General features: G+C 40.8%; 1 protein-coding gene and 1 long non-coding RNA gene across 3 annotated transcripts; one reads left to right on the top strand and one right to left on the bottom strand.

The window, feature by feature from the left end:
• Window positions 1-95,728: 95,728 nt before the first annotated feature.
• LOC126287492 (uncharacterized) lies at window positions 95,729-229,379 on the bottom strand. Its single transcript, XM_049984889.1, has 12 exons — window positions 229,223-229,379; window positions 177,577-177,758; window positions 176,045-176,398; window positions 175,598-175,677; window positions 172,719-172,877; window positions 156,256-156,418; window positions 156,029-156,167; window positions 148,623-148,837; window positions 141,453-141,545; window positions 137,786-137,961; window positions 118,927-119,142; window positions 95,729-95,981 (listed from the first exon to the last, which is right to left on the bottom strand). Exons 1-12 carry the CDS (start codon window positions 229,377-229,379, stop codon window positions 95,810-95,812), a joined length of 2,106 nt encoding a protein of 701 aa, XP_049840846.1. The 3' UTR covers window positions 95,729-95,809.
• Window positions 229,380-239,913: 10,534 nt separating this feature from the next.
• Window positions 239,914-253,834, top strand: LOC126281007 (uncharacterized). 2 transcript variants are annotated; one of them, XR_007551221.1, is made up of 3 exons: window positions 239,914-240,126; window positions 253,250-253,503; window positions 253,592-253,834. It is a non-coding gene; the product is annotated as an uncharacterized LOC126281007 (long non-coding RNA). The 2 variants fall into 2 exon arrangements; XR_007551222.1 differs by lacking the exon at window positions 239,914-240,126 and adding an exon at window positions 253,017-253,170.
• Window positions 253,835-288,358: the final 34,524 nt, after the last annotated feature.

Below are 288,358 nucleotides of genomic sequence, written 5' to 3'. Positions count from 1 at the left end.
GTTATGAATAGGAAAGGAGGGCAAGGAGTGAACTACTGTGAACAGTTCAGCGATAGCGTTGTTCTCATCAGATGCGACACCAAACCAATGCCGATAACTGTAGTTAAGATATACATGTCAATGTCGAAAGCAGCAGATGAAGAGCGAGGGAAAGTATACGAAGATATTGAATGGACAATTCCATATGTAAAGGGAGATGTAAATCCAATCGTCATTGGGGATTGGAACGCGGTTGTAGGGGAAGCAATAGAATAAAGGGTGCTGGGAAATATGGGCTTGGGAGTAGGAAAGAGAGAGGAGAAAGACTAATTGAGTTCTTCCGTAAATTTCAGATGGTAATAGGGAAAATACCTTTCAAAAATCAAAAGAGGAGGTATACTTGGAAATGACCCAGACAGCTGGAAGGTTCCAGCTGGATTATATCATGGTCATACGGAGATTCCGAATTCAGATATTGGACTGTAAGACGTACCGAGGTGCACATATAGACTCAGATCATGATTTAATGATGATGAAGAGTATACTGAAGTCGAAACTTCCTGACAGATTAAAACTGTGTGCCGGACCGAGACTCGAATTCGAGACGTTTGCCTTTCGCGGGCAAGTGCTCTACCAACTGAGCTACACAAGCACGACTCACTGCCCGCCCTCGCAGCCTTAATTCCGCCGGCACCTCGTCTCCTACCTTCCAAACTTCACGTCTCGAGTTCGAGTCTCGGTCCGGCACACAGTTTTAATCTGTCAGGAAGTTTCATATCAGCGCACACTCCGCTGTAGAGTGAAAATTTCATTCTAGACTACAGTCGTCCGAAAGAGTCAGCGTGGAAGAAAGTGGGATACTAAAGTACTGAAGAACGACGAGACGCGTTTCAGCTTCGCTAAGGTTGTGGATAGTGAGACAAGGAACACCAGGTAGGCAGTTCAAGATGAAGAACATCTCTAACAAGGACAATTATGGATGATGGACAGACAACGAAGGTTACGAAGAAACTTGGCGTAACAGATGTAATGCTTCATTTGATCGGCCGGCCGGTGTAGCCGAGCGGTTCTAGGCGCTCCTGTCTCGAACCGCGCGACCGCTACGGTCGCAGGTTCGAATCCTGCCGCGGGCATGGATGTGTGTGATGTCTTTAGGTTAGTTAGGTTTAAATAGTTCAAAGTTCTAGGGGACTGATGACCTCAGAAGTTACGTCCCATAGTGCTCAGAGCCATTTGAACCACTTTTTAGCAGTGGCAAAACCGGAATAGAAGAGAATCGAAGAGTTCGAGATGTGGTGCTACAGAAGAATGTTGAAAATTAGGTGGACTGGTGAGATAAATACTGACGAGTTCTCCGTAAAATCGGCGAAGAAAGGAAACTATGGAAAACACTGGCAACAAGGAGGGACAGGATGATAGGACATGTGTTACGCCATCAGGGAAAACCTCTATGGTACTAGAGGGAGCTACAGTGAACAGAAACTATTGGAGAAGACAGAGATTTGAATACATCTAGCAAATACAGAAATTGAGAACGTAGCGGCCAAAGTGCTACAATAAGGTGTCAATAAACAATTGACGTCAACGTTTAGTCGTAATATGCGAATTTATTTCGTAGTTTCACATAGAAACTACACTACTGGCCATTAAAATTGCTACACCAAGAAGAAATGCAGATGATAAACGGGTACGCATTGGACAAATATATTACACTAGAACTGACACGCAATTTGTGTGCATAGATCCTGAGAAATCAGTACCCAGAACAATCACAAAAACATGGTTCAAATGGCTCTGAGCACTATGGGACTTAATTTCTAAGGTCATCAGTGCCCTAGAACTTAGAACTACTTAAACCTAATCAACCTAAGAACATCACACACATTCATGCGCGAGGCAGGATTCGAATCTGTGCGGAGCGGTCGCGCGGTTCCAGACTGTACGCCTGGAGCCGCTCGGCCACTCCGGCCGGCCGAACAACCACATCTGGCCGTAATAACAGCCTTGATACGCCTGGGCATTGAGTCAGAGCTTGGATGGCGTGTACTGGTACAGCTGCCCATGCAGCTTCAACACGATATCACAGTTCATCAAGAGTAGTGACTGGCGTATAGTAACGAGGGAGTATGTGCTGGCCAGGGTAGCATCCGAACATTTTCTGTATCCAGAAAGACCCATACAGGACCTACAACATGCGGTCGTGCATTATCCTGCTGAAATGTACGGTTTCGCAGGGATCGAATGAAGGGTAGAGCCACGGGTCGTAACACATCTGAAATGTAACGCCCACTGTTAAAAGTGTCGCAATGCGAACAAGAGGTGACCGAAAGGTGCAACCAATGACACCCCATACCATCACGCCGGTGATACGCCAGTATGGCGATGACGAATACACGCTTCCAATGTGCTTACGCCGCGATGTCGCCAAACACGGATGCGACCATCATGATGCTGTAAACGGAACCTGGATTCATCCGAAAAATGACGTTTTGCCATTCGTGCACCCAGGTTTGTCGTTGAGTACACCATCGCAGACGCTCCTGTCTGTGATGCAGCGTCAAGGGTAACCGTAGTCATAGTCTCAAAGCTGATAGTCCATGCTCCTGCAAACGTCGTCGAACTGTTCGTGCAGATGGTTGTTGTCTTGCAAACACGTCCCCATCTGTTGACTCAGGGATCGAGACGTGGCTGCACGATCCGTTACAGCCATGCGGATAAGATGCCTGTCATCTCAACTGCTAGTGATACTAGGCCCTTGGGATCGAGCACTGCGTTCCGTATTACCCTCCTGAACCCACCGATTCCATATTCTGCTAACAGTCATTGGATCTCGACTAACGCGAGCAGCAATGTCGCGATACGATAAACCGCAATCGCGATAGGCTACAATCCGACCTTTATCAAAGTCGGAAACGTGATGATACGCACTTCTCCTCCTTACACGTGGTATCACAACAACGTTTCACCAGGCAAAGCCGGTCAACTGCTGTTAATGTATGAGAAATCGGCTGGAAACTTTCCTCATGTCAACAAGTTGTAGGTGTCGCACCGGCACCAACCTTGTGTGAATGCTCTGAAAAGCTAATCATTTGCATATCACAGCATCTTCTTCCTGTCGGTTAAATTTCGCGTCTGTAGCACGTCATCTTCGTGGTGTAGCAATTTTAATGGCTAGTAGTGTAGATTAGCGTGAAGAGCTGCATCAAACCAGTCTTTGGACTGATGACCACACCGACAAAATCCGAGGACCGTCTCTGTGACTAAATGAAAGGCTGTCTACTTGTCACAGTTCTATTTAGTGACAAAGAAAGACCCATCTGTGAAGTAATATGATGGACGTCTATGATTAACACCTTTTTTCAAAAACTGAAGAGTAAGCAGTACGTGAAATCTGGCCTCATATGTGAAACAAAATACGCCTTTTCGTCTCCTTGGCACAGCCCCATTCTCATATCGGACATTTCAAGTTCGTGAACTAGCAATATATGCAGCTTGTTCGCCGTTTGGAAGAGGAAGGCGGGGCGGTGCGACTTTCATCTCCCTCGCTAATGAGCCCGACCTTAATCTCGTGGTCAGCTGCAGCGTTTGGGAGAGGGTCTTTTAGGTCAGTGTCCACACGCATCGTTAGCGGAACCGTGCCCGAAAAATGGTCTGCGATAGCCGCGCGTGACCGCAACAGGGGCAGGCGGCAGCCGGGGACAATTTACAGCGCCACCAGGGAGGTAGACGGCCGGGGCTTGTTGTCCAGCACACCTCTCGCTGGAGATGAGAGATCTCGGCCGGCCTCCAGCTGGAAACCGGCGCCGCAATCACCCGTATCTGCGTACCGACGCATCCGTGGAAAAGGGGGAGGGGAGAGAGGAAGGTCGAGCGTGTCGTCGGTAGGACAGTAGCCAACGTGATAAGAGGTAAGAGCACTTCGCGATGCCATCGTCCGCTGCGCCCTGCAATAAACACACGTAAAATGTGGTCTCCGTGGACATCGGGCAGGTACGAGTTCTTAACTCCTTCCTAGCCCCATTGTTGTTTCACCCTAGGGACGTAGCAATTTACAAATACAAAGAGAAGGATTCACAACTAGACATTATGTTCCCTCTCGCCCTGCTGCAGAATGAGGAATTCTAAATAATATCTTAATATGTGGTTCAAATTGCATTGTAGGAATATCTACCTTGAAAGCATTCAGACGAGCACAACAGAATTTATGTATCCAAAATACGTTACCGCTATCATCAGGCGACTTTCGTACGGGACGTAGCAATTTACAAATACAAAGAGAAGGGTTCCACAACTGGAAATTATGTTCCCTCTTGCCCTGCAGCAGAATGGGGAATTCTAAATTATATCTTTAAGATGTGTGTTCAAATTACGGTGTAGGAATATTTACCTTGAAAGCATCCATACGAGCAGAACAGAGTTTCTGTAGCCAAACTACGTAACGCCAATCGTCAGGTAACTTTCGTACGAAATTCGTTTTTCGAGTAAACGCTCTGCAAATTTTTGTATGTCATTACATCATTAGTGGAGAGAGATGACGTTCAAAAGCCTTGTGGATTCTGAACACGTGATTCATAACATCTTAAAAATTTGCGTTCGATATCTGTAATGAATTTGGTGTACAGTTTGGAAGAGATAAATTCAAGGGCATTTCCGTTGTTTGTGGCAAGTTTCACAGCTGAGATGTTGATTTATATTGGTACAGTGAACCATAGGCCGCTTGTCGAAGCAAGAACTGGTTTAATAAAGCATAGTATGACAACATAAGATTTATTAATAATATTACAATATCTGAGAATCGAAATTCAAATATTCGTACGCCACAAAGGATAGAAATAGACATTTTATATTCAGTATAAGGAGTAGCTTCCGTGACTCCTTGGAAAATAACGTTCACCCACAGGTTACAAATAGGCAACACTTAGGGCCCTTCATTGTCACTCACGTGAATGTTATACATAATTGATTCTCTGCTCATCTGGAAAGTAAATTTCATTATCGTTTGGCCAAGACATAAGGTTACAGTTCCTGTACCAACTAGTCCCCCACAAAAGTGGCAGTTAAATTCCTCCTACCCACATAATTAGGGCAGTTCATATTTTAATAGTACATTCCCAGCTCGCAATTTAAAACGTAACGGCACTCTACTGGACAAACAAATAATCCCCCATAAAATGACTAGTGTGTGAAGGACAACATAGCTTTAAAGACAATCTCCCAGCTCAGAGCTTGAAGTTTAACAGGATGGTTCATATACAACTTAAATGAAATGCACCGATGGCCAGGAGTCCCAAACTGGGGAAGTTCGGCCGCTGAGTTGCAAGACTTTTAGCTGAAGCGACATTGAGCGACTTGCATGTCGATGATGAAATGATGATGAGGACAACACAACAGCCCGTCCCAGAGCGGAGAAAATCTTCGATCCGTCCGGGAATCGAAACCGGGCCCGCTGCATGGCAGTCAGACGCGCTGACCACTCAGCTAAGGGGGTGGACAATAAACTACTTAAAATGACGCTTCATAAAATAATTAGCATATAGAACCCCACTTAACTTCGAAAACCACAAGGCAACTCATACATGACATAACATGTATCATGTAATTAATAATAACGACAAAGTACTTGTTTAAATCCAACACTAATAGTAGTTGCATTACCAGTTCCAGGGTATCTCTGTGGTCCAGAATTTAAACTATGTTTAATACAGCAAGCACCAAAGTAAATTTGGGTCAATGTACCACTTCTTACAAATGGGCCATGTACCTTTCACCCACAACATCCATAGTGACAATACGCTCGATCACCACTGATCCCAGAGACTAACCGGCTCTATCTATAATGACCGTAACCAATTCGGAGTGCTGCCGTCTGCAAGCTCTGATCTACGCTACTTATTCAAGTACATCACCATGAGTGAAATCGGGAAATACTAGGATCAGGGGAATGACATGGAAGCACTAGGTCCCTTTAACTAACATCATTTATCCTCGGACAGCAACATTTATTTTTATATATTTTTTCGTTACAACAGATCCCCTTTGAAAAACAGGATGTGTTGTTGTGGTCTTCAGTCCTCAGACTGGTTTGATGCAGCTCTCCATGCTACTCTATCCTGTGCAAGCTTCTTCATCTCCCAGTACCTACTGCAGCCTACATCCTTCTCAATCTGCTTAGTGTATTCATCTCTTGGTCTCCCTCTACGATTTTTACCCTCCACGCTGCCCTCCAATACTAAATTGGTGATCCCTCGATGTCTCAGAACATGTCCTACCAACCAGTCCCTTCTTCTAGTCAAGCTGTGCCACAAGCTCCTCTTCTCCCTAATTCTATTCAATACTTCCTCATTAGTTATGTGATCTACCCATCTAATCTTCAACATTCTTCTGTAGCACCACATTTCAAAAGTTTCTATTCTCTTCTTCTCTAAACTATTTATCGTCCATGTTTCACTTTCATACATGGCTACGCTCCATTCAAATACTTTGAGAAACGACTTCCTGACATTTAAATCTAACCTCGATGTTAACAAATTTTTCTTCTTCAGAAACGCTTTCCTTGCCATTACCAGTCTTCACTTTATATCCTCTCTACTTCGACCAACATCTGTTATTTTGCTCCCCAAATAGCAAAACTCCTTTACTACTGTAAGTGTCTCATTTCCTAATCTAATTCTTTCAACATCACCCGACTTAATTCGACTACAGTCCATTATCCTCGTTTTGCTTTTGTCGATGTTCATCTTATACCCCCCTTCCAAGACACTGTCCATTCCGTTCAACTGCTCCTCCAAGTCCTTTGCTGTCTCTGACAGAATTACAATGTCATCGGCGAACCTCAGAGTTTTTATTTCTTCTCCATGCATTTTAATACCTACTCCGAACTTTTCTTTTGTTTCCTTTACTGCTTGCTCAATATTAAGATTGAATAACATCGGGTATAGGCTACAACACACGCGAGACAGATTATCCACAACATTCGTGAGAAACCGGTAACAGTGCCAACGTATGACCTGGAATACTTTCTCACGGTCGCGGATTCGATTCACGTCATTCACGGGAGCCTCAGATTAGTCCAATAGAAACCAGTCCGACCCACCGACAAATAATCGTGGGTAGCGGTAATCACAACAACAACAACGACAGTAACAGCAGAAATTAGAACTTCTAAGTTAAGTCGTAGGGTCAGTATTGCCTCACATGTTCCGATATTTCTACGGAATGCAAACTGATCTTCCCCGGGGTCGGCTTCTACTAGTTTTTCCATTCGTCTGTATAGAATTCGCGTTAGTATTTTGCAGCCGTGACTTATTAAACTGATAGTTCGGTAATTTTCACATCTGTCAACACCTGCTTTCTTTGGGATTGGAATTATTATATTCTTCTTGAAGTCTGAGCGTATTTTGCCAGTCTCATACATCTTGCTCACCAGATGGTAGAGTTTTGTCAAGACTGGTTCTCCCAAGGCTGTCAGTAGTTCTAATGGAATGTTGTCTACACCGGGGGCCTTGTTTCGACTCAGGTCTTTCAGTGCTCTGTCAAACTCTTCACGCAGTATAATAGCTCCCATTTCATCTTCATCTACATCCTCTTCCATATCCATAATATTGTCTTCAAGTACATCGCCCTTGTATAGACCCTATATGTACTCCTTCCACCTTCCTGCTTTGCCTTCTTTGCTCAGAATTGGGTTTCCATCAATGGTCTTGATATTCATGCAAGTGGTTCTCCTTTCTCCAAAGGTCTCTTTAATTTTCCTGTAAGCAGTATCTATCTCACCCTTAGTGCGATAAGCCTCAACATCCTTATATTTGTCCTCTGGCCATCCCTGCTTAGCCATTTTGCACTTCCTTTCTACCTCATTTTTGAGACGTTTGTATTCCTTTTTGCCTGCTTCATTTATTGCATTTTTATATTTTCTCCTTTCATCAACTAAATTCAATATTTCTTCTGTTACCCAAGGATTTCTATTAGCCCTTGTCTTTTTACCTACTTTATCCTCTGCTGCCTTCACTATTTCATCCCTCAAAGCTGCCCATTCTTCTTCTACTGTATTTCTTTCCCCCATTCCTGTCAGTTGTTCCCTTATGCTCTCCCTGAAACCCTGTACAACCTCTGGTTTAGTCAGTTTATCCAGGCCCCATCACCTTAAATTCCCACCTTTTTTGCAGTTTCTTCAGTTTTAATCTACAGTTCGTAACCAATAGATTGTGGTCAGAGTCCACATCTGCCCCTGGAAATGTCTTACAATTTAAAACTTGGTTCCTAAATCTCTGTCTTACCATTATGTAATCTGTCTAATACCTTCTAGTATCTCCAGGATTCTTCCATGTATACAACCTTCTTTCATGATTCTTGAACCAAGTGTTAGCTATGATTAAGTTATGCTCTGCGCAAAATTCTACCAGGCGGCTCCCTCTTTCATTTCTTAGCTCCAATCCATATTCATCTACTATGTTTCCTTCTCTCCCTTTTCCTACTACCGAATTCCAGTCACCCATGACTATTAAATTTTCGTCTCCCTTCACTATCTGAATAATTTCTTTTATCTCATCATACATTTCATCAATTTCTTCGTCATCTGCTGAGCTAGTTGGCATATAAACTTGTACTACTGTAGTAGGTGTGGGCTTCGTGTCTATCTTGGCCACAATAATGTGTTCACTATGCTGTTTGTAGTAGCTTACCCACATTCCAATTTTCCTATTCATTATTAAACCCACTCCTGCATTACCCCTATTTGATTTTGTGTTTATAACCCTGTAGTTACCTGACCAGAAGTATTGTTTCTCTTGCCACCGAACTTCACTAATTCCCACTATATCTAACTTTAACCTATACATTTCCCTTTTTAAATTTTGTAACCTACCCGCCCGATTAATGGATCTGACATTCCACGCTCCGATCCGTAGAACGCCAGTTTTCTTTCTCCTGATAACGACGTCCTCCTGAGTAGTCCCCGCCCGGAGATCCGAATGGGGGACTATTTTACCTCCGGAATATTTTACCCAAGAGGACGCCATCAACATTTAATCATACAGTAAAGCTTCATGCCCTCGGGAAAAATTACGGCTGTAGTTTATCCTTGCTTTCAGCCGTTCGCAGTACCAGTACACCAAGGCCGTTTTGGTTAGTGTTACATTTCCAGATCAATCAATAATCCAGACTGTTGCCCCTGCAACTACTGAAAAGGCTGCTGCCCCTCTTCAGGAACCACACGTTTGTCTGGCCTCTTGACAGATACCCCTCCGTTGTGGTTGCACCTACGGTACGGCTATCTGTATCGTTGAGGCACGCAAGCCTCCCCACCAACGGCAAGGTCCATGTTCATGGGGGGGGGGGGGGGGGGGGGGGACAGGTAGAAAAACAGAAATTAATTTTAATTTGCCTTTAGAAACATGACGACGTTCAAAATGGTGAATGAGACAGCCGATGAATTACAGTAATAATAACCTGAAACAAATTCCAGGAATAAGACCTTAACGACATTAGCCTTTTTAAAAATTTTATGTTAGACAGTTTCAAATAAACCATCCAATTAAAATCATTGAAACAATTCTACATAAATTTCCTCAACCGAATTCAAATCAAAAACATTAGGCAGATGCCAAAAGATAAATATTAATAAAGTTAACAACTGGTCTTTAGGGATAACCCAAAAGACTTACACCAAAAAATTTACATTAAAACTTAGAACAAGGGTACAATATGTATTACCCATTAATGGCAAAATTTGCTGTGCGAAGCCAGGCCACTTTGCCGACAAGAAAAATTCTTTTACAGCGCAAGTAACGTAACATAAGATACTCAGCCTGAGCGCAGACAGACAGTACGTGCGACTGCAAACAGATAGCAAGCCGGGCTGGGAAATGCTCCACAGCTGTGCACACGGCCGCAAGTAAGCCAGGACCACGCAGCAAAGAGCAACTTAGCAAGTGCATCAGCTGGAGCTCACAATGTGCTTAAAGGGCTGGACAGAGTGAACGACGACCCGGGAAAGAAGTCGTGCCGATTCGCACCGCGCGTCCTTCTAAGTCCACAATGTATGAAGAGGAGATACTCCTGAAATACAGTATACAACTAAGCAACCAAGTGTATGCGAGCCAGAAGATACAGCTGGCATTCTATATTTCCTTGGGTGGAGTGTCACCTACCCACATCATAATCACTCCTAGAAACACGACTATTCTCAAACAGATGCGCCAAGGTTTCGTTGAGAAGCTTGCTACCGCATATTCACAGAGCTGGACGATAATCTGGTTTCCAGGAAAGAAGAAAACCAACGGCGTTTTTGAGATACTGCCGCAGAGTAACACTACTACACCGCCACGCTTCACATACAGCATAACAGCACTCGTAACTCACACTGCTAACCCCAGCAGTCAGTTTTACAGGTCCGCCAAGCAAACTTCCCGTTCCTAGGCAGGCCTGCACCGAGTCTCTGGCGAGATAGGTCCCTGCCAAGGGCGCAGACACAGAGGGACACAGAAACTGACAAAGAAAATGAATGAAAGAGAGATTTGCAGATGTCAGCTGCAAACGGGTATTGCATTAAATGCAACGGAGACATGCCAATATTTGTGCCGGACCTGGACTCGGACCTAGATGCTTCGCTTCTCTAGAACAGTTGTCTCAGCCGACTCAGCCATCCGATCACGCCTTCATTCCTGCTCAAATATCCACATGTCGCACACTGCAAATGAAGTGTATCCCGTCCATTATCCTCCATTTGTTCGCAGCTATTCAGCTGACGCGCATAAGGGTCCGGCAGAGTTAGTGCCTCTACAAAGAGGATATTGTTTCGTCGACAACGCGCATATATAACAGAAACAAAACATATAAACAAGAATATGAAGATAGAAATACTATGTGGATGACGTAATTGAGAACTCTTAACACTTGTGTTCCTATCTTGTGGCCCGTCCATTACAAAGCAACTGCGAGAAACATTTGATAAGTAATGAAACACATTTTTTTCTGAAACCAGATTGATTTTATTCAGGATTCCAGTACACCATATTATTCCCCTGACGGTGTCTAGCGGAGGGTACTTCTGGTACTTCCCTATTCCACTCGCGAATAGCGCGTGGGAAGATTGATTGTCGCTAAGCCCCGTATTAGCTCTACTTTCTCTGACTTTCTCGTCGTGGTCATTTCCCGAGATGTATGTGGAAGGAAATACGTTGTCTTACTCTTTCCGGAGTGCCCTCTCGAAATTTCAATAGTAAACCTCCCCAAAATGCACAACGCCTCCCTTGTAGCGATTGCCAATTAAGTTTGCTAAGCATCTCCGTAACGCTCTCGCGCCGACTAAACGATCTCATGACGAAACGTGCAGCTCTTTGTTGGATCTTCTCTATGTCTTCCATCAGTCCTACGTGGTAAGGGTCCCATACTGATGAACAGTATTCAATAATCCGTAGAAGAAGCTTTCGTGGATGAGTTACTTTTCCTTGAGATTCTTTCTATGAGCCTCAGTCTGGCATCTGCTCTTCTTAATATTTGCTTTATGTGCTCATTCCGCTTAAGATGCTTCTGTATGGTTACTCCTCGATATTCTGCGGTAGGTAATGTTTCCAGCAATTTATCGTCAATGGTGTAGTTGTACATTAGTGCATTTCTTTTCCTATGTATATGAAATCTCTTATTTTCGTTCAGGGTCAATTGCCGGAGCGTGCACCATGAACAGTCCTCTGTAAGTCATTCTGCAAATCGATACTGTCTTCTGGCATTACTGCTCTCTTACAAACAAGCGTCTCATCTGCAAACAGTTTTAAAGATCTTCTGTCGCTTCCTAGTAGATCATTTCTATACACACATCAAAAAAAAGTTTACATCATCTCGGTTGCAAGAGTCCCGGAACCTGTACAGCAAATTGGCATAGATATCAACATAAACATCATTTCCGCCCTTTTTATTCCTCATGAAAACCACACATTGCACATTGGACCACCTTACAGCGAGACCTTCAGAGGTGGTGATGCAGATTGCTGTACACACCGGTACCTCTAACACCCACTAGAACGTCCTCTTGCATTGATGCATGCTTGTATTCGTCGTGGCATACTATCCACAAGCTCATCAAGGCACTCTTGATCCAGATTGTTCCACTCCTTCAACGGCGATTCGGCGTATATTCCTCAGAGTAGTTGATGAGTCACGTCGCACATAAACAGCCCTTTTCAATCTATCCCAGGCATGTTCGATAGGGTTCACGTCTGGAGAAGATGCTGGCTACTCTAGTCGAACGATGTCGTTATCCTGAAGGAAGTCAGTCACAAGATGCGCACGATGGGGGCGCGAATTGTCGTCCATGAAGACGAACCCCTCGCCAATATGCTGCCGATATGGCTGCATTATCGCTCGGAAGATGGCATTCACGTATCGTACAGCCGTTACGACGCCTTCCATGACCACAAGCGGCGTACGTCGGCCCCACATAATGCCACCCCAAAACAGCAGGGAACCTTCACCTTGCTGCACTTGCTGGACAATGTGTCTAAGTTGTTGAGCCTGACCGGGCTGTCTCCAAACACGTCTCCGACGCCTGTCTGGTTGAAGGAATATGCGACACTCATCGATGAAGAGAACGTGATGCCAATCATGAGCGGTCCATTTAGCCTGTTGTTGGACCCATCTGTACCGCGCTGCATGCGTCGTGGTTGCGAAGATGGTCCTCGCCATGGATGTCGGGAGTGAAGTTGCTCATCATGCAGCCTATTGCGCACAGTTTGAGTCATAACACGACGTCTTGTGGCTGCACGAAAAGCATTATTCAACCTGGTGGCGTTGCTGTCAAGGTTCCTCCGAGCCATAATGCGTAGGTAGCCGTCATCCACTGCAGTAGTAGCCCTTGGACGCCTTGAGCGAGGCGCGTCATCGACAGTTCCTGTCTCTCTGTATCTCCTCCATGCCTGAACAACATCGCTTTGGTTCACTCCGAAACGCCTGGATACTTCCCTTGTTGAGAGCCCTTCCTGGCACAAAGTAACAATGCGGACGCGATCGAACTGCGGTATTGACCGTCTAGGCGTGGTCGAACTACAGATTACATGAGCCGTGTACTTCCTTCCTGGTGGAATGACTGGAAATGATCGGCTGTCGGACCCCCTCCGTCTAATAGACGCTACTCGTGCATGGTTGTTTACATCGTTGGACGGGTTTAGTGACATATATCTACAGTCAAAGGGACTGTGTCTGTGATACACTATCCACAGTCAACGTCTGTCTTTAGGAGTTCTGGGAACCCGGGTAAAGCAAAACTTTTTTTGATGTGTGTACTTTGTAAACAGCAACGGCCCTATCACAATTCCTTGGAAATTACCTCTACATCTTTCGACTTTGTTCCGTTAAGAGCGACTTGTAGATTTGTATCTACAAGGGAGTTTTGAATCCAGTCGCAAATCTGGTCTGATACTCGGTAAGCTCGTTTTTTTCCAGTAAATAGCAGTGCGGCATGGTGTCAAATGCCTTCCTGTAGCCGGCCGGTGTGGCCGAGCGGCTCTAGGCGCTTCAGTCTGGAACCCCGCAACCGCTATGATCGCAGGTTCGAATCTTGCCTCGGGCATGGATGTGTGTGATGTCCTAAGGTTAGTTAGGTTTAAGTAGTTCTAATTTCTAGGGGACTGATGACCTCAGATGTTAAGTCCCATAGTGCTTAGAGCCATTTGAGCCTTCCTGAAGTCAAGGAGCGTGGCATCAACGTGAACGGCCGTTGTCTATAGCCGTATAGATCTCACTGAGGAACAGAGCGAGCTGAGGGAGATTTTCCTTCTCCATAAATGTCACATTTCTTGAGCATGAAACATGTTATATAATTCTACAACAGACTGACGTCAGCGACATAGCCCTATTTATGTACATCAGTCTTACGACCTTTCTTGGAAACGGAAATGACCTGCGCTTTTTTCCAGTCGCTAGGTACCCTTCGTTGCTCCAGCGACCTACAACAAACTGCTGCTATAAGTGGAGAAAGTTCTTTCACACAACCTCCGCAGAATCTTACAGGTATCTCATCTGGTCTTGATGCCTTTCCACTACAAAGCAACTGTAGTTGCTTTTCCATTCTACGGTCGGTCATCTCAGTATCTGCCATTTCGACGTTCGTACGATGATTGAAAGCAGGGGCCTTATTACTGTACTCCTCGGTGAAACAACTTGGGGAGACCGAATTCAGAATGTCGGTCTTCTGCAAACGCACGCCGTTGTCACACTAGCATTTCGTTCGCGTAAGACCATAAGGAAGTGACTACAACGAACAGAAGTCCCACAAGTTATGCGTCAACAGTGCGCTTGGGTAATGCAACATCCGCCTACACAACTAGTTCATATCAACACCGGAGTTTTTGTTGCTACTTCGCTTCGTTATTGTGGGATCTCAAAGTTTGGCGAGTGGGTGCTGAAGCAAATATACTATTTGACCAAAAGCTTCCGATTTCTGGCAACCGAGAACTGGAGAGAATCTGTTTTAACCTAGAGTGCTGCGAAGTATTTGACAGAATATTAAGTGAAATGGGAAATATCTCACATATAACACATCGTTTCATTTCACTTTAATTTCATGTCAGGCAAGGCTTAAATGAGAGCTCTGTACCTTATTTTGAAAAATGTAAAGCAGATTTTGCTGTAAAATATAGCAGACATACCGAAGCAGCAGAACTTATTAACAGAATAACGGCATTCTGATTCCAATAGAGAGATCTGATGAAGAGCACTGTTACAGCTTCATATTTGGAGTTACGAGATGCTATCCAAACACCGAGGGTATTTATGATAATTCTTGTCACTGCAACACCTTGTCAAAGCACTTTTACGAAATTAAAGACGGTAAAGAACTACTTAATGTCGAATTTACCTTTAGGTAAAGCAGACTGTCAAATTTAGCTATTTTATCGATAGAACACGACTCAGCTGCTAACTTTGACTTCAATGTCTTAATAAGTCTACTTCGCTCAAAGCAAGGAAATACAAAAAACAACGATAATAAAAACTTATTTATTGGAAAGTGTCTTCAACGCACAATGTAGCACTTTTTCTTTTATTTCCAAATAATAAGTTACGCGCGTTAATAATGTATGAAGAGCAAGTCAAATCTATTCTTTATTATACATCACACTAAAATACAGAAGCTCCTGTAAAGAATGAGTCATAGATTTGGTTTTACTTTCTATTTTTTAATGTTTGTTCAATTTTTTATTTATTTAATACAATGATAATCGAATTTAAGGTCTGAAATATTGTTCTTCTACATAGCTTATTTAAGTAATATTTTTTAATAACGCTTCCTTTTTATTAATTCTACCTCACAAGTTACAATACTTTCTATATGTGTGGAAGAAATTGGAGAAAGGTAGTATTTTGGGGGGGAGAGGGGGGAGGTGGGACGCAATTTCGACAGAGCCCCTCCTCAATTACACTGGCTAAAATGACTTCAGAAATCAACGAATATATTACTCCAACAGATTCAATCTTATTTTTATTATGTAGCAATATAGGTTGCAATATATTCCAAACATATTTTAACAGAAGAATAAGAGCGGCAAATAGCTTACTATCTAAACCAACAATAAATATCATTTAACATAATATGGGCATCTTATCTTTTATTAATACACATTTTTTACCCGAACTCCAAAACAATTACCAAAAACTACTTTAAGCAACACCAAATGTTACGAATTAGTCGGTGGAGACAAATGATTACAATTTCAGAAAAAATTGGATGATCTGTACACGAGAATGAGCTTCAAAAATTTAGCAACTCAGCAACGTGTTGGTCCACCTCCGGCCCTTATGCAAGTAGTTATTCGACTTGCCAAGAGTTGTTGGACGTCTCCCTGAGGGATATCGTGCCAAATTCTGTCCAATTAGCGCGTTATATTGTCAAAATCCCGAGATTGTTTGAGGGATCTGCCCATAATGCTCCAAACGTTTTCAATTGGGGAGAGATCCGGCGAATTTGCTGGCCAAGATGTGGTTTGGCAAGCTCAAAAACAAGCAGTAGAAACTCTCGTCATGTATGAGCAAGCATTATTTTGCTGAAAGCCCAGGATGGCTTGCCATGAAGGGCATCAAAACGGGGCATAGAATATTGTCGACATACTGTTGTGCTGTAAGAGTGCCATAGATGGCCGTCGAAGCAGTCCTGCTGTGAAATTAATTACACCCTACAATGTTATTATTGGTTGTTGGGCCGTATGGCAGGAGACAGTCAGGTTTATGTCCCACCGTAGCCCGTGGCGTCTCCAGACACGAGCTCGGCATGGAAGCTCGTTGAATGGAGTAGAATTGTATTCAGTGATTCGTCCCATTGTAAACTGAGTCCCAATGACCAGAAAGACGTGTCTGGAGATGCCCCAGACAGTGGTGGGATAGCAACCTGACTGTAGCCTGCTATAAGACCAAACAACTTTGCAATTTGTGGCACCCTTACAGCATAGTGATATTCTATGCCCCTTTATGTTGCCATTGTGAGCAACACTTAGAAGACTGGTGACTCAAAAAAAAAAAAAAAAAAAAAAAAAAAAAAAAAAAAAAAAAAAAAAAAAAAAAGCAACAACAACCTCAGGATAAAGGAGGGGAACTCAGTAGTGCAGTTGGTAGAGCACTTGCCCATGAAAGGAAAAAGGTCCCAAATTCGAGTCTCAGTCCGGCATACAGTTTTAATCTGCCAGCAAGTTTCATATCAATGCACAAGTCAAATTCCCTGTCATAAAGCATGTAAGAACGTCCTGACACTAGTAATTTCAAATCCACAAAATCAAAATAGTTGTTTGCAATGGGTAAATCAGGGCCATTAAAATCATATTATTCTTATTCTGCCCTGCACAGTTGTTGTTGGCCCATGTTTGTAAATCCGTCTGATGGTGGTGAAAGAAAATGGAACTTTCAGAATGCAAGAAGCAACCTCATTTTCACCATGACCAACAATGCCCTTGTGCTGCAACCACAAGAAACTTTGTCAGATATCACCGACATACAGGCTCAGGTTGTAATTTGATAACAGCCTGCAACAAAAAATCTTTGCATGAGTTAATGTGGGGGTAAAAATTACCTTTTCATGTCAATGCAAACAGTACAAAACTTCCTGGCATTTTAAAAATGTGTGACAGAATGAGACTTGAACTCGAGACATTCGCCTTTTGCAGGCACATGCTCTACTGAATCAGCTATCCAAGCACAACTTACGACCTGTCTCACAGGTCCTGCAATTCTGGAGCACTTCTGTGAAGTTTGGAAGGTAGGAGACAAGATATTGGCAGAAGTAAAGCTGTGAGAATAGATAGAGAGTTGCGCTTGGGTAACTCAGCTGGTAGAGCACTTGCCCACGAAAGACAAAGGTCCTGAGTTCAAGCCTCAGTATGGTACACAGTTTTAAACTGCCAGGATGTTTCATATCAGTGCACACTCTGCTGCAAACAGAATAACTCGTACTTGAGGGCAAAAGTGACATTGTGTTATCATTGTTGAAAGTGCTTAATGCTTTTTCTGCCTTTTGTAGATGTAATTTTTTATTAGCAGTGATGCACAATTTGTTGATGCTAACTTTGCAGCTTATCTGATTTGTCAATTGGTCATGTGTCAGCGTGAACTTGATGGAATAACAAGTTAAGAAACTTTCACTTATAAACATTCTCCTGTAGAATTGATAACATATCTACCATCAGGATGCAGCATATTTAAACACCTATTACATTCAATGAATACTGAGATCTGAGGAAAGCTAACATTTTGTTAAATTTATGCCGTACATAATGACTTTCCTCTGTTGAAAACAGCAGTGTATGTGACTTGACCGGTTCTTAATCAACTTCGGTATATTTTTGTTTGTGAAAAGTGATTGTCAAATATTTGTGCACCCGTTCTCTTCTCCTCTGTTACAATATACAAATGTTTTGTCTGTTAGCCCTAACATAGTTTTAAAAGATCTTCTGCAAACTTACACGTTGCCAATGTCAGCAGGAAGCAATATGTGACAGAAACTTGCCTTCTACTTAATGCTGGATCATCATATTTTCCATCATACCTTCTCTGAATATTCATGATATTAATTAAACCCATCAGACATGTTCCTTGAACATCAGCTGTCTGTTTCCAAAATTTGGAATGAAGTTTTCTTATAGCCTCTTCAGTGAATTTGCGACACTTATAAAGACACTTGGGTGTTGCCTAGGAAAGAATTTTGTGTACATGCAAGTTTGGTTAAACAGACATGAAACAGTGAAGTAAGAGTAAAGGGTTGATAATTTCAACTTACCATTCTAAATGGAAGAGGTGTTGGTGGCATACTGATTTATCAACACAGATCTGTACCACAACAAACAGTACTCGTTACCAACCATCTAGACTTTCTCTGTTGCCACAACACTGTAAAAAGAGACAACACCTTACCCACACCAGCAGCTCTGCACACACAATTTACCCTATCTTGCCACTATGTTTTCAGCTAAATTCGATCATACCTAGAATACTATCTCCTCTGTGCCATTGGCATGGCTACATACTACCTTCTCGATACAAAACCTCAAGACTGGAATTTTTGGCAGTTACAACCTTTCCCATGTTAAAGCCTCAATTATACTTGTTGTCATCTTTACTGTAAAATTTGTAATCTATCAAGCAACTGAAATACATGTGAAAAAAAAACCTTGAAGCTTGATCTTTTTTAGTGGGCATTACCCTTCAAGATATATCAAATTCAAACATACCAGTGACAATATTATGAAAAGGAAAGTCGCTACTCACCACATAGCAGAGATGCAGTGTCGCAGATAGGTTATTTTCAACAAAAGCCTTGTTGGCCGAAAGCTTAGGGTGGCAGTTCTCTCTCTCTCTCTCCCTTTTTTTTTTTTTTTTTTTTTTTTTTTTTGTGCCTAACTGCGACTCAGCATCTCAGCTACCTGGTATTTATGTTGTCTTATTTTGTATTAGTACTCTCTCACTGAACACTTTAGTGAATAGCCAACAAAAGAAAAGATTAGAGTAAAGAATAAATTTCATACATTTGGTTACATGTACAAATGACTGAGACTTCTACCTAATTTGCACATTTTACTCAATGTTTGATCGAAGAAAGACATTCTTAAAGGAATAAGTTTTCATGATTATTCAAACTACTACTTGAACGTTCTTAAAATGGAGTTTCATTTGAGTTAAAATTGATTTAAAATTTCTGTATGTCAAACATACTCTAGTTACGTCTTGTGTATTATGTAAATATTTATACTAGTACAGTTACATTGTCTATAATGCAATTATGATATTGTAACATTCAGATACATTTCATGTTTTAATGTCTTAACAATCTGCATATGAACCTTTAGATGAAGGAACCTGCTTTGCTTGAGTGTAGAAAGTATCTGACTACACATACTTATATCAATAAAATGCTTAAGTTTTCGTAAATCTGACTGACATTGCATTTCAGTGGCTTGATGCCTTCTTCTATGAAGAAAAAAAATCCAAGTCAAAACTGTTAAATATTTATGTAAAATTATGGAGTATGAATGAGATGCAGCATTGTGTTGCTGGAAAGATTGTAGGGATTTACATTTTACTATTTTGTCACAATTTACGATTTTATTATATTACTATTGTTTTAACAATAAGCTGTTTACTTACAATGAAATATATAAAATGTTGTAATATAATAATAATTTGTTTACCTGAGTGGTTAGTACAGCCGGCCGGTGTGGTCAAGCAGTTCTAGGCACTTCAGTCTGGAACCACGCAACCGCTATGGTTGCAGGTTCGAATCCTGCATGGATGTATGTGATGTCCTTAGGTTAGTTAGGTTTAAGTAGTTCTAAGTTCTAGGGGACTGATGACCTCAGATATTGAGCCCCATAGTACTCAAAGCCATTTGTTAGTACAGAGTTTTAGCATTACTTCCAAACAATTCCAATCCAGAGACAGTGTGATTACCATTATCAACCTTTCACATCTGTGAACACAGGCCTGCATGTTATGGCTATGCAAATGCGTAATGACTGAAAAGCTGTTTCTTCCAGTCATGTCCACCTATATTCACAGAGTCAAGATCCCATTATATTTCTTTCCTTACACACTTTCCTGTAGTTCGTAGGCTGTACCTGTGGACTCACAAGCTGAGCCAGATTTGTTTTTGTCTGTAAGTAGGCTCAGCTTGTAAACGGGCTCCAGTTCCTATTTGGGATTTTCCCACAGGTCAGGCATTTATGCAAATAACTGAAAAGCATCTCGTGTTTGTTGTTTAGAATTTCTTGCCATTTTTGGGGCTTTTAGTTTTCATGCCAATTTATTCTCCAAAAATCAGCTGCGAAATTTTGTAACTGGTGAATGTGAAACTGGCTTTTGTGTCAGTTGGAAGGAAAAGGGGAATAGGGTGGAGGGGGGGGGGGGGGGGGAGGAGGCAGGTTGTCATAACCCCCTGGATCCACACATGAATTTCATGATAGAAATTTCTCCAGGATTCATGCAAATCATTTCTTACGAATGCCTTAATTGCCCTAAGTTCCCTCATCAATTTCCCTGCATTTTATTTTGAAGTGGAATTGTAACAAATTGTTTTAGCAACTTTCTTGAAATGCTGTCATTACACTAAGCTAAGTTTTTGCCCTGTTTTATAGCTTTACTTGGTATATATTTATGTACGGGGTTATATATTATTTTTTGAGCTTTAACTACAACATTTGAGCTCCATGTACTCACTTTGTCTTTTAATAATCAAAACGTATACTTTCCTACTTTTCTTCGTCGTGGTTTTCTAACTGGTGATCTTACTCTCTTTACTGATATTATTTTCACTATTCCCTTCCTTTTTCCGATGTATGCGTGGATGAGGAAAAAAGAATTCCCCAATTAACAACACAATTTTTTGTGTTAAGTGAAATTATACCCTCCCTCAGAACTCTAAAACTTATCAATCCTGTGAATGGTTATGATTTTATACACCAGCACAGAATTTCCGGGCCTTTACAAAACGAAACTCAGGGGGAAAAAAACACATTTTGGAAAGATCTTTGATATGCAGTAACATGTAAGCTGCATATTCTCATATTGTGGAAGTATAAATTCTAATTCTACCAAACACTGCACGTTACTTTCCGAAGCTTTGAAATCGAGAGTGCGATGCACTTTTCGTAAGAAAGTCATAGCTCATGCCATGTGATCTCACCAGCTGATGACAGTGGATATTCAGAGCATAGAACATGTGATGTAATCAGCCAATAACAACATCACTGTCAAGTTCCATAAACACACAAATAGGAAATGTTAATGGTTTAAATTAATGTACATAGTGTCGCTGCAAGAAAAGCAAAGCTTTCACATATGATATTGGTCTCAAAGACTAATAAGCTGCAAGAGAAGCTAACCTTTCACATTTAATGTTGATCTTTTGTGTGATTTTTACGATTTTAAGATACATCACACAAATGTGCCAGTAACATTTTTAATAACGACATGTCTGAAGTTCTGGGTTCGAAATTCTTCTAAATGGCTCATCCACAAAGAGTTGATTTTTAAATGAGAGTCAAACACTCTGTGATTTAACAAATTCATCATACATTCCCACACACAGTTCATCTTGTGTAAAAGGAAATTTACCCTGTGAATAACGCTTTTCAAACTACCATTCACAACATTTTCCTGTGACCTGTTAGAAATACGTTCGTTTCAGCAGCTGCCAGAGAGCATCAGATAACAGGCAACATTGTGCTTCTGCTAGGGTGGCCATATTTTTGTATGTGTAAAACATTGAAAGACCTTACATTGTCATAAAACAAACAAGACATCAGAGGATACTCCAAGAGAATCGAAATTTCGTGAACCATACTAAAATGAATAATTTGGCTTAAAGTGCACATTCGTATGTCCAGATTCCCAATGAAGTAGACCTCAACCTGATATTAAGCTTTTCGGCGTGGTTTTCTGGATGTAAACTTTTTCTTGGCGTACTAGTACTGTATTATCTCGTGTTTTGTTGTTCTTATGGCATAGTGCCACATGTGCTGGAAGATAAAAACATGCATTTGAAATGGAGTGAACAGTTGAAACTAGCCAATAGTGTGGAATCAAACCGTTTGTTTCAAATACGTTAACTGACTCAGTGGAAAAAATTAATAAAAGCCAAATTTATTTAGCAATCCGACAAAAATAACATCATTTTTCTCCAAGGTGATTAATGCTTGACTGTCAGAGAAAGGTACAAATAAAATAATATCTGAAACTAATAACATATTTTAGCCTTCCATAATTATGTGAATATATTTCAATTCACTTGATAGCACCCAGCCACAGAAATATGTTTTGTTTTCATTTGATGTGAGAGCAGTAAACAAAGAGGAAACAGCAGAATCACTAAACATAAACATTTCCTCACCAAAACTTAGACTGCTCTGTGCATCAGACCCAGATCTACAATATTTCCGAACTGGGGCAGTTTTTTCCTCAAGAATATGAATTTGGCACCCCCCTCCCTATAAACTGCCACCCAGCACTTAGATCCAGGGATGCTGCACATGCGTGAATTGGGCAGCTTGAGTGGGATAACATACTACTCATACATGAACCACCTGCGCGTGTGCATGAGCCCACTTGTAACTGCTCAAACAAATGTAAACAGTTGTGACATCATGCTAATCTGAGGCAATTTGTTGTTGCGAAGCATTGCATTTTCTTCCTAAAGCTTTTGACACATTTTCCTGTTGGCAGATGCTTATATAAGCACTGTGTTTTGTTGTTCTATACAGTGTGTTTCCATTGCAACTTACGTTTTATTTTCATTGTTTTTCTCTCATTCAAGTTTTTATTGCTGCAGTATTATTATGCAGTAGCAGGATACAGTAATACCCATTGATAGAGTATGGGTTCTTACCAGTCAAAATTACAAAAATTTAACTGAAGACTAAAACAATAAAAAATTCCCCAAATTCTAAAAAATTCCTGGGTTTTTTCCGGTTTTCTCCCGGGTGAAAAAATTCCCAGGTTTATCCTGGTTATCCTACGTTGTATACACCCTGTTTTTGATGACACCGTAGGAAAGATGCGATTTGTTATTTTGCCAAAATGTCTAAAATAGGTACGTTGTGTGTGGATTATCTGCTTTGTTCCTTGAAACAGATGTTTAATACTGTGTTCAGTACATATTTGTAAGAATTTTTGCCTTTAGTCATTTATATACAAACTTGTGAGACCAATCTAAGTCAGTTCCTATTACTGCCATATGAAACCAAATAAATTCTGCCAGTGCAGTAAGTCCAAATTTAAGGCTTTAATTAATAATAGCCTCAACACCCCACAATTTACAGGCCAGACTGAATAAGATACTATACATATATCTCCACGGGAAGTTAAAACCTTATATTCATTCTGTTATACTATGGGAATGTAACTCATACTCAATTGCAGGCCTGAACATGAGATAACCTTCGGTATACACAGCCCATCCAGTCTCATAGAGAAAATTCCTGGAACGTGCTATGGGAAAACTCGCAGAGAAAGTGGCTGAAGGATGCAAGGTGGAAAGGAAGATTATAGAAATTAATGCTCCATATACATAAAGAACTTTAGAGACAGAGCACAAGCTTGGATTGCGGAAGGAAATCGGCTATGGCTATTCAAAGGAACTATCTCAGGATTCGCCTAACACTAATTTAGGAAACCACAGAAAACCTAAACCTGGATGACTGGATGTGGATTTGAACTGTCGTCCTCCCACATACAAGTCCAGTGTGCAAATCACTGCACCACCTCACACAAAGAAGGCGCCCTGGTTAACTGAACTCAGGTCCACCAAAACCTAGGTTATCCGAAATGCCTCCAAAACTCACAAATGCAAAACTCAATATTGTACTGCACAGAAATAGTTTGAGGACGAGAGTGTTCTAAGTTATAGCTAGTTGACGTCCAACCTTAAGTAGCTTCCCCAGCCATTGGACTTGCCAATCGAAATATGAGTATAAATACACTGCCAACAGTAGTGCATTCAAGTGGTCGTTTACTTCCGTTGGTTGGTTGGCTGGTTTTGGGGAAGGAGACCAGACAGCGTGGTCATCGGTCTCATCGGATTAGGGAAGGATGGGGAAGGAAGTCGGCCGTGCCCTTTCACAGGAACCATCCCGGAATTTGCCTGGAGTGATTTAGGGAAATCACAGAAAACCTAAATCAGGATGGCCGGACGCGGGATTGAACCGTCGTCCTCCCGAATGCGATTACTTCCGTTACTTGTGTATTTTTTGCTATGGTAATAAATGGAAGTGCGTTGTGATTACTTTTGCTTATTAATTATCTGCTATCAATCAATCAAAAAAGGCAGTTTATTCAAACCTGTCATGGCTGATTATGGAGTTGGTATCCATCACTGTGGAATGGATGAAGTATAAATTTCTAGAGAAAGCTGTGAAAAATATTTGCAGAAAAACACTGAAAATATCCAACTTGGAAAAAGTAGGTGAAGCTCTTTATCCTTGGTTCACGCAAAAACAAGAAAAAGGCATGCCTCTCACTGGCCCGACTACACAAGAAAAAGCTAAAATGTTCACTGAGTTGTTAGGTGAGGAACAAAAAGGTTCTTCTTTCAAGCTCAAGGTGCTTAGAGAGATGTGGAAACAGGTACTCAGCAATTTAATGTTTGTGGAGAAAAGTTATCTGCAGACCCAGGTGCAGATGATCTTTTGAAAACAGAGTTTGAAGATTACAGCCAATGCTACACTAAGTATAACATTTACTATGCTGACAAAATGGGTGTCAATTTTAACCTCCTTTAAAAAAAAAAAAAAAAAAAAAAAAAAAAAAAAAAAAAAAAAAAAAATTCTGCCTCAAGACGCAACAAGAAAAAAGAATGGAAAGCATCTCTTTTGACATCCAATGCTTCTTGCACACATACAGTGCCCTCCATACATATCACGTAGGTGAAAAGCCTTGAGCATTGAAGGATGTTTCCAAAATACCCTACCAGGTTTTTATAGAGCCTAAAAGAACTTCTTGGATGTCTTGTGAACTCTTTGAAGAATGATGATCAGTTGTAGCGAAAGTTGTAACATTTTTAACTGAAGAAGGTCCCCCTAAAAGGTGAACTTATTGATTGACACTGCACCTACACATCCTTGCAACTTTTGTGTTGTGCTTTTCCTTTCCCCAAACTTTAAATGTTCATGACTTTACTAAAAAATTGTTATCAGAACTGGCTACCCCCTTCGGCTTTGGTTAATCGGGGTTGAGCATTGAAGGATGTTTCCAAAATAGCCTACCAGGTTTTTATAGAGCCTAAAAGAACTTTCTCAAGGTTATGAACCAATGCTGTGTGCAGTGGAACTCACAGATACAGGTAAGCAAACATCAGGTAAACCACAATCTTAAATTCTTTTTATTGCTTCCTCTTGATAGATATGTGAACTTAAATGAACAAAAAATAATAGAATATGAACTTATATAAAAAAGACTATAAACTTATATAAAAATGAACAGTTTCATATTATCACATAACATGTAATAAATCTAAGAACAGTCATAATATGTAATAGAAATAGCACTGTGGCACTGCTGCCAGTATTTATAAATACAATGGGCTATTTCATTTCAGTTTAATGGTGGTCACATGTAAACCATACACTCCAGTCAGGTCATACCTAACATCATGAAATAGGCACACACTATTTTAGATCCTTATGTTTTCTTATTTCTTGTTTGCCACAGCAGAAAGTTGGTCTCTTATACGCCCCATTCCTTCCAACAATGAGTCTAAAGTTGACTGTTGCAATTCAAGTGTCACATTTGACACTTGGGGTTCTGCTCCAACCTTCTTGGCATTTTCCTGCAACTAAAACACATAAAGTGCAATGTCAAATATTATATAACTGCACTGAAGATCTTACAGCTTACTATCATTCAGATATAAATTAGCAACTTTGTGGCAAAAAACTAGCCAATGTTCAGAACAATATTTTCAGTAGGTTTCCACTGCGGAAAAAGTACATGACACACAATGTTTTAATAAGTAGTGGTTCCTTCACATTAAAAAGGAGGGAAAAGGTATAGGAGAACAGTGAACATCCAGTTCTTTCCTCTTTTGGCATAAGAAGGAACATCTACTCCCAAAAGTGTTAATTTTTTTATATCACGTTCACTTAACAGACATGCTTAACAGAGATGCTGTTATCAGTCCAAGTATTTCTCGGTTTTACTCTGCCTTATAATTTCTTAAAGGACTTAGTGCTACCATGTTATTCTCTTCTTTTACTCCTCAATCACGTAGATTAATACCTACTAGCATAAAAATTATGAATGTAACGACATTTGTGTGAAACAAGAATGTATTTAGATATAAATTATCAAATACATTGACATCAAATGAATGTGTAAACTCTGACACGTGCCCATGCACTATTCCAGTGCAACAGACCATGTGACAGAAGTACCTGCAATGATATTTTATATAGTAGATCATTTATTTAAGATTTAGCAAATGACGGCCTATTTGCTGTAACTGTTGGAAAAAATCTAGAAACAATGTTAAGTTGTATACTAAAAGTATTGTACTCAATAGTAGTCTCACAATTGCATAGAAACAATTTAATTAGCATGTCACAGTTTGAATTTCAGATGGGTTGATAAACTGAAAATGCTATTTATACATCCATTCATCAAATTGTGCAAGCCTTAAATAATAATGCAGAATCCCCAAATGGTATTTTTTGATTTTTTAAGGCTTTTGATTGTTTACATCATGTAACTTCTCTGGAAAAAAAGGTAACAATATTCTCACACACTATTCTTTGAATTAATTTTCTTTTTCTGCATTGGCAAGTATGGAAATGATCACTCTTCCATTCTACCTCTGACCTAAATTTGATCTGATGTGAGAGAGAAAAATAAATAACTATGTAGGTAAATTCCATCACATTGTAGTCTTATAAAAACCTGACAATTTTTACCCTTTCATAAACAAAATAGGTTTCTAACCTCAACGGAGAAAAAGGGGAAGACAGTTTAGCGAGTAAGAGACTATTATTTTTACACCTACATCATTTACAGATCAGTTTCCAACTGACGATGTATAACAACAAATTTCATCAAAGTGTACTTAAGTCAACAGTATGATTTTCTTCTTCTTCTTCTTCTTCTTCTTTCTTAAAGCACTGATCACATGTCTCATCAGACTGAGACCTGAAGGTTTGTCTGAAGCCATATGTACATATCTTTGTTTCTGAGATTTTAGTATTAAGGCCTGTGTTTAGTACTGAAAGTAATGACCTGAGGGAACTCAGGTAATAGATGAGAGCCATGGAGCATGCCTAGCTATTTCTACTCCCACACCTTGCCACTTAAAGTTCAGTTAAACAGGCAATATGATGGACCTTAGAAATCTGACTGATTCTACTTCATTTTATTTTGTTTAGAGGACAAAAAGGCTGAAGTCTAGGGTCAATAATAGGTTATTAGAGTTAGAAGATGACTTAAATGACATAAAACTAAATCTCATTCCGTTATCAGGAAAACAAAAAGAAAATCAAAATCTGGACAAACATTTTACTACAAAGAGTGTGTCAGGGAGGAATATTCAAATGTAGGATTTATTGTAAATCATAAAATTAAAACCCTGTTTGAATCTTAAATATAATAAGACAATAATAATTTAGGCCTATAACCAACATGTTGTTGTTGTGGTCTTCAGTCCTGAGACTGGTTTGATGCACCTCTTCATGCTACTCTATCCTGTGCAAGCTTCTTCATCTCCCAGTACCTACTGCAACCTACATCCTTCTGAATCTGTTTAGTGTATTCATCTCTTGGTCTCCCTCTACGATTTTTACCCTCCACGCTGCCCTCCAATACTAAATTGGTGATCCCTCGATGTCTCAGAACATGTCCTACCAACCGATCCATTCTTCTAGTCAAGTTGTGCCACAAGCTCCTCTCCTCCCCAATTCTACTCAATACCTCTTCATTAGTTATATGATCAACCCATCTAAACTTCAGCATTCTTCTGTAGCACCACATTTCGAAAGTTTCTATTCTCTTCTTCTCTAAGCTATTTATCGTCCACGTTTCACTTCCATACATGGCTAGACTCCAGACAAATACTTTGAGAAACGACTTCGTGACACTTAAATCAATACTCGATGTTAACAAATTTCTCTTCTTAAGAAACGCTTTCCTTGCCATTGCCAGTCTACATTTTATATCCTCTCTACTTTGACCATCATCAATTATTTTGCTCCCCAAACAGCAAAACTCCTTTACTACTTTAAGTCTCTCATTTCCTAATCTAATTCCCTCAGCATCACCCGACGTAATTCGACTACATTCCATTATCCTCATTTTGCTTTTGTTGATGTTCATCTTATAGCCTCCTTTCAAGACACTGTCCATTCCGTTCAACTGCTCTTCCAAGTCCTTTGCTGTCTCTGACAGAATTACAATGTCATCGGCGAACCTTAACGTTTTTATTTCTTCTCCCTGGATTTTAATACCTACTTCAAATTTTTCTTTTGTTTCCTTTACTGCTTGCTCAATATACAGATTGAATAACATCAGGGAGAGGCTACAACCCTGTCTCACTCCAACATACCAAAAACAAAAGAGTACAAGTAACTAATGAAGTCAGTTGATGGGTTTTGGTGTTGAAGGCATCATTTGGAGACAGCAAAAAATGTTAAAAAAGAGCAAAAAAACAGTCCTGACCACTTTTGATAAACTAAATAATGTTTAAAAAACTAGGTTAGTCAGTGAAACAAGATCCCTGAAAGTTTCATTGGGTTGGGTGTGACAACTTCCCATGTCTCCCTCTACCAATGAATGGCATCAAGGAACAGACTGATATGGGTGACATAATTATGACCATAATGAAAATAAAATGCAGGTGGGCAGAACAGTCTAGAGGTGACATTTATCCAGCAACGTAAATCAAATAGCTTGTGGTGGTGGTGAAAGTGATACATCTACATGTATAAGCGGCAAGCCACCTAACAGTGCACCCCATACACACATTGCCATACAATTACCCCATCGTGCATGTAATGGCCACATCACCTACTCAAGGTTGCCCTACAGCTTGTGCACAATGGTACAAGTCAACTGACTCACATTAAACACAGTGCACAATTGTTGAAGCCAGTGGTTACAGTCCTCTAACTGTCTCCAACCCAAAGGAACAACATTGCAAACCAAATAAAAGCTGCATTTTCACACTGTGAGTAAGACAACTAGGTCTCATATCTTCAGATAATCACCTAAATAAACCCAGAGAGGGCTCTGAACTATGGCACTAAGCATCCCTAGCAGTGGAATAGCCATAATTTTGCTAGCATCTACAGCCAGTGTACTCAAAATCTACTGGCAGAGCTTTCTCCACTTCTGTAACAAGACCCCCCCTCCCCCACAAAAAATTGCTAAGAAGTTCACTGACCATCTTTCCAAACTCACAGCTATTTCCCTGCTTTCTAAGTCAACCACTCTCAGCACACTCATTTCCTGTACTTGTTTAGTTCTATCAGGTAGATTGGTCCCAACAACCAAAGGGCAAGGTGTGTTGTGTTGGCTGTTTGCAAATAGTGACTAAAGCTTCCTACATCCCTACAGATAAGTGCAGCCCATGGACATCTATTACTATACACAACAACATCACTACCCACAAAATGTCTTATCCGAGCTATCGTATGAGAAATGAGGGATTGTAATAAGCAAGATAGAGCAGGAAATGTGAAACTTAGTTTATTTTCTTTGTTTTCAGCAATAGTAACAATGCAGATGGCACAAAACTACACTACCAAAATGTAACGACAAGAAAAGAAAGCAAGACCTGATGTCCTTTAGACAGTAATTAACACAGTCAACACTTTCGTAGAAATTTAATGCAAGGTTCAGGGAACACTACTGGAAAACAATAACAACCACAATGGAAACCATCAGACAAATTAAATCTGAGTTCTAGCAACGTTCTCTTTTTCCTGCTTCCAGACAGAGAATGGAGAGAATGTAAAGGAATATCAATATAGCATGTCATCAACATAATTATAATAGGCCCACTGGCTCAAATGTGGAAGGTACTATCCCAGCATTTGCGTACAACAGTTTAAGGTAACCAATGGAAGTATAGATCAAGAATGGGCAAGCTGGTATTTCAACTCATTCCCAACACTTCTGCATCCATTATCTTAAACATAGTACCATACTGGAAACAGAAAGAAGGAGCCCCGAAAATAGAAGGTGTATTCAAGGCACACACAGCACAACACAATGGCATTCCAGTGTGCTCAATAGGACTGGGATGAAGTGACCTGGGAATTCACAGAACCATCTCAAATAAGTGGTGTAATCTTCAAACCATTCTGACACAATTTGGGAAAAACTATATAGTGCAGTACCTTCACTACAGTACAAGTCATCCACAAGTGGTGTAGGTCACAAAGTGAACACAGATGACTGAACAGTATGATGATGATAGATGTATCAGGCACCCGTTTCATGCCATATAACACTCCTCATATGAGAACACCACCACTGCCTGCCTGAACAGTATTTTGTTGGCAGGCAAGAGGCCTTACCTCTTGTGGTTTTCAATGTGCTCCTATCCTATCATTTTAATGGTACTCAAACCCTCTACCAGTCTATACTGTGAGCGTCAGTCCTGTTGGATTTTCAACATATTTAAACACCCAATGGTGGTGTTCCTGTGCCTATGTTATGCTTGGTGCCGTGTGACATTAACAGAGGAACACACAAGCAATGGTGAAGTACATATTCAACAGCAAATGTGGAAGGTACTATCCCAGCATTTGCGTACAACAGTTTAAGGTAACCAATGGAAGTATAGATCAGGAATGGGCAAGCTGGTATTTCAACTCATTCCCAACAGTTCTGCATCCATTATCTTAAACATAGTACCATACTGGAAACAGAAAGATCCAGCAACAAAAGGGAAACTTTTTTCCTAGTCCCTGGTCATCAATCAGCTGCTACAGTCCACAATAACAAATGGCAGTCTTTATCATAAAAAAGAAACAGTGCGGCAAAGAATTTAACAAGAGTGTTGACTCTGATCACAGCAGCAGTTTTCCAAAAATCAAGATACTCATATATATACTTGACACATGGCATAAGGAAAACGCAATGAGTTAAACCTCTCAGACAGACTGTACCATGTCTCAGACATCCACAATTTGGATGCAATAAAATGAGATGATATTGCATGCTGTCACACCAGCAATTACCACAGGCCTGACAACAGCTCAGTCACATGGTTGGTTGGTTAGTTGGTTGGATGATTAAAGGGATCAAACCACTACGTAACCAGTCCCTTTTCCATAAACAGACAGGTCTACATGACTGTAACATCAGAGATGGCCTACCACCTGAAACACAGAAAAAGATAACCCTGAGGTCTAACAATGGCAAACAAAAAGCTAGATGAAAGACAAAAAAGACAGAAGGTTGGGGGGGGGGGGGGGGGCGGGCAGGCACAATATAGGAAGAAAGGTAGGTAAGGTGCCCTAACTAGGGAGTCCCCGAAGACCTCGAAAGCAGAATGCAATGAGGGTACATACACCCCTCAGCCCCTGCCATTTACCAGAGGTACCCCACTCAGAAACTGCCTAGTAACAGGGCAAGAGAAGTACAGATAGACATAAGACAAACAAGTTGAACAGACCACACGAGGGGGGACGAAGGAAGAGCAAAAGAGCAGGTACAGTGAAGGCCATGGCAGACCACCAAGCCCAGACAGCTGCAGTCTGGTCTGGGTAGAGGAGGCAACAGAGTGTTCTGCCAACACCTCAATGGACCAATAAGGTTAAGTGGTACTCCCTTAAAGAAAGTGGTAAAAGCCCCCCCCCCCCCCAAGTTACAAATTAAATGTAAAACTAAGTCAGCTGCTGAGGTGTAGTCCCCCAATACCGGAGGTAGTGAGTCAGGGAGATTGAGAGTCCACTAGAGGATGACTAGGTTGGGACAGTCCAGCAAAATGTGGACCACCACCAAACAGAAAAGACAATGACAGTGGGGTTGGTCCTCGCAACAGAAGAGGTGGTCATGAGACATGCAAGTATGGCCAATACGGTGCCAGCAGCAAAAGACAGTAGAATCTTTGCGGTAGGCCTGCAAGGAGGACCTCCACAGATTCATAGTCTCCTTTATCACTCATAGTTGGTTTGGTAAGACAGATTCCTAAAACTTGATGGCATAACATCAACTGGAGGCCTGTTTCCAGAATACTGATCTCCAGAGTTGGCTTGCTGGCGGCCTTTCTGGCAGTGAGTTCATTATGTAGGATCACAACTTGGCCTGGCATCCAGACGAACGTCACCACGCATCCACATTGTTCAAGTGCATACAGGGAATCCTGTATAGCAATGACCAAGTGTTGGTGAGGGTAACACTGGTTAAGAGCTTGCAAACTGCTCAAGGGGTCACTGCAGACAAGAAAGGACTTATGAGTGCAGGAACAGATATGCATGAGAGTCTGCTACCAACTCCACAGTGAAAACACTGTAGCCATCTGGCAAGGAGTGCAGTTCAGTATGTCCTGCATGAGTATAAGCAAAGTCTATGTGACCAGTGGCCATCAAGCCACCAGTAAATACAACTTCCATACCCTGAGATGTGAACAGGATGGAGAAGAATTGATGGTGGATGGCAGCGGGCTGAACCAAGTCTTTCAGACCTTAAGATAGTTCGACACAAAGCTGTGGCCAAGGGATGCACCACAGACATGAGGGGGCACCATTGTGGGAGATGGATTTCTCTATTTGGGAAGAGGAGATGGTAGTTTGGATGCTTAGGGGGGCACCCTTGACAAGCTGTTGTTGGCACCTGATCCACAACAGAGATACCTCAGCCTCCACAAGTAAGCTGTTGACAGGGCTAACTTGAAAGGTTCCTGTTGCAAGTCAAACTCCACAGTTTAGTATTGGATCCAGTATCCACAGTGCTGAGGGCATGCCAAACCATATGCCAGACTGCATTGTATCAGGGCTTTGTAAAGCTGCAGAAGGGTAATGCAATCTGCACCCCATCTGGTGTTACTCAGGAAGCAAAGTGTACTAAGGTGTAGCTGCACTTTCGCTTAAACTGAAAGATGGAAAATCCACTTCAACTGAGCATCGAAGACCAGTCCTAAAAAGCGATAAGTCTCTACCAAATCAAGTAGTTGATCATGGAGGTAAAGTTCTGGTTGTAGGTGAACAACAGAAGTGCACGATGCACTGGCAACCGAAAACTAAAAGCATTGAGTGATGGCTCATGACTGCGCTTTTCGTATGGTGCATTGCAGTCGACATACACCAATCTGCACACTAGAGGAGCAATAGTACAGACAAAAGTCATCATCTTACAAGGTGGGTGATGCTGAGAACCCCATAGCTGATGCTAGGCCATTGATGTGAGGGACACACAGTACACAGCTCTGTGAGACCCCATTCTCTTCGATATGGGGAGTACTTTGAGAAGCATCAGCTCAAACACGGAAATTATGGTGCGACAAGAAGTTCTGGATAAAAATCGAGAGTGGATCCCGGAGACCCCAGTCATGTAAGGCAGCAAGGATGTGGTGTCATAAGCCTTTTGCAAGTCAAAGAAGACAGCTATAACCTGTTGACATAGGGCAAAAGCTGTCCAGATGACAGACTTCAGGTAAACCAGATTATCAGAAGTGGAAAGGCCTTGTCAAAAACAAGAAACTTACAGACAACACTGATAAGGCTAATTGTGTAATAACCGTCCATCTCTAGTGGGTGCTTATCTGGCTTCAGTACTGGGACGACAATGCTTTCTCACCACTGCAATGGGAACTCACCCTCACTCAAGATGCAGTTAAAGATGGCACTTGGATGTGGTTCAGCCCTGGGGCTATATCAGGGCAGTGGGCTAGGACGCTGATGAAGTTCAACTCACTGAATGGAGCATTATATGGCTCCAGATGGTGTACAGTAAAAGATAATTGTTTTCCCCTCACCCCCGACTTTATACCCCGAACAACAGGTTGATAATTTTCATACACTGAGGCTCGAAAATAATGCAGAGCAAAATGTTCGGCCACAATGTCTGGGTCAGTGCAGACAGTGCAATTCAAAGTAATACCAGGCACAGCTGCAGGTGTCTGGTATTTGTTGAGAAGTCTGATCACTGCCAAAACCTGCGAAGGAGAGGTACGTGGTCTGATGGTTGAACGAACAATTCCCAGCATTCTCACTTCCACTGTTTTATTAGGTGGCAGACCCAGGCACAGAGCTGCTTACAGGTAATGCGGTGCTCCATCGAAGGGTGACATGCGGTCGAGAGCCCGCATACAATCTCTAAAGGCCTCTGCGACTTCTGATGACCACCAAGGTACTATCTTCCATCAGGGTGGGCCTGAAGAACAAGCAATCACTAAATCAGCTGCCAAAAGAATAGCTGTAGTCATATTCTGGACTGCCTCATCGACATTTCCATACAGTGGGGAACCAAAGGCGACAGCAGAGGTGAAAGCCTCACCCAAGGTTACGAAAGATAAGTGAAGCTGAGAAACCAATGTAGACAATACGTTCTGAGACACTTCACCATCGGGAGGGAGGTAAGCACAGCTGATGGTAAGATCCTGAAATGCTCTTACTCGAACAGCCACAGCTCCCATTAAGACGCACAGTTTCACTATACAGCATGTTCAGAACATAGGTGCAAACACCGCAGACACCATGTCACAGGTAGGACAATTGTTGTAATATCACCAATATCCACGAAGAGTCAGGGTCTGCACTGCTGGAAACCAAGCCTCCTGAAGGGCAACACAGAAAGCAGGGGAAGTGGTTAAAAGATGTTGTAGCTCAGCCAGATGGTGGAAAAAACTGCTACAATTCCACTGGTAATAATAATAATGGTGTGTGACGAGGGCCGCCTCTTGTTAATGTATCGTGAGGCCATGAAGGGACAAAGGAGGTAGGGTATGCGGCAGGGTAACCTGGGTTCGACATCGCATAAGTGTACCGTCACTTTTACCTTTTCAGTCAATGAATAGCCCACAAAGGCCAAGATGAAGGTACCAGCAGCGTTCCTATTGTCCTTTTTATTGCTTATGGAAACAATAGACAAAGTGTATTACTCATCGCTCCAAGTTGGCAGGTAGCTCATCATCAGGCTGCAAGAGCAGGTCACAGTGACAAATTATGCCCTGAAGTACAGTATCCTTGCAAACCATCACATCACTTCATCATTCCATATGACCCCAAGACTAATATTGTGGTTGGAGGGACAGGACTTGCTTTGTCTGCTGCTCTGAAGATAATCTAGCAAAATGAATGTTAAATGGAATTTCCACAATAATTATTAATTAATTTTCTGTAAAACCGGACAAGTGTTTATTATCCTGTTTACAAAGAGATCAACAGAGGCAAGAGCATAATCTAGAAAACTTAGATCGAAATCCACTATGTTCTTTTCAAGGTAACCGCCTCAGACTTTTCCTTAAAAAGAATTAAGAAAACAATGGAAAATTCAATTCTGGATGACCAGATGGGATTTCAATCCCAGCTGAGAGCAAGCGTTTCTTTTTTGTGTAGATTACAATCTGATTTACAAAAAGAATAAAACACACACACACACACACACACACACACACACACACACACACACACACAGAGAGAGTTCATTTAATTGCACACACAGCAGAGTACAAGCATCACAGGTAACAAGAGAGTCTCGCAAAAAGTTAGTTTACTTACTTACTTCCTTGCATTAATATTAACAGAATTTTATGAAGCAATCTCACACTTGGGACACGAAGCATTCATTGCAAAGAAACATGCTATCAGGGCAATATCCAGAGCACATGCTTGAAGTTCATGAAGACAGCTGCCAACTATTGATATTTGTTGTTAAGAATTAGTTACAATTCGACAATAATAGTAGCATTTGTAAATATAACACTAAGTACAAAAAGCACTTATTATTTACAAGTAATTAAACTAATTCTTACAAATATGCTACTAACCCTTCCCATGTGTCACAATACTCATTTTTCTTGAGGTTCATTACTCAGTACACTAACCTTTCTTCTCCTAAATGATAAATAACGCACTTAGTTGATTGTGCACAATTAAACACAATTCACAAACTAAATTAATATTTTAAATTATATTTAAACAGAAAACTAAACATCTGGTATGAGACTTGAAAAATAATTTGCGCCATTCAACAATGTATCCTGCAAATTCCTGAAGTTCCATGACTTTATCTGAATTACAAGCCTGTTTTGTTAAATACAGATACATCTCATGCAACAAGTGAACCTAAAACATGAACTCTTACTTCAAAAGATACATACACACACGGTACTTGCAAATTCTGTTGTTCTGAATGCAATTTCTTATATCCTACACTCAAACTGAAACCATACATATAAATTTTAAGTTTGATCTCGTAATGGCCCCCCCATGAACCATGGACCTTGCCATTGGTGGGGAGGCTTGCGTGCCTCAGCAATACAGATAGCCGTACCATACATACAACCACAACGGAGGGGTATCTGTTGAGAGGCCAAACAAATGTGTAGTTCCTGAAGAGGGGCAGCACCCTCTTCAGTAGTTGCAAGAGCAACAGTCTGGATGATTGACTGATTTGGCCTTGTAACAATAACCAAAACGGCCTTGCTGTGCTGGTACTGCAAAGGCTGAAAGCAAGGGGAAACTACGGCCGTAATTTTTCCCGAGGGCATGCAGCTCTACTGTATGATTAAATGATGATGGCGTTCTCTTGGGTAAAATATTCCCCCATTCGGATCTCCGGGCGGGGACTACTCAAGAGGATGTCGTTATCAGGAGAAAGAAAACTGGCGTTCTACGGGACGGAGCGTGGAATGTCAGATCCCTTAATCGGGCAGGTAGGTTAGAAAATTTAAAAAGGAAAATGGACAGGTTAAAGTTAGATATAGTGGGAATTAGTGAAGTTCGATGGCAGGAGGAACAAGACCTCTGGTCAGGTGACTACAGGGTTATAAACACAAAATCAAATAGCGGTAATGCAGGAGAAGGTTTAATAATGAATAGGAAAATAGGAATGCAGGTAAGCTACTACAAACAGCATAGTGAACGCATTATTGTGGCGAAGATAGATATGAAGCCCACACCTACTACAGTAGTACAAGTTTATATGCCAACTAGCTCTGCAGATGATGAAGAAATTGAAGAAATGTATGATGAAATAAAAGACAGATAGTGAAGGGAGATGAAAATTTAATAGTCATGGGTAACTGGAATTCGAGTGTAGGAAAAGGGAGAGAAGGAAACGTAGTAGGTGAATATGGATTGGGGCTAAGAAATGAAAGAGGAAGCCACCTGTTAGAATTTTGCACAGAGCACGACTTAGTCATAGCTAACACTTGGTTTAAGAATCATGAAAGAAGGTTGTATACATGGAAGAACCCTGGAGATACTAAAAGGTATCAGATAGATTATATAATGGTAAGACAGAGATTTAGGAACCAGGTTTTAAATTGTAAGACATTTGCAGGGGCAGATGTGGACTCTGGCCACGATCTGTTGGTTATGACCTGTAGATTAAAACTGAAGAAACTGCAAAAAGGTGGAAATTTAAGAAGATGGGACCTGGATAAACTGAAAGAACCAGAGGTTGTACAGAGTTTCAGGGAGATCACAACCGAACAATTGTCAGGAATGGGGGAAAGAAATACAGTAGAAGAAGAATGGGTAGCTTTGAGGGATGACGTAGTGAAGGCAGCAGAGGATAAAGTAAGTAAAAAGACAAGGGCTAATAGAAATCCTTGGGTAACAGAAGAAATATTGAATTTAGTTGATGAAAGGAGAAAATATAAAAATGCAATAAATGAAGCAGGCAAAAAGGAATACAAACGTCTCAAAAATGAGATCGACATGAGGGCGATGTACTTGAGGACAATATTATGGAAATGGAAGAGGATGTAGATTAAGATGAAATGGGAGATATGATACTGCGTGAAGAGTTTGACAGAGCACTGAAAGACCTGAGTCGAAACAAGGCCCCCGGAGTAGACAACATTCCATTGGAACTACTGACGGCCTTGCGAGAGCCCGTCCTGACAAAACTCTACCATCTGGTGAGCAAGATGTATGAAACAGGCGAAATACCCTCAGACTTCAAGAAGAATATAATAATTCCAATCCCAAAGAAAGCAGGTGTTGACAGATGTGAAAATTACGGAACTGTCAGTTTAATAAGCCATAGCTGCAAAATACTAACACGAATTCTCTACAGACGAATGGAAAAACTAGTAGAAGCTGACCTCGGGGAAGATCAGTTTGGATTCCGTAGAAATACTGGAACATGTGAGGCAATACTGACCTTACGACTTATCTTGGAAGAAAGATTAAGGAAAGGCAAACCTACGTTTCTACCATTTGTAGACTTAGAGAAAGCTTCTGAAAATGTTGACTGGAATACTCTCTTTCAAATTCTAAAGGTGGCAGGGGTAAAATACAGGGAGCGAAAGGCTATTTACAATTTGTACAGAAACCGGATGGCAGTTGTAAGAGTCGAGGGGCATGAAAGGGAAGCAGTGGTTGGGAAGGGAGTGAGACAGGGTTGTAGCCTCTCCCCTATGTTATTCAATCTGTATATTCAGCAAGCAGTAAAGGAAACAAAAGAAAAATTCGGAATAGGTATTAAAATCCATGGAGAAGAAATAAAAACTTTGAGGTTCGCCAATGACATTGTAATTCTGTCAGAGACAGCAAAGGACCTGGAAGAGCAGTTGAACAGAATGGACAGTGTCTTGAAAGGAGGATATAAGATGAACATCAACAAAAGCAAAACGAGGATAATGGAAAGTAGTCGAATTAAGTCGGGTGATGCTGAGGGAATTAGATTAGAAAATGAGACACTTAAAGTAGTAAAGGAATTTTGCTATTTGGGGAGCAAAATAACTGATGATGGTCGAAGTAGAGAGGATATAAAATGTAGACTGGCAAAGGCAAGGAAAGCGTTTCTGAAGAAGAGAAATTTGTTAACATCGAGTATAGATTTAAGTGTCAGGAAATCTTCTCCGGAAGTATTTTTATGGAGTGTAGCCATGTATGGAAGTGAAACATGGACGATAAATAGTTTAGACAAGAAGAGAATAGAAGCTTTCGAAATGTGGTGCTACAGAAAAATGCTGAAAATTAGATGGGTAGATCACATAACTAATGAGGAAGTATTGAATACGATTGGGGAGAAGAGGAGTTTGTGGCACAACTTGACAAGAAGAAGGGATCGGTTGGTAGGACACGTTCTGAGGCATCAAGGGATCACCAATTTAGTATTGGAGGGCAGCGTGGAGGGTAAAAATCGTAGAGGGAGACCAAGAGATGAATACACTAAGCAAAATCAGAAGGATGTAGGTTGCAGGAGGTACTGGGAAATGAAGCAGCTTGCACAGGATAGAGTAGCATGGAGAGCTGCATGAAACCAGTCTCGGGACTGAAGACCAAAACAACAACAACTCTTAATGGATGGTTTTATATTGCTTTGTTATTTTACGTCCTTCTATGCAAAATTAAGGTGAGTTATCTTGCAACACAACCTGTTACTTTCTCGTGCAGCCAATAAGCACTCTGAATTTGATCGTGATTAACAACGGAAACATTTTCTACATAGTTCAACAGTATAACTCAAGATTTTGAGGTTCATTTTGATTTCTTGTCTCAAATTCAGCAGACTGTGTCTTTAATGAAGCAGTTGAATTTCTACTTAATAATTTTTTTCTCAATTTCTGACATATAATCAGCAACGGTACCATTAATTTCTACAAGTTTTGGTTGTCAATAAACATCAACTCATTGTTTCCATTTGACTTCTGTATCACAACTAACTGCATCATTTAACCTGGATTGAAGTTTAGGGAAACAATTTTTACTAGCATTCATCACATAGGGTTTGGTTTTCATATTGCAGACTGTTTCAATAATTCCTTACCTTCTGAAAAAAAACAGTTTGCAGATTATTCACCAGATAATCATTAGCACACTATCTACACATACATTTTGAAGCATATATGAAACCAAAAAAGGGTGTTTTCCTTACAGTGCATAAAGATTAGTCTCTAGGTGTTCTATTTTCTGCTCTTGAGCGTCTTTAATCACGAGAAAAATGTAACAGCTCTACAAAAACTCTGTGCTTGTTAGCTTCAGAATCTCTAATGATTTTTGTTTGCCTTCTGTCATGAACTTGGAAAACGGATCCTATTTTTAGCTGTTCACTTGTTTCATCAGAAACCTTGAGATTCAATTTACGATTACTGAGTGATAAAATATTCAGAAATCCCTGGCACTTAAACAATTTCTTCAGAACAACATGTTTCTTAGTTGGCTTTTGAGAATGACAAGTCTCTGTATTAGTCTTTCCTGACATTTTCTTTTAAATCTAGATGTTTCCTAAGTACTCTTTCCTTTCTTCTGAAGTTTTGCAGTTTTTCTTGACTTTTCGTCTATGTTTAGTTGCCCTTAAGTTTTGCAATATATATATATATATATATATATATATATATATATATATATATATATATTCTTTAGCTTATTGTCCATTTTCTGCTACAAAATGTAGGTACTGGTAATGGATAACAGTTTACTAACCTCTTGAACACTGAATACTAAATAAATTATAAATCAGTTAGAGATTTCACTATATCATTCGCAAAATAACTCCACCACAAAACCTGTCTCACACAGCCACAATTTTTACAAAACCAAAATTATTTGGGTTACAGATATGTAGCAAAGAGTGCAAATATACTCCAATGGAGTAAGTTGTTTGATGTTAAATTTTCCTTTTCCTATCAAAAATTAATATTTTTATTTCTGTATGAGATATATTAAAACTCAAGTGCCATGACCAAAAAAATCTCTTTTATAACATGCACTACAGCACCCATTTTACACGACACGTAGTTGGCAGTCTTTCACTTAGAGTATCAAAACAGCTTCTCGCCTCAAAAAATTATTTTAATCAAATGATCTCAACGAAAACTATAGTTCTTGAGACAAGTTATTCGCTCACTTTTAACTGTAGCAGACAAGACGTTGTCGTGTTTGCTGGGTCCGCCGCTGGAGATTTCGAACATATCTGACATGAAAAATCCATTAGCTTATGCTGACCTTCTGGAACTATCACATTCATTTTCAGTGTTTACTAACTTAACTACTATACAGCCCAAGCCCACAATGTTTTGTATTTACGCCCAAGTCAATGTCATCATCACATGTGTCACGAAGATGAAACACACAATCTGTGCCACAGATCACGATAGAGCATAATGACTCTGGAGTGAGATTATTTTCATTGTTAAAGTAATTGTAATAGAAAATGCTGACACTGCTCCCACTGCATTTAGTATAGAAAATACGACAGAAAATCTGATCTTAAATATGAACATTTGAACTAATTAAAAGATAAACGTACCCATTAGTGACAAGACCACTAAAGGAATCTAACCTGAGATATGCTACTAACAAATTAAAACATAACACGTTAACTGAATTACAGCTGACGCAATCAAATAAAGTTCCACTAGTATAGATACTCACCTTACTGATATAACTAATACTTTCTCACAATAGCATTTTTTCCATCAAAACTAAGCCATCCATTATAAAGTCATTCTGCAAAAAGGATTTGACATACGCAATCATAAAAATGTCTGATCATTGTACGTATTTCCCAAAAAAACGAAAGAGTAATGAATGAAAGGATAGCTGACTTGCTGAATAAAAATGAAGGATGTACCCGTGGTCGTAGCGTCTTTGATTCATAATCAAAACGTCTTCGGTCCCGGGTTCGATCCCCGCCACTGCCTAAATTTTGATACATAATCAGCAGTCTTCCCCCCATGAACCATGGACCTTGCCGTTGGTGGGGAGGCTTGCGTGCCTCAGCGATACAGATGGCCGTACCGTAGGTGCAACCACAACGGAGGGGTATCTGTTGAGAGGCCAGACAAACGTGTGGTTCCTGAAGAGGGGCAGCAGCCTTTTCAGTAGTTGCAGGGGCAACAGTCTGGATGATTGACTGATCTGGCCTTGCAATATTAACCAAAACGGCCTTGCTGTAATGGTACTGCGAACGGCTGAAAGCAAGGGGAAACTACAGCCGCAATTTTTCCCGAGGACATGCAGCTTTACTGTATGATTAAATGATGATGGCATCCTCTTGGGTAAAATATTCCGGAGGTAAAATAGTCCCCCATTCGGATCTCCGGGCGGGGACTACTCAGGAGGATGTCGTTATCAGGAGAAAGAAAACTGGCGTTCTACGGATCGGAGCGTGGAATGTCAGATCCCTTAATCGGGCAGGTAGGTTAGAAAATTTAAAAAGGGAAATGGATAGGTTAAAGTTAGATATAGTGGGAATTAGTGAAGTTCGGTGGCAGGAGGAACAAGACTTCTGGTCAGGTGACTACAGGGTTATAAACACAAAATCAAATAGGGGTAATGCAGGAGTAGGTTTAATAATGAATAGGAAAATAGGAATGCGGGTAAGCTACTACAAACAGCATAGTGAACGCATTATTGTGGCCAAGATAGATACGAAGCCCACACCTACTACAGTAGTACAAGTTTATATGCCAACTAGCTCTGCAGATGATGAAGAAATTGAAGAAATGTACGATGAAATAAAAGAAATTATTCAGATAGTGAAGGGAGACGAAAATTTAATAGTAATGGGTGACTGGAATTCGAGTGTAGGAAAAGGGAGAGAAGGAAACATAGTAGGTGAATATGGATTGGGGCTAAGAAATGAAAGAGGAAGCCGCCTAGTAGAATTTTGCACGGAGCACAACTTAATCATAGCTAACACTTGGTTTAAGAATCATGAAAGAAGGTTGTATACGTGGAAGAACCCTGGAGATACTAAAAGGTATCAGATAGATTATATAATGGTAAGACAGAGATTTAGGAACCAGGTTTTAAGTTGTAAGACATTTCCAGGGGCAGATGTGGACTCTGACCACAATCTATTGGTTATGACCTGTAGATTAAAACTGAAGAAACTGCAAAAATGTGGGAAATTAAGGAGATGGGACCTGGATAAACTGAAAGAACCAGAGGTTGTACAGAGTTTCAGAGAGAGCATAAGGGAACAATTGACAGGAATAGGGGAAAGAAGTACAGTAGAAGAAGAATGGGTAGCTCTGAGGGATGTAGTAGTGAAGGCAGCAGAGGATAAAGTAGGTACAAAGACGAGGGCTGCTAAAAATCCTTGGGTAACAGAAGAAATATTGAATTTAATTGATGAAAGGAGAAAATATAAAAATGCAGTAAATGAAGCAGGCAAAAAGGAATACAAACGTCTGAAAAATGAGATCGACAGGAAGTGCAAAATGGCTAAACAGGGATGGCTAGAGGACAAATGTAAGGATGTAGAAGCTTATCTCACTAGGGGTAAGATAGATACTGCCTACAGGAAAATTAAAGAGACCTTTGGAGAGAAGAGAACCACGTGTATGAATATCAAGAGCTCAGATGGCAGCCCAGTTCTAAGCAAAGAAGGGAAGGCAGAAAGGTGGAAGGAGTATATAGAAGGTTTATACAAGGGCGATGTACTTGAGGACAATATTATGGAAATAGAAGAGGATGTAGATGAAGACGAAATGGGAGATACGATACTGCGTGAAGAGTTTGACAGAGCACTGAAAGACCTGAGTCGAAACAAGGCCCCCGGAGTAGACAACATTCCATTAGAACTACTGACGGCCTTGGGAGAGCCATTCATGACAAAACTCTACCAGCTGGTGAGCAAGATGTATGAGACAGGCGAAATACCCTCAGACTTCAAGAAGAATATAATAATTCCAATCCCAAAGAAAGCAGGTGCTGACAGATGTGAAAATTACCGAACTATCAGTTTAATAAGCCACGGCTGCAAAATACTAACGCGAATTCTTTACAGACGAATGGAAAAACTGGTAGATGCAGACCTCGGGGAGGATCAGTTTGGATTCCGTCGAAATGTTGGAACACGTGAGGCAATACTGACCTTACGACTTATCTTAGAAGAAAGATTAAGAAAAGGCAAACCTACGTTTCTAGCATTTGTAGACTTAGAGAAAGCTTTTGACAATGTTGACTGGAATACTCTTTTTCAAATTCTAAAGGTGGCAGGGGTAAAATACAGGGAGCGAAAGGCTATTTATAATTTGTACAGAAACCAGATGGCAGTAATAAGAGTCGAGGGGCATGAAAGGGAAGCAGTGGTTGGGAAAGGAGTGAGACAGGGTTGTAGCCTCTCCCCGATGTTATTCAATCTGTATATTGAGCAAGCAGTAAAGGAAACAAAAGAAAAATTTGGAGTAGGTATTAAAATTCATGGAGACGAAGTAAAAACTTTGAGGTTCGCCGATGACATTGTAATTCTGTCAGAGACGGCAAAGGACTTGGAAGAGCAGTTGAACGGAATGGACAGTGTCTTGAAAGGAGGATATAAGATGAACATTAACAAAAGCAAAACGAGGATAATGGAATGTAGTCAAATTAAATCGGGTGATGCTGAGGAAATTAGATTAGGAAATGAGACACTTAAAGTAGTAAAGGAGTTTTGCTATTTAGGAAGTAAAATAACTGATGATGGTCGAAGTAGAGAGGATATAAAATGTAGACTGGCAATGGCAAGGAAAGCGTTTCTGAAGAAGAGAAATTTGTTAACATCGAATATAGATTTATGTATCAGGAAGTCGTTTCTGAAAGTATTTGTTTGGAGTGTAGCCATGTATGGAAGTGAAACATGGACGATAACTAGTTTGGACAAGAAGAGAATAGAAGCTTTCGAAATGTGGTGCTACAGAAGAATACTGAAGATAAGGTGGATAGATCACGTATCTAATGAGGAGGTATTGAATAGGATTGGGGAGAAGAGAAGTTTGTGGCACAACTTGACTAGAAGAAGGGATCGGTTGGTAGGACATGTTTTGAGGCATCAAGGGATCACAAATTTAGCATTGGAGGGCAGCGTGGAGGGTAAAAATCGTAGAGGGAGACCGAGAGATGAGTACACTAAGCAGATTCAGAAGGATGTAGGTTGCAGTAGGTACTGGGAGATGAAGCAGCTTGCGCAGGATAGAGTAGCATGGAGAGCTGCATCAAACCAGTCTCAGGACTGAAGACAACAACAACAACAACAACAATCAGCATTGGCGGCCTCATTCTGCCAAGGGCCTTGTCAAAGAGGGCGGAGGAGCGGATAGAGGTTCAGGGCACTCTCTTGTCCTAGGGGTGGGAAATTGCCCCTAAAGGCGGAAGAATCAGCAATGATCAACGACATGAGGATGCAGAAGGCAATGGAAACCACTGCATTAAAGACACGTAACGTGTATCCACAGGACATGTGGCCTGTACTTGAGGAAGTGTCATGATGATCTCTCCATTGACAAAAGATTCCGGAATAGTCCCCCATTCGGATCTCCGGGAGGGGACTGCCAAGGGGGAGGTTACCATGAGAAAAAGATTGAATAATCAACGAAAGGATAATGTTCTACGATTCGGGGCGTGGAATGTCAGAAGCTTGAACGTGGTAGGGAAACTAGAAAATCTGAAAATGGAAATGCAAAGGCTCAATCTAGATATATTAGGGGTCATTGAAGTGAAGTGGAAGGAAGACAAGGATTTCTGGTCAGATGAGTATCGGGTAATATCAACAGCAGCAGAAAATGGTTTAACAGGTGTAGGGTTCCTTATGAATAGGAAGGTAGGGCAGAGGGTGTGTTACTGTGAACAGTTCAGTGACCTGGTTGTTCTAATCAGAATCGACAGCAGACCAACACTGACAACGATAGTTCAGGTATACATGCCGAAGTCGCAAGCTGAAGAGAGAAAGTGTATGAGGATATTGAAAGGGTAATGCAGTATGTAAAGGGGGACGAAAATCTAATAGTCATGGGCGACTGGAATGCAGTTGTAGGGGAAGGAGTAGATGAAAAGGTTACAGGAGAATATGGGCTTGGGGCAAGGAATGAAAGAGGAGAAAGACTAATTGAGTTCTGTAACAAGTTTCAGCTAGTAATAGCGAATACCCTGTTCAAGAATCACAAGAGGAGGAGGTATACTTGGAAAAGGCCGGGAGATACGGGAAGATTTCAATTAGATTACATCATGGTCAGACAGAGATTCCGAAATCAGATACTGGATTGTAAGGCATACCCAGGAGCAGATATAGACTCAGATCACAATATAGTAGCGATGAAGAGTAGGCTGAAGTTCAAGACATTAGGAAAAATCAATACGCAAAGAAGTGGGATACGGAAGTTCTAAGGAATGACGAGATACGTTTGAAGTTCTCTAACGGTATAGATACAGCAATAAGGAATAGCGCAGTAGGCAACACAGTTGAAGAGGAATGGACGTCTCTAAAAAGGGCCATCATAGAAGTTGGGAAGGAAAACATAGGTACAAAGAAGGTAGCTGCGAAGAAACCATGGGTAACAGAAGAAATACTTCAGTTGATTGATGAAAGGAGGAAGTACAAACATGTTCCAGGAAAATCAGAAATATAGAAATACAAGTCGCTGAGGAATGAAATAAATGGGAAGTGCAGGGAAGCTAAGACGAAATGGCTGCAGCGAAAATGTGAAGACATCGAAAGAGATACAATTGTCGGAAGGATAGACTCAGCATACAGGAAAGTCAAAAAAATCTTTGGTGACATTAAAAGCAACAGTGGTAACATTAAGAGTGCAACGGGAATTCCACTGTTAAATGCAGAGGAGAGAGCAGATAGGTGGAAAGAATACATTGAAAGCCTCTATGAGGGTGAAGATTTGTCTGATGTGATAGAAGAAGAAACAGGAGTCGTTTTAGAAGAGATAGGGGATCCAGTATTAGAATCGGAATTTAAAACAGCTTTGGAGGACTTACGCTCAAAAGAGGCAGAAGGGATAGATAACATTCCATCAGAATTTCTAAAATCATTAGGGGAAGTGGCAACAAAACTACTATTCACGTTGGTGTGTAGAATATATGAGTCTGGCGACACACCATCTGACTTTCGGAAAAGCATCATCCACACAATTCCGAAGACGGCATGAGCTGACAAGTGCGAGAATTATCACACAATTAGCTTAACAGCTCATGCATCGAAGCTGCTTACAAGAATAATATACAGAAGAATGGAAAAGAAAATTGAGAATGCGCTAGGTGACGATCAGTTTGGCTTTAGGAAAAGTAAAGGCACGAGAGAGGCAATTCTGACGTTACGGCTAATAATGGAAGCAAGGCTAAAGAAAAATCAAGACACGTTCATAGGATTTATCGACCTGGAAAAAGTGTTCGACAATATAAAATGGTGGGAAAGACGGGTCATATACAATATGTACAACAAACCAAGAGGGAATAATAAGAGTGGATGATCAAGAATGAAGTGTTCGTATTAAGAAGGGAGTAAAACAAGGCTGTAGCCTTTCGCCCCTACTCTTCAAACTGTACATCGAGGAAGCAATGAAGGAAATAAAAGAGATGTTCAGGAGTGGAATTAAAATACAAGGTGAAAGGATATCAATGATACAATTCGCTGATGACATTGCTATCCTGAGTGAAAGTGAAGAAGAATTAAATGATCTGCTGAACGGAATGAACAGTCTAATGAGTACACAGTATGGTTTGAGAGTAAATCGGAGAAAGACGAAGGTAATGAGAAGTAGTAGAAATGAGAGCAGCGAGAAATTTAACATCAGGATTGATGGTCACGAAGTCAATGAAGTTGAGGAATTCTGCTACCTAGGCAGCAAAATAACCAGTGTCGGACGGAGCAAGGAGGACATCAAAAGCAGACTCGCTATGTCAAAAAAGGCATTTCTGGCCAAGAGAAGTCTACTAAAATCAAATACCGGCCTTAATTTGAGGAAGAAATTTCTGAGGATGTACGTCTGGAGTACAGCATTGTATGTTAGTGAAACATGGACTGTGGGAAAACCGGAACAGAAGAGAATCGAAGCATTTGAGATGTGGTGCTGTAGACGAATGTTGAAAATTAGGTGGACTGATAAGGTAAGGAATGAGGAGGTTCTACACAGAAGGGACAGGATGGTAGGACATCTGCCAAGACATGAGGGAATGACTTCCATGGTACTAGAGGGAGCTGTAGAGGGCAAAAACTGTAGACAGAGATTGGAATATGTCAAGCAAATAATTGAGGATGTAGGTTGCAAGTGCTACTCTTAGATGAAGAGGTTAGCACAGGAAAGGAATTCATGGCGGGCCGCATCAAACCAGTCAGTAGACTGATGACCAAAAAAAAGGGGGGGGTTAGAAAGAACACCTGAGCCGAACAGTAATCTTTCAATTCCAGAGAAATGTTGTAAGCGGTTTAGATAGGAATGAATGAGGCAGAGTGATATTCTTAGATTTATTCAAGCATTTCATCTAGCCAACAATGACTTCAAGTGTTCTAAAATGACACTGTTGCGGGACTCAGGAATGAACGTGAAATCGATTTACAACCTATCTCACTGATATTATCCAGATAGTGGAAATATGTCATGAAGGCAAAGAATACCTTCCAATTTAAAAAGTAGTTGGCTGTTACGCATTCGGATTTCGCATTATATCCTCTGTTGTTCCCCATACATATAATTGATTTCCTAAACCACTTGATGACATCAGATGGAGTACTGTTTGCTGATGACACAAGCAGTTTTATAAAAGGGGACACTGAAAACGGTCTCGGATGGGAAACCTCCAAAACAGTAAAAGAGGCACGGAAATGGTTCGGTGACAACACAAAAAAGTCCTGGGCGATGGAAGTTGTGTGAAAAAGTGCGCTACCGTCTTGCAACGTGACATCACCGTTTTGGAACACACATTCTATCACAGAATGGAAATGATTAGCATTTATGGTTCCATAATCCTTGGCAGTAATGTGAGCTTGCGAAATAACCATGGAACAGGGGAGGATGGAGTTAGTGTGGACATGGGGTATGAGTGAACACAGAGCAATTTTAATGAAACAATCTTTGAAAACTTGGTATATTGATATTGTTAGTTCTTGGTATGTAGTAAGCAACTGCATAACGTTTGGCATCACGTCAGTAATTGTTGCAAGCAAAGGAAGTTAAAGTACAATTTCAGTTGTGTCATCTTTGTTTTTTGTGTTAAAGAAATTTCAAGATTATCCCAAATGCTTAGTGCTGAAAATATAATAAGTTCAGGTTTACGAATCTATAAACGATGACCTATCATTTTCTTGCATAACATTTCATGTAATTAAAATAAATTGTATACAGTTTGGTTTCAAATACAAAATGACCCCTTGAGGCAAGTGTGGAATTTTCAAAAATGGTAAATGTGGATAGTATCTACTGTTAACACAGTAATGATTGAGAACTGAGGACAAATTTCAATTCCATAGTTTACTTTTATTAACAATTTTGAGTAAAATCTATATTGTAGATGATGAGGGCATATGTCTGCGAAACTGACAGGGCTAATATGGATTCAGGACAAGTTCAGAAAGTGGTAAAAGTAGGTTTGCTCAAAAATGAGGTAACTGGACAGCCAGAAGCCTCTACATCAAGTTGTGAACACATTCTCCTGTGGTTCCTGCTACTTTGTGAGATGCTTCACCTTCCACTTTAGGTGCATGCTTAACTGAAGTACCTACTCATGAAAACTGTAGACATTTCCCAAGAGCTGTTAGGCGAGAACCAAATTAAGAGAAAAAATTCTGCTGTTTACAGTAGTACTCCAGCCAAAGACGAATTGGAACCAGCAATGTTGGATGAAATGAGACCACCTTTAAAGAAGGTATTTTTTTCAGAGCAGGAAGGAATCGAAGATTCCTGCAAAAAATAAAATGAGTGCTGATACACAGTGAATCAGAAGCGTATTTGACCAGTGTGCTGACATCTGAAGATGAAGAATACAGTGAAAGAGAAGCCCAAACATTACGAAATTTGGCAGGTGATGAAGAATCAGGTCTGGTGATTGTGTTTTAGTTCATTTCGCTTTCAAGAAGATATAAATATTATGTTGGCCAAGTTAGGAATACAACTGGGATAGGGGAAATGTATATTTCCCATCTGAAGGAAAAAAATGGACTTTTCTTCCCTATTATCCCAATTAAGTCAGTAGAGGAGATGTCTGATATCATTTGTCTCCTGTCTTTTGTAAAAACAACAGGTGTTGACCAACCTTTGAAGCTACGAAGAAGCTTCTCTTAGTGTGGAAACTGGTTACTAAAAGATTTTAAATTCACAAAGTCTGTCTCAAATAGTTTTAAGATAAAACATGAAAGATAAAAGGTGTCCTCACTAGCCCCACCCTCCTCTACCAGGATATGGCTGCCGAAATCACCACTGAACCCCCTACCTAATTTTACTATTGGGACGTAAACTTGGTCAGAAGTTGGAAATAGTGTGATACAAGACTCTTAAGAAGCAATTACTCTCCCCTATTCCAGAATGAGATTTTCACTCTGCAGCGGAGTGAGTGCTGATATGAAACTTCCTGGCAGATTAAAACTGTGTTCCCGACCGAGACTCGAACTCGGGACCTTTGCCTTTCGCGGGCAAGTGTACTACCATCTGAGCTACCGAAGCACGACTCACGCTCGGTACTCACAGCTTCCAAACTTTACAGAAGCTCTCCTGCAGGAGTCTCGGTCCGGCACACAGTTTTAATCTGTCAGGAAGTTTCATATCAGTGCACACTCCGCTGCAGAGTGAAAATCTCATTCTAGAAACATCCCCTAGTCTGTGGCAAAGCCATGTCTCCGCAATATGCTTTCTTCCAGGAGTGCTAGTTCTACAAGGTGTGCAGGAGAGCTTCTGTGAAGTTTGGAAGGTAGGAGACGAGATACTGGCAGAAGTAAAGCTGTGAGTACCGAGTGTGAGTCGTGCTTCGGTAGCTCAGAAGGTAGAGCACTTGCCCGTCACAGGCAAAGGTCCCGAGTTCGAGTCTCGGTCGGGCACTCAGTTTTAATCTGCCAGGAAGTTTCACTCTCCCCTATTGCTCCATAGTCCAGGTTGCATGGCTTTGGAACCACGTTTTCTTGCTATGGGCATTTGCATTCTGATGAGCAGATTTGGAATTCCAGCTCTCTCTGCAATTTCTTGGTTGTGAGGCTCCCTTCATGCTGTTTTGGTGCTGACAGGGTTGGCGAGTGCAACATTCAGTTCGGTAGTGAAAATTGCAGCAGCTGTCCCCTTATTTTTGATCACAATCCTCTTCAATGACCATCTATCATGATCACTTAACACCCATTTTCATCCTTATTCTGACTGAGTTGATGATAATTTTCCGCTTTCCCTTTACACGCCATACATCTTCGACATGGTGCCATTGAAACGCCAAACACAATGGCTACCTTGGTTACACATCACCCACCAAATAAACATCAACAATTTGCCCTAATTCGAATTCACTTACTTGTACCATGATGCATTCACAACTACACGGAACACTGTTCTGACCACGACTGATATTTGCAATGTATTGAGGATGTTTTGCACACTTTCCATTCATGGTCAAGTATAGCACTACAATGTGCAAGCTTGGCTAGCACCTGCATTTATGTTAAAGCATACATTTCTAGTGGCGTTTCCTTATTTTTCTTCAAGTTCTTTATGCCAGTGTAACTACAGATACAACAGCTGCTCCGCTAAGCTTCTCTCAATTTATGTAAGTAATGTAACGCACAGCATTCATTAATCCAAAGATTGTTTTGAACACCACAGTGCTTTATAGACACGGTCCTGTTGGAGATGATAGTCTAGTGCCTACCTTCGAACATCAAACTGATTTGCAGCTAGTTGACAGGAAGAGAGGTGCTGTTTTCGCCTTACCAACTTCACATGTATTAGATAATGCTACAGAAGGTGTTCGAAAATGAGTTACTCTTAGGGGCAGTTAGTCACAATTTAACATTTTTCAGAATGCTCAGAGAAAAGAGGAATGGCATGGAAAAAGCTATTTACAAAGAAGGACATGGAAATTTACATGAGGTTTTCAGAGATGTTGAAATGATGAATCGTTTAACTTTTTAAGAAAACTTACTTAAAGAAGAATAGCTGAAAATGATTACTGTCGACTGGTTGAATTGTGTATCATGTTTAGGTGACAACAGTGGACTTCAGTCTACAAATAAGACTACCTGAAACTTTGCATCATACAAGGTAGACGGCTAAAGGAATTCATTCATTGAAGATGTTCCTCTTTCAGTCTCAGCTATCCCCTCAGTATTAGTTAATTGTTTGGCCTGAGGGACTTTTGTTTGTTTGTGGTAAAACTATGTACAAAAGATTGTGGTTTCCGAGATCATCAGCAAATGGAGGAAATTATAATGACTTATGCTCTTTGTAAGAATTAAAAATGTATGAAATAGTATGCAAGGAATACTTCGAAAACTCTAAGGTTGTTTTGTCAGCAATTGTGGTGTATAACTGAAGAGAGTTGTGTGTTATCACTGTTTCATGACAATGACACTAGAAGATATATGCTTAGAAGACTTCTGCAGGAAATTTTGGGGACCAAAGGGAGGTACACTGTTATATCTGTTTCAGTTACAAAACGTTTGGGTAGGTTTGATTGTTAGCCTAATAAAATTTCATAAATTTAAATTTAGCACTTTTGCATAGGCTGTTAGAATATATCAAAATATTAACTAATGGGTTGAGCTTTGAGTCTCTTTGTTCTTTCAAGAAGGAAACTGATGAGTTCATTTTGGTCAAGTTGAACAAGTTAAGCATACATTTTGATTTTTTGAATAATGTTCTGTTTCTTGGAATTGAGGCACTTACTACCTTAGTGCCAAAGAGATTATGAAAGATCTTAAGGTAACAAATGATATTGCAGACAGAAGAGTGGAGGCAATCAAGATTTCAATGGACCATTAACAGTTGATGAAGCATAAAAATAATTCATTTGACAGTGTGTGCGGAATCACTGGAGACAACGTCCTGATTGTAAAAAAAGGACCCTGAAAAGAAAATTGCTCTAAAATTAATTTTGATTTATGCTTAATTAATATATACATTTTTCATAGTAATACTTAAATTTCTCCCAGTTCAATGTGTTCAGTAATGTGGTGACTGTCGGTCTGCCACAGTAATTTAAAATCCTGCCACATTGGGTCTTTGTGGGTTGTGCTGGGGACACCACTGTGTGCCAACAATGGTGAGTAATAGGCCACATACGGAGGAAGGCAGAGAAAACTTGGGAGTCAGGCAGAAAGGACAGTTCTGGCTAGTGAACGAGCTCAGGGCCTGTGTTGACATATAGCAGTAGTGTGTACACTGTGGAATATGATTTCTGAGTCACATGGAGGCCTTGTGAAGATGACACTACAAACTGGTATACAATTTTTTTAATTATGTTTTCTTTTACTTACTTCCTGCTTTATTTTCAACATACATTGAAAAGGTTTTTTAAGAATGAGTTTTGTAAATTTACTTCTTGGTATAATTATGCTTCTGTTTATACAATGTCATTGTTATGATGAACGTAATTGCCATTTTCAATTATTTTGATGTTGTATACTTCCTTATTTGCTAATATATTACTGGAATTCATTTTCTATAGAAAGAGTAATATGGACCTGTGATTTTGTATAAAACTGTAAATCGGTGTAATCAGAATTTTTGATATTTTTAAGCCATCTTCACACACACACACACCAAAAGTGTCACCACAGCTAGTGGCATACTGTAGATGCAATGCAGATGCATGCATGAGTTGCCAGTGGTGCAACTGAAGAGATGCAACTTTCGTCATGCCAAAAAAGGCAATTTGAACAACACATGCAACTAACGTGGCGCCACAGCTTGTGGCTTTCTTTAGTGGTGTCATGAACTACCATTCACACAGGAGAGGACAAATTCTACGTGCACAGCTTTCAGTATGGTGTCACTTGAAATCATATGGGCTTGTATAATGCTATAGTGCAGGTTATGGCATTAGACGTGTGCAAGCCAAATCCCAATGTTAGATCCAAAAATAGATTTCTAACAGAGGTAAGTGAAGGGCCACAAGCACATTTATTAAAGGAATAATACTCTGCGACGAAAATGCTGCCTGCAACAGCAAACTAACCAACAGCTGATATGTAAAAATCACCAACAGACATGTCACTCTTCCAAGATATTAGAATCTTATTTTATTCGTTGATAGGCATTTCAAATAACTAATTTGTAGTTTAACAGTTGCGACATCGCACTTGGGAGCTATTTGCTGCATACATTCCTCAATTTATACAATGATTGATCTCACATATCACACCACTAGTTTTTTTGGTTACCTATATTGGGTATATTTATTTCTTCATCCAAAAGTCTTTTAAGATTCTGGGATATGTGACTGATTCGTAAATGCTGTATACTTACACACACACACACACACACACACACACACACACACACACACACACTGCCGCGAAAATCCGCTATAGGTTGTTGTTCTTGTAGTTCCAGGAGCTACAAAAGTGTACCCACCGACCGCTGTTTTCGTTTTTCCGGTAACAAAATAAAAACACACTGTAATCAAATGGAGTACAGCAGCAATGTTTCAAACTGCTGCCATCAGTGAGCAGTTGTGGAAGGAATGTGGGGCCACGAAGTAAGCTGACTTGAACTTCTTGTGGCATGACAAAAATTGTCTCTCATAAGCTGTGCCACTAAAACTGGACAGTCCACATATGCAGCTGCAGTATGCCACTAGCTGTGTTGGCTCTTTTGTTGCGTGTGTGAACCCAACATTAGTTGTACTTTGTTGTGCCACTTTCCATTCACCACTGCTCCCTCGTGTCAGTAATTCGAAACATGGGAATTCTGATTGGAGTACTTGATTCTGCACTCCATTTGATTCCAGAGTGTTTTCTTTTTATTACTGAAAAAAGTGAAAACAATGGTCGACTGGCACACTTACACTATTTCTGGAACCACAAGGACAACAACCTATGACTTTCTGCAGCAGAGAGAAGGAAAGAGGGAGAGAGACAAAGAGATAAAGTGTGTGTGTGTGTGTGTGTGTGTGTGAGTGTGTGTGTGTGTGTGTGTGTGTGTGTGAGCATAGTATTTGCAAACCAATCATGAATCCCACAATCTTAAAAGATCTTTGTACGAATAAATAAATTAAAAAAAGAAGAGAACAGAATAGAAGAATTCTGAAGATTAGATGGGTAATAAAAATAAAAATAATAATAATAATAATAATAATAAATCCCATGGAGGCCCGGGAAAAGAATAGGCCTCCAGTATGTTCTGCCAGTCGTAAAAGTCGACGAAAAGAACAAACCACTAATAGGGCTAACCCCCTTTTAGTGTGATTAGTTGGTTCAGGACAGAGCTAATGAAGCCTCGGACAAGCACTGTCATGGTCGGGGACGACACTTGCACCCTATGCCCATCCACAATGGTAATGACACTGCTAGCCTCACGGAAAATGATTTAAATCCAAATAGAGGTGTTTTGCAGGATATGCTTCCTGCAACCACTCTAGAAGGAAAACAAAGACAGACGATGAGATGGTCAGATGAAGTTAACTGACACCTCATGTTCTGTTATTACCAAGCAACAAACTTAGGAACCAACACAACTGGATACAGATCACAAGTATACACAACATTTATTACCAGATACCCAGAATTAAAATTTTTAACAGAACAACGACTAGTTGATCAGATCCATGTAATAATCAAAAATAACAAGATACCCCAGTCAGAATTAGAAAAAATCAAACAAGAAGTACAACAAATACTGGAACAAAATAACGTGCAATCAGAAGAAGAAGAAAATACAGTAATGGGCTCAAACATCCCAGAGCAAACAAACAAAGAACAACATGCATCAATTAAACAATCAGAGGAAAACGAAATTTTAAGACAGCCACCACAACAAACACCAATAGAACACGAAGTGACACACATGTTAGATATAGAAGAAAAATTTCAGCTGACATATACAGAATACAAAGAGACAAATACAGACATTAGACCAATCTTGCATAGACCACCAAACAACCCACAAGTCGAAACAACAATAACAACTATCAACACAATCAAACACAACAAAATAAATGAAAACACAACTATGGAAGAGTTACAACTACTGGTTTATATAGGAGCACCCACTACACTAAATATAGACACTAGGCATAGATCAGAACCAACCCACACAATGAAGAAACCCACAAAACCAGCATGGCAAGACAGGCTACAGATAATAATAGAAAAACTGAGAAAAGACATTGGACAGCTAACACAATGTATAAGAAATGAAATATCAGACAAAAAACGAAAAACGTTAGGTAAAATCTCACAACAAGAAGCGATAGCGCAATTAGATGAAAAGAAGCAGAAATTACAACCACTGGCCAAACGTGAAAATAGAAGGAAACAAAACTAAACATTCAACGCAAACCAAAAGAAATTTTACCAGACAATAGATAACACACACATTAAAATAGGCAGTTCACCAAACATAACAGACATGGAACACTTCTGGAGCAACATATGGTCAAACCCGGTACAACATAACAGGCATACATGGTGGATACGAGCAGAAACAGATACATACAAGATGATACCACAAATGCTTGGAGTGATTATTTTGCAACATGAAGTCACCCGAGCTATTAATTCTGCTCACAACTGGAAAACCTCTGGCTAAAGAAGTTCACCTCAACACATTCACATCTAACTAAAGTATTTAATAGTTACGTTGCAGACCCATACACATTCCCTGATACACTTACACATGAAATAACGTATCTGAAACCTAAAGATCAAGCAGACACAGCAAACCCAGCTAAATATCCCCCCATAACATGCCTACCAACAATATACAAAATATTAACTTCAGTCATTACACAGAAATTAATGACACATACAACACAGAACAAAATTATAAATGAAGAACAAAAAGGCTGTTGCAAAGGAGCATGAGGATGTAAAGAGCAACTGATAATAGATGCAGAGGTGATATATCAAGCTAAAACCAAACAAAGGTCACTACACTACTCATACATTGATTACCAAAAAGCTTTTGATAGTGTACCCCACTCATGGTTACTACAAATATTGAAAATATACAAAGCAGATCCTACATTGATACAGTTCCTAAACATGGTAATGAAAAAGTGGAAAACCACACTTAACACCCAAACAAATTCAAATAATATCACATCACAGCCAATACAGATTAAGCATGGAATATACCAAGGAGACTCATTAAGTCCTTTCTGGTTCTGCCGTGCTCTGAACCCACTATCCATCATGCTAAATAATAAAAATTATGGATACAGTATTACTGGAACATACCAACACAAAATCACACATTTGCTATACATGGATGATCTAAAACTACTGGCAGCAACAAATCATCAACTCAACCAATTACTAAAGATAACAGAAGTATTCAGCAATGATATAAATATGGCTTTTGGAACAGACAAATGTAAGGGAAAACACACTAAACAAGAAGATTAAATATTGGATAACCACAACGAATACATAGAAGCGATGGAAAAAACATATACCTCAAAAATATTTAGGATACAGACAAAAAATAGGAATAGGTAATAAAAAAAGAAGAACTAAAAGAAAAATATAGGCAAAGACTAACAAAAATACTGAAAACACAATTGACAGCAAGAAACACGACAAAAGCTCTAAATACTTACGATATACCAATATTGACCTACTCATTTGGAGTAGTGAAATGGAGTAAAATAGACCTAGAAGCACTCAGTACACTTACACGATCACAATGCCTCAAATATAGAATAAATGCCATACATTCATCAACAGGATGATTCACATTGAGCAGAAAGGAAGGAGGAAGGGGATTTATTGACATAAAAAACCTACATTATGGACAGGTAGACAATTTAAGAAAATTCTTTCTAGAACGAGCAGAAACTAGCAAACTACACAAAGCAATCACTCATATAAATACATTGGCTACATCACTGCAATTTCATAACCGCTCCTACAACCCTTTAGATGACATAACATCAACAGATACGAAGAAAGTAAATTGGGAAAAGAAAACACTTCATGGCAAGCACCCGTATCATCTAACACAGCCACACATGGATCAAGACGGAACCAACACATGGCTAAGAAAAGGCAATATATACAGTGAGACGGAAGGATTCGTAATTGCAATACAGGATCAAACTATGAACACCAGATACGAGGGCTATCCACAAAGTACATTACGTTTTCTTTTGTGTCCGTTAGGGGCGGGTCTATCTCGGCCATCTTGGTGTCATGGCATTCCGCCGCTCAGTCGGCGTCCTGCCGTGCTAGTGAGACGTTCGTGCTGTCCTCCGTTGAGTTACTGTGACACTTTGAAATGTTAGCTTTAATTGAAAATGCCGCGAAGTGTGAAGTGCGTGCTGTAATAAGGTTTCTGACTGCAAAAAACTGTACATCGATAGAAATCTATCGGCAGCTTTGTCAAATGTATGGGGACAACATAATCACTGAAGGTGGAGTGCGTCAATGGGTCATAAAATTTAAAAATGCCAAACTAACGTTCACGACGAAGAGCGAAGTGGAACACCCAGCATAGTGACTGCCGTACTTGTCGAAAAAGTCGATGCCGCGGTACGTGAAAACCGTAATTTCACAATAACGGAACTATCAGAGTTTTCCACAAATGTCACGAAGTTTGTTGCACGAAATCACTACCGAAAAGCTTCGTTACCACAAGTATTGTGCAAGATGGATTCCAAAAATCTTGACAGAGATTCACAAAAATCAGCGAATGGCTGCAGCGTTAACGTTTTGGGACGCTTACTAGAAAGATGGCGACTCATTACTCGATCGCATCGTTACTGGTGACGAAACATGGGTTAAGCATGTGAACTGCGAGGCAAAATTGCAATCAATGCAGTGGGGGCACACAAATTCCCCCCAAAAAACCCAAGAAATGCATCCAGACAATGTCGGCAAGGAAGGTGATGGCAACTGTCTTTTGGGACAGAAAAGGTGTGATTTTTGTGGATTTCCTGGAAAGAGGCACTACAATAAACTCAAAGGTATTGCCAAATTCTGCACAACCTCAGAAGAGCAATGCAAAACAAGCGCAGCGGAAAGTTGGGCTAAAAGGTCTTGCTGATTCACGACATCGCCCGGGCCCACACGGCAAATGCCACTCGTGAAGTTCTCGAATCTTTTAAGTGGGAGTTGTTTCTTAATCCGCCGTACAGTCCCGACCTGGCACCGAGAGACTTCCACTTATTCCCAGCAATGAAGAAGTGGTTGGCTATGCAGCGTTTTGATGGCGATGCACAGCTTCAGGAAGAGGTAACCATGTGGTTGAAGGCGCAGGCGGCCGAATTTTACGACGAAGGAACTTCCAAGCTCGTCCATCGCTACAATAAGTGCCTTAATTTAAATAGCAACTATGTAGAAAAGTAGTATTGAAGTGTGGCTGTCATCAGTATATAATAAAAGAATTCCAATCCTTTATCTATTTTTAATTCCAAAAACATAATGTACTTTGTGTATAGCCCTCGTATTACAGCAAGCATTTTATTAAAGATCCTAATACCACAACAGATAAATGCAGACTTTGCAAACAACAAATGGAAACAGTAGATCACATCACAAGCGGATGTACAATACTAGCAAATACAGAATACCCCAGAAGACATGACAATGTAGCAAAAATAATACATCAACAACTTGCCATACAACATAAACTAATAAAACAACACATTCCCACATACAAGTATGCACCACAAAATGTACTGGAGAGTGATGAATACAAATTATACTGGAACAGAACCATTATAACAGGTAAAACAACACCACATAACAAACCTGACATCATAACCACCAATAAAAAGAAGAAATTAACACAGCTAATCGAAATTCCATACCCAATACAACAAATATACAGAAGAAAACAGGAGAAAAAAATTGAAAAATACATCCTACTGGCTGAGGAAGTCAAGGACATGTGGCATCAGGATAAAGTTGACATTATACCAATTATACCATCAGCTACAGGAGTAATACCACACAATATCCACCAGTACATCAACGCAGTACACATACATGCAAACATATATATACAACTGTAATTACTGATACATGTTCAATTGCCCCAAAGTTCCTAAATGTAACATATACCATACAGTTAAAGTAGTCACGCTTGATCAAGGTCCACATCACTTACCATTTTTAACCAGACATAACGTCTGAGAAAGGAAAGATAATAATAATAATAATATTAATATTAATAATAATAGCTTTATTCAACATCGAATGGTACACTGCAATTAGAGTTATTTGTACAATACACAAGTCACATTCTTCTGAATATGTCATTAATTTACAACAAAATTACAATAAGATGTTTACTGATTTCTATTCACATAATTTCCCAAAGCATTTGTTGTTCTTCATATAAGTATGATACTCTTCTAATGTGTAGAAAGGGTGTTTTACTAAAAATGTCTTAAGCTGATGTTTCAGTTTAATTGTAGGAAGAGCCAAGACTTCTCTAGGCAGTGCATTAGCTAATTTTATACCTGCGTACTGAGGCCCCTTTTCGTAAAGTGCTGTTCTGTGGCTGACAATGTAAAGTCTTTCTTTATTTCTAGCATTGTACCGGTGGAAATCTGAATAAGTGTATGGGTGCAGTCTTTTCACATGCAATATGACTTTTAAAATGTATGTGTTTATAACAGTTAACACCCCTGTTTTTGGAAACAAGTTGTGCCAAGATTCCCTATATTTTGCTCCACAGATTATTCTCACATCCCTTTTTTTGAAGAATGAGTAGCTTATATAGATTAGCTTTGGTTCTTGCCCCCCCCCCCCAAATGTCAATACCGTAGTTCAAATGAGAGGAGAAAAGAGCATGGTATGCAGTCTTTAGGACTACACTGTCTCTACAAAACTTGCTAATAGTACTGATTGCAAATATATTTTTTGACAACTTAGTTGCTAGGGAGTCAATATGTGTGTTCCATTCTAGGTTGCTTTGGATTGTTGCGCCAAGGAATTTTACACTAGACTCTTTCTTTACCAATTCGTTGCCCATGTATAATTTAATTTCATTATTCAAACTGCTTTTGTTTAACGCCATCAAACATGTTTTACTGGTGCTTACATTTAAGTGGCTTTCATTAAAAAACTGAACAATTTATTTTGTCACATTATTACACTCGATCTCTAGTTCATTACATGATTCCTTTTTACATACAATGGACATGTCATCGGCATTCAGAACAATTTTGGAATTTATAGTACAGTATTTAATATCATTTACATAGATCAAGAACAGAAGGGGCCCAACACCGAGCCCTGGGGCACGCCATATTTTATGCAAGTGATCTCTTATTTGTAGACACCACTTTCCATTTTAAGTAGAACAAATTGTTTTACATTGCTCATATAACACTTTATTATGTCATAAGCAGCGCCTCTAATGCCCATGTCCCATAGCTTGTATAATAGGATGTCAACATTCACACAATCAAAGGCTTTTGCCAGGTCTAGGTATACACCTGCCACATGTTCCTTGCTTTCGATACCCCCTAACACCTCTTCAATTAGTTGAGCAGCTGCAGTGCTAGTTGATGTAACTTTTAGGAATCCATTTTGATTTTCGAACATCAGATTGTGTTTGTTAAGAAACTTTACAATCCTGTTGTATATAACTTTCTCAACTATTTTGGAAAAGGCGGGAAGGATTGAGACTGGTCTTTAGTTTTCTATTTTGTTATTGTCACCTTTCTTAAAAATAGGTGTTACCTGTGCTATTTTTAGTCTGCTGGAAAGGTGCCTGATTCTATTATATTGTTGACTGCTGCAGACAGAGGTACAGAGACATTTTGGCTACAGGCTTTTAAAACATCTGTATTTAGGCCGTCATGCCCAGCTGAATTAGAGGGTTTTACAGAGCTAATGATGCCCATTATTTCTGCACAGTTTGTGGGGGCTAGATATATACTATGGTCACAGGTATTACCTTTAAAACTGTAGTGCACGATTTTATGTTTGTCATTTATGGCTTCCCCTATGGAAGAAAAATATTCATTAAAAATATTTGAATTTCCAGTTGGTCTTTTATGAGCATTCCATTGTGGTTAATAGTAAAGTCCATACAGGATTTGTCATTGCAGATTCTAAAACTGTTTCTGACTGCCTAGATGCCAGCAGTGTGATTACAACTGGACATGTGGTATCAAAGCATTAATAGAAGTCAGCAGTAAAGCTAACATATGAAAAGCTATTATTTTCAAACCATTTTATTTGTGCTGGCATGCAGTTTAGTCTATTTATGTTGTCATTATACATTATTCTTTTAGTTACAGACTGTTGCTTTGTGCTAACAGTGGGGGCCTCATGGAGCTCCTATTTAAGCTGTATTACATGGTGATCTGAGATGGCTAGTTATAAAACAGATGCACTGTGGGATAGGTGTGCAGTGTTTGTTATTATGTTGTCAAGACATGTTTTAGTATTGCCAATTTCTCTAGTGGGTTCCTGAATGAGTGGGGCCAGGTGAAATTCGTCACACAGACGATGTAACTTTTTGGTGCTGACATCATTGGTTAATAAATCTATATTTATATCCCCTGTAACTATAATATTTACATGACCATGTGTCCCAGAAAATGTTGTGTCTATATATACAAGCAAGTCAGAAAGATTTACAAAAGAGGTATCTGTATTTGCTGCAGGTGGCCTGTAAACACTGATAACTGTTATGTTATCTCTACCCCATTTTAGGTTTATTGCAGCAAATTATGAGACTCCTTCCAAGCAGAAGGCACTCACATCAATAACATTAAAATTACTTTTTTGTGCATCACACAAGTAATGAGGAGGTACTGAACAGAGTTGGGGAGAAGAGAAATTACGGCACAACCTGACTGGAAGATGTAATCAGTTGGTCAGACACATTCTGAGGCATCAAGGGATCACCAATTTAGTATTGCGGGGAACCATGTGGGGTAAAAAATGTATAGGGAGACGAATAGGTAAATACAATAAACAGATTCAGAAGGATGTAGCTTGCAGTAGTTACTTGGAGATGAAGAGGCTTGCACAGGATAGAGTAACATGGAGAGCTGCATCAAACCAGTCTTTGGACTGAAGACCACAATAACAACACATAACTCAAAAAGGTAATTGTATAAACTTCATGATTTGTTGGACCAATATTTGCATAAGTTTTTGATTATAAGCAGGAAATAGCTCCCTAGTGTGCTGTAACAGCTGTTAAACTAAAAATTAGTTGTTCAAAATACTTACTACAACGAATATAATAATATTATAAGATCTTGGAAGAGTGGTTTGTCTGTAGATGATATTTATGTGCCAGCCGTTGGTTATTTTGCCACTACAGATAGCATTTCTGTCTCCGAGTGTTATTTGCTTTATATCTGTGTTTGTGGACCCTGGCAGTTCCCTGTACAAAACCTATTTTCAGATCCTACATATGGATTTCGTCTTCCTCGTATTTAACGCTTGTCACAGCTCTAATGCTATAACCTGCATGATAACATCATACCCACTCATATGATTTCACTTGACACCATATTGAAAGCCATGCAACTACATAGAATCTGTGACGTCCTGTGTGATAGTAGTACAGAATGCCACTAGAGAAAGACAAGAGTTTTGGCGTCATATTAGTTGCGTGTGTCAACCTGGCTTTACACACATAATATAGCTCCAGATGTTATGTGGCAGCTATTAAATTAAAAATTGAAACTACCTGACAGATTAAAACTGTGCCGGATCGAGACTCGAACTAGGGACCTTTGCCTTTTGGCAAGTGCTCTACAACTGAGCTACCCAAGCACCACTCACGACACGTCATCACAGCTTCAATTCTTTCAGTAACTCGTCTCTTACATTCCAAACTTTACAGGTTCGCAGAAGAGCTTCTGTTAGTAGCACATTTATCTGCAAGGTTAGGTTGTAGTGTGAACAGATATAAGGAAAGACTTTAGTTTGTGTGTCAAGGAAGAGTAGGTTACCCTTAGCATTGTTCTCTGATTTTTCATTATGCTTGACACAAGAATGCTGGCGACCTGTTTTAATATGTATTGTTACAACTTAAGTTAGTGCTGGGAGTACGTTTGTTCCACCCAACGTTTACTATTGTTTACACTCTGCTGGAGTGTTTTGTAAACGAATTCCAGTTTTATTGCTCTGTTTCCGTTAGGTTATCTCTTGGTCACATCTCAAAAAATCCTCGAATGGAACTTTAGCAAGGATTATCGTTTAAAGTGGTCAGTGGTAGCGTTACAACCCATGCCACCAACTGTGATAATTGGTCATGACAACTACATTACTGACATACCTACCAAGACTACTGCGCATCGACTTCAGCTGCCACCTCTATCAGCGCCATCAGATGGTCTTCTTGAACCTGCTCCATGTACCCCATCCAATTACAACAACCTGCCCTTCACCACCAGGTAGATTACCACTGGCCAAACACCAAGTTACATCTGCCACCACTAACAGCTGATTCTCTGCAAGTACAATTCGCACTCTGCGAGTGCTTGATGCAGTTGGCCGAGATCACAGATGACCAAAAGTTTTTGGAGCTTTTGAACCTGCACACTGGCTGTGCCCTCATTGGCCACTGCACAGCATTCACTATGCAATGCCCAGCCAACTGACAGATGCCGAGGTGCTCTGGTCTGAGCCGAGCCCTTCCACACCGGACCTGCAGCAGCCTCGCAAGATGTTTGTGCAGTGAGGCATCAACAGTCAGATTCCAAAACGGTCCTAAGTGCCTTGTTTGTAGCAGAATCTAAACAACTGCCTGCCACATTCACGCCCAGCAGTCAACCCACGTCTAATGGGCACAACAACTCACCTGGCCAGAACACTGCACCTATTCAGAGCCGACGCTCGCCATTGTCGCCCAGCCTGCAGCTACCCAAACCACTACAGTGGCCTGACATAGGTGTATAAGGTCGCTCCCCTGCTTCAAGCTGCCTCACTACGAAACATGACAGTGCTCATCATATCTCACGTCTACATCCTAACAGCATCCCACTCTTCATCTACGACAACTATCTAAGAACATACTTCCTAATCAATATGGGCGCTGACGTTAGCACACTGCCAAATCAGCTGGAAAACGTACACCATCCATTATACAGCTACGCACCGTGAACGAATTAGTGATTCCTGTGATAGGCCTGGGCTCTATCACAGTTCAACTAGACAACCAAACCCCTCGACCATGGACGTCTTTCGTAGCTGACACAGTAAAGCCAGTTTGAGCACAGATTTTTTGAGGTATTAAAATCTTCCTCCAGACCTGGGTACGGAATTACTACTGCATCGCGACAGCCACGCGCCGATCAGTGGAGTAAACAGTGACCACCTACTGACGGACGAGACTCCGCCACCTGCTCGTCCTACCTCTGAAACAGTGCTGGACCTTACGCTTAAGTGCTCAACATTGTTAGAGGAGCTTAAAACCGCGACTGCTGCGTATACCAATCTCCACCGCAACCAATGCTAGCTCATGAGCAGCTAACAAACACCTCTGCAACTGCTGCTCCGAGCTCATGGAAGAACTGCACATCACACATCAACAGCTGTCGTCATACCAGCAACAATGAGAGGCACCCGCCAAGGCGCTGCCAGGCCTTCAGAAACACAGGTCAGTCCAGTGTGCCTCTTATTTCTGGGGATGAGGCTCACGCAAGCAGGCCACCCGAAAACAGTGATATTGGTCTGGCGATTGGGTTGAGTGTAAACAGTGATAACGCATCCACGAGCGGATTGTGTGCCTCATGTGCTACACCACATCAGCCACATAAAAAGATTAACAGCATATGTGACAATACTGTACACAGAATTAGTATTACCCCCGGCTGCCCTGTCCGATGCTGGCCCCTCCACCTCGCCTTTCACAGACTAAAGATGGCCAAGGCCGTGATCAAGGAACTGTAATGCAAGTGTATTATCACGCCATCAGACAGTGCATTGGCCTCATCGACTGCTATGAGAATGGGGAAAGATAAAACGTAGCGCTTGTGAAGAGACTAGACATTTGAATGTGCACATCATAATTGATAACTTACCCCATGCCCAATATTCAGCAGTTCTCCCATGAACTGGCTGGTGCAACCATCTTTAGTGTGATCGACTGCAAAAGAGCTTATTCGCAGAGCCCAATGGCCATCAGACAGTGCATTAGCCTCATCGACTGATATGAGAATGGGAAAAAATAAAACGTGGCGCTTGTGAAGAGACTAGACATTTGAATGTGCACATCATAATTGATAACTTACACCAAACCCAATATTCAGCAGTTCTCCCATGAACTGGCTGGTGCAACCATCTTTAGTGTGATCGACTGCAAAAGAGCTTATTCGCAGAGCCCAATGGCCACAGAGGACATCCCAAAAATGACAATACTTACGCTCTTTGGCCTATTTGAATTCCTGTTTGTGCCGTTTGGACTGAAGAACACAGCCAAGATTTGCTGCTGATTCATTGACGGCTTGCTTTTCACCATGCCCTTTTGCTACAGTTTCTTGGGCAATGTAATTATCTTCTGTAGAAGACAAGGGGCTATTTTTAGGAAACATGGTGCGAAATTGTGATTTACTGTGTTTCAGTTCGCGATGCAGACGGCGGACGAAGGCTGGCCAGCGCGTTATGCTGCAATGAGCATTGGTATGTTTGTACGTGGGCGGCAGCCATCAGAGAGCAGCATTAGCAGAATTACGCATACGCGGGCCGCGTCTGGCACTGTTGCGTTAGCCAACTCATCGAGAACCTTTTATTAAACACAGCGCCGCGTAACTGGCGGATTCAGCAGCGGTCTGCACTATTTAAGGGCATCAGAGGTGGGCGTCGGCATTCGGTTCGACCGATTGGGCGTTTGGTCGCTGTCACGTCGTCGTCATCAGTGACGCTGTCCCTGAGGACCGGCCGACTGAGGGCGTTGCCCGCTGCTGCACCAGCGACTCCCGACGTTGTCACGAGCCGCGTCTGCAGGAGGCAAGCGAGCTGGGCCAGTTCTCATTCTGTTAACCTCCTACTGCCTGCGCAGCCGCTGACTGAGCACGCCGTCGTGTTCCCCGGGCTGCGCCGTGAGCACGTCTCCACCATGACACAAGTGGTGGGGCTGAGCTACCGGTAAATGTATTGAGGGAACCAACAATAAAGAAACAAAATGTGTCAATAATACGCGCCAATTGCGAGATTTGGCCGCGACCTTAATGTCCCACATTAAGGCCACAGCCAACAACACCAATCACGACTTGGGTATAATCAAGTACCGGTTGGATAACATTGATTCACAGCTGATAATCGCTAAGCTGCTCCGTTTTCTTGCTGATGGTATTACGGACAGACGCATAGAAGCCATGGAACTACAGAAGGCTTTGTTGCACGCAATCCGCGACCACCTAACTCCGGTACTGGTACCTTCGGAACAACTTCGGGAAGGATTATGGAAAGTTCAATCGGAACTCCCCGCATCCCTGGAGCAACAGACGACATTAACAGATGAACACTTATCACTGTACTACAAAATGGCCACTGTTACCAGTACACAGACAGGTACCCTGCTGAGAATTCATATTATAATACCATTAACATGTAAGGATCGTAAATTTGAAGTTACGCCTTGCAAACGTATCCAGTGAAGTGGGAAATTTTGCAGAAATTCGTACAATTAACCGTACGGGAAATACTGTTAGTGGCACATAACAGACCAGCTCACGCGTTCCTCACTGCACAAGACTTGCTGTGTTGTCGAACAGGTCCTGTTACCATCTGCCCCGCGAAATTGTTACACACTGTTCCCAAATCTTGTGAGTATTCTATATTCTGCTCTCAAGAACCAGTCGCGGAGTGCCCTAAGGAAATTATAGCAGGTACGGTGCAGTCTTTCAGCAAGGGGGTCCACATTGGGTAATTTCAGTAATGGAAAAACAAAGTCGTTATTTGCGTTTGTTATGAGCAGGGTAAGCAAGGGAGTATGCAAAGAATAAAATTGCAAGGGCATGGACTGTTAATTAACGGCGCACAGTGTGACATTTCTGGGCCAACTTTCCTTTTACCAGCCGTGATTACTGGAGCTACAATCATGACCATAACACGCACATTGATCTATGTACCCGACCAACCGGCACAATTCGTCATGAAAGAATATCTCACTCTTTTGAATAGCACATTAGACCCGACTTTGCTCGCCTCTTTGGACCAGATGCTAACAGCTCAGGATGGACGTTTAACTATGGAACATATTTATCAATGAGTGCATGAGTACCGTAATGAACATAAGCAACGCTTACTAGTTATTGGATCATCAACCACCGCCACCTGTATTTTTATCTTTGTCGTAGGATTAGTGTACTATTGGCTCCAACCTTTAACCTAAGGGTCCAGACAATATCACTGAACAGTTGTGAGGCACTACAGCAAACACAAAGATTAGACTGAGGATAGAAGTGAATGAACACAGTGTAAATAGTGAATCAATCGCATTTTGTGGTGTTTGTGAAGTGAACTGTAGTTGTTTTGACTTTTTGGTTGAATTCAGGTACGGATTCTTTTCGTACGAGAGAGGAATTGTAGAGGAGAAGGGATTATTTTTAGGAAATATGGTGCGAAATTGTGATTAGTGTTTTTCAGTGCGCGATGCGCAGCCTCTCGGCAGACGGCTTGCGAAGGCCGGCCGGTGCGTTATGCAGGTGACACAGTTTTGCAACGAGCGTCGGTATGTGTGTACGTGCGCGGCAGTCATCAGAACGCAGCATTAGCAGAATTACGCATGCGCGGGCCGCGTGTGGCGCTGTTCCGTTAGCCAACTCATCGAGAACCTTTTGTTAAACACAGCGCCGCGTAACTGGCGGATTCAGCAGCGGTCTGCACTATTTAAGGGCATCAGAGGTGGGCGTCGGCATTCGGTTCGACCGATTGGGCGTTTGGTCGCTGTTACGTCGTCGTCATCAGTGACGCTGTCCCTGAGGACCGGCCAGCAGACGGCGTTGCCCGCTGGTGCACCGGCGACTCCCAGCGTCGTCATGAGCCAGAGCGTTTGCAGGAGGCAGGCAAGCTGGGCTGGACCTCGTGCCGCTAACATCCTACCCCTCCGCAGCCACTGACTGAGCATGGCGTCGCGTTCCCCGGGCTGCGCCATCAGCACTTCCCCACCACGACATGAGCAGTGAGTGGGCCTGAGCTACCGGAAAATGTACTGAGAGAACCAACAATAAAGAAGAAGATTGCCAAAAGCAGCCACCTTCTTCTACCCAGCCACGTCCTACCACCACGACCACATCACCCGCTCCGGTCATCCTATTACACTTCTCATAATCAGCTCAAGATCATGATAAACACCTCCAAGTGGTATTCGACCAACTAGCAGAACATGGTGTTGTGGTCAACGAGGACAAATGCCAACTCTGGCGATATTTTGGGCATCCACCCTACCCCAGAAAAGATAGACCCAATCCGTAATCCATCATCCCTGACGGACTATCATGAAATGCGCCATTTTTTAGGGGTAATAAATTTTTACCAACAACACCTCTCACATGCCGCAGAAACATTTCTGCCACTCACATAGTCACTCTGCAGCAAAAACACGCCAGACAGACAGAAGCTCACTTGGACTCCTAATATGAAAGCAGCTTTCAAGAACATCAAAACCAAGCTCTCTCAGACCACCACCCTGTACTCGCATCGTCAGACACCCATATGGTTATAATGGCTGATGCCAGCGAACAGGCGACTGGAGCACCAACTCCCAGAAAATGTGGTCAAATTTCGACCATGAGCTTTTGGCGATACACATGGTTCGGTACTTCTGAGATGACATTGAGGGCCAGCCGCTTACTATCTACACAGAGCGCCTCCCTCTGGCTGATGCTATTAAAAGCCTGCCAGCCAATACCTCCCCTCAACTATTCCACCACATGGACTTCTTTTCACAATATACTACAGATGTTCACTATGTGCAGGTAGCAGAAAACATGGTGGCTGGCTACCTCTCACAACTCGCCACCACATGGACACGCCTTGGCTTTGACCAACTAGTGGAGGCACAATCAACTGAGACTGAGCTTCAAACGCTGCTATCTGGACACACAATAGGCCTCCAGCTCAAGCAGTGCACCATCACACCCAAACCAAACTAGTTTGGTGTGACATATCCCAGAGTAGGCAATGACCAGTCCTCCCACAGAACTTAAGGAAGACAGACACTGAAACTCATAACGGAACAGAACATTAAACGAGACTGCACTCCATGGATGAGAGCCTGCTTCCAGTGCCAACAAACGTCACACACAAATGCCCATCAGGTAATTTCCCATCCCAAAGGGCCATTTCCAACATGTACATATAAACTTCGTGGGGCTCAGAAGGATACAAGTACATCTTGTCAGCCATAAACAGGACAAATCGACGGGTGGAGGCCACACCTCTGACTGATATCTCAGCCAAAACATCACCCGAGCTTTCATCATGCTATGGATTGCATGCTTCGGCTGCCCAGAGTCCCTGACAACTGCAGTTTGAGTTAGCCCTGTTCTCTGAGATCTGCTGCCTCTGTGGGTGCCACCAGTTCCACATGACAGCCTACCATCAACACTCCAACAGACTTGTGGAATGGTGGAAATAAACCCTCAAGACAGCACTCATATGCCACGAGCAGGAGTGGTCAGATGCCATACCCTGGGTGCTGCTGGGCATACAAGGCGCCTACAAAGAAGATCTGGATGCCTCGCTGGCAGAGGTTCTCTACGGGGAACCGGTAACCCTCCCAGCAGAATTCTTATCACAAAACATCAACCCTGTACGTGTCATCCTGCAGACCTAGTAAAAGATGTCAGGGACTACATCCACCATGTCCGCACTGCACAGCCATCTCACCACTCCAAACCGACCATCTTTGTGCACAAGGGCCTCCAATTTCGTACTCATGTCAGGCTCAGGACTGACACCGTCAAGCACGACCTCCACCCTGCCTACAGTGGCCCATATAAGGCGTTGAAATGTGAGCCAAACCCTTTTGATAGCTTCCAAGCTGGAAAAACTACTACAATGTCACTGAACCGCCTAAAACCGGCGTGGACTTTAGTGGACCCTGTGTTCATCCTTCACATGCCCCAGCTTCAGGCTCCTCAAATCAATTTACAGTCGGCCTAGACCTGTGACACTACCTCCAAGAAGACATTTCCGTAACACTGCAGGACTCACAACACGTAGTTAGAGCCACATTCGACCATAGAAATTCGCACTATGGGACAGTCTAAAGGTCATTAGAGCACTCTATGCTCCTTCGGCCTACAGTCGACACAGTAGGTCTGAAATTCACTTATTCTTTGGGTAGCTACCTGCTTGTGTCAGCCCTGGAGCACTTGATAACGACGACTGACACTCCAGACACCGCCGCCGATGGACCGACAGCCTCACCAACACCGGACGATGCCCCACCAGCCACCAACACCTCAATGGACACCGCCACTGTCCCATCAGCACCGCCGCTGATATCACGGGCGGGCTGTCCTTAACGATCGATCAGGCTCCTGGATGAAAACTATGTGTCGGCTCTTATCATCACCAGCAGGACAACACATCACGACATACACCAGTCACCATGCTCTGGAGAACGGCGGGAGGGGGGGGGGGAGGGGGGAGGGGGTCTTTGTGGGAAAGTAAAACCACTAGCTCTATCCCACAATAATATCGTTGCACTACCGCAGCAAGATCAACTGTGCCTATGTCAGATCAGTTCTCTGCAGTTCTATGCTGCACGCATTGTATACTTGCTGTGAGAATAAAAGTATTCATAGTAAGTGACTGGAGTGCGAGTGATTATTTATCGTCGTAATTACCACGACCGCTCCCCACTACCTACAGCGGCTTCTGCTGGTAAACAGACGCTGAATGCACTTGATTGAGCTTTCCTGTCTCGCAAAGGACATGGCGAGCACTATACATTCTGCCCTCAGTTATCGGAATAACCAGACAAGTTTTACTAGTATACGAGATGATAGAAGAAACGTTTTGTTACATACTCGAGCTAATACATGGTGACCTTGAGAAGCACAATATCAACACTCTGTTTCACTGTATTTGTTTAAAGTTTTGCAGACTCACGCCAATTAACCTTCATTGACTGTCATTTGGCACATGAGTGAAAGACGAGCATGATGCGCAGCATAAGATACTCTGATAACCTACAGCAGTTAGAAGTGGAAATACATACCGTACACTACATTTGCAAATCACTTCATATTAACAGAATAACTACACTACCAGCATAACAAGCCAGTAAGCAGTAATAATAATTTGTAGTCAACTAATAACAACCTACCACAAAAAAGACCTAGTACAGTAGCTATAATCATATAAAATACGCCACCCTTTTCACTTGAACAAATTACTTTTTGAGATTATTACCGATGCCTAAATTTTCCAATAAAAGTTTTTCCTATTTGAGATTTCGAATAACCCTGCGACTTCAATCCATAGATTCCGAACTATATCCTGGTCATTGAATTTTCATTCTCAGGACGCCACAAACTACTCTTTCTGGGACTAAACTTTACAGTTTCTCATACTCCATATTTCATGAGCGATAACGTCGGTCGATTTGACCGAAGAAAACAAACTGAAATGAATTTCAGCGATCGTCGGCAGAAGTGTGTACGCTCGGGAGATAAGATCGGCTATAATGTGCCCGCGCACTGATTTGGAATCATCGGCTGTCTCTGCCCGATGTCGGTCGTTGGCAGAATTCACCGACATTGGAGCCACTGTGACCACAGCTTTACAGATATCGTTTTCTGCTGCAGACAGCACAAACTGTTTAGTGCAATCGTTTTCGTGTCGTATATTGATATGGAGAACTTTAACTTTGAATGTATGGTTTTGCTGTTAGGTGAGTGATTGAAATAATTACTTAGGCAATTGCTCATGGCACATAAGGTTCAGTTTAAGCCACAGGCTAATGAGTTACAGTACAATCGACTTGATTTACTTTCATAGTGCGGACGGATATGCTGTGAGAAGTGCTGTGCAGCCAGCCGTACACTATAATTCTGAAAGCTGTAGCTGAAGTGTGTAACAAAAAATATGAAGGCAGGATCCGTAACACGTTGGTGGAAAGAAGCCAGTTTTAATTCTGCATACACCGACAGTATCGGTTACACTCACAACTGGCGCTCACAATCAAGGAGAACAACAAGATGACACCAATTATCGGATGACATGCTCAAGGATTAAGAGCTAACTACATAGATTGACTCACCTGAAGCATCAGGAAGTGGTAACTGTTTTGAAGGAACATTGGCTAAGAGACACAATGAACCACATTGTTCTAATTAGTGATGTAAAAACTCTTCATAAGAAAAAACAATAACTTTTCTTCATTGTTCAATTTACGCAATTGTAATTTGTCATATTGTAATACTATTCACTTTTATTTTCGATAACATATAGAACAGTAATTACAACTTGATTTGATCATTAAACTATTTCTTTTCAGAACCATAATAACTTTTCAAACTTGTTTATTTCCGACACAGTCATTTCTGCAAACAAATTATTCAATGCTTATGAGATAAGAGTAAAACGGTTTTCGTTTATTTTCATTTCCTTTTAATCGTGAATGTGTCTTTATTATGTAGTCTGTATTTGTTTACATATGTCTGCATGTTCCTTGGTTCTGCATTTAATCTTGTACGAATTATTTTGCTCTGGCGCCCTATGCATTGACTGCCATTGCATTACTAGGTAGAAACACGTCACGAATTGTTCAGTTTGTTCAGAGAATATTTTATCAATAGTAATATGTTCGATTTGAGCTAGTGGGTGATCATTCCTAACGTTATAGTTTTTGGGTAATTACTTGCACGTTTGAACATAATGTTCAGCCATACTGAAGAAACAAAGAGCATTCCTCATTCCAGCTAACAACATTTCCGGGCGTTGTAAACTTATGTGAGATAGATCCGAGTATGTCAGTTCGAGTAGTTGGACACAATCGGTTATAGCCCATACAAGGATCGAGGAGGTTCTGTTTCGAATGATACAGTATCCTTTTGTGGTTCCCGCTGTACCTCTATCGCCACAACGGTGTGACTTTGACTGTTCACAACGCTGAGTAGTTTTGCTAGCTCGCTACAGAATTTTGCCTGCTCTGTTGTGAGTGTTCTGTTATCTTAAATTTTTATATAGTGGTATCAGACTTTCTGGCACTGTAGCACAACAAGACGATAAAAAAGGACGTCTTTTGGATAGATCTTCAATGCGCAGTAGCATTGAAACTACATATTTGCGCAGTAAGGAACTAAAAATACCAAAGCTACCAATTATGGCAAGATAGCTGTGGCAACTGTCAAATACAGATTACGCTGTACGATGTGCTTTTGTTACACAGACTGAGCGTAGCACTCGTTATCCAGTTAGCCAATCCAGAGAGCACGGCAAGCTTGATCCATGCAGCCAATGGCAACATCACTATTTTGTCGCGCCCAGGCACTTATTAATACAAAGTGGATTATATGCATAAAAAACCTTAAAATATGCATGAAAAATACGTAAATAATGCATGAAAAGTGCCGGAACATGCAAGATCAAATAATTAAGAAAACACAGTAGTTACTGCATGCAGTATATCTCAAAGTCGAAACTGTGCATATTATTTACGAGGAAGAGCGCCGGCCACTAAAAATCGGTACATTTAGAAGGCCGATATCATTTTCTGAATACTTTCTGATAGAGGTTAGGAAGGGGGTCTTTCTGGGATTATTTTCTAAAAATTTACAAAATGGCGACGCATTCCATGTTTCAACAGTTGTTCCTTCTATGCTGCTGTTGCTGGTAACAAGCTAATGCGATGCAAGTAAGTCGCAGCGAAACAATCGATATGTACAGGATCAACTCCATAATATTTTATTTAAAAAACAACATACAATCATGAATTTTTTGAACACCATTAACTTTTAATTAATGCCATTACACCAAAGCATCATTTACAATTTATTTTACATTTTTCTATTATTGTAAACATAAACGACCAAGTACTAACCCTCTACTGCCCACCGCCAAATTTTATCGTTATATTTCGCTTTAGGGTCGTTATTTCTTTCTTGACCAGGATGACTTGAGTGCTACAATATGGCTGCTTTATATTTATGTTGTTTGCACTGGCATCAGAATAATATTATCTTTGGTACATAGCATTGAATGTTGGGCTGCAGTCATTTGTCGTCTTCCTGTGCTGGTGTAAGTTTAGCTATTATTTACAGTGATGCTGTTGTCATTTTTCAAAAAACGAAAATACTTAGTTAGAAATGTAAATATCATTTTTCATTAGAAAAACTGCATTTCATGTAACTATAAATATTGCATGTGCTATAAGCGAATTTGGGTCCGCTTCTCTGAAGTAACGTTGGGTAATAATGGAATCATAACCTCAGTTTGTTACAGAGTCATGGAGCCCAATAAGTTTTATGGAAAACGTAAGAAAGGTGAAGAATATGAAGTTAGAACTATTCCTGGGTATGAATCAGAAGATTCTGTCTTAGATTCAGATAGTGAGGTTGATATTGAGATAGTAGAAAAGCGTCAAGGTGACATAAGTATAGGCGAGAGTGATAATGATAGTGCAGAGGACGGTGATAATGCTGTACTTGTGAATAATGAAAGTGATACCGAGAATGTTAGTGATGAATTTCAAGTCAGTTATGATTGGAGATGTTCTAGCAATTCCATGGTTGAACAGGACGAATAATACGATTGCTAGAAAGTCTCCAATCATATTATTCGTCCTGTTCAACCATGGAAGTGTTGTCTCCCTTGTGCACCGGAAGAACCTCATCTACCTATGACCTATTTTAGGTAGTTGTTAGACGATAAAATTGTGGAAAATGCTGTAGATCAAACCAACTTATATGCGATACAGAAAGACATTTCTAAACCAGTAAACACTGATAAAAATGAGATTTAACAATTTTTTGGTTGCTGTATGTACATGTCCATTTATGGAATTCCATCGTCTCGTATGTATTGGAAAACTACTACTCGGATTCCATCTATTGCTGATGTAATGAGCCACAATAGGTGGGAGCAGCTAAAATTAGGACTCCATTTCAATGATAACTATAAGATCAAGCTGACACATTGTACAAGATCAGACCCTTTCTGGAGCCATTGGTTGAAAATTTTCGAAGAATTCCCATGAGTGAAAAATTGTCAGTGAATGAACAGATGATTCCTTTCAAGGGAAGACACACCTTGAAGAATTATGTCAAAAATAAACCTAAAAAATGGGGTTACAAAGCATTTGTCTTGTGTGATTCACATGGAATTGCACATAATTTAGAGATATATTCAGGGAAAGTGAAACATGACCCATCCTTACCTGATGTAGGTGTGAGTGGAAATGTTGTTCTTAGATTGGCTTCTGTAATATCTAGACACATGTTTCACAAACTGTATTTTGATAATTGGTTAACAGGAGTTCAGTTAGAAGTCGAACTAGAAAAGATGAGTATTCAGTCTGTAGGAACTGCGAGTCCTAATCGGTTTAAAGGCTGTATGTTCAATTCTGACAGTCATGAAAAAGAAGGGTCGCAGGAGCTATGAGGAACATTTATATAAAATTGATGGCATTACTTTGAGTCCAGTAAAATAGTATGACAACAAACCTGTTCATTTGCTCAGTACTTTTGCTGGTGCTCATCCAACATCAACAGTGGAGAGATGGGACCATACAAAGAAAGAAAAAATTAATGTTTAATGCCCCAGTATTGTTCACTATTACAATCAGTGCATGGGTGGTGTTGATCTGTTGGACTCTCTGATAGCATTGTATGGCATCAAGATCTGGTCGAAGAAATGGTATTTGAGAATTTTATTTCACTTGCTTGATCTGACTGTAGTCAATGCTTGGCTACTATACAGAAGAGGTTGCACAGAGTGTAACGTGAGAAAACTAGATCAGCTCAGCCTATTGGACTTCAAAGCTACTGTTGCTGCTTGTCTTTGCAAACAGAATAAGGATGGACAGAAAAAAAGGGGAACACCTAGTAGTTCGTCAATGGAAACTGCAATTCAGTTGAAGAAGAAGACTGGGTCAGCAGTACCACTGCCTGTTAAAGAAGTGAAGAAGGATGGAATTAGCCACTGGCCTCAATTTTCCGAAAAAAGAGGTCGTTGCAAAAAAACAGGATATAATGGTGCACCAAAAGTGTTTTGCACCAAATGTAAAGTGCATCTTTGCTTCACACCAAATTCTAACTGTTTTTTTTTTATTTTCATACACAGTAGTTCATGTCAGAAACAAAAAAAACAGAAAATTGCTGACATTAAAATCAATTTTTAAGTTTGTATTTTTTAAATTATTGTATTGCATATGTTTTATCAGTAATTAATTGTTATCTCATTATTCTTTACTTACTTCCAATTTTACTGTAACATGCAGCTCCATTCTTGTCTCAAATTAGAAATACTAAATTATTTGTACAAGACTGAACAAAAAACGTAACTGTCCACTGTGACCTCAGAGTCACAGAACTATTTTTAAAAAATAAATTATTTCAAAAGCAAAAATTCACCTTATATGTGTTAAATACATTATTCTCTAACATTCTGTGCATATAAATATTTTTTTTTCTACAGGAAATAATAATTTGGGCAATGGAGGGTTAATCCAAATGCTTGGTAGTAAGACTGTGTCTTCGATCACTTGAAACATTTTTATAAGCGGAAAAGGACCATTCTACATCTACTGAGGTAATTTACAGTATTTGAATTTGGGTTTTATGTTGGCACTTATTGTTTCTGGTAATAGTTCACCCATTCCATTAATAAAACTATCAATTTGGCACAAGGGTTCAAAGCAGGGTTATTATTTAAAATGTTTTTAAACTTTTCTTTAAGTTTTCTTGGGATTACTTCTGGCAATGAGGAGTTCACTACAATAATTTTATTCATTAACTGAATAGATTCACTCAATGCCAAACCTTGTGCTTCAAGCTTTTTAATACCTGCAGGTAAATGGGAAAAATGAGTGCTAATCACAGCATTGGCTTTTTAAACACTGGAACTATTAAAAGCTTCCTTGTACTGGCAAACTGCCAAAGTCTCTGCATTATAGAAATCGTTTACTACCCCTTTAATGGCCTCGAAATGTTCATTGTAAAACAACAAACCTTCAACCCACATACCCCGATTTACCTCTGGTTCGGGAGGTAAAGTTACATTTAGTGAATAAAACTGGGATAAAATACTCGGAAGACTTTTCCTGCATTGATCATATATGGAGGAGCATCTGAACACCCTTTCATGTACAGAGGATAATGGAAATATTTTTTCAAATACCCTCATTCACAAATCTGGCTACCATAGAACGATTTACCTTTTCAAGTTATTTGCAGGCTGTTAAATAGGAAGAAGTGCCTTTTATTCTCTTAAAACACCAACCATTAAAATTGCAATCTAACGGTCACAGGTGTCTGTAGGTTCGTCAACTGAAATCCAGATAATGCTGTCCTTGAGTTCATTGCGTATTTCCTCAAGGACATTTACGTAAATTGTCGGTATGTAATTTTTACACAGTGTTGATTCATCTGGTTTATTTCGATTTAAGTGAAACGGTGTCTTTTGGATGGCAGAGTAATATGTTCGACAAATGCATTACACGCGTTTGGTAACCCATCACTGTGCCAGAGCAATACATGTTTGCAACTGGCCGGTCTCAGACTGTTCTTCGTAGCCGGTGGCTGTGTACACGCCACGGCGCGTGACTCAGATTGCATTTCCAGTCAGCATTTCACGTGATAAGCGCACAGTGCGGCGTCTCTGGCGCTGTCCCCTACCCCGTACAATTCTGATGTTAGAATCACCATCCCTCATGAAAACGAGCTACCAAAGGTTGCTCAAGACGGCTTCCTGGGCGTCTGCGTTTGTCTCGCCAACGGCGGCATTGGGGGGCACTTCAACATTTATTCTGTTTGCAGACACAGTGACGATGGGCATTGGCGAGCGGGTTTTCAGGACAACAATTTCATACATTACATAGGCTGTACATAAAAGAGACATCAATAAAAGCACAAAGAACACAACACTGACAATCAAATACAGATTTGCATTATTGGAAGATTCAATAGACTTAATTTTAGTTGCTACTTTTGAGAAATTTAACTCATTATTATTATTTATTACACTTTCATGGACATCCGCAATTAAATTGTCATCCTCGGGTAAGCTGGACAGAGAATGTTTTGCATAGGTCAGTAAGTATGATTCATTGTAATAAACAGGTAACAGCCTTGTTAAAGGGAAATTTGCATCGGCATGAAAGGTGTTTGGTAATACAGAAGGCATTTCAAACAGATCACATGATAAATCAAAGTGCGTAACATTCAGAATTAATCCACTACCAGTTAATTTGAATGTGAAAGGTAGTTCAGGTGTGTCAAACGTTTTACAAGTAAATGTGATTTCGAGAGTTGAGTTAAACGAATATATTATACCTTCAGAATCTCTTTTAAGGAATGGTTGATGAAAATGCATTAAAATCCTAGGGCAATCACCATGAGGCGGATTGTTCATAAACAAATCTTTCTCACAACTGTATATCTAGTATATAAGAATACTGTCGGCAAATTAGCTTATGACAACGTTTACACTTATGAACATCATGTACATTCAGGGATACAAAATATCTTCTGTCTTTACTGATTAATAAATAATCTTTTAGCTGATACATTGTGTGAATACCTACTTGGCTCCATTTCACAGGGTAAGTATGAATTTTATACATTTCAAAATTATGCTTGGATCTGGCAATCATTATAGAAACAATTACAGTTAATTGATTTTCAGTCATTAACGAATGTGTGGTAGTTAACCTATAATAAGCATATAAATTGTAGGAATTGACAGGGTAAATCATGGTAGATGATGCATCTAGCTTACATACAATCCACAGCAACATTTGTAAAAATTGGTCTGGATGCAATAAAACACTGTTCAAGCAATCATTTGAACTACTTTCTAAGGTTATTCTTAAATTGAGAGCATCAAATTTAGCGTTTGATAAACAGTCAGTAATTCTTAACAGTAGGGTGTTTAAATCTAAATGTGCACTCACAGCTTGAAGAATATGCACATAATTCACGGATGGTTGCAATCATCTCACCACGAATTGTGTTAAAATGTGTAATGAACTCTTTCACAATTTGTTCAATAAACAATGTGTGGTTAGTAACGGTCTTTTGCATATTTCTTAATACAATTATTTCATTAGAAAGGTTAATTGAATTTGTATTAGACTGCTGCTCTAGAGCTAGTATTTTATCCTTTATGTCCAATAGATCTTGGCTAATTAAGGTACCAAATACAGTACGAAGAACTCTACCTCCAAAATCAAACCAGGCATGTTTGCGCCTAATCAAGCTTTTATGTCACAAGAGTTTTAAAAAAAAAACAGTTAATCTCTTGCTCATAGCTAGCGAAAGTGGATTCTACTTGCATTTTTGCAGTAATCCAGGTGTTATACCAAGAGATTCCAGTTTCCAAGACTGTATCATTATTCTTAATTGAACGGATCAAATCAATTTGTTTTTTAACAGAATCAAATTGTTGGTGAATTTCAGACAAATTATATTCAAGCACAACTGTAGCACTGTGTGTAGAGACTGCCATGTCTGATTGTGGTTCAAACAACACACCTGCATTCTGTGATACTATTTCTACAGCATTAATGGAACACACTAACATAACAAAGAATGGAATTACAGTAAACATGGTTAGTAAGTTCTACACACTAGAATTAAACAATGAATATTAAGAAATATGTGTCTTCAGCGAAATGTGGAACAGATGTTATTTACACTCGAGCACCTTGCACAGCACATTCACATATGCACTCGGCTAAACGCAACACACCTTGCACTCACTCACACTACACACGCTTACAGAGGTTGTAAGTGTGCCTTGGGCTGGATCGCTGGGTTGGCAGCGGTGACGCCTCTGGCTAGAAGTCTGGACTGTCAACTCGCGGTGCTCGGCTCCTGGATTTTGGAGCAGCTGGTCTGCCCTTCGGTCGGTCCTCGTCGTCGTCCTGCGTTGCTACAGGGAATCTACCCAGGTAGGCCTTTACACGGTTGACATGGACGACAACAGAACGAAAAGGCTGTTGGAGCTTTAGAGCGACAGGTGACACCGCCCCCAATATTGGGTATGGTCCCTTCCAAAAGTCTTAAAATTTTTGGCCTGTGACTTCTTTAGCACTACGATGCTCAGGTAGACCAAGTCTCCCACTTGATACTGCGGCGCGACTGCTTGGCAATCATGTTGCTTGACTTGCTGAAGGAAGGTCTGATGATTCCACTGTTTCACTCCCCTCCATGCGTCCTTCAGTTTGCGAGCTAACACCCTTACATGTTCATTGCTGATTCCAGCTGTCGATTGTGCAAAGTCCAAGGGTGAACGCATCTTCCGTCCATATACATTTTCATAGGGACTGAGGCCCGTTGATGAGTGCATTTTAGCGTTGTAGGTATTTACAACATATGGAAGACAGATGTCCCAATTATTGTGTTTGCTGCTTACATAGTGGCTAAGCATTTTAATGATGGTTCTGTGTACTCTCTCGACATGACCATTGCCTTCAGGGTGCGCTGGTGTGGTTCTCAACTGCTTTATTTGCATCAGCTTAATGTTTAAGTAAATTACTCATAAAATTCGTCCCTTGATCACTGATAATGCTTAATAGAGATTCAAACTTTAGAATCCATTCCTTCACAAGAACTTTGATCAGGTATTGGTACCATCATAAGATACCTGAACAAATTATCTAATGTCGTCAATATGTACTTATTTCCATCCTTAGTCTTCGGCAGGGGACCGACGACGTCTAACCCCATTCTTTCAAAAGGTTCACTAGTCTCCGGGAGTTCTTGTAATGGTGCCTTAGTTCTTCCTGAACTATTCCGTCTGTTGCAGGAATCACATTGTGAAACAAATGGAAATACGTCAGCCTTACCACTTGGCCACCAATACTTTTCAGGTATTTTGATATTCATTGCCTGTTTACTGCAGTGTACTGATAGTAAGGAATTATATTGTTCAGTTAGGATTTGCTCTCTCGTGCTTCCTGCAATAACTAGGCGATTCCCTTTGTTAGTTACTTTGTACAGCAAACCATATATTGCAACGAACTGCTGATCTCTTTTCCATATTTCGCATTGTGGATCTTCTTCTTGGGCTGCTTTTAATTCCTCCTCACGGCTTATAGTGACACAAACTCGAACCTTATGACTCATCGCATCAGCATATACATATTGTTCCCAGTATGATGGATAACTGTGAATTGGTAAGCGCTCAGTTCTAATGCCCATCTTGTTAGTCTCGAACTGGGTCCTTTAAGCTCAATAACCATTTAAGTGTGGCATGGTCTGTAATTACAGTGAATTCTCTTCCTGTTAAGAAACATCTGTTTTGTTCGATACCAAAGACCAGAGCACAAAGTTCCTTTGCAGTGATAGTTTTTGATTCATCATCTTGATGCACTGTTAATTGGTGACATCCACTAGGTAGATCACAGACTGAGAATATGCGACGTCTGCTCAAATAGACCAGGGTTTCTATCAAAGTTTGGTAATGGGTAAATGTCTGGTATGGTGATTCTCTTTAAAGCTCGGTGACCAACGCAAAGTCGGAACTGTGGTTTGCCCGAAACTGATTTCTTCTTTACTACGACCACTGGTGATGACCATGGTGGATCAGCAGGATCTCTTAGTTTAATAATTTCGGCCTCTAGTTGTTCCTTGACCATATCTTTGACAAATTCTCTTTGACTGAATGGGATTCGGTAAGGCTTCCACGTGATTGGTGCTGCATTTCCAGTGTGTATGCAATGCTGAACTAAGTGAGTAACAGGTAAATTTGAACATTCTCTGAAAATATCTGAATACTCTAACGCAACAGGTGCAAAATCTTCTGATCATCAGCTGACAAATGTTCAATCTTCTTCCAAATTTTGTTCTTTAATTCGATTTCATTTTCAGCTCCTTGATTCAATGATTAAATATCACTACAAGAATCTGTTTTCGTGACTGCTACATCTGCTGCTTCATTTGGACTCAGTATTACATCATCTTTACTTATACTCTACACTTCGGCAACCTTTGTTCCTCGTGGCAAAACGACATCTGTATTGCTCATATTCGTTATTGTTATTGGAACTCTCGCCACGTTCGGCCTCACCATTGTAGCTACGCCTATATTTCGGGCAACTTAACAATGCATTGTGTCCAATAACTCACAATTTTCCGACAACAGAGCTCCTTTTCTGATCAGTGGCGGCTTTATTTCAACATGGATTGTCTTTCCTGTTCCCTGATGAATTTGCTGTGTCTGACTAATTCGTACTTCGACTTGGAGGGTTCCAACTGATGCATCAGTTGGGGTGATCGGTCCCTCGACGTCAGAATTTCGGCTCCTTTGAGCGCGACATGAAGAATGATTTTCCAGGTTGTAATTATTATGACCTAGTCTGATCCTTCCTTCTGCGACAAATATCTGTGCCCTATTAGCGGATAAGAAATCAAATCCAAGTACACCATCATAGCGTGTTTCATTATTAGAAACCACTTGCACCATTGCTGTGTATTTGTCCTGCCCTAGGTACAATTCTACGTCCACTTCTCCATAGTTACGTAGTTTCCCACTGTTCAGCCCCCGCACATTAAACATTGGTGGTCTCAGCTTGTCCCTTTTGTCTATAGAACACCACATCAATGAGGTCTGTGCTCCCGTGTGGATCAATAATTTAATCTTTTTTCGGCGATAAACAGCACCTATCACGAACTCATTATCAAATTGATTTTCAGCTGCACTAACAGGAATCACTGCCTTGGGCAAGGGGCGGACGCTGAGGTGGCACGTACGTCCCCGCACTCGTTTAAAGATCTGCTGAGTTGTCTGTTGCTCGCATTTGGTTTCTTTCTGTTGCGACAGTTCCTCGCTAAGTGTGGGGGGGGGGGGCGGTGCAGTAGCATGGATTCCGTCTTCCTGTTCCTATTCCTCTTCTGTAATGATTTCGCTAGGCAGTGGCCTCTCGGTTAGCGATTGCACGCAGATCTAGGTCGCGGTCAATCTATGAGACATCAAAACTATATCGAGCATGAGACCGCCAGTCTAAATTTTTAAAATATTGTAAACATAGAGTGAAAATATGCATTGCCACTAGTTTTTAGTTAAAATATGCAATAACCTGTGAAAAGGAGCCAAATATGCAAATACATATGCAACATAAAAATGCATTTAATTGGGTCTCTGCTTATTAATATACATAAAAAACTAAACTCCGCCTGAACAGGTCATGAAGGCCCAACGATACCGACCAGTCGCCATGTCATCCTCAGACCACAGGCGTCACTGAATGCAGATATGGAGGGGCATCTAGTCAGCAACTGCTCTCCCGGCCGTATGCCAGTTTACGAGACTGAATTAATACACGTAGAGTATAGAAATAGAGCTATGACTTTACAGATATTTTTTTTCTCAGAAATGTTAGATGTTTCCTTTCGTCATAGACGTGGTTAGGCTGGAATGAAGACGACATCTTAAATGGATGCGAATGAAGCAATGACATCAGTACTTTAATTCCCAATACATCGTGGTTTCCTTATCGCAATTTCTGAGGGTATGGTACAGCTTGGACGTAACAACAGAACTTAATCCTAGAACATTAAAAGGGGGGACACTGTGACATTGTTACTAAACCATCGTAAATTTTACTACTCTATATTTTATTCGAAGAAAGTCATAATTTATAGTTTATGGACTAGTCAATTAAAATTATAAGGCCTCCAAAGGTATGTCATACAAAATAAGTACAAAATCCTCTGTTTTGCAGCCTATACTGACTATTGTACTGCTCAAAATACTGATGGGAACCGCGAATTGGTACCAACTGCAACCGTAAATTTTTGGAGGGTTCAGTAATCAAGGGTTAAACTGCTGAGAGTGAAACAGCGCCATTTATATTCTCGTTTGTTACAAATATTTTGATGTTGTTCCAAAAATAGGTCGCGATGTGGTTAAGCTTTTTTCAGCTGTATTTTCCGAATATCTCGCGGTTTCCTATGCTGTGGCTAGGCTAGGACGCAAGAGTGCAGCTTAAATTGGCATAAAAAAAGTCTGGTCATGGTGACAGAGTGATGTGTAGCGTAGCCAGAAGACTAGGTTAGGTTGGAACACAACAGTTTGGTAGCGAGGTGGCGAAGCCAACAAATGTGAAAGCATAAAATCTGGTTGTGGTGACATACTCATCTGTAGCGTAGCCAGAGGTCTCCTTTAGGTTGGAATGCTTCAGTCTGATTGTGAGCTGGTGAAGGTGACGAACGTGAAAGCAGAAAATCTGGTCATGGTGACAGACTGATCTGTAGTATAGCCAGAGGTTTATGTTAGGTTGGAATGCAATGTTTGGTTGTGAAACATTTTAAAGAACATAGTCTTATATAGGAAAAACAGCGATCTGTTATTATAATAAACTAGAAGCAATCTTGATCGCTTAACTATTTTAATGGTGACCGGTTTCGATCTTTATATCAGATTATCTTCGGACCATGAATGTCTGCCGGAGGTTTTGGCGCATGACAATCCCCTTGTCTGTGGTTGGTGGTGTACATGTTTGGTTGTGAGATGGCGGAGCTAACGAATGTGAAAGCAGAAAATCCGATTGTGGTGAAGCCTGATCTGTAGCGTAGCCAAAGGTCTAGGCTACATTCGGAGCGAGCTGTTTGTTTGTTAGTGGGTGAAACCTAATGTGAAAGCTAAAAACCCGATTGTGGTGACAAAGTTATAGTTAGCTTGTGGCACAAAAGTGAAATGTTAACTTTTTTCATGAATAATCAGTTATTTTCGTGATTTTCTCGAGATTTCCGACAGCAATGCATAGGCAGGGATGTAAGAGCATAACTTCGGTTTATGTACGAAAGTATTCGTTATAGCGTAAATTATCAGTTTCTGTTTCACGAAAGTTTTTACTTTTGACCAAGATATGATTACTTCACGGCGCATCTCTACCAATCGTTCTGGGTGAGTCAAAAGTCAAATTATCAACTGTTTCGACGTATTACACTATTTGATCACAGATGGAATGTAAAGAGTGCCTTTTAGGTGAGGTTGCCTTTTACAGAATGAGTAAAGCTGAACTGTGGTCGTGGTTGGTCGTTCATAATGTTGAAAACACGCCCTGTGGGGTCGGACTATAAATTACCGTTAGAACTTGCTGAAGATCTCTGTGGTGTAGTAAGACGCCCCTGGAAGGCGAACGCCGAAAGATGTACTCAAACCCACGTGGTCGAAAAGTTGAGCAACAGGTCTGGGGGGTGAGTAAGGAGAATTTTGCACACGAAAATGTCCATCGTTAGTCTGCAAATGAGGCAAAACCCAAAACCGGAACAGGTCACGATTGATAGTGGCCGGATGCGTTTTGCACATTGGCAGCAGTGCACATGGCAATGCAGCAGTATGGATGAGCCGGATGCAGTGGTGGTGGTGACTGCAGCAGCAGAGCAGGCTTGTCTTCGTCAATTTGTTTCGGCATGTATACCAGCACGTGTGGTGCCTTGTGGCCTATTGAGAGTCAAAGTACATGTGCGAATGTAGATTGCTTTGAACATTATACGATCGATCAGTAGGTTCACAGTTCTGAATATTAACCACTTCACACTTCACATGTTGGCGAGCACAGTCCAGTGACACGAAACCTGAGTCCATTGTTTGGGTTAACAGCGTAGTACTCGATCATTGTAGAACAACAAAGTTTGAGGTTAACGTGGCTGGACACCGCAAATCACCATGGAGTAATGAAGAGCTGGCCATTGGCGAAGGATTGAAGGGGCCCGGTGGCCGTAGTTGGGCTTCCAAATCTTCGTTGGGTGAGGTGGCCATGGCGGCGTGTGCATAACCTGTTGATTTACAACACGTGGAAGTCGTGGAGGACATAGAAACTTTGGCATACGAAATAAACTGTCCCCACTAATATCTGCAAATAAACATACTTTGACAATTATAATACACGTGCACACAGTACAATGTATCAGAACAGACTGAATTAACATGGCGGCTTGGATGAGTGAGCTGAGTCCCAAAGATTAATGTTGTCTAAGGTCGATATGACCTATCAATGCCACAGGTAGTTCCAGGACATGAAAAGGGAGATGGGCTCGCCTTCAAGTTGCAGGTTAATTCCATAGTATGACCATTTCTGAAGTATTGGAATGTATAATTCCCCAACAATTATCTGCTTACTTTGAAAATCTGTGAATGATTAGAGGGTTACAGTATGATTTTAGGAAAAACTTGTCAGCTGTTGATGCTGTATTCCCCAACAATTATCTGCTTACTTTGATAATCTGTGAATAATTAGAGGGTTACAGTATGATTTTAGGAAAAACTTGTCAGCTGTTGATGCTGTAGGCTCTGTAGTCAAACACCTGATTTCAGTGTCTGAGGGTTGAGCCTAGTTTACACAACAACACTGGATTGTGCCACTTGTTGGGTGAAATGAGTTGCACACAAATGGTTTCGTATATGTCTGTAGACATGGTACCACCAGTGTGCTCTTCACTTTCATCGTTTTGTACCATAGTTGTGTCTAAAATGATAGTTCTCCCAGTTTGTTGGATATGGCAAAGTTAATGTGTGAAATTGTTGCATAAGAAAAAAGAAAAAACAGGTAACATGTTTGGATTAATGACTGGACAAAGAAAATATTTCACCTCTGTTGCTCGGAACTGTTGTTTAAAACTGTAGTGGGAGACCCTAGAAGCTGTTTTAATCATCTCAGAATGTCACCAGATCAGTTCATGTTTCTTCTAAATACATTTAATAATGCAATAGTGAAGAAAGGTACTGTAATGTGTGAAGCATAGTTAAGAGATCTGGAATTACAAAACACATAGCATTTCCTGGAAACTGGTGATTCATATTCATCCGTACAGTACCTGTATCATGTTCCAAAATTCACAGGTGCCATATTTGTTCCAATAACTTGTGATCTGCGTGGGATGGCAGAATACATGAAGGTAGAACATAACATCATCTAATTACGTATGTATTAATATGAAAGATAAAAAAGTACAAATGCAGTAACAGCACACCATTAAAATTAACTTAATTTAATGCTGCATCATTTATTGTTGGATTGGTGGTTTCTGCCTGTGATAGTCCTCCTTCCCCACCCAATATTTTGGCCATAATAAACTGTCTTGAGTGGACCTATTCTTTCTTTTGCCTTTCAGCTTGGAAATGCTTCTGCTTATAGTTAACTGGGGACTGCATTCCTCATTAGTTGATTTTATGCTCTTCTGGCAGTTTTTGCATCTCCTTCATAATGCTTTTTCAAAAACTGGCAGTTTAATCCTCCTTCTCAGACTGATATGTGATTGACCTTATCGCATGAATAAAATTGTTGAGATTCTGAAAATGGTCTGTGACACACCTTTTCTTTATACTCAGTTTTGATGCCGACTGTGAGCTGTTGCAAAAGTGACCACTCATGCTGTCACTGATTCTGCTTATGGTTCACTTATTTTTGCATTCTCTCATGCCTGCTGATTTTCATCTTCTTGATTTGTTTATTAGCACTCTGACACTGGGAGAATGAGATTGTTACACCTTGAACTGCAGCATACCTGATCGTAATTTGGTATTGTTCTAAGTAATTACAAAGTTTGGATTTGTAATCCTGATTACTCCTTTACAGGTATCCCAGACTGAAAATGAATGGAGAGATATGATAAAGAACTTTGAGATGTGATGTAATTTGCCATGCCCTGGTGCAGTAGACGGAAATCATGTTGTGATAAAATATCTACCCATAATTACAGTGGCACCTTCAGTATTGTTCTCTTCACTGTTGTAGACAGTAATTACTGTTTCACTTACATTGGTATAGGTGAAGCGGGAAGGCCATCTGACAGTGGTATTTTTGCAAGAATTGCTCTAAAATCGGCAATAGGGCCCAGAACTCTTGGCCTGCCAAAATGTGCTTTTAATTTGGTGATGATGCACTTTCATTAACACCATATTTAATGAAGCCTTTTTCTAAGCATAAAAGCACTCAGTCATCAGGCCAGAAGTGACCCATCAGGACCATCTGACCGCTGTGTCATCCTCATCTGAGAATGCGGATAGGAGGGGCATGTGGTCACCACACAGCTCTCCCGGTCTTTATGATGGTTTTCTTTGACCGGATCGCTACTATTAGGTCGAGTAGCTCTTGAATTGGCATGATGATGCAGAGTGCACCCCGAAAAATGGCTACATCACATGATGGCCCAGATGGTCATCTATCCAAGTGCCGGCAGCACTTAACTTCGGTGATCTGATGGGAACCGGTGTGTCCACTGTGGCAAGGCCATTGACTTTTTTCTAAGCATGATCCACTGAAAACTACAGATATTTGAGATCTCACCTTGTTGTGAAAAATTGTACCTGGAATTCTAGTTTCTTAACTTTGTGTGTTCAAAAAGCCAACACCATTTGGCCCACAAATAGGAGGCAAAATAGTCAAAGTTACAGGTGCAATACATATCTAGCACAGAAAAACAACTTCCCAACAATGTGTACAACCACAACTGATAGACTAGGAGAATGTGGATAGTGGAATTTACCAGCCAGGAACATGGAGAAGCATAAATACTGCAGAGATGATAGATGCAAAGCTGTGAGCCAGCAGCAATAATTATTTGAAGCAGGGTGCATTAAGAAGAGAATCATTTGCGAATTCCTTTCTTGCACATGGATCTGTATTGTGGCAACATAAATGCTACATTTAAAAATATGTACTATAAATTGTGAATGTGAAGCACTGCTGTGGCATTTTAAATAAATTAATATTGAATATTCAGCTTATCAGTTTAGTGTAATCTTTCATCCTGTTCACAGTTTTCCTTAAAAAAGAATCTGCCCACTTGAACATGGAATTTTCGTCTTGTAGATGTGAACTGTTCCATAGTTGGATGTTTGTCTAGCCTGTATTTTTTGTAATTCATTTATGTAAGTACTCCTGATTGAATGTACTTGCTTGGCAGCTCAGATGTTGGCAGACCATCAATGTTCATCTGATATAGGATGGCCTCAAATCTAGCAACATAGACATTCGCTGTGGTCTAGCGGTTCTAGGCGCTCAGCCCGGAACCGCGGGACTGCTACGGTCACAGGTTCGAATCCTGCCTCGGCATGGATGTGTGTGATGTCCTTAGGTTAGTTAGGTTTAAGTAGTTCTAAGTTCTATGGGACTGATGACCACAGATGTTAAGTCCCATAGTGCTCAGAGCCATTTGAACCATTTTTTTTGTAGCAACATACTGCTGCTAGTTCTTGCAGTCAATATCACTGAAATCCCACAAGCACCCATGAATAGACAGGTATTCAAAAATGGAACAATTTCTCCTGTTGCCCATTTCATATTTCACATTGTTTACACTATTCTGACACACCTAACCTCAAACTCACACAAGTAGCCTCACCAAAATTAGAACAAGGTAAAACTCTTTGCTTTCACCAATGAGCTGCGCAAATATGCACAGTGAATGGTAGCACATTTGCATGCTAGTGTCATTGTGCAAACAAGGTGTTAAGGCTTTGCTGAAGTCACTTTTTGTTATACAAGTAAAGCTTTTGACAGTGTAGGGGAGGGTTAGCCATGGCATGCTAAACTTCATGCACACCTAATGTGTGGCTGGAGGCTTTGCCTGTCTCAGCTTCACTTGGTCCTTCTTGTAAGTACTTGGTGCAGCATGATATTTCATTCAGTAGTGTGGTGTGGTACTTTTTCAGACAGCATAGCATTCTTCAATTCAGCAGAATCTGGTGTTTCAGCAGTGTTTATGCCCTACTGTTTTGTAGTAATGTAAAGGAAGTTCACAGGTCTGGTGGCTGTTTTCACAAAAAGACGCAGTCAAGCAGTCTACCGTCACAAGCCTCTAAAAATTAATGGGAATGGCAGACAAGAAGGATGAGAATTCTCAGTATCTATTGTGCATTCACATAATCAATGGTACCACAAATCTGCTATGTGAAGACATTACCACACAGAAATAATTCAAAGATTTAATGGTCAAAAATTTATAGGCATGGATCACGTGATGGAACTGGTGGTACAAATAAATAGACTTCAGTAGTTGCACACATTTTTACACTGTCAGTTGCATCAGTTTTCAGTGAAACTGAACAAAGAGCATGGAGACTTAACATATTACTGCAAAGTACACTGGTTAAGTGAAGGGGTGTGCCTGGAATGATTTTTCAGTTTTAAACCCACTATTGTTGAATTTATGAAGGAAAAAGGAAAGCAGAAATGAAAATTAGAGTACCTGGAATGGATTTCAGGCCTTGCATTTTAAGTGGAATTGGCTGCACACTGCCCATAATAAGTCTTTGCCAGACGAGAAACAATTTATTTCTGATTTGATGGGGATGCATTTAAAAAGGAAATTGCATGACAAGAAGCACCATTCATTTCCATAAGCTTGCTGGCATTAAAGAAAATATGAGTTTTGAAGAATTCATTGCGATCTTGAAAGAATTATAAGGATAGTCACGTATATGTTTTGAGGATCCTGCCAGTCTTACACCTGTATTTGAACTGTTTTGGAAACCATTTGTCATTTCAGTTGAAAGTGTACCTGCACATGGCAGATGGAATGGATTTATCAGCAACGTAATTCCCATTTAAAAAACGAATTGTTTTACATTAAAATTGTCCATAATCTACATTGCTTTTCTCAGGAGGAGTAACGTGGTTGCAATGTGATAAAACATTTTGATCAACATATGTATGTGTCATAGGCTCTTTACGTTTACAAAACTAAATAACTCATGATTAGGTGCAAACAGAGTGCAAAAATGTGTGAAACTGTCTGTCTATCTGTAAGCTGACAGTTTGTACCATATAAAAACTATTATTTTATCTTCAGCAGGCCAAAAATAGTCAAATAATACTGAAATGTGAACAATATTAGGAAAAGGATAGATTGCTTTGCACCATAAAGATGACCCATTTATTTACAGAGAGGCACAACGAAAGGACTATTAACATTGTAGCATTCAGTCAAAGCCTTCTTCAGCAAAGAAAACACACATACACATTCACACTAGCAAGCACACCTCATGCACATGTGACTGCTACCACCGGCATCTCCAACCAGAGCTCCAGTCAGAGTTGCTGGTGGTGGCAGTCATGCGCATGAGTGTGCTTGTTTGTGTGAATATGTGTGTGTTTTCTTTGCTGAAGAAGGCTTTGGGTGAAAGCTACAATGCATAACAGTCTTTTCATTGTGGCTGTCTGCAACTCAACAGGTCATCTTTATGGCAAGTAGCAATCAATACTTTTCCTAATATTGTTGATACTCCATTGTTAGACACTGAATTTTTTTTTTTTTATTTGTGACCTATGGTGTTGAGAAATATTATATATAAAACCAAACAAAGGAAAATCCATGCTGGGATAAAGACAATATTAAAATTTGGTCTGGCCTAAGCAGCCAGAGACTGTGGTCATGTGTATGTGAGTCGCGTTTGTGCGTATGTGTTTTGCTATTTTCAGTGAAGGCCCTTTTGGCTAAAAGCTTACAAGTACGGAGTCCCAAAGGGTTCGGTCTTAGGTCCTTTACTGTTCTTGATATACATTAATGACTTACCATTCCATATTGATGAAGATGCAAAGTTAGTTCTTTTTGCTGATGATACAAGTATAGTAATAACATCCAAAAACCAAGAATAAATGATGTAATTGTAAATGATGTTTTTCACAAAATTATTAAGTGGTTCTCAGCAAACGGACTCTCTTTAAATTTTGATAAAATACAGTATATACAGTTCCTTACAGTAAATGGCACAACTCCAGTAATAAATATAGACTTTGAACAGAAGTCTGTAGCTAAGGTAGAATTTTGAAAATTTTTAGGTGTGTCCATTGATGAGAGGTTAAACTGGAAGCAACACATTGATGGTCTGCTGAAACATCTGAGTTCGGCTACGTATGCTATTAGGGTTATTGCAAATTTTGGTGATAAGAATCTCAGTAAATTAGCTTACTATGCCTACTATCATTCACTGCTTTCGTGTGGTATCATATTCTGGGGTAATTCATCGTTGAGTAGAAAAGTATTCATTGCTCAAAAACGTGTAATCAGAATAATTGCTGGAGTCCACCCACGGTCATCCTGCAGACATCTATTTAAGGATCTAGGGATCCTCACAATAACCTCACAGTACATATATTCACTTATGAAATTTGTTGTTAATAATCCAGCCCAGTTCAAGAGTAATAGCAGTGTGCATAGCTATAACACCAGGGGAAAGGATGATCTTCACTATGCAGGGTTAAATCTGACTTTGGCACAGAAGGGGGTAAATTTTTCTACCACAAAAGTCTTTGGTCACCTACCAAACAGCATCAAAAGCCTGACAGATAGTCAACCAACATTTAAAAATAAATTAAAAGAATTTCTAGATGACAACTCCTTCTACTCATTGGCTGAATTTTTAGATATAAATTAAGGGAGGGAAAAAAAACTAACTTAAGCATTAGTGTCATGCAATATTTTGTGTAATGTAATATCTTGTACAGACATCTTTCTTTAACCTGACATGTTCCACATCATTACGAAGTGTCGTATTCATGATCTATGGAACAAGTATTAATCTAATCTAATCTAATCTACTGATAGTCTCTTCGTTGTGCAACCTGCAGCTCAGCATCTCCACTATATGGTAATTGGCAGTGCAACATCCACTTATATACTTTGAAAAGCATTATGAGTTGCACGGCAGAGGGTATGTCTCATTGTACCAGTTATTATGGTTTCTTCCTATTCCATTCATATATGAACTGTGGGAAGAATGATTATTTGAGTGCCTGTGTGATTACAATAATTATTGTAATCTTATCCTCATGATTCCTATGTGAGCAACATCATAGGGGGTTGTAGTATATTCATAGAGTAATCATTTAAAGCTAGCTCTTGAAACTTTGTTGATAGACTTTCTCAGGATAGTTTACATCTGTCTTCGAGAGTATTCTGGTTCAGTTCCTTCAGTATCTCTGTGACTCTCTACCAAGGATTAAACAAACCTGTGACCATTCATGTTGCCCTCCTCTGTATACGTTCAACATCCCCTGTTAGTCCCATCTGATATGGGTCCCAACATTTGAGAATTTTCTAGAACTGGTTGCAAGAGTGATTTGTAAGCAATCTCCTTTGTAGACTGATTGCAGTTCACCAGTATTCTGCCAATAAACCGAAGTCTACTAGGCCTACCTGATTTACTTATCACTGCATCTATTTGATCATTCGATTTCATATCCCTACAAGGTGTTACACCAGGTATTTGTATGAATGGGCTGATTCCAACAGTGACTTATTGATATATGATACTATGTTTTTTCATTTTTTGAAGTGCAAAATTTTACATTTCTAAACGTTTAGAGGAAGCTGACAATCTCCGCACCATGATATGACTGTATATTTATGGAGCTTCTTTCAAATAGTACTTCATTACAGATAACTGCATCATCTGAAAAATGCCTGATTTTGGTATTAATGTTGTCTGCAAGGTAATTAATATGCAATATGAACAGCAAGGGTTCTGACACCCTCCCCTGGAGCACACCCAAAGTTACTTCTACATCTGATCAAAACTCTCCATACATAATAATGTGCTGTGTCCTTACCAAAAAGTCCTCAGTCCAGTCACAAATTTCACTCAATACCTCATATGATCGTACTTTCGACAATAAGCATAGGTGCAGTATGGAGCCAAATGCTTTTCAGAAATCAAGAAATACTGCTTCTACCTGTTTCCCTTAATCCAGAGCTGTCACGCTAAGAAAGCATGGTGCGGTTGTGGGGCAAGTGTGCAGCCAGGCAAGAGAGCTATATCACTTATGCCAGGATGCATGTGTATGTGGTGTAGTTCATGCACCATGTAAACTGCCACGAGTCATTTGTTTATTAAGGTGACTTAGGGATTTCATACTTGAAATAGCTGGTTTTCATTTTAACCAACACGTAATATCATATGGTATTATTTTATCAGGAAGCTCTAGCTGTGTGCATGACATCTTAATATTGCAGAAGAAAACTATTAGGGTAGTTAATAGTAATTCACATAAGGCACAATTTAAACATTTGTTTTGAGGACAGAAAATTATGACTGCAATAAACTTATACATACAAAAATGTATGCAAAGAAGAAGTTGCCAGAATCAAAACAGAGAGAAAATGTACATTGTTATAACATGAAGCAGTAAATGCATTTGTACTGCATACCACACTCTATCAAAAGCTGTAATACAAGACTTTAACATTCATAACTACCCTGCGGCTTCTGTTATATTACTGAGTGTATTGCACAATGTGTGTGACAGAATCTATTGCTGTAATGGCCTAATGATAATAAATTTATTATTATTATTATATTTTCAGGATAAATTTCAGTCATCAGTTGCAAATAAATTTTATTATACTTTACTGGTGTCGACAAATTGTCATCTTCAGAAGCCTCCAAAATTGGGCTATTATAAATCTTTAGACCTTGGCTTAACATTTATGTGAAGTATATTATACATTTAGGTGAAGTATATTACAGAGATATACCTGTACTTCTTTTAAGAAGGTATTGACTGCCTGCTAAAGTAAGTAAGTTTCTGTAATATAATTTTTATACTTCATGTAAATGTCAAGCCGGGATCTAAAGATTTATAAGATTCCTAATTTTGTAGTCTTCTGAAGATGACAAATTAATTTGTTGAAATCATTAAAGCATAAACAAATTTATTTGCAAGTGATGACTGAAATTTATCCAAAAAAATAATATTACAATTTCTGAAAATTACAGCCATGAATAAACTATTATTATTATTATCTACTCAGGATTGTCAATGGATAAAGGGCAACTCAGTTTTTGTAGTGGGCATTAAAGTATTAAGCTTGTTCCAGAATGTTTTCACTTGGTTTGAGGATCGTCTTCCATTATTTCTAAACGACCAGTCATTGGAAGTGACCTCTTCTATATACTGTTCAGCAGATTTCTTCTGCATATATCTGGTACTGTAACAGAAGGATACAGATAACATTAGTCTGTGTTGGAGAAATAACTGACTAGAATGATTTTCTAGAAATAAAGGTAACACAATTTCAGTTCTTAGAATTAAACAATTTTTCAATTTTCTGATATCGGTGTCACTGTTGCAGTTTCTATAGTGACCAGCAATGTTTCACCTGCTATACTTTTTTTATTCATTCCTGTTTCACCAACTCATCATTTTAGGAAACTTATTTATTTCAGTATAAAGGTTTCTCTATCACCACTATTAATTTTTAAGAGTCTAATTTTGTTACTATGCACTGCCCTTTTCATTTTCATTGCACATGCTTGGCTGTTTCATTATGTTAAAATTGTAGAATATATTTCAGTTGAGTTGTGATGACATTTTTAACAGTAGACACCAAGTGGATCCTCTTATTGTAATGTATAGGACAATTGTTGTCTTTTTAAAGATTATATTCATTTTATGAAGCATTATTGTTAAAGGCCAAAACTTAAATATAGTTTCTCTAATTTTCCAATATCACTGTTTATCATACTGTTATTATTGCTTATGGACTCTGTATGTTTTATGGCTGTGGCTGTATTGTGTATATTAGATCTATTACAGTAATTGTTTCACTATATCCGCTCTCTTTGTGCACACAGAAATATTAATAATGTAGTGGGGTGTATGCCTCCTTCTTCTAAATGTGAGAATTAAAAAACAAATGCACAAGCAAGGCTGTAGTATGGCATTTCATTCCAGGATAAGCTCAAGTTTCAGGTGCAGGTATGATATTTGGCAGAAATCATATGAATACAAGGATATATGTTACACAACAGGCTCAAACTGTCACATCCATATCTTGTGTCAAATGGCTGATGTCTCTGTGGCAATTGCCATGTGAAAGCCAGTTGTAAGATTCAACAGAGCATGTAACAAATGAGACAAATGGACAACCATTGAAATTTGACTTTCTCCAAGCATTGTAATCAAAGGATTGTGTTTCTGTGATCAGAGTTTGTTGAATCCATGATAGCATGGATGACAGATCTGTAATAAGATGAAAACATTTTCTATGTCCCACTACACCTTCATTATTGGGTTCCTTGAGCAGAATCTTCAGAGTGTAACGTTTAGAAACTGTAAGTAAAACCCTGATTGTTTCCAAGGTGCTACACTTATGAGTGAATACATTTGTAATGCAATAAATGTGGAGATGTACAACAAATGTCAGACATGTCATACAAACCATGACAAAGATACCCACGAGTGTGGAAGTCGCGAATTTTAACATGAGAAATAGTTATAGTTATGTAGTTAAAAAGAAAACCTGTGAAAATTGTAAAGCTGTAATTATAACCCTAAATGAACAAATTTCAAGCCTACAATTCATAGTCAATAATTTAAAAAGGGAAATAGCTGGACTGAAGAAAGAAATCGGCGAAGTACAAACAGTGAAAAATTCGTGTGAAGTGAAACAAGATACACGTGATAAATCATCCGAGTGGATAGCAATGTCGCAAAAAGTTCGGTCTCAAATCACGAAAACTGTTAAAAGTGTTACTTTCTTAGACAAAAACAAATATGATGTCTTGAGTCATAACGAGTGTACAACTGATCGTGACGTTGTAAAAACCTGCAATTCGGACACCAACAGTAAACTTGGAAACAGTGGTAAGGGCAAAAACGTATCATTAAGGAAAAAGTGTGGTATTCTCTTGTTTGCCGACAGCCATGGCAGAAAGCTATCAAGCATGCTTCGAGAGAAAAATCGAGAAACGGCAGTGACTAGCATAGTGAAACCTGGAGCGGGAACACACCATGTCGTAGACACCGATCTTCAGATGAACACAATACAGGATAATGACTTTATAGTATGAATAGCGGGTTCGAATGACATAGCTAAACATGAAGCTGATGTCTGCATTAAAAAGCTACAGAACTTTCTAGAAGTGAATAAATCTAGGAACACAATAGTAGCCACTGTGCCTCATAGACATGACCTAATCTACAGATCATGTGTTAATAAAGAAATTAGGAAAACTAACATCAAAATTAAGAAACTGTGTGCTGAATACGCAAAGTGTGATGTACTGGGCGTAAGTAAACTACATCGAAGGACTGCAGCAGTTACACCTGTAAGAGTTAATTTAAGATCAAGGCGGAATATACCCAAGGAGGAGGATTTTTTCTATCCCCCTCTGAGAAAAGAAAAAACTTAGCATCACCAAACAAGTTAAAGATAGCATCATCAAACAAGTTAAAGATACACCATAAAACTTGCAAAGGACTCCATCAGCAAATTGTAGTAAATAAGGTAAAGTCTGAACATCCTCACCAATGTGTAAAAAAATTAAACAAAAAAATTCTTGATCTAAAAGTATACATCCATAATGTACAAGGGCTCAAAACCAAACTTAATGAATTACAAATTTTGTTATCAAGTGCAAGTGAACTGTCAGGTACACAGATATTATGTATTAATGAACATTTCATGAGGTATTTTGAAATAGAAAGTATTGTGATACCAAATTTTAAACTCATAGGTCACTTCTCAAGAACATCTTACAAAGTTGGAGGTAGTTGCATATTTGTAAAAGACAACATTACTGCTACACCTCTTGATATTTGCAATTCATATAGTATTGAAAAAGATATAGAACTGTCAGGTATATAGCTTACAGATCTAAATGTTTATATAATAGCACTTTACAGGTCACCCTCTGGTAACATAGGGACTTTCTACAAAAATCTAGCACCAGTAATTGAAAATCTAAGTAAAAGAAAATCATATAGTGTTCTAATATGTGGTGACTATAATATAGATTTTCTCTCAGAAAACTCTAGCCATCTAAGCATTAAAAATTTTGTGAACAGCTACAATCTAAACCTAATGGTTAACACTCCAACCAGGATAACAAACCACAGTACCACTTGTCTGGATCAAGTAGGAAGCAATATAAATTGTACTGTATCCTCTGTCAAACTAGAATTTTCAGACCACAATGCATTAATTATGCAGGTCTGGTTGCAAAATAACAGTCACGAACACAATAAAACCACTGTACAGAGGAGAAACTTCAATAAAACCCAGATGCATACTTTCCTCTTTGTTATACAAAATGAAAACTGGCAAAATGTATATGAGGCTCAAACAGTAGACAGCAAATATGAAGCATTCTTGGATATTTTCTGTTATTGTTTTAATTTCCACTTTCCCTTACAAACAAAATGTATCAACAAAGATAGGAAGTCTCCAGCTGGATCACCCCAGGAATCATTAGATCACCACAAAGAAAAAGAGAACTTTTTTACATTAGCAAATCCAAACTATGCAGTAGTGAAGCATTTAAGTCATACTTTACTCTATATAAAAAGATATTAAAGAACGTAGTAAATGCAGCCAAAAAGCTACAGAATGATAAGTGCCTCAAATTGTCATCAAATAAGAGCAAAAGCATGTGGCAATTTATTAATATGAATACTAATAGAGGAAAACAACTACAAAGTGATATTAGCTTAAAAATAAATGGAAAATTAGTCTCCAATGGGAAAGAAACAGCAGAGGAATTCAATAACTACTTTACAGAAACAGTAGAAAACCTGGCTAACCATCTTAAAAATAGCTGTCCCTTACAACTAGAACCAAACTTATGCTCTGAGACTCTATTTTTAAGGCCTACATCTGAAATTGAAATAGAAAAGACACTTCACAGCAAAATTAAAAAAAAAAAAAAATCATCTGCTGGACAAGATCAAATTCCATGCTTCCTACTTCATAATTGCAGTAACTTTATCAGTAAACCCCTAGCCCACATAATAAACTTCTCATTCCTGAATGGTGCATTTCCTGGTATGCTCAAAATTGCAAAAATTATACCTGTCCACAAAAAAGGAAGCAAAGAGGACCCCAGTAATTATCGACCCATTGCACTGCTTTCAACTTTTAGTAAAGTATTTGAATATATAATGGCCACAAGAATCATGTCCTTTCTAGTCAAAGAAAATATCCTGTCACCTGCTCAGTTCGGCTTCCAAAGTAAAAAAACTACAACTGATGCAATACAAGAATTTCTAGATCATGCACTGGAGCTTGTGGACAAAAAACTCCCAGCCATAGGTATCTTCCTAGATCTAACAAAGGCATTCGACATGGTTAATCATAGTATACTTTTGCAAAAGATGCATTCCTATGGAATAAGAGGAAATGCCTATGACTGGTTTAAAAGCTATCGGGAAGATCGACAGCAGTATGTTGAATTAAATGAAACTAAGCTCTCAGTTACAGCTAGCACTGTAAATTCCTCCATGCATACCATAAAGCAAGGCGTTCCCCAAGGCTCCATCCTTGGCCCCTTGCTGTTCTTACTTTACATAAATGACCTTCCTCACAGCCTACCAGACACAAAAACCCTTTTGTTTGCTGATGACACCTCTATACTCATATCTGCACCCGAACAAATTCTCCAATCTAATATAGATAGGACCACAGATCAAATAAGTCGATGGCTTCAAAGTAAAGGGCTGCTGCTTAATGCAAAAAAGACAATTGGAATAACCTTCCACACGGCCCAAAACAGAAATCCATTACTACCAACTATATCACGGGAAAAAAATAATGTTAAACTTGAAAATGAAATAAAATTTTTGGGGGTCACTATTACTGATACGCTCACATGGAAAAGGCACATTGATGTTACCAGCACAAAACTTAGTAAAGTATGCTTCATGATTAGATCAATAAGGAATGTCACTAACACAAGTACCCTAACCACAATGTACCATGCACTCTTTCACTCTGTACTTAGCTACGGAATCATCTTCTGGGGCCAAAATTCTGAATCAATTAAGATATTCAAACTGCAGAAGAAGATAGTCAGAACAATTATGTTCAAAAAACAAAGAGACACTTGTAAACCATTATTTAAGAAACTAAATATTTTGCCCCTCCCATGCCAATACATACTAGAATTATTATTCTTTACCAAAAAAAAGTATCAACAAAATTAGCAAAAATATGGATTACCACGATTATGACACAAGATCAAAAACCTCTCTAAGAATACTTACCCACTCAACAAAACTGTACAGTGATGGTGTCAAGTGTATGGGAATAAAATCATATAATCATCTTCCAACTTTTATACAAGAAATCCAAGAAATAAATAAATTCAAACAGACAGTGAAGTCTCTTTTAATAAAAGACTGCTTTTATACCATCCAGGAATATTTGGAATCAAAATTGTCTTAGTGCATGATAATGTATCAAAGCCAAATGTTGTTAAGTCAATTTTGTCACATCATGTAACAATTCTCTGTAAAGCTGTAACTTTAAGTAACATAATTTTGTAGGTAATGTAAAATAATAATTCTTCTGTGTTCTTGTTTACTGTTTTAGACTCCTGTAAACTGTATATTTGTATTGACTTATCCCATATCAGTTGTACAAGCCATTGTACTGATTTGATCTACGGGACAAATAATAAATAAATAAAAAGATTAGATAAACTTTTATACATGGAAATCAATATCCACCATGAAAAGGGAAACTGGAAAGAGTTAACAGTTTCTTCTTGACTGAGAGGTAGTATCCTCAGAAAAATCAAAGCCATAATGACAGATGCCATACAGTACGAGGAGCCACATTATTTACCCTCCACCTGACAAATCAGTGACACATGGGATTAAAATCCAACCAATATACACCATGCCTGATGAGTGGGGTACTGCTGAGAGGCCCAGCCACTGTGGCCGAGCAGTTCCAGGCACTTCAGTCTGGAACTGCACTGCTGCTATGGTCGCAGGTTCAAATCCTGCCTCGGGCATGGATGTGTGTGATGTCCTTCGGTTAGTTAGGTTTAAGTAGTTCTAAATCTAGGGGACTGATGACCTAAGATGTTAAGTCCAATAGTGCTTAGAGCCATTTGAACCATTTGAACTGCTGAGAGGCCTTTGTGGCTGCATTAGCCACATGTAAACAATGTTTTCCACAATCTGGGCATGTGGCACCTTATGGTCACTCTTACTTTCTTCATTGGTGAGAGTCTCTATGGTGGTAAAGGTGTGTCTCTGTCTCCCAGCAGAGATTTTTTGGAGGAAATCCGTTTCTGTTGACATCAAATGCATTCTCATAACACACAAGTGCTGTGGACATTAATTGGGAAGGGTGGAACTGCCTCCACTCATGAGACAATGTGTTAGTGATAGTTACAGCAGCTGCATTCTCCACTGGGCAGACTTCAGGTCAGTCTGAGAAGCACTTTACTGCTGTCAAACATGATACACATCTCTTAGATAATGGTAGAGAAACAATGATGTCAGTGCAGCTCAGTTCAGAGCATTGGTTAAATGGAAAGGAATTTTTAATTGAGCATGCAACTTGACATGATACTTCAGTGCAGGAACAAACTGATGAAGATTCTGCAGTCTTCCACAACAATTCACACTACAAATGCTTTTTTGACATACGTGTAGTGGTTCATCTTCCTAGACATAATGAAATGTTAAAAATAAATATGGCACTCTAGTGAAACTATTGTTATGAACAGGGAACAGGTTGCGTTGGTGCACGGGGTAGCCGTGTAGTTGAAGGCGTCTTGCCACAGTTCCCGTGGCTACCCTCGTTGGAGGTTCGAGTCGTCTCTCGGGCATGGGTCTGTGTGTGTGTGTGTGTGTGTGTGTGTGTGTGTGTGTGTGTGTGTGTGTGTGTGTTGTCCTTAAACTAAGTTAGTTCAAGTTAGATTAAGTAGTGTGTAAGCCTAGGGACCGATGACCTTAGTAGTTTGGTCCCATAGGAACTTACCGCAAATTTCCAAATTTTTACAGGGTGCATTCAGTGTTGAAATATTGCAATACAGCTCTGTTTCGAGTGTGATGCTATAAGGTGCAAGGAAATAGCCATTATCAGAAACATGACACAATACAATATTCAACATATTACTAATTAATAAAGTTTCAAATTTGGAGTTGGTAATATATTTTACTGATGCATCACCCGCTACATCATGACCATTACTGTCACCAAAATATCTTTAATGTCCAAAGCTTGAGGTCTAGTGATTAGTATCATTGAGTTTAGACTGCAGGGTACTGGGTTAGATTCCTGTCCAGAATGAGGATTTTCTGTATTCAAGGACTGGGTATTTGTGTTGTCCTAATCATTTCATTAGATCTTCAGCGACATTCAAGTTGCTGAAGTGGTGTCAAATAGAAAGACCTGTACCAGATGGTGAAACAGCCCCATACAGGATGTCCTGGTCAATAATACCATACTATCATTTCATGTTTTTACTACAATTAATTTCTTCAGTGTTAATGTTCCTGATGTATGCAAATATAATACTTCATAGTAATTCCATCATACTATTCTTTCAAATTTGGAATAAATAGGTCATAACTGTGTTAATTGGAAGTGGTTTTTCTTCCATATGTCTTCGTAAAATATGGACTGAAAAATTCAAACTTCATAGAACAATGAGTTTTATGTGAAAGATTAAAAATAATAATTTATTGCTCATTATCTTGTATTTACTATGCTGATTGCAATTATCTGGGAAATTTCAATGAAAATAAGCCATATAAAGAAATAAGCAAACAAATTTAAAGCTTTGAGCTTTTCATTTTCTGTGAAAACTTAATTTGAAAAACAGAAATTGCATTACTGTGTACATTTAAACTGAAACTATATTACATCAATATTTCAAGACAAAAAAATACTATTCATCCAGTATTCGTATTTGTTATGTGTAATTATAATTTATGTGTATTATGATTTTAGCACAAGATCTCTAACATAACCTTACAACAGACGTAATTGTTGGGTTCAAATTAATGATGATGTAAATAAAATAGAAAGAAACTTCCACATGGGAAAAATATATTAAAAACAAAGATTCCAAGACTTACCAAGAGGGAAGGCGCCGGTAGATAGGCACAATAAATAAAACACACAAACACACACACAGAATTTCTAGCTTTTGCAACCGACGGTTGCTTCTTCAGGAAAGAGAGAAGGAGAGGGAAAGACGAAAGGATGTGGGTTTTAAGGGAGAGGGTAAGGAGCCATTCCAATTCCGGGAGCGGAAAGACTTCCCTTAGGGGGAAAAAAAGATAGGTGTACACTCGCACACACACACATATCCATCCGCTAGAAATTCTGTGTGTGTGTTTTATTTATTGTGCCTATCTACTGGCGCTTTCCCGCTTGGTAAGTCTTGGAATCTTTGTTTTTAATATAACCTTACAACATGTACACTGGTTAGTTTATGGTGTATACTTTACAGGGGATGATGTTATGAAGTACAAGTGCATTGATGCACGTAATCTTGAAAAAAAAAAAAAAAATTATTATGTCTGGAAATGAGACTTGAAAGTCTTCAAATCGATCATGGAATAAAACTTATAAAACAGCCTGAGGCTATTTTATTTATTATTATTACTATTGATGATGTCAACATTTTTGAGGAAACTGATGAGCGTGGATAAACATGTAGGCTACATATTTTGTTTTTATGATGGAATATGATAAATTCTTCTCAGGTTATCAGTCGAGTGGTTGCGTCGTTTTGTCACACCATTTTGATGAGCTTTGTACCCATCATCTTTGCCAGAAGATCAAAATGTTGTGACATCATCAAAATGTTGTGACAAGATGACACCACTACTCGGCTGATAACCCAAGAAGAATTCATCATTGGAATATGCTGAGAAAGACTGCAATTGTATATATGATGGAATATGTTTCGGGATAATGAAAATAGTAAAATGGCCATGGTGTCAGGCACAGTGTGCTCTATCTTTGGCGAACTTTTTTTCTTTGGACTAGAGAGTCTAGCACGAACTTTCTGGTCATGATATGTGTAACAGCCATAATTGTTGTATGCAAAGTGTTCAATAAATGTATATTTCATATAGAAGCGAGTTATTTCTCAACTAATCTCCCTTGATAACCACAGTGGTGAAACACCAACACCGTCGATGTCTCATCCAGCATGATTTGTGCTTGTTTTCATCATTCACTCACACCACATGCCAGACTGCATTCTTTACACAACAATGGATCTACCTGTGACATTTGGTACAAGTGTAATGGGCCCTATTTACTCTGCCAATTACGACCATGAATGGACAAGTGTGTTGTTGTTGTTGTTGTTGTCTTCAGTCCTGAGACTGGTTTGATGCAGCTCTCCATGCTACTCTATCCTGTGCAAGCTTCTTCATCTCCCAGTACTTACTGCAACCTACATCCTTCTGAATCTGCTTAGTGTATTCATCTCTTGGTCTCCCTCCACAATTTTTACCTTCCACACTGCCCTCCAATGCTAAATTTGTGATTCGTTGATGCCTCAGATGCTAAATTTGTGATTCGTTGATGCCTCAGAACATGTCCTACCAACCGGTCCCTTCTTCTTGTCAAGTTGTGCCACAAACTCCTCTTCTCCCCAATTCTATTCAAAACCTCCTCAATAGTTATGTTGGACAGACAAGTGTACCTCCTTCAAACTTGGTTAAAAGTGAACAGTTATTTATACCTGGCCATGCCGGCAGCCACCTAACCATACTCGGTTCAACATGGCTGCCACCTAGTGTGGCAGCACAACAACAGCCACAACATGGACATGCCTGCTGCCTAACCACAACATGGAGGATGTTCCAGTTAAAGACATTGCGGTCTATCCTTCATGTACATCTTTACCTTCGGGATGGCTTGGGGCACCAACAAACTTCCAGGACCGTGAATCGAACATTACAATGCATGGTGTAGCACATTCTCATTTACATAGTCTTGCATCATCCCTCCCCCCCCCCCCCCCCCCCATGCAACCCACCCTCTGCACTCCATTTTAGCAATGCCGGTCACCTCGACTGTGCCAGTTTCCACGACAGTCACACCGTGGTTGCACCAATACCACCTTCCGCTCACTGTCATAATGGTGCTGGCCATTCCATCTGCACCAGATCCCAGGTCCACCACCCCATGGCACTACCACGACCGCCCCTGCCTGCTTTTGCAACGGCACCAGTCATTACACCCAAGCTGCGTTGTTCATCAGGTTTGCTGGCTGGACTTAACTTGATGGCTTATATGCCTGGCACCGCCTCTGCTCCCTCCATATCATGTGCTGCATGCAGCCACTGCCCCACTCACACCTAAGGTGCCACACCGTTCACCGCTAACGCACTTTCAGCATTGGAGGCGTCCTGCTCCACCTGCATGGATCTCCAGCTCCCAGTGCTGACTCAGCATGTGTTACCAGGCAGGTTCTCTAAGCTACCTGCATTGCAAAAATACAACTCAAGAACTTGGTTCACCTTAGTGGACCACTGCCTGGACACCCACAGCATTTCCGATGACACTACCCATTTTGTCTGCCTGGTGAGCCATCTCCACACACATACGGACCTCATCAGTAACTTTCTCCTCTCACCATCCACCTCGCACAAATATTCAATGGCAAAATCACTGCTCCTTGAGCGCATTTCCTGCCCTCCAGCAGATGCTATCCATCACATTATACATAAGGAGCATCTTAATGAGTGTACCTTTTTGCTACTTTGGTGGCATCTAAAAGCTTTAATCGATGGCCACGCACTTCCTGATGCCGCTCTTTGGATGTTATGGATTTTTGAAATGCTTTTGGATCTGCAGCTTCCTCTCCTGTCTCACATTGCTGACCCACTCAAGGTTCAATTACATATGGTGGATCAGGCTTACACCATCATTCATCACCAACACCACCAGTCATGAACGACATTTCCACCATCCTACTCAGCTGGCACATCTGTGCCTCCGGTTCTGTGCCCAGGTGGCAGAGGTTGGTGCGCTCACCTCGGCACCTCAGCTACCCATCAGGAGCTGCCACCTATCAGCCTACAGGATGTAACGCCAGCGGGCTCCCAACAGCCGCCAACCTCACCCAAGCAGCGGCCCGATTGGATACTGGCCCCGCTGCAGTCAGCCGCTAATCCTGCCCACAACGTGCTGGCCGCCACCCAGACTCCCTGCTATGCTGGTTTCATGCTACTTATGGGGATGCTGTCCACAACTGCTGCCCACCTTGTGCCTACCTAAATGAGACTGGCAGACATGTTTAGGCACCATGTCCTGCCACGTACCTTCACAGTGCCTATCTTCCAATGCTGCACCACCCGCTTCAGCCACGTAATGCCTCTATGCCACAGATATCTCGACCACCATCCGCTTTCTCATTGACACGGGTGCTGATGTTAGCATCATCCCAGCCAAGCACACTTTCGATGTGCTATCCCCCACTAATCTGGCCTTGATCACTGCCAACCGTTCTCCCATTGTGGTCCACGTCTCCATTGAGATGTCACTTCTCCTCTCACGAGTTCACACCTTCCCTTGGACCTTCCATGTAGGCAACATGGTTGAACCTATGATCAGGTTGGATTTTCTACACCATTACGAACTTTCACCAGACTTACAGGCCGCTGTGCTCTGTCACGTGTCTGGATCTACAATTCTGTGAACACCCGAGTTCAGCACCACTTCGCTCTCCGCCTCCTTGGCTGTGCTTTCCATGTGTGCTTACCTGGTCAAGTGCATAACCTCATGGTTCTCTGATCTGTCATATGTGCACTCCCAGATTGACACACTCCTCATCCAGAACAATGACTAATGCGCCCGCATTGCCTCTGCCCCTGCTGAATTATCACATGCATGGCGTACCATACATCGACTATATGCAGCTCCGCAGCAATGCGACCCAGCACACACCTCTACAGAGTCTTCTCGCCAACCTGCTCCTGTATCGAACATTCCACCACCTGCTGTTTTTTTGGCATCACGGCGGACAAATCTCCAAGAGGCACCTGCATGTGCCTCCAGATTACTTGCACCACTTCACTCCTGCATTGCACCTTCCACCACTGACTACAGCCGATACGTTGTCTACGTCATCCCTGTTCATCATGGTCAGTGAACCGATGTTGCTTATGGATACCTCCTTGAGCCCTCATGCCAACTCCCCTACATGATTATCAGCCATCAGTAATGGCACTTACCATAAAATTCGTACCACCGATGACCCACCTGTTTGTTATAAGGCCAGGCATCTTAACGCTTTCAAACTTCTGCGCGCCAAGGAGATCCTTCAGGATCTGTTGGCTTTGGGTATCCTCCACCCCTCCAATAGCAGCTGGTCTTACCCTATTCACCTTTTCCCTAAAAAGGATGGCACCTTACGCATATGCGGGCACTACAGGTCTCCTTAACGCCCACACCATTATCAATAACTACCCCATACCACATATCCAAGATTTCACGCAGTTGCTTCATGGTCCTACCTTTTTCTCCATATTAGATTGTTCCAAAACATATCATGAGATACCTATGCATCCACTGGATATTCCAAAGACGGCCATCATGACACCTTTCAGCCTATTTGAATTCTGAAACTTCCTGGCAGATTAAAACTGTGTGACGGACTAAGACTCGAACTCGCGACCTTTGCCTTTCACTCGGAAGTGCTCTGCCAACTGAGCTACCCAAGCACAACTCACGCTCTGTCCTCACAGCTTTAATTCCACCAGTACCTCGTTTCCTACCTTCCAAAATTAGCAGAAGCTCTCCTGCAAACCTTGCAGAACTAGCACTCCTGGAAGAAAGGATATTGTGGAGACATGGCTTTGCCACAGACTAGGGGATGTTTCCAGAATGAGATTCTCACTCTGCAGCAAAGTGTGCACTGATATGAAGCTTCCTGCCAGATTAAAACTGTGTGCCTGATGGAAACTCGAACTCAGGACCTTTGCCTTTCGCAGGCAGCTTACTACCTGCAGGTGAACGGCCTCGTCGACCAGTGGCACTGCACACTCAAGGCTTCCTTAATGTGCCATGGAGGTTTATGGTTGGAGGCCCTCCCATGTGTTCTGCTGGGTATTCGTTTGGCTCATAATAAAGATGTTAATGCCCTGCTCACCGAGGTTCTGTAGAGCAAGCCACTCCTTCTTCCCGAGTTTGTCAAGGATTCACCTCTGGCCACATCCGAGGATCTACCTGCCCTGGTTGAGCATGTCCGCATGCATGTCAAGCATCTCCGCAACCACCTGCCCTACCCCCAGACGCCTCCCCCCCCTCCCCCCCTTACCACCTCTTGTGTTTGCCCACAAGGACCTAGCTACATGCAACTTTGTTATGCTGCAGAACGACACTGTGCGGGTGGCCCTTCAGCTGCCCTATTTGGGCCCTTACTGTGTGCTATGCTGCGGTACCAACACAATTGTCATCCACCTCCACAGATGGCCCCAGACAGTCTCAGTTAACAGACTTAAACTGGTATGGTCCCTCAGCGACAATCTTCTTCCCTATGCAACGGACCTGTCTTCAGCCGACTCGTCTCCACCTGCCGTCACCTCTCACGTGCAGCCCTTGGACCCACCGGGCTGCAGCACCACTGACATCACCACCCCCACTTCTCAAGCTGGCTGCCACCTACACCAGCCTCATTGGTACCGAGATTACAACTTCTTCTCGGGAGCCTTCCCTCCGCCGTGCTCTGCACTACCGGGAGTGAAGGGATGTGTAACAGCCATAATAGTCATATGCACAAGTGTTCAATAAATGTATATTTCATATCAAATTGAGTTATCTCTCAACTGATCTCCCATGATAACCACATGGCTAACAGGGAAAACCAGCTGACTGTGTTGAACTAGCACCAGAGTGTTTGTTCAGAGTGCATATACAGACAAGATAAAACATTCTGGATTCTTCCCAGATTTCTCAGTTAAAAATACACTTTTTCCTTCATGAAAGCACACTTTTTCATGTTAAGTGACAGTATTCTTTCCCTCAGAGCTATAAAATTTATCAATCCTTTGAATGGTAAAGGTTTTATACATCAGTATAGAAGTTCCCAGCAGTTTAGAAAACAAATGCAGTGCCATGTACATTGCATATTTTGTTATTACAAAAGTATAAACATGAATTCCACCAAATACAGCATATTGGTTTCCAAAACATTGAAAATAAGATTGCTATGAGCCTTTGTCAGTCAGTCATAGTTCATGTCACGTGACCTCACCAGACACTAGCATGAACACACAAATAGGAAAAGTTAATGGTTTAAATTAATACACATATTGTATAGCTACAAGCAAAGCTAAGCTTTCAGATATAATACTGGTCTTTCTTTGCATGTGTTACCCTTTAAGGTATACCAAATCCAAATGTGTCATTAAAATTTAAATAATGACATAAATGGCTGGTCTTGCAGGCTCACAATGTTTCTAAATGGCTGGTCCTCAGAGTGTCATGGTTTGAATGACAGTCAAATGCTCTCTTTGACAGTGTCTGCTCTTACATATAAGGAATCCACACCTAGGTACCAACCAATTGACTTCTTAGTGATGAAGTCCATATGTAGAGCTCAGTCAGGTAATATCTCCGTGTCAGTCATCTAATTAACAGCATATAGTTTCTTTCTCATTAAGAGTCCACACTTGGGAAACATCATGTGTCTGTGCCTAGTTATCAATTAGCCATCAATGTTAATGTGTGCTTTAATTATTTTATTGATTTCTGTGTGTCAACAACATGAAAATTTGCATATTGCTATCAGTAATTAGAAAAACTTAGTGACAATCATCCACCAGTACTTGCATGTGAAAGTACACTGTCTGAATGTTTCATAGTTAATTGGTAGTGTGCACTTATGATTAGAATTATATGTAACATCTTATAGACTAACTGTGAGCGATAAAAAATGTGAAAACCAGAAGAATTAACTGAATACTGTGGCGTGTGTATTCTTTAAGAACGCATCATATAACCAGAGCACAGCTAGATGATGGACATTTTACAAGTTGCTACTGAGAGCAATCGAGAAATCACACATAGGTTTGTTGCAGGTTCAGTGAAATTCTATTTTGAAATAGAATAGGCATGTGAGGTAGTGATATCTAATATAGCTACTGAAAAATTTTACTGTTTCTTATGTGTATGAAAAGGTTATAATTTTTCGTAAAACATTATTCTTCTGATACACATTTTGATGTGGGACTTTGAAATGCTATGGGAGAATGGTTAAACTTTTTCTTCCTTTAGCAATAATAAGTATTTTTATGCTTTTGTATGAATAATGAGACATTTTCTCCATGGTTTTGAATAGAAAACATATATCCCTTTGTCTTAAACTTGAAAAATGCTTTTAGGGTGGATTAAAATTTAATATTTTTGTACTATCATGGAGAAGTATATGCATGATGTTTCGATAGATTATGTTATCATGAAAACTGAATTAATATCCTTTCATCACAATGCAACAATATTTTCACATAAAAGTAAAATTTAATGATGTATCGGGTAATTTTTGTCAAGACTCAAAGAGGTCTGTGTGACTCTGTAGGAGATGACTTGGAAAAAATATGATGCTTTATTAGTGAAGTATTACATGAAAAAACTACTGTTTGTCACATGAAAATAATTATGTTTCAGAATATTATTAATCAAATTCATATATTCATATATTTCGGGTGTATTATAGTATTTGAGGGTTGTAGCATCGCGCCTTAGTACCTGAATAGTGTAAATTCGCGTAGTCGTCTGTCTTCTGTTTTTGTTTTGAACAGCCAGTGTCGGTTGGTCACAGCCAGTGTGCTCCCTGCCGCCGTTGGATAAGCAGCTGCAGCAGCAAGTCGTATAACCCTAGCTTACTTATTTGTTAGATAGTTTAATTAATTTCTTTGCATGTTTTTGGGTACTTGTATTGTTTAATTCATATTTCGGGCGTATTATAGTATTTGACAGTTGTAGCATCGCGCTTTAGTGTTTACTTGGTAGATTCTTACTTAAATTGCGTGTGAGTTTTGTATAGGAGGTGCAATTTCTAGTTTTAGTTACTGTAATCATAAATTCAGCAGATTGTAGCGCAGTCGTTAGGCATTTGTACAGGTTAGTTGATACATTCTTTGCATGTTTCGCTTGCGTTATCTAGGCACGGACTCGTGTTTCAGTAACTGTTGTTCAACATTGATTAGAATGGACAGGGACTGCGATTGCTGTGTTCAGATGAGGGCTGACTTGGCATCCTTTCACTCACAGCTGCAATCGGCGCTGACTTCGGTCGCGCAGCTTGAGGCTGTTGCCAATGGGCACTACTGTGAGGAGCCGGACTTGGGTATCACGGGGATGTCAACCTCGTCCCGTCTGTCACCAGATCGGTCTGCCGCTGTGGTTGCCCCAGTTGCTGCCCGCAGTGGGGCTGAGCCCTTGCCTGTGGTTGATTGGGAGGTCATTCCAAGGCGTGGCAGGCAGCAAAAGGTGTCCCCAGAGGCTGATCAGAAAGCCTCCCCGGTGCATCTGACAAACCGGTTTCAGGCACTGTCTCTGGCTGAGCCAGATGCAGCTGCCTGCCCTGTTTCAGAGGATCATTCTCAGCCTTCAAGGTCCGGGCAATCGCAGAGGGTGGGCTTACTGGTAGTTGGGAGCTCCAATGTTAGGCGCGTAATGGGGCCCCTTAGGGATATGGCGGCTAAGGAGGGGAAGAAATCCAGTGTGCACTCCATGTGCATTCCAGGAGGAGTCATTCCTGATGTGGAAAGGGTCCTTCCGGATGCCATGAAGAGCACAGGGTGCAGCCAGCTGCAGGTGGTGGCACATGTCGGTACTAATGACGTGTGTCGCTTTGGATCTGAGGAAATTCTCTCTGGATTCCAGCGGCTACCTGATTTGTTGAAGGCTGCCGGTCTTGCTTACGAGATGAAGGCAGAGCTCACCATCTGCAGCATCGTCGACAGAACCGACTGGGGACCTTTGCTGCAGAGCCGGGTGGAGGGTCTGAATCAGAGGCTCAGACGGTTTTGCGACCGTGTTGGCTGCAGATTCCTTGACTTGCGCCATAGGGTGGTGGGGTTTCGGGTTCCGCTGAATAGGTCAGGAGTTTACTACACTCAGCTGGTGGCTACACGGGTAGCGGAGGCTGTGTGGCGTGGACTGGGCGGTTTTTTAGGTTAGAAGCCCTCGGGAAAGTACGGGATGGGCTGCAATGTCAAAGGGTGCATGGCAAATACAGGACGTGCTTGGATCAAGGAACAGTCGGAATTATAGTTGTAAATTGTTGTAGTTGCACTGGAAAAGTCCCTGAGCTTCAAGCTCTAATAGAAAGCACAGAAGTTGATATCGTTATAGGTACAGAAAGCTGGCTAAAGCCTGAAATAAGTTCTGCAGAAATTTTTACGAAGTCTCAGACGGTGTTCAGGAAAGATAGATTAGGCAGAATTGGTGGTGGAGTGTTTGTGTCTGTCAGTAGTGGTTTATCTTGTAGTGAAGTCGAAGTAGATACTCCGTGCGAATTGGTATAGGTGGAGGTTATACTTAACAGCCGAATTAAGTTAATAATTGGCTCCTTCTACCGACCCCCAGACTCCGATGATACAGTTGCGGAACAGTTCAGAGAAAGTTTGAGTCTCGTAACAAATAAATACCCCACTCATATGGTTATAGTTGGTGGGGACTTCAACCTACCCTCGATATGTTGGCAAAAATACTTGTTCAAAACCGGTGGTAGGCAGAAAACATCTTCCGAGATTGTCCTAAATGCTTTCTCCGAAAATTATTTCGAGCAGTTAGTCCACGAACCCACGCGAATTGTAAATGGTTGCGAAAACACACTTGACCTCATAGCCACAAACAATCCAGAGCTGATAGAGAACATCATGACTGATACAGGGATTAGTGATCACAAGGTCGTTGTAGCTAGGTTCAATACAGTTTCTTCCAAATCCATCAGAAACAAACCCAAAATAATTTTATTTAAAAAAGCGGATAAAGTGTCACTAGAAGCCTTCCTAAAAGACAATTTCCATTCCTTCCGAACTGACTATGCAAATGTAGACGAGATGTGGCTCAAATTCAAAGATATAGTAGCAACAGCAATTGAGAGATTCATACCTCAATAATTGGTAAGAGATGGAACGGATCCCCCGTGGTACACAAAAAAGGTCCGAACGCTGTTGCAGAGGCAACAGAAAAAGCATGCGAAGTTCAGAAGAACACGAAAATTTACAGACGCGCGAAATTTGGCACGGACTTCAATAGGTTCCACAACGAAACATTGTCTCGAAATTTGGTAGAAAATCCGAAGAAATTCTGGTCGTATGGAAAGTACACAAGTGGCAAGACGCAGTCAATACCTTCGCTGCGCAGTGCCGATGGTACTGTTACCGACGACTGTGCCGCTAAAGCGGAGTTACTGAACGCAGTTTTCCGAAATTCCTTCACCAGGGAAGACGAATGGAATATTCCAGAATTTGAAACACAAAAATCTGCTAGCATGAGTTTCTTAGAAGTAGATACCTTAGGGGTTGCGAAGCAACTCAAATCGCTTGATACGGGCAAGTCTTCAGGTCCAGATTGTATACCGATTAGGTTCCTTTCAGATTACGCTGATACTATAGCTCCCTACTTAGCACTCATATACAACCGCTCGCTCACCGATAGATCTGTACCTACAGATTGGAAAATTGCGCAGGTCGCACCAGTGTTTAAGAAGGGTAGTAGGAGTAATCCATTTAACTACAGACCTATATCATTGACATCGGTTTGCAGTAGGGTTTTGGAGCATATACTGTATTCAAACATTATGAATTACCTCGAAGGGAACGACCTATTGACACATAATCAGCATGGCTTCAGAAAACATCGCTCTTGTACAACGCAGCTAGCTCTTTATTCGCACGAAGTAATGGTCACTATTGACAGGGGATCTCAAGTTGATTCCGTATTTCTAGATTTCTGGAAAGCTTTTGACACCGTTCCTCACAAGCGACTTCTAATCAAGCTGCGGACCTATGGGGTATCGTCTCAGTTGTGCGACTGGATTCTTGATTTCCTGTCAGGAAGGTCGCAGTTCGTAGTAATAGACGGCAAATCATCGAGTAAAACTGAAGTGATATCAGGTGTTCCCCAGGGAAGCGTCCTGGGACCTCTGCTGTTCCTGATCTATATAAATGACCTGGGTGACAATCTGAGCAGTTCTCTTAGACTGTTCGGAGATGATGCTGTAATTTACCGTCTAGTAAGGTCATCCGAAGACCAGTATCAGTTGCAAACCGATTTAGAAAAGATTGCTATATGGTGTGGGATGTGGCAGTTGACACTAAATAACGAAAAGTGTGAGGTGATCCACATGAGTTCCAAAAGAAATCTGTTGGAATTCGATTACTCGATAAATAGTACAATCCTCAAGGCTGTCAATTCAACTAAGTACCTGGGTGTTAAAATTACGAACAACTTCAGTTGGAAGGACCACATAGATAATATTATGGGGAAGGCGAGCCAAAGGTTGCGTTTCATTGGCAGGACACTTAGAAGATGCAACAAGTCCACTAAAGAGACAGCTTACACTACACTCATTCGTCCTCTGTTAGAATATTGCTGCGCGGTGTGGGATCCTTACCAGGTGGGATTGACGGAGGACATCGAAAGGGTGCAAAAAAGGGCAGCTCGTTTTGTATTATCACGTAATAGGGGAGAGTGTGGCAGATATGATACACGAGTTGGGATGGAAGTAATTACAGCAAAGACATTTTTCGTCGCAGCGAGACCTTTTTACGAAATTTCAGTCACCAACTTTCTCTTCCGAATGCGAAAATATTTTGTTGAGCCCAACCTACATAGGTAGGAATGATCATCAAAATAAAATTAGAGAAATCAGAGCTCGAACAGAAAGGTTTAGGTGTTCGTTTTTCCCGCGCGCTGTTCGGGAGTGGAATAGTAGAGAGATAGTATGATTGTGGTTCGATGAACCCTCTGCCAAGCACTTAAATGTGAATTGCAAAGTAGTCATGTAGATGTAGAAATATGATTTTAACATTCTAGAATTTCTTTAAGTGGTGGTTAATTGATTCTCTCTGCAATGAGAAATATGCTAAAATATCTGATTAAGAAGTAAACAATGCTAGGGGAGTTGCAAAATGCAAGTGTAACAACAAAGATTTCACTGAATGAGATTTTCACTCTGCAGCGGAGTGTGCTCTGATATGAAACTTCCTGGCAGATTAAAACTGTGTGTCCGACCGAGACTCGAACTCGGGACCTTTGCCTTTCGCGGGCAAGTGCTCTGTCATCTGAGCTACCGAAGCACCACTCACGCCCGGTACTCACAGCTTTACTTCTGCCAGTATCTCATCTCCTACCTTCCAAACTTTACAGAAGCTCTTCTGCGAACCTTGCAGAACTAGCACTCCTGAAATAAAGGATACTGTGGAGACATGGCTTAGCCACAGCCTGGGGGATGTTTTCAGAATGAGATTTTCACTCTGCAGCAGAGTGAACAGTTGTGACGTCATGCTCATAGCAAGCAGTTTATTGTTACAAAGAATTACAGTCTATGCCCTACGGCCTTTAACATATTTTTGCTATCTGTAGACGCTTGTGCGTGCACGGTGTTTTGTTGTCGTAAAATGCACACTTCCTTTGCCACTAAAGTTTTATTTTTTTCCCTCTCATTTATATTTTATTGCTGCAGTATCATACGCCAGTAGCAGGATACAATAACATTCTTTGCTAGAGAATCAATTCTGCAGTCAAAATTACAAAAATTTAACTGAAAGCTAAAACAATGAAAAATTCCTGGGTTTTTCCTGGTTTTCTCCCGGATGAAAAAATTCCCGGGTTTTTCCCAGTTGTCCCGGGTCGTATACACTCTGTGGGTTTTAATATATAAGTTGGGCTCTTTTTTCTGTCAAGCTCCTTTCATCTACTACAGGAATACTTTACATTCACCTGAGTGTGTTATGGGACTGTAATTCATGAAATTAATGAACTCGTAGGCAATATTGCTCCCATATTATAATTTAACATTTATTTGATTGTGTTATTGTAATTATAAGTCACAAAGGTGGACAGGTAAATACGGCACCTGTTATTCTCTAGAGACTACAGGCCTGTTTATATGGTGGCCATCCAGATTTAAGTTTTTGTGTGTATTCCATAATAATAATAATAATAATAATAATAATAAAATGTGCCTTCCAAGCCATATGTGGTGTTTATTTATGGAGTTCATGTAGCTCAATGGGGCTCTTAGGTAAATATTAACATGTCTTCCCCTTCCCTCAGCTATTATTGAAACTTGTACAATGGTATTAATTGTTATAATGTGCATTTCGGTAGTATTACTGTCAAAATATTTTTAATTCTGAAATGTTGTTATTCCATAATTTTTTTTCTCTCACCAAGTTTTGTGTGGTAGTGATTCTGTGATACTGTGTCACTGACACAGAATGGTTCAGTTGACTAATAATTAAATTCATTTAAACAAGCATCTTCTACTCCTTGCATGTATCTGTATATTACAGACACTATTGACTTATAATAGAGACCACATTACAGACTTGTCCAAAAACACTTTTCTCTCTGTTGTGTAATGGTGACAGCAGTGAGTTTCAGCTTTACATGGACACAACTTGCAACAGCTGCATGTGCTTTTATGCCTCAGTTGCACAGCTGTGTAACAAGAAAAATGTGGAACACGGTATTAAATGGCTAGTATTACTGTTACAGTCATGTGACATTGTCTCACATATTACTTAGTACCATGATAAACTTTATACTTTACTTTCATCCAGTTCCCCCTTTTGCCTCTCAATCTTTGTAAAAGCTTCCTTTTCATGGATTATCCTTCATATTCATACTGTAATGAGCACCACATCAACTATGCTAATATAAAAATGGAAGCATTGATTGCCATGAAGTTCTTAAATTATGTATGAGCGGTGCTCAAAAAGAAATGAGCCAGAGGCATAATAATAGAGCCTTTTTAAGGGGACCAAAAATGGCATAATAACAGGAAGAGAGGTCTAGACCATATGGAGGGTAGCCAAGAACCTCCCATTTGAATTTCTGCAGGAGTGCCACAACTGTGTTGGCTGTATGAGGCTTTACATTGTCATGGAGCAGAATGACCCCACAGGTGAGATTGCCTGGTCGTTTTGACTTGATCGCTTGGCGAAGGGTGGTCAAGGTTTGCAAGTAACACTGGGCATTCACTGTTGTCCTGTGCTGCAGGAAGTGAATCAGAAGGGGGCCATCTAGATCAAAGAAGAACATCAGCATAACCTTCCCTGCACTTGTGTGGATGGCCTTGGGTTTTTTTGGTGGTAGTGACCCTGGATGCTTCCACTGGAGACTTTGTCATTTTGTTTCTGGTTTGAAGTGATGACACCATGACTCATCTTCAGCCATCACTCATGCCAGGAACGCATTCCCTTCCCGAGCATAGTGCTGCAGATGAGCAAGACAGAGGGCCATTCAACATGTCTCCTGGTGTGGTTGAAGAGTGTGGGGCACCCAGTGGGTACACACTTAGTGCATGTGCACTCATTCCTTCATGATGGTGTGAACATGTCTGATGTTGAATATGACCACGGTGGCTATGGCTTTTATTGCCACTCGATGGTCCTGGGTAATGAGTGCATCCACCAGCTGGACGATGCCATCAGTAATGAAGTGTGGTGCTTCATAGCGTGCATCATCAGCTAACGACACCCATCCTCCCCTGAAGTGCTTACATTATGCCTTGATCCTTGCAAGGGGCGTGCAATGTTTGCTGTACACTTGTGACATTTGTCGATGAATGTTTGTCCCTTCTACTCCTTCCACTGTCAGAAAACAAACACCACCTCTTTGCTCTTCAGTTGATGCCTCCATGTCACTGTTTGCAATGTGAGTGGCCGCATTGGCCAATTGACCCATGCTGCTGCTAGCTCTGTATAGTCATGTGATGTGCATGCGTGCCCTCTAGCGACAGGCTGTGAACTTCCATGCTCTGGTTGGAACCATACATCGTTACACATGCCACGATATTACTCTCTTGTCACCGGTTTGCGCATTCCAGACTCTGGCTCATTTTTTTTTAAAGTCTATTATATGTTAATAATTTGCTTGTCAAAACATTTTCTGAGGCAACAAATCATTGCTTGCTAATCATACCAACCATTGCCTCACTAGTAGCTCAGTGGGTAGCAGCAGTATTGCAATTGTCAGACCCACACCAAACATATTCACTGCAGGCCACACGTCGTCTAGTGTGATCCTCACAAATCCAGTACTGGAACTAGCTTCTTCACAGTGCAGCTCACTGGCTGGCCGCTTGCCAAAATAGCGACGCCATTCTCTCTTGACTAACCCATGCTCCATCAATCTTAACAACCTGTCATACAACAGAACATAGTATATATTGATCACCTCGGCAGCATGTAAGTTTTCAGCATAAATAAAAGATACATTACTATACATGTGTTTAATGCACAAGATACCATAGGTTTTTAAGTTAAACACATTCTTTATTTACTTATTTTATTATGTGAGTAAACAGTGACACAAAATGGATATCACAGATGTAATGAAAAGAAACTTATGATGACAACAAAAGAATATTCTATATCAGATAATTCTAGTCCTTAAAACTTCAAAAGTGTCTTGATATGGGAAATCTCTTTTCAGAGACTAATCATCGACCCTCGTCAAAAAGAATTACACTAAGTTCTGCAATAATGTGTGGCACAGATGCCAATTATTGTCTTGCAAGGTAGTGTTCCTTGCTTTTTTCACCCGTTTTGCAGCAGAAACAGTCACCCAAAGAACATTGGAACTAAAAAAAAGTAAATATTACAAAAAGGACTGTTCTATGGTTATTTATTTGGATGTTCATCATGCCAATGGTATATATGAGGCAGAATGCATTTATGCATAATTTTGTGAGAGTTATTGCACAATTGTGAGTGCTATCTTTGAAAAAATAGTATTATTTTACTTTTCCTGGATGAACAATATTCTGTCTGCACAACTGCAATGTTGTACTACTGAAACACACTAGTTTTTTAGTGTTACCCATTACAGAAACAGACTTTTATTTTGAGAACATACAACAAAACAGGTCAAAATGTATAATGTTTATTGCAATACAAATATGAAGAAGCTGCAGCAAAACATAGACTCACTGAAAAACGTAATACAATTTTGTTTGCTATTCCATTAAATATGTACATTGAGCTTTACATCCTCATCCATCAAAGAGTTTTGCAGACCAATGCGTAAATCCACTATTTACTTGGTAGCTGCTGATAAATAACCCTTTCTTCAGCTTGGGAAGCAAATCTTCATTTTATGTATTTTTGATTAGCAAAAGTTTATGATACCAGACAGGGAAAGCAAATGTTAGCTATAGGCGGGTTTCTTCTCCCAGTGGCTCTCAGCTCCTTTACTAAAATAGGTCAAACCCACAGCTACAGGATGTTATGACTTTTCTCCTCAGTGTAGTGGTTCATCATGAAATTTGAAGCCAGACATACTTTCATTGTGAATAAGCCTATGTGAAAACCTTGGTTTAGTGCACTGGGATCCCCGAAATCCTCCTGATCCTGGTTCCATCTAACAGACAAAGAAACTGTTGTCTTTGGCATTGGAAATAAATCCAATTATCTGTGTGACAGGCCGTTTTGTTTCTCTACGTAAGGGCAAAATATTATATTGTAGGAAACTAGGCTCTGCCAAGAGGAGTGAGCCTATAGCAGTGTATTATTTATTAAACCGATATTCCGTTTTGGACTAAATGTTACAACTCTGCAGTTGGTAATGAAATATGACATTTTGGCTGCACAAAATGTGAGCAACTATTTTTCATTATGAGTAGCAGCTACAACATAGTTGTACTCACCCTCTCAGGTGGCAGTTTTTCAGAAACAGGATCACGTCTTCTTGACATAAATAAGCACATCCACTACTCCTCAGTCCCTTTTGTTTATTGTTCTACCATCCACAAATGTTAACATCATGACAGTTCCCTTTATTAAAGAACTTCTGTGCTCCATTCATAACCTCAATTTTCAGTATGTCACCATGATGGCTTCACTTGCAACAATAGTTGTTACAACAAGGAATTTTGTTGTTCACTAATGGTATGAAAAAGTACAAGGCACAAACAATTTGAGAAGCAGGTAAAGGAGGTCAGATATAATGCTATTCCAACTCTAACTCACTTTCAAAAAAGATATTACTTACAACATTTAAGACATAGTTAAGCACTTCTACATCTTAAATTTTTCTTTTTTCCCATTATATATGTAATACATATGCTACAGTTCTGGAAAACAAACATCTCAAAAATGAGATTCACAAGAAGTGCAAAATGACTAAGCAGGGATGACTAGAGGACAAATGTAAGGCTGTAGAGAAACAAGAGGAACAAGACTCTTACTAGAAGATAGATACTGCCTGCAGCAAAATTAAAGAGACCTTTGGAGAAAAGAGAACCAACCACTTGTATGAATATTAAGAGCTCAAATGGAAACCCAGTTCTAAGCAAAGAAGGTAAGCAGAAAGGTGAAAGGAGTATATAGAGGGTCTATACAAGGGTGATGTACTTGCGGACAATATTATGGAAATGGAAGAGGATGTAGATGAAGATGAAATGGGAGATATGATACTGCGTGAAGAGTTTGACACAGCATTGAAAGACCTGAGTAGTAAAGGAGCAAAATAACTTATGATTATCAAAGTAGAGAGGATATAAAATGCAGACTGGCAATGGAAAGAAAAGCGTTTCTGAAGAAGAGAACTTTGTTAACATTGAGTTTAGATTTAAATGTCAGGAAGTCATTTCTGAAAGTATTTGTATGGAGTGTAGCCATGTATGGAAGTGAAACATGGAGGATAAATAGTTTAGACAAGAAGAGAATAGAAGCTTTTGAAATGTGGTGCTACAGAAGAATGCTGAAGATTAGATGGGTAGATCACATAACTAATGAGGCAGTATTGAATAGAATTATGGAGAAGAGGAGTTTGTGGAACAACTTAACTAGAAGAAGGAATCGGTTTGTAGGACGTGTTCTGAGGCATCAAGGGATCACCAATTTAGTATTGGAGGGCAGTGTGGAGGGTAAAAATCGTAGAGGGAGACCAAGAGATGAATACACTAAGCAGATTCAGAAGGATGTAGGCTGCAGTAGGTACTAGGAGATGAAGAAACCTGCACAGGATAGAGTAGCATGGAGAGCTGCATCAAACCAGTCTCAGGACTGCAGATCACAACAAGAACAACAACAATTCTTCTATTTTCCATTAGCATTTTATTTTTCTAAAAATTTCAAATTTCATAATCAAAGTGAATTGTGCTCAGTTGGTAGAGGACTTGTTCCTGAAAGGCAAAGGTCTCGAGTCCGAGTCTCAGTCCGGCACACAGTTTTAATCTGCCAGGAAGTTTCATATCTGCGATCACTCCACTGCAGAGTGAAAATCTCATTCTGGAAACGTCCCCCGGGCTGTGGCTAAGCCATGTCTCCTCATTATCCTTTCTTTCAGGAGTGCTAGTTCTGCAAGGTTTTGCAGGAGAGATTCTGTAAAGTTTGGAAGGTAGGAGACGAGAAACTGGCAGAATAAAGCTGTGAGGACAGGGTGTGAGTCATGCTTGGGTAGCTCAGCTGGTAGAACACTTGCCCGTGAAAAGCAAGGTCCCAAGTTTGAGTCTTGGTCTGGCACACAGTTTAATCTGCCAGGAAGTTTCATATCAGTGCACACTCCACTGCAGAGTAAAAATCTCATTCTGGAAACATCTCACAGGCTGTGGCTAAGCCATGTTTTCGCACTATCCTTTCTTTCAGGAGTGCTAGTTCTGTAAGGTTTGCAGGAGAGCTTCTGTAAAGTTTGGAAGGTAGGAGATGAGGTACTTGCAGAATAAACCTGTGAGGACAGGGTGTGAGTCGTGCTTGGGTAGCTAAGTTGGTAGAGCACATCTCCAAAACACTCTAAGGAAGAAGGGAAGATCAGAGTTTAATGCCCCATCAACGTTGAGGTCATAAAAAAACAAAGTGCAAGCTCAGAACAGGAAAGGATGGGGTAGGATATCAGCCATGCCCTTTCAAAGAACCATACTGACATTTGCCTCTAGCAATTTAGGGAAATCACAGGAAACCTTAATCTGGTTAGTGAGATGAGGGTTTGAACCATTATCATCCCAAATGCGAATCCAATATGCTGACCATTGTGCCACCTAGCTCAGTTGCAGTCACTGTATGGATGACAGCTGATTAAGCTGGAAGATGACTTGGATGTACTTTTGTCGTTAGTGTTCTCTTAACAAAAATCAAAGGAATTCAGTCATAATACCATGGCTCATAACAACATCATGCCTGGAGTTGTTCCTGTATTGTTGCCTGATACATTCTTCCAGCTGCCATTATGGTGGTTGAAGCTGGACTTGCAAATGAAAATCACTGCCACTAAGTAAAGGTCTGCTCTCATTACTAAACATAGCTGAGAGCCATTAACCTTTCATTTGAGTCTTTTATTACTTTAGTTCACACAGTCTTCATAGTAATTAGATGTGAGAGAAATCTGCGAAGGGGCACATAGTGACTATGGTAACTGAAGTTAATAAATCAGTCAAGAAAGCTAGGAGAGTGTTTCTACTTGAAAGAGTAGGTAAGCAGTTGTTAGCATCTCACTTAGACAACGAACTGACATTCACTTAGACAATGAACTGACATCATTAAGTTCTGGTATGATGGATGTACGGGAATTATGGGCAAAGTTTAAACAGATTGTAAAACATGCTCTGGAGAAGTATGAGGCAAGTAAGTGGATTAGTGATGGAAAAGACCTGTCGTGGTTTAACGATGAAGTTTGGAGAATGCTGAGGAAGCAAAGGCTGTTACACTCTTTGTTCAAAAAACAACATGCAAATGATGACTGGCAAAGGTTAGTAGAGATTCATGTTCTACAAAAAGACCTATGCCTGGAACATACAACAACTACTGCCGTCATACCTTAGCAAAAGATCTGGCTGAGAATCTGTGAAAATTCTGGTCCTAGATGAAATTGCTAAGAGGCCCTGAGGCTTCTATCCAGTCACTCATTGAGTAGTCTGGTGTGACAGCAAAAGGAAAGCCAAACCTTTAAGTTTTGCATATAAAATTCTTCACACAGGAGAATCATACAAACATACCATCATGTGACCTTCACAAAGACTCCTGTATGGATGACATAGTAATAGGCATCCCTGGCATAAATAAACAATTGAAAGAGTTGAAAACAAATAAGTCAACAAGTCTACATGGAATTCCAATTTGGTTTTACAAAAGCAATTCCCAACTCATGGGCCACGGCCCACTTGAGGGCCATGGGCAGTGTGGCACTGGGCCGTGAACATTGGTCAAGATTCAAAAGACAATATAAAAATTATTAGAAGCTTCAGGGCTTTGACTCATCAGTTGTCATGGTCAGTGAGTACAGAATTAAGTAAGAGTCAAAATGCCCTATCGCTATGCTATACCATTCACCGGGTAATGGTCCATTTTATCATATCAAATCTACCCTGCCCCTCCTTTAAAAAAAATAAATAAAATAAAATAAAATCTGCACACCTACAGACTGCACTACATGTCTAATGTGCAGCCTTGGCTGTCTGCTCATGGCTTTAACACATAACATGCCACAATCTGATTGTAATTTGTTGAGTTAGTGGTTTGTCAGATGCAACTGTTCACAAGGACAACTTGCTTGAATTGCTCATTCAATATCCAGCCACAACAAGAAAGGAGGAAGGAAGATTATTATGATACCTCCCATCTACCGCTACACAGCTAAGATGACTAGAGATGGTGCTTTGCTTGAATTTCATACTACTTCAGGGACGGAGGTGGGCATGGCCCTTTTAAGGTACTATACCGGCACTTGCTTGGGTGACTGCAGAAAACTGATGTCTGAAAGGCCAACCCAAGAACTGAACCCAGTTGCCTTGAATGCAAATTCAGGGTGTCAGCTACTATATGACCTCACTCAGTTCCTGTGGAGATGATGCTGAGATAGTATTCACGGACTTTTCCATATATTTGGCTGCTAATAGAATCTGTATTTGTGTAGGTTTGTAGAACTGATATTCAGATACTGAATTGTTGCACGAACAATAATTTTTATAGCTAAGTCATTGCAAAATAAAGAAAGAGGAGAGAAGAAGAGAAAACTGTTGCTGAATATTGCCTGTAATTTTCACAGATAAAATTTCTGAATACACTGAAAAGTCAGTCAGCATATAATTTATGCACTGTTATAGCTGGCATGTGACACATGTGTGTATTGTTCATTGTCTTCAACAGTTTTTTACAAAACTGCAACAGAAGAAACATTAATGCGAGCATAATCTGTTTGCACATGCGGAGATAATGAGGTTTGAAGGTAAAGAGATACAATTCAAACTGTATGGATGACTGCAATGACTAAGGTTTTAGTGACTTATAAATACTATTTTCTCTGCATATTTTTTTAAAAATGTCTAGCTCTGATGGGTAATCATTAACAATGGGGGCATAAAAAATCTCTAGCAACTAAGGTACACTTTTACAACTGGACTTCAATATTATATGAGAAACTTCCCAGCGGGTCAAAAAGTATTTAACAATGTTTCAGAATTTTTGTGACAACATAAGGAAACTCATTATAGAAGGGATTGTTTATACGAAACTGAAGACAATGATTGACACATAGGTACGGTGACAGCAAGCACAGTTTGCACTGTCATGGTCATGCCAGGGACGAGTGTGAACACTGCCATGTAAATTCCTTCAACAATACTTCTAGCCACATCAGTGGAATCATGGCCCAGTTGCTGCACTGCTGCTACACATGTACGTGCAAACCCACCTTTAGTCAGTGACTACATTGGATTGTAAGGATGTGGCTGTTAGTAGCTAGTGCTACTTTACATCAATATAGATACATCAATATGGATCCTTTTTTCAGATGGGGTCTTGCCGTAAGATGAAGCAGGGAAGTGATGAGGGAATTGCCACATCAGATTTTATAAGTAGTGAGGTTGTCAATGGTTGAGTCCAAGTAGTAGCAAAATAGCAAAAAGACTGAAAGTAAAGTTCTATGTACTGACTTGGCAGAAAATCGTAAGAAATTTTGGTCTTATGGATCAAAACAAAATGTCCAGACACTCTTTGACCAAAATGGTACTGAAACAGAGGATGACAGACTAAAGGCCGAAATACTAAATGTCTTTTTCCAAAGCTGTTTCACAGAGGAAGAATGCACTGTAGTTCCTTCTCTATATTGTCGCACAGATGACAAAATGGTAGATACTGAAATACATGACAGAGGGATAGAGAAACAATTAAAATCACTCAAAAGAGGAAAGGCCGCTGGACCTGATGGGATACCAGTTCAATTTTACACAGAGTATGAGAAGGAACTTGCCCCCTTCTTGCAGCAGTGTACCGTAGGTCTCTAGAAGAGTGTAGCGTTCCAAAGGATTGGAAAAGGGCACAGTACATCCTCATTTTCAAGAAGGGACATCGAACAGATGTGCAGAACTATAGACCTATATCTCTAACGTCGATCAGTTGTAGAATTTTGGAACACGTATTATGTTCGATCATCATGACTTTTCTGGAGAGTAGAAATCTACTCTGTAGGAATCAGCATGGGTTTTGAAAAAGACGGTTGTGTGAAACCCAGCTCGCGCTATTTGTCCATGAGACTCAGAGCGCCATAGACACGGGTTCACAGGTAGATGCCGTGTTTCTTGACTTCCACAAGGCATTCGATACAGTTCCCCACAGTCATTTAATGAACAAAGTTAGAGCATATGGACTATCAGACCAGTTGTGTGATTGGATTGAGGAGCTCCTAGATAACAGAACACAGCATGTCATTCTCAATGGAGAGAAGTCTTCTGAAGTAAGAGTGATTTCAGGTGTGCCGCAGTGGAGTGTCGTAGGACCATTGCTTTTCACAATATACATAAATAACCTTGTGGATGACATCAGAAGTTCACTGATGCTTTTTGCAGATGATGCTGTGGTATATCGAGAGGTTGTAACAATGGAAAATTGTACTGAAATGCAGGAGGATCTGCAGCAAATTGACACATGGTGCAGGGAATGGCAATAGAATCTCAATGTAGACAAGTGTAACGTGGTGGGAATACATAGAAAGAAAGATCACTTATCATTTAGCTACAATATAGCAGGTCAGCAACTGGAAGCACTTAATTCCATACATTATCTGGGAGTACACTTTAGGAGTGATTTAAAATGGAATGATCATATAAAGTTGATCATCGGTAAAGCAGATGCCAGACTGAGATTCATTGGAAGAATCCTAAGGAAATACAATCCGAAAACAAAGGTAGTAGGTTACAGTACGTTCGTTCACCCACTGCTTGAATACTGCTCAGCAGTGTGGGATCCGTACCAGATAGGGTAGATAGAAGAGATAGAGAAGACCCAACGGAGAACAGCGTGCTTCATTACAGGATCATTTAGTAATCGTGAAAGCATTACGGAGATGATAGATAAACTCCAGTGGACGACTCTGCAGGAGAGATGCTCAGTAGCTTGGTACGGGCTTTTGTTAAAGTTTCGAGAACATACCTTCACCGAAGTGTCAAACAGTATGTTGCTCCCTCCTACATATATCTCGCGAAGAGACCATGAGGATAAAATCAGAGAGATTAGAGCCCACACAGAAGCATACCGACAATCCTTCTTTCCGCGTACAGTATGAGACTGGAATAGAAGGGACAACTGATAGGGGTACTCAGGGTGCCCTCCGCCACACACCGTCAGGTGGCTTGCGGAGTATGGATGTAGATGTAGATGTAGATGTAGAAACTTACTTTCATAAATATGACTCGGACTTTTAAAAGAAGGTTTCACATATTCTGGTGCCAAGGAAGAGTCTATGCCACAGTGTGTGACTTGTTTAGAAATGCTATCCTGTGAATGTATCAGACTATCAAAACTTGAAAGACATATATCAACTAAGCGTCAGGAATGTGTAGTTAAATCTCTCGAATTCTTTCAAGTCAAGAAAGGAAATTGTTCTATGACTAAATCCACCAAGGAAAAGTCTTCAAAACAAAATATGCTAAGTATCAGAGATTCTTCTACATTTACATCTACATCCATACTCCGCAAGCCACCTGACGGTGTGTGGTGGAGGGCACCCTGAGTACCCCTATCAGTTGACCCTTCTATTCCAGTCTCGTATTGTTCGTGGAAAGAAGGATTATTAGTATGCTTCTGTGTGGGCTCTAATCTCTCTGATTTTATCCTCATGGTCTCTTTGCGAGATATACATAGGAAGGAGCAATATACTGCTTGACTCCTTGGTGAAGGTATGTTCTCGAAACTTCAACAAAAGCCCATACCGAGCTACTGATCATCTCTCCTGCAGAGTCTTTCACTAGAGTTTATCCATCATCTCCGTAATGCTTTCGTGATTACTAAATGATCCTGTAATGAAGCACGCTGTTCTCCGTTGGGTCTTCTCTATCTCTTCTATCTACCCTATCTGGTACGGATCCCACACTGCTGAGCAGTATTCAAGCAGTGGGTGAACGAACGTACTGTAACCTACTACCTTTGTTTTCGGATTGTATTTCCTTAGGATTCTTCCAATGAATCTCAGTCTGGCATCTGCTTTACCGATGATCAACTTTATATGATCATTCCATTTTAAATCACTCCTAAAGTGTACTCCCAGATAATGTATGGAATTAAGTGCTTCCAGTTGCTGACCTGCTATATTGTAGCTAAATGATAAGTGATCTTTCTTTCTATGTATTCCCACCACGTTACACTTGTCTACATTGAGATTCTATTGCCATTCCCTGCACCATGTGTCAATTTGCTGCAGATCCTCCTGCATTTCAGTACAATTTTCCATTGTTACAACCTCTCGATATACCACAGCATCATCTGCAAAAAGCATCAGTGAACTTCTGATGTCATCCACAAGGTTATTTATGTATATTGTGAAAAGCAATGGTCCTACGACACTCCACTGCGGCACACCTGAAATCACTCTTACTTCAGAAGACTTCTCTCCATTGAGAATGACATGCTGTGTTCTGTTATCTAGGAGCTCCTCAATCCAATCACACAACTGGTCTGATAGTCCATATGCTCTAACTTTGTTCATTAAATGACTGTGGGGAACTGTATCGAATGCCTTGTGGAAGTCAAGAAACACGGCATCTATCTGTGAACCCGTGTCTATGGCGCTCTGAGTCTCATGGACAAATAGCGCGAGCTGGGTTTCACACGACCGTCTTTTTCAAAACCCATGCTGATTCCTACAGAGTAGATTTCTACTCTCCAGAAAAGTCATGATGATCGAACATAATACGTGTTCCAAAATTCTACAACTGATCGACGTTAGAGATATAGGTCTATAGTTCTGCACATCTGTTCGATGTCCCTTCTTGAAAATGAGGATGTACTGTGCCCTTTTCCAATCCTTTGGAACGCTACACTCTTCTAGAGACCTACGGTACACTGCTGCAAGAAGGGGGCAAGTTCCTTCTCATACTCTGTGTAAAATTGAACTGGTATCCCATCAGGTCCAGCGGCCTTTCCTCTTTTGAGTGATTTTAATTGTTTCTCTATCCCTCTGTCATGTATTTCAGTATCTACCATTTTGTCATCTGTGCGACAATATAGAGAAGGAACTACAGTGCATTCTTCCTCTGTGAAACAGCTTTGGAAAAAGACATTTAGTATTTCGGCCTTTAGTCTGTCATCCTCTGTTTCAGTACCATTTTTACGAGCTATCTTTGTTAATTGCAAAGAAGAGATCAGCTCACATTCTGGGAGAAGAACAGTGATAAGTATGCTTTGTTTGATGAAAAATGTACACAAAAATAAATGAAAATCTGTTATCAAAAACAACTGTGAAGAATTCAAAATGGTTCAAATGGCTCTGAGCACTATGGGACTTAACTTCTGAGGTCATCAGTCTCCTAGAACTTAGAACTACTTAAACCTAACTAACCTAAGGACATCACACACATCCATGCCTGAGGCAGGATTCGAACCTGCGACTGTAGCGGTAGCGTGGTTCCAGACCGTAGTGCCCAGAACCGCTTGGCCACTCTGGCCAGCAGTGAAGAATTGATGAAACACCAAAAATGTGAAAGAAGTTGTTCATTACTGCTCTGATACAAACTGAAATTTTTTTGCTGCAGCTTGATGAGAGTACAGACATGCTGGCCATGCTAATTTATTAGCTTTTGGCTGTTATGAGTTGAATGGCAATATTGAAGAATAACTGTCATTTTGCCAGTCTTTTCCAATGTAAACGACTGTGAAGAGACTTTCAAATCAATTGACAAATTTGTGAAAGGAAATGAAATAAAATGGTCAATGTGTCTAGGTTTGTGAACTGATGATATGAGCTGTGCCTGGTATTCATACTGTAGCTTAGTCACCAAAGTTAGGTCAGTTGCTTCCTTGGTTCAGTGGTCACCTGTCAGCACATGTAGGCTCTTGTACTTAAAGGTTGGCATGTATGTCCCAAAAAGCTCTTGCTGATGCAATAGAAATTGTCATTTTCATTAAAGCAAGGTCTAAAAGGTCATGACTGCTTGTTATTTTGCATGATGAAATGAGTGATGAACACACACAGCTTCCATTTCACTGTGAAGTTTGGTGGCTGACAAAGCATAAATTCTGTCAAGATTTTACTTATGGGTGGGGATTGTGATGGAAAACTTGCAAGTTGCTACTTAGAGTATATGACCAGTGAAGAGTGGTTCACATGGCTGGCATATTGGCAAATATTTTTGGTGCCTTGAACATTCTTAATAACTCTGCAGGGCAAGGACTTTCATAAGCACTCTGTGCAAAGTAAAGTAGAAGCAACATTAATGAAACTTCAACCATGCGGTCAACAACTGCAATAAGACTCCTTTGACATATTTTCACTCTAACATGATTTTTCTGAAACCAATGAAATCAAAATTGATAAAATATCAGCCACTACCATAACAGACCACTAATTTCCTTTAAACAGTACCTTTATTTAAAACTGTTAATTTTTTGAACACGCAGTTTTCAAAACTAATAATAACTTATTTTAGTTACTTATCTTAAACTGTAATTATACATTTTGTTCCTCACTCACATGAATGAGAAATCAACCAACTAGACTTACTACAGCAAATCTAAGCTTTTTCATGTTGCTTTTAGGAACTACTTCCTAAAAATGAGGGTGAAATTCAATGGACCAGAAATCCCTTTGAAGAAGAGTACTTAAAAAATTAAAAATGTCATCAAGTGAAAAAGACTCACTAATGTTAATTGAAAAATCATGTAATCAGTCTCTAAATTCATTTTTTGAAAAAAGAAAAACGGTGTCAGTCTTGTCTTGGATAAGTGTTTGGCAAGTATTTGATAGGCTTTTCGAGGACCTATCTGTGTGAATGAGCCTTTCCAACCTTACAGAAATAGACTGAATGTAGATAGTAATTTGAGGCTAAAATTAACAGTTTTAATCCAGATCTTGATGGTTTCATATAGTTGTGACAGGTAAGTGAATACAACAAAAATTTTCTTGTAAAAAAAAAAAAAAAAAAAAAAAATTGTGGCCCACACAGCTGTGGTTTTGGCCCCTTACATAGCTTGCATTTATCGTGAATCTCTCACCAAGCACCAAAACTCACAGACTGGAAAAAAGTGCAGGTGGCTCTTGTATATAAGAAGAGTAAGAGAATGGACTCACAAAATTACAGACCAATTTCCTTAACATTGGCTTGCTGCTGAAGTCTTGAACATATTCTGAGTCTGAATATAACAAATTTCATTCAGAACAAAAAGCTTCTGTCCATGAATCAGCATGGTTTTAGAAAGCATCGCTCATGCGAAACTCAGCTTACCTTTTTCTCATGTGGTATACTGCAAACTAAGGATGAACAGCAACAGGCATTCCATTCCATATTTCTAGATTTCTGAAAAGCTTTTGACACAGTGGCCTACTGCAAAATGTCAACAAAGCTACAAGCATGTGGAATAGTTTCTCAAATATGTGAGTGGCTCAAGTTATAGAACTCAGCACATTTCCTTTGATGGCGAGTGTTCATCAGAGACCAGGGTATCACCAAGAGTGTCCCAAGGAAGAGTAATAGACTGCTGTTATTTTCTATGTACATAAATGATCTGGTGGACAGGTGGGGCAACAATCTGTGGCTGTTTGCTGATGATGTTGTGATGTATGGGAAGTATCATTGTTGAGTGACAGTAGAAAAATACTAAATGACTTAGACAAAATTTATAGTCAATCTGACAATGGCAGCTAGCTCTAAATTTAGAAAATGTAAGTTAATGCAGATGAGTAGGAAAAACAAACTTCTAATGTTCAAATACAGTGCTAGTAGTGTCCTGCTTGACACAGTCACATAATTTAAATATCCGGACGTAATAGTGCAAAGCAATATGAAATTGAACAAGCATGTGAAGACTGTGGTAGAGAAGATGAATGGCTGACCTCAGTTTATTGGGAGAGTTTTGGGAAAGCATGGTTTGTCTGTAAAGGAAACTGCTCTTGAATACTGCTTGAGTTTTTGGGATCCACACCATATCAGATTCAAGGAAGACACTGAAGCCATTCAGAGGCTGGCTACTAGATTTGTACTTGTTGGCTTGAAGAAGAAAACCAAGATGTTGGGGAAGAAAACCAATGTGCACTCCATGTGCATACTGGGGGGGGGGGGGGGGGGGCGTCATTCCAGATGTGGAAAGGGTCCTTCCAGATGCCATGAAGGGTACAGGGTGCACCCATCTGCAGGTGGTCGCTCATGTCGCTAAGGATAGGAGGAACTCCCCCCTGGCTTCCGGCGGCTATCTGATTTGGTGAAGACTGCCAGTCTCACTAGTGGGACGAATGCAGAGCTCACCATCTGCAGCATCATTGACAGGACTGACTGCAGAACTTTCGTACAGAGCCGAGTGGAGGGTCTGAATCAGAGGCTGAGACGGTTCTGCGACCGTGTGGGCTGCAGATTCCTTGACTTGCGCCATAGGGTGGTGGGGTTTCGGGTTCCACTGGATAGGTCAGGAATCCACTACACCCAGCAGGCAGCTACATGGGTAGCAGGGTTTGTGTGGCGTGGACTGGGTGTTTTTTTTAGGTTAGATGGCCTCGGGCAAGTACAGAAAGGGCAACAGCCTCAAAGGGTGCGGGGCAAAGTCAGGACATGCAGGACCAAGCAGCAAGTGGTATTGTAATTGTAAACTGTTGAAGCTGCGTTGGTAAAGTACTGGAACTTCAAGCGCTGATAGAAAGTACCAAAGCTGAAATCGTTATAGGTATGGAAAGCTAGCTGAAGCCAGAGATAAATCCTGACAAAATTTTTACAAAAGCAGAGACGGTGTTTAGAAAGGATAGATTGCATGCAACAGGTGGTGGCATGTTTCTCGCTGTTAGTAGTAGTTATCCTGTAGTGAAATAGAAGTGGATAGTTCCTGTGAATTATTATGGGTGGAGGTTATACTCAATAACAGAGCTAGGTTAATAATTGGCTCCTTGTAGTGACATCCCGACTCAGTAGCATTAGTGGCAGAACTACTGAGAGAAAATCTGGAATACATTTCACATAAATTTCCTCAGCATTTTATAGTCTTAGGTGAAGATTTCAATTTACCATATATAGACTGGGACACTCAGATGTTTAGGACGGGTCAAAGGGAAAGAGCATCGAATGACATTATACTAAGTGCACTATCCGAGAATTACCTTGAGCAATTAAACAGAGAACCGACTCATGGAGGTAACATCCTGGACCTACTAATAACAAACAGACCTGAACTTTTCAACTCTGTAAGCGCAGACCAGGGAATCAGTGATCATAAGGCCATTGCAGCATCCCTAAATATGGAAGTAAATAGGAATATAAAGAAAGGGAGGAAGGTTTATCTGTTTAGCAAGAGTAATAGGAGGCAGATTTCAGACTACCTAACAGATCAAAATGAAAATTTCTGTTCCGGCACTGAGAATGTTGAGTGTTTATGGAAAAAGTTCAAGGCAATCATAAAATGCGTTTTAGACAGGTACGTGCTGAAGAAACTGTGAGGGATGGGAAAAACCCACCGTGGTTCAACAACAAAGTTAGGAAACTACTGCGGAAGCAAAAAGAGCTTCACTGCAAGTTTAAACACAGCCAAAACCTCTCAGACAAACATAAGCTAAACAGTGTCAAAGTTAGCATAAGGAGGGCTATGTGTGAAGTGTTCAGTGAATGCAAAAGTAAAATTCTATGTACCGACTTGACAGAAAATCCTAAGAACTTCTGGTCTTATGTTAAATCGGTAAGTGGATCGAAACAGTATATCCAGACACTCTGGGATGATGATGGCATTGAAACACAGGATGACACACGTAAAGCTGAAATACTAAACATGTTCCTCCAAAGCTGTTTCACAGAGGAAGAACACACTGTAGTCCCTTCTCTAAATCCTCGCATGAACGAAAAAATGTCTGACATCGACATAAGTGTCCAAGGAATAGAAAAGCAACTGAAATCACTCAACAGAGGAAAATCTACTGGACCTGAGGGGATACCAATTTGATTCTACACAGAGTACGTGAAAGAATTTGCCCCCCTTCTAATAGCCATGTGCTGCAAGTCTCTAGAGGAACGGAAGGTTCCAAATGATTGGAAAAGTGCACAGGTAGTCCCAGTTTTCAAGAAGTGTCGTCAAGCAGATGTGCAAAACTATAGACCTATATCTCTGACGTTGATCTGTTGTAGAATTTTAGAACATGTTTTTTGCTCACGTATCATGTTATTTCTGGAAACCTAGAATCTACTCTGTAGGAACCAATATGGATTCTGGAAACAGCGATTGTGTGAGACCCAACTCACTTTATTTGTTCATGAGACCCAGAAAATATTAGATACAGGCTCCCAGGTTGATGCCATTTTTCTTGACTTCTGGAAGGCCTTTGATACAGTTCCACACTGTCACCTGATAAACAAAGTAAGAGCCTACGGAATATCAGACCAGCTGTGTGGCTGGATTGAAGAGTTTTTAGCAAACAGAGTACAGCCTGTTGTTCTCAATGGAGAGACGTCTACATATGTTAAAGTAACCTCTGGCATGCCACAGGGGAGTGTTATAGGACCATTGCTTTTCACAATATGTATAAATGACCTAGTAGATAGCATTGGAAGTTCCAAGTGGCTTTTCGCTAATGATGCTGTAGTATACAGAGAAGTTGCAGCATTAGAAAATTGCAGCAAAATGCAGGAAGTTCTGCTGCGGATAGGCACTTGGTGCAGGGAGTGGCAGCTGACCCTCAACATAGACAAATGTAATGTATTACGAATACATAGAAAGAAGGACCCTTTATTGTATGATTATATGATAGCGGAACAAACACTAGTAGCAGTTACTTCTGTAAAATATCTGGGAGTATGCATACGGAATGATTTGAAATGGAATGATCATATAAAATTAATTGTTGGTAAGGTGGGTGCCAGGTTGAGATTCATTGGGAGACTCCTTTGAAAATGTAGTCCATCAACAAAGGAGGTGGCTTACAAAACACTCATTTGACCTATACTTGAGTATTGTTAATCAGTGTGGGATCCATACTAGGTCGAGTTGACAGAGGAGATAGAGAAGATCCAAAGAAGAGCAGCGAGTTTTGTCACAGGGTTATTTGGTAAGCGTGATAGCATTATAGATGTGTTTAGCAAACTCAAGTGGCAGACTATGCAAGAGAGGCGCTGTGCATCGTGATGTAGCTCTCTGTCCTGGTTTAGAGAGGGTGCATTTTTGGATAAGGTATTGAACATATTGCTTCCCCCTACTTATACCTCCCGAGGAGATCACGAATGTAAAATTAGAGAGATTCAAGCATGCACAGAGGCTCTCTTGCAGTTGTTCTTCCCGCGAAGTATACGTGACTAGAACAGGAAAGGGAGGTAATGACAGTGGCACATAAAGTGCTCTCTGCCACACACCATTGGGCGGCTTGCAGAGTATAAATGTAGATGTAGATATAGAACAACATGCTGGTATTATGGAGATACTTCAGGAATTCAAATGGGAATGGCTGGGGGGAAATCAATATTCTTTTCACAGAACACTACCGAGAAAATTTAGAGAACTGGCATTTGAAGCTGATAACAGAATGATTCTACTGCCTCCAACATACATTTTGCATAAGGACCACAAAGACAAAATATGAGAAATAAGGGGTCATATGGAGGCATATTGACTGTCATTTTCTCTGCAAGTTGAACAGAAAAGGAAATAACCAGTAATAATATGATACCCTTCACCATGCACTGTATGGTGGCTTGCAGAGTATGCATCTAAATGCAGAGGTAGATGTAGATTTACTTGTAATTCAGTTTCCAGCAACTAATAACTGGCAGTGTTTGATGGTGTCCTGGCTGCATAATCTGTTCTAATTTATTCTCCATTTGTTGTTTGAGCAGTACTAGATGGTCATTTGATGTGGCTATCCAGTCATTAAACTATATGCCACTACCATTGTGAATCAGCTCAATGAAAATGTGAATGTTCTTTGGATAATTACCCAATGTTAACACCTGGCAGACAACTTACACCCACTAAGTAGGGCAACTTTTAAACAGCAGAATCCATTTTCTTGCAGGTCCACTAAATGACCTAGAAATAATTCGGTTACTTGCATGAATGTGTTTGGTAACACTACTCTGGACTGCCTCCAATTTTTATTCACCAGTCCAATGTTAGAAATAACAGCTAGTCAAACACAACTGTCATGGCCTCAGCATTTTCATGCACAACATAGTGTTGCTGCATCATCCATTGTATGCACCTTTGAAGCCTTGTCTTGAACCCTATACTGCCCACAATCACTGTGTGTGTGTGTGTGTGTGTGTGTGTGTGTGTGTGTGTTATTTTTTTTTTTTTTTCATTTTTGTCTGAAGTAAGTGTTATTCAGTATAAAGATGTAAATTAAATACAAAAATCAATGAATATGCATTGTTAGCAATCTGTAGCATGTATTACATAGGCACATAAAAACTGTTATAAAATCACAATAGATTGTTTCAGACATCCTCAGTAGTTTTACATAAAACAATATGCTAAATATTATCTGTTCATATACATTTCCAAGTAAAAAAAAAGTATGATGACATTCTTTCACCCACACTGAAAAATTTTCTAATAATAAAGATAGTGTGCTGCCAATAAAAAAGAACAATGTAGTTTAAGTAGCCATCTAAAATTATGTGAGGGACAGCATGAATATGAAACTTCATGACAGATTAAATCTGTGTGCCAGACCGAGACTCGAACTCGGGACCTTTGCCTTTCGCGGGCAAGTGCTCTACCAACTGAGCTACCCGAGCATGACTCATGAGCCATCCTCACAGCTTCAATTCTGCCAGTACATCATCTCCTACCTTCCAAACTTCACAGAAGCTCTTCTGCAAACCTTGCCGAACTAGCACTCCTGGAAGAAAGGATATTGTGGAGACATGGCTTAGCCACAGCCTAGGGGATGTTTCCAGAATGAGATTTTCACTCTGTAGTGGAGTGTGCACTGATATGAAACTTCCTGACAGATTAAAACTGTGTGCCAGATCGAGACTTGAACTCAGGACCTTTGCCTTTCACAGGCAAGTGCTCTACCAACTGAGCTACCCAAGCACAACTCACGACCTGTCCTCACAGCTTCAAGGTTCACAGAAGAGCTTCTGTGAAGTTTGGAAGGTAGGAGATGAGGTACTGGCAGCATTGAACCTGTGAGGACTGGTCGTGAGTTGTGCTTGGGTAGCTCAGTTGGTAGAGCACTTGCTTGTGAAAGGCAAAGGTCCCAAACTCAAGTCTCGATCCGGCACACAGTTTTAATCTGTCAGGAAGTTTCACATCGGCACACACTTTACTGCAGAGTGAAAATCTCATTCTGCATGAATATGTATGTTTGGTACTGAGGTAGGTTAGAATTGTTAAATGATGAGTGAATTCCAAGTGGAGATGCAGTAGGAATGTAGCATTCTGATCATTGCTTACCCTTTATCAAATGCTTTTCTTAATGGTGAATTGTGTCTCAGTGCAAAACTTCTTTGATATCCAATACCACTGACAACAGGAATTTCACCTAAACCACACAGACTTTCTTCTGAGTGTTTGCTGTTTTGTAGGTATGTATGGGCATCAACTTGACCACATGAAAAAGCAATGGTCCCCTGAAATTCATAACCATAAGTAAAAATTGTTTTTGGTGTCACTCATAGTGAATATTTTTATTAAAATTTGTTCGTCACTTCTTTATAACTAACTGGCCATAAAAAATTACGTATAACAATGTATTTTGACTAAAAAGTGATCACCTGTTAAATAACAAACAAGAAATAAGGAGCAACAAGTACTTTCCTTCAGATGAAGTGCAGATGCTTTTATGATTAGAAAATCACATTAATTTTCATGTGTTTATTCTTATCCTGCCTTACACACACACACACACACACACACACACACACACACACAAACACACACACACACACAAACACTGGTTATTAATGCTTGTCTGGACAGATGTGAGGCCAGAGGACTGGATTAGAATAGGAAGAAGGTAGAAAAATGTGCACAGCATGGAAGGTTGGAGGTGTGTTTCATTTCAGCATGAGTGGGGAACAAATGGCTCTTAGTGGCAGTGGCAAATGCCTTCTAACCCTGAAAATAATTACAAAACTTAGGAGGCATGATGTATATGATATTGCAGTGCCTGTGTTATTTTGAATTACGATGCAAAGTTCCTTAAAACATACACGGATGTCTAAAGGAACAGGCACTGCAGCAAAAGAAAGACAAGAAATGTATTTGTAGTTGTGAATATGGACTACCATCAGCTGTATAACAGAATGACATCAATGAAAATTTGTGCCAGATCAGAACTCGAACCTAGCTTTCTTGCTTATCATAAGAAGTCACCTTACCATTTACCTATCCGAGTACAACCCATGGCCAGACCCAAACTTCCGAACGTCGTCAACCATGTGTCCACAACCTGTACTCGTACATCTATTATGTATATTCCTATACAGGAGAGACATCTTACTTGAACATTGTTTACCCATTGTCAGCAAATAAATACGATATTGCCTTGCGCTGTGTTATTCCAAATTATGATGCACTGCACAAGGCACTGCAATATAGTATTTATCCAGTGACACAGGGCAAGCGACTTTCAAGTAAAATATCTCCCCTGCATGGGAACATACATAATGGATGTATGACGACAGGTTGTGGGCACATGGTTGCTTACATATGGAAGTTTGGGTCTGACCATGGGTCATGTTCAGATAGCCAAGTGGCAAGGCAAATGCTGATGATAAGCAGAAAATCTGGATTCAAGTCCCAGTCCGGCACAAATTTCCATTATCATTATTCCATTATACAGCTGATGTTAGTCCATATTCACAACTGCAAATACATTTCATGAGACAGGATGTGTGAGAAAGAAAAAAGGCACAAAAGGGGAATTAAATCTCAGTGCAGGAGAAGAATGGGTTTGAAGCTTGTAAAGTGAAGAGAGATCAAAAGGTGAGGGCAAAGCTGTATCCTGGTAACCTCAGCACTGAGTGCCCATAAGCTCCAGGCAGAGCTGTAGGAAGCTGGTAAGAGTGAGAGAAGGACGTAGTCAAAGATGGGGACTAGCCAACATTTAATACACTAGTCAGAGTCTCCTGCCACTGGGGCAGGAGAGAGGGCGAGTCAAAATTGGAAGCATATTGAAGCAGCTATTTAAAATATCAGTATTGTGGTGAGCAATCTGTCCAGCAACTGGACAATTAAGTTTGTACAATATTTTAGTGTCTGTATTATTCTGAGTTACAATGTAAAGACACTATGGCAACTACAACCAGTATGAAATAAATCAAATTTATTTATCCGTCGGCACTGAGCAATCGACTTTCAAGTAAAATGTCTCACCTATACAGAAATACACATAATGGAAGTATGAGCACAATTTGTAAATGCATGGTTGATGACATATGAAAGTTTGGGTCCAGCCATGAGTCATGCATGGCTAACCAAATGGTAAGTGGGAAATCCAGGTTGGAGTCCTGGTCCAGCTCAAATTTTCATTCTTGTCATTCCTTTTTACAGCCAGTAGTTGTCCCTATTCACAATTCTGAATAAATTTAATGAAATTAAATTTGTAGTTTTCTGTACTGTTCATATTTGTGGTTGAGCAGCTGGTTAGTTGTCATAACCACACAGAACACTGTGCAATAATTATATGCAGTATATGATGAGTTTTCTTTCACTTGTTAAGAAACGAAAAATACCAATTTGTATGAAACAGATCTTGAACTCAGGATGCAGAATTGCTTACATGATTGGCATAGTGACAGACTGAGATATTGTGTAGGTTGAGTTAATGGTGGAATACCACAGAAGATGAAGGATAAAGGTAAGATTTTGCATGGGAGATCCCCCATCTCAATGCACAATGAGATATAATAGAACCCCTAGCAAAGTTATGGTTGAGTTTTCAAGGTGAGTACTGGTTATTGGTTACCAACAGCACAGAAGTTATAAAGAGGTCATAGGCCAATTTATAAATGCGGTGAGTGTATTAGAATTATGGGTAGAAATGGTGAGTCATAACAGTTTATAAACTAGCTGGGCAAACTGTTGTCTATCTGAAGACCACAACAAGATTACCAGATTATTTAGTTAATATTCTATTCACACTGCAGATGCAGTGCACACAGGTAGAAAAGGACAGAAGTTTCTGGTGTTAAAAAGGTAACAATTGTCAAAATAACATATGGAATTTTGCGTGACCTCCTCATATGGGTTAACACACAGCATAACAGGAATATGAGACAGACATTGCTCAAATCCACACAATTAATTGATGGCCCCTTGACTTGAACACAATACACCATAGCTGCAGTTTTTAGTCAGTTTCTGCTCATGATTAGACAAACGACAAACTGGTTACCAATCCCCACCTTGTAAAATATACACCACAAACAGCTAAAATATGATGGCACATAACAACAAAATTTACATAATTCAGACAGGTGGCATTCACAGATTTCCTCCCTTAGGTTAACTGACTACTGTGGAAACAGAAAGGGAATCCATAAATAAATAAATTCCAAACCATGAACTAAAACAAACCTTGGGAGAACTCTTAAGAGGAAGAGTTTGATTCTGGTTCTAAAAATTCATGTTAGCACTGAAAGAACAATCATAAGTGTGAGTAATTCTTCTTTATATTGTACATAATAACTGCTACCAGTATTATTCAATATTAATTGGTAAAGATGATTAGCTACAAAATGTTTCATGAAAGTTCTTGGATGTAATGATCTTAGTTAATTTGCTGTGTCAAAAATCTGATAAAAACTTTCAACGGATTTAATGTGGCAAGTTAACCAAAAACCTTTTACCCAGAATGTATAATTGTTAAAAATGTCATAGCAGATGAAGAGTGGCTGTGCAGTAACACAAATATAGATTCTTTTTAAGTGCAAATAGCATTTAGCAAAACAATGTAACGACAGTTTTTTGTGTCTTATATGAAAATAGGGAGCAGTTCTACATTAATCCATAGTTTCACTTGTATCATGTCATTGAGTGACCTCCCTCATGGTGGCATCTACAAAACATAGAGTGTGAATGAATGTTAAAGTTAGATAAAAATTGCATCATTACTTACTTCTAAAGCTCCTTCTAAGCCTTCTTCTAAAGAGAGAAATTCAGGTACCAGTTCCAGTTTGTGTAAGTTTTGAGATAGCGGATTTCTTTCAATCTGTAATTACATAAATAAAACGTTCAAAGAACTAGGATCTTTCTGTAGTGCTATAGAAGCTTATTATGCTTCCCATCACATGCAGGATGAGCGAGCATTCAAATATCCATCAAGATTTAGATTTTTCTAGTTCTGTTAACTCACTTCATCCAAACAGCAGGACAGTTTGTATGAAGGAGCCCCAGTCAGTTTCATCTCTAATGCCCTCAGTGTTAAACTCTAACCTATTTATTCTTTTTCCAACACATGAATTTGCATGGTGTCTGACAAAGTTAAAGAGATGCTATCTTCCCCCCCCCCCCCCCCCCCCCCTAAAAAAAGAGAGAGAGAGATACTTCCTGAAATCTTTGGACAGCCTAAAAATTGAGCTAGTTGGAATCATAAGGAGACTTTTTAGCAGCACTGTATTATGGTGGAAGATACTATAATAGCAAACATTAAGACATCAACTTGATAAAAAAAACAGTAAATTATTTCAATAACAGTAAGTGATAATTAACTTTTTTTTAAATAGGACTTGAAACCAACTTTGTGGGATGTAATCCTTATGCACTGCTGCCAATGATGTGGTTTATATCACTTCGAATACTGTCACTTAGAATAAAATATTGCTTGTCATAAAGATCGATGTTTACTAACAGCTTTACTTTATCTATTAGATAAATAAAGTAGTCAAACAAAAACTTTCTACTGTCTAGGCAACAGCAGACGTAGGCACAAACAACAGATGACATGTAGGTAAGTTATTGGAAAATGTATTCCTTCAGCTAGTATGTAAGAAAAGTGTTGGAGAATCTGAGACTATCCAGGGATTAATTGTTCTTATGGCCATAATTAATTACACACACACACACACACACACACACACACACACACACACACACAGTGCTGTACATTCAATTGTGCTGGTCTTTCTCTCTCACTCTTTTTCTCTGTTGCATACACATAATACTAACACATATTGAGAAATTCTCGTATGGAGTAGAAGAAGTTCTGAAGCAGATGTGAATTCATTTAAAGTTCAAAGTTAATTTTATCATCTATTAACTTCTGTGCATCACTGGACAAGTGCTCAAAGGCTTTTATGGCTGAATAATTTCCTCCTTTCTGTGCCACACTAGGATTGGGTGATGGATAGCGTAAATCACTTTTCCTTTAAGTATTATAAAATATATGAATGTTAGTATTATTTTCTAATGGTTATTGAGAATGGACACCACTTACTATACTTCATTACACACTTCTTTTCAAGAATCCCTTTTTCCTCAGTGACAAGCTACTGTAGAATATGATGCCATAAGACATTAATGAATGAAGTCAGGGAAAGTAACTCAACTTGTAGATCTTTTTATCTCCAAAATTTGATATTATCTGTAGCACAAAAGTTGCAGAGCTCAGGCATTTAAGATTGGTAACATGTAACTTCCAGATCAGGTTCTCATCAGTATGAACACCTAAGATTTTAGAAAACTCTGTTTCATTATTGATTTTCCCTCATACAGAATTTCTAATTGAGTGGTCAGATCTTGTCTGGCACTGAGCTGCTTGTATTGTGTTTTATCTACATTCAGTGACAGTCCATTTGCAGAAAACCAGTTACCAATTTACAAGAAAATATTATTTACATTTCAAATGTTTAAGTTACTCCATCAAACGTGATTATAATACTTGTATGATCAACTAAGAGAACTATTTTTGCATCTTGGATATATGATAGAAGGTCAATAGCGAAGTCTTTCCTGTGGGACACCTGTAGTGATTATTCCCTATTCTGATGATGCTGTTTCATTGTGTACAATCCCCAAGTTTCTTAATGCAATATTCTTCATATTTTTAGTCCAGTAGAATGTAAACCAGTTACTCACAACATCTCTGATACCATAATATTTTAGCTTCTCTAGGAGAATACTGTGAACTACATAACCAAATGCTTTTGGCAAGCCCCAGGAAATACCAGTTGGTAACATTTTGTTGTTTAAATTTTGTATAGTCAGATTTTTGAATTAAAATATAATAAAAAACCATTTACTCACAAGATCTCTGGTGCCATATTATTTGAGCTTCTCTAGTAGCATATTGTGAACTACATAACCAAATGCTTCAAGTCACAGAACATACCAGTTGGTAACGTTTTGTTGTTTAAATTTTGTATAGTCTGATTTGTGAATTGAAAAATAACTTCTTTTGTGGAGAGACCTTTCTGAATTTAGGATTGAGATTAAGTATTTTATCTTGAGAGAGATGTGTTATGGCTCTTGTACACAATTTTTTTCAGCACCTTTGAGAAGAATGTAAGTAATGAGAGTGGTTGATAATTTCTAATATCTGTCTTACTACCTTTCTTGTAAAGGAGTCAGATAATTTCATAATATTACCGGCTGCCTTGAAATATTTTGTATGTGTTACTCAATTCATTGCATGCATGTGAAGAACAAGATTTCAGTACTTTTCTTCAGCTTTGTGAGAGGTTTTGGTTTTTAAAGAGTTAAATACATTCTTAACTGATTTTGGAGATCATGGTGTTATTGTAATTTACTTGCATGTATGAGACACTGATTTTGTTGCTTCATCTCTTGAACAGTCCATGCCAATTTTTTGAACTACTTCAAGAAACTGTTTATTAAATATTTTGACAACCTGGGTGCTATCATTTGTTACTTAGCTGGTGGTTTTTTTTTTTTATTTTTTTTAGTAACAATGTCTTCACCTTCCTTACCTGATTTCTTAGTTTCTTTCCTAACTATTGCCATAAATTTAATTTACTATCTGAATTATTTATTTCAGAAAGAGGAAGTGATAAACACCAAGAAAGGAGGAAAAACACTTATACTGGATGAAGTAAGTCTGGAGATGGTGAGAGTAGCTGTAGAGCTGCAATGGCTCAATCAGACCAAGTGAACAGTACAGAAATAAAGAAGGATGCCTGTAAACTGGGAAAAAGGAATCATACTGCAAATTCTTAAGAAGATTTGCAGGAAACTATGTGAAAAACTTACAGAGGAGTTACTTTGATGTATTTTTCTGCCAAGGTATTTGAGAAGATTCCAGAAAAGAAGGTATGGAAGATAGTAGGAGGAGGTTTGAGAGAGGTTAAGACCATACAACTTCAAGAGAGACACTCTGAATATGGTAGGGACTTAGTAACAATGTTTTTGGACATTGAGAAGGCATATGATAAGTTTGAAAAGAAGCAAGATATGGGAAACCCTTCAGATAAGGGAAATTCAAAGGCTGACTGTGAGAAGAATAAAGGAAATGTATCAAGGAAGTGTGAGTTGTACAACAGCAGGAGGAAAGAAGACGGACTATTTGAAAAAGCTGTAGAGGAATGTCTTTGATGTTTTGTGCTGCCAAGGTGTTGAGAAGATTCATCACTATTATGAAAAGGAAAGTTGCCACTCATGATGTAGCTGAGTTGCAGATAGGCACAACCAAAGACTATCACAAATAGACACACACACACACACACACACACACAGGGCTTCAATTGCCTGAGACTGCAGTCATCTGTGTGTGACTAGCGTTTTTATGAGTATGTGTGTGTGTGTGTGTGTGTGTGTGTGTGTGTGTGTGTGTGTGTGTGTGTGTGTGTGGTCTGTTTTTGTCAAAGGCCTTACTGGCCAGAAGCTTTATTTGTGACAGTCTTTTTGTTGTGCCTATCTGCAACTTGGCATCTCCGCTATATGGTGAGTGGCAACTTTCCTTTTCATAATATTATGACATTTCATCCTGGATTTTCCACTGTTTGAAGATTCATCACTGTTATAAATGAGAGGTGGCAGCACAGATAGGAGATGAAAATATGCAGGCAAAGGTGTTTGTAGACTTTTTAATGATATGGGGAAATGGAGATGGAGAGGTACAAGAAATACTAACTGTATGAGCGGAAGTTGTGGGACAGTATGGATTGAAGTTGAATACAAAGAAAGGTGAAGTGATGATGACAATGAGGAATAAGGCGAAGGCAGCAACTGGTATAAATATTAAGTGGAAAATTTCAAGCATCTGGGCTGTATAATAGAAGACAATGACAGGAAAGACAAGGAGATAACAAGCCATTATTTCCTGCAGGGAGGAAGAAGCATGTTCTAGAGCAAGGATGTACTGCCAAAATGAAATCGAATGTAATGCCAAACATATTATGCTCCAATACTCAAATATGCATCAGAAACGTGGGTAACATAGAAAAGGCAGGTGATCAGGATACATGTTTGTGAAATAAATGTGAAAGAAGCAGAATAAGGCTTACTAGAATGGATAGAGCAAGGAATGATACAGTGAGAGGAATATTGGAAGAGGATCCGATTCAAGAGACCATAGAAAAGACAAGATTAAAGTCATATGGACATGTTAGAGGAGTGGGAGTTGCCATCATACTGAGACAGGCCCATGAAATGACAACAGGAGGCAAGAGACATAGAGGAAGACTGAGAGCCATGTGAATCATTATAGTGAAGGACTGTGTGATGAAGAGTGTAGGAGACTGAGGCAGACTGGAGAGAGACATGTTTGGAGGGCAGGAACAAGTGGGGAGGCTTATATTCTAAACAGAATCAGCCATGGGCTGGAAACTGTCGAAGTACAAGAAGAAGAAGAAGATGATGATGATGAGATAACAATGATTATGAATTAGTTATTTCACGCATTATATATGGATTTTTTAAGGTCACCTTCCTTATAATGTGCAGAGTTTCTTGTAACATGCAATCAGTCTTATTCTTCTGTTTGCCCTAACCATTTCAAACAATTTAGTTCTCCTTGCACATATATGTCAACTGATCTTCAAAATTTGTGAACCAGTACTTATGCTTGATAGTAATGTGTGCTCCACAAGATATCTTTGTAACAGTGTTGTGTATAACACAGTGGTAGTCTGTGTGTGGCACTCACTTTGTATGTTGTTCCTCCAACAGTGGCAGTCAGAATCTCAATAAGAAGTCTGATGTTCCATATTGGACTAAACAGTGTGCAATGATACTTCATCTCTGGATCATGCCATCCACTATGGCCCATGGTAACACCTTCCATTACAGAACAAGTTGTGACAACCCCATTACCTGTTTCTTAATGTTGTACTTGGTTTGATGAATCTGGACAGCATTGTGTTTTTGGTCCTTATGTATCTCAGCACCCCATTTGTATTCTAGTCAAGTGACCTTGTTCCTAGACATTATTACTTGAGTTTAATCATTTTCACAAAAGGCGCTTTGTGTTTGAAGTTGGTTGTTTATTCTGGCAGAACCAGCTTTCATGTGCAGTGTTAAAATGAGCTATGAAGAACCTATCTTAAATACTAACAGAAAAGTAAAGCTGTGAGGATGGGCCATGAGTTATGCTTGGGTAGCTTAGTCAGGAGAGCAAAAGGCAAAGGACCCGAGTTTGAGTCTCAGTCCAGCAGGCAGCTTTACCCTGCCAGGAAGTTTCTTATCAGTGCACATTCTGCTAGACAGTGAAAATCTCATTCTCGGAACAGAAAAGTAAGTTACCAGGAAAAGTTAGCCACTAAGGTACCAGGACCTCAAATAAGTGTGAGTACAATAAATATTTAACAAGGAAATGTACACTCAGCACAAGCTGTTGTGTGGGTGCAGCATAAGAATATCTGATTTTCAGACCAGAAGTAAATTTGTAAACTAGTCCATCCATTAGGGATCTTGTGCAGACATATGTTAGGGATTTTGTACATTTGTCCAAAAAAAAAAAATCAAAACCACAAAAACTCTCATTTGCAGAAAAATGCGAAATGGAGAGTTGTGAAAGCTTATATAGTATTTTGTTATTGCCCTAAATGTACATAATTATGTACAAAACAACAAAATTCCACAAAACAATTCCTTCTTTTGTCAGATAAGTTATGCATCTTACTTCTACTGCTACTACTACTACTACTACTATTGTTGTTATTGTTATTATTATTACTCTAGTTATTAGTTTTGGCCATGGATGCAGTTGTATAAACTTGTTGATCTGCATAACTGTTGTACATCACATACTATTAATCCCACACTCTCAAATTTATGTGAATCTAAAAATTTGTGAACATCCTGAACATATACTCAAGTGCTAGTGAGTCCAAATGTATAAATGTGTCAACTCACCCATATCTGCCCATAGCACATGTATATAGTTTCTGAAACAAGCCAGTGACTAGATCTCTACAAATTACACATTTTCCTGTCATTAATAAATGTGCTATAGAGTCTGTTCCAGCACCTCCGCAGCTTACTTTCATCAGAGCAGCATCATACAGATTTGAAGCCTGAATTTCTCTAAAGAGGGAAAGTGTGCTGCAGTGCAGATGGAATATTGTGACACAGAGGAATTTCAGAACACACTGATCCGCTTACCATCCTGAAGGCACACACTTGACCTGCTGACCACCTCTGTTGCTACACCAGCATGTGGCAAGCTTTCTATTTGCTGACCAGCACTGCGTCAACCAGCTGTGTGTACAATTGCTACCAGGTGGCAAAATAACTGGTACAGGAATGCTAAAAATAGGCAGGCTTGATGGTCTACCATAAGTAAAAAGTTCAGCAACAGACTGATGGTCTACCAGCACATGAGTTCAGCAACAGAGCTCAAAGGATCCATGTATTGGGTCATGAAGCCAATTGGTGACACTCCTTGGGATCTATGGTTTGATGCCACTGGCCTGCCCATGGAATCGTGTGAATGTGCCATGTCTTTGTCAGTTCATATACAGCTATAACTGCATTTGCTCCACTCTGCAACAAAACTGCATTGTCTTCAGCTGGCCACTGCTATTGCATTTTGCCAGTACTTTACCTCAGCAGCTTGCTTGGCCTTTAGGCACATCCACCCCCATTGTACCAAAGCTGTGGTCACCCTCACTTTTGACAGACTCATGTCTCCCTCATCCCACCTATAAAATCCTTAATGCACAAATGTGAGAACAGTTTTGTGATCCTGACAGACTGAAGTATTGCTATGACAGAACGGTTGTAACTGCACCATTACAGGTGATATCTTGACATAATTTTGCAAGCATTTATGTGGATACCTTTTAAGAATAAGATGAGAGAAGCACTTCAACAAAAGGAGACAATATCTCACCTGGAATTGGGTGTGATAATAATGGATGTCATGAAGAGCAACAGACATTTTGGAACTGCTCTCAAGGATACCCTGCAGTGAATTTGAAACAGGTTTTGTGGATGACATGATTGAGATTACACTTGCTGAGTATGCTGTATACATCAGGACAGCCAGCAGGAACAATACAAGGAATAAAATCCGAGCTGCCATCGTATTAGGATGCCTATCTGCACCTAAAAACATGGGAACTAAGGTTACAATAGTATATTAAAATACAGCTACAAATTCACAGTTCATCAAAAGATGTAGAAGGCATGATATCTTTTAAGTGCAGAAAAACATCTGTACATACACACAGAATATATGTCACTGTATAATCTTTTTCTACAAAACATAGTGCCTAAGAATGTCACCAAAATCAGAAGAAAGCATGAAGTTAGTGTTTTTTTTTTTTTTTGTCAACAGGTAAGAGAAATGTACATTTTAGGCTTTTTATACAGTTTACCTGATTCTCTGTATTCAGGGCTGAACAATTTTTTAGCACCATTACAAATAACAGTTCTCATCTTGAGGTTGAAGCTCACTCTTGCTGACCATGTTCGCTTACAGATAAATTTATTTGTAAGCAAACATGGGCACAAGAGTGAGCTTCAGATTCAAAATGAACGTTTCAGTGCCATCCTAAGCAGTTCTGCAAATAAAATTAAAAAAAAAAAAACAATGATGGTGTTGTAACTTCAGTGAAACAAACATATCTGAGTAAAAAGAAGACAAAATTGTGTTTGCTCAATCTAGCCTATCCAAAAACAAATTTTCAAATAACAGTGCTCACTGTAAACAGATCAGTATTTTGAAAGCATGTAACATATTTAATTTTTATGATTATTAACCTACTAAATAATAAACATGCAATAACTAATAAATAGCTCAGATTACTACACAGCTGGGTACTTTCATCAAAGTAACATTTTCCTTCATTGTTTTCATTATATCATGCATCAACACAAATGTATTCTAGTAGCTTAATATTTTGATAATGACAATTTCATGATGGAAATGAAAAACAAAAAAAGTCATGGAAGGTAGCCATGCTCTTGGAGCTGAATGATAGGGGGAACATATGTACACTTCAAAGATAAGAAAGCTTTTGAGATTTTGCACATGCACTGGTTCCCAAACTCATATATCCAAAATTTAATAACTAGTTGAGAAAGGCAGTTCAAGAGTTGGAGGAAAGCACGAACCATGTGTAGTAAAAAAACTAGTATTAGAACTGACCTACAGGTTTAGACTAGTTTTATAATGATAAATGATATACAAATAGTTACTGTCTTTTATCTGTTTATAATGCTATTTCTTGCACGTAGCTATAGCCACAAATACCACCTAATTTTTATGTATGCCTGGGAATATTCTTATCATCTTAGTTTTTTTTTGTATCAGATTTCATAGTTGAAGCACTGTAGTTTTTCTAGCTTACTGAGGTTCATATATATGCACACATATCAATGTACATGAACATTAATACTATTTTTGCTAGCAATAAATATAAAATAGAACCATAAATTATTGACCAGACTGATAATATCAATAGAAGTAATAGTAATGGAAACATGTTCAGATAATATCAGTAGAGAGAAACAGAAAAATAATTAAGAACTGTGGGCTGACACATGTAATCATTAAAATGATTCTTCTCATTTCCTTGTAATTGAAGGTATGCATCTTCCATAAAATGTTTCTGGTTTTGTAATCATACCATCATGCAGTTTTTCAAAACCCAATAGTTTGGCTACTATTTCAAGTGGAAATGTGATGATGCAGTCACATACCTGGGAACATTTACTGAAGAAGACAATGGCTGTGGAAGCCTTTGAGTTCATATGAGACATAAGCTGGCCAGGGAAATGTCTGGTATATTTTTTTCTTGTATTAAGACAATATTATGAAATGGATGGATTGCTACCCGTTGTATAGAGGAGAAGCTGACTTGCAGACAGGCACAACAAAAAGACTGCTACAGACTCAAGCTTTCAGCCAAAAGGCTTTCTTCTAAAGTACAAAACACACACACACACACACACATTCACGCAAGCACAACTCACATACACATGATCACTGTCTCTAGTTGCTGAGACCAGACTGTGTCTAGGTACAGCAACTGTGCCCAGTGGGAGAAGCAATCTGTGGGTTGTGAGGGTAAGGAGGATTCTGGGGCAGGGAGAGATAGGGATAGCAGGGTGGGGGGGGGGGGGGGGGGTGTAGTGCTACTTTTGGCAGCATGAAGGGACATGATGGGTACAGGGTAGGGCTGCTATGTGCAGTTAGATGGTTGGGGGAGGGGGGTGGGGGGTGGGGGTGGAAAAGGAGAGTAGAGGAGGGGGAAAAGACTAGTGGGTGGATTGGTGGAACAAAAGGCTATATAGTGCTGGAATAGAGGCAGGCAAGGGGACAAGTAGGTGAAAGACAGGGACTAATGAATGATGAGGCCATGGGAGTTACAGGAAAGTACTGCATGGCGAGTTCCCACCTGTAAAGTTTATAAAAACTGGCATTGGTAGGAAGGATCTAGATGGAGTTAGGATGTGAAACAGTCACTGAAGTGAAGCCCAATGTCTAGGCAACACATTCAGCAACTTCATGGTCTTGCTGTTTGTCAGTGACCATTCATGTGGACAGACAGCTTGTTGGTTGTCATGCCCACATAGAAAGCAGCACAATTGTTGCAGGTTAGTTTGTAGACCACATAACTGCTTTCCCAGGTGACCCTGCCTTTATGGGATGGGAGATGCCTGTGACTAAAATGGATTAGGTGGTGGGGTGAGGATGGTTGGGACAAATCTTGCAACTAGGGTGGTGGTGTGAGGATGTATGGGACAAGTCTTGCATCTAGGCCCATTGCAGGGATATGAACCACGAAGAAAGGGGTTGGGAGCAGGGGTTGTTTTCTGTAAAGCATCTGTGTACAAATTTGCAACTGAGGTTTCATTTGTGACCATTTATAAACTTAATGTCTTCAAAGGATACTAAGTAATTTTCCTCTGGTATCAGAATCTTTCCTTATTTACTTTTGTTTGTTCAACCATTCTCTCTTAAAATAAATTAACATTTCAGTTTGGAGGGCTAAAAATTCAGGTGAATGTTCTGTGGGATACATTACATTGGTCTCCTTTTCACTTCCCAATGACGGCAGTGGGAGAACCTATGAGAGGTATTCACACATGGTTGTATGCATCATCATTGCTTGGCAACATCTCACTGTGTGGTGTGCATTTGAATGCTTTTGGTAAGAAACTACTCGCACATCTATTTAACAGCAGCAATCAATCTGACAAGTGCAGTATCCATCTTATCCCAATGATATCCTATATTTTCACTTTTTAAGGCCATTTTTTCTGGAAGACAGATCCATAGAGTATAATGGTAACTGCTGAAATAGCTATTTGCAGTTCAAAATAAAAGATGGCAAATAGTGAAGTTGGGGTCACAGAAATATAGTGCACTACATCATCATAACCTAACATTTTCTTAACCATATTCCTCCAGTACTGTGAGTCAAGTTTTGCCTGAAAACAGATGAAGAAATGTTTAAAAAATAGCAGAGACAATAGATGGTTAATGAGTGAGACAGAAATATCTTGCACCAAGAAAATAAAAATTCTGTGGGAAGGAGTGAAACAGAATACATTCGTGTTTGCAATTCAAAGATCGTTGGGCATGCATGCTGTGAAAAATAATAAAGACAAGCATACTTTACTTACTTCCATTTCAGAAAGTCATATGGCAATAGTATTCTGGGGGGACTTACTAAATCAAGAAAAGTTTTCAGTGGCCAAAAATATGCAATACAAAATATTTGTGGTGTTAGAGAAGAATGGCTTTTACAGAAACCAGGAAAGACTGTTGTACACTAAGTACTGCTTCTTGATTTACTTCAGCCTTAAAATCATTCAAATCAACAAATCAGTTAATAGAATCAACACTGTGGATAAAAACAATCAATACAAGGACTTAAAAGTCATTTATTCTGCTGCAGAAAGTTGTCCATTATCCAAGAATATGCATTTTCAATAACTTGCTAACAACCATGAAAAGTTTAGCTGGTAATGAACTACAGTTTCAGAGGAGCCAACAACAGTTATTGGTGCCCAATTCCTAGTCCATTGACAAATTTCACACATCATGCGTCCTTGCTCAGCAGGACCTTTTTGGCAAAAAACAACATGGCAGTTGTACCCCATGCACCATACTCACCAAATTTGGCACCTTGTGACTTCGCACTATTCCCAAAACTGAAACTCAAGATGAAAGGCCATCAGTTCAACATTCTAGAGAGGATTCAAGAAACATTGCTGGCAATGATAAACTCCCTCAAAGAACAGGGCTTCCAGGAAACGTTTGACCAGTAGCAGAAGCACTGGAACCAGTGTGTACATGTGGATGGGAACTACTTCAAGGGTGATGGTGACCATTAGTGTTGTAATGGTGACAGGAACAGTCGCTGAGTTGTAGTGACGGAAATGCGTCGGGCCCCGCGGAGCAGCCCACTAACAACAACACAACAGGAGAGGACAGACACGACCAGTAGAGGACCTTACAACACAACAAAAACAGACAACAGAGTCACGAGCAAAACAAGAGAACCATGTCCACTTGTATAGAAACACGAAAGTCAATACGCTCTCTGAGGTGATATGTCCTTAGATGCACGCAAGATTAGACTGGCGGCTGAGCAACAGGCAGGCGCTTAAGTACCTGACACAGCTTACAGCTCAATGATACAGAACCTCTATGGGTCTTCGATGGCCATGACGTCTGGCGGGGATTCAAATTCTATGGTGCGTGGTACCAGATTTAGTCCAAATGTAAGGTTTTCAACAGTGGCAGCACCTGTCCCGAAAATTTCAGATAGCATATGTGGACGAAGAGATCAACAATTTTGAGTCTTCCCTCTGCAACCCTGCAACCCCCACCCCCCTCAAAAAATAAAAGAATGTAGGATGGCAGGACAGAGTTTGTTATTTTGTTGCATGTATATAGCATGCAGAAAGTATACTGATGAGTATTTTTTGGTTGTATGACTGTGGGCACAGCTGTGACAACAGCATTTCTATTTTTGGAAGCAGAAAATGGATGTTTGTGTGGGAGGAGCATTGGAGGGGAAGGAGAATTCTATACAAAGTTTATGAAGAAATAAATTAAATAGAGGGAAAGTTTGATGTAATTAATTGTGTATAGATTTAGGAAGGACATACTGTAACTTGCAGTCCTTGGCACAAGGCACTGGGAGAGGAAGTAATGGACAGTGAAATCTATGTTTTTTTTTCTTTTTTTTTTGTAAAGTCTGTCCCAGATGATCCAGAGTGCCAGAGGGATGTGTGAAATGGACTTGTTTTTAGAAAAGACAGGAGGAGAAGGGTGGCAATGTGACAGCCTGGCACGAAAACTTTATTTTCAGAGGGCAGTTCCCCACTGGATATACTCAGTATATGATCCAATGTTAGTTACTGCTAATTGCTACAAACAAGGATGATATAAGCGAACAGAGCACCTGGTGCTGTGAGGCAACAAAACATTAATAAACAGTATGATGTGTGACATCTTGGGACTGACGTTTTGGCTTCCAACACCCACAACAGGGCTACAGATTTGTACCTAATATATCCACTATTGTACTTGTCTGAAAAACCTTTGGGAATATTACCAGCCAGGAATATAAACTACCTGAACAATGCTTCAGATCCCACCTTACTCAGTTCATTGGATAAACTCATATTACTGCAGAAGAGGTGCGTTAGTGCCAAGCACATTCAACAGTATCACAGTAGAAACAATCACACAATTGTGGTGGTGGGAATCTCATGTACAGTACTATATTGATTCTGGTTCTCACTTGTGAACTGATGTCTATCTATGATGGAGAACCTCCCAACCTCCTGAATATCCCATCAACTCTATACTGACCAACTGAGTCACCCCAACAATGTGAGTATTCACAAGAACACCAATCATTGAGCATTGTGAATTGGACTGGACTAGTAGACAATGAGAGTGGAAAGCATAAATATTTGTACAAGAGAAGAATATATAGTGTACTATGTAATGTTTAAGTAATTTACTCATTTAGCAGCAGCCTGAGATTCAATGGGTGAAATCTTTTAAAGTGGGAAGAGTGTTGCACCGACACCTACCATACCAGACATCATAGTCCGTGGTCAGGTGGGCGAGCATGCTGCCTGCAAAATTCCTCTGCCAGAGTTGGAAAATTGCTGAGATGGCATGGTGCAAAACAACCAGTCAGAGCAGTGGTAAAAACAGTTAGTCATGCTGCTCTGTCTCAGCCTCTCTACATGTCTACACGCTCAGAAGTGGTACCATGTCAATATAAAACTGGGGTGAGTGAGCTACACCTTAGCAATTTCTGTTGCTGACTGCTGCCTATGCAAAAAACTACTCCATGCCATCATTAACCTGATGTGGGTCAGCTAACCTCTTCTACAACTATCCAACACTTTGCCAGCTGTTGGTCTATAGACCATTCCTGGGCCTAAACTGCTGGCGTTTGATTGGCACTGTTAGGCTAGGGTGTCCTCCCAGTTGTAATCAACCAACTTCTGGACATCTCAGAGGGGTACCAGATTTGCAACCTTTGCTCGGGTGCATGAGTTGATGATATGTGGATCCAGCACACTGACTTTGTTATGCTGACACAGGCTCTGCCACCAAGAGTCAATGCACATTATTAATAAGCCACCAGTTGTCTCTGTACAAGTTCTTGCAAAATAAACTGTGATGTTTATATTGCTGTATTTCTAATTCCACAACTGTTAGAGAACTGGTGCTTCTCACCCATTGCCCTGCTCACCTTCCAGAGTCGCCATCCTGTCATATTATATTGTCAGTGCCTATTGGACCATACTGATGCTTATGTGGCTGGCTACCCGTAACACTATGCACCATGCATCAATCAGCCACTATTCAATAGTTCACAGTCCTCACAAATATAAAAAAAACATCAACATACCAAATAGAAGCTGAGAAAGCACACACAAAAAAAGAAACTGGCAAAATCAATACGTTTTGGAAATATATTTACCCAATAAAAGAAAGCTAGCAGTTAGAAGCAATAAAAAGAACTAGACAGGAAAATCACAGAGGACTCAAAGTTAAAAGATACAATATAACTACCTGCGTCTCCCTCAATTGAACATCTCATGATTTTTCCACCTACTGATACAAAGTTGTATTTCCTCTTCACATCAAATATTTGAGATATTATATAAATCAGTGCTTTGCAAGGTTTTGTATACATCTTTTATTTTACCACAGCTTAACTTAAGAAACTTTTTTGTAAACTATTTCTTTGACATAAATTCGATACAGATTTTTTTGTCTCTGTAAACACAGGAAAATTTGAGACATACCTTGTTGACTTAGAGCACCAATTGTAACAAGCATTACTTCACTCAAGTCCCATGATGGTTGCTCCAACATATTAAGGCTAAACTGCTTCCTTGATGCACTGATCCCAGTGAATGGAAAATTCTCACCAGTAGAATTTTTCTGAAAAATATATATTTATTCTCAGGTCTCAGAAAAAGTTTTTCTGCAACAGGACTTAAGAACTTCAACTGGTCCATGCTGATTATACCTGTGCAATAGGTAGCCTTGTTTCACTACCCAATATGAAAGTAAGGAGAAATGTGATACCCACAAGTAGTGAGAACAGAGAGACCCACACGTCCAGAGAAAATGGTAAAGAGTAAATGTTACGAGCAGCTCGAAGTGACTGGACCTTATAGAAAAGTTGTGGTCTGAAAAACAAGAAACATTAAAAGGACATTCCATCATCCAATGTCTAGATAATTTAATTTAATTTAATTTAAACAAAGTTACCAACATATGTATGGCAGTATTCTTAACTGTAGGGGATACCAGCATATAATTAGTTCTACTAATAATGTATTCGCTATCAGAAATTTAGTGAACTGTTTGGAGTGAATTTTAGATCACTGGTACTAACCATGCTCATGAAAAAATGGAAAATGTTGTAACACGAATCAAGTTTCCGCCGCACTTCATATAGTGTAGACTGTGAACCGTCTGATAGGTATGCCCTATGTGAACTGACTGGGCACAGCCCGTGCTGCCTGGGTTGTTGTTGTTCCACCGGCAGAGGTCGCGGCCGAATTTTCGTGTGCTCTCTGGTGGACGGGACTTTACTTGCGGCAACTTCTGTCCATGACGTGCAGTGCCGATGTGCCCCTCCCACGATCTTTCTGGTGGCTACTGCACTCCTCCTCCTTTGGGGGATGAAGCCACTGTGATCCACTGTGTCAGAAGGTGGAGCATCATGCAGTAGTGATGATCTCCACGTCCATTGGAAGGCTGGAGTTGAGGGGATCTGCCAACCCTCGGGCCGGAACTTTCGAATACGGCTGGAAGTGACCCACATGAAGAGGCCCCCGTCGTCCCACCACCAGAGCTCAAGACAAAATGGGTGACAAGCCGTCAAACTCTGGATCCTGGTCCACCTCAGGAGGGGCAAGACCCAGTGGCGGGGACGATGGGGATGGGACGACCACAGGTGAACCAGCCTCCTGAGAAACCTGGCGTGCGAGGGGGGCCGGTTCTCGCCGGGGCATCTCAAAAGATGGCGATGCCGGTGCTGGAGCTACTGGAGGTTGCCAAGACTGAGAACCATCACAGCGGGGTGGAGTCACAAGTGGGAGGGGCGGTAGCATCCCCTGAGAAAACAACACGGGTGCCGGCAATGGGGAAGCTGGCACCCGAGGGGTTGGAGGGTGGGTGTCCAAACGTGGACGTAGCTGATTTTGGTGATGACGTACCTACCGGTCCCCCACCTGCAAGGTATAGAGCTGGTGGCCATTGCAGCGCAGGACCACCGAGGGTATCCAACGTGGATTGTGACCAAACCAACATGCCCAGACCATTTTGTGAAGACTGGTGAGGACCAGGCCAGAGGAGGTGCAGCAGAGTCCTAGGTTTGTGCCCGTGGAGGAGCTATGCGGGGCTGCATTCTCCCATCAGTCTGGTCCGGTATGCCGTCAGGAAAATCGTCAGTGCCCCCTCCACAGGAAATTCGTGCACATACTTTTACATCTGCATCTTAAATGCGTGCACCATGCGCTCGGCTTCCCCATTCGACTGTGGATGAAAGGGGGGAGAGCAAACGTGCCGAATACCAAAGTGCCTACAAAAATCCTGGAAGGTCTGTGAAATAAACTGAGGTCCATTGTCGGATACCAGGTTGACTGGTAGAGCTTCCACAGAAAAGATCTTTTGCTAGTGCCTGAATTGCAACTTCTTAATTGGTTGAGGTGCAGCGAACCACATATGGGAATCGGGAATAAGCATCAATGACTATTAGCCAAAAACCATTGAGAAAGGGGCCTGCAAAATCTATGTGAACATGTTCCCATGCCTGGGTTGCATGCGGCCATGAAGAGAATGCTGACCTGGGAGGCGACTGTTGGCTCACACACTGGGAACAGGTAGCTACCAAGTGCTCAATTTCTCTGTCAATACCAGGCCAGTACACATGTCTGCGAGCCAAGGTTTTAGTATGGGAAACACCCCAGTGTTCCTCATGTAATAATGTGAGGACCTCCCTTTGCAAACTTGCAGGAACAACCACGCGAGGAGAAGTATCATTGGTAGCCAGAAGTAGAACTCCTTCCAAGACTGAGAGGTGGTCTCATAGAACAAAATAATTATGAAGAGGTCCGAGGCCTGGCCTGGGGATTGGGACGACCACTCCTGCTGAACAAGGCGAACTACTTGCCGGAGAACCGCGCAGCTGCCATTTCCCTGGCAACTCTAGAACTAGTGATCGGGAAGCCATCAACCGCTTGGCGGGATGCCGCATCCAAATGAAAACACATAATCTCCTCCCGATCGAACTTAGGATCCGGGCCCACCAGAAGATGAGAAAGAGCATCAGCATTGGCATGCTCTCCGGTAGGTTGAAAATGAATGTCATAATGGTACTTAGAGAGGAACAGCACCAAGTGCTGCAGTCTGTGGGCCACCCTATCCGGAATCTGAGAGGTGGGGCCAAATAATGATATTAATGGCTTATGGTCAGTGATTAACTGAAACTTCATGCAATACAAGAAAGGGTGAAACTTGGTAACAGCGTAGACAATGCCCAAAGCCTCTTTTCCCACCTGGGAGTAATGGGCCTGCGGGGGACTAAGAGTTTTAGACGCAAACGCCAGTGGCTGCTCGGAGCCATCCGCGATGTGATTGGCCAGGACCACCCCCACCCCATACTGTGAAGCCTCTGTAGCCAGGACCAATGGCTTATTGCGGTCAAAAGTAGCCAAACAAGGCACTGACGTGAGGAGGCCCTTCAACGACGTGAACGCTCGGTCGCATGCAGGCAACCGATCAGAAGGAACACCCTTGTGTAGAAGGCAGTACAGGGGGTGGGCTATGGTGGAAGCCCTGGGATGAACCAGTGGTAATAGGCAACCTTGCCTAAAAATGCTTGTAACTCCTTCAGTGAAGCGGGCCGCAGAAGGTCGATGATACCTTGGACCAAACTTCCTAGCGGCTGGGTGGCGTGCTGAGAGATGGTGTAGCCCACATACTCAATGGACGGTTGGAAGAAGATCGACATACACAGGTTGCAATGCAGGCCCATGGATCTGAATTTGAGAAAGAGGGTTCGAAGGTTGTGCAAGTGTTCCTTCATGCTGCAGCCCATGACAATTATGTTGTCCAGGTAATTAATACAATGAGAGATTGTCGACGTGATGTGCTCAAGATAACGGTGAAATATCGCTGGGGCACTGGATATTCTGAAGGCCAACTGCTGGTATTGGTAAAGGCCAAATGGAGTGTTGACGACTGCCAGCTGTTTGGAGTCCTTATCTAGTGGTATCTGATGATAAGCCTCTAAAAGATCATTTTTGAAAAATATTGGCCTCTGTACCTGCTTCCTTTGATTCTTTTGAGGCTGAGCAGCAAACTTTAGCAATGTGTCCTCTTTTATTACATTTGCGACAAACGGCCCAATGCCGGGGGCACTCTGACTGATTGTGATGTATATAGCACGACGCACAGGGCGGTGACAGATGCCGGCGGCTGGAATTCTGTTTATGCACCATGTGGGAGCGGCCGTAACAGCTGGATTGTACCGCTCGTACATCGTCCACCCCGGACGCAGTGGACGTGGCCACGCCGCCCTGAACCGCCGCGACGTCGCACCACGCTTCCAGCTGTTGACCTGCAGTCTGAGAGACTTCATACAATTGAGGAATGGACAGGACTTCCTCAAGGGAAGGGTCTTCTAACTGCAGGGCCCGTTGCCAGACCTCCCTATCCGGGGCCAAATGAACAATGACATCGTGCACCATATCGTGGGCATATGACTCTCGCGACTGCTCTGTGACAAAATGACACTTGCGACTAAGACCGTGCAGGGCAGCAGCCCACGCCCGGTAAGACTGATGGGGCTGTTTCTTGCATTGATAGAACTCGACCCTAGCCACTACAACATGTGTTTGGCGGCGATAATATGAAGACAGCAATGAACACAATGCGTCAAAAGACAAGGATGAGGGTTCCTGCAATGGCGCCAGCTGCCGCAAAACTTAATACAGTGAGGGAGATATCCAAGACAAGAAAAGAGCATGACATACCTCCACATCGGCAACATGAAACGCCTGGAAATGCTGCCGAAGGCGATGTTCATATGCGTCCCAATCCTCTGCCCTCTCGTCATACGGGAGGAAAGGGAGGAAGGAACAGCGCTGGAGCATACTGCGTGGAGAGCAACGCCGGAAGCACTTGTTTCATGGTGGCCATGAGCTCCATCTGCTGCTCAACGAAAATCCGCACTAAATCCTCCATGCTGTGCATAAGCTGCGAAACTGGAACAACAATGCAACACGCAAAAGAACGATCCTAATTGTCACCAATTGTGTAGTAACACGATTCATGTTTCTGTATAGTGTAGACCAGGAATCGTCTGATAGGTATGCCCGATGTGAACTGACTGGGCAAGGCCCATGCTGCTCGGGTTGTTGTTGTTCCGCCAGCAGAGGTCGCGGCCGAGTTCTCGCGTGCCATCTGGTGAACGGGACTTTACTTGTGGCAACTACTGTCTGTGATGCGCCATGCCGATGTGCACCTCCCGCGATCTTTCTGGTGGCTACTGCAGAAAATGAACACCCTGAAGCAATGATACTAAAGAAACACATCTTTATCTCTTGTTATACAGATCATATACTGTGGATGATTACAGTTATTGTCAGACTGTGTTCAGTAACAATTTCAGCATCTTATATGCCTTTTCAAATGGCACTGCAGCCCTCAAGTTCTGCATAGAGATGATGAGTTTCAGGTCGTATTGATATCAATGCTTCACTCTACTTCTGCCTGTTTTTGTGGTTTGTATGAGTAGCACAAGGCAGCCTGGATAGGATTGCATCATGTCTAAAAGATGCTCATAAGTGCACGAGTCTGATTAGTGTGGTAGCCATGAGAGTTGGCAAACTTTTTTGAGATTGTGTTTTGTGATGCAAGTAGTGTATGGAAGGACACAGCCCTTATGAAAGTGTGTGCTACACTAATGCTGAAGGATTGGAACAGAATAGATTGGATGATGTTCTGGGCATAGCCTACACCATTCATTATTTCCTTAGCAAACATCACAAGTTCATGCTCGTTATATGCAGTGGCTCAACACTTCACAATCCATGGAGTTAGTCATGTATGTTGCTGTCTCACAAACCACCATCACTGATGCCAAGACAGATTATACTTTTATCAGTAAACACATACTTGAGCCATTCAGCCCTTTGGTACTGTTTTTCACTTCACTATTTAGCTAGATGGTTATGAAGTGTGAGAGGGAGTCTGGTGAGTAGCATCCTCATTTATTGTCTAGATCGAAAAATGGTCATACCTGACAGTCTGTGTGCAACATTGTAGGTGATTTACACTGTGCAATGTGAAATAAATAATGGCTGCTCCTCCATATATCATTCCAGGCTGAATCTGCATGCCATTGCCATCTGTAAACAGGATGATGAGTGTGATCACTCTGTTGAAATTGATGCCAGTATTGAAACACAGTTGAAATTTCAATTCAAAAATTCTGTGTCAATGCCATCTTTGCATATCTACAGTGATTACTAATTCAGTTTGAGGCCTGAAATAATAGACCATTCCTTCACCAAGTAAATACATTTTATATGAGACCAGCATTTTCATGCTCACTATGTACTTCCTTCTCTATCCACAATATTGTGCATTGATATATTGCTATACTACCCCACTTAAATGTGTTTTTTTTCTATGTAATATCTTTAGCAGTATTCATATTTCTGTGTTTTTTCTCTTTTCATTTGCACCACTATATACAAAGGGTCCAGAGGTTTGGGGTCAAAATTATATAGATGATGAACTTTGATGCAAGGAACTAATGAACAGAAGAAATAATGTTATTTGTCAGCATAAAAGAGTTAAACTTTATAGCAGCAAACTTAAACTTATAGCAACCATTTAAAATTATCTTGGGTGGCTGTCTGTACCTTTAACAACCCAGTTTCTCATGATTATCTGTGTGCTGTGGTAAGTTTCTTCTGCCTGTTGTAAAACTTTCCTCTGTTCACTCAGTTGACTTTCCAGGTACTGCATGAAATGATTAACATAGAGTAATGAAATAATTTTGTCTAGGTAACATATTTAAGTGGTTTATGCTAAAAGATCACAAGTTTGTGTAACCACGAGAAAAGCCAATGCATATGTGAAATGCTCGTACATTAATAACCAATGCAACCACCAGAATGTTGAATGCAAGCATTCATATGTGCCTGCATTGTGTCATACAGATGCTGGATGTCATATTTTGGAATGGAGTTCCATGCCTGCTGCACTTCGTCAGTCAATACAGGAACAGTGAATGTTGGTTGTGGATGGCAATGGAGTTGTCATGTAATGAAGTCATGTGGGTGATTGATTGGAGATAGATTTGGTAATTGAGCAGGCCAAGGTAACAAGCTGATACTCAGGAGAGCATGTTGGGTTACAACAGTGGTCCTCAACTGGCTCCTCCTAACACACAACTATCACTGGCACTAAGGCATAACCAGCTTTCACCACGAAACACAACAGACCTCCACTCTGCTCTCCAATGAGCAAACTATGGAGGTTTGTGGTCAGCAAAATGCGTACTACAGGGGGTCTGGCTTGGAGCTGTCCTTGAAGTACCTGATTGGTAACGGTTTGGCGAATTTCTGTGGTGTCAACTGCTGCTCAATTTGCTGTTGCAGATGCAGTATGATGTGCCTGAGCCATATGCCAAATACGATCATCTTCCCTCTTGGTGTTGTCAAATGGCCTTCAAGAGCCCAGTCTTCTTGCAATTGTAGGCCATACATTCTCATGACCACCCCTACTAGCAGCCACGTACAGTGGCTACTTTTCTGCCAGGTCTTTCTGCAACACCACAGAAGGAACATCCAGCTTCTCATAGCCCTATGACATGATCTAGTTAAAACTTAGTGAGGTGTTGCTAATGGTGTCTTTGTCATCTTAAAGGTGTTCTTAACTAACATCAACTCAGTACATCCAATGTCAAAGGTAACTAATGCAGCTTGTATCTGAAGCACACCTAATTTGCATTCCCAGAGTGGTGCTACAATCGCCTCTCCTACATGAGTGGCACAAAATTGATTAGATGTCATCTTTCAGGTGTAGAAACTGTAGAAACACACCTACCAACTTTCATTTACCTCACGCAAGTCCTTCTTTGTGGTGTTGCTTTTTTATATCAGTATATTAAATACATATTTGGTAGTTAGTATAATGAATAATATTTTGTCTTCAACAACTGGTAAGGAACTGAAAACAGTGGTGAACCACACTGTGGACACTTCACAAACAACTGTGAGTTTTTTTCATTGTAGTATCATCAAGGTCGATGCAGTCAGTTTCTTGTTATGAAACAAAGTAATTTCAAACATGTCTATCACAACCACAGTGTTTATTCAAGATTTCATACCACGTGACCATTTGTCTCCTTATTTCAAAATCCTCAGTTTAGGATCCTTGGCAATCAATTCTGACCCTAAATGTTTGGGACATCCCATACGGCACTCAACAGTTTTACATCTACACATCTAAACTGAAGTTTCACAAATATGAGTTTGAGTCTTAGTAACAGCATGTAGCTGTTTGCTAGAGTGGCCAGATCTCTACTTTGAGCAGGTGCAGTTAGCTATATGCTGCCTGACTGCCTGAGCTGTCCAAACACATCCCACCAAACAGTTTTCTTTGAAAGTAGGTCCACAGATGCTAAACAGTTTTGAGATGACTCCATAACCACCTGAAACTCTACAGTAACAGGCTCAGCTTAGTTAATTACTTAGTTTCATGTTCCATGCATCATTTGCATGATAAATCTTAATTATGTGGATCAAATGTTTGTGAGACATTTTAAATCAGTGGATAGTAATCAGATATTTTAGTTGCAGTGTTGTGTACTCCTTTCTGTACTAAAGACAACCTTAGTGTTGAGTAATGAATGTCATTTTTCTTCCAGTACTGTAATAATTTACATCATTGTTCCTTCTGAACTGCAAATGTATCATTTACAGCAAATGTAATGAGGGAATAAATACACTGTGAAATAGTAGTCAAAATGTCCAACTCCTTAAACACATCTACTAGATGGCCATAGGTGAGCATCACATATTATTCACAGAGCACATTTATTGACAATGAAGACTTTCTTTCTTAAAGATGAGTTACCACAGAACATTATTAACTATGATGTTTTTAACTGAAAATAAGCAAAATATGTCTGACAGTTTTTCTCTCCCCAAGATTGCAATGGTTCTAAGTGCAAATGTGGCTGAACTATGTTGTTTTAGCAGCTCCAAAATGTGTTTCTCCAGTTTAAATTCTCATCAATATGGTCTCCTTATGAACTTTCCATCCTATTTATTAATTCCTTACCATTTTTTACACTTATAATTGGAGTAGTGGCCCTGGATGTGCAGAACTGGATGTGTTGTGTCCTTCTGAAATTGAGACTAAGACCATATGCAGATACTCAGCTAATGACACTGTTAAGAACATTGCTTACCATATCTGCTGTTGGTATGTGTATGCTTGGATTGATTGCAGTACTAATATCAACCACAAAAGAACTAATTCTGTTTACATACATACATACATGAGGAACACTGGAAGATCTAAGATTGAGCCTTGGGGAACCACATATGTGATTTCTCTCCAGTCAAAAGAATCTCGCCTCATTAGTTTGCTTGAATTAATAATTACAGCTTTCTGCATTCTTTTGGTTAGCTATGACTTTATTGACATTGTTCATTGGTTGGCTATAACACCAGTTCTGTAAAACTTCAGTTTATCCAAGAGGACAGGGTATTTCACACAGTCAAATCCCTTAGATAGGTCACAGAAAATGCTAATTTGTGTTATTCTGTTATTTAACAGTTGTAAAAATTGGTTAGCGAATGAGCAAATGGCATTCACAGTAGAGCAACCTTCCTGAAATCTCATCTCTGATTCCCTGAGTATATTAATGTTGCTTAGGTGGGATACTATCCTTACATACATGCATACATGGCTTTCTCAAACATTTTGGAAAATAATGTCAATAGTGAAACAGGTCTGCACTTATTTTCATCTTTTGTATAACATTAGTTAGAGAGGGTATTAATCTTGGCATATTTCAATCTCTCTGAAAAATGCCTTGAGCAGGTAATGTATTACGTATTTCACATAAGTTAGGGATTATTATGTGGGAAAAAAATCCTTAATTCTCTGTTGGGAACATCTCCATATCCATATGAGCTTTTAATTTTGAGAAAACATATTATTTCTTAATTGCAGCGGGAGAAGCTGGTGACACTTTCTGAAGACTCAGTTTTATGAGAATAAATGAGTGAATTTGGAGTATGTCGTGCCACACGGATGGGCCTCCTATTGTACCTTGTTTTTGTAAATGATTTAAGATCTCATAAACAGTACTTGCAATTCAAGGATGGCACAATCCTATACTCAAAAGGCATTGACACCAGCAAGGCTCAAGAAGAAGTAGATGCTTTGTTCAGTGCTACAGAGGAATGGTTCCACAGCTACATCAGCCAGTTTGAAGGAAATACTACTACTACTACTACTACTACAAAAAAAGGATGATTAGGTTCGTAACAGCAAGTAGAAAATTGGGTCACTGGCAACCATCAACAGGAGTGACGTCCACAATTACAACAATCACAATAAGCAAAACATTGACATCCCAAGCTGTTGACTCTCCATGACATGGGATAGTTTTCCAACAGTAGCTATTAAAATGTTTAACCACCTAAACATTAAAATGCAGTCCTTGAAATTGGTGTAATTTTGAGGAAAGATGTCACAAAATCTATGCTAAAAACCACTGTACAGCTTAAATGAGTTCTTTGACAGTGAAACAATAAATTGGACCATCTAAACAATGCACTACTGTGTGAAACCAAGTGAACATGTACTCGTTAGAAAGTTTTCACTCTACATGTCATTTAGTGTTATGCTATATTTATGAAAATTTGTTCTTATATTATTATGTAAACTTATGCTGCTTTGTTCTTGCATTATAGTGCTTGCACTATACAATCTACCCACTCTTGACTGGTGAGCAACATAGCTGTGGCAATAAATAATAAATGGTAATGGTAATAAATTATTTCTGATCAATAATTGACATCAGGCAAACTAATGTTGTATTTAATTTAAAAAATTAACAGGCATATCTGGAAATGATGCGAGGCTGAAACTGTGTAGCTACACTGAGAATTAACCAAACAGCTTATAGTTCCAGGGAATTATACATCCAAAAGGAGAGAGAGAAAGGTAGAGAGAGTGAGAGTGAGGGAGAGGGGGAGGAAGAGAGAGAGAGAGAAAGAGAGAGAGAGAGAGAGAGAGAGAGAGAGAGATCATATATCATTTTGCTCTGAGTGAGTCTGAGATTTCCAGCACTTGTTTTCCTGAATTGGGTGCAGTTAAGTGTGATGAGTTCTGTTGCTGTGAGTTCTGCATTGTTTCTGTTCACTGCAATGCACAGCAGTTGAACATACTATGTTTCATAGAATAAACGTCTTGGTAAGATAACCTGAATCCCATGAGAGATGATCCTACACTCAAATGTGAGTGGTTTTAGAACTAATTGATACAAATTGAAACTTAACACAAGCAACATCTTTATGTATATGTCCATGAGAAACTCATTTTAAGTTTCCTGACACCATTGTTGCTTGGGGCTATAGGCATCACAGGAATGACAATACAGATGTTGACACATCTATGAGACATGTGCTTGCAGTCACTAGCCACTCATTCCTTCATACTCCAGCAGCCTAGTTCACAAGTGAATTTCTCAGGCCTCTTCCAGCAGCTGTGGTTTTGCTGACTGTCTTAAAAAACAATGAAGAAACGTTCTTTTTCCAATCCATTTTTACAGTCAATGTGTGCTACACATACTTTCCTTGCTGCTTCTGCCGAAAATTTCATCATTTCTTATCTTATTAGTCCATTTAATTTTTGGCATCCTTAAGTAAATCACATCTCCACTAATCTGATTTTCTGTACTACCATTCACAAATGCCAACAATTTCCTGTTACTGAAAATTCTCATTATTAGCTTAATTTTGGCTGTTTTAATCAGCAATTTTTTAAAAATATAAACATTTATCCAGGCTTCAAGACTTTATAACTAAAAGTCTAAGAAGCTGACCTTGCCTAGGGTACTGGACAGGCCACAGGTAGTGGATAGTGAATGTTCCATCAGATATGGTGGACCGCTGCAAATACAGAATAAGCAGTCGCAGACTGAGGCAAAACAAAACCAAATCCACTTTGCGTCTGTCTTGTAGCAAGCAGTAGAGTGGTTAGCATCTGTTCACCTGTGTTGTGGCTGAAATTTATATTCTGGAACTAACTCTTTAAATCTTAACTCTCTTAGTTCGCTCAATGAGTCTACTCTACTCCACCTGATTCCAAGTACAGTCATCATAGAGCATTTTGATAATCACAATATTGCCCCAGATGGTCAAACCACCACCAGTATTAGTGGTGCAATTGGTCTTTTGGATTCTGGGACAGTCAGCAATGTGACTCAACAACTACATTTTTTGCAACACCTAACATACAAAACAACTACATATTTTGCAACACTTAACATACTAACACTTTTGCAACCAAGAAAACTTCATAACTTGGGATATACATTAACAGAACAGAAGATTCAAATTTTGGATGGATGATAACACCATGGATTTTGGCAATTATCATCTTTTCAAAAGTACAATGATAAAAGAATACTTAATAATACACCACATCTGGGAGCTGCTTTTGCAGTATCCAAAGATCTTTTAAATTCAATAATGGAGGTAAAACCCATTAATAATTGACTAATGACAATTTCTCTTAAATGTGCAAAGAAAGCTTACAATTTAATTAATGTCCATGTGCCAGTCAATGAGGATAACCATAAAACACTGGAAGAAGTTAAATGAAACTTGGAAAATGTTAGAAAGCATAATCTTGAACCATGATAAAATTTTAAAGGATTATTTTAATGCTCAATTAGGTAAAGACAAAAAATATAATAAAATGATGGGTGGATTTCCTAGATTTCCTATGCATAAATGGACAAACTAAAATGTCTGAAGACTTGTTGGATCGAAGAAGAATTTTAACCTTAAAATCACATCAACACATTTTAAAAAGAACCCTTCTAAAAAAAACTTGGTGGGCACCCAGTACATTTATTGAGGAATTTCAGATCTATTATGTAGCAATTTCATACCCTAACTATAAAGAAATTTTAAATGTCCAAGTTAGGAAAGGGCTAATATGGATTCTGAACATTATGTGAATAAAAGTATAATTTCATATATTAAAAACAAAGATTCCAAGACTTACCAAGCGGGAAAGCGCCGGCAGACAGGCACATGAACAAAACACACAAACACACACACAGAATTACGAGCTTTCGCAACTGGCAGTTGCTTCGTCAGGAAAGAGGGAAGGAGAGGGAAAAATGAAAGGATGTGGGTTTTAAGGGAGAGGGTAAGGAGTCATTCCAATCCCGGGAGTGGAAAGACTTCCCTTAGGGGAAAAAAAGGACAGGTGTACACTCGCACACACACACACATATCCATCCGCACATACACAGACACAAGCAGACATATTTAAAGGCAAAGAGTTAAGGGCAGAGATGTCAGTCGAGGCGGAAGTACAGAGGCAAAGAAGTTGTTGAAAGACAGGTGAGGTATGAGCGGCGGGAAACTTGAAATTAGCGCAGGTTGAGGCCTGGCGGATATCGAGAAGAGAGGATATACTGAAGGGCGAGTTCCCATCTCCGGAGTTCGGATAGGTTGGTGTTGGTGGGAAGTATCCAGATAACTCGGACGGTGTAACACTGTACCAAGATGTGCTGGCCGTGCATCAAGGCATGTTTAGCCACAGGGTGATCCTCATTACCAACAAACACTGTCTGCCTGTGTCCATTCATGCAAATGGACAGTTTGTTGCTGGTCATTCCCACATAGAAAGCATCACAGTGCAGGCAGGTCAGTTGGTAAATCACGTGGGTGCTTTCACATGTGGCTCTCCCTTTGATCGTGTACACCTTCCGGGTTACAGGACTGGAGTAGGTGGTGGTGGGAGGGTGCATAGGACAGGTTTTACACCGGGGGCGGTTGCAAGGGTAGGAGCCAGAGGGTAGGGGAGGTGGTTTGGGGATTTCATAGCACCCACGTGATTTACCAACTGACCTGCCTGCACTGTGATGCTTTCTTTGTGGGAATGACCAGCAACAAACTGTCCATTCGCATGAATGGACACAGGCAGACAGTGTTTGTTGGTAATGAGGATCACCCTGTGGCTAAACACGCCTTGATGCACGGCCAGCACATCTTGGCACAGTGTTACACCGTCCGAGTTATCTGGATACTTCCCACCAACACCAACCTATCCGAACTCCGGAGATGGGAACTCGCCCTTCAGTATATCCTCTCTTCTCGATATCCGCCAGGCCTCAACCTGCGCTAATTTCAAGTTTCCCGCCGCTCATACCTCACCTGTCTTTCAACAAATTCTTTGCCTCTGTACTTCCGCCTCGACTGACATCTCTGCCCTTAACTCTTTGCCTTTAAATATGTCTGCTTGTGTCTGTGTATGTGCGGATGGATATGTGTGTGTGTGTGCGAGTGTACACCTGTCCTTTTTTTCCCCTAAGGGAAGTCTTTCCGCTCCCGGGATTGGAATGACTCCTTACCCTCTCCCTTAAAACCCACATCCTTTCATTTTTCCCTCTCCTTCCCTCTTTCCTGACGAAGCAACTGCCAGTTGCGAAAGCTCGTAATTCTGTGTGTGTGTTTGTGTGTTTTGTTCATGTGCCTGTCTGCCGGCGCTTTCCCGCTTGGTAAGTCTTGGAATCTTTGTTTTTAATATATTTTTCCCATGTGGAAGTTTCTTTCTGTTTTATTTACAAAGTATAATTTCAATCTCACAAACTCTTCAGAACAAAAAATGTTATCCCAAATTTGACACTGCTAAAACAACTCAAACTCTAACAAGAAAACTTGACAGAAAACAATCCAACAATTTGCTACACCTAAAAGCAAATTTCATCAAAACACCACAAAATTTAATTCCGCTTCTAAAGAAACAAAAACACCCTTGGTGGGACACAGATTGTGAAACAGCAGTTAAGCCTAGGAATGAGGCATTCAAAAATTGAAGTAGTAAGAAAACTGAAAATACATACACCACCTTTCTAACCGTAAGAAAAGAAACCTCTAAATTAATCTGACAGACTAAAAAAAACCACAAAAATGTGCAACTTTTAGGAATCAGAAAGACTTCCAAAAGAACAATACAACAAACTTTTATGAAACATTCAAAACAAAGCTAACTGGTTACCAACATCAAAGTCTTTGCTTCAGAAATGAGAATGGCAGTTCAGCTCTTAACAACCAGGAAAATTGTAAGGTATTTGCTAATTATTTTGAAGACTATTAAACTGTCCAACCACAGTAATCTAGTAAAACCAATCCCAACTCTAAAGAACCTGATGAAATTGAAATAACTAAACAAATTAAGAGACTTAAAAACAATAAAGCATCTGGAGAAGACGTTATAATTGCAGAACTATTAAGATCAGCTGTCCCTAACACTACAAAATACACTACTCAACTAATAGGACATATCTGGTAATCTGAGAAAATACCTGAGGACTGGAAAACTGCCCTAATTCATCCACTGCATAAAAAAGGGGACAATTACCACAGAATCTCTTCTCCTGCTTGCATACAAAATTATCTCGCATTGTTTACTTCATCAAGCCAAAGAACAGTTAGAGTCTAAAATTGGTGAACACCAAGCTGGCTTCAGACCAAACATATCATGCCCAGAATAAATTCTTAACTTAAAACCAATCCTTAGGCACCAAAGGATTTCTAGTAACAATACTGTACATCCATTTGCAGATTTTAAAAAGGCCTATTACTCAGCTGATCATGAATCTCTTTTCCAAATTTTAAAGGGTCAAGGGCTAGATAATATAACTCTAACACTGATTAAGGAAACATTAACCAACACTAGCTCTAAAGTTAAATTCATGGGAGAAATTTCAGAACCATTTGATATAAAGACTGGTATTGGACAGGGAGATGGACTCTCCTAATTATTGTTTAAAGGTAATTACAGAATGGTGAGAGCAAAAGTCGAGTCCAAATATAGATCAAACAATCAGTTAGGCAGAAGTAATATTAGAGTAGATTGCCTCGCCTTTGCAAATGATCTGGCAATTTTAACTACGGATATAACCACAGTTCAAAAACAAATTGAAATTCTTAAAGAAGTTGTGGAAAAAGCAGGACTACAAATATTATTTGAAGAAATGGAATATAAGACATCCAACAAACAAGAACCAAAGTATCTGAGCACGAAATATGGAAAAATAAAAATTGTTTCTCAGTTTAAGTAGTTGGGGGAAGTCATACAAGAAAACGGTCTGGAAAAAGCTGCAAACAATGTTCACAATCAAAAACTGGCAAGTTCATTCAGAGTAACACAAAATATTTATAACAAAAAATCACTTTCTAAATTTAGTAAACTTAGGCATTACAGGACTATAATCAAACTTGAATGCCTTTATGGAGCAGAATAGAAAGAGGAACATTGAAGAAACTCAGAAGAAAGATAGAAAGCTTATTAGGGAAATATTAGGCTCCAAAATTACTGATGGAGAAATCTGTAGGCTGAGAAGTAACAAAGAAATAGAAGAATACACAGACATACATGGTGACATCAAAGAAGGAAGACTTAAATTTCATGGGCACATTAAAAGAATGGTACCCACTAGGTTGACAAAGCAAATACAGAATTCTACAAAAATGGAAGTAAGGCCAAAACTGAGCCAATTAAATGGATCACTGCAATTAAGGAGGATCTTAAAGTAGGTGATATAACTGAGACAGACATTGCAGATAAAAAACATTCAGTCAAAAAATATTAGATTGGAAAACTGGTCAGCGGGAAATTAGAAAATAGGCTGTAACATCATGGTCTCATGGAAGAAAGAGACCTCAATCTGCAAGGATGAAACAAATTTAGACACAAAGGAAGGCCAACCATCAAATGTGACATTGATTGATTATACTTTGCATGGTTCTATTTGGACCATGTGTGGATAACAATAATGACGATAAATATTCAATAATTTTACTGTCTTTAGTTATTGGTCCTGAAATAGATCTTTGTCCTCTGGAAAAAATAGTGTAAAATACTTTCTCTTTGGAGGTGTCATAGATTGTACATCTAACAGCTGTCATTCTTTTCTAATTCATGTTTCTAATACTATAAATCCATGCTCATGAAACAAATGCCAGTGGTGATGGATGTTTGTATCTTGGTGATTTTTCATTACTTGACTCTATATTATTTTCCCCATTTCTCATATTCAGTACCTCTTTGTTTCTAAATAATAAAAAATATTAAATTGTGATTATGTATTACATTGCCAGGTTCTCTGTTTTGGGTACTTTTGTTATGAAATAACACACTTACTTAAATGTGTCCACACCAATGCTATAATCTGCCATTCCAATTCGATCATAAGTTAGTAGAATAGTGGTTGATCCTACATCAATTTTATTGGTTGCTAGTTGCCTCAAAATTGAAAGATCTCGTGAATATTTCTTTCCATTGTGGTTTGAAACTTTTAACCTGCAAACATGACCATACTGAGAAAAGAAAAATTAGTGATACAGCATATGCTGTAATCTAATACAATCATTTCTAATTTCAAAATTACTGCCAAAGGACTAAACTAAAAGGATTTCTAGTCAGTCACTAAAATTTGTATTTATTAGTCAAAACACATTTCACAAACTTAAAATGTTAATTTTTTCTAATTGACTGTTCAGTGTTTTGTTAAAACTGCCGAAGTATAAAATTTTAAAATAACTTAGAGGAATGCAGCCAGGTGAAGTCTTCAACACCCACTGATATTTTGACAGGTGCTGACACTGTCATCTGAACACACAAATGCAATGAGAAAGGACTCATCAAAGAAATATAAAACCTCAATATATGGGTTATATGCCAAAAGACAACAAATACACCATAAACTCTAGTAGCATTACACTGCCAAAGGTGACCAGTTTGACCAGACAGAACAGAACTCCATGCAGAACTAAAGCAAAAACCTCCATCTCTATTTGTTAGGTCATTTCCTAATTTAATCACAACTGATTCGCTAATAAAACCATAGCAACAGCTGAAATGCATGCTAGGGTCTCTATGTTGTATTCCATAAGACAAGGTGATGTTCTGCAGTAACATATTTGCTTATCTGTTGTATGTGCATGTATGATGGTATGACCTTCATGGTCCTGATGGTTTCAACTATGCTACAACTGCAAGGAATACAATAGATATCCATCTTACACAAACTAAGATCATCCTATAGAGATCCTGAAAGGGCCTAATAAAATCACATTCCACACTATGTTTCCATAGAATATGACCAATACTGTTGGTAATTCTTCCAGCACAAGGTAAAATTGCAGTAACCTAGGTGCCACCTCATTATTATCATCACTCACCCAATTCACAGTTGGGTGAAACTAATCTGCTTTAAACTCTGACCAGTCTGATTAAAGATGATGTTGAGATGAACTAACTGAGATGACAAACTATCTGGGTCGGACATGATGTCCTATGAAGCAATGTTGGTTCCTTCACACTAAGCTGTATGATGACAACCATCAGTCTTTAGATACAAGTCAGTGCAAGTTGTTTTCCTATAAACGGCATGATGCAGCATACCACCAACCATTCTCCTGACAAATGCATCAAGGAAGAGAAGGCAGCCATTCCTTTCTGCGTCCACCATGAAGTAAATATTTGGATGGACCAACTTCAAATGTCCTAAAAAGTCACTTAAATTCTCATTCCATCAGGCCAAACAACAAAAGTATCATAAACCCACCTGAAAAAAACGTGCAAGTTTCAATGCTGCCAACTGTAAGACATGTTCCTCAAAATCTTGCACAAAGAAACAGGCAATAATTCAATAATAGTTGACAATGGGCTCCCCATTACAGTTCCATCAGTCTGTTCATAATACTGGTCACTGAATAAAAAAATAAGTTGAAATAAGCACAAGTTGAAGTAGATTCTTTAATTTAACACCAAACTCAACATCAGTTAACTGCAATGAATCAAACAGAGGACCATACCAGAACTTATTAAAATATCAGAGTCATACGAATGAAATCCCTTTAATTGACATAAGAACTACATTAAGATTTTAATGTAATAATGTGAAGCACACTCTGACCTACTAGTGGGCTCAACAGAGACAGAAGACCAATGTTACTGACAATAGGCCTAAGAGGAATTGCTTCCTTGTAAATCTTCAGAAGGCTGTATAATCAGTGGAGAGTAGCATAAGAACTAAGACTCTTGATAGTTTTCTGTGACGAAGAACTTTTCTTTAGGAGGTTGTTAGTCCTTTGTTCAAAACTTTTTTCTAGGTCAACACTGACCCTACGATATGATGAATCAGATAGTAAACAATGCAATTTTTGAATGTAACCCTCCTTATCCAACAGAACTGTATCTTGGTTCACAATACCCCCTCATCTCAGACCCAGGAAGTTTGTCGGATATGTGGTATGCTATTGACCATCCCCAAATCAGGAGTGTGATGACAATTATGTGGTGGCACCTAAGTGTACTGACTTTTACCTTACAGTGGAAGAATTTACCACAGTATTTATTAAATTCTGTGAAAAAATTGTGTGGAATGTGTTTTTTGACTACAATCAAAGATTAGGGTCTTTGAAGGCTGTGAAGGCTTGTGTGAAGTGGGTGTCTGTCAAATTGCTTGAAGTTGTGGTGTATCAATATCGGTAAGTCCTTCAGGACCAAGGAGAACCATTGTATTGAATATAAGCATCACACATGCTTACAACAGCAGGGCAAATCTGTTGTGGCAGAATATTACTTTGGCATTGATCATCCTGTTGTATATAACATCATGGAGATTCTGACATGCACTTCCAGCTATTCACATAGTGCTATTAAGGAAGCAGTTAAGATTAAATTAGCAAGTGACCTTTCAAATAAAGATGGAGGTTTTTACTTTAATTTTCTGTTGAATCCTGCTGCTTCCCTGGCCAAATGCAGAGAGACAAACTTAATGTTATCTCACATGATGGATATTAATATTCACTATCAATATTCTGATGTTGGTCATCTTTGGTTGTGTGGAGGTGTTCTTGTTGCATTTGAGTCCTGAAAAATGCTGGGTGTGAATGGTGTTATCAGCTGCATTCCTGTAAGCTATATGAAAAGTGTTTCTGCAGCCTTTACAGTTCAACACATAGTAACAGGCATATCCTTAAAATACAGTTATGTGTAAAGGTCTTTCACATTACCTAAACTCCAAAATATCCTGCAGCAGATGAAGAATAGATCTGTCAAAAAGTTCACGGTTCCCACTCATATCCATTTGAAACTGTAATGGTTGTAAAAGACAACTGTTTATATTTTATGCAATAAAACAGAATTCTAGTGACACAATATAAATAGCACTTTTACTATAACCTAAAGAAAGGCAGGCCATCATCCTTGGTTAGTAATGTCAATATAAAAAAGATAAATCAGTTTTGCAAACATCATTTCATTCATTTATTCATAGCTAAAGATTTGAAGAAAATACTTTGAGGTCCTTGGAAATATTATACTACAGTTCTCATTGACCAAAATAACATTTCTGATGTAGCTCATGATTTGTAATTCTAGTAATGTTATGCAGCATGCCAATATCAAATATTCCATTGTTTTACATTCATATATAGTAAACTCATATTAAGTAGACTTACATTACTATCTGTTCTGACCACTGTGCCTCTCACAGTATATTTGTAATTACTATCCCCTCGAATATCATATACATGAATTTTGTAACTTAGATTTCCACCAAATGATTTATTTAGTCTCATATCCAGAAAACTGCAGGCATCCTTGTGTGACAAGGCAGTTTCGCTTACTTCTGTTGTGAACCTATGTTCTCTTTGTGATATATTTGCAGGGCATGGGAAGTTGACTTCAGATGTGTTTAAAGCAGTAGCTGATGTGAGGAAGCCTTTTTTGGCGAAGAAATTTAGATCAGACTGTTCTTTTACCATGCAGAGCCAGTGGGCTCCACAATAGCCAAATGAATCATTTTTCAAAACCTGTCAACAAAGAGATTCAATATCATTTGCAACTGTAAACAAAGCAACAGAAACATTTCTACATCATCATTGCCTTTTACTTTGACAATGAACTGACTTCATTCATTCATGATACACGGTATGTATTACTTTCCAGCTGGAGCTGTTGTATTGTATGTAAACATTAGGTGCAGCAACTACTTAGCTACAGCTTGTGGATATGCAGAGAAGCTAAACTACATCCAAAATACACACATGCAAGAGAGAGAAAGAGACAGAGAAATAAAATTTTCCACTGTATTTGTTATGGAAGAGGGAAAAATTGTAGAAAGAAAATGTGAAAATGTGTGAAAATCAATGGTAATATCACGTATTTTTCTATCAAAAAATGTTAACAGGCTACTCAGTTTACTTATTTAATTTTCTTTTATAATTAATTAAATTGGTAACAGTATTTTATCTGCTCACTCAATGAATCTGCTTATGGTTTCAAGGCATAAGACAATTTTCTCACGTGTGTTAATTACAAACAATTTATACTGGACTTACTGACCTCAGATGGAGGCTACATACAGAGATGTTTCTGGAAAGGAACACAAGTAAGTTTAATTTAAACTTAGAACCTGAATCCTGGAGTATCTTGGAAAATATTTGTCTGACAGCTCTATTGAATGTATGCTCTTGACATTTATTTTATCATATCGTTTGTGGCTTAATGGTGTAACTGTTAACTGTTTTTAAATGCCAAGTTCTAGGATACACTTTTAAATTCTGGGCATGATATAGGATGTTAAAAATTATTAGAACAACAAAAACAGTCAGTAGACTGTCATTATAATATGTATTTAGTAACATCATTATTACAGTGTGCCACATCCACAATGAATTATGTGTTACATAATTGTTTTATAAGAAGGTTCTAGCATCACCTTTCAAGAAAAAAAGAAGCTCAGCACTTGCAAAGCTATATTAAAGTATAGATTAAATGTTTTATTCATATTCATTGTGTAGTAGAATGAAAAATTATGAAATTATAAATTTAACTTACATTTATCCTTCTTTTCTGATGGTTTTTGTGTTATCTACAATGGGAATGATTTTGAGTAAATAGGAATCTATGACTATTATTCTTACTTTCAATCATGCTATTTAGCTTCATAAAAATATTTGAATTTAACACAGTTGTAACACATACTCACTGATTTCAGGAATGTTTCACCTTTTTCACAAGTAAGATCAATAATCACTCCATGTTTTGAATTATTTCCATATCTGTGCAAATCAGTAACCCACAAATTTTTCTCAATTTCACAGTTATGTAATGATGAAAATACACCATACTCAGAAAGTTTTTTCATGTATAGAATTGCATTAAAGTTTTCTAAAACAATAATAATCATATATTAATAATTTTACTGATAAGATAAGAGAGTGATCACTGAAAATGTCAAAAAATAATGTTACCATTTTCACAGCATAGAAAGAAAATAACATATGATATCATTTTTTTGTGGAAAATCTTAGCAAGAAGATTTAGTAAAGAGACATCCATACCAGTGGACTGCCTGAACATCATACTGTTCATTAGGAAAGTGCTTCACTGGATATATCTGTCTGCCAGTCAGAAAATCTGACAGGGGTAAATGTACTTGATGGGCATTATGAGAGGACAGAGCTTGGTATTGATTGTCCATTTCTGGCATTAATGTGATATACTACATGAGAACATCCTTCATGAAATTACATTAATAAAGGCACAGTGATCTAGAATGTATTTCACTGGTCTAATTTTGTCTAAAATGTTCTCACGAAACCAATGAATGTACAATTGACTTAATACAGTTTCAAACAAAAAGTACACAGTCTAAATTTAGGGATAGATCATTGACTGTTACCTAAAAGAGATAGACAGAGAAAGTGTTTCTTCATAACTTCTAAATATTGTGCAAATAAGTATTTTATAATGAAATCAATATTATCAAGAGACTGTTCTTGCACAAACTATGTTTGATGCCACTTAACTCAGTAACTGTGAGAGAACATAAGCTGTTTGTAATATTAATTATTTTAAGTGGAAGAAAATAATGGTTTGCATAAAGACTAGCACTATTCAAAGAATTAAGAGAAATCATGAATAAAAAAATTATTCCTTGTTTTCTAAATTTATGTGAGTGTATCTCTGAGAGCTACATAATGAAAAATTAGTAATCCCTATGTACCTTGACACAGTCTATGAGAATGTCACTTTGCATTTATGTGAGTGCTCATCAGTAAAACTATTTTGAAGGATTACATAAATAAACCTTAATTATTAACCATGGAAAAGATTTCTTTTAGACATGCAAAATTTCTCATGACTTTTTGATGATGATATGTTGCTGTATCTATACATCTTGATCAAAGAATTTTCTTTAGAAAGAAGTTTTCTCACCAAAATATGATATACACACAAATATTAATCTATCCCACTGAAAAACTTCAGTATATTTGTTATAAGGTGATCAAAATTCTTGAGGGTTAAGTTTTCAAGTCACACACTGGAGTGTTGAGGAACAACAGAATTAAAAAAAATGTGGTTTTGTAGCCCCTGCTAACAGAATATCATAAAATAAAATGACACAGCAATTATTCTTCAATACTGAATCAGAACTATCCAGTTTCCTTACACAGTTACCAAGTAATAATAATTTCTCTGTCGTTGAAGAGTGAATGTTGTTTATTATGCAGTTTTACCTATGTAGTGATTCATATCTTGGCATGAAAACGCCAATGATATTCAGAAATGACAGTTTTCAGACTTGCATCATGCCTATGGATGAATTTCTAACTCATTTCCAACAACTGTAGCTGCAGCTACAAGAGGAGAAGCGAAACCATCAGCACCAAGTGCAAGTAATTGAGGAAGAGCAGCAGGAGATTGTGACACTACAAAATCATTGATGTCTTCTGCTTGCACCAGCTGATTATTCCACTTGATTTTCAAACTTTTGATGAAAATCTTATTCCTGCATGTTTCAGCTGATTATTCCACTTGCTTTTGCAACTTTTGATGAAAGACCAGCTGAACAGCCATACTCTTCATATTTCACATGGTAGTCCCTGGCAGTGATGTGGCTGTCGCATAAACAAAAGCCATTTGCTGATATGAGAAGGTTATCTTCTACACAGATCTTTGCCTTGATATCTGCTCATTTTGAGAAAAAGTATGCAGTGTTTTCAAGGTTGGAGTAACAGGCAGTTCTGCAGTTGTCACTAAAAGTTAACTCGAATAACTGCCCCTGTAGCATTGGGAATTCACGTTATGGTAGTTCCACAAATTTTGCAAACTAATTGATCATCCTCGAACAGATGATCTTCCATGATATCAACTTCATCCTCTGAACAAGAATGCTGCATCCAGCTGCACCATAAGTTTCTCTTCTGCCTCAACAGACTCCATTCCATTTAGATCAATGTTGTTCCTTTAAGAGAGTAGAATGCCTACTTTCATAGTCATGTTCTGTGTGCTAAAAGACAACAAGGAATAGACTCATGGCTCAGTTGCACTCTATTAAAACTACTTGGAACCTAGTATAGACATATCTCATAAGCTTGTGATTGATCTTCTACTGCATTTGTAACAAAGCAGGGGAGTTTTCCCAGCTGTTAAGTTTTTGTTCCCCAAAATGTGATCTTTTTCACGTTATTTAAAAATATCACCTATTGACTCAGAGTCTGTGCTCATATAAATTAACCTCAATATCTGTTACCTTCTTTTGGTTATGCTGAAACTGCTAGTATGACTTGTTTGGCTAAAACCCATGATAATTACAAACTATTGGTAATTTCAAATCTTGGTATCATTGTTTATATGTAAACATATACAAGTTTACAGACTTTCTGATAAAGTAGACAAAAACACTGTAGAAATATATATAATTAATGGAGGGAAACATTCCACACGGGAAAAATATATCTCAAAACAAAGATGATGTGACTTACCAAACGAAAGCGCTGGCGGGTCGATAGAAATGCAAACATACACACAAAATTCTAGCTTTCACAACCAACGGTTGCATCATCAGGAAAGAGGGAAGGAGAGGGAAAGACGGAAGGATGTGGGTTTTAAGGGAGAGGGTAAGAAGTCATTCCAATCCCGGGAGTGGAAAGACTTACCTTAGGCGGAAAAAAAGACAGGTATACAGTTGCACACACACCCATATCCATCCGCTCATACACAGACACGAGCAGACATATGTCATTCCTCAATCTCCAAATCCCATGTCACTTTTCCTTGACACTGAACTCCATCTGTCTAATGGCCAGCTTCACACATTTTTCCACATCAGACCCACCAACAAGCAACAGTACCTCCATTATGACAGCTGCCACCCATTCCATATCAAACGGTCCCTTCCCTACAGCCTAGGCCTTTGTGGCAAATGAATCTGCTCCAGTCCTGAATCCCTGAACCATGACACCAACAACCTGAAAACAGCTTTCGCATCCCACAACTACCCTCCTGACCTGGTACAGAAGCAAATAACCAGAGCCACTTCCTCATCCCCTCAAACCCAGAACCTCTCACAGAACAACCCCAAAAGTGCCCCACTTGTGACAGGATACTTCCCGGGACTGGATCAGACTCTGAATGTGGCTCTCCAGCAGGGATACGACTTCCTAAAATCCTGCACCGAAATGAGATCCATTCTTCATGAAATCCTCCCCACTCCATCAAGAGTGTCTTTCCGCTGTCCACCTAACCTTCGTAACCTCTTGGTTCATCCCTATGAAATCCCCAAACCACCTTCCCTACCCTCTGGCTCCTATCCTTGTAACCGCCCCCGGTGTAAAACCTGTCCTATGCACCCTCCCACCACCACCTATTCCAGTCCTGTAACTCGGAAGGTGTACACGCTCAAAGGCAGAGCCATGTGTGAAAGCACCTACGTGATTTACCAACTGACCTGCCTACACTGTGACGCTTTCTATGTGGGAATGACCAGCAACAAACTGTCCATTCGCATGAATGGACACAGGCAGACAGTGTTTGTTCGTAATGAGGATCACCCTGTGGCTAAACATGCCTTGGTGCAAGGCCAGCACATCTTGGCACAGTGTTACACTGTCCGGGTTATCTGGATACTTCCCACCAACACCAACCTATCCGAACTCCGGAGATGGGAACTTGCGCTTCAATATATCCTCTCTTCTCGTTATCCACCAGGCCTCAATCTCCGCTAATTTCAAGTTGCCGTCACTCATACCTCACCTGTCATTCAACATCATCTTTGCCTCTGCACTTCCACCTCGACTGACATCTCTGCCCAAACTCTTTGCCTTTAAATATGTCTGCTTGTGTCTGTATATATATGGATGGATTTGTGTGTGTGAGTGTGAGTGTGTGTGTGTGTGTGTGTGTGTGTGTGTGTGAGTATATACCTATCCTTTTTTCCCCCTAAGGGAAGTCTTTCCACTCCCGGGAGTGGAATGACTCCTTACCCTCTCCCTTAAAACCCACATCTTTTCATCTTTCCTTCTCCTTCCCTCTTTCCTGACGAAGCAACCACCGGTTGAAAAAGCTCGAAATTTTGTGTGTGTTAGTGTGTTATTTTATTGTGCCTGTCTACCGGCGATTTCCCACTTGGTATTATATATATATATCAGTTTTTTTACTGAGAAATTCATCAATGGAGTAGAAGGAGTTGGCCACCAATAAATCCTTTAGGCTTGTCTTAAACTGAATTTCATTGGTTGTTAAGCTTTTTATGGCTGCAGGCAAGCTACTGAAAATGAGTGTTCATGAATAATGCACACCTTTTTGTACAAGGCTATGTGACTTTCTACATCTACATCTATATCCATACTCCGCAAGCCACCTGAAGGTGTGTAGCGGAGGCTACCCTGAGTACCTCTATCGGTTCTCCCTTCTATTCCAGTCTCGTATTGTTCGTGGAAAGAAGGATTGTTGGTATGCCTCTGTGTGGGCTCTAATCTCTCTGATTTTATCCTCATGGTCTCTTCGTGAGATATACGTAGGAGGGAGCAATATACTGCTTGACTCTTTGGTGAAGGTATGTTCTCGAAACTTTAACAGAAGCCCGTACCAAGCCCTTGAGCGTCTCTCCTGCAGAGTCTTCCACTGGAGTTTATCTATCATTTCCGTAACGCTTTTGCGATTACTAAATGATCCTGTAATGAAGCGCGCTGCTCTCTGTTGGATCTTCTCTATCTCTTCTATCAACTCTATCTGGTACGGATCCCACACTGCTGAGCAGTATTCAAGTAGTGGGCGAACAAGCGTACTGTAACCTACTTCCTTTGTTTTCGGATTGCATTTTCTTAGGATTCTTCCAATGAATTTCAGTCTGGCATCTGCTTTACTGACGATCAACTTTATATGATCATTCCATTTTAAATCACTCCTAATGCGTACTCCCAGACAATTTATGGAATTAACTGCTTCCAGTTGCTGACCTGCTATTTTGTAGCTAAATGATAAGGAATCTATCTTTCTATGTATTCACAGCACATTACACTTGTCTACATTGAGATTTAATTGCCATTCCCTGCACCATGCGTCAATTCGCTGCAGATCCTCCTGCATTTCAGTACAATTTTCCATTGTTACAACCTCTCGGTACACCACAGCAAAATCTGCAAAAAGATTGTTCTTATTTCTAGTATTGATTCCATGAACTGAGCTGTTGGTTTAAAAAAGTGATATATTTTTAATGACAAATTTCATTAAGGAATAAATATATTGGGAAGCAGTAGTTAGTATCCCTAGTTCCCTAAACAGGTTTCTGCAGGATGTTCTTGAGTTCAGACCACATATAACTCTTACCGCATGTTTTTGTACCCAGGAAACTTTAGCTTTGCAAACAGAGTTTTTTTAAGACGCTTCAGCAGTTCTGTGGTGTGCTCCTCCCAGTTGAATTTATTATCAAACTGTAATCCCAAGAATTTAACACTGTCCACTTCTTCTATCTTCTTGTCATTGTATGTTAGACATATACTCGTGGGACACCCCTTACAAGTTCTAAACTGCATGTAGTGTGTTTTTTCAAAGTTTAGTGACAAAGAATTGGATAGGAAACAGTGATTAATGTCCACAAATATTTTATTAGCTGATCTTTCTAAGACTACGCTTGATTTGCTATTTATTGCAATGTTTGTATCATCGGCAAACAAAACGAACTTGGCATCTGGTAATGTTACTGATGAAAGGTCATTGATATGAACAAGAAAAAGTAAGGGCCCCAAAATTGAACCTTGTGGGACCCCACATGTAATTAGTTCCCAGTTGGATGATGCCTGATAGCTTGATACATGTCTCTTTCTTAATAACACCCTTTGTTTCCTGCCAGAGATATAAGATTTGAACCATTTTGCAGCATTTCCTGTTACACTATAATACTCTAATTTACTTAAAAGGATACTGTGATTTACACAGTCAAATGCCTTTTACAGATCATAAAATATACCAGTTGCCTGCAATTTTTTGTCTAATGAATTAAGCACATTTTCACTGTAAGTGTAGATAGCCTTCTCAATATCAGAACCTTTTAGAAATCCAAACTGTGACTTTGACAGTATGTTATTTGAGATAAGATGGTTATAAAGCTGACTGTACATTACTTTTTCGAAACTTTTGAGAATGCTGGCAACAGTGAAATTGGACGGAAATTTGATGCTATTTCTTTATCTCCCTTCTTGAACAGTGGCTTAACTTCAGCATATTTCAGTCATTCAGGAAATATTCCACTGATAAATGACTTGTTACATAGATAGTTTAATATGTTGCTTAGCTCATAATCACATCCTTTAATTACTTTTGTTGATATTGCATCATACCTACTAGATGTTTTTGATTTTAAAGATTTTATGATGGATGTTATTTCTGTTGGGTAGTGAGGGTCAAATTCATATTATGGAAGTTGCTTGAAATTTCTGGTCTGAGGTATTCCATAGCAGCATTTACCAAACCTGACAACCCCATCTTTTTGGTAACAGTTATAAAATGTTTACTAAAAAGTTCTGCAACACTATACACTTATGTCACCAATGTATCATTTACTCTTAATGCTATTTGTTCCTCTTTATGTCTGGTTCTACCGGTCTCCTCCTTCACTATATCCCATATTGTTTTTATTTTGCTATCTGATATGACTATCTTTTCCTTGTAATATATTTGCTTTGACATCCATATTACAGTTTTTAATATTTTGCAGTATTTCTTGTAATGTGCTATAGTATCAACATCGGAACTGTTTCAGATTGACAGATACAGTTTTCTTTTTGTTTTAAAAGATACCCCTATTCCTCGAGTAATCCATGGCTTTTTTGTAGACTTTGCTCTAACCTTGGTAAGTTTTGGGGGAAAACAGTGTTCAAATAAGGTAAGCACTTTATTATCAAAAGGGTTATATTTTTAATTTATGCCATGAGCACTGTGAACATCAGTCCAGTGCCCTAAAATAATCAATTTTTGGCTTATTGGTTACCCTCTTGAGCTCAGATTTAACAGATTTTATATCCTGTCCAGTATTAACATTTAACAGAAGGAACTGCATGTCATGGTCTGAGAGGCCATTGACTATTGGTTTTGTAATATAATTTTGTTCATTGGACATTTCTATAAATATATTATCAATGGCTGTTTGTGATCAAGTGGCTACCCTAGTGGGGAACTTTACAGTGGGAATTAAGTTAATGATAGTGTTACTAACTCAAATAAGTTCTTATTGGGAGAGTCTTTAAGGAAATCTACATTGAAATCACCAGCAACCACTATTTCTTTGTTTTTGCTTGTTAAATGGGCCAGTACAGCTTCAAGGTGGTTTACAAACAGATTAAAGTTACCTGCAGATGCTCGATATACACTTAATATTATGAAGGATTTTTTGTGAAATTCTAATTCTGTTGCACATGCTTCCATATGCTGTTCTAGGCACAATTTATGAATGTCTATGTTCTTAAATGTATGACAGTTCCTAATGAATGTGGCAACTCCTCCTTTCTCCATTTCTGATCTACAAAAGTGAGATGCTAACCTAAACCCTGTAACACTTAAAAGTTCTATACCAGTGGTCACATGATGTTCAGACAGGCAGATTATGTCAGCTGGGTTTGAAGACTCTAATTCATCTATACAGATAGTTAATTCATTAATTTTATTTCTCAGTCCTCGAATATTTTGATGCAATAAAGATAGCTGACATTTCATATTTACTGAGTTAAAATTTGGTAGAGTTATAATATCTGCTGACTGTTGAAAATTCTTAAGCAATAGCTGTTTATGCTGATGTAATAAGCTGGAATTATGTTTTTTGATTTCTTTCTCAAATGTAAGGTTTATCTCAGTTCTAACCTCTCTTAAAATTTGCTTTCTTTCTGTCCTCCCTACCCTAAAAAAGGGTCTTTTCTGAGGCCTATAAACACTACTCATGACAGAGCCTCCCCCCTTTAACTTTCCTGCTATTTCCCCAGCCAATTTACCCTTCCCCTTCCTGTTGAGGTGAAGGCCATGCCTAGTATAATCTCACCTACTGAGAGAATCAACAGGAACCACACCAATGTGTGACCCTGCACCTGACATAAGCAGCCGTTCCAGCTCCAAATTAACTCTCTTGACAGAAGAGTTCAAATGAGGTCAGTCATGGCGCCCAAGAATAGATACAAACTCAATCAGTGACAAATCTGTTAGTAATACAAATGTTCATTTAATTTTGTAATCATTAAGATTTTTAGTTAAAACATTGTTACTGAAGTAAAATAGCTCATTTAGACAAAATAGTTTGTGTAATTCTACATAAATTATTACTGTATGTGAAAGTTTGCATTTAAATGAATCTCCATTCACTATTGAAATACTCAGAAATGTAAATCTTTAATTGTAATTAGTTAAAATCTGGTAAACAACAATAGACAAATTAGTTTTAATTCTTGTAAGCTTATAAAAGAGACATGTCAAAAGCCATGTTAGTTGAGTTCTAGTTCAGTCTTTGGAGAGTTACGAAATGAGTAAGATCTGTGTCCAAAAATATGGGGAAAATGTACCACTCACTATTCAATAGAGATTATAAGTTGGATATTTACCACATTTTATATAAATTTCATATCCAGAAGTTTATACAATAATTCAGTGACTGTTTATTACAATTATTTGGAGTATAAACTTGTAATTAATCCCATCATCTGTGTTTAAGGTTCACTAATGGCTAGTGCAAGATGTGACAATAGGAGCAGTTTATAATCAGCAATGCTTAATGTGTACATTGTTTTTGTTTTGGTACAACCATTAGAGTGGAAGGACAGTGCTTTTACCATTTCATACAGCACTGTGTTAATTATATGTTTGCCATATGCGGACTTTTCAAATAATCATGTCAGTCTTAGATTACTGTACTTGAATAATATTGTAAGCCATCTATAAAGTGCAGGATGCAGGACATCTATGGAGTCCCGGATGTCACTTCTCCTTAATCTGTACTGTAATTAAAATTGATGAGGTTCAAACAGGCCATAAAAGTAGTTTATTCAGTAGTCATTTGTAGTTAAAATGTGGGTACTGTGAATTCTGACGTGGACTACATTATTGGTAGCAAATTACTTTTCAGCCAGTTTCAACAAAAGCACTGCTATGGAGGCTGTGCAGGTAAAAATGGGTGGCTACATGCTCTAAACTCATGACATTTCAAGTGGATACTGATTCTCCATATATTTGGTAAACTGGGATACACTTGTTAGGATGAAGACTTGAAATCATAAGGCCACTCAATAATGTGTATTATTAAATGTGTTCTTGTTAAATATTCTATCTGGCACACAGCTTTCCAGCTACTTTTAATTCCCCACTATCACCAACAGACGCAACAGTTAAATCTTTTATCATATTAAGTAAACATATGATATAGTCAGAATGAAAATTTTTTGTAGAGAAAGGAAGTGAAAATTGTGAAATATAAGTGTGTTCTGGTTTTAAGTAAGCTTGAGCTACCATGACCAGAGATTTAATGAATAATAATTAAAAATATACCTATGTAATGTCACCATGTGGCAGAAATCATACGCAATATCCAATGAGATTGTGCTCACTCTGTCCCTTATGAAGAATTCCCTCAAAAGTCCAACAATCACAGTAAAAACTGAAAGGGTGTCATGTCTAGAAATAACAGATAGGAGCTATGGACATAAGCTGACTGACACATGCAGTATTCAGTTGAAAATCCTTCCTGTGTGTATGAGGATCTATGTCTAGTCTATATCCCTACTCCGAAAATTACTATGAAGTGTATGGCAGAGAGTTATTCTCTTTCTACCATCCATTTGGATTCTTTCTGTTCCATTTGGAATTGGAATGTGGGAATAATGACGTTAAATACCTTTGGGAAGGCTGTAATTAGTCTAGACGTATCTTCTTGGTACCTATGTGTATTATACACAGAGGTTCTAGTATCTAGGGTTATTCTAAATGGTGGACCCATTTTCAAAAATTTGTATGTATTCAAGTACAAATCCAAAATGAACAAGCTTTATACTAGTGAAAAGAGGAAGTTTCAAAGTTTTGAGCAGGCAACAGTGGGCAGGCAGTGATGGTTCAGAAGCGGTCAGTAGAGTTGGCGCGATAATAGGGTCATCATTCTGTTTCAAAGGGTTTTCTGCATTCTTGAGTTTGTGAAAAGTGAGTCGCAAATTGCAGCGCAGCAAGCATTTTGTACCAAATTCAGTATTCAACCACCAACTAGCAAAAGCATTAGCCATTGGTTTAAACAATTTAAACAGACTGGGAGTGTGTTCGGAGGAAAAAGCACAGGTTGACCATGTTTGTCAGAGGATGATGTCCAGAGGATTCAAGAAAATTTTGTGCACTGTCCCAGTAAGTCTGCCAACAGAGCTTGGAGTGCCCCAGCCAACTGTATGGAAAGTTGTGAGACAGCATTTGCTGTACAAGCCCTACAATGTGTACAGGCTCTCAATCCCAATGACAAAGAGAAGTGTCTCACATTGTGGTTGTGTGCTCGCAAAGATGGAGGATGATGCATTTCTACAGCATGTAATTTTTAGCGATAAAGCGATGTTACACCTTAGTGGAAAAGTCAACAGACACAATGTTCGCATATGGGGTTTGGAAAATCTATATTCACCACTGCAACATGAAAGAGACTCATCAAAGATCAATGTGTTCTGTGCCATATCCTGTACAAAGTTTGTGGACCATTTTTCTTTGTGAAAAGAACTATAATGGGAAACACATACCTGGAAATGATGGAACAATGGCATACTCTCAAGTTAGGGGAGATTCCCAGCACTTCATTTTCCAACAGAATGGAGCTCCACCCATTGGCACTATGATACAGGAGGCTTTTTGAATGACTCCCTTCCTCAGCACTGGATCAGTCACAGGGGACTTAAGGACCTGGCTCTGCACTTCTGGCCACTGAGATCTCCTGGTCTCACACCCTGCGACTATTTCTTATGGGGTTATGTGAAGGAGCCTGTACCAACCACTCTGAGCCATCTGCGAAACCGGATCACTGCTGCTGAGCACTCAGTAACAGCAGATATTCTTTCATGTGTGTGGGACACGTCCGATTACCACGTTGATGTCTGCCATGCAAACAATGGTGGCCACATTGAACATTTATTACATTTATAGTTATTAAATAATTATTAACAACTAATTATTTACAAATGATTAAATTTATATCAATCATTATGAAAAAAAAAACTTTCAAACTTCCTCTTTTCATGGGTATAGAGCTTGTTCATTTTGGATTTTTACTTGAATAAATATGAAATTTTGTGAAGTTTTGAAAATGGGGCCATCATTTGGAATAACCCTGTATTTTCTGATTCCTCACTTAATACCAGCTCTGGAAACTTTGTAAATTGGTTTTTATGGGGTAGTTAACACCTATCTTCACACATCTACCATTTCAGGTTCTTTAGCACTTCCATGATGCTACTCCATGAGCCAAACAAGCTTGTTACCATTAATGCTGCCTCTCTGTGTATATGCCCAATATAACCTAGTATGAGTCCCCAACATTTGATGAGCATTCTAGGATTGGTCACTTGTTTGTAAACAACCTCCTTTGTAGAATGACTGCATTTCCCCAGTATCCTACCAATGATCTGAAGCTTACCTACACTGAGCCTATGTGATCATTTCATACCCCAACAAATTGTTATACCCATGTATTTATATGGGTTGACTAAGTCAAGTTGTGTCACTTTGATATTGTAGTTATAGGATACTATGTTTTCACATTTAGTGAAGTGCATAATTTTACACTTATGAACATTCAACGCAATTCAATATGTCTGCCACTTTTAAGTCTTGTGTAGAACTGACTTATTTGTGCAGCTTTTCCCAGATAGTACTTCATTACAGATTACTCTATAACCTGCAAGAAGTGTCTGCCAGGTCATTAATATATAAAATTAACAGACATGGGCCTAATACACATTTCTTGGGCTTGGCTGGGGCCACTTTTAATTGATCAGTGATTCTTCATACAAGATTACATTCTGTGCCCAACCTACCATGAAAATGGCAATCAAGGCATAAATTTTGTTTTGTACTTATGACTGTACTTTCATTAATAAATGCTGGTGTGGTACTTTATAAATCCAGACTGGTTAACATAGGAGAGGTTGTTCTATTCGAGATAGCTCATTATGTTTGAGTTCAGAAAATGGCTAACATTCTACAACAGTTAGCTGTCATTGACATTGGATGCTAGTTTTGTAGAACACTTCTGCTACCATTCTTACAGACAAATGTGATCTGTACTTCATTCAAGTAATACAAAGTATAGTTGCAAAATTTGACAAATGACATCATAGAAAATGGTAATACATAATACAAACAAAACATATTTATTCAACTTCAAATTAGTCTCCTCTGGCCACCTACACATTTAGCAACATTTATAGATTTGAAATTATCAGCAAAGGTGTCTTATGGAACAAACCAAAGCACTGCTACCATTTGTGTTTCAATGTCAGTTAAAGGCTTATGCAAAATGTACACTGAGTCTGTGTTAGACCCCCACCTTAATCAACAATGCACATGATAATGATTTGCAGATAAGATCAATTTTGATCACACATGCATGAAATTGCCAGCAGTTTCACTGCACATTACCTTGAAAGCCAATGTTGAACAGCTAACTACTTTTCACAGGCCACCTTACAGTGTGGGGCAGAGGGTACGTAAAAGCTACTACGGCTCCCCCAGTCCTCTTCCATTTGTGTTTGAGCACAGGAAGAACTACTGTTGACAAATCACTGCATTTGCCTGATTTTCTCATCATGGCCATTTCTTGAGATATTTATGGGAGGAAGTAATATGTTGCCTGACTCTCCTTGAGACACTCTTTTGTGAGAGTAAATATTTCTGTGATGAACATTGTCTTTCTTGTAATGTTTGCCAACAGAGTTCGATGAGTGCCGTGTAATCATATAACAATGGGTATTTCATCTATTTTTGTGTTGAAGGTCAACTGGCAGCTCCTGCTGCTTGTGCTTCCTCTTCAGGTCTTCCCGCATTTTGCTACTGCAATTTTCTGGTGTTGTGCCTTTCCTGTATATTCTCATTATCCACAAAAAGCTTCACAAACCATCTATCATCATCCACTAGATGACTAGATCATTTATATGAATTGTGAACAGTACCAGACCTACAACTTCCCTTGCAATTATATCTGAAGATTTCAGTCCCTCAAGAAGTTTTGATTTCTGTTTCTCTTGGAGAGCATCAAAGGGAATGTGGGGTATATTCTTCTCCTCTACTAACCACATATTGTCACCATTAAAATTTCTTCCATCACCAGGATATGAAACAACTACCAACAGGCCGAGCACTGATATTAGTTACCAGAGTTTTATAGACAAGTGAATCTGTTTGACTCAGCTTGTTTGGTTCTACAAAGGTTTCACCAGGTTTGACAGTTATCTATGTGCATAGTTTTTTTTACCTGACAAAGTACAGTGACATACTGGTGGCAATAACCACTGATCAGAAGTTGAAAGAACCTACAGCTACAGTTGCTCAATGGCTTCGTTGCTCCAGTGGACATAGTCTGCGCTCCATTACATGCAAAATGCCACTGACAATACACAAATCACTCTCCAAACCTCTCACTTGTCAGAAATGGTATGCCATAGGCAAAAATGAAGTACTGGTTTAAATGGTTGTCTTGTTATCAGGCAAAGGAAGGAGGGAAAATTGGAATTTAATGTCTGTCAATGACAAGATTGTTAGAGATGATGCACAATCTCAAACTGGATAAAGAGATGGAAGAATATTGTTGAGTTCTGTTCAGAACAGTCATCTTGGCACTCAAGTTAAATGGTTTTGGGGAAACCTAGGCTTAACTGAATGGTCGGAGTTTTAAACCCCTTCCTTCCAAATGTGAGTGCAACGTGTCACATCACTCAGTTCAAACAGCACATGAAATGTAAATGTCCTTGTTTGTTTTTTGAGATGGAGTGACAGTTAAAACATTGAACTTCTAGTCAGGAGATCAGCAGTCCAAATCTCCATCTGGTTAAAAATCAGAGGGTCCATGTTGTAGCAAGAACAAACATGATTTATGGATATAGTACTCTACAGAGCAATATGTAAGATACAATGAAGTGCAAGTTGGGTGTAGCACTGAACAAATTGACTGGAAAACACAAATATGGTTACACAATACGCCAAGCACTCATTTGCAATTGCTTAAATAATACTGTTTCTTTGGCTGCTCACCAGGGCGTGCAGGAGGTCACTTACATGACCTCTATAAGCGGGCCTGTGAAGTGGATGGATGTGCAGTCTCTGAAATCGTGTACTTCATGAGTGAAGGTACATCACTTCTCTCTTCTATGGGGTGGATAAGTTGTATACATATATAAAAACACTAGTCACAGAAAAATACATGGTCAGGAAAAAAGCATTGGTGCCAAAAAAGAACTGGTACCGAAAAATCTCTGGTACCAAAAAAGCATTGGTACCAAGGAAATGTCATGGAAATCACCAGTGACGGCAACAACATCAATTTTATTGCCCAACAACGCTGGCTGCTGCAGCATATTGCAGGCAGGCACCAACAAGTAGGGGTGGAAGCGATGAGGGGGCAGTTTGGCTTGGTGTTCCACCCATCGTGAGAAGCTAGCAATGGCAGTCGATGAGTGGGGGCTGAGACAGGAACGCCAAACAGCAATCTGCCAGTCAGCACCCCCCGGCTGTGGGATGAACCAGACTGTCAACAATACAGGAACAGGCATCAATGGTGGTGGGAGCAGGAGAGATGTGGGCCATTTGGAACAGATCCCTCAGTGTGTGACTAGAACTGGTCAAAGTAACAGGATGTCCACCCATCAGTAGTATGGATGGCGCACATTTTCTGGCCCTGACAATGCTCAATGATGGCAGGAACCCACTTTGGCCGGCAGCTGAAACCACGAGCCCAGACTGGCACACCCTACTGGAACCACTGTGGAGCCGAAAATGCCGTCAAGTGCGGCATCGAATGCAACAAGTGACGGTGGGTCCATTGTTGGCATCCCAGTAGGAGCTCAACAGAGCTCTTGTATCCTATCAGAAGGAAACAGTATGAACCCGAAAAACGGTCTAAAGCAGCTTCAGGGGATGTGCCAGATACATACTCCCGCATCTGAGTTTTAAACATCTGAACCATGCATTCAGCCTAGCCATCACATTGTGGATGAAATGGGGGAACTTTGAGATGATCACCACTATCCTGACAAAAAGATGCAAATGTCGAGAAACAAACTGGGGGGGGGGGGGGGGGGCATTATTGGTAACCACGATATATTAATGTCCCTCAATTGCAAAAATCTTAAAAGGGTTGGAATAGTGGCCGCTGCAGACGTTGATGGACAACATACCACGTAGGGAAACTTGGAATAGGCGCCCACTATAATGAGCCAATACTGATTTAGGAAGGGTTCAGAAAAATTGACATGTAGATACTTCCATCGACGCTGCAGCGTCCGCCAGGCAGAAAAAGATGCCCACGGGCTGCTTGTTGCTGAATATAGTAGGTGCAAGCGAAAAGCTGCGTAATGTCCCCATCTATGCCCAGCCAGTACACAAGCTGGCGGGCCAAACCTTTGGTATGAGAGGTGCCCCAATGACCAACACGCAGAACCCACCGTACATTACGGTGTAAGGAAGCGGAAATGGCAATCCACAGACCAATGCCCTCCATAGCTAACAAAAGAATCCTTTCAAACACAGAAAGGCGGTGCTGAAGGGAGAAGCAACTATGCAAGGGATACGAGGCACAGCCCAGGGGTCTTTCTGGCCAACGGTACCGCACAAAAAAGATAACCTGACTTAAGTACAGGATTCATGACGACAGCCAATGCTGTCATGGCACTAGTGATAGGAAAACCATTGACGGCGTTCTGTTTCTCAGTATCTAAATAAAAACAAAGCAACTCCTCCTGATAAAATGCTGAGTCCAGCCCGATTGGAAGGAGAGACAAGGCAATAGCATTGGCATGTTGGATCATTGGTGGTAATGAATCTGATGATGATAACGAGAGAGGAAGAGGGCCCCCCACAGCAAACTATGTGGTGCCTTGTCCAGCATAGAAGCCGAAGGGTTAAAACGAACACCTAAATCCGTGATTAAATGGAACTTAGAACCATACAAGAAGACATGAAATTTCTTGAGGTTGAACGCAATCGCTAAAGCTTCATTTTCAATCCGAGAATACCGCTTCTGAGTGGGAGTTAAGCCTTAGAGGCACAAGCAATGTGTTGTTAAGACGCGTCTGTGTATTTGTGCGCCAGCAAATCTCCAAGACCATGCTGAGAGGCATCTGTAGCCAACACGAAATGCCGACCTGGCTGAAAAGAGGCCAGACATGAAGCAAATTGAAGCGTAGATTTAAGAGGAACGAACGCTGGGTCGCAAAACTGGGGACCAGGAAAAGGTACATTTTTTTCTCAAAAGCACGCGCAGGGGCTGAGCAACAGTGGATGTATCCAGCAAATCTTATGGTAGTATGCAGTTTCACCTAGAAACGCCTGGAGTCGTTTAATGGAGGTTGGCCGCGGCAAAGTGACACAATAGCTTGACCCCTGTGCAAAGAACCTCAAAATCTAGATACCTAATTGATGGTTGAAAAAACTGAGATTTGACAAGATTGCCCTTGTGACTGACAAATTGCAAAACAATGATCGGGGCTTGCTAAGTTGGTCTAGGGTGTACGAACCCAGAACAACAATATCATTGAGGTAATTGATGCAGACCGTCACAGAGGTTGTCAGCTGTTCTAGAAAATGCTAAAAAATTGTGGGCATACTAGCAAACGCCAAAAGGTAAGCTTTCATATTGGTATATGGCGAAAGGTGTGTTGACAACGAGAAGCCACTTAGTGGGAGTGGAGGTACACTTCCGAAAAATCAATCTTGGAAAACTAGTGGTAGCCTGATAATTGTGATCAACTCATCAGGACAGGGCAAAGGGTATGTATCTATCATAGACTGTGTATTAATCGTGACACTGAGTCGCCACTGAGGCGAAGCTTACCCGATGACCAGTGGTGTAGCCCATTCAATAGAAGAAATAGGGCGAATTACATGGAGCGACATCAAATGGTCTAATTTGGCCTTGACAGAGTGATGCAATGTGACAGGCACCTGCCGCACCCGAAAAAAGCGTGGGCGGGCGGACTTTTTCATGGTAGCGTGGGCCTGATAACCGGTAGCACAACAGAGCCCAGGGGAAAACATAGACGAAAACTCAGAGTAGAAGGAATCCAGATGCTGATACGGAACTTGATCTGACACTAAATTTACCCCACCGGCAATGGAGAAACCAAAAGAGTTAAATGCATCTAATGATCGCCAACCGGGAATGTGAGAGGGCGAACAACAGATTTGTAAGAGACAGGACCAGAGAACTGACCCACGATTGGAATCTGCTGTTTATTGTAGCTAACCAACTTCCGTGAAACCTGTATGAGGAAAGAGGAGCCCAAGTCCACGTCTATTTGTGCATTTACTATAGTCACTGCAGTTCCCATATCCACTTCCTTTTATAGCGATTTATTGAACACACCCAAATCAGTAAACAATTTGAAACTTCCTGGCAGATTAAAACAGTGTGCCAGACTGTGACTCGAACTCGGGACCTTTGCCTTTTATGGACAAGTGCTCTAATGACTGAACTACCCAACCACGACTCACAACCTCTCCTCACAGCCTTACTTCCGCCAGTACCCCGTATCCTACCTTCCAAACTTCACAGAAGCTCTTATGTGAACCTTCCAGAACTAGCACTCCTGGAAGAAAGAATACTGTGAAGATACGGCTTAACCACAGCCTGGGGGATGTTTCTATTATGAAACTTTCACTCTGCAGCGGAGTGTGCACTGATATGAAACTTCCTGGCAGATTAAAACTGTGTGCCTGACGAAAATTCGAACTCGGGATCTTTGCCTTTCACAGGCAAGTGCTCTAACTGACTGAGCTACCCAAGCAGGACTCACGACCCATCCTTACAGCTTCAGTTCTGCCAGTACCTCGTCTCCTACCTTCCAAACTTCACAGAAGCTCATCTGTGAAACTTGCAGAACTAGCACTTCTGGAAGTTTGGAAGGTAGGAGACGGGGTACTGGCAGAATTGAAGATGTGAGGACGGGTCGTGAGTCGTGCTTGTGTAGCTCAGATGGTAGAGCACTTGCCCGCAAAGGACAAAGGTCCCGAGTTCGTCTCGATCCAGCACACAGTTTTAATCGGCCAGGAAGTTTCAACCTGCATAGGGCACCGTGTCAAATGCTTTCTGGACACCTAGGAATATGGAATCAGCCTGTTGCCCTTCATTCAACTTCCAACTGAGTTTACATCCCCAAAACACGGCAGGTGTTTGGTGATGATCTATGTAACCATATCATGGTATTCCACGGGCCCCATGATTATTCTGCTAGATCGCATTACTGTCAAGGATTATGTGACATTTTGGCAGATCTGCTTCATCCCATGGTACAATGTTCCCCAATGGTGATCCCGTGTCACAAGACAACAGGACACCTTTTCACACATCTCGCATAATCCCGAACTGGTTTTGAGGGCATGAGGATAAATTTTCCCACGTCCCATGGCTACCACGGTCACCTTATCTCAATATTTATTGAGCCTTTGTGGTCTACTTTGAAGAGAAGTGTGCGTGATCGGTATCCACCGCATCCATCATTACCTGGACTTGCTGTCGTTTTCCAGAAAGAATGGTATAAGATTCTCTTGAAAACCATGCAGGAGCCAAATTTATCTACAACTGGTAGCTGTTTTGAAATCCAACATGTTTCCCATACTGTATTAGGCATGGTAATTTATACACCGCCTGTTTATCTCGCGTAATTTATAAGCTACAGCAGGGGACTCTGAAAACGATAGTGTTAACAGATTATGTTAGTACAGTTAATGTTGTTGTTGTTGCTGCTGTTGTTGTTGTGGTCTTCACTCCTGAGACTGGCTTGATGCAGCTCTCCATGCTACTCTATCCTGTGCAAGCTTCTTCATCTCCCAGTACCTACTGCAACCTACATCCTTCTGAATCTGCTTAGTGTACTCATCTCTTCGTCTCCCTCTACGATTTGTACCCTCCACGCTGCCATCCAATACTAAATTGGTGATCCCTTGATGCCTCAGAACATGCCCTACCAACCGATCCCTTCTTCTTGTCAAGTTGTGCCACAAACTCCTCTTCTCCCCAATTCTATTCAATACCTCCTCATTAGTTATATGATCTACCCATCTAATCTTCAGCATTCTTCTGTAGCACCACATTTCGAAAGCTTGTATTCTCTTCTTGTCCAAATTATTTATCGTCCACGTTTCACTTCCATACGCGGCTACACTCCATACAAATACTTTCAGAAACGACTTCCTGACACTTAAATCTCTTCTTTCCTTGCCATTGCCATTGCCAGTCTACATTTTATATCCTCTCTGCTTCGACGATCCTCATCAGTTATTTTGCTCCCCAAATAGCAAAACTCCTTCACTTCTTTAAGTATCTCATTTCTTAATCCAATTCCCTCAGCATCATCCGACTTAATTGGACTACATTCCATTATCCTCGCTATGCTATTGTTTATGTTCATCTTATATCCTCCTTTCAAGACACAGTCCATTGCGTTCAACTGCTCTTCCAAGTCCTTTGCTGTCTCTGATGAATTACAATGTCATCGGCGGACCTCACAGTTTGCCGGCGGTGACCTTGCGGTTCTAGCCGCTGTAGTCTGGAACCGTGCGACTGCTACTGTCGCGGATTCGAATCCTGCCTTGGCCATAGATGCGTGTGATGTCCTGGGGGACTGATGACCTCAGTTCGTAAGTACCAGAGTGCTCAGAGCCATTTGAACCAAATTTTGAACCTCAAAGTTTTTATTTCTTCTCCACGGATTTTAATACCTACTCCGAACTTTTCTTTTGTTTCCTTTACTGCTTGCTCAATATACAGATTGAATAACGTCGGGGGAGGCTACAACCCTGTCTCACTCCCTTCCCAACCGCTGCTTCCCTTTCATGTCCCTCGACTCTTATAACTGCCATCTGGTTTCTATACAAATTGAAAATAGAAATAGTTTTTCGCTCCCCATATTTTACTCCTGACACCTTCAGAATTTGAAAGAGAGTATTCCAGTCAACATTGTCAAAAGCTTTCTCTATGTCTACAAATGCTAGGAACGTAGGTTTGCCTTTCCTTTATCTTTCTTCTAAGATAAGTTGTAAGGTCAGTATTGCCTCACGTGTTCCAATATTTCTACAAAATCCAAACTGATCTTCCCCGAGGTCGGCTTCTACCAGCTTTTCCATTCGTCTGTAAAGAATTCGCGTTAATATTTTGCAGCTGTGACTTATTAAACTGATAGTTCGGTAATTTTCACATCTGTCAACACCTGCTTTCTTTGGGATTGGAATTATTATATTCTTCTGGAAGTCTGAGGGAATTTCGCCTGTCCCATACATCTTGCTGACTCGATGGTGGAATTTTGTCAGGACTGGCTCTCCCAAGGCTGTCAGTAGTTCTAATGGAATGTTGTCTACTCCCGGGGCCTTGTTTCGACTCAGGTCTTTCAGTGCTCTATCAAACTCTGCACGCAGTATCGTGTCTCCCATTTCATCTTCTTCTACATCGTCCTCCATTTCCATAATATTGTCCTCATGTACCCTCTAGATACTCCTTCCACCTTTCTGTTTTCCCTTCTTTGCTTAGAACTGGTTTTCCATCTGAGCTCTTGATACTCATAGAAGTGGTTCTCTTTTCTCCAAAGGTCTCTTTAATTTTCCTATAGGCAGAATCTATCTTACCCCTAGTGAGATAAGCCTCTACATCCTTACATTTGTTCTCTAGCCATCCCTGCTTAGCCATTTTGCACTTCCTGTCGATCTCATTTTTGAGACGTTTGTAATCCTTTTTGCCTGCTTCATTTACTGCATTTTTATATTTTTTCCTTTCATCAATTAAATTCAATATTTCTTCTGTTACCCAAGGATTTCTACTAGCCCTCGTCTTTTTACCTTCTTGTTCATCTGCTGCCTTCACTACTTCATACCTCAAAGCTACCCACTCTTGTTCTACTGTATTTCTTTCCCCCATAACTGTCAATTGTTCCCTTATACTCACCCTGAAACTCTGTACATCCTCTAGTTTAGTCAGTTTATCCAGGTCCCATCTCCTTAAATTCGCACAGTTAACAATTCGACGAAAAATAGGCTTTCAAAGTCCTTAGCTTCTCACTGGAGTACCGAAAAGAAATAGTTACTTAAACAAAAGATCAACAAAAACAAAACAAGTCCGGCCATGCAATGCCAGAAGGAAGTCTCATAAATAAGGGGCACCGTAAAAAATGTAGCATTGGAGACAATGTTGTTTACTACTATACTGAAAATGTAAAATAAAAAACATATGTCACATGAAAACTGTATATCAGTCCCCTGACAACCTGTTGGATAATACTACCTAAAAACAAAATTTTCTTCTCGTTCTTCCACATCTTTCGGCAGTAATGAACCCTTGAGAGGCACCCAACATGCAGCTATATTTTTCCACTCCTTTTTTTCTTTATTGTGCAACTGGAATAGCTAGCAGTTCCTCTAACCCTCTCGCTCACAGCGTCATGAAGATTTTTCTTTCTTGGTTGTATCTTCTGATACTAATTTAATATCGCTGCACATAATTACACATGACTTATTACAAACAACTTTCGCTGCACCGATGATGCATTGAGACTGTGGTACCATGCTGCGTAACAAAGAGGTATTAACAAGAATGCTCAAGTGCACAGGTTGGCAGGCAACAGTCTTCTGTGGTGGCTCCCCCTTCGGAACAACTGAATGCACTTATCCAGCGCGCACGATGAATATGCATGTCTGCACAGACACCACCTTATTTTGTGTGAGCTCTGCCACCATTAGCAGCTACGAAATATGTTATCGTTGCTGCCAGTTTTGATTGTCACTGATTTCCGTCTGGAGCAAGAAAATTTTCAATAACACTTTCTATATAATTTCAAAGACAAGATGGACGATAGGACTGAATACATAATTCATATTTTAGAACTTATGTAGGGTGGTGGGATGAAATGTCATTTTTATATCCATACAGATACTGTAAAAGAAAAATTTCCTATGCCCAATGATGATTAGTAAATGTCCACACACTACTGAACACTAGCTACTGCAAATGTTTACCTTGGTTTACGTGAATTATTCAAGGTAAATATTGGGACAATTCCTTTGCGAAGGAAATAGCTGGATTCATTCCCATTTTTCCCCAGTGCAAACCCATAATAATAATAATAATAATAATAATAATAATAATGTCGTGTGACTAGGGCCTCCCGTCGGGTAGACCAGTAGCCGGGTGCAACTCTTTCGATTTGACGCCACTTCGGCGACTTGCACGTCGATGGGGCTGAAATGATGATGATTAGCACAACCCAACACCCAGTCCCCGAGCGGAGAAAATCTCCGACCCAGCCGGGAATCGAACCCGGGCTCTTAGGATTGAGTCTGTCGCGCTGACCACTTTTTTTTCTCTTTAGTTTTCACTTAGTTCGCTTTAGTTCGTTGTATCTGCTCGGAGCGGACGTCGTAATACATCCACTTAAGTTCGTTGTTGATCTGTTACCTCAGTTTTTTTTATTACAGAGGGTACTTTACCCTCTGACCGCACACGCTGAGCTACCGTGTCGGCTGTGTACAATAGCAAAACATGAATAGTAGCCAACTGCTTCAGTGAGTGTTGTTTATTATGAAGAACCACACCACTCGTTCATAGATTAAGCTCACAGCTGCAGATGTCTTCATGTAACGTAAACTAAAGCAGTACATTGGATATTGCAGGTTGATCACGCCACTGCGGAAATTGGTATCCCATTTTAGTGACTGAGCGAGGAGACGCAGCGGTAAGATACTAGACTCGCGCTCAGGAGGACGAATGTTCAGATGTAGATTTTCCGTGGTTTCCCTAAATTGCTTAAAGGCAAATAATGGAATGGTTCCTTTGAAAGAGGCACAACTGATTTCCTTCCACATCTGGACTTGTACTCCGTCTCTAATGGCTTCGTCATGAACAGGGCGCAAAAATGTAACCTCCTTCCTTGTTCCTCACTTAAGAACAAGCTGTGTGATCGCAGCTGTATGTTGACTTCAGACGTCGCAACTATAACGTGGAATACGACTGTTGCACATAGTCAGTAACTGGCATATGTAACTATAGGTGACGTCGAACGCATGTGATATACTGCACGTGTTCATGTTACACATCTAACGTATACAACTCAAGCATGTCGAATTATTTCATGTCAACAATTACAGCTGAAGGTCAATGTTCGGTCCTTAAGCTTCAGAGTAAAACATTCTAGTGAACTGGAAATTCTTGTGTTTTAATTATTTTTGTCTTATTTCATTTTATTCCGCTTTTTCTTAATTTCATGCACAGCATGAGGTGTCTGTTTCTCCAGTTGCAAACATATAAAAGTTTGATAGCATTATAGTCATTTTTAATGTAAATGTAACCTCTTACTAATACAAGTAAATTCTTCAGTGCTTTATAGAAATGTAGTACTGAAAGGGGTGCTAGTTCCAAAGTGGTAGAAGATAAAAAGTTTTAACTATGCACAGTCTTAGAATGTTGACTAGTACATTGTTAACAATGCGTTCTGTTTGAGGCAGATTGTCAACTCTTAACAGAAATTGTATAATATTACATATGCACAGTTTATTAAGGGTTTACCACATGGAGCCATGGACGTCGGCAGAAATATTTCCAGGTTTTCACTTATTCTAGAATTAAGCCACATTTTTACTCTTCGTAGACTGCTGAAGGATTATTCAATTGTGTAGTTGCAGGCACCCCCCCCCCCCCCCCCAATGAACCATGGACCTTGCCATTGGTGGGGAGGCTAGCGTGCCTCAACGATACACATAACAGTACCGTAGGTGCAACCACAACGGAGGGATATCTGTTGAGAGGCCAGACAAACGTGTGGTTCCTGAAGAGGGGCAGCAGCCTTTTCAGTAGTTGCAAGGGCAACAGCCTGGATGATTGACTGATCTGGCCTTGTAACAATAACCAAAACGGCTTTGCTGTGCTGGTACTGCGAACGGCTGAAAGTAAGGGAAAACTACGGCCGTAATTTTTCCCGAGCGCATGCAGCTTTACTGTATGATTAAATGATGATGGCGTCCTCTTGGGTAAAATATTCCGGAGGTAAAATAGTCCCCCATTCGGATCTCCGGGCGAGGACTACTCAAGAGGATGTCGTTATCAGGAGAAAGAAAACTGGCGTTCTACGGATCGGAGCGTGGAATGTCAGATCCCTTAATCGGGCAGGTAGGTTAGAAAATTTAAAAAGGGAAATGGATAGATTAAAGTTAGATATAGTGGGAATTAGTGAAGTTCGGTGGCAGGAGGAACAAGACTTCTGGTCAGGTGACTACAGGGTTATAAACACAAAATCAAATAGGGGTATTGCAGGAGTCGGTTTAATAATGAATAGGAAAATAGGAATGCGGGTAAGCTACTACAAACAGCATAGTGAACGCATTATTGTTGCCAAGATACACACAAAGCCCACACCTGCTACAGTAGTACAGGTTTATATGCCAACTAGCTCTGCAGATGACGAAGAAACAGAAGAAATGTGTGACATAAAAGAAATTATTCAGATAGTGAAGGGAGACGAAAATTTAATTAGTCATGGTGACTGGAATTCGAGTGTAGGAAAAGGGAGAGAAGGAAACATAGTAGGTGAATATGGATTGGAGCTAAGAAATGAAAGAGGATGCCGCCTGGGAGAATTTTGCACAGAGCACAACTTAATCATAGCTAACACTTGGCTTAAGAATCATGAAAGAATGTTGTATACATGGAAGAATCCTGGAGATACTAAAAGGTATCAGATAGATTATATAATGGTAAGACAGAGATTTAGGAACCAGGTTTTAAATTGTAAGACATTTCCAGGGGCAGATGTGGACTCTGACCACAATCTATTGGTTATGACCTGTAGATTTAAAATGAAGAAACTGCAAAAATGTGGGAAATTAAGGAGATGAGACCTGGATAAACTGAAAGAACCAGAGGTTGTACTGAGTTTCAGGGAGAGCATAAGGGAACAATTGACATGAATGGGGGAAAGAAATACAGTAGAAGAAGAATGGGTAGCTTTGAGGGATGAAATAGTGAAGGCAGCAGAGGATAAAGTAGGTAAAAAGACGAGGGCTAGTAGAAATCCTTGGGTAACAGAAGAAATACTGAATTTAATTGATGAAAGGAGAAAATATAAAAATGCAGTAAATGAAGCAGGCAAAAAGGAATACAAACGTCTCAAAAATGAGATCGACAGGAAGTGCAAAATGGCTAAGCAGGGATGGCTAAGGGACAAATGTAAGGATGTAGAGGCTTATCTCACTAGGGGTAAGATAGATACTGCCTACAGGAAAATTAAAGAGATCTTTGGAGATAAGAGAACCACTTGTATGAACATCAAGAGCTCAGACGGAAACCCAGTTCTAAGCAAAGAAGGGAAAGAAGAAAGGTGGAAGGAGTATATAGAGGGTCTATACAAGGGCGATGCACTTCAGGACATTATTATGGAAATGGAAGAGGATGTAGATGAAGATGAAATGGGAGATAGGATAGTGCGTGAAGAGTTTGACAGAGCAAGATATATGAAACAGGCGAAATACCTTCAGACTTCAAGAAGAATATAATAATTCCAATCTCAAAGAAAGCAGGTGTTGACAGATGTGAAAATTACCGAACAATCAGTTTAATAAACCACAGCTGCAAAATACTAACACGAATTCTTTACAGACGAATGAAAAAACTAGTAGAAGCCGACCTCGGGGAAGATCAGTTTGGATTCCGCAAAAATATTGGAACACGTGAGGCAATACTGACCCTACGACTTATCTTAGAAGAAAGATTAAGGAAAGGCAAACCTACGTTTCTAACGTTTGTAGACTTAGAGAAAGCTTTTGACAATGTTGCCTGGAATACTCTCTATCAAATTCTAAAGGTGGCAGGGGTAAAATACAGGGAGCGAAAGGCTATTTACAATTTGTACAGAAACCAGATGACAGTTATAAGAGTCGAGGGACATGAAAGGGAAGCAGTGGTCGGGAAGGGAGTAAGACAGGGTTGTAGTCTCTCCCCGATGTTATTCAATCTGTAAATTGAGCAAGCAGTAAAGGAAACAAAAGAAAAATTCGGAAAAGGTATTAAAATCCAAGGAGAAGAAATAAAAACTTTGAGGTTCGCCGATGACATTATAATTCTGTCAGAGACAGCAAAGGACTTGGAGGAGCAGCTGAATGGAATGGACAGTGTCTTGAAAGGAGAATATAAGATGAACATCAACAAAAGCAAAACGAGGATAATGGAATGTAGTCGAATTAAGTCGGGTGATGCTGAGGGAATTAGATTAGGAAATGAGACACTTAAAGTAGTAAAGGAGTATTGCTATTTGGGGAGCAAAATAACTGATAATGGCCGAAGTAGAGAGGATATAAAATGTAGGCTGGCAATGGCAAGGAAAGCGTTTCTGAAGAAGAGAAACTTATTAACATCGAGTATAGATTTAAGTGTGAGGAAGTCAGTTCTGAAAGTATTTGTATGGAGTGTAGCGATGTATGGAAGTGAAACATGGACGACAAATAGTTTGGAGAAGAAGAGAATAGAAGCTTTCGAAATGTGGTGCTACAGAAGAATGCTGAAGATTATATGGGCAGATCACATAACTAATGACGAAGTATTGAATAGGATTGGGGAGAAGAGGAGTTTGTGGCACAACTTGACCAGAAGAAGGGATCGGTTGGTAGGACATGTTCTGAGGCATCAAGGGATCACCAATTTGGTATTGGAGGGCAGCGTGGAGGGTAAAAATCGTAGAGGGAGACCAAGAGATGAATACACTAAGCAGATTCAGAAGGATGTAGGGTACAGTAGGTACTGGGACATGAAGAAGCTTGCACAGGATAGAGTAGCATGGAGAGCTGCATCAAACCAGTCTCAGGACTGAAGACCGCAACAACAGCAACAGGTGCAGGCAAAGCAGGAGCAATTAATAGAGCCCTTTAATAGCAGGCGAAACGCTCTGTATGTTTATCAATAATAGCAGTGATGGATATGTACGTAGGTATTTACGCTCTTGTTGCCGAAAAATCATCCCACAGCGCTGCTTAAGATAAGATGTCGTAAGTATTACAATGTTTTTGAGCCGCTTTGGCTCAGGGAATACTTAGCTTTGCCGAGTTATGAATTATCAAGTAGCCTATATGTGTCACAGAACACTAATTTTCTTATGAGCAGTTTCGGTAGGCTATTAAATGCAAATCGGGAATCAGAATCAGAATTTTTATTGACTCATGACATTAAAAGTTAAATCAAAGATTCAATGTACGTGGGACCCGTCAATACTGAAATTACAATCCGTATGAATTACATAAACAATATATAACAATAGCATTAATTTAAAAAAGGTAATTTTTCAGTCGTTCATTAGACCTAAAACTGCCAATTAACAAAATGTGTCAACTATTTGCTTTCCTCTTCTGATTTTCACATTATCCCTCGGAAACGCTTCCAAGGAATAGTAGCATTTCTACACTAATAACATTCGTTGCTCTTGTTTCAGTTCCCCTAGCTTTAGAATGTTGTGAATTTTCATGCCTATGTAACCTGGGATTTCTGCTTATAGCTTTAATGTATGAGTGGGAAGCACGAAATTGTCCTTGTTCCTAGTGTTATATTGATGTTTAAAACTGGCATGTGTAGAAAATTCCAGAGTGATCCGTAAAACATAACTTACAATATTGGTAGACATTTACACAGCTTTCGTCTCCCAAAACCAGATCGAGAACATCAGAAAATGTGGGTCGGAAGTGGATGTTTTTACAAGACAGAAAGAGTTATTGTAGATCTCCCCAGAGAATGTAAATATGACTGCTTTGCCTCACGTCCTTCTCTCTCGAAGTCCGAGTTACTTAGGCCGCGTTCACAGTGGCACCGACAGCGGTCGCCAGACACCAGCACCAGAAGTGGCCCGATAACATCGGCCGATAGCGTGGGTATAGTGCGTCCAATCTCCTTCGTCAGTTTTTGGCAGGGGCAAAGGAGGTAAGGATAGGTTAGGCTATAATCTATTCTGTATATGGAGTAAGACAGATTTTAACCTTTTAGGGTGGGGTGAATAGGATACCACAACGCCTCTGTGCTTGGATACCACTGCTGCATAGCGGCTTCTGCTGTTAAAGAGACGCCGAATTCACGTGAACGAGCTTTCCTGTCTGTAAAGAACGAGGCGAGTACTATACATTTTTTTGTCAGCTATCGGAATAACCAGACAAGTTTTACGAATATATGAGATGACAGGGGAAAAGTTCCCTTATATACTCGAGGTAATTCGCGGTGACCTTGATGTGGTGTCAAATAAACGCTAGCGAGAGGCGACATGAAAACAATACAGTCTGATAGCGAAGATTTAAACACGTTGCAGACTCGAGCCGATCTAAGCGGCTGAGACAAGCAGGAGCTGCGTATATATTCATTGCTGCAGGGGGCGCGCCTTGTGCGGCGTGCTCCGATTCCGCGCTCCATTGGCCGCCCTTTCTTCACAGCCTTCTCTGCTCTTGCCCCATCGTTACGGCGTTTGTGCTTACGCCGGACATAACCCCCCCGTACCGCAAAGCGACGGACCGTCGTCGTGCATGGAGTGCAACAACGGCGGGGGATGCACGAGGTTGGATGCTCTGATGAGCCGGAAGCTGTAGCTGCAGGAGACGACCAGCTTCCGGCCGTACTCCACCAACTGACTTGGGCTCTGGCGGAAACTTCCCCCAGAAAACGACCAGAAGGCTACGCCTCCACCTCCTGCTGCCATGAACCACATGAAGGAGGTGGCAGGTCCATCTCCATGGGTAGGACGAGAGGAGGCCAAGGCTCCGTCTCCATTGGGTCCCGCAGTGTCGTGAAGGCTCCGTCTCCATTGGGTCCCGCAGTGTCGTGAAGACACCCTCCGCCGGCTGCTGCGGTCGCGCTGTGCTCGTGAATCTGGAGGAAGAGAGACTTAAAGACCATCGTGTACGTGACAGAGGTGAAACTGATTCTGATGGCGACGCTGCAAGCCTCCTGGACCTGGAGGGTGGTACCTGCAAGCGCCTAGTCGACGGACGAAATCGCCTCGCGCCCAACTTTCGCTACCGCTAAAAGCCATGTAAAAGACAATATCATGTGGCGCAAAGCGATACTTGTATCCTTCCTGCGGCACCGGATGCTGAGGAGGGTGGAGCAGTGTCCGATGGCAGCCGCCATCACTCGGGCATGGGTATGTGTGTTATTCTTAGCGTAAGTAGTTTAAGTTAGTTTAAGTAGTATGTAAGTCTAGGGACCGATGACCTCTGCAGTTTGGTCCCTTAGTAACTCACACACATTTTGAACATAAACTTCCCTGTTTCTCATGCTCCATATTTCGTGTGCGAGAACGTCGGTCGATTTGACCGAAGAAAACAAACTGACTCGAATTTCACTGGTTGTCGTCCGAAGTCTGTACGTTCGGGAGATAAGCTCGGCTATAGTGTGACATCGCACGTAGTGGCCTACTGATTTGGAAACATCATAACGTGCTCTGGGCTGTCTTCGGCACAGAAATATCGAGCTCTTGATGAAGACAACAAGACTGCAGTGAAATCGATAGTTTAAGAAATGGCGCAGTGGACAAGGTGCCGCACATGGCGTTCTGTGAAACCTAATAATGCCCCAGGAAGCACTGCACTCAGCTGTGTGTGTGTTTTTTTTTTTAATGTTATGAAGACTGTGACGGGGGATATGATTCCGCACGGTTAGGAAACGCCTCATAGCCAACTTGACAATAATATTTCGTAGAAAGCAATAAAGGAAGTCGCCACGACACAAGAGAGCAGCCTTTTTTTCTGCGTTCGTTTGGGATGATTCGCCAATGAATGTAGCCTTCGCTCTACGGCTGGTGGTAAACATTCCAAAGAGTAGATGGCAATTGCTATAGCTTTGTACACTCCTGGAAATGGAAAAAAGAACACATTGACACCTGTGTGTCAGACCCACCATACCTGCTCCGGACACTGCGAAAGGGCTGTACAAGCAATGATCACACGCACGGCACAGCGGACACACCAGGAACCGCGGTGTTGGCCGTCGAATGGCGCTAGCTGCGCAGCATTTGTGCACCGCCGCCGTCAGTGTCAGCCAGTTTGCCGTGGCATACGGAGCTCCATCGCAGTCTTTAACACTGGTAGCATGCCGCGACAGCGTGGACGTGAACCGTATGTGCAGTTGACGGACTTTGAGCGAGGGCGTATAGTGGGCATGCGGGAGGCCGGGTGGGCGTACCGCCGAATTGCTCAACACGTGGGGCGTGAGGTCTCCACAGTACGTCGATCTTGTGCACGTACCCGTCGACCTGGGACCGGACCGCAGCGACGCACGGATGCACGCCAAGACCGTAGGATCCTACGCAGTGCCGTAGGGGACCGCACCGCAACTTCCCAGCAAATTAGGGACACTGTTGCTCCTGGGGTATCGGCGAGGACCATTCGCAACCGTCTCCATGAAGCTGGGCTACGGTCCCGCACACCGTTAGGCCGTCTTACGCTCACACCCCAACATCGTGCAGCCCGCCTCCAGTGGTGTCGCGACAGGCGTGAATGGAGGGACGAATGGAGACATGTCGTCTTCAGCGATGAGAGTCGCTTCTGCCTTGGTGCCAATGATGGTCGTATGCGTGTTTGGCGCCGTGCAGGTGAGCGCCACAATCAGGACTGCATACGACCGATGCACACAGGGCCAACACCCGGCATCATGGTGTGGGGATCGATCTCCTACACTGGCCGTACACCTCTGGTGATCGTCGAGGGGACACTGAATAGTGCACGGTACATCCAAACCGTCATCGAACCCATCGTTCTACCATTCCTAGACCGGCAAGGGAACTTGCTGTTCCAACAGGACAATGCACGTCCGCATGTATCCTGTGCCACCCAACGTGCTCTAGAAGGTGTAAGTCAACTACCCTGGCCAGCAAGATCTCCGGATCTGTCCCCCATTGAGCAAGTTTGGGACTGGATGAAGCGTCGTCTCACGCGGTCTGCACGTCCAGCACGAACGCTGGTCCAACTGAGGCGCCAGGTGGAAATGGCATGGCAAGCCGTTCCACAGGACTACATCCAGCATCTCTACGATCGTCTCCATGGGAGAATAGCAGCCTGCATTGCTGCGAAAGGTGTATATACACTGTACTAGTGCCGACATTGTGCATGGTCTGTTGCCTGTGTCTATGTGCCTGTGGTTCTGTCAGTGTGATCATGTGATGTATCTGACCCCAGGAATGTGTCAATAAAGTTTCCCCTTCCTGGGACAATGAATTCACGGTGTTCTTATTTAAATTTCCAGGAGTGTATCAGAGCCATCAGCCACATAATGCTACAGTTGGCTAAACGAGAGGTATCACGGGAAATCGCTTCTAGAAGTGTATGAGAATTCCGTAATAAATAAAATCTCTGTACTCCACATTCCAGAGGGAATGGGGGGACAGGTGCCCCTCCGGCCCCTCCCCCTCGCCTTTGCGGACGCCCGTGCATGGAGCGTGTAGATGTGCAATAAGCGGCGCTCCTCAAGACGATGGGTGGCCCTGACCACCATTCGGCTATAAATAGGCAAACGCTCACCCAGTTTTTGTCTGGTCGCTCCGCAAGAGGTGCGAGCACTGTAAAGTATCCCACAAAACGTAAAGCCCCGCCCCGTTTCTAACCATTGTTTCGGGGCTGTTCGTATTTGTTGTGAGATTTTGACAAGAACAAAAGCAAAACTGTTATCACCGTGGGGAGGTGAACCATGCCTACTTAACAACAATTTGGTTACAGTTTGCCGCATCAGTAGCCGTAAGCGACCAACTGTGGACACCTTCTGTTACAAATGGAAATTTTATTATTCTCGTTTCTTCTGAATGACTTTGTAGCAGAATGCCAGTGCATCAGGATATTTCCTTTAGAGCTGAAACATTAAAAATAGATATAATCTAGCCTATAGTTATCGTCGTTCTCCAGATTTACAACGAACAACGTAAAATATAGAACTCCCTCTTCTTAAATTGTTTAACTTAAGAATTAAGGAGATAGTACAGAGGAGAGTGTTGGTCCTTGGAAGACTTTCACCTTTGGAAAGCCCTGTAGTTGAAGCTTAACATATTTTCTTATACCAGTTTTAAATAGTTGCACTCACTTTTTGTATGATGCAGTCTTCTTGGTTATAATGAAACTTCCCCCATTTAACACGTTATAACGCGGCAACTAATTACCGTACGAGTACTAAACTTGATAGCATTAATGTCAAGGACATGGGGAAGAGAAATAATGCAGAATCAATTCAGTTGAAACACTTTTAATGTGCTACTATGGTAGTCATACCATTACATACCAGTACCATTACTGCTAGAAAAGGGGCTCAATATGGCGCCCATCAGTGTCCAGAAGAGTCTGAAAGCGCAGGATTGCATTCTGCACTGAAGAACGAAGCATGTCCGTAGATATGCTGGCTACCTCTCCTGACATGCTGTGCTTCAGATCAGCACATGTGTGAATGCTTCCTGGTAAACCCTGTCCTTCAGGTAGCCACAACCAAAAATCACAGGTGATCGTGCCGGCCAAGTATTTGGAAGCGATCATCTGATAATTCGATTGCGGAGAAGTTGGTGAACTTCACGAGCGATGTGCGGTGGGGCCCCATCTTGCATGAAAACTGTTGAGTTCAATGCGTCTCTCTTCTGTATGACATTCTGGCGAAGCATGTCGCAGTAACTCTGGCCAGTCACACTGAATGTCTTTGGTCCTTTTGGTTAAAAAAAGAATGGGCCAATGATGAACGTAGCCGTGAAGCCACACCATATGGTACCACGTTCACGATACAGAAGAACTTCACGCACAGTGACTGGAGGTGAAGATCGCCATACTCAACAATTCTGTGTGTTCATCTCACCGATCAGAGAAGAATGAGCTTATCTCTCCATAGGATGGCCCAGGGCCAATCCTCGTCAACTTCAGTCCTTGCGAGAAAAAAATGATTCAAATAGCTCTGAGCACTATGGGACTTAACATCTATGGTCATCAGTCCCCTAGAACTTAGAACTACTTAAACCTAACTAACCTAAGGACAACACACAACATCCAGCCATCACGAGGCAGAGAAAATCGCTGACACCGCCGGGAATCGAACCCGGGCGCGGGAAGCGAGAACGCTACCCCACGACCAAGAGATGCGGGCCCTTGCGAGAAAGTGGAGAGCGAAGTCAACAAGTCGTTGTGCAACCTTTGGTGCAAGCTGCTGTACGATATTGATCTTGTACGGATACCATTTGAGAATGGTACGAAGCACCTTCCGTACAGTGGGCCACGGGATGTTTAACTGTCGTGACACAGCATGCCCACTGCCTGACGATCGGCAATTGCGCGCAGCGTTGTCTGCCATAGCAACAGCGATTCCATCAACCACCTGTGGTGCGCCGGTTGTGGGCCTCTTCGAGCGACGACCAGTTCCCCAGTTGATTCGAACTTCTTCATCATGCACCACACAGCAGGTGGAGAAAGAGGAGCCTTCTGTAATCCTTTCAGCCGGCGGTATTCTAGAAGTGCTGCTGCAGCTCTACTGTTGTTTTGATAATAGAGCTTCACCAACAACGCCCTGCTCCTTTGTCCAGGCTCATGTTGATACGTCAACAAGTACCCAGAGACTAGTCACGCGAGTGAGACTATGAATCATTATGACTGATCACGGCCCCCGGTGACCGTCGTTGGAATTGGATTGTGACGCTGTGAGTCATCGAAATCATGCAGCCCATACTCTAGGCATTAATGCTACCAAGTTTGATACTCATACGGTAATTAGTTTCCGTGTTAAAAAGGGAAAGTTACCATCCGTTAAGTTAAGTAGAAGTACTATCGAAAGCCAGTAACAGTTACAAGTTTAATACATTTGGAAACTGTCATACATTTCCATTGTCAAGACAGCTAAAACTATTACGACATTAAAGAAATTCAACTAATTTCCAAGTATCACACATTCCATGGTGTAAGACCTTCTTCCATTTCGTGGTACAAGACAGTGGACGACCGACGAAGTGGCTTGATCGTGAACGCGTTGTATGACTAGTTTTAAAAATATGCAGAATTTTAAGCGGCATAAAATTCTGTTGAGCGAGGAATTAACAGTGTCTTCCAAATAGCTGCAATATGAGGTGTGATCAAAAAGTAATGGGAATTATTTAAGTCCTCGGGGTTTATTCATCAGATTTACAATTTTTTTTGTCTAGTTCGTATACATTATCCTGATGTATGTTTGCATTTTCTGCAGCTTTGAATATTCAGCTTATTTTTGATAGCTGAAAAGATATACGTGCCTGCGAGTGCTCGACGAATTTTTACTTCTGAAAAAGATGGATCAGAGAATACATTATATTTTGCTTGAAAAATGAAATAAAGTGTAGCACCTTCGAAATGTTGACTGTGACTTTTGACAAGTATATTATGGATCAGACCAGTGTTTACGAGTGGTATAAACGTTTCAAAAGAGGATCGAGATGACGCTGGAAACGAAGACCGCCCTGGTCGCCCTAGCACATCAATTACTGAAGAAGTACTGAAGAAAATGATCCCGGTAAATCGCCGAATCGCCATCACAGAGGTTGCTGACGATGTCGGCATATCCTTTGACTATTTTTTCGGATGTCTTGGGTATGGAACGTGTAACAGCAAAGTTTGTTCCAACAGTGTTGAATTTTAGCCAAGAACGACATCGTTCAGGAGTTGATGAATGAAATCGAAAACGATGCAGAATTTCTAAAGATTATAACAATTCGGGTGTACGGGTATGACGTCGAAACCAAGGCCCAATCGTCCCAGCGGAAACTGGAGCGAAAATAGTTGACTAGTTCAATCACGTGTGAAGGTTCATCTCAATGTTTTCTCCGGTTGCAAAGAGATAGTGCACCATGAGTTCCTGCCTTATGATCCTGGAAGTTATGCGCCCGAAAGGTACCTTGCTGTAAGTCAGAGACATCTCTCTCTCAAAATTTCTTTGGTGTGTGTGTAAAGCGAACTACATTCTTAATTATGTCCCTGAAAGCAGTGTTCTCTTTGATCTCCCTGGCGCAGGTGTGTTCTTGCTACTTTACAAAACTTACTGGTTCTACCAGTAATGGGATGTCACCACCCATTTGCTTCTGACCTTGTGAATTCCAAACAATAATCATTTTATGAAAAAGTTTGCTATTGTCACAGATTTTGTCATGGTTAACGAATGAAGTATGGCACGGGGAAGAAGGCAGAAAATCTATGCCACTACATGACAGATTTCTAGCCATGGGCAACTAAAAGCTTTGCTGGTATGCACACATGGGAACTCGATCCTTCTATCAAAATATTTACTGTGACCATTCACAGAACCCCTTACTAAGATCTGAACAAAAATTTCCTGTGTGGGTGTGAGTCATCAATGGCCTGCCTCACGTTCTGAAGCTCTGCATTTTCACCTGGCATTCAGATCTTAGGTTTCCTTCTAGTTTCTTGCACAATGCAGTTTTTGTGGTATGCAGCCTGGCTCTTTGACGCTCCTGCTGCGGAGAAATGGCAGAGTGCTATTCCTCGTTCTATACCTGTCCTGAGATGCTTTCAGCACCAAACAAGTTTACGACACTCGTGTTCTACTATGTTAACTTCCCTGTTCAAACCCCAAAGGCTGCAGCAATAACAGGTCTCGCTCACAGTATCAAGAGGAAAAGAGGGGAGAATGTAATTAGCAGTGCAAACATCAGCAGTAGTCAATCCTGTTTGCAGTGTTCACACAGCGTAAACAATTGATTTTGCTGGCTATTGTGATCTGCATATTACATTACAAAAATAAGTTATAAGTCAGAGCGGGCATAAACTGGCCACAACAATATTTTGTATTTAACGCATTTAATGAAGTTTTTTTTTAATATCAAAAAAATTTAAAACATCCAGAATTTGGGTCTAGAAAGTATCGTCACGTTAAGTTTTGTTGGGCGCACTACAGTGAACACGTCTCCGTCATGGGATTCCGAGCAAGGGAAGCAATAATATCGCTGAACAATGAAGTGCAAAACCAATATGCTGCAATACTGCCGCTGCAGAATTTCGACACTTGCTGGTAGCCTCCCTCCTATTTCACGAGACACAATAGATCTTCTCTCAAGCAAACAACATTAAAATGCGATTTCTGAATGAGAAACTGCCACATAACCTTTCCATATAGGTTGTACAAAACGTAGAAGGCATTACTCTATGTGCTTTGTCAAGTGTGCTACATGTTACTCATTTGATTCCAGCTTGTATGTATATTTAACAGCAGTTTGATGTATATTGCGTTCCACCTTCAAGGTGTTGCAGTTTTAAAGGTCTGCAGAAGTAGTATCTGGTTATCATGTGCTAATGTACTACAGCACATTGTAAATATCGCACTAAAAGTATGCCATTTCTCTTCGAATGCATGCTGGTGTGCAAATAAGATAGATGAAAACATGTTTTGTAGCGTTCTCTCCTTGATAACTAGAAGCCACGCTACTATCAACTTGGAGTAGGAATACAGCCATCTGTTTTCGACTGTGCATGCTCTGATGTGACGTCATCCCTTCCAGCACTACGGGTACTACATTGCTCACAGTATCAAGTCAGCGTTTTCTTTGCAAGTGCGTGTAGCGCAGTGTTTAAGTGTAGAATATGAAGGCTTTTGAGGACTGTTGCAATGGCCCTGCGGCTGAGTGGTGAAGTGCACAGGCGGGCAAATCATTGTGTTTTGTTCGATTCCCAATGTTATCAAACTTTTTTAAATTTTTTTATTCCTCTTGATATGAAACTTCTAATCATAAAATTTAAATCCATTTAAACAGTTCAATTTATATATGTAAAATTAATATATTAAATTTAATTACTAATATTATCCTTGCACGTAAAAAAATCTATATGTTAGATGGTGGTAACAAAAAGGTAGTATACATGTAAATTCAGTTTGAAAGTGTTTCCTGAGTATGAGCGGCGAAAGAGGCTCTTTTCCAGTAGGAGAAGGTAAGATTAAAAGAGTTAGGTAGATCTACTTTTGAAACGTAAATATACCAACAGCGGGGAGTGGGACGAGGCTCAATTTGGCTTACGCAACTCTCAGAAATTCGAAATACTTGCAAAATCTTTTGATCAGCTTCTTAATTGTCCAGAACTAATGCATACGCTCGAGTACTTAAACACTCACGAAAACCTAGGTGAAGATTTATCCCCAACTATCAAAGAAATATAAAAAATATTAAAAGCTTATAAAACTAATGGAGAAGCCTTTATTACAGCAGGACTTTTGTAATAGTCTCTACCAAAAATTTAAAAAATGAACCAAAATTAATATTTGAGAAAATGTGGAAAACAGTAAACTTGCAGGAGAGTGGCAGATGCCCTTCATACATCCACTGCATAAGAAAGCCAATAAACAAGATGTTAACAACTACAGAGGACTTTCTTTCCAACCAGAGGCGTATAACACGTTTTCCAAGATTATACTAAGAAGAGTAGAAGCAACACTGAAGAGTAATTTAGGTGAATATTAAGGTGTTTTTAGGAAGGGCAGGTCATGTTCTGAATAAATAGTTAATCTGAAGTCAATCACTTGCAACAAATAACTGAATTTAGATCTATGTTGATTTCCAAAAGGCCATTGATTCCGTTGACAGAAACCTATAAAGTAAAACTATATGGGTAGAAGCGGGCTGATGCCCCTTTCAACTTCCTTGGTATTACGCCTGATTGGGCCATTTGTTTTGAGTCGTCAGTCTTCTGACTGGTTTGATGTGGTCCACCACGATTCATCTCCTGTGTCAACCTCTCCATCTCAGAGTAGCACTTGCGACCTACGTTCTCAATGTTTGCTGGATGTATTCCAATCTCTGTCTTCCTCTACAGTTTTGGCCCTCCACATTTCCCTCTAGTACCATGGAAGTCATTTCCTGATGTCTTAACAGATGTCCTATCATCCCGTCCCTTTTCCTCGTCAGTGTTTTCCACATATTTCTTTCCTCTCCGATTCTGCACAGAATCTTCTCATTCCTTACCTTATCGGTCTACTTAATTTTCAACATTCGCCAGTAGCACTACATCACAAATGCTTCGATTTTCTTCTGTTCCGATTTTCCCACAGTCCATGTTTCACTACCATTCAATGCAGTGCTCCAGACTAAATTCTCAGAAATTTCTTCCTCAAATTAAGGCCTATGTTTGATACTAGTAGACTTCTCTTGGCTAGAAATGCCGTTTTTGCCAGTGCTAGTCTGCTTTTGATGTCCTGCTTACTCCATCCGTCATTGGTTATTTTGCTGCCTAGGTAGCGGAATTCCTTAACTTCATCTATTTCATGACCATCAATCCTGATGTTAAGTTTCTAGCTGTTCTCGTTTCTGCTACTTCTCATTACTTTTGTCTTTCTTCAATTTACTCTCAATCGATATTCTGTACTCATTAATTTGTTCATTCCACTCAGCATATCATGTAATTATTCTTCACTTTCACTCAGGACAGCGATGTCATCAGCGAATCGTATCATTGATATCCTTTCATCTTGAATCTTAATTCCACTCCTGAACCTTTCTTTGATTTCCATCACTCGTTCTTCAATGTGTATAGTACGGGAAATGGGCCATAGGGAGAGGTAAAACACTCTCTAATGATTTATACATAGAATTTGAGGGAACTGTGAACGGCAAGTCACGTAACTGCGCGATAGCTCAGTGGGCAATTTGTGGCTTGGTTTCGATTCCTCCTGCTGCAACTTTTTAAATTTAATTTTATTTTATTCCTCGCAGTATAAAATGTAAATATACTGAAACAGTTCAGTGCGTATACGTAAAGTTGACACGTTTAATTTAGTTCGATTGCTACCCTAGTAAGTCAGAAGGCTGTAGGCCACCACACTGTAGCACACTGGTAAATTTTTGGACGAGCCCCTACTGGTCAGCAGCACATCTTCCACGAAAATTATGATTTGGGCGAAAGTGCTGAAAAAGTGCAGCTGTTGCTACTGACAGTGCTTCTTCGAAGAAACACAGAACGCGCAGGAGTCACCTATTTCAAGTCTCTAGATGAATCAACAGATTTATTATCTACAAAACTGAAAGTTTCCAGAAGCCTGAAACGAGACAGGCGGTACTGCGTAGGAGCAGCGAAAAACAAGGAAATAAGCATCGCGGCTCAGCACAGCATTCCACTCTGCTCAAGGTAAACGACAATATAACTCTGCCAGTCACAGGCGATCAGCGCAAACTATAAGCTTGTTTGCTGACAGACAATACAAGTGACCACAGAGCAGCAGTAACATTTAATCGAACGCCCAATACTTTTCCGACTAAGAGTAACAATACTGTTTCTCACGCTACACAATAGGTTGAGCACCAAACACGGCCTATATTTAAAGGTCTTCCAAAATGCGTCAGACGGACTTAGGAACGACTACAATGGACACCCAAGGGTAACTTCGTTGAGTAGCTGTCTGAACCGGCTAATTGGCAACGCACACGCTGCTGGCACAAACAAGTCCGCCAAATACGAACTGAATCCACGAACCAGATTAATGACTGTTAGTCTGATACACGGGCCAGCATACGCGAGGCTTTCAGCATTTTTTCAGCAAATAATGGACCGATATCGCAGTTGGCTAAAGACAGTCTGTACATTACATGACTCACGTTGGATATACAGCGAGTACAAGTACTTGAATTAAGTATGGCAACAAATTCCTCGCTCCAAAACGAAGTAAAATGCAAGGTAAACATACTCTACGTTCGGAAATTTCTGATTTATTTTAGTTATAATTGTAAGTTATGTTATATTACCGATATAAATCAACATGCTGACAGTCTCTTCCATCCTTAGTACAGAAAATGTGAAGACTAACGCGTGACTGTAGCATAGTTCGAAACACATTGGCAGATATCTACACGACAGATGGATATATTTTCTTTTAATTTTTGTTTCTATTGAACCGCATCACCATTGCACCAAAACTTCCACGATCGAGTTTGATGTTTAGGCTATTTTCGTTCACATTGGGAAACAGGAGCCTCTCTATCAAAGTGCATCTCTTTAATGTTTATCAACTGACACCATCATAACATATTAAAAATCACGGTTTCACCCGATATTGGCCGTCTTAAGATCTATAACTATAATGCGAAATACATTTTTGTTATTTTTTTAAGGTGGAACATTATAAATATATTATGAATAGCTGCAATTTTACTTTGGCTGTTTTTATCATGACGAGCAGTACCTGTAAGTATTATTAAAAGTAAATAAACACAATGCCCAAAAATATGAAAGGTAAGAAGCGTTTACATACACACATCAAAAACAGTTTTGCATCACCTTGGTTCCGAGAGTTCCGCAACCTGTACCGAAAATTGGAATAGAGATCAACATAAACATCATTTCCGCCCTTTTCATTGCTCATCAGGACCACACCTTGCTTGAAGTACCACGATACAACGAGATCTTCAGAGATGGTGGTCCAGATTACTGTAGCACTGGTACCTCTAATACCCAGTAGCACGTCCTCTTGCACTGATGCATGCCTGTATTCGTCGAGGCATATAATCCACAAGTTCATTAAGGCACACTGTAGATCCAGGTTGTCCCACTCCTCAACGGCGATTCGGCGTAGATCTCTCAGAGTGGTTGGTGGGTCACATCACCCATAAACAGCCCTTTTCAATCTATCCCAAGCATGTTCAAAAGAGTTCATGTCTGGAGAACATGCTCACTATTATAGTCGAGCGATGTCATTATCCTGAAGGAAGTCATTCACAATATGTGCAGGATGGGGGTGCGAACTGTCGTCCATGAAGACCAATACTTCGCCAATACGCTGCCGATGTGGTTGCACTATCAGTCAGAGGATGGCATTCACGTATCGTACAGTCGTTACGGCGCCTTCCATGATCACCAGCAGCGTACATCGGCCCCGCACACTGCCACCCCAAAACTGCAGGAAACCCCCACCTTGCTGCGCCCGCTGCACACTGTGTCTAAGGCGTTCAGCCTGACCGGGTTGCCTCCAAACACATCTCCGACGATTATCTGGTTGAAGGCATATGTTACACTCATCGGTGAAGAGAATTAGATGCCAATCCTGAGCGGTCCATTCGCCATGCTGTTGGGCCATCTGTACTGCACTGCATGGTGTCGTGGTTGCAAAGATGGACCTCACCATGGACGTGGGGAGTGAAGTTGCGCATCATGCAGCCTATTGTGCACAGTTTGAGTCGTAACAGGACGTCCTGGGACGGCACGAAAAGCATTATTCAACATGGTGGCATTGTTGTCAGGCTTCCTCCAAGCCATAATCCGTAGGTAGCGGTCATCCACTGCCGTAGTAGCACCTGGGCGGCCTGAGCGAGGCATGTCATGGACAGTTCCTGCCTTTCTGTATCTCCTCCATGTCCGAACAACATCACTTTGGTTCACTCCGAGAGGGCTGGACGCTTCGCCGACCAGTGTGGCCGAGCGGTTCCAGGCGCTTCAGTCTGGAACCGCCCGGCCGTTACAGCCGCAGGTTCGAATCCTGCCTCGAGCATGGATGTGTGTGATGGCTTTAGTTAGGTTTAAGTAGTTCTGAGTTCTAGGGGACTAATGACCTCAAATGTTAAGTCCCATCGTGCTCAGAGCCATTTGAACCATTTGAGCCTGGACATTTCCCTTGTTGAGCGTCCTTCCTGGTACAAAGTAACAATGCGGACGCGATAGAACCGTGGTATTGACCGTCTAGATGTAGTTGAATTACAGACAACACGAGCCGTGTACCTCCTTCCTGGTGGAATGACTGAAACTGATCGGCTGTCGGACCCCCTCCGTCTAATACGCGCTGCTCATGCATGGTTGTTTACATGTTTGGGCGGGTTCGTGACACCTGTGAACAGGCAAAGGGACTGTGTCTATGATACAATATCCACAGTCAACGTCTATCTTCAGGAGTTCTGGGAAACGGGGTGATGCAAAACTTTTTTGATGTGTGTACATAGAATCCAATCTCTAATCGTACATCAATGTAATGTAGTGGCCACAGCTTGAACCATTCACAGGTGTACGGAGTTCATCGATATGTGTTTTGATCAGTGATCACTAACTTTGTTACACAGTGAAATATCTTGTGATAACGCCAGAAAATAAACATTTTAAATTTCTTTTGTCTCTATTGCAACGAAAATGCCGTATTTTCTAATGTGTGTGCCAAGTCAGACGTTTGGGGACAAGCAAATTCATTAATTTTTAAAAAGAAAATATAGATCGATTAACTCTGTATACAGCTGCTCCCCATCACGGTCTGTTATCCTTACATACTTAAAAACAAGTAACACGTCTGTATTTTATTTTGTGTTCATGAAACTGAAAATGGTTCATGTCATGAAACATGTTGTGTCTGTGAAATATCTTCTGATTACACCATCAAATAAATACTTTAAAATTGTACAGTCAGTCGGTGAGTATTTAGGGGAAGAGCTATTCCATGAACTGCACATTCGACCGACCTCAGTTTTTTCGTCTGATCTTTTTTTCTGGGAACTATAGTAGAACTACTTTATACAACCGACCCTTCGCACGTAGAAAGGTCTTATCGACATGTCGTAGGAACCTGAGAAAATTTTCGATGCCGTGTGAGTGTTCAAAATATTCAAATGTGTGTGAAATCTTATGGGACTTAACTGCTAAGGTCATCAGTCCCTAAGCTTACACACTACTTAACCTAAATTATCCTAAGGACAAGCACACACACCCATGCCCAAGGGAGGACTCGAACCTCCGCCGGGATCACATGTGAGTGTTCGTAAAGTGTGCGACGGCACGTGTTGCAATTAGATTGGAGGTGCATAAAACCAGAGTGATGATATTTTGAATATTTTGTATGAGGTTCTACAAGTTGGTGGCATTGTGAATAATTCCTGCCACTTGATGTTGTTGTTGTGGTCTTCAGACCAGAGACTGGTTTGATGCATGTTTCCATGCTACTCTATCGAGTCAAGCTTCTTCGTGTTCAAGTAACTACTGCAACCTACATCCTTCTGAATCTGCTTACTGCATTCATCTCTTGGTCTCCCTCTACGATTCTTATCCTTCACGTTGGCCTCCAGTACTAAACTGGTGATCCCTTGATGCCTCAGAACATGTCTTACCAACCAATCCTTTCTTCTAGTCGTGGCTCAAATTTCTCTTCTCTAATCCTATTCAGTACCTCCACATTAGTTTCGTGATCTACCCATCTAATCTTCAGCATTCTTCTGTAGCGCCACATTTCAAAAGCTTCTATTCTCTTCTTGTCTAAACTATTTGTCGTCCATGTTTTACTTCCATACATGGCCACACTCCGCACGAATACTTACAGAAACGGCTTCCCGACACTTAAATCTATACTCTCTTCTTCAGAAAAGCTTTCCTTGTCATTGCCAGTCCACATTTTATATCCTCTGCACTTCAACCATGATCAGTTATTTTGCTCTCCAAATAGCAAAACTCATCTACTACTTTCAGTGTCTCATTTCCTAATCTAATTCTCTCACCATCACTTGATTTAATTCGACTACATTCCATTATCCTCGTTTTGCGTTTGTTGATGTTCATCTTATATCCTCCTTTCAAGACACTATCCATTCCGTTCAGCTGCTCTTCCAGGTCCTTTGCTGTCTGACAGAATTACAATGTCATCGGCGAACCTCAAAGTTTTTATTTCTTCTCCCTGGATTTTAATACCTACTCAGAACTTTTCTTTTGTTTCCTTTACTGCTTGCTCAATATACAGATTGAATAACGTCGGGGAGAGGCTACAACCCTGTCTCACCCCCTTCCCAACCACTGCTTCCCTTTCATGCCACTCGACTCTTATAACTGCCATCTGGTTTCTGTACAAATTGTAAATAGCCTTTCGCTCCCTGTATTTTACCCCTGCCACCTTTAGAATTTAAGAACTTAAATCTTAGACGCTGGTCGAGGAGTTGAACTCAACTCCTCTCGATTGTGCATCCGGTGTCTTTATCACTGTGCCAACTTGCTCGATATTTACACTTGGCAGATTACTGTAAAGCGTATGCCATTTGGTACTTTAAATTTTACACTGCATTGAGCGTCAAAGGCGTGCATATGATAGTTTACAGATGGGGGGGGGGGGGGGGGCAGGAGTGGGTGTATGGAGTATTTTTAATATTTTGGAAGACGAATGCCGATTTTTATGTAACCATAGAAAAGTTCTAGTTCCTACCATGTTAAAATCCTGCGTAATACCGACTTTTAAATCACTTACTTGCAAGAAAACCACCTTCATATATTCTTTCATTTCTTTGAGAGCTAAGGGAGGGCAGCCCTCCCTTGCTCCTGGGTATGGACACTGTGGTGGTCCTTTTTATGTATTGGTATTTATATGGTTTGAAAAGTTGGAGTTGGTTTTATTCTGGCTGCTTCACAACTGGAATTTTAAAATAAACGATACTCAGTTGTGCAGCTCCAATCTGGGAAGGGCCCGTTCTCCAGAGTTTCTGGAGGGAGTCAGTGAGTCAAGTACACAAACTTGAAAACAGTAATGTACAAAGTGACCACTATCTTGACATGGCAACAGAGCCGTTGTAGACGAAAGCTGTAGCAGCAGCGAGATCTCAGCCAACAGCGAAAGCGATGAAGGTAAGTTTTATTTCATTCAACGCTATTTTCCGCAAAATTTATTTAAGCTAATCGATTAATTAACAGTTAAAATGTAAAATGCAATTTATTGTTCATGCATTGATAGCTCCTTTTATATTGAAAACGTTCACCTGCAATTTCCCATTGCACTGCGCTTTATTACGCGTTTGTTGGAATCTCATTCGATTTCGTTTCACACGGTGCGGAAGCCAAGCCGTCAGAGTACAGTCACGTACGATAATGATACGTTTTATTCTGCGCGATACACGCACTTCGACTCGGCGATAAAAGGGCATAACAGCTCTATTGCTGCATTTAACTTGGAGAGCACTGGCCAGTCAGTTGGTCCAACTAACCTGCAGTGATGTGAACTGTTGCAGTTAGACGTAAAATGAAGCGAGCAGTGTCATTCAATTTTTAAAGAGAAAGAAATAACCAGTGGCGACTGTTGTGTAAGAGCACGTGAACACCCCAACTTTTGAAAACTTGAGCTGTGCAACATTACTCCTCCACACTGCGTGAAACTTGGCATCAGGGTGGTAAGCACACCTTCACTTATGCACGTTTTAAGGAGCTTCTCCGCATCCGCAACTGGCCTTACGGTCCAAATATATTAAATTCTATAAACAAATGTAAAGCTGCCTGGAACATAGTTAAAAGTAAGATAAACATGGGAATGGAAAATATAAGTAACCCAATTAATTGTAACACTCTCAAAGAACACCTCAAAAATTCACTAAATGCCTATGTGCCAAAAACTGGCGATTTTACTGATGCAGAAGCTTTTCTTTAGCGGTCACGGGATAAAACAGATAAAAGATTCAACTGGAGTATAATAACTGTTACAGATATAAATAACTCTAGAACAAAAGACTACTATGGATTCAGTAACTTTGTAATAAAGGCTATAACTGAGGAAATTAGAACTCCTCTACTCTACATTGCAAATAAAATCCTTGATGATGGCATTTTCCCTGACTGCCTTAAAATTATGGTTACACTCCCCATATACAAAAAGTGTGACAGACAAATTTCTGAAAACTATAGACCAGTATCAGTTGTTCCCTATACTGGTCAACATAATAGAGAGCTGTTCACAGACACAGATTTATATGCATTTTGAGAGCAATAAATTACTTAATGACAGCCATTTTTGACTTAGAACTAGTCAGTCAACCACAAAAGCCATTGAAAGCCTGTTAACTGAAATCCACAATGCTTTTGAAAGGAAATTGACCACCTGTGCAACACTCATAGATTTAAGCGAAGCATTAGATTCACTATCAAATGAGATAATTGTTAAAAAAAATAGAATATTATGGTATTGCAAACCACTTAATTTGATTAAATCATACCTAAATAATAGGCAACAGTTAGCACATGTGATTAATGAAAGGTCAGAACTAATGAAAATTAAAAGAGGAATTCCACAGGGCTCCGTTCTTGGGCCCTTCCTCTTTATTGGCTATGTGAATGACTTCTCAAACTACATAGCCTGCAAAAATATCTTATATGCTGATGATATGACCATGATCTCCACAGATGAGAGTATGCAAGACGTGGTAAACAAAAATAATAAACTTTCTGAAAAATGTAGGGTGTGCTGTATTGCTCATCAGTACAAACAACACAAAAAAGAGGAAATTTATTTTAATCTGAAGCTACAGAAGAAGAGAATCACAATGTCAAACTATTGGGACTAAAATTAGACCAAAGGCTCTCATGGGATGATCATATAGGCTATCTGACAGGCAAACTTGCACACATGATATACTTGCTGTATAAAATAAGATATTCTGTCAGTAAATGTTTGTTGATGCTTTGCTACTATGCATTCTTTCAGTCACAGATACAATATGGGATTCTGTTATGAGGTAATGCAGCAGGCATAAACTATGTATTCAAATGACAAAAAAAAAAAAAACAATTAGATGTATAAGAATTGGGTTCAAGAGAACCTGTAAGGAGCACTTCAGCTTATTAGACATAATGACCTCTCCCAAGTCTCCATATGTAGAGCTGCTTAACATACACAAAAGAAAATATATAACAACTTATACAGAAATGAATTTACATTTGCACAGCACTAGAAACAACTGCATACTTGGTATACCGTATTCTAGGCTGTCACTGACATACAACAGTCACAAATACCTAAGTCTAAAGTTATATAATAAACTGCTTCAATCAGTCAAAAACCTCACCCTCTTAAAATTTAAGTAGGTATTGGACACATGGTTTAAAAGTGTACATACTACTCAACTGAAGAATATTATGCAAGTAATTTGGAAGAAATGTATAAAAAATGAAATAATGTGACTGTCATTAACTAAATGCGTAAAACAGTATAATTAATTCTTGGATGAAATAAACAGTGAAATAGTGTAACTAACATTAACTATATATCTAAAACTGTATAATTAATTCTTGAATTAAACTACACAATGATTATTTCTGAAATCTTCTGAGTAGTAAGACGTTTATGTGTGTATGTAAAATAATGATGTGTGTAAAATGTAAAAATTACTAACTACTAAAAAGATGTATCTATATAGCTGCACAATGTATAATGCATAATGTATAATGTAAAAATTAGTAAAAACTATACTTTTATGAATATGTAAAATATATTATGTGGCATCCAATTGCATGGTAAACATGCTGAATGGCTAATAAAAAATATATAAACATATGGATTTGATAAACAATGTGCACAGTTTGCGGCATGCACAGGTAGCCCTTACCACGTAACTACAAGTTTATGGCAATGTCACCAGGTGGTAGCACACTGCAGCTGACTTTATCCACATTCACTTAGCATAAATCCCACTAGGTGGTAGCACCTTCCACAGATACTCCATTTCACTCATTATGTAGCAGTATTAGATCGTCCATCAGTATATGTTATAGTTTTACTGCTAGAAAAACCTATTTTGTGGGATTCTGAAGGAGATATAGTACATTAAATTTTGGATTTTATCATACAGTAACCCATTTGAGGTGCTGAGAACCGTAAAGTGCACCATAGTCGATTGTAAGACTGTAGCATTTATTCATACTTCTGACAGCTGTTGACCCTATGGTGGGTCAGGTTTATATATACTGTAGGCCTACAATGTAAGTACTATATATCTGATCATTCACACAAGGCTGTCTCACTAATTTATCTGATATTAATTTCAATATGGTGGTGGTGGTGGGGGGGGGGGGGGTCGATGATGATGTGCTTTTGATCCTTATGGCTCTGGGCCTCATTTGTGTTCTAGTCAAGTGACCCTTGTTCGTAAAAATAGTATTACTTGAATTTAACAATTTCCACAAACGACAGTTTGTGTTTGGAGGTGGTTGTTGTTTTGCCAGCTGCTGTGGCCTAATGGTTCTAGGCGCCTCAGTCCGGAACCACGCGGCTGCTGCGTAGGATTGTTTGTACAGCCAGTTTACCGAGGCATTCTATCTAATAAGTATGTCTAATGGGCAGAAGCCCATTAGTACAAGCAGAGCGTCCGTAGGTGTGATGCCAAAGGCTCCCATACAATGCAAGTTTATATGATTATTTTGTTGTATTCTTCTTACCGACTGCGCGGGTGTCACCAGAGCGAGCCTGTCGGCTCACACACTGGCCCCATACCCCACAATCGACGCCAAAATAGAATTGTGATACATTCTTGTGGCCACAGGAGGAACATGAAAACGTCTCTGCCTGATACTTATTAACTTGCTGGAAAATATTTGTGGCCTTAACTGCCACTTGGCCGATGTGTGGAGTATATGACCATATCTCATCTATATAGACACCCAGATATCTCAGGGATTTTTCTCTCATGACCATTTGAATATTTATTCTTATAGTTGGATCACGCGACAATTTACCTTTTAACATTATGTAGGCTGACTTGTGCGGCACTACCTGAAACTTAGAATCACAACAACACTGCATTAGTATTAGTATTATAGCAAGTACAGACCGAGCCTCTGTTTCTATGCGGCTGTTCCTCTCAACCATTATAAAGAGATCATCAGCATAGGCAACTGCACCAAGTATTGCATTGCTCCCATGTAGTGCTTGCAACAAAGGGTCCATGTGTATGTCCTGAGAAGTAGGACCACAAACAGAACCCTGTGGGCATCCTTTAGTTATGGGTATGAGCGCAACAACACCTGGAGCAGTGATCTTAGCAATCCCATTCTGGCAATAATCTTTCAGACAGCCATATAGTGACACTGGACATTTCATCCCCCCCCCTCCCCCCCGCGCGCAAGAGGGAGAAGAGCGCCGGCCATCACAGGTTATCGAAGGTACCAGATATGTCTACTGTGATTCCAAGAACGTACCGACTGGTGGACGAGCAGACTGTGTCAGCAACTTTATTTATGGCATCAGATGTCGATTTGCCTTTCCGAAAGCCATACTGCAATTCGCTCATACCGTGCAGCATTCTGTGGCTCGATAGCCTATGCATTAGTAACTTTCCTAGGGTCTTTCCCAGGACGTCCAACAGGAAAATCGGTCTACAGGATTTTTGAACAGTCGAATCTTTATCCGGATCTTTCTTTATAATGACGACCTCCACGGTTTTTCACCTGGTGGGAAATTTTTGTGTCTCAAGACAACAATTAAAAATGGTTGTGAAGCTTGGAGCCAGCTTATGGGTCTAATGCTGCGGGACCTCTGCAGGAATTACATCTGGTCCTGAAGCTTTCCGCCTAGCAAAAGAATTTATTGCGTTCAGTACTTCCTTCTGAGAGAAAGGGTAAACGTGCAAGTCGTTATGGTATGGTTCAGCTTCTGCGAGTCTTATAGCGGCTTGCCTCTCTGTGACGTTCTCTGGATCATCATCTGGCAAGAGAATTATGAATAGTTCCTCAGCAGTCTGTTTCCAGTTTGTCGTCATTGTGCCTGTAACTGCAATCCGTACTGTTGATAAAAGTATTGGAGAGTGGATATTCCCCGTTATTATCGTGTAAGGAACTCCCCAGGGGTCCAGTACAAGATGTGTATCTACAAACTCTTCCAGACTTTTTTGTCTATGCTTGATTAAGCTTCTTGGAAGTTTTGCTTTAACCTTCTATAATTAGCCAAGTGATACTGTCGGGTGTCCTGGGTAGAGGCCCGTTGATAAAAACAACGAGCTCTCCTCATAGTCTGTCGGAGCCTAGTAAGCTCCGGAGTACACAGATTCGTTGCTCTGCGGATGAATCTCTTTTTTAATGGTACTGAGGCCGCAACATCCGCCTTGATGGAGGTAACGGTGGCCTCCAGTGCTTCGTCTACCTCAAAAGCTTGATATTCCAGCTCTGGAGGACGACACTCCACCTCAAGCAGGTCCCAATTGGCTCTCCCATAGTCTAACTGCATTGTCCACTCATCTGTTACATTTACAACACCCAGGGCAATTACGATCTCAATAAAGTTGTGATCATTTGTTGTTAACCTGTCATGCACATGCCAATTCACGATTTTGTTTCTTACATCTTCAGTAGACAAAGTAACATCAGTGTATGACTCAGCACCCACTCTACTCCTGTAGGTGGGCGGATTGCCTGGGAAATTTTCCACCTGCAGGTGGTGCTTCATTATCAAGTCCTCTAGCGCATTCCCACGAGCGTCTTGTACAGGGCTATGCCACAATAAAGACTTAGCATTATTATACTTGGTGACTATAACTAAATTTCCTTCTAATGCCCTCAGGAATCGAGACAGATGTTGTAAATAGGGTTCTATATGGTCTCTAAATTGACAGCAGATGTTCACCAAATACCAGGATGTGTTAATTAAATTTACTTGTACGACAGTTACATGCGAAGTGCAAAACTGGGTCACAGCTGTACTTTTAATTAATTTGTTTATTATCACCATTGTAGCCATGGGGTTATCCCCAGTAGAAACAACTTGAGCCGTCACAGGTAAGCCAGCGACCCTGCTGGGGGCAGAGTGAGGTTCTTGAAAGAGTATTATATCTATCTCGTTTTCCTCAATCAAATTTCTCAGTTCTTGCATGACAGTAAAACTTCGAATGGCGTGTATATGCTAAACTTTAATAGACGCCATTACGGATGTCTTGTACTGTAATGATCTTCAGGCCATTTTTTGGAAGGGTCAAATCCAATTCTCCCATACATCATTACCATCCCTTTATATATCTTGCTCCTGTTTGGGTGCTCAGCACGAACAAGCTGTCTTAGAGCAACCATCAATAATTATGCTTCCTCCAAACCAGACAGCTTTATTGCCTCTTCACAGATGTTGCATACGTTTCTGGGAGGGCAAGCTTTATAGGTGAAAAGGACTTCTGGTGAGGGTTCTACTCTAGAAGTTGCTACATTTGGCAGGCCGGTGTGGCCGAGCGGTTCTAGGCGCTACAGTCTGGAACCGCCCGACCGATACGGTCGCAGTTTCGAATCCTGCCTCGGGCATGGATGTGTGTGTTGTCCTTAGGTTAGTTAGGTTTAAGTAGTTCTAAGTTCTAGGGGACTGATGACCTAAGAAGTTAAGTCCCATAGTGCTCAGAGCCATTTGAACCATTTTGATACATTTGAGGAAGGAGCTACAGACAATTGCCAAGTACCATCACCTGTAGTCAACTGACCTATTTGTATATTTACTCTAGAGTTCGCTGCACTCGCATCTGCTGAGGGCGCCGTCGCCTCAGCATCTTCTTTCTTGACCTCCGGCGGAGATTTAGCAGAAGCCGCAGCCTCGGCGTCGTCCACGCCGTCTGTGGCCCCCGACGCCAAATCCGGCATCGAGGGCACCTCCTGGTCCGTTTCCGACCACCTGGATGTCAGCCTCCACCAACGCGTCGCATCCCTTGCTAGCTTACTAGGTGATTTATGTGTCTTTTTCGCATCCTTGTTAGGGTTCCCCACAGTCGATGCGTCGCATTTGTCTCTGTAAAAGTAATTTGTATGTTGCACACTCCCTACCAGGTGTGCGACATGTTCGCTTTCTGTACATGCAAGGTAGGCAAACCGGAGGGGAGGCCAGTCTGGGGTAGTGTTCCTTATTATGGCCGTCTTGGCCACAATGAGCACGTATTGAATTCTTTATTTCACAATATTTCGCAACGTGCCTGTAGTCTTGACATTTGGTGCACTTCAGTACTGCAGTGAAGTCTTTAACAGATACAGCACTGTAACCAATGTACAAGCTGTTCGTTTTTATAATCTGTTTCCTAAGTTCCAGTGCGTCTCCCACCACATTATGTACGGTTTGTTGGTCACGAGGACCGATTTTAAATCTAAGTTTAAACTTCTCAATTAATTCCGCTCTATTCGTCTGTTCCTCGAAATTCTGAGTGTATACACAATCCGTGATATCATCCTGTGTCATATAGGATGGAATATCATAGAGCGCAATGAGTGACCTTCTCTTTATTGGCTTCTCATAAGTAAAATGTTCTTTCAATTTCGTGTTGTTTATTTTTCCGATTCTTCTGGAGTGGCTACTTCCACAATCAGGACAATTTTTGTTGTTCTCACTGCATTCATTTTTATTTTATCTTTCTTAGGATTCACATTTTTCTCCAAATTTTTCTTTATTTTCTTTATGTCTTCACCCTTCTTTGGTTTGATAAATACCTTGGGGACAACTTTGTTTTAAAACTTCCTGTACTTTTTGTCTTACAGTAGGAGCAGCTACTGCTGCTGAATTCTTTGCGCAATCTCTCATTTTCGGCAACTACTTCCGAGTACTTGCCTTCGAGACGTGCATGGGCCAAAGCCCAATGTGCAGTCGTCTCTTTCAGGACCCTTACTTTTTCAACATTAATCTTTCCATGCTTCACACTTCTATCGAATACTCGAAGGAAGTGTGAATGACGATCTACCACCGACATCTTTTCGCCAACGTCATCGCTAAAGATAGGAGCATCGTGCTCAGAAAGCGCAGCCTCGCTCTCTTTGTCATCCGCAGCTCGCTCACCAGTCCCGCCCCTTGACCAAGAGCTATTTGAGCTGCCGGGTTTAGCACGCCATTTCCAGCGCACTAGACCCTTTCCACGACCACATCACTAGAGATTTCTCCTGTCCCTGCCCGGCAAATGCCCACAACATTCCGGAGAGGTGGATTCACCTCTTGGCCTTCACTCCCTACTTGGCCGAGTTCCCACTCTGGGGCCTAGGACCCAGTCCTACCCAGATGCTGGGTCGGTCAGCCAGACTTTCGGGGGTCTGGCCCCAACTAACGTAGTCTGGGACATTCACCACGCCCTGGCTTGGCCGAATGTGCCTGGGACATCCCTTACAGGGCGATGAGCCTTTGCCGGCTCAGGCCGCGATCCCTCCTCTGCGAATGTAGCCGTGGGAAACGGGGCACGGATGGTGTTCTGCCCCGTCATTAGAGACAGATGTTGTGTCCTTCCTGACACAGCTTCCCCTACGCCACACACCCTTGCTTTCGCTTTGGGTTGGGGGCGTTTAACGTCCTACCGTTAGGTCCTTCCTTGACACAAGACAACCCTCACCGTTCAACGCTGCCCAGAGGTGTTCTGGATGTTAGCCCACGTCTTATGCTGTGGAGTTTGCCATCAACGAGACGGTGTGGCACTCAAACCCGAGTTAGGTTTGCCGGGGGGCCTCCACATGCACCGGGGATCGTGGCCGACCATGTCTCACCAACCGCTTTTGATAATTCACAGTGAGCCAGCGCGGCCAGTGAGAATTGTACCCAGTTAAGGGCTAGACTTTTAACATCATGGATAGACGGCCCTTCCCATGTTAGCTTCACCCCATCAAGGGGGCTACGGAGCGCCAGGGCCACGACAAGGCCATAGGATAGGACATTACAATCTCCGACCAACTCAGGTTCCTCTGAGTCACAGGAGTACTTCGAAAGAATCCGAAGATTTCTGGGGATCAGAGAGTCTCCTGACGGTTTTAACCGAGTTACGTGAAGGTAACACATCAACCCCCGGTGGCGCCACACAGACCGGTTTCCCGGCTGAAGCTGGATAAATATGCTGATAAGCATATGCCATTAATTTCGCACTCTTATATTCATCTGTATTTAAAAATTTGTGAACGCCCAGAATGTATGCCTACGAGCCGCCACTGGAAATAATATACGGGAAAACTCAGGCAATAAGCTACTTGGGGGACCAGACGGAAAACACAACCTGCTCTTGTTATTAGTTAACATAGTATGTAATTCAAAATAAGAGTGATGAAAATTTATAACTCAAAACTCAGAGTAATTTTCCTATGCAAGTTATGTATGACATAAACACGTATTGTATGGTTTTCGCCGTAAAGTAAACACTGAGGCCACTGTATGTGTTACTTACAGTCAGTTGTCTGGTAAGCTTCGAACTCCTTCCGTATCCCATTCGGAGGAATTCATCTCAGTACTGGAACTGTCATCTGCTGCGTTGGTAACAAGGCGATCAAAGGCAGAATCCACGAAGCCATCCAACCGCTAAAATTTCTCCTCCTCTTTTATGACGTGCTGTTCTGCATTCCACCAACGTTCAGCAGTGACTTGTGACAAAGCTTTCCAATACATCCGGCGGCTTAAAAGTTTGTTATTTCTCACGCCAAGTCTTTAATTTGTCTCCATATCAGTTCTGTTGGGTTTAGATTGCAGTGATATGGTAGCAACTGTAAAAATGCAGCTGCATTTATAAGATGGTCTCGATGCCTTGAAAATTGTTTTTTATGTTTCTACGACGCTTATTACTTTGGCTCGTGCCAAAGCGCTTCTGCGGTATAGAACAATGAACGTAGTCCAAATAGAGGGTATGTGATTTTTCATTTTTGTTCGAAAAATTTAATTTTTAATTTTTTCTCAATTTAAGCAATCTTTATTAGCAATCTTTTATAAAATATCGATAACTAACATATATTTGCAATGAAAACTAGAATTTCATGCACAATATGTAACTAAAAACGAGTAAACGTGCTTTTTCATAAATGATTTGTAAATAGATATGCCCCCCATGAACCATGGACCTTGCCGTTGGTGGGGAGGCTTGCGTGCCTCAGCGATACAGATGGCCGTACCGTAGGTGCAACCACAACGAAGGGGTATCTGTTGAGAGGCCAGACAAACATGTGGTTCCTGAAGAGGGGCAGCAGCCTTTTCAGTAGTTGAAGGGGCAACAGTCTGGATGATTGACTGATCTGGCCTTGCAACATTAACCAAAACGACCTTGCTGTGCTGGTACTGCGAATGGTTGAAAGCAAGGGGAAACTACAGCCGTAATTTTTCCCGAGGGCATGCAGCTTTACTGTATGATTAAATGATGATGGCGTCCTCTTGGGTAAAATATTCCGGAGGTAAAATAGTCCCCCATTCGGATCTCCGGGCGGGGACTACTCAAGAGGTTGTCGTTATCAGGAGAAAGAAAACTGGCGTTCTACGGATCGGAGCGTGGAATGTCAGATCCCTTAATCGGTCAAGTAGGTTAGAAAATTTAACAAGGGAAATGGATAGGTTAAAGTTAGATATAGTGGGAATTAGTGAAGTTCAGTGGCAGGAGGAACGAGACTTTTGGTCAGGTGAATACCGGGTTATAAATACAAAATCAAATAGGGGTAATGCAGGAGTAGGTTTAATAATGAATAAAAAAAATAGGAGTGCGGGTAAGCTACTACAAACAGCATAGTGACTGCATTGTTGTGGCCAAGATACATACAAAGCCCATGCCTACTACAGTAGTACAAGTTTATATGCCAACTAGCTCTGCAGATGATGAAGAAATTGATGAAATGTATGATTAGATAAAAGAAGTTATTCAAGTAGTGAAGGGAGACGAAAATTTAATAGTCATGGGTGACTGGAATTCGTCAGTAGGAAAAGGGAGAGAAGGAAACATAGTAGGTGATTATGGATTGGGGCTAAGAAATGAAAGAGGAAGCTGTGTGGTAGAATTTTGCACAGAGCATAACTTAATCATAGCTAACACTTGGTTCAAGAATCATAAAAGAAGGTTGTATACGTGGAAGAACCCTGGAGATATTAAAAGGTATCAGATAGATTATATAATGGTAAGACAGAGATTTAGTAATCAGGTTTTAAATTTTAGGACATTTCCAGGGGCAGATGTGGACTCTGACCACAATCTATTGGTTATGACCTGTAGGTTAAAACTGAAGAAACTGCAAAAAGGTGGGAATTTAAGGACATGGGATCTGGATAAGCTGAAAGAACCAGAGGTTGTACAGAGTTTCAAGGAGAGTATAAGGGAACAATTGACAGGAATGGGGGAAAGAAACACAGTAGAAGAAGAATGGGTAGCTCTGAGGGATGAAGTAGTGAAGGCAGCAGAGGATAAAGTAGGTAAAAAGACGAGGGCTGCTAGAAATCCTTGCGTAACAGAAGAAATATTGAATTTAATTGATGAAAGGAGAAAATATAAAAATGCAGTAAATGAAGCAGGCAAAAAGGAATACAAACGTCTCAAAAATGAGATCGACAGGAAGTGCAAAATGGCTAAGCAGGGATGGCTAAGGGACAAATGTAAGGATGTAGAAGCTTATCTCACTAGGGGTGAGATAGATACTGCATACAGGAAAATTAAAGAGACCTTTGGAGAGGAGAGAACCACGTGTATGAATATCAAGAGCTCAGATGGCAACCCAGTTCTAAGCAAAGAAGGGAAGGCAGAAAGGTGGAAGGAGTATATAGAAGGTTTATACAAGGGCGACGTACTTGAAGACAATATTATGGAAATGGAAGAGGATGTAGATGAAGAGGAAATGAGAGATATGATACTGCGTGAAGAGTTTGACAGAGCACTGAAAGACCTGAGTCGAAACAAGGCCCCGGGAATAGACAACATTCCATTAGAACTACTGACGGCCTTGGGAGAGCCAGTCATGACAAAACTCTACCAGCTGGTGAGCAAGATGTATGAGACAGGCGAAATACCCTCAGACTTCAAGAAGAATATAATAATTCCAATCCCAAAAAAAGCAGGTGTTGACAGATGTGAAAATTACCGAACTATCAGTTTAATAAGTCACAGCTGCAAACTACTAACGCGAATTCTTTACAGACGAATGGAAAAACTGGTAGATGCGGACCTCGGGGAGGATCAGTTTGGATTCCGTAGAAATGTTGGAACGTGTGAGGCAATACTGACCTTACGACTTATCTTAGAAGAAAGATTAAGAAAAGGCAAACATACGTTTCTAGCATTTGTAGATTTCGAGAAAGCTTTTGACAATGTTGACTGGAATACTCTCTTTCAAATTCTAAAGGTGGCAGGGGTAAAATACAGGGAGCGAAAGGCTATTTACAATTTGTACAGAAACCAGATGGCAGTCATAAGAGTCGAGGGACATGAAAGGGAAGCAGTGGTTGGGAAAGGAGTGAGACAGGGTTGTAGCCTCTCCCTGATGTTATTCAATCTGTATATTGAGCAAGCAGTAAAGGAAACAAAAGAAAAATTTGGAGTAGGTATTAAAATTCATGGAGAAGAAGTAAAAACTTTGAGGTTCGCCGGTTACATTGTAATTCTGTCAGAGACGGCAAAGGACTTGGAAGAGCAGTTGAACGGAATGGACAGTGTCTTGAAAGGAGGATATAAGATAAACATCAACAAAAGCAAAACGAGGATAATGGAATGTAGTCAAATTAAATCGGGCGATGCTGAGGGAATTAGATTAGGAAATGACACACTTAATGTAGTAAAAGAGTTTTGCTATTTAGGAAGTAAAATAACTGATGATGGTCGAAGTAGAGAGGATATAAATTGTAGACTGGCAATGGCAAGGAATGCGTTTCTGAAGAAGAGAACTTTGTTAACATCGAATATAGATTTATGTATCAGGAAGTCGTTTCTGAAAGTATTTGTATGGAGTGTAGCCATGTATGGAAGTGAAACATGGACGATAACTAGTTTGGACAAGAAGAGAATAGAAGCTTTCGAAAAGTGGTGCTACAGAAGAATGCTGAAGATAAGGTGGATAGATCACGTAACTAATGAGGAAGTATTGAATAGGATTGGGGAGAAGAGAAGTTTGTGGCACAACTTGGCTAGAAGAAGGGATCGGTTGGTAGGACATGTTTTGAGGCATCAAGGGATCACAAATTTAGCATTGGAGGGCAGCGTGGAGGGTAAAAATCGTAGAGGGAGACCGAGAGATGAGTACACTAAGCAGATTCAGAAGGATGTAGGTTGCAGTAGGTACTGGGAGATGAAGAAGCTTGCACGGGATAGAGTAGCATGGAGAGCTGCATCAAACCAGTCTCAGGACTGAAGACAACAACAACAACAAATAGATATGTATTAATTAGCACATTTTTGAGGAGTTTTATATTTAAATGGTGTAGGATTTCGAATTGAAGATAGAAGACCACAACAAAATTCCAACCAACGATCCACAGATTGCCCGTTTACCATCCTTCAACGCAACCGATTAAGCCATGCATCTCGTTTACAGAAACGCCTTAACAGTAGTAATCTTTTGAAAAACAGTAAGGAGAGCTTGCTTGGCTGTTCTTCCTCATCCATCCTACAGCTCGGATCTCTCAACTTCCTACTTCCATCTGTTGACCAATGAAGGATGCACTCCATGGAAAACAGTACGTGGATGATGGGGGAGGTTACTGATGCAACAAGACGTAGGCTCCGATGTCGACCAGTAAAGTGGTATCATGTGGGCATACAGACATCCCTAGGAACGTGGGATAAGGCCGTCGAACCAAAGAAGATCATGTTGAAAAATAGGGTTTTGTATCCAAAAGAGTGGGGAATAATTTGGTGTACAGGAATCCTGAATATAACCAATTCGCTTTCAGAAAAAAGCGTTGTGTTCTTACTGAATGCCTTTCGTATTAACAGTTACAGAGAATGCGACTGTACACAATTTTCAATATAAAAACTACATCGCTGAAGTATGATTAAAGTAAACTTTAACAGCTCTTAATACATTGGAATATCCTAAAGTTTCAGTTATAATGTCATAGTAATAAACTCCGTCCGGACAGGCCTCATAAAACTCAACAGTGCCGAGCGAACGCTATCATTCCCAGTGGAGAGGCGTTACTGGTTACTGGACGCGGATAGGGAGGGGCATGTGGTCAACACAAAGCTCACCCGACTGTTGCCAGTTTTCGTGTCCAGAGCCGGTACTTCTCAGACCACTAGCTCCTCAATTGGCCTCTCAAGGGTTGAGTGGATCCTGCTTGCCAATAGCACTCGGCAGACCCAGACGGTGACCCATCCAAGAGTTAACCAAGCTCGACAGCGCTTAACCTTGGTCATATGACAGCAACGGTTGTCACCACTGCGTCAAGACCGTTGGCATCATAGTAATAAAAAGATATTCAAATGTGTTTGAATTCCTAAGGGACCAAATTGCTGAGGACATCGATCACTATAGACTTAAACTAACTTATGCTAAGAACAACACACACACACACCCATGTCCGAGGGATGACTCGAACACCCGGCGGGAGGGAGTAATAAGATATGTAGTAAATAAGTGCTTCCAGGAGCATAACAACACCAGTGTCCGTATGTTACGGCTGTTGACCAAACACAGCGTCTGAGTTTGTCGGGTATATTCCTACGAATAACGAAGTGTAGTAACAACAACTGAATGCGGCAATGCTGTATTGGAATGCGACTAAGTAGTTGCCATGTTTAGCTGGTGAATAGGCGCTTATAGCGTTCTGTAACACTGACAGCACGCGGATATGACAACTACGCTCTACCACAGCCTCACATATATTGTAGCTAACTGACAAACACCAGGAGCACGCATTAGTAAATAGGATATAAGCAACAAAAGCTCAAACTTTGCATCCGTGTTTTCTGCGCTATAATAGCTACAATTAGCTGAATAGCAGGGTGTTGCGTTTGAAATTAAGTGTTTAACGATGAAACAACAAATTATGAAATAACAAAAATCCACATGCCAATAGAAAAAAGGTCATATCTTTAAACTATTCAAGGGAAATTTTTCTCATAATTATCGTCTGGCTCTTGAAAGTTGACATGCGCCAAAAACTGCTCATGTATGTCGTCTCCATTTAAAATAAAGCGTAATATTCACACACTAAATAAAAGTAGATTTCCACGATTCCGGAAATGTACAACATATCGATGTTCGTTATGCGATGTAAGCAGAATATGAGCTCAAATTCTGGAAGCGGTCAATATGAAATGGATAATGGGTCTGCCCATTTGTCAGCATTCCTGAGGGAGTGGTATATTCAGCTGCGTATCATCCTTTGTCGTCTGGCATGTGTCAATTTCCCCACATCTGTATTCTTGGTTCGAACAGAACTTTAACAGATGTAATTGTATTGGATTAGCACCAAGTCCGGTTAAGAAATGTAACATCCCATGGGTTGGGGAAAAGTGTTTTATTCCTCATATTTCCGTTCCGTTCGGAAAGAACTTTAGACTCTCGGACTCCTTTCGCATGTGTCCCCACTTCCTTTTCCATGTCTTCATCCGCTGCTTTTTGAGGCGGGTTTTATCACAGATGTCTTCTTACGTGATTGCTCTTTTGTCCCTGAAGCTGAATAATATATATCCGGCGGGTGTGGCTGAGCGGTTCTAGGCGCTTCAGTCTGGAACCGTGCGACCGCGGCGTCGCAGGTTCGAAGTCTGCCGCGGGCATGGATGTGTGCGATGTCCTTAGGTTAGTTAGGTTTAAGTAGTTCTAAGCTCTAGGGGACTGATGACCTCAGATGCTAAGTCCCATAGTGCTCAGAGCCATTTGAACCATTTTTTGAATAATATACAACCATTACTTGCCGTAAGTCATCGACGAAATCTGAAAAAAAACAGCGACAACATCGCAACATTCTTCATCACGACATTGACAGCTGTCAAACATCATTCTTTTATTGCTTTTTGGTACTATGATAGACAGGTGAAAATTTGGTTATTGTGTTCATATTTGCACAATTCATATTTTGCATAACTTTTTAATTGAGTATGTGTTCTTTAGTCGACATTGTCATGTAAGTTATATTTGTACTCTCTACAATATGGCATGTCCCATATCCTCCCAATTCACTCGCTACCTAGATCTTCTGAACACGATATAAACTTCAAAATATTGATTATTTGACGGAGAAAAACAGCGAATTAATATCTCATTGACCGTATTCATATGAACTCTTCTAACGACTTCTTTTTGTTCCCGCATGCCATGCAAAACTGTGGGCAGCGATGTTCAACTTCTAAAGAAGCTGGTGAATCCTTCCAGTACGGTTTTTGAAGCATCAACATCGGAGCGGATAAAATGTTTCCACAAGTGGGTCGAACACATGCAAGACGGTATATATTTTAAAGACGATATTTTGAAAAACGATGTGTACCAATTCTTTCCTCATTGTTTCCGTGGTGAGTAAGAGAATGCACGAGATCTCTAAATTACACTCTGAATCCTGGATTTTTTATTGATCAATACACTTGTAGTTCGCGTTTTTATTTGAGTGCCTCCAGTGAAGTGAATAAACCTACGGCCCGGCCATCTATGTTCACTTTTTTCATCCATATTCAATATAATTTGTTGATCGGATGTTGATGCGAAGCTCACATACGCATTCAGCATAGGTATTTTCTTTTTCTACAAGAAGCCTGACCTAAATCTTGTGGAAGTATCTGCACCATCTCTGGATTGTCTAATAACTTGTGTTATCTTTTCGCTATATACGCGTGGCTCTAATAGAATCCTTGTATTATCTGTCCAGCCTAGAGGGTTGTCACGAATGGTAGTCCTTGTATGACATGTCCCAGAAGTATAACCGAGGTACCATATCGGATTATTGCGCGTTATATTTTCCATCCATAACTCACGTAACAAGCTTGAAGTCCCCTGTTGTGCAGTGCTGAATTTATTTTTGTGTGTAGTTTGCTTACCAGCTCTTATCCCTTGCTGGCTCAGCGTGTTTGTACCGGATAGGTAATCTTGACATTACGGGCACGTTGTCCTTGTGAGACACTCATGACTTCGCGCTGAAAAGGTAGACAATACTAAAAGCGCGCCTTTAGGGACAGTAATGGGATTGCCTGGTACATTTCGAATTGCTGACCTTAGGAATGTGGGATAAAATCCAGCACATGTAGGCTTCTAAAACTTTATCACCCAAATGCGTTAACAATCAGGAATATATAAAGAATAAAATATCGGTGTCTACTAATCAGGGATTTTATCTGTATTTTGGATAACTTACTTACTCTTCCTCATTTCAGCCGTTGTTAGCAATTCACAGCGTTAATTTTATGAGTCTTCCGAGAAATACTCTCAGATTAAAACACACTCGCCTCTTTCCAAAATAACAGCCCGCCATCATTTCCGCCTCTGACGCGAGGACGCAGTGAACCTCGACCTTGGCAATGCGCACGCGCGGTATTGCCTTACGGGTTGAAACGTGTGCGCGGGCACCGCTGTGCGCCTGTCAGATTCAGATCTCGCGTGTGTGTTGTGGTTGTATGTGTGATTGTTAAAATAACAATACGGTAGTGGGAGCAAGCTGATCACTCTTCATTGCAATGGATTAAAGAAGGATTTTTAATCGCTGTCAGAGGTAAAGATATTTTTCATTGTAACCTTTTAAGCCACACAAATGGTGTATGAAACGAAGACAGTTATTTGAACTGTGACTTCCAGGAGTTGTTTTGACTACGGTATGTTTACTTTATCAGCGATGATATGTTTCACTGGAAGCAGGAGTTTCTGAATCGTATATAGAATGCGGAAGTGTTTGGTTGCAGCTGGATTATTTTTGGCTTCACAGCTATTTAACTGTTATCTCTGGGAATATCATTTACTCTTCAACGCCACAGATTGTGTAACAGAATGCCGTAGTGTTTACGGTTGAGACGAAGTAATGTCGAGTGTTTTGTTGATAGTGATAGGGAGGTGATGATCAGTATTCTGACATATTCGGAAAATATGGATTCTTATGCTGATTTTGTGCATAATTAAGACGCACCTGATTCACAGTATGTCGTAAGATATTTGTGGTATCATTGAATTTCTGCAATTGCTTTTTGACACAAGACCAGATTTTACTCAAATGACCCACTGTTAGGATATTTTGAGAAGTTCGCCTATAAAACGGCTAAAAACTACCTAATAAGCATATAGATAAATTACGGTGAATGTGTAGGGAGAAGTTGATTTCATTTGTTTGTGATGGTTCTATCAAGGGATACCTCGTATTTCAAAATTTTCAATGCGTGTTACGTTAATATTTACACAGATACTTGATATCAAAACCAACGGCTACCAACTGTCGTTATTTTGGATCTTTTTGTATCGAGGAAATGCATGTGTTCAATGTTTTATGATGAAGTGAACACTGGCTTTTGTGTGGTATACAAAATGTGGTTTTACTTTGTATTAAGTAACCCAAACAAAAGAAGAAAATGGTTCATATGGAAGTAGGTCTAGATGAAGTTGTTGCTCTTCCTTGTTTATGAGTAATGGGACAATATTGGACAATATTTCGTAAACAGTTAATGATGTAATTTGTTTGTGAACACACAATCTGACAGCAGTGATTACAGCTCTGTTATTACTCATGTCATGCACAGCTTTTCCACAAAGTCACTAACAATCAACGCACTCGAAATAGTTAATTTTGATGTTCTCTTCATGGGTAATTGTTCACTAATTTGTGAGTTTTCACTTGTAGACAGGTTATTACATTTGTCAAAGTTTGTTTTGATTTTCCATGAACTAGTGAAGCAGTTCTTACTTATTTCATACTGGCTGCAAACTTTTTCAAAAGTTTTTCTGAAGATTACAACTTAATGTTATTGAGAAGGTTGTAAAGAAGTAGGCCTACCTCAAATGACTTAGCAGGAAGAAAGATGTTGGGGTTTGTGTGTGGACTCTCACTGTGTAGTAGCCTCACCAGTTCCTTTACCTCTAATTTTATATGCTATTCAGTGTTCCAAAGGACATGTCTTTCACTTTTACCTTTGTACATAGAAACAGTATGATGTTCCTGGTACAGTTAAATGTGATGTTATTCTGCTCACTTCCTATGGATTCAGTGTATGTAATTAGATTCTATTCCTCTCCACTGCCTCTTCTTGCTATGTTAGCATAAAATAATATTTGATCTGTCATTTTTGGACAGTTATTAGAGTTTCTGGAAAAAAATTAACTCATCATGATACCTGTCTCTTGAACCATTAACTTTATAAGTAGACCTACTCAAATTAGCTGTTTAAAATTTAGGTGTATTTAGTTTTGTTAGTCACCAGTGAAAACAATATTCTTGCAGGAAGTCAAGAGGAATATTAGATACCAGTCGTCACCTTTGACCTTTGGCATAATGTTAATGGCTGTGTGACACCACCTTTTGGTGCATGTTTCTACAGTTTGCTTGTTAGTTGGTGAAGCCAACAGATACGAAAGCAAAAAAACCTGATTATGGTGACAGACTAAAGTGTAGCATAGCTCAGTGTCTAGGTTAGGCGGGAAGGTTTCAGTTTGGGTGAGAGTTAAGAGCAGATGAAAGTGAAAGCAAAAAAAAATCTGAATGTGTCGACACACTGATCTGTAGCATAGCCTGTTTGAAAAAAAGGCCACTGATACTGTGTTACACTCACCATGTTGTTTATGATTTTTGCTACACATTTCCTATGTCACTGATGAAAGCCAATGACTAACATCGAATGTTCCTCTTTATCCCTTCAGAGGAAGCCTGTGGTTTCATTTAGTGAAATGAAATCTACTGAATAGGATAGCTGACTGTGTGACCACATTAAAGGGCAAGAGACAAAACAGGTCACATTTAGATCTTTATCGGAAATTGCAGTATTACATTATTTTCATTGTGTATCGTAATGTCTGATGGGGTAATGCTATATGCTAGGCCATAAACTGAAGCCTCTGAATATTTACAACTGTCTTCCTGTGCTGTTAACCTACTCAGGGGTTCCCTTGTTAATTGTACTCATGGATCCAGTGGAAAATCTAAAATGTGACACAAGCATAGGATTGAGAATAGCTATAGCTGGGACAGTGTTAAAGAAAAGGAGGAAATCATTATGCAGGCCTCTGAATATAAACTGAGGAAAAGATGGTTAAACTTTATATATGTAGCATAGCTTTATACCATGTAAAGATGAAAATATGAAGAAAGGAGGTTGGAACTGTGGGTGTGGAGGAAAGTAGGTGAGACCGGAAGACTGGGTGAAGAAGTGTTGAGCCATTTGGGAGAACAGGAAGGCACTTTAAGGAAATAAAAATTAACAAGGCCACTTTGTGAGGTGCTAATGTATACTCTAGTAAGGAATTGAATGGTAGTAAAGAGAGAGTGGGAGGGGAAGAAAAAGATATAAGCTAAGGTAGTGTCAGGGAGCAAAATGGTACGTCTGAGAGGAACTACAGAGGATACCACAAGATAGGGGGGGGGGGGGGGAGATTGTGAAGTACAATGTCTGAACCTGCTGCATAGCAGAACAACTAGGGACAGGATTGTATTTCCAGTCCACTCCCTCCTCCTCTCTTTCAGACAATAGTTTACTATCATTGCCACTGCATGACATCTCATAATTCTTCACCTGCTGCAAATTAGCACACAAATAAATTTTTGATATAGATCACATTGCCATTGGTCATCCTTCCATGGAGATTTGAGACCACCTTTTAAAAATGGTGTGGGCAGTCACCTGGCAAACTAACCAAATAAATAAATTAAAATTTAGATTGGGAAAAACTGATACATATGCCTGAGCTTCAGAATGCTGGGTTGAACATCAGATGGCAAATTGTTTTAGAAAGAAACGAGTGAGGAATGTATGAGATTGGTTTCCTGTTTGTGAAATGTCACTGAAGCACTTCCACGCAAAGCTGTATTTTATTTACCTTTATGTCACTTTATAGTTAATCACGGTGCAATATATTACTGCAAGTGAATACTCGTGCATTAGTTATGCTTAGTATAATTTTTAGCCAGGTGAGTAAACAGTACGAATATTTTAGGTTGTCACACAGTTACATATCTTTTAAGAGATACATTTTTATAATACCTCGGATTATATGTTTTCTTGGGGAAAAAAGTGGAGTTATTTTCAGACTGTTTTTGTTGTAAATTGACCTTTGATATCATATTGGAGGTGAGTTGAAGGCTACAAATGTGCAATGATGCATACTCTATGTGAGGACTGACCTCATTATTTTACAGTTATTCAGATTTAGTCCTCAGATCAGATCTAAATTGAATTTCATTGATTAGCTAAAGCTGTGAAACTGAATATTTCCAGAAATTGGCAACTTTATCATAAGTAAAAACTTTTGTTGATATGGTCCTTTCCAGTCTTAATATTTTTGGAGGGAAAGGGAGATATAAAAATTGTTAGATAATCAACCAAGTATTCGAAGATGAATTACAGCAAAAGATTTGAAAGTGGAGCTTTGCTAGATTAGCTGCACATCCTGTAACTAGTAGAACTCAGTGGCATGTGAGCTCAGAAGCATACCCAGTTTTGAATGATTTGCGCCATAAGTTTTACAGGTGTTGCAATACTTTGTTGAATGCATTACTAAACATAGTGTGTACAGGAGGACATTCATTCAGAAGATAATTTATTAATGCATGTTTTAAGGAATTTTGTATGGATGAATCTGCGACAAAGGCTGAACGGTGTGTGTGTGTGTGTGTGTGTGTGTGTGTGTGTGTGTGTGTGTGTGTGTGTGTGTGTGTGTGTGTCAAAAAAAAAAACTACTGCAACGGAGGCCTTTTATATGTCTCTAAGAAACATGTTCCAGAGATACTGGCACTAATGTGTTAGTGAGTTTATAACATCTACTGAAAAGATACACCAGTTCGGAGAAATTAAAGTTGTTGTCACCTCAGTGAATTACATGTGTCAGAAGTCCTCCCCTCACCCCCTTCACCACCAGCTTGCAAGCAGCCAGTGTGATAATACACATGAAATTTTTGTTATCTGCTTCCTTCCATCAGTGAAGGTCAAGAAGCTTCACTTCACTGATACCTAATCGTTGTCGGAAGACATTAATGCACATGATGTGTTATGGGTTTCTGCTGTATCTATATCGAACTGTTGAGAGTTATGTGGCTTCAGAAACTGTACGCTTTTTGTAAACAGGCAGTCTGACACTAGCACTCGCTTGTTATGCTCTCTTGCTTTTGCAGACACTGCACAGTGAGAAGTGGATGATATGCTCACCAGTGACCACTTCTCAACCTGGACAAACTTAGCATATTAAGCAATGGCCAAAAGAAAGCCACTGACTTGAATTTTCAGTAAGACTAACCAAATTGTTTACCCAACTGGCTGTATGAAGATAGTTTGTTCCATGGTGGAGTGAGGAATGCCTGTCAGCAGTTTGGGACAGGCTTGCTGCTCAGTGAATTTTCAGATTCTTCAACTGTTAGTGCAACAAGAAAAGTCTATGTGAAATCTTTCGGAATACAACCAAATAATTATGGTAATTCATTAGAAGTATTTCCTTGAAACACAGGAACACTTAGCAACTGTACTGTTTAGTCCGTCTATAAACTCAAGAGTGTGCAGACGAGTCCCTGCTCTCTCTACCAAGCTACATCACAAGGTGCATGTGCAGACTATTCCACAAAGTGACACCAATCTTTCCGCACTGCAGCTTTTAAACCATTGTTGACTCATTGTATGGCCATGTCTGGGGTATGTTAATGTTTTACTAAATGAAATAACACTATGTGAGATACAGAAATTATTAGCTAGTAAAAGAACTGCTTTCAAACAAAATTTACGTACATTGCAGCATGCTGTATTCCACCATTAGAAGAGATACTGATTCTTAGTTATACTGTACAACAGTTGGTAGCGTTCTTCCAGGAAGTGCCACTTTCCCGTGCCACAGACTCTGCTCACTCTTCAGTTTACAGACTGATTTTAGCAGAACCAACAAAGCAAGAAGACAGTACCTAGGCAACAAGAGAGCATCCCTTCTATACAGACTATGGTTAGAGAAGGTAACCAACCCAAAAATAGTGAAAACTATAACTGCCTTTTTTCAGGGTGGACCTGGTTTTCACTTTTTTCTGAGGCTCGTGAAGCTGCACACAGTCATTACTGAAGGAGAGAAGTACAGTTTTACAATGTAGCACATTAGCAGCAAACCAAATGAAATGCCCCTAAAACCTTACTACATTTAGTAATGGACAGTTTCATAAATCTTGGAGAGGGACACATTTCTTACTCTTCCTCAGACCAAGGCAATATGAAATATTCTGCACAGTAATCGAACCGTTGTCTTAACTAGCTGTATAGGAAGTAGTTTGGAAAGAATGGTAAATTTAAACTTTTTCTTTGTTTTAGAGTTCAGGAGTTTTCTTGACCATTTTCATTGTGGACCTCAGGAGGTACTGATGCAACGATATGCTCCATTTTGAGCACGAGAACTGCTACTCGCTATCTGGGACCTGCCGTGATGGTGCATTGAGGGGACAGGTTCTTGACTGTTCCAGAATCCCCAATATTCCAAACTGTTACTCATTATGTCATGGAACTGATTTTTGTGAATCACTTCTGAGTAAAAAGATAGTTTTGAATCCGTTTAAAGCATGCTGTAATTGTACTACACTTGTTTCAATCTCAACCCAAACCCAGAGTTGGAGCCCAGTGTCACATCCACGATGCCCAGAATTTCTGTAGATGTACCAGGGTACATTTACCACAGCAGTTGCTCTCGTGAGTATATTTTTGACTCTGATGATCACTGTAATTCCATTGTAATATTTACAGATGAGTCAAAGTGGCGGCCGGGGAGATATGTAGAATTGCATGTAATCTTATGGCCACTTAAATAGGTGATACATAATTGTGATGTGAATGGCCTGTGTATATTCTGACTCTCAGAATATACCAGATAAACACATTCAGAACCTTATAGATGTGCCTGCACCTTCTAAGACTCGAAAAGGACATTTTGCTGGGATCTAGGGCACACGGTGATTCAGGGGAACAAATTACAGGAAGCATTTGCAGGAAATACAGTGGCTCAGTTTACTGTCCTGCTACACACTGTCACATCCCTATTGAGGCACAGCCATGCAGTGACAAGAAGAGTGGTTTTAGGTGAGATGCACTAACATGTAACAAGTAAAACCAACCGCTCGTCTACATTAGCAGACAAGATAGTCCCTTTTCACATAACCATGTGCATTTTGTAGTCCATGTCTTAATGGTCTGATGAGAAGATGCAAATGCTAGTGGTATACATATTTTGTTACAAGGTATTTTATCTGAGTGCATTTGTTTTTAGAGAAGAGGACAGACACTAGTTTACCAGCTGACCTGTTCCCCATTTTAGCAAATGTTGGAATGAATATGGCTGATTAGCTTGCTAGATAATTTCAGTGGCGTATTTAGTCTGTTTTCAGGGTGGCTATATAACTCAGTTTTTAAAGAAAAAAATGTGACCACCAAAATTGATGTTCCAGTTTTAATATTATCAATTTCTGCTGCTTGTTTTGGTATAATGGAACATCAGGTGGCAGAACATATTATACTGAAGATAACATGTGCTCACGTAACATGAGCTGTCAAATGAAGGTCCCTTAGATAAAAACTAATGGCAGCTTTTGCTGTCATAAATCCACATTTAAAAGTATGTAAAAGTTTTGGGGCACACTCAGTTACACTTACCTCTCGATCTGGTTTTCACCCTCGCTCTCATTCTATCATTTTAGCAAGTTTTAGAGCAGAGAACACATTCACAGTTTTACATCCTGTGTGTGATAAGTTATTATTATTGGTAGAACAACATGAGTTTTCAAAACACTAGAGTGTCATATATGACTGTTAAAATTACTATATTTTTGAAGGACATGATTTCATTTGCAGTTTTTGGCCATTTTCATGTGAAACAATTTTGTGCTTTTGTACAGTGCTGTTGTACATGCTCACAGTTTGTCATCAATATGTGCAGTTATTTGCTGTTACTTACACAAACAAAGCCAGAAATGTATGTAGCCATAGAAGATGGAATACATGAGTGAAGATGACATACAGTAAATACACAGATAATTTTTGGAATTTTGATGTTTGCTACAGTAAGAAACTATTCCCCTTAAAAGGCACTAAAGATGAAATTGTAATTGTGGACTGTTAAAGTAATTTTAACAGTAAAGCCAAAATGTCTTTTAAACTGTTTTATTTGACTGTGAAACTTATCCAAGACAAGATCCCTCTCCCTCCCTCCCCATGTCCCTACCACCCTCCCTCTCTCATTCTTTTTCCTAAGGTGTTGATTTCCACTGACCTTTGAAATGACTCACCTTGCCAGATAATAGGTGACCTATAGTTTAACATGGATTCTGAACGATGGTACAGCTCGGGAATTTTAACGTTATCAAACATTCCCACAGGGGAAAGAAGTGATAAGTGTCGGAGCAAAACTCTAGGAGTGACTCTGCATTACAAACGTGACTTTTTGATTTGTAGCCTGGCACTCTGAATTGCTAGGATACGATACATGAAACAATACTCTTCATCTTTATGCTGTTCTCACCCTCCAATAAAAAGTGAAGATTTTAGTGCTTTGCTTTATGGACCATAATGTTATTGGTATACATTACATCATTCCTCTTCAGATCAATTACTGGAAAACTTCATTGAGTGAACTTGTACAGTGCTGTATCTTTGTGTTTTTACGAGGCCAAAACACAGTAGCCATGGTACATGTCAAACATTTTGTAGAAATTCTAGAATCGCCAGAGCATGAAACAGTGAATCTTTGAACACAGATACTTTGTCATTACCGTTTCAACTACGAAATTGAAAAGATACAAAGCAGTCCATGGTCTGTGCTTGGAGAGGCGTCTGAAGATAGTTCTGTGGTTGATAACATTTGATGCTAGTAAATATTCCGGAGGAGGGGGCGGCGGGAGAGTAGTACCTTCCCTGCCCCTTGCAGGGAACGCCGTTGAAAAGAGAAATAATTTGGATGATACGAGTTCCTGTTAATAGTGTTGTATAGTTCGCTTAATAAACTTCTCTGTCACGGCATTTCGGCAACTGCCATTATCAGATGTCTGTAAAACGCAGACGTTGCAAAACAAGCTTCACTGTCAGTGCGGCAAGTTGTGCGTTTTTTGAGATATCTGTTGTCAGTAGTTGAAACAGAGCAACAAACAAAGAAATTTATTAAGCAATCTACCCGGTATTGTTCACAGTGATCGCGGACTGCTACAGGAAATGTATTTCCTTTATTGATACAGCTTTCGCTGAAAGCAGAATCATTAAGTATTCCATTTGCATTTAAGTTGTGTTATTCACCTTTTATATTTATTGTGGCCTACTTGCAAGCAGTCTGGTTGTTCGCGGGGTTTGTCGCCGAATAAGCCACGGGAGAGGTTCATTGCAGCTAAGCCGTCAAGGCCGTGCCGTTTGTTTCTGCCGACAATTACGCCGTGGCGGAGGTCGAAGCACTACCACAACGTGTCCTTCAGCTTCGAGAACCGAGTTGTTACTGAAAAAGAGTACGCATGTGAAAAAACCTGTCGCCGTTAGAAGCTATACACAAAACGATATTAACAAAATCACAAAAGGGGTTTCACCATTATAATACTCGTTAGCACCGATGTTGTAACAGAGTTAGGCAAATTGCAGTGCCTATACTACCAGAGCGGAAGGAAGTTCATGAAACTGGGAACGTTCCAGCGTAATTTAAAATGTATACGGTGAAAATAATAAATGCGAAGGAAAAGATAAGTGGAATTAACTTTCCGCTCTTATTATACTGTAATACGAAGGACAAGTTATCCTCTGGTTAGTGTGACTGACGGTGTTAGTCTTACTAAAACACTCTGATAACATCCCGATAAACAAGCCTTAAAGTTGCGTTGAAGATGTCTACACCCAATTTTAACCTTCATTTTTTTAGCGTTGTCATAAATGAGGTCGTCGGTGGTTCGTCTACCAATTCGTTATTCTTCCTATAAAAACACGGTATTGTTTTTGCATTTTATAACTTGACGTGCCACGAGTTGAACCTGTTTAGTTTTGACATTTCACTTGTCTGAAAATACAATAATATGTTAGTATATTTCCTTTGCAGTAATGAAGTACTCATCATTTAGCATGTATATCTTGCAGTGTCAGCTTTTGTATGGATTGTAACTTTTTGTAGATCTGAGTATAGTTGCGTCAACCAAGATTGGTTATACAGTGAAGTAATAGTGAATTTATTGTTTGAATAAAGACAACGAAAAATGTTTTGTACGAAATATTTTTTGTGGAAAAGGATGCCTTCAAAAACAAAAGCTGTAATTTTTATGTGGTCGAATTTTGTTACTGATCAGTCACTCGATACCCTGCTAAAATTTACTTTTGAATGTGTATTATTATTATTATTATTATTTATTATTACTATTATTTATTATTACTATTATTTGGGGGAAAATCTGTTATTGTTCATCCATTGAACATAGCGCCCAGCATTTTTGTTCGCCATATATTGGGCTGGCAACGTTCTTAAACTGTAAAACAGCGTGATTTTAAACTTTTCGCAGTGACCTTCATCAGCAGCTGGAAATTGCCCTGACTACTGTCAAACTATTGGCAGCTGCTGCGATGTTGGAAGAGCTTCCGAGGGTCATGTACCTATGGTACCGGTACCAAAGGACTTCAAGTACTGTTCTGTCCTGTGGATCCTGTCTTCTCTGCAGAAAGTACGATATCTGTCATTAGTTATTCACTTGACCGCGAGCAGCTTTTCAACGGTAGATATAGGCGTCCTGTACTGTGTTGACGAGACGAGGGAGGACTTGGGATGTAACACCAATCCCCCTAACCAACAAGTTCGGGGTGCTCTTGGTTGGCTGATTTAGGGGAGGTGACCAAACGGCGAGGTCATCGGATTAGGAAAGGATGGGGAAGGAAGTCATCTCTGCCCTTTCGAAGGAACCATCCCGGCATTTGCCTGAAGTTATTTAGGGAAACCACGGAAAACATAAATCATGATGGTCGGAAGCGGGTTTGAACTGTCGTTCTCCCGAATGTTGAGTCCGTGCTAAACCACTCTGCCACGTCGATCTTGTTTGAGGTGCTGTCTTTAACTGAAACTGAGCCAGTGGGATTCAGTTCACCTGTTTTGGGGAAACCTGTTTCGTTGTTAAGTTTCAAGATGAGGTAAACGCAAAAGGTTAGGGGGATGTTAATCGTCGGCATTTCAACGTACGGCAGATGATGGTATCCTTCGGGGAGATGGCGGAAAGGGACAGGAAAGGACACCAGGTGCACTCAGTGTATATGCTTGGTGGCTTTCTTCAACATGTTGAAGCTATTTCGGCAGCCATTGAGGGAACAAGATGTGAGCAACTGGAGGTCGTGGCACATGTTAGAACAAATTATTCCTGTCGTCTGGACTCCGATGTCATACGTGCACCAACCCAGCGACTGGCAGAGATGGTTAAGAAGACCAACCTTTTGCAAGGAGCTTCAACGAAGCTCACAATTTGCGGCATTGTCCCTCCAACTGATCGTGGCCCCTTGGTTCTACTTCAGGTGGAAGGACTGAACGAGAGACTTTTGTCCTCTGTTCTCATACATTCCAGTCAGTTCTGTTTGTAGCACTTCAGTATACATGTTAGAGTTGATTCCAGTGTTCGTCCAAGCAATGTGTAATTTATCTTTAGCACAGAAGGCTGTTCAAATCATAATATTTTCACCGCTAAAATTTCTGCTCATTCTTGTCTGCTGCTCTCTTCTCAGATCATGTCCGTAATAGTTAACTCCATGCAGCCCATCAAAATTGAGCTACTTCTAATCACTGAAGGCAGCTTTGTCCCATTCTGAAGTCCATGACATTTGTCTTTCAGCAATATCTAATTTAGCCTGTTTATGTTTCGATATTAGCGCAGGTTTCTGCACTCGTTCTTTGAGTGGAAGAAATTTGTCATTTGACAAAAATTGTCGTACACATCTGGCAGTTAGTGGCAACTGTAAATCAACAAGAAGTTGAGAAGAATAACGGTTTGTGGCCCTTGCTGTGCACAAAAGTAACTGTTTCGATGTCTTAGACAATTCTCTAAGCAGTCCATATTTTTCGTTCCGTCTATATGAGGCGCCCGAAATAACGAAATTATCGCTCACTGTACTTGAACGAATCAACTTCCTGGCGATTTGACGACAGAGATAACCGTTCCCCGATGTGACATAGTCACAATCATAGCTTATGTACACAACGCGCACTGTCACTTATGGTATCTGTTTCATATCTGCAATAAAGGCACCTATGCACACAGTAACGCAGCGCCGACGAGCTCCACACTCTACTACCCTCTGTTGATGTCTTGTTATATACTGTACAAATGACATCAAATGCGGTACCACTTGATTGCATTTGTCAGTGTAATGGATCTCATACTATTGCAGATACACTGTGCACAACTATTCCAACTGACAATTTTAATTTTTCTACAGATACTTATGCCTTTATAATTTCCACTACTGTAGGAGGGCTCGGCAGCTAGTTTGTCAGTACAAAACAGACAACGCAGTATCTACATCTTCGCGTTTAGCCGTTTTCCTACGTTTTTTCCCTGTGCTTCGAACATGCTGTGGACGCACAGACATTGCCATAATTTGAGCGCAGTTTTCAACTATCTTCATCACTACAGCTCCATCTTAACTGTAAGCGAAGTAATGGTTTGTTTCCCTTACGATTTGAATGCTATTGCGCTAAAAGTCAGTAAATTTACGGTACCTGAATTTAAAAATAAATATACATAAGGCATTTGATACAAAATTGACTGGTTTCAGCCCATCCAACACCGAAATTTAAAACTTGTTGAAATGGTCATACAATGGAAGTACCCAAAAACACGGTAAAATAGCAACAATCGCAAGCACAAGTCACAGTGATCGGCCCAGGAGAAAAATTAGCCAGTAGATTGAAGTGTTGTTGCGACTGCGGAAAGTATGTTACTTGTTCGCTCGACAGGTGACACGTTTTCATGTTCAGATGGGTTAAGTCTGTGGCATAAACCGATGATCTGTTTTTCCCAGCTTACAATGAAACGTCCTGTACTAATTATTTAAAGGGAGTAGTAAGTGAATATAGACCCGTCCGTCTCCAGACTATGACGTTTGTTACAAACTATGCTTCTAGGACGGTTAATATTTTCCCTATGTTAAAAAAATAGTCATTTGAGTGTAGCTACTGACGTTGCATCGCAACAAAACGGTAAACAACAAAGTGTACATGCATCAGGGAATTTAAGCTTCAATGACGGCTCTTTGGCGTGGCTTAGGACGACTACGGAACGAAAGGTGCCCGAGGTGAGAGTCGACAAGTGGACCCGACAAGGAGCGGGGCGACTCTCTCTGCCCCTCCCTCCCTCTCCTGTGGCTCTGTAGGAATGCGGCTGCGACTACGGGCCGCCATCGCCACTCTATTTGTGGCTGGACGGGCAGCGCAGCGGCCAGACCTTGAAAACGCGCCACAGCTGTTGTGTCCCAGGGAGGCGGCAGTCGGCGGTAGCCTGTGATAATCTGAGAAAGGCAGCCTACAGTTTAAAGCCGTCTCTCGCTTCAGTGATGTTGCATCACTAGACATGTTTGGATTCAGTGTGACTCAGGGAACACGTAGTCATCTTTGGGTGCGCAGGCAGTGTATTTGGGGGGGGGGGGGGGGACACGTTCGGGTTCAATAACCGTCTCCGTTTTGTTTCCTGCTAGGTCTGTGACGACAACTGCTGGAAGGAGGCGAAACAGCTTCGGTTTCGAAAGTGGATAGTAATTTAGTGGAGGAAAGGTGGGCCGACCACATGACTCCTGCAAGAGGGTCTAAACTAAATGACATGTATTCGTAGTTGCGAATACGAACCACCACCAGCTGGATAAGGGAACGACGATCATGAAAATTTGTGCCGGACGGGCAGTCGAGCCCGGTTCTCACGCTTTATGGAAACGGCCGCCTTCTCCAGATAATGGTAAGGTTGTTTTGCACTTTCCTGTGCCCAAGCATAAATTTAAAGGAATTGATTTCGCATCCCAGTGAAACTTCTGGCTTTTCGGCAGAAGCTGCAGCTATACTCGCAGACCATCAACGCAAGAAGCAGTTTGATTTTAAAGGGCTGTAGACGTTTCCTCCAAGACTTGCAGACACATGCCACTCCCAAGAAAGCTAATCCGCTGGTAATAGACAACCTGAAAGCTGCCAGAGAAAACGAATATAACGGAGGGAAGGTAAAATGTAATATAAGAATGACGTAGCGAAAGCCGCTGCGTAACATGTACTTTTATAATCATTAAAGGGAAGTATCATGGTCAAATCAGCTGAATATTCCTTCAAAGTCGTGGTTCTACACAATTAATGCGAACAAAAAAAATTATAATCTCCCTAATCCGAATGAGATATCATGATCTTTCCCTAGCCATATGCACCGATAACACGTCGGGGACAATCCTTACTTTAAATGCGATGGAATAACAGTAGAGGGTATCAGTCACATCTTTTACGAATGTAAACTATATGAAAACAAGGAAATCGAATTCATTCAACAGTTAATCAGATGCCATCAACCATTACCAACTTCCAAGCCACCTCGCTTGCACGAAAATGATATACTCATTGTGAAAACAATTATGAATGTGAGCCCACTTTGTACAACCCCAAAACACTGAAAGATGGCTGTGTGGCCTGAAGGCCAAAAGTGGAAACAAATAAATAAAAAATAACCATATTTGGCTATCCGTTTATGACCCTCGACCAGACCCAAACTTCCATATGTCGTCGGTTCTGTATCACAACCTCTACTCCTGCACACACTGTTTAGTTCCCGTACAGGGTAGGACATTTTAATTGAAAAGTCGCCGCCTTGTATTGCCGGATAAATACGATGTTGCTGTGCCTCTATATTGCATAATGTGTTTACCAATACAGATTGCGACGGAGGAACAACGATATATGGAAGTTGGGTCTGGCCATGAGTCGTGCACGGTTAGTCAGAGCGTCCCGGTGCAGCACTAATGTTCATTGTCGTCATTCTCTTATACAGCTGATGATTGTTCATATTCGCAGCTGGGAATACAGTTTCATAACGACTGTAGTCGCTGTAGCGCCTGTTTGAAGGAACATTGCATTGTTCTTCTTAACAATATAGGCACTACAATATCGTAGTAGGGTCTGCTGCCCTCCAATGACGCATTGACAGGAAAATGAACAAGCAACAGGGTGGCAGTGTAGCACAGGCGCCGGCTCCATTGGGCCTGAATTGCCCGAGGCCTCCTCAAAAATTCGTTTGGGGAGGGGTGGGGCGGGAATTATTGGTTATTAGAAAATTATTAGTTAGATTATGCATTGTAAGATCACGAAATTACGTTGGAATTTTTTATTTTCCTTGTTTGACGATAGTGACCTTTTAAAATACATTCAGTAATGAGTTAAAACAAATAATTATTACGGTAGTAAGCAGGTTAACTGAAAACGAGTGGTGTTAATCATGATAATATTACGGTGCTGCGGGCACACTTAGAATTTGTCCCGGTGCGTGAACCTTCGGCGGGCCTGCGCTCCGGCCGCGGCGACATCAAAAGGACTGGAGCAGAAGCGCGTGGAACACTCCACCTCTTGTCGCCTTGACGCTTCCGAGAAAATTACGACGCCGCGGCTGTATAAAGCCCACCTTGCTGTCGCAGTCATTCAGTGTGGATAGCTTCTTTCGGTGTATGCTGCAGACGTGTTTAGTGTTCCGACGTAAGTGTCTAGTGAACTATTTTATATGAATATATTTCATTCGTTTACTTTGGTCTCTTAGAGTGTTGTGAGTTAAGTTTGCAATGGATAATTATGGTACCAAAAAGGCGCGCTTGGAAGTTGATGATACAGCAAGTCAACCTCTAACAGTTATTGTGTCGTAAATTGCTTCATCGTCTTCAGGCGAGAACCGTTCACAGCCGAAACCTGGACAATCCAGGAAGGGAAGATCATTTCAGAAGTCTTGGTTGATCAAATATACATGGCTAGAGTATGAAGCATCTGCCGATTTTTTTTTTTTTTTTTTTGCAAAACGTGCAAAGAGGCAGATGCTAAAAGTCTATTACAATTTTCATAAAAAAATGATTTATTTACTTCTGTAGGGGTTTCTAATTGGAAAAATGCTTTGGAAAAAATCCGTCTTCATGAGAATACATTTACGCATAAAGAATTTGTTCTTAAACTAAATTCTATCACTAACCGAAGTGTGGCCTCCCTATTGAATGAACAGTTAATGATGTGAAGGCTCTTGAGTCAATTTTTACTACCGTGTAATTTCTATGCCGACAAGGACTGGCAGAGGGCACAAAGATGTAAACTCAAATTATTTTCAATTTCTGGAACTTCGAAAGAATGACGTACCTGAGTTTAAAGATTGGTTAGGATGTTCAGGGTATAAGTGGGCGTCCCACGATATTCAAAACGACATTGATCTACTATGAAAGTCTGTGTTGAGAAAGGTATTGGCTTCAGTCAAGAAGACTGAACATTTTTCTATTATGGTTGACGAAACAGGTGATTCTTCGATCCACGCACAAGTGTCATTTTGTACACGTACTGTTGATGATTCCTTAATCATCAACGAAGACTTTATTGGCTTATACGAGACCCCCAACACTGAATCACAAACTCTGTTTAGTATTTTAAAAGACGTTTTTGCTCGTCTTGATTTGTTAGTGGATAATATAAGAGGATAGTGGTGCCTCGAATATGAGAGAGAACTTCAATGGACTAAGAAAAGTTAGTTTTGGATATACAACCAAAAGCACATTATGTGCACTGCACTGCTCACAGTTTAGACTTGGCAGTTGTAGACAGTCTCCGCCATCTTACGTGTATGAGGGATGTTATGGCTTTAGCCAAGGAATTAATAAAGACCGTAAGGGAATCCAACAAAAGGATGGGACTTCTCAGAAGCATACACTGTGAGAGCGCCACCGACCAAGCTGGTCTACGACCCCTTTGCCCAACTCGACGGACTATGCGAGCTTATAGTATCTTGAGAATATTGAAAACGTTTGAAAAACTTCTAGAGTTTTTTTGAAACATTTTCTGCAGAGGACAAAACAGAGGCAGTTTACAAATGTGCCGGCTACCTTAAGTCAATGTCATAAGTCAAGACTTATTTCTTTTTACGTCTTTATTGCCATGCAATGAACCCAATGGAGGATGTCAAAGAAAAAAATTAAGTGTCCTCATCTAAGTGTTGCTGATCCGGAAAAAAATATGTAAGGGCTTGATTTGTATATTGAATGAAAGGCGTGATAGTTTTGAATACTTTTGGGAATTTTGTTTAAAAGATAAACCTCCACAAGTTGGTGATCCTTTGCTTCCTCGGAATCGAAGTATACCGAAGTAGTATGAAAACAGCGAAGCCAGCCACCGCACACTTTCAAAACCCCAAAGGAATACTATACAGATATGTACACTGAACTTTGTGAAACGGTGCTATCTTGCATTACTGAGCGGTATGCTTCAACTGTTCTCACACAGTTCATCGCAGTTGAACAAAAGTGCTTGCTTTTAGTAGACAGAGGTGACTGAGTTTTTCAAAAATGCCCTAGACATTGAGAGAGAGCGCTTACACTCGAATATGTTAGCGATATCGCTAAGAAAAAAAAAAGCTGGTCTTAAAAAACATGCGTGATGTAAGAAAGTACATTACACAAGAGCCTGCAGTTGGAGAAATATGTGAAGTAGTGAAGTGCATTAAGCTCCTCCAAGTAGTTCCAATCACGACAGCAACAGCAGAACAGTCATTTAGCGCCCTTAGACGTCTGAAGTCATATCTCCGATCAACAATGGGACAGAAGCGATTGAACAACTTGGCTGTTCTTCATGTCCTCCGAGATGTTTTGGATGATTTGGTTATCCGACCAGTTATCAACGACTTCATATTCAGTAATCCAGTCAGATGGTCGAAATTTGCACCTTTCTAAAGACACTCTAGTCCTAATAACGGCATTTAGCGCTGTATTAAAAATCTTTATAAAATAGAGAATTAAATACATTCATAATGCAAAATTTTCAGTTTCGAAATATAACTTACTATTTTTTCATTTAAAATTTAGAAAATTTCACGGGGCAAGACCCTCCAGTATGCCCCCTTCCCCCCCCCCCCCCCCCCCCCCCTCCAGTATTTGTTGTAAGTCGGCGCCACTGCCTATGAGCCAATAGCATCGTGAAAATAATTTTTGTTTTACTTAGGTGTATCTCGTAAAGGTTCCACGGAGATTATCTTTACATTTTTCTTATCTTCCATTTGTTTGATGACAAAGCGAGAGCATGTTTTCTGTATGGTATTTTTAATGAGGTGCGTAACTTTCTTAAGTATCTTCGTTGAGTTCTACCGTACCGCCTTTATGTGAACTCTCCGTTTAGTTTAGGGTCTCTTGCAGAGTTACTGGTCAAACTAGAGGTAGCTTTGGAGCGTGAATGGCGTAGGCGTCATCCAAAGAGTGAAAGAGGGAAACGTTTCTCTTCCTAGAATCTGTAGACATAGATTGTTTTGTGTCTGGAAAAATATTTAGTACAAAAATCTCACACTTCGGTGGTCGTCTGCGCTTCTCCTAAATCGCAGATTTAGCATTGCTGAGAGCGAAGAGCAATCATGTAGGGTTTTAAAATTATTTAAATTTCTGCGGTTTGAGGAGTAATAATTTGAAGTTTTTTGCTCGTACTTTTACCATTCTACAAGATTTAGTCAGTCATTCTGAGTTTTCTGTTTCAGATTTTTAATTTTCCTTAAGAACCCAACATTGTGGTTACCTCAATAAAAATTTGACTTTGAATAACTGTTTGAATATCCAGGGTTTAATCGTAAGAGAAATTTTATTTTCGATTTTTGAATCAAAATGGGGGCATTTACATTAATAATATAAAAATATATTGTTGTTGTTGTCTTCAGTCCTGAGATTGGTTTGATGCAGCTCTCCATGCTACTCTATCTTGTGCAAGCTTCTTCATCTCCCAGTACCTTCTGCAGCCTACATCCTTCTGAATCTGCTAAGTGTATTCATCTCTTGGTCTCCCTCTACAATTTTTACCCTCCACGCTGCGCTCCAATGCTAAATTTGTGATCCCATGATGCCTCAGAACATGTCCTACCAACCGGTCCCTTCTTCTTGTCAAGTTGTGCCAGAAACTCCTCTTCACCCCAATTCTATTCAATACCTCCTCATTAGTTATGTGATCTACCCATCTAATCTTCAGCATTCTTCTGTAGCACCACATTTCGAAAGCTTCTATTCTCTTCTTGTCTAAACTATATATCGTCCACGTTTCACTTCCATACATGGCTACACTCCATACAAATACTTTCAGAAATGCCTTCCTGACACTTCAGTCAATACTCGATGTTAACTAATTTCTCTTCTTCAGAAACCCTTTCCTTGCCATAGCCAGTCTACATTTTATATCCTCTCTACTTCGACCATCATCAGTTATTTTGCTCCCCAAATAGCAAAACTCCTTTACTACTTTAAGTGTCTCATTCCCTAATCTAATACCCTCAACATCACCCGACTTAATTCGACTACATTCCATTATACTCGTTTTGCTTATGTTGATGTTCATCTTATATCCTCCCTCCAAGACACTATCCATTCCGTTCAACTGCTCTTCCAAGTCCTTTGCTGTCTCTGACAGAATTACAATGTCATCGGCAAACCTTAACGTTTTTATTTCTTCTCCATGGACTTTAATACCTACTCCGATTTTTTCTTTTGTTTCCTTTACTGCTTGCTCAATATACAGATTAAATAACACTGCTTCCCTTTCATGTCCCTCCACTCTTATAACTGCCCTGGTTTCTGTACAAATTGTAAATAGCCTTTCGCTCCCTGTATTTTACCCGTGCCACCTTTAGAATTTGAAAGAGAGTATTCCAGTCAACATTGTCAAAAGCTTTCTCGAAGTCTACAAATGCTAGAAACGTAGGTTTGCCTTTTCTTAATCTATTTTCTAAGATAAGTCGTAGGGTCAGTATTGCCTCACGTGTTCCAACATGTCTTCGGAATCCAAACTGATCTTCGCCGAGATCGGCTTCTAGAATTCGCATTAGTATTTTGCAGCTGTGGTTTATTAAACTGATAGTTCGGTAATTTTCACATCTTTCAACACCTGCTTTCTTTGGGATTGGAATTATTATATTCTTCTTGAAGTCTGAGGGTATTTCACCTGTCTCATACATTTTTCTCACCAGCTGGTAGAGTTTTGTCAGGATTAGCTCTCCCAATGCTGTCAGTAGTTCCAATGGAATGTTGTCTACTCCGGGGGCCTTGTTTCGACTCAGGTCTTTCAGTGCTCTGTCAAACTCTCCACGCAGTATCGTATCTCCCATTTCCTCTTCATCTACATTCTCTTCCATTTCCATAATATTGTCCTCAAGTACACCGCCCTTGTATAGACCCTCTATATACTCCTTCCACCTTTCAGCTTTCCCTTCTTTGCTTAGAACTGGGTTTCCATCTGAGCTCTTGATATTCATGCAAGTGGTTCTCTTTTCTCCAAATGTCTCTTTAATTTTCCTGTAGGCAGTATCTATCTTTCCCCTAGTGAGATAAGCCTCTACATCCTTACATTTGTCCTCTAGCCATCCCTGCTTAGCCATTTTGCACTTCCTGTCGTCTTCATTTTTGAGACGTTTGTATTCCCTTTTGCCTGCTTCATTTACTGCGTTTTTATGTTTTCTCCTTTCATCAATTAAATTCAGTATTTCTTCTGTTACCCAAGGATTTCTACGAGCCCTCTTCTTTTTACCTACTTGATCGTCTGCTGCCTTCTCTACTTCATCCCGCAGAGCTACCCGTTCTTCTTTTACTGTATTTCTTTCCCCCACTCCTATCAATTGTTCCCTTATGCTCTCCCTGAAACTCTGTACAACCTCTGGTTCTTTCAGTTTATCCGGGTCCCATCTCCTTAAACTCCCACCTTTTTGCAGTTTCTTCATTTTTAATCTAAAGTTCATATCCAATAGATTGTGGTCAGAGTCCACATCTGCCCCTGGAAATGTCTTACAAATTAAAACCGGGTTCCTAAATCTCTGTCTTACCATTATATAATCTATCTGATACCTTTTAGTATCTCCTGGGTTCTGCCATGTATACAACATTCTTCCATGATTCTTAAGCCAAGTGTTAGCTATGATTAAGTTGTGCTCGGTGCAAAATTCTACCAGGCGGCATCCTCTTTCATTTCTTAGCCCCAATCCATATCCACCTACTACGTTTCCTTCTCTCCCTTTTCCTACACTCGAATTCCAGTCACCCATGACTATTAAATTTTCATCTCCCTTCACTATCTGAATAGTTTCTTTTATTTCATCATACATTTTCTCAATTTCTTCGTTATCTGCAGAGCTAGTTGGCATATAAACTTGTACTACTGTAGTAGGTGTGGGCTTCGTATCTATCTTGGCCACAATAATGCGTTCACTATGCTGTTTGTAGTAGCTTACCCGTATTCCTATTTTCCTATTCATTATTAAACCTACTCTTGCGTTACCCCTATTTGATTTTGTGTTTATAATCCTGTAGTCACCTGACCAGAAGTCTTGTTCCTCCTGCCACCGAACTTCACTAATTCCCACTATATCTAACTTCAACCTATCCATTTACCTTTTTAAATTTTCTAACCTACCTGCCCGATTAAGGGATCTGACATTCCACGCTCCGATCCGTAGAACGCCAGTTTTCTTTCTCCTGATGACATCCTCTTGAGTAGTCCCCGCCCGGAGATCCGAATGGGGGACTATTTTACCTCCGGAATATTTTACCCAAGAGGACGCCATCATCATTTAATCATACAGTAAAGCTGCATGCCCTCGGGAAAAATTACGGTCGTAGTTTCCCCTTGCTTTCAGCCGTTCGCAGTACCAGCACAGCAAAGCCGTTTTGGTTATTGTTACAAGGCCAGATCAGTCAAACATCCAGACTGTTGCTCTTGCAACTACTGAAAAGGCTGCTGCCCCTCTCCAGGAACCACACGTTTGTGTGGCCTCTCAACAGATACCCCTCCGTTGTGGTTGCACCTACTGTACGGCTATGTGTATCGCTGAGGCACGCAAGCCTCCTCACCAACGGCAAGGTCCACGGTTCATTGGGGGGGGGGGGGGGGGGGGGGAGGGGGGTGGCCATTAGTGGAAGAAATAATTTGGCTTGTGCTATTTAAATGAAAAATGTAGTTAAAAATGCAAGGCAATTGAGTCGTATAACAGAAATACACATTTTAATGGATTAATGGTCTGTGATAATGTAACAAAGTAAATGACGTCTATGTATCTAGAACTGATTTACCCATGAAATTACAAAATATCAGTCACACAATTTGGTCCCATACAGCAGCGCTTCTCTGGCAAAACTAAGCAAGCATTGCTAAAATTTCATTCGCTTGGAGCGCTAATGGCGGGAAAGCATAGAACTTCTTTATTCACTCTGGGGATCCTGAAAGCTGATATCACGGACTCTAATGACGATAAAATTATGGCACAATGAAATAAAACGTATGTGGTTGAGTCCAGTAAAGTGATGTGGTTCATATAGAATATATTTTCTGATTGTACTCTTTTTGAGTTGTTACAGTTGGAATTTATTTTGAGCTGATTAGATGTGCATACAAAATGGCCATTATTTTTGCAACACCGTGTAGACGGCATGCAACAAACTAGAGATGGGACAACCGACTGATTTCAACAAGTGGTGAATCGATTGTTTTTTCGTGTGTGTGTTTTTTCAGTCGAGTGAAACTAGTCTGTGACCACGTCACTCTCCCGAGTTTGATTGGTTTCGCTTAATGTGAGGCAACCGACTGACGAAAGTATCTGTCGTTTACGTCAGTTATACGAATGTTTTCACCCAGTCTCTGGGTTCGAGTGATTTTTGTTATTTACTTTTTCATCCTTGTCCATGGTGTGGGCGGTGCAGGGGGGGAGTGGGGGGGGGGGGGGGGGCGGTCGTTTTGAAGGGCACGTGGCGCCACTTTACGCTGCAGTGGCATCGACAACCGTCGCCAGAGGTCTCCCCATAACATCGGACGACAAATTGGTCACGGTGCGTCCGATCTGATTCGTCAGTTTTTTGTGGAGGGGGGGGGGGGTCTAGCAGGTTCGATTTTAACCTCCAACGGTGGGATGGATACCACGAAACCTTTGTGCTTGGAAACGAGCGCTGCAGTGCGGCGTTTGCTATTGAAAAGACGACGAATGAGCAACATCTGTCTCGAAAAGAACGTTTCGAGTACTGTACATTCTATCTTCAGTTATTGATATGGCCTGGCAAGTTTTACGAAATACCCGTGTATTACGGAGCTATGTAGTTTCAATGATACACCGCACCAACGACCTCTTCAAAATATGTTGTTCAGAGTACGGTTTATAATGATACCAGTGGCGACTTCGTTGTATAAAGGTTTCGCCAGGTTGGGAGTACATGACGGCTGATTTGTACGGTGAAAGTAGCTGTTTCTATTGTGTGATGAATGGTTACAATTTGTGTGTGAGTAAACAACTAAGTTTAATTAATGAAAGGTAGATTTGTGATTTCACAGCAGCTCACTTTATTCTGAAAACGGCAAATATTAATGCAGTACTGGCAGTAGGTATATTTAAATAATCAGATTTAGTCCTGGAAACTTCACTGCTCTTTAACAACTTGCCCAGTAGGTTTGGGAATGGATGCAACAAATTATCTGGTGGCAGTATTATTTCAGGTTGGGTGTAGCTTTTAATAAAGAAAATCAACCATAGTGTCTTTTAGTGCACTTGTACGAAGCATAGCTGCAAAATTCGGTGTAGACTAAAACAAATATTTCGTTGTATTTAAGGTATAAGTGTGAAAATATTAACTTTCAAATTAGTATTTAGAACGCCGTAAATAGTATCCAACATACCGCAGAAAAACTTAATCAGACAAAAACTTCGAAACTGTATTTCTCCTGCTCACTGGAAGATGTAATCGCCAGATGTCAGTGTGGCACTTCTTGTTTTACTTGCGCCGGAACTGTATCTTTGATGTGAGTATCGGATTGTATAATAGAGCTCAAGTCACGCCTCTACAAGCACTCTAAATTTGTTTTGCTGACTTTATTTGAAGCTGTGCAGACTGTCTGTCATTCAGCATAAGTGTGAAAGACAAACTCAAATTTTGGGATAAGATAGTCAGAACATCTAAAGCACTGTAAAATTGAAAGACTTAAGTACGCTACAAACCACGTCATGCAACAGAATCACCAGCCTACAGGCATAAAAAGGCCAGTAAGCAGCAATAACAATGTGTTGAAAAGCTAATAATATCCGTCTACCACAACCCAAAAAGATACACTGCAATACCTTTTACCACCATCCTTGTCACTTGAAGAAATTATTTTTGGAAATAATAATCTAGACCTAAAATTGAAGAAAACATTTTGCCTACTTCTAGTTTCCAAAAATTCTGCCGTTTTAGTCCGTAGATTCCTAACGAACTATATCTACCGTTTATGATATTTTTCATCGTCTTAGTCCATGCATATTTCGCGTTATGTCGGTCACTATGACCGAAAAAGCAAACTCATTTGAATTTCATTATCTGTCGGCCGATGAGATCGGCTACATTGTGACCACGGACGTAGTGGCGGTCGACGTCTTCGTGCGATGTTGGTTGCCACTGTCACCGCAGCCGTAGCCGCCTCCTTCGGCTGCCAGGACCAGGGTCACAGCCGGCGCAAGGAGGTGATGCTGTGGTCAGCGGGACCGCAGTACTGTCGGGACGCGCTATCTCCTCTCATTGTCTGTACTCCTAGCCGTGGCAGCAGCAGGGCGCTGACGTGGAGCGTGAGGGCGGGACTCGGGCACACGTAGTCAGTCAGTCTGTGCGCACGCAGTCTTTATCTAATTTCCTTTGTGTCACACACACACACACACACACACACACACACACACACAATATAAGGCTTAGAACTCTTACGGGAATCGGCGAAAAGCCGCGAGTAATGGGGGTAATGGGCATCGGGCACTGCTATTACAAAAAAAGTGGTTCAAATGACTCTGAGCACTGTGGGACTTACCTTCGAAGGTAATCAGTCCTTTAGAACTTGGAACTACTTAAACCTAACTAACCTAAGGACGTCACATACATCCATGCCCGAGGCAGGATTCGAACCTGCGACCGTAGCGGGTGTGCAGCTCCAGAATGTAGCGCCTAGAACCGGTCGGCCACTATTACTACATTCCTGGCGTGTGGATAAATTGAGAATTTGGGGTCCGTGCTAGGATAGTGTCTTGGATCGTTAGTGGATTCTTCTAAAATCTAGACGGCCTTGGGAACCGTATTTACCTTTGGATTTGTTGAATGGCACCTTTAGTTCCTTCATGTTGTGCTTTCCATCTGTTGTTATTGTTGTGGTCTTAAGTCCAGAGACTGGTTTGATGCAGCTCTCCATGCTACTCAGTCCTGTGCAAGTTTCTTCATCTCCCAGTACCTACTGGAACCAACATCCATCTGAATCTATTTAGTGTATTCATCTCTTGGTCTCCCTCTACGATTTTTACCCTCACACTGCTCTCCAATACTAAATTGGTGATCCCTTCATGCCTCAGAATAGGCCCTACCAACCGATCCCTTCTTCTAGTCAAGTTGTGCGACAAATTTCTCTTCTCTCCAATTCTATTCACTACCTCCTCATTAGTTATGTGATCTTCCCATCTAACCTTCAGCATTCTTCTGTGCACCACATTTCAAAACCTTCTATTCTCTTCTTGTCTAAACTATTTATTGTCCACGTTTCACTTCCATACACTCCATACAAATACTTTCAGAAACTACTTCCTCACACTTAAATCTATACTCCATGTTAACAAATTTCTCTTCTTCAGAAACGCTTTCCTTGCCATAGCCAGTCTACATTTTATATCCTCTCTACTTCGACCATCATGAGTTATTTTGCTCCCTAAATAGCAAAACTAATTTACTACTTTAAGCCTCTCATTTCCAAATCTAATTCTCGCAGCATCACCCGATTTAATTCGACTACATTCCATTATCCTCGTTTTGCTTCTGTTGATGTTCATGTTATAACCTCCTTTCAAGAAACAGTCCATTCCGTTCAGCTGCTCTTCCAGGTCCTTTGCTGTCTGACAGAATTACAATGTCATCGGCGAACCTCAAAGTTTTTATTTCTTCTCAATGGATTTTAATTCCTACTTCTATTTTTTCTTTTGTTTCCTTTACTGCTTGCTCAATAAACAGATTGAATAACATCGGTGGGAGGCTACAACCCTGTCTTACTCCCTTCCCAACAACTGCTTCCCTTTCATGCCCCTCGACTCTTATAACTGCCATCTGGTTTCTGTACAAATTGTAAATAGCCTTTCGCTCCCTGTATTTTACCCCTGCCAGCTTCAGAATTTGAAAGAGAGTATTCCAGTCAACATTGTCGAAAGCTTTCTCTAAGTCTACAAATGCTAGAAACGTAGGTTTGCCTTTTTTTTAAATCTATTTTCTAAGATAAGTCGTAGGGCCAGTATTGCCACACGTGTTCCAACATTTCTACGGAATCCGATCTGATCACCTCGAGGACGGCTTCTACCATTTTTTCCATTCCTCTGTAAAGAATTCGTGTTAGTATTTTGCAGCCGTGGCTTATTAAACTGATAGTTCGGTAATTTTCACGTCTTTCAACCCCTGCTCTCTTTTGGATTGGAATTATTATATTCTTCTTGAAGTCTGAGGGTATTTCGGTTGTCTCATACATCTTGCTCACCAGATGGAAGAGTTTTGTCAGAATTGGCTCTCTCAAGGCTGTCAGTAGTTCTAATGGAATGTTGTCTACTCCTGGGGCTTTGTTTCGACTCAGGTCTTTCAGTGCACTGTCAAACTCTTCACGCAGTATCACGTCTCCTATTTCATCTTCATCTACATTCTCTTCCATTTCTATAATAATGTCCTCGAAAACATCGCCCTTGAATAGACATTCTATATACTCCCTCCAGCTTTCTGCTTTCCCTTCTTTTCTTAGAACTGGGTTTCCATCTGAGCTCTTGATATTTATGCAAGTGGTTCTCTTTTCTCCAAAGGTCTCTTTAATTTTCATGTAGGCAGTATCCATCTTACCCCTAGTGATATGCGCCTCTACATCCTTACATTTGTCCTCTAACCATCCCTGCTTAGCCATTTTGCACTTCCTTCACATTTTTGAGACGTTTGTATTCCCTTTTGCGTGCTTCATTTACTGCATTTTTATAGTTTTTTCTTCCTCCATTAAATTGAGTATTTCTTCTGTTACCCAAGGATTTCTATTATCCCTCGTCTTTTTACTTACCTACTTGATCCTCTGCTACCTTCACTATTTCGTCCCTCAAAGCTACCCATTCTTCTTCTACTGTATTTCTGTCCACCATTTTTGTCAATCGTTCCCTAATGCTCTCCCTGAAGCTCCTTACAGCATCTGGTTCTTTCAGTTTATCCAGGTCCCATCCTCGCAAATTCCCACCTTTTTGCAGTTTCTTCAATTTTTTATCTACAGTTCATAACCTATAGATTGTGGTTAGTCCACATCTGCCCCTGGAAATGTTTTACAATTTAAAACCTGGTTCCTAAATCTCTGTCTTCCCATCATATAATCTATCTGAGACCTTCCTCAATCCCTATCCATATTCGCCTACTACGTTTCCTTCTCTGCCTTTTCCTACTACAGAGTTCCAGTCTCCCTTCACTATCTGAATAATTTCTTTTATCTCATCATACATTTCATCAATCTCTTCGTCATCTGCAGAGCTAGTTGGCATATAAACTTGTAGCACTGTGGTAGGCGTGGGCTTCGTGTCTATCTTGGCCACAATAATGCGTTAACTGTGCTGTTTCTAGTAGCTTGTCCGCATTCCTATTTTCGTATTCATTATTAAACCTACTGCTGCATTACCCCTATTTGATTTTGTGTTTATAACCGTGTATTCACCTGACCAGAAGTCTTGTTCCTCCTGTCATCGAACTTCACTAATTCCCACTATATCTAACTTTAATCTATCCATTTCCCTTTTTAAATTTTCTAACCTACCTGCCCTATTAAGGGATCTGACATTGCACTCTCCGATCCGTAGAACGCCAGTTTTCTTTCTCCTGATAACAATGTCCTCCTGAGTAGTTTCCGCCAGGATATCCGAATGGGGGACTATTTTACCTCCGGAATATTGTACCCAAGAGGACGCCATCATCATTTGACCATACAGTAAATCTGCACGCCCTCGGGAAAAATTACGGCCGTAGTTTCTCCTTGCTTTCAGCCGTTCGCAGTTCAAGTACAGCAAGGCCGTTTTGGTTAGCGTTACATGGCCAGATCAATCAATCATCCAGACTGTTGTCCCTGTAACTACTGAAAAGGCTGTTGCCTCTCTTCAGGAATTACACATTTGTCTGGCGTCTCAACAGATACCCCTCCGTTGTGGTTGTACCTACAGTACGGCTATCTGTATCGCCGAGGCACGCAAGCCTCTCCACCAACGGCAAGGTCCATGGTTCATGGGGGACTTTGCATCTATAAAAGGCAAAACAGATAAAAAATAAAATAAATAAAATAGTAAAAACATTTCATCCCTTGGATCACATCCCCCAAAAAAGGAGGGAGGAGACGTTGCGGCCAGGACTCGGGTTGCGACCCCCTGCCCACCCTGCGTCCGCTAACCCATGACCAGATCCCTTGGAGAAAAAAGAGAAAAAAAAGTACTGGTCAGAGGATGTGCCTAGTAAGCTGGATAAGCGGGACCGAATCGTGGTCCGGTATGTATTTTCAACTTCCTCATTGATTTAAAATGTTCAGTCACAGCCAATGCCTGTAATTTCCTTGTGTCTTATTACAGGCTGGTTTCACTCAAAACTGCATAACTCCGTCAACTAAACCCACAGAACAGTGGTTTCAGCTGATTGAACGAATGAAAACATGTTTCAACCAACAAAAAACTAAATTTTGCGGCGAACACACAGTGTGTAGTGGGGCGATCACTCTGTTGTAGAAATAATTAAAAAGCCAAGATGTTTTAAATACCGTTTACTGGATAACCGGTTTCAACACACTAAAGGTGTTATATCCAAATGGTTTATAAATGTTAATCTACATTCAGATCCGACGATGGCACCTATAGTGTGTTGAAACCGGTTGTCCAGTAAACACTATTTAAGCGATCTGGGCTTTTGAATTATTTCTAGAAAAACTTAAGACTAGTTTCACTTGAAAAGAAAGAATGAATAACTCGGACAGTACTAAAACATCGCCGGATTGTGTCGACCGTTTTCATTCGGGTGCTCACAGACTGTTTTCAGTCGATAAAAATGAATGAATAACAATCCATCTGATACGTAAAACTACAACCGACTGATTCGGTTGCTCCCATAGACTGGTTTCACTCAAAAGAGCGAAAGAATAATTCAAATGATACGTAAAACTACAACTGGGTGCGTCGATTGTTTTCCAGCAACCGAATGAATCTATTGTTTGCATTGGGTTGTTCCCATCAGCACTACAAACGTCAACCTGACATGAATTGTACTCGCCTGGATACTGAAATGATTGTCACCTCAGTGCAACCGCATAGAATAGATAAGGTAGGACTAATGCCGTCCACATTGTATACAAGGAATGATTACGTAGTGGGTTTCTCATTCAGAAATCGTACTTGAATGTTGTTTGTTTGCCAGAATATCGTGTATCGTGTTGTGCCTCATGTAAGGAGAGAAAGCGTCACATCTGGGATGTCGACGCTAGCAAGATTATGGCCCTATCGAGTTCGCGGTATTGCCGCTCACATGGTTCCGGATCCGACGACTATAATGGCAATATGGAATCTTTGGGTTCTGGAGGGTCGCACTCAACGGCGTGGCAATAAGGGGCTTTCTCACGGACCCTCCTAATCGCCCGATTTAGTAAGAGCCACGCAGATACGTGCGCGAGGAGTGTCCTTGTGAAGCACAGTCTTTCAAGAGGCAGGAGTGCGGTTGAGCCATCGGTCAGTTGCGCCCCATACTTGCTCGCCAGGGCATTTAAACGTACCCGCCAGGCGTGTGGCATTGCCACGCAAGCTATTGTGCGCTATGCGCTATCTGTTAGATTCTTTCGTCATTGGCCTACAGTACCCAACGGGACTTGTGTACTCTCAGTGTCTTGTCAGTAAACTACATTACACGATACGATCATGGCGGATTCCAATTGTTGGACCAAGGATTTTTTTTATGGAATTTATAAATGTATACGAGTGCAAAGAACAACAGTACTTATGGAAAGTGAATAAGAATTTAAAGACTAAAGCTTTCGATAAATTACAGCATTTTGCAACCCTGTTTTCCTCGAATCGAACCGTGGCTTTGTTGCAAAAAGTACAAAGCTTATGAAGCTGATTTGGAAAGAAACTAAGGAAAGTGTCCAGCAGTAAGCATAATGACAGGTCTCTCTATCTCACCAACTTTTAGTACTGCGACACGCTTTTATTTACTGTGCATCAAAAGCTGCCAATGTTTGCTGAAAGCTTTGACTACTCAGACTGATTTGTGCGACAGTAATATGTGTAAATTCAGCTTCATCCCATGCTTCAACACCTTTTCCTCTTTCGTCTCACTATACACTTGCAGGGTCTCACGCTTCTGTTCCAGATCAAGGCTCGGCCTCCCTAAAGACATTTCACGACCATTTGGTAATAGCATAAGTAGAGAGTGGTAGCAGTGGCGTGGGTTTTCCTCGTTTTTAGCCAGCGACGTCGCCAAAAATATTATTTGTTTGTGTGTGTTTTCTTCCATGTAATGTTCAGCAATTTCTTTTTAATTTTTTATCATGACTTCAGGTCGCAGTGTATCGCAAAGTGCTTTCATGTCTCGCGAATTACATTAGACAGCTCCGATGTGGAAATTCCTGTGGCAAATTTAAAATCCAAGGGTTTGACCCTTTAGTAAAAATACGAGAGTAGCTGTCGGACGTTCATTTGCAGAAATGCTGCTCGTAACTATGTCGTTCCAACTGTTTTTGCCCTTGACGTTTTAAGCAATATATCACCCTTAAATATACTCGATATTGGGTAATTATATCGCATATCCTTAATCAAAGGAGTATGATTGCGACGCTTTAACCCAAGTACCATGTTTTGTTTGGTTTATGTTCAAATTCATGTTAATATGTGTTACTTCTATTGCTGTAGTGCCGGTAACAATACGTCTTCTATCGAGTAAAACTGAAGTGATATCAGGTGTTCCCCAGGGAAGCGTCCTGGGGCCTCTGCTGTTCCTGATCTATATAAATGACCTGGGTGACAATCTGAGCAGTTCTCTTAGATTGTTCGCAGATGATTCTGTAATTTACCGTCTAGTAAGATCATCCGAAGACCAGTATCAGTTGCAAAGCGATTTAGAAAAGATTGCTGTATGGTGTGTCAGGTGGCAGTTGACACTAAATAACGAAAAGTGTGAGATGATCCACATGAGTTCCAAAAGAAATCCGTTGGAATTCGATTACTCGATAAATAGTACCATTCTCAAGGCTGTCAATTCAACTAAGTACCTGGGTGTTAAAATTACGAACAACTTCAGTTGGAAGGACCACATAGATAATATTGTCGGGAAGGCGAGCCAAAGGTTGCGTTTCATTGGCAGGACACTTAGAAGATGCAACAAGTCCACTAAAGAGACAGCTTACACTACACTCGTTCGTCCTCTGTTAGAATATTGCTGCGCGGTGTGGGATCCTTACCAGGTGGAATTGACGGAGGACATCGAAAGGGTGCAAAAAAGGGCAGCTCGTTTTGTATTATCACGTAATAGGGGAGAGAGTGTGGCAGATATGATACACGAGTTGGGATGGAAGTCATTACAGCAAAGACGTTTTTAGTCGCGGCGAGACCTTTTTACGAAATTTCAGTCACCAACTTTCTCTTCCGAATGCGAAAATATTTTGTTGAGCCCAACCTACATAGGTAGGAATGATCATCAAAATAAAATAAGAGAAATCAGAGCTCGAACAGAAAGGTTTAGGTGTTCGTTTTTCCCGCGCGCTGTTCGGGAGTGGAATAGTAGAGACACAGTATGATTGTGGTTCGATGAACCCTCTGCCAAGCACTTAAATGTGAATTGCAGAGTAGTCATGTAGATGTAGATGTAGATCGGTTCTCGCACGAACATACTATCGTACTCGATGCGCAAGACTTCAGAACTGAGGGAACTCCACACGCCACGCTCGCGTGCGTACCTGCGCGCTTGTTTCACCATTTACACGCAGACCGCTTGCCCGTGGTACAGTTGAACACCGAATTGCGCAACTGCACGCCGCTGTTCTGCGCGCGTTCAGGAGCGCGCTCTGATGCGCCCATTCAGTCGAACAGTTAAAACCATATGGGGTGTGAGGGCCACTATTCTCAAGGGCCGCACGCGACCGACTGACGCTCTGTCGTGCACAACCGTGTAAGCTACGTCACATAACATGGACCAGGAAATGGGCATGTTCGCAGCAAGACAAGTAACCACATGAACACAGCGTCAACATCTGGTGCACCGCAGACTGTAAACACAGTGGCAGAGGGGTTCCACAGGATTTTCATCAGGCGGCTTTGGTCACCGAGATATCAACGTGAGTTCATTGTAATGGTCCTCAAACCACTGTAGCACGGTTCTGGCTCCGAGACACAGACAGTTATACTGCTGAAAGATGACATCGCCGTTGGGGAAGACATCAAGCATGAAGGGGTGCAGGTGGTTCGCAACTATGTCTTCGATTACTACCATAGTTCCATGCAAACGCAGAAGAATGTCTCCTACAGCAGATTACTGCTCGCGCCAGCCTGTGTCTATGATGCGCTGCACATTTGGAGTCACCGTTCACCTCGATGACGGCCTTTGTGGATACGACCATGGACCTAGCGTAGCATACATGTATGTGTTTCACCCGAAGAACCGACACGTTTTCATTGGTCGACGGTCGAATCTAGTCGTGTGCTCATTGCAATCGTAATTGACGATGTCGTTGGGGCAACATGTGAACACGTAGAGGTTGTGTGCTGCGGAACTCCATGTTCAACAGTGTACGATGAATATTGTGCTCCGAAACACTTGTGCGTCCACCTGTATTGTGCTCTTTTGGCAGAGATGCAACAGGTTACCATCTATCGTACTTTACAGATCAAACAAGCCTCCGATCCCCATCTTCTGTGAAGAGTCGTGGACGTCCTATCATTTAGCGCTTGTTGATAGTTTCACTATCCTTTTACCTCTTTCTGTAGATGCTTACGACACTAGCACGGAAACGTTTTACCAGATTCGCCGTTTTCGAGATACTCGTTCACAGGCTTTGCGTAATCTGCCATTGTCAGAGTCGCTTATCTCAATGAATTTCCCTATTTGCAGCCGTATCTTCGCTAGGGTGATCCCCCCTTCTTGTCTACTCCGCTTATATACTTTTGTTACCGCGTCACGTGCTTACAATGCCACCAGGCGGCATCCAACATTGCGGTGGGCAGCGGTCATAATGTTTTGACCGATCAGTGCATCATTATTGTAGCACAATCGTTCCAGAGCCCAGTGATATTTCGTTCACTTTGCCTGAAATGCTATGCGGAATATAAAGCAAAAAGGTACTGTAGCAACGTTTTAACACCTCTTTCCTATAATGTTAAAATTAAGACAGCCATAAATCTCTGTGTAGAAAAATGAGGTGACTATTTCTATTCATTGTGTAATACATTTCCAAAGGTTATCAGACGATGTAATATATGAATGAAAAATCATCATCTTACCTATATTCCTCATACTTTTAGCAGTAATAGTACATACCTACATCCATATTGTATGAAACATTTGTACCTGTGGTTTTCTCAGAACACGCTGGATTTTCCCACTCGCCTTCTTTACTTGTAGATAATTTGAATTCTTGTAAGCTTTTGCCTCTCAGACCTGCACCATTTATAATTCCTAAATAAATGCGCTTCACCGATAGCGTTTTTATTGACTGTCTAATTGTTATTAGTTGTAGAAATAATTAATCACACCATATCATAAAAATGTTTTTTTCCTGTTGTGTAGCTATCTATGAGAGAGGTTTTTTAGAATTGTACCGGTTTTTCTCTTATAATGAAACGATCGAGCTTTATTGCAACTCTGTTTTAAAGGTGTTTTAATTCAAAGTCGAACCTACTTTTATTTAATTCAAAGTCGAACCTACATTTATTTGGTGATGTCCGTGTATGTGGCAAAAAAATCTTACTACACTGGCGAAAAAAAAAAAAAACAGCAACACCTAAAAGGAGTTATGCAACATAAACGAAAGTTGTTTGGGTGTTTCTACACCTGAAAGATGATGTCTATTCAAATTCCTCACCATTTGTGCAAGAGTGGCTCTAATAGCGCCACTATCAGGATGCAGATATGGTTTGATTTAAATAGGCGCTCTAGCGGTCGTGAACGTTAGTTACCTTTGAGATTGGAGATTGTGAGTTGGTGGTAGTCAAGAATGCCTGTAAAGCGACACCTCACTGAGTTTGAACGAGGTCGTGTTTTAGGGCTGCGAGGAGCAGGGTGTTCCCACTGCGATATTGTGGGAAAAAAACTTGGCAGGAACGTTGCCATTGTACATGATTGCTGGCAATGGTGACCACGAGAATGTACAGTCGCAAGACGACCGAGCTCGTGACGGCCAAGTGGCTTTACAGAGAGGGATAACGATCGTGTTCGGCGTATTGCTCAAGTGCCTCGTAGTGCATCTGCAGCAGCAGTTTGAGCAGTAGTTGGCATCACAGTGACACAACGAACTGTTGCAAATCGTTTACTTCAAGGACAGCTCCGAGTCAGGCGCTCTGTAGCGTGTATTCCACTGATCCCAAATCGCCGTCATTTGTGACTTCAGTGGTGTCAAACGAGAGCTCACTGGAGGGCAGGTTGGAGGTCTGTTGTCTTTTGTGATGAATGCTGGTTCTGGTGCCAGTGATGGCCGCGTGTTGGTTAGAGTGAGGGCAGTTGACGTCCTTGAGCCAACCTGTCTGTGCGCTATACACACTGGCCTACACCTGGAGTTACGGTCTGGGGTGCTATTTTGTACGACAGCGGGAGCACTCTCGCGCTTATCCCAGTCAACCTGACTGCAAATTAGTTCGTCAACCTGATGATTGGATCTCTTTGCTGCCATGCGTTCAAAATGGTTCAAATGGCTCTAAGCATTATGGGACTTAACATATGAGGTCATCAGTCCCCTAGACTTGGAACTACTTAAACCTAACTAACCTAAGGACATCACACACGTCCATGGCCGAGGCAGGATTCGAACCTGCGACCGTAGTAGCCGCGTTGTTCTGGACTGAAGCGCCTACAACCGCTCGGTCACAGCGGCCGGCTGCCATTCGTGAATAGCGTTCCAGATAGTGTTTTCCAAAAGGATAACGGTGGCCGTCAACAGCTGTTGTAACTCAGCAGGCTCTACAGAGTGTCGGCATGCTGCTTTGGCCTGCTCGATCACCAAATCTATCTCGAATCGAGTACACGTGGGACATCATCGGACGACAACTCAGGAGTCATCCGCAAACAGCATTATCCGTCCCTGTATTGACCGACCTAGTGCAACAGGCATATAACTCCATCTCTCAAAGTGACATCCGACACATGTATAACACAGTACATGCACGTTTGCACGCTTGTAGTCAACATTCTGGTGATCATACCCGTCATTAATGTGCCAGCATTCTACGTTTGCAATGGCTTGTATAGCGGCAACATTAACCTGTGATCTTGCAGTGTTAATCACTTAAATATGTTATCCAAACAAATGTATTCCCGAAATTTCATTACTCTGCATTAATTATTCTTTGGTTTTGTGATCAATTTCCGTCAGTGTATTTGCGTAAATAAATCTGTCTTAATAGCCTGATAATATACGTATGCAGTGTCTATACTACCATGGATGCCGGTAAAAAGCAGAAAGTAGAATGGGCGCAAAATTTGCTACGTTGCTTGAAAGCCAATTTTCTTCAGGAAAGACCAGTGTTATATTATTTTGATTAATTCAGAAAAAATTAGTGAACAACGCCCCTTTATCCTATTAATTAATGAAACATAATATAATACTCTGAAAAACACGGAGCGAGGTGGCCCAGTGGTTAGAGACTGGACTCGCATTCGGGAGGACGACGGTTCAATCCCGCGTCCGGCCATCCTGATTTAGGTTTTCCGTTCAAAAATGGCTCTGAGCACTATGGGACTCAACTGCTGTGGTCATTAGTCCCCTAGAGCTTAGAACTACTTAAACCTAACTAACCTAAGGACATCACACACATCCATGCCCGAGGCAGGATTCGAACCTGCGACCGTAGCAGTCGCACGGTTCCGGACTGCGCGCCTAGAACCGCGAGGCCACCGCGGCCGGCAGGTTTTCCGTAATTTCCCTAAATCCCTCCAGGCAAATAACGGGATGGTTCCTGTAAAAAGGCACGGCCGACTTCCTTCCCCATCCTTCCCTAATCCGATGAGACCGATGACCTCGCTGTCTGGTCTTCCCCAAACAACACAACCCAACCCCAACTCTGAAAAACAATCCTATCAAATTGCAAATTAACATCAGAGCGAATAGTTACTAATACCAATGATTTCATAAGAGGAGATAAACCAGTACCTGTAATAAAAGGATGAAGGGGAGATACTTCAGTCTCTGAAGAGTACAGAGCATGTCTCTGCTATTAGCATTGTGTGTAGAATGATAAACGTATTCAACCATTTGGAGATCCAGGTATCTGTGTAGCTTTAGGTATTGTTTCAAAAATGTTGAACATATTCGTAGACGATGTGTGTTTTTAAATGTAACATTCAGTTTTGCGATCAACTTTCATTACTCAGCTTATGGTTAACCTAGAAATAAGATTTTCTCTCCTTTAGTTGCAGAAGTTGGCTATTTACTTGCATATCCGCGCAAGGAACAGAAAAGGACTGGTAGTTCCATCATTTTCTGTAATAATGTTTACAGAGTGCATTTATAGAGTGTAATGTTTTGCTTTGTGTTGCTGCAAATAAAGATAACTTCTGGTAATGGGTGTTAGGTAATGTCGAACAACACCATGTTCTTTTCCATTGGCCCCTGTAGTCCCCACAGTGGCACAATTTGTCATATAAAATTTCTGCTGACTAATGGGTTCGATATCGTGACACGTTAGCACATTTTCTGCAGTGCAGATATTGCGAATGCGAAGATAATCTGTTTCAGTTGAGCGAACTCATACCTCATATTTATAGTCGCTCACTTAAAAGTGTGGCAGTTACTGCTGACCCGTCCTCTGATTTCCTGGCGTGTTGACCGTTGGTGCAGCGCTGTCGTACGGTTGCCTTCTAGTCAAAAGGACAAACCAGACTTCCTGCTATATTACACCCCATGCAACTCTAAAGTGTGCCTACTTCTCTTGAAACACTTCAACAATGCGACCTCCGTCACTATCGGCACATGAACGATGTTGTCTTTAAAAGTGATTATAAACACTGTCATCAAGCTTCATTTTTAGCCGCAAAGATTTTTATTCGTAGTTCGTTTAATTGTTTGATTGTGTTTAAGAATGTGAGTTACCTCTCCAGTTATTGGGTTGATGCATAAATTCGTAACGTTTGATGATAAGTTTAATGAACATAACATATACAATGGTTGGTTGGGTTGTTGGGGGGAAGAGACCAAACAGCGAGGTCATCGATCTCATCGGATTAGGGAATGATGGGAAAGGAAGTTGGCCGTGCCCTTTCAAAGGAACCATCCTGGCATTTGCCTGGAGCGATTTAGGGAAATCACGGAAAACCTAAAACAGGATGGCCGGACGCGGGATTGAACCGTCGTCCTCCCGAATGCGAGTCCAGTGTACAGATACAAAAACAGACTTTAGTCATTAATAAACGCCAAAGAAACTGGTGCAAGCATGCGTATTCAAATACAGAGATTTGTAACAGGCAGAATAAGGCACTGCGGCCCGCAACGCTTATATAAGACAAGTGTCTGGCGCAGTTGTTACATCGGTTACTGATGCTACAGTGGCAGCTTATCAAATTTCAAGTGAGTTTGTACGTGGTGTTATAGTCGGCACACGAGCGATGGGACACAGCACATCCGAGGTAGCGATGAAGTGAGGATTTTCCCGTACGACTATTTCATGAGTGTACCTTGAATATCAGGAATTCGGTAAAACATCAAATATCCGACATCGCTGCGGTCGGAAAAAGATCGTGTTACAATGGGACCGATGACGACTGAAGAGAATCGTTCAACGTGACAGAAGTGCAACCCTTCTACAAATTGCTGCAGATTTCAATGCTGGGCCATCAGCAAGTGTCAGTGCGCGAACCGTTCAACGAAATGTCATCGATATGCGCTTTGGGAGCCGAAGGCCCGCTCGTGTATTCTCGATGACTGCAAGACACAAAGCTTTACGCCTCGCCTGGGTCTGTCAATACCGACATTGGAATGTGGCGATTGGAAACATGTTGCCTGGTCGGATGTGTCTCATTTCAAATTGTATCGAGCATATGGACGTGTACGGGTGTGGAGACAACCTCATGAATCCGTGGACCCGCATGTCAGCAAGTGACTGGTCAAGCTAGGCTCAGTAATGGTTTGAGGCGTGTGCAGTTGAAGTGACATGAGCCCTCTGATATGTTTAGATACGACTCCGACAGGTGACACGTACGTAAGCATTATGACCACGTGTATCCAGTCATGTTCATCGTGCATTCCTACGGACTAGGGCAGTTCAAGCAGGACAACGCGACACCCCATACGTCCAGAATTGCTACAGATTGGCTCCAGGAATACTGTTATGAGTTTAAACGCTTCCGCTGGCCACCAAATTTCCCAGACATGAACGTTATTGAGCATATGTGGGATTCCTTGCAACGTACTGTTCAGAAAGATATCCATCCTCTCGTACTCTTACGAATTTATGGACAGATCTGCAGGATTCACAGTGTCAATTGCCTCCAGCACTACGTCAGACATTCGAGTGCATGCCACGTTGTGTTGCGACACTTCTGCGTGCTCGCAGAGGTCCTACACGATATAAGGCAGGTGTACCAGTTTCTTTGGCTTTTTCACTATTTACAACTGTCTGCAAACTCTTGGGTAACTTTTTGATTCCTCAGCTGTAGAAATAACATGGTTTTAAGGGGAAGAACTGGTTTTTCGATAGAAAACGGTAAAGGTAAAAATCTGAGGGCGCAAGATCAGGTGAATAAGTTGGCGCGGAATCAGTCTATCAGAATGCGGACGGGCTTTACCGCCGGTTAGCATCACTTCACGTAGTCTTCCTGGTCGTTGTTCTTGAATTACGTCTGCAAGACGTCCCAGTTGTTGACAGTAAATATCAGCAGCGATGGTTACACCCCAGGGAAGCACTGCGCAGTACACCACGCCGTCGCTGTTCCACCAGATGCATAACTTTGTCTTTTAAGGCTGCGCGCAGGAGCCGGCCGCTGTGACCGAGCGGTTCTAGGCGCTTCAGTCTGGAACCGCGTTGCTGCTACGATCGCAGGTTCGAATCCTGCCTCTGGCATGGATGTGTGTGATGTCCTTAGGTTAGTTCGGTTTAAGTAGTCCTATTTCTAGGGGACTGATGACCTCAGATGTTAAGTCCCGTAGTGCTTGGAGCCATTTTTTTTTATGCGCGCAGGTGTATGTACGAGGAGTCGCTGCTTTGTTTGGGCTAAGCTATTCCTTTCTTTTCTTTGCGTTAGCATAAAGACACCATTTTGCACCAGCAGTAATGGTACAGGATAAGAATGATCGGTATTGTTCTTAAGCCAGTTGATGGCGAGTACGGAGTGATGCACTTATGGCCGCCCGCTGGTTTTTGTGATTTTGGCTTACAGAATGTGGTACTCATACACCCGATTTTTGAACCTTCCTCATTGCATGAAAATGTCGCACAGTGGTGGAATGATGGAAATGCCGTGTGGCTAGGGCCTCCCGTTTGGTAGACAGTTCGCCAGGTGCAAGTCTTTCGAGTTGACGCCACTTCGGCGACTTGCTTGTCGATAGAGATGAAATACGGATGATAAGGACAACACAACACCCAGTCCCTGAGCGGAGAAAATCTCCGACCCAGCCGGTAATCGAATCCGGGCCGTTAGGAATGACATTCCGTCGCGCTGACTACTCAGCTACTAGGAGCGGACGGTGGAAAGTTCATTACACTTGAGTAGATTGACGCGTATCATTGTGGTTTAATGCGTTTAAACGATCTTCATCAACCTCCCAAAGATCTCCTGGAACGTGGAGAGTCACTAATGTCAAAAAGATCCTCCTTAAAACGAGAAAACCATTTTCTTGCCGTGCCATGTCCAATGGCATTATGCCCATACACGGTGCAAATATATCTGGATGTCTTCGCTGCTATCACCCGTCTGTTGGTCTCGGACAGAGGAATATGTCGGAAACGTTCCGATTTCTCCACTTGGCACTCCATTTTCTAGCGTCCACAACTCCACTCACTATCTCCAGTGACAAAATGTCAGTATGTAAACTCAAATAGCAATAGTGAAATAAAAAAAATGACAGTCGATAAATAAACCCATAGCAACCGCAATACCAACATACAGAGCAAAAACGCTACGAACTTGTGGACCTACCTAATGATATGGGAGTTTTTTCTGCCACGACCAGTGCGCGCGAGGACCAAATATTTGGTACTAAGCAGCAGGAGCACACGACTGACCTGATTTTGTTTAAGGTGTACTCTTCGTGAAGTCATGCCTACATGCTTGCTACGACTAATGGAAAAACGAAGTGAATTATAAGCAGTAGCGGCAGTTTCAATCATTAAGATTTTTTTAAAAAAACTAGCATTTGGCTCCTGTGTCGAATCAGGTCATCCGTTTTGAGGTTAGCCGTCTTTATAGTTACACGTCATATATGAATTGTTTCCATAAATTTTCCTCGGCATTTCGTTTGCAATCAACAAAGGCGTGTTCATACTCTGTGCGTGTAGCGTGTACGATACTAACGGAAAATTTATAACTCTCAGACGTGTTGTAGATGGGGTTCGCGCATATGGCGTATATGGTAATAAAGACAGATTTATAACTCCCAGACGTATCCTAGACGAAGTTCGATCCCGCGACCTTTGCCTTACGAGGCTGCTCTTGGAAACTGTTTATCGTTATTACGGAATACATAAAAAACTGAATGTCGTTAAATTAAAACGCACGTGCATTCATTCCAGTATTGATGTCACACATCATTTCTTGTTTTATGACGCTACTGCAATGCTATGTAGTTGATATAATGTGTGCTTTTTACACCCCTAACCTTCAGAAGTTTTAAGTGGTCGTTGTGTGTGTCCCCAGGAGTAGTAATTAGTATATCTGTCGGAAGCCTTATGACTCACATAACGTGTTCTGTCTTTCGCTGTCGACCTTGCTTCACCCAGCGGTTTCCTGTTATGTTGCGACAAGCCAGCGACAAGGCTGCTGTCGTATACAACTAAACTGAAAGCTGGTGCGGACTCAGAACTAATGTTGTATGGAGGCGGCACCACACCAGGTGTTCATTCCTATTGTACAATTATGTGTGTTCCCTGATCGTTGTGTTGAAGTTCAGAGAAAGCGGATTAAGAGAAATTTGGAGAAATGTAGGCATTATGTTCACTTCCGTTCACAGCAAAGTGGGAACCTTTATTTCGATAATTTGGTGTATAATAATTTCACAATAGCATTTTCGGCAAACAGTTGCCATCTTCAGATGTGTTTAATGCACAAAAAGACTCAGCATTTTATCGTACGGCGATAAAATGTATATTAATTGAAATGCCAAGTGGCTTTTTTTATCTGTAAGACCCTTTTTGTGTATTAAGTACATCTGAAGATGCAGACTATCTGCCGAAGCTGGTAATATGAATACTTTTTATACATCTGAGCGATCATCGACTTAATAAATTATTATACAAACGTTACAAAGATCGATTGATTGGGGACTCCATAGAGTGTTGTGTGCACAACGTATATATGATAAATAAAATTAGAAGGAAGGTCAGCATTGGCCGTAATTTTGATTTATTAAGAGCAAAATCGATTTTCGAACACATAATGAACGTTTTCAGTGCTGGAAGTTAGACATTTCACATAGCGATCAGTGAATAAGAAACAAAAGACCACAAATACACTTGAGTATAAACCAACTATCGGTAAGAACATAACTCTAGCGTACAAATTAAAGCTCGTATGCACTGGTGTCTAGTTATTATTAGTAGTACTAGTAGTTATGAAACGATCACAATAATATACATACAGGGTGAGTCAAAAAAGACTTCACAACTTCTTAATGATATGTGGTAATTAACAGAACCGGTAGACGTATCATTTATAGTAAACAATCTTAAGTTTTACGTTAGTATCAAATGCCATTTTGTTTCAGTGTGTCTACCATGTGTGATGCGGGAAACATCTCACGGATAATCAATTTCTTCCCACATTCCTTGCAGCAAATCGAGAGTAACTTGTGCAGTGGCAGCAGAGATTCGGCTTTTCATGTCGGCTTAATTCGGTGGGAGACATGCTCACCTTCTTCATTGAAACCCCAGAGAAAGAAATGCAAAGTTTGGGAGTGTGGTGGGCAAGCAATTGGCCCTTCACAGACCATCCATCGGCCTGGGAAGCGATAGTAAACCACGTCATTTCTGTCATCTTCCGCGATCTGTGGAATTAAGAGTGTTTCCAAGCATATCCAGATACACAATACCAGCGACAGTTTTCTGCATGAAGAAGAAAGGGCCGTACACTTCCAGTTTCGTAAGGGCTCAAAACACGTTAGCTTTGGATCAGTCAGGATCGTGTTCCAAGGTCGCATGCGGATTTTTGCTGCCCCATATTCTGCAGTTGTGAGTGTTCACCATGTCACTGATATGAAACGTTGAGTCATCACTGAACATTACTGTGTTCAGGACCATCTTGACCTCTATCCGATGCAACATTTCCGCACAGAATTCCACACGAAAACTTTATCTGCATCACTAATGTGCTGTGCCATTGTGAATCTGTATGATTTCAAGTGTAAACGTCTACGCAATACTCGCTAAATCGTCTTTTGTGGAATGCCAGACTTGCGAGACGCACGTCGCTTTGACTTGTGGACTGCGGGCAAAGTTCTCCCTAAGCTGTTCATCAACACGCGCGCGACCTGGTGATTTATCATGTCGCACTGAGCAGCCCATCTCAACGTAGTGCATGTGCCAAGTGTAAATTGCATGCTTGCTTGGAGGTTCTTCAACTATTGGGTGGGAAATTTACGCTGAACAGTTGTTGCAGACTTCTTTTCACGAAACCAAAACTACAGCGAGCACGCTCCGCACCGGTGAAACGAGCCATTCTAACTGTGCACTTCGCTGCCGCTCCTGATGGCGGTTCGCGGCTACGGTTGCAGGTTCGAATCCTGCCTCGGGCATGGACGTGTGTGATGTCCTTAGGTTAGTTAGGTGTAAGTAATTCTAAGTTCAAGGGGACTGATGACCTCAGAAGTTAAGTCCCATAGTGCTTAGAGACATTTTGAACTTGGTGGCGGAATGGAGTACTGATGAAATACCTGAATCAAACTTGAGGTTGTTTGCTACAGAATGACACATCTACCGATTCTATCTCAATAAATTTCTGTATCGTTCCAAAGTTGTAAAGTCCTTCTTGACTCAACCTGTACAGTAATAACTAATCCTAAGATACAGGCACATATTATTGCATTTGCGTGCAAATGACTTGACAACAGGGCACCAAAACCAAAACAGCAACAAACAAAATGGCTCATTAGAATGATCTAGAGACCACTAGTACCAACACCTCCACTGTATCAGAGCCAAACAACAGACAGACAACAGAATCTACATGGATATACAACCTACTATGCAATCTTCTAAAAGGAAAAGTCATAAACGACCAAAAGTATATTGACTTATTGCTAATGTATAGTGATTTCACAACAGCCTCGCTGTTCTCCTTCACAACAAGAAACAATAGCAGGCCGACTTTCTGATGTTGCCGCACAACACCACACTGCACTATCAACAGCAATTACGGCACATACGAAAGCTATGCATGGTATAGCTGTAACAGAAATTCTCCATCATCCTTCCTTCCTGTTTATGAGCCGCCCGACTTTGGAAGACATAGTCTGCTACCACAGCCCGACATTATCCAGCTGCCCCTCCCCCCTTCCTAACCGTTGCAGTCCACTGCTGGCTTCTTCCATGCCTTTCTCGGTTACACGGCGCTGTGCTTCCCCAGGGTCCGTTTCCCTTGCTGACCATCAATCACCTCCAAGGCCCATCTCGTGCACTGCAGTGCCGTCAACACATGACTGCTGCCAACCATTTGTTCAGCCAGCCCACCGATTTCGTACTACTCGATCCCCGTCACCAATCTCCGGCCTTGCAACGCCGAATTGTCAACCATTTCCGTAATGCGGTCCCAGCGCTGGCTTCTAGTTGATGTTCCCGATTCAGCAACTGCTAAACACTGTATCTCGCCTACCCCCTCTCGCCGCAGCAAGCGTCCTCTGACGAGACAAGAGCGCGCAGACACGACCGGCTGAGTGGCGGGAAATTTCAATTTCACGTCACGTCGTCATATCAGCAATATTTTCTGGTTGTATTCCTAGAACCTGATCGAACCAGAGAGGTTATCTGTTTACCTGTTGGGCGTGTTCAATAATACCATTGTGCAGAAAATCATGAACATAAACAAGGAAGCCCGAGTTATTACACGAACTGATACATATTCCTGACATTGCAAGAATGGGTCACGCGAGATTAGCCGAGCGGTGCAAGGTGCTGCAGTCATGGACTGTGCGGCTGGTCCCGGCGGAGGTACGAGTCCTCTCTCGGGCATGGGCGTGTTTGTTTGTCCTTAGGATAATTTAGGTTAAGTATTGTGTTAGCTTAGAGACTGATGACCTTAGCAGTTAAGTCCCATAAGATTTCACACACATTTTTTTTGTACATTCATTTGGCAGAGGACTGCATGAACTGTAAAGTTGAAGATCCGAAGATGATAACATAGTCTTAATGTAACCAGCCACGTAATAAATACTTTACTAGCTATCTTGGCTATTTGGATTTTCCCCGGAATTCATTACACAAACTGGCTAAAACTTTGCATCACCTGGATATCTACAACTTGCATGGGCGCAGAGTCAAGCGCAGCAGAAAATGATAAACTAAACCTTACGAAATAGAAAAAAAACTACATTTCACTGAGGCGACAAAAGTCATGGAATACCTCCTACTAACGAGTCGGACCTCCTTTTGCCCGCCATAGTGCAGCAACTCGACGTGGCGTGCACTCAACAAGCCATTGGAAGTCCCTACACAAAGGTTGAGCCAAGTTGCCTATGGAGTGTAGCCAGTGCAGGATGTGACGCGCGAACTAGGCTCTCGATTATGTCCCATAAACAGTCAAGGGATTCATGTCGGGCGATCTGGGTCGACATATCTTTCGCTCGAATTGTCCAGAAAGTTGTTCAAAACAGAAAGGAACAATTGTCGCCGTGACATGACACCGTTGTTTGGGAACTTGCACTCCATGAATGACTGCAAATAGTCTCCAAATAGCCGAACGTAATCATTTCCAGTCAATGATCGGTTCAGTTGGACCAGAGAGCCATGTAAACACAGCCCGTACCATTATGGAATCACCACCATCTTGAGCAGTGCCTCGTTGACAACTTTCGTCATGGTTTCGTGGGATCAGCATCACACTGGAACCTTACCATCAACTCTTACCAACTGAAATCGGGACTGATCTGACCAAGTTGCGGTTTTCCAGTCTAAGGACCAACCGATATGTCGCGAGCCCATGAGAGGTGCTGCCAGCAAAGAAACTCTGATCGACCGTCTGCTGCCACTTTGATTTCTGCGGTTATTTCACACATTGTTGCTTCTCTGTTGGCACTGACAACTCTACGCAAACGCCGCTGCTGTCTGTCGCTAAGTGAAGGTTGTCGGTCACTGTGTTGTCCGCGATGAGAGGTAATGCCTGAAGTATCGTATTCTCGGCACACTCTTGCCACTGTGGAACTCGGAATATTGAATTCCCTAACCATTTCCGAAATGGAATGTCCCATGCGTCCATCTCCAACTACCATTCTCCGTTCAATGTCTATTAATTCTCACAGAAAGGCCATAATCACGTCGGAAATCTTTTCACATGAATCATCTGAGTGCAAATGACAATTCCACCTATGCACTGGCCTTTCATACCTTGTGCACGGGATACTATCGCCATCTGTATGTGTGCGTATCGCTATCCCTTAATTTTAGTCGCCTCAGTGAACAGTTTGTGGCCGAGAGGCGCGATGGGCAACCATTGAAATTCACAAGTTGTATTTGGAGATTTCTTAGTTCAAAAACATTTTCTGGGAACGAATGCTAATACTTCGTAATTACAAACAGAAAAGTTTATCGTTGACGTTGCCTGGAATATGCTTGCGATGTCGGAGTCCATAAAGCCAAAGTAAGCGGCGGGACAGAAAGGTGCCAAGGATGAGGGTCTGTAGGATCAAGCAGTGCGAAGGTGTGCTCTCGAAGACGACCGTGCTTCCGGGACGTCGGGGCATCGGCAGCTGATGAGAATGTGGCTTGATGTGCGGTAGATGCCGGTTGGACAATGGCGTCTCCGGGACACTGGGTGTCGACAGATGTCGGAGGCGTGGCTCGAGGATGGTGGCCGCCAGTGGGACAACGTAGCCCAGCGAAGCGTGACACGGGATTTGCTGATGAGCTCCAGTGTAGTTGATGATAGCATCTTTTCCAAGTGAGGGGGGTTCAGAATTATGCCGTGTGGTTATATCGAGGCGTGATTTAACATCGGTACATACATCTGTTTGGGAACATCGCTGGCGGTGGTAGAGTGAGAGCGATTTTCCGCCGCCATAGGGAAGCCCAGTGACGATGAGGTCGATTTAAGCGCGACCGCAGCGACGGCTGCTCTCTGAGAACGGGGGTCATGCGGACGGCGTGTGGTTAGCGCCGTGACGTCGTGGCCGATAAGATCCTTGGCTCGCTGCTGCATTTGGAATATTAGTCAGAGCGGCTGACGTGATGTGTGCTATATCGGCCGGATCAGTGGAGATTGCCCCACGTTGAAATTACTTCGATGTTTTGCTTGGGCACCTAGTTTTATTTGCATTTTGACCACTCTGAAGAAGTCTGTGTCCACGGTGGTGCCGATTTGTTTGTTTCTTGTCAACCAGTTGCAAAGGATTGAACGCAAGGGGGACTGGCGGATATGCTCAACCGGTTACAGCCATTTATCGGGCAGTTGTTGACCTAACTACCTACTTCCTGGGAATTATGGTGAGCATTCAATTACAGTCCCAATTGCCGTTACAGTTTACGTGTGAAAACGCTATTCTCTTACTTGCCATTCAGGTTACCCATCGTTGTCTGCAAAGCAGTTTTGTGAACCCTTGAAGTGATCTCATTCAGGTCGTTTTACTATGTATTTTTGACTCTTAAACTGACTATGAAACTCTTTCCTGGGTTTGGCGATGCTAGCAAACGTTATCTAAGTTAATAAGTACAAAACGTGATTTCAGCCCATAACTCGCTTTTCTCTAGTGTCTTTTGGTGTTGTAATTTTTTCTAAAATTGTTAACTATTAACATATATAATATATATAAGAGGATTGCTTGAGTACACATGTGATTTATATTGTGTGTAAAAGAAATGGTTAATCTCTCTGTTAACACTACTAAAGGGAGCGCCGAAAAACTCAGTTGGACAACCAGGTTGATGATTTGTCATAAGAAATTGTTATGGTCCTGCACGGGCACCTTGTCTACGCGATCAAGTGATTGTATTTTATATAATATTTTCATCATCCTATCAACATGAATTTTTTTAAAATTACGCACGGTGTTTTTTTTCTTGCCAGTGGATGTTGGATATTAATCACCTGCTAATTATTTCTGAAGGATATAGTTTAAATTTGGAATTTATTGTTAAACGCCACAATGATGATCTTATTAAGCATCTTTGTTGAGGCTAGGGTTTAATGTCAAAATTTCAAAAAAATTTCTTAAGATTCTTTTCTTATTTTTTAAATGTTATTTTAGAGGTTTTGTAAATTCGCCCACCAGTTGTCTTGCTTCCAAAACGAAAAGAAAGCCACTAGTAAATTAAATTCTGGTGTCAGTTGCTGAGATCTTCTGGATATTATTGATGTGGCCTTAAAATGATTTGTTTCTTATTAAATTTTTAATAAAACTATATCTAGTATCCTACCGCTGACGTTGCGGTTGATAATAAAAGAAAATTTGAAAAAAATCTAGACACTTTCATAGGATTTTTCGACCTGGAAAAAAATTCGACAATGTGACGTGGTGCAAGAAGTTTGAAATTCTGCGAAAAATAAGGGTAAGCTGTACGGAATGACGAGTAACATACTACTACGTCCAACAACCAAGAGGGAAGAGTAAGAGGGGGAGACCAAGAACGAAGTGCTCGGATTAAAAAGGGTGGAAGACAGGGATGTAGTCTCATTTCAGTACATCCATTGTGGATGACGAACTGCGACTGTGATTGAAATTGGCGTTTATCTGGTAATAAATATGCAACCAGTCGCTTTTTTTTACGATTTATTCAACCATGAACATGTTTCCGAGCCACGACAGGCTCATCATCAGGTCTTACAAGAACGTTATGTTGCGGACCAAGTGTAGCTAGATGCAGTGCTGGTGCTGCTGGCGGAAATGGAAATTAGTAATCGGTGACGAAACATTCACGAGCTCGAAAGTTATTTATGTTTTAGGTACTTACATGCACTGCCTTGTGGTATCCACATCACATTGCTTGTTATAACGTGTACTATTAAGCTATGTAC

This window comes from Schistocerca gregaria, chromosome 1 (assembly GCF_023897955.1).
Source record: "Schistocerca gregaria isolate iqSchGreg1 chromosome 1, iqSchGreg1.2, whole genome shotgun sequence".
Taxonomy (NCBI): Eukaryota; Metazoa; Arthropoda; class Insecta; order Orthoptera; family Acrididae; genus Schistocerca; species Schistocerca gregaria.
This window is presented reverse-complemented; position numbering and strand designations above follow the sequence as displayed.

What these genes read in the sequence shown, in the direction of transcription:
- LOC126287492 (XM_049984889.1), bottom strand. Translation starts at nt 229,379, where the DNA reads ATGCCGGATTTGGCGTCGGGGGCCACAGACGGCGTGGACGACGCCGAG. An exon ending in AGAAAAGCATTTGATAAAGG is followed by an intron (nt 119,143 to 137,785) that starts GTAAGCAATGAT and finishes GTTGTATGACAG; the next exon opens with GTTGTTAAGATTGATGGAGC. An exon ending in GAGCTACTAGTGAGGCAATG is followed by an intron (nt 95,982 to 118,926) that starts GTTGGTATGATT and finishes CTTCTGTTACAG; the next exon opens with TACCAGATATATGCAGAAGA.